This window comes from Microchirus variegatus, assembly GCF_963457635.1.
Source record: "Microchirus variegatus genome assembly, chromosome: 22".
NCBI lineage: Eukaryota > Metazoa > Chordata > Actinopteri > Pleuronectiformes > Soleidae > Microchirus > Microchirus variegatus.
The window spans coordinates 14,360,436-14,644,629 of record NC_139823.1 but is presented as its reverse complement, the minus strand read 5'-3'; the positions used below and the strand labels follow the sequence as shown (position 1 = coordinate 14,644,629).

The 284,194-nt window shown below is 41.1% G+C and overlaps 4 protein-coding genes across 4 annotated transcripts; all 4 read right to left on the bottom strand.

Moving 5' to 3' along the window:
* Positions 1-1,978: 1,978 nt before the first annotated feature.
* Positions 1,979-4,286, bottom strand: LOC310943173 (C-X-C chemokine receptor type 2-like; the record flags this gene model as incomplete). The annotated part of the gene is made up of 2 exons (XM_083908699.1): positions 1,979-3,060; positions 4,280-4,286. 2 exons carry the CDS (start codon positions 4,284-4,286, stop codon positions 1,979-1,981), a joined length of 1,089 nt encoding a protein of 362 aa, XP_083764825.1.
* A 2,553-nt stretch (positions 4,287-6,839) lies between these two features.
* On the bottom strand, positions 6,840-9,200 carry nabp1a (nucleic acid binding protein 1a). The gene is made up of 6 exons (XM_083908573.1): positions 8,980-9,200; positions 8,647-8,785; positions 8,167-8,238; positions 7,977-8,061; positions 7,506-7,575; positions 6,840-7,349 (listed from the first exon to the last, which is right to left on the bottom strand). Exons 1-6 carry the CDS (start codon positions 9,068-9,070, stop codon positions 7,147-7,149), a joined length of 660 nt encoding a protein of 219 aa, XP_083764699.1. The 5' UTR covers positions 9,071-9,200; the 3' UTR covers positions 6,840-7,146.
* Positions 9,201-19,254: 10,054 nt separating this feature from the next.
* cavin2a (caveolae associated protein 2a) lies at positions 19,255-37,155 on the bottom strand (the record flags this gene model as incomplete). Its single annotated transcript, XM_083908305.1, has 2 exons — positions 36,561-37,155; positions 19,255-20,118 (listed from the first exon to the last, which is right to left on the bottom strand). Exons 1-2 carry the CDS (start codon positions 37,140-37,142, stop codon positions 19,255-19,257), a joined length of 1,446 nt encoding a protein of 481 aa, XP_083764431.1. The 5' UTR covers positions 37,143-37,155.
* A 13,222-nt stretch (positions 37,156-50,377) lies between these two features.
* Positions 50,378-172,344, bottom strand: tmeff2a (transmembrane protein with EGF-like and two follistatin-like domains 2a; the record flags this gene model as incomplete). The annotated part of the gene is made up of 10 exons (XM_083908698.1): positions 50,378-50,545; positions 53,251-53,409; positions 56,201-56,327; positions 57,791-57,850; positions 60,206-60,354; positions 77,742-77,838; positions 113,742-113,768; positions 126,422-126,551; positions 159,304-159,413; positions 172,149-172,344. 10 exons carry the CDS (start codon positions 172,342-172,344, stop codon positions 50,449-50,451), a joined length of 1,152 nt encoding a protein of 383 aa, XP_083764824.1. The 3' UTR covers positions 50,378-50,448.
* Positions 172,345-284,194: the final 111,850 nt, after the last annotated feature.

Sequence of the window (284,194 nt, the reverse complement as noted above, 5' to 3'; positions counted from 1 at the left end):
ATGAGAACACAGACTGCAAAGTAAGCAAAAAAAAACAAAAAAAACACTTACCTAGCTCCAGTCGTTGCTTTCACAGTCATACGTCTCTTTCAGAACACACCGCTCTGCTCATAAATGTAAAAACAGGGAGGAAGCTGTTGCTTCTGTTGCTAAAGACACAGCAGCCATTTTGTGACCTGAAGCAGGAAACACACACACACACACACACACACACACACACACACACAGGTGCTGGTGATTATGCTAATGATGAAGCAGTGAGGACGGAATGACAGTGAACCTGTGCTTGACTGTGGAATTCAGCCATTATTGCTTTGATTATTTACACCTGTGCTTCTCCTCCTTGTCATAATGTCCGCCATTGGAAAAGGCAAATAACATAAACAGAGATCAGCGTACAACTTAATATGAACATTTTATTCATGAAACACAAAGAGATTTAGCCAGTGAATGACAACCTGTTGTCTTCAGCTAATAAAACGACTATAAAAAATATGTACTTTGTAAAACAGTCCTTTACAATATAGATTATATTATTGTGGCAGCAGAAGGAGTGATTTGAATCGCATAAAAATTGCAAAGCACAATATTAAACCACATCTGACCTCCGGGTCCACTCGTCCGCTGCTTCTTTATGCATTTCCTCAGCAGCAGATTTGTTCGGAGGTTGTGACATAAAGGTATTGGTCATGTTGAAATGCAGCCGCACTTGAAACCTGTCAAGGTTTCCAAGGTTTCCTCAGGCTCGAGTGAGCAGACATACACACACACACACACAGAAATGTGCAGCTTCCCTTTAAGCAACATTCCCCTTTGACTGAAACCAAAACCAAGTTAAATAACACAGATTAAAAAAAAAAAAAAAAAAAAATAGAGCACCTGACCTGAATTTTTATCAAAAGAAAGCTCAGGATGTCTGGTTTTACTAAAGCATTGGCGCATGCCGTAAAATTGTTGTGGAGTTTTATTCTGTACAACAGCCAGGCTTAAATAATCCCAGTGTCTTAATCTGTACAGTCAAAGTCACTCAGAACAGCCATGTTTTTCTATATTTGACCTATAACCCTGCATTAAAACATCTCAATATATGCTGCTCAAACAGCCATTTAGTAACTATGACCATACATCTTTATATTGTGGGCTATTTTGTCCACTCACTTAGTTTTATATCAACATAAAGTAAGAAGTTTATTAAAAAAAAGAGTAAAAAAAAACAGCTGCCAGACTCACACATTACTGAACAACACAGTGACACAAATGATTCAGAATGCATTATAAACACGCTCATAAAGTAAAGCAGCTAAGTGCAATTTGACTGCAGTCATCTGAATCCAGTTATACCCTCATGACGACTTCTTTGTACAAAGAATCATTCAAAGAGTACTACCTGTTAAAAGCATCATTATCTTCTTCCTTTTTTTTAATGATTACAAATGAAGTGCACTTCAGTTACCACCGACTCTAATTTCTCGTGGACGTTATGCAGTCAGGCTTCTGTTGTCTGAGACTGTTCCGCTCCGTCTCATTGTGACGGTCAGGTTGTCTCACCGACGCGTGGCTCTTCGAGGCGATGGCGTAAAATTACGCAGCCTTTTCTCAAACAAGAAATCCCCACTTTTTGTTCTGCTAAAGAAAGCGGTGAAAGCGCCTGTATATAAAACACTTAACCCTAGCGTGGCCTATAGGTCACTGGTTCTCAAAGTGCGGCCCGCGGGCCAATGGCGGCCCGCAGAAACATTTCTGGCGGCCCGCAATGAATTGCAGTTGATAGTTTTAATCCAGGAGCTACTAAGCTACTGCCCTCCGTCCAATGTTGGGTTCCTAAATTGGCCCTCAGGTATCACAACTTTGAGAACCCTTGCTATAGCTGCTATGTGAAACATCAAAATCCAAGAATGAACTGATCCAATCCTGGGTTTTCCTATAATAACCCTGTATGTCTTTCTTCTGCTTTGGTGAAACGGTTCGAGACTGGTTCTCACATGACGGTGGAGGTGATTTCTGACGACAGTGAAGACCTGCTGGCCCTCGTGACCGACGCTCTCTCCATGACGCCGATCTTCCTCATGATCTGCAGCAGCCTCCTCCTGAATTTCTCCCCGACAAAGGCGTACAGCACCGGGTTCACACAGCTGTGGAGCAGGCCGAGACTCTGCGTGGCAAACATGGCCTGATCCACCGCGACCCTTGCCGGGCAGAGGTAGGGCACCAGCTTTGTCCTGAAGAACGTGTCCGCCATCACCGCGATGTGGTACGGCGTCCAGCAGAGCAGGAAGGCCACGACCACGACCACGATCACCCTCATGGCACGCTGCCGCTGGAATCCGCCGCGGATGTGCAGGAGGCGTCGTATGGTCACGCCGTAACAGCTCAACATGACGGTCAGGGGGATCACAAAACCCAAACCGTGGCGCAGGATCCTGGTGGCCAGACGCCACTCGTCGGCACTGGCGGGGTCATACTTTTCCGTGCACACCACGTGGCTCGAGTTCTGAGATAAGAATGAGGAACTGAAGAGGCCCGGCAGAGACAGCAGCGCCCCCAAAGCCCAGACGGCGGCACAAACTCCCCAGCTGACCAGCTGGCGGTTGGCCTTGCGCGCATCCATCGCGTGCACAATGGCCATGTAGCGGTCCACGCTGATGCAAGTCAGGAAGAGGATGCTGGAGTAGAAGCTCAGCTCCTGGAGGACGGTGACAATTTTGCACATGGCGTCGCCGAACACCCAGCCCCACGACACGGAGACGGCCCAAAACGGGAGCGTGACGGCAAGCAGGAGGTCGGCGACGGCCAGGTGAAGGAGGTAGAGGTCGGAGGGCGGCAGCGCCTGCTTGCTGAGGCCAATCACCAGGCCCACCACCAGGTTTCCAGGTATGGCCAAGAGAAAGACGAGGACGTAGAACGCGCTGACGGCGACCATCACCGCGTCGGGGATGGACAAGGAGTTGCAGGGCTGCGTCGCGGGGTTAATGACGAACTCGCTGTCGTTGTCATTGTAAGAGAAGTTGAGTTGGTCGTAAATGTCGCCGAAGTCTAAGATAAAAGAAGATGAGTTTGGATCTGGAGGACAAAGCACAATAACATACTTCACGTTACAATTTGAAACGATAATAAAGATAAATAAACACTGCCAAGATAATTACTGTGTGAATTTATAATAGGATTTATGAAAGTGAAGCAGATTCTTTTACATCTCTGTCCCTCTAATCTCAGTCAGTCTCTTCTCTGTGGGAGACGTTAGATGTTTTATAGCCAAACAGATGCAGTCATTTAACACAGTTGGGGGAAAAAAAACTATATTTAAAGTGCTGCCGACATTTCACAAGCAGCATGAATGAATTGGCAAAAGGACAAAACAAAACATTATATTAATATACTGTATATATTTCATTTTTAATTCTTCTATTCTAGGGAAATAAAAGTCCATGGGTCGTTGAAAGGATTCAAATTCATTTGTTATCAACAGACAGATTATTGCTTACATAATGAATCATAACACATATTATATTTGTTACTATTTTCGTTATAAAATGTACAAAAATAAATATTGATTCTTAGCAGTTAGCCCTGTCCAGGCATGTATATATATATATCCAATTTTTAATGAATGACATCCCATAATTTACTATTTGGGACTGATTTTAAGTCTAAATGATGTGGGTGTGATATGAGCTGACCTGTTGTCATGTGATTTGTCTTATGAGGCTGAGGTTTACGGAAGCATTTATTTCATACATGAAATAAAATGAAGAAAACAAACAACTCTGATATGTTATTGTGATTAATCTGGGAGATTAATATTCTCTAAATATGAATTAATTAATGAACAGCAGGTATATGGAAATCATTCTTCAAATCTATGGGATTAAGAGTATGCTGTTTGAGAAAACATGCATTATTATAATAATAATTTAATAATAATTTAAAATATATTAATTTTAGAATTGTATAATAAGAAAACAATTTTTATTCCCAATAGGACTTTATAAACATTACATTTCTACTACTGGCCAGCATGTTGTGCTTTTGAAGCATTTTATGAAGACTAAAAAAGTTGAAAGAAAGAATATAAGCCTTTAAAAAAGTGAACAAATTAACATAAACTCGCACATATTTAGAACTCAACTAAGTTTTTTTTTAAAAAGAACAAACTCTGACGATGTGAACTGGTTCCTTTTCTTCACTTAATTTAGCACCAGTTTCTAAATATGGACCGACACGACGCTGCGTAGGAAATAAAACACTAAAATATAAGTTTCAAGGATGAGAAAGCACTCACCAGTCATGGCTGCGTCTTCTTGAGGCACTGACTCTCTCATGAGGAGGTGAAGAACAAAGAGTGCGTCTCTCTCTCTCCACCCCCTTCATCATCACCATCACCATCACCATATACCATGAGCTGCTGCTCTTCTTCCTGTTTGCTTCATATACTCGACATATTCATCTGCTGAAAAATACAAAAACAGGAAAATATGATAAATACAATTTGCTTTCATGTCACATTATATATATATGTCTAATGGTGCAGAGGACAATCTATAGCCTATTTATTTTGGAGTGTAAATAAATCATATCCTTCACATGTGCTTGTTTATACATCTTATTTCTTTATTTTTCTGTACAATAAGCTACCTTCTGTGCCTGTTTTTATCTCCTCTCAGCTACTTTCCTATAATTCCATTAACTGGTTTCCATTCAGTGTTGACACAGTAGTTAGACTTGTTAATTGTTTGGTTATTCCTGCACCACATGTGGTTCCCCCCCCCCCCCCCCCCCCCCCGTAAATAAATGTGAGTCACATTATCTGAATCACCAGTGTCATGAGATGCCACTGTCACACACTGCGGGGGGGAAAAAAACAAAAAAAACAAAAGAGAAACCACTTCATGTTTATCACCTAAATAAACACTGGATGACTCCATGTCCACAGACGTGAAAGATGGGCTGTCAAACTGTACTTTAACGTTTATTTTGTGGAGAAAGAAACAAATGAAGCGCATGATATATGGGATATAGGATATTTTCATTTTATTTTAGCGTTGTTGGGACGTCGGTTCAAATTCTGGGACAGGCCTGAGGTGCCCCTGAGCAAGGTACCCAACACCCTGGGGCCTGGTTTGTCTATGGAAGGTCAAACTCACTATCCTGTGTGCAAATGATAAATAAGTCACAATGTTTTATGAAGGTGACGGGCTGAAACACTTCAAACTGTGCCACTATCAACATGCCATGTGCCAGGTTTTAAAAAAAGCCCATCAACGGCATGATTTGACACTTTCTCATTGGCAACTCTCCGGCTGAGAGGAAGTTCCCACAACTCATGACACACATCATCTGTGTCGACACATGAGCGACAAGCATCACATTTCCTGCCGCACTTCTCGGGAGTTTCGACTTCCAGTGTCACAAGTGCCGCAAATAAACATGTTATGGTGGTTTGGGCGCTCGAAGGGCTGATCATCACTGGTTTCTTTCACTCTTGCGTGTTATTGAGCATATTTAGTTGTTCCTGTCTTTTCCGCACAGAACTGAATGTCAACACACAAAGGGACACAGGCAGAAACGCGTCAAATGTGAAATGGGGCAACAACAGTCGACGCACGCGGGTCATGTTTTCGGTGCTTGGTGCAACAGAGGATGTGAGGAAAGTGGCTTTTGAGTTGATTGCAATGTGTTGCTTCAAGACTGAATACTTGGTTTACTTAAGTGCAGTAGCAAAATACATGTGGCAAAGGAAGTTTAGTCATAATGGCACTGCATTCCATCTCTACTCAGGAGTATTTTTTAACCACTAGATGGTGCTAGAGAAGTGTTTGTTTAACAATGAGGCTTCGGGGATGAAGTGAAGGGTTCATTGATAAAATTGTGTTGAGGTGTGGGAAACTAACACACTAACCAAAACCATGAGTATAAAAAAGGAACAAGACATTGTTTATTGGCATCGTTATTGTGCTTAAAGCTACAGTAGGCAGGTTTTCTCTGATATAATTGATTAATAACTCCATAACATTTGTTAATATATTGTAAATGGTCTGCTGCTTCTCCTCTGGACTCTCTACAACTAAACCTGTGTTTTGACCAATCACCGGACAGTTCAGTGAGCGAGAGCTCAACCATTATGAATCCCTTTGGTAAACTGGCTTCGACAAGAAGACCCTCAGCAACTGCCACAGTGGAAATAAACTTAAAAAGAAATGGCATTTATCCGATTGATGAGAGGAGAGTATTTCAACAACCTGCAGACGAAACTCAGGCAACCATTTATCTCCCAATCCCGACTACTGCAGCTTCCACTCTAGCAACAGACAGAAAATCAAAAATGTGGCAGAAAAATGACTGTGAAATTTATTCGGTGAACCCTTTTTTTTGCCAGTATTTCACGTGGTCCCACCTAAATAAAGATACAATTGATGGCAAACAACAAAAACACTCTCGGAAGAGGGGGAAAAAAAAGTTTAAAAAGTCAACACACCTTTACACCTATCCTTTCAGAGTCACTTAGGATACAGTTTGGCTAGGAGAGGGAAGACCATTTAAGAAATTTGCTTGTGCATTCAGTCCAAGAACTCATTCTCACCATCTTAAGGCCTTTTCTACTAAAAAAAAAGAAAAAAAAAGAAGCAGAAACTGATTTCCTGATTTAAATGACAGCCAAGTTTGCCACGACATAAATTAAAAGAAGAAAGTGCATCAAGTGTTCAAGTAGGGTGTATAGTTCCAAGAAGGGGCGTGAGGACAGTGTGTGTTTGCGTGTATGTTTGGGGGAGTAACACTGGCACAGATCTTGCTATTTGCAGTGATTTAGAGGACAAGGGTGAAAACTGAGAAGGCTTGACCGCAACTCAACCACCGAGGCCCGACGATACGAGACGTCCTGCTCACGCATCAAAGTGGTAGATCACAACCACACCACTGTGCTGTTTGCTGAGAGAACTACTTGTACTACGCATGGACAAAAACACTACATTTGACTTTGTTTGCCTGAATTACAATTATGCAAATAGTCCAATTGAAGTCGTTCTTTTGAAAGCCAATCTCTGCCTTGTTCTGCAAGGCTCAGAAATGTTAATGTTAATGAAGCGGGGGGGGGCAGGTGTCCTTAATTTTCCTCTCACGATACGTCCCCTAACCAGCCACACCTCTATTTCATCTTTTGGCACGCCGTGGGTCCCTGCCATTGCTTATGGTAACTGAGGACTTAGTTGTTGGCGGTCCCGTAACTGAAGCGGGAGGTGCTCCGTTGCCAGGTGCCCGACCATTGGGTCGCCCAGCATTTCCGAATGCAGAGTCGCGGGGGGCACCAGTTGCTGGGTTGTTGTTGTTGGAAAATGGTGGCATGGCACCATTACCTGTGGACACAGAAACACAAATCAGTCAACATGCCTCTTCATAGCATTTTTGGTCCATCCTTTTCAGGCTGCATTTCATCATCCTGGTTTACAGAATATAAAATGCATCTTTTTCCTGGCAAGTGGATATTTGCATATAAGGAAAAACATACTGACCTGGTGGGGCAGAGGTACCTGAATTCTGATTGGGCGGTGAGTTCCCCCTCTGATTCTGGTCTGGTTTACCCTGTTGTAATGGAGAAAGGTGCACAAACTGGTTAGACCTAGTTTTAATTGTATTTATTTAAATATATCCCAATGAAATTGGACACTCATTTGAGAATGTGCCACCTCTTCATTTGAGCAGATGCAACATGATTTTGATGGATATTAAGATAAGATAACACTTTTATGTCAGACAATGGGGAAATTTGCAGTGTCACAGCAGCAAAGGTAACAAACGTGGATTTCCACATCTATGAATGTAGAATATAGAAAGATATAGACTATTGAGATGACATAAATAGAGTAGCATTTGATATTGCACTTGTGTAACATTATGTTATAGTGCACACAGGATGGGTAACATGACATGTGGACTCGTATCTTTTGAAAACTTGTACTGGGAGTGGATACATGGCCACTCACAGATTTGTTTTGCTGGTTTGTTTGGGTTTGCAGGTCAGGGTTTGGTTCACTGAAGTTGGGCACTTCTGAGTACACCATGCAGAACCTGGAGGGGGAAGAGAAAACCCAAACCATGGATTAACACAACATAAGCAAATTCCAAGCATATAAGTATCACAATATTTAAAATAAACAACAACAAAAAACTTACTCTCCAATTTTCTGTATATCTCCTCCTCTTCCAGTGTATAGGGTTAAGCACCCTTTCCATATGGATGCATAGCTAAAAATGGAAAATCACATGTTAATTACTACATTATAAAATCATCAAGTCACTGGAATGGGAGAGAAGAGCAAGAAAATTATTGGAAAACCACAAATATCATCCATACTTTTCTTATAATATAAATCAATGCGTTGATGCATTGTACAAACACTTCCAAACATAGAATTGCATAAATGGTTAGCCTCATTTTGCAAATTGCATTTTTCTGTCCTCAATAAACAAATAAAAACAATTCCTACAACTTTAAGAAACAAATTATTATGCAATACCTGACATTTTACTATGCTAATTATTATTTGATCTGAAACCTGTTTATCATAATAGTGTTTACCCCATCTATGAGCATTGTTTGTTCATTAAAAATTATATGTAGTGACTTGTGGTCATGGAGGGACAGTGTGTTACCCTCTGGTCAGCTTGATGATGTCCCCTGGTTGAATGAGGTTGCCAGGTTCATCCCAGACAGAGATGGCGATGCTCCCGCTCTTGTCTGCCACCTTGCAGGAGCGAACCTCATGGCCATCTTTCGTTTTGGTTACTCGCCCTGAAGCAATATACAACCGATCTCAAGTTAGCAAAACGTACGAGGAAACGACCTTAAGTACACATAAAGCCCAAGTACCTGCTAAGGGCAAGTCTCACACTATGTGATGTGACATTAACGTTTGCCCCTTTAAGAAAAAAAAGACACGAGTTGATATAATGGGGAAAGACGTTCAATCGGCAGTGTGTACTCACCTATTTCCAGAACGATGAACACGATATTCAAATTTTTCAACCCGGGCTTCACGTCCTTTATCAAAAAGGCATCGCTAGTGGGGACTGCCATTGCTTAAAAAAATAAGAATAAAAAAACGGCAGTGAAGTGCTCACTGTCGCCTCTTGTTTGTAGCTCGCTGCTTTGGCTAAGCTAGCCAAGTAGCCCGTTAGCTAAATGTTAACAGAGCCCTTCCAGCACAGTGTCGCTACCTTAGCTATTAATATACATATGTCAGCTGCTGATACGACCTAGAACAGTCAAGTTTGGCACCATTAAACACCCGACAATGGACGAAAGAGTTCTATGCAAACTATCCTTGACCAGAACGGATAGCACTGAACTAGCGTGGACTTCGCTATGTTAGCTAGCTCGCAGTTAGCTACCTCCTTTTCGCTCAGGATACAAGCCTCCAATAAGGATCTTTGTTTTCACAATTACAGCCATAATTACAGCTCCATTCTTACCAAAGGGACATTTATCCTGAAATATTCTCCTCAATGACGCACTTCGCCGAAATCACCTAATAATATGACTTGAATGAATCGAGAGCCGAATCTAAGACGTTGATGATAAAACAAAAATCGTTCCAATGACTGAAAGTTACACCAAAACATTAGAGATTGCATGTATTGCGAAATAAAGCCAATATCACCCTCGACCATTCAGGGAAACGTCAATCATTCGAATCAATCGACCGCAGTTCCTTTGTGTGCCTCTTTAGAATATAAGGAACTGTTAGCTTTGCTAGCGCAGTTTGGCCAATGTTTTGATACGAGTGTGTCTACAGATGAATATGGCCCCCTTTTCTTTGCAGTTAATCGACAAGCCTTATAGTGAATGCCTTGGTTATGTGTGCAAAACGACATAAACAGCCCCAAAAACGCTATTTAAAAAAAAATCTGAACAGTTTGTTCACTACACGTTGTCCCCTTATTCAACAATGCCCCAAAAACTACGTCAGCAAGAGCTGCCGGTCAAATTTGTATGGCTCGGCCAGTTCCATTATTCCTCGTAGGGAAGGGGGATACACGTAGATATTCCTTTTTTTAAATTTATGTTATACAGTCGAGTCATCGGATATCAACAATAACCAGGCCCCAGTGCTTATAAATACAATCCAGCTGCAGTGCAAGCGGACAGAATGCGGGTGTTTTTAAACAGAACAGAAAGTAACAGTTGGTTTCTACCAACTTCCTCCGAATGTATTGCCAAAAACGCGAGAGCTGGAGACCACGAGGTTTCAATGTTAGCGATGAAATGAACGTGTTTAATTCGCATACCGTCACATTAGTTATCAATGCATTAAATAAATAACTGTTTGTTATATCTCGGCTTGTTTAAGTGTATATTTCTCGCTTCAGACACACTCAGTGATAGCTGCAAAATGTGTCCAAATAACAACTGCGACAAATAACTTTGAACGGTAGAGGGCAGCATTACACCAGTCTGGTGGAAATTATTACCGGCCATCGTTTTATGTTAGAATTATGTTAGGATTGTTGCTGTTAGGATGTGTTAGGATTGTAAGAAGGCATGCGCCGATTGGACGTTCGGTTGCAGCATCCCGGGACTCGACTGGCCGATGTTAGGACTTCTTTACCTGCCAACCGGCGGGGGGTATATGGGAACACGCAGCGAACGTGTGGTTCCAGCAGTGCGTTGAAAATGAGTCGGGGTACCGTACTGTTTTCTTGTAATCGCGGGTGCAATGTAAAAAACATGAAAATACGTCACGAACAGGATTCGAACCTGTGCGGGGAAACCCCATTGGATTTCGAGTCCAACGCCTTAACCTCTCGGCCACCGTGACGAGTGTTCCCGTCTCATATGCAGAGTCGCTCAAATACCACAACATATGAGGTCCACAATGAAATGTGTTCAATTAAAATACTGATATTGGTGTATTGTCTGTATTGTAGATCCTGTATGTGTGTTCCGGCCTGCCAACCAAAGCAATAGCATTAGCCACACGCCTACTTTTAGAGGAGGCAGCATGTTGGTGTAGCTTTGGACACAAGAGGGCGACAAACACCATCGAAACAGAGCGGATTCATTTTTGTGTTTAACATTGTGTCAATGCTTTATGTGTCGCTAAATGGCATTTATGCAATATTATGAATATATTTCGTATATATTATCTCAGAATTCTGACTTTAATCTCAGAATTCTGACTTTATTCTCAGAATTCTGACTTTAATCTCAGAATTCTGACTTTAATCTCAGAATTCTGACTTCATTTTCAGAATTCTGACTTTAATCTCAGAAATTCTGACTTTAATCTCAGTATTCTGACTTTGATCTCAGAATTCTGACTTTAAACTCAGAATTCTGACTTTAATCTCAGAATTCTGACTTTAATCTCAGAATTCTGACTTTAATCTCAGAAATTCTGACTTTAATCTCAGTATTCTGACTTTGATCTCAGAATTCTGACTTTAAACTCAGAATTCTGACTTTAATCTCAGAATTCTGACTTTAATCTCAGAATTCTGACTTTATTCTCAGAATTCTGACTTATTCTGACTTTAATCTCAGAAATTCTGACTTTAATCTCAGTATTCTGACTTTAATCTCAGAATTCTGACTTTAAACTCAGAATTCTGATTTTATTCTCAGAATTCTGACTTTATTCTCAGAATTCTGACTTCAAAGTCAGAACTACGGGTACACCATAAGGACCACTTCGCGGGAGAGTCCCTTTTCATGCAGGTACTTTAGCTGATGACTGCTAAAATATCACTTCCTAGATAGCAAAAGCAAATTAGTGTATATAGTAAATACTGAAGCTATTCTGAGGTATATGTCATATTTTCTTGGTACCACATGTTCGTTCATCAACCAAAATGATGATGGTCTTACAGTATCTTGTGACACCACGTCTCACGAATCTTATGAAGATATAGCTACTCTGCATCTGTCCTTATTGGTCGTGAGCTCATATTAACAGACCACAAACTGATGTAATCTCTTCTAATTTTGGACAATATGATTGTTATTGCACAAGCACTAAACAATTCAGTTTGATAATTTTGTGTTCTTATATTACACACTTAATGTGTCAACCAATTTGATAATAGCTGGTGCTGTAATTGTTGAGTCTTCCTTGTTCCACATTGTCATATTTTCAGGTGTTTTGTTATCATTACAATACCAGAAAGTATTTCCTTGTTGCTATAAGCAAGTCTGAAGTATAGCTTTAGTATAGCTATATGCACATCTTCTTACGCATTAACACTTTTACGCATTTACGCCTTTATTCTACACCATGTTTATGGATGAAATGTGAGGTATTTTGTGTTACTACAGACCCTAGTTGAGTAGCTGGTATTACCTGAAATGTTAATATTTTACATTAGGTCATTGATGTAGAAGATATTTTATGAAAAAGAGGCTACATGAGACTCTCTAAGGCTAAAGTTTTAAGTTTTTTTGTTTATCATCAAAATTAAATTGTATGCTTTTCACTCAGTAACTGCTTTTAGCTCATGACTATTACTTTAGTTGAGATCTCTAGTAAAGCCTCGTTGACTGTAAAATGCTACTTTATGCATTGGAATGTTACTTTAATGTTAATAAAATGTTACTTTTTCCATCCCATTTGTATCAAGTTCTTCAGTTGAATGTTGATGAAGCTCCCTATCCATTTGTAAAAAGTGATGGGGTAAATAAGGTTTAAAATACAGTGTTAATAGAATGTTACAAATTATTTCATTGTCAGCTGGATTTAAAAACAATAGTGAAATATGATAAAACAAAAAGGAGGCATTGTGTTTGACTGCACCCAAAATGCATTACTTTATTACTTAATTACTATTACTTCACATTCTTAAAACACCTTCAGTATAGCCATACTTGTCCATACTGACAAGATAAGAAAAATACTATTAAATTATATCACTGGGGCTAATGTTGTATTTCTTCAAAATTGGATTTGTCCATTGATCAAATAATTTGCAGTAGTTCCTCTCTTAACATGATGTATAGTTCAGTTGCAGATAGAGGATCTGCTGGAGCATACCATCCCTTCTTCTCTTCCATCAGCAAACAACACAGTTCAAAAACAGTCTCATCACATGTAAGCTGGCCTTTGGGAGTACACTTCCATTTTAATCAAGTTATCCAATTCTGTCATTGCAGGCATTGTTATCTATCTAATAATCATGAGAAGGCAATTTGGTCTCCAGTCATGGGTCTACCAGAGTCACATCATCGTACGTACACATTGCAAACATAATGTTGAGGTTAAGCCCCTTAAATCAGTACACTGGTGTCAAGCTAGGTAGTGATAACCCTTTCAATGTGAGACTACACACTCACTGACTTATTATGAGTATCTGAATACTGCAATCAGACCTGATATTATCTAATTTATTTCAGTCAAACCATTTCATAGTGGGAAATCCATGGCTATTTGACCAGCCCTCTGGTACCTGAGAGAATTAGGGTGCGTGGAGCCAAATGGCTGGATCATTCTAAATAAAACTTTAACAAACCGAAACAATGTTCTGTTATTGGATCAAACAACAAATTGACAGGCCAATTGATTGTAAGGAGGGGCATGCCTGTGTAATTATTTAGATAAACAGATGAACGGTATTTTGTATATGTATAGTTTTGTTCTTATTCAAATGGGTTTCTGTCACATTTCTAGTATTTGAAACTCCCCTGCAATCTCTGACTTGACTAGTGCTATACCATTTTCCGCCAATAGGGGGCAGTAGTGGCTGTGAAATATGAGTGACGGACGCTGTAGTAGACTACACAAAGAAGAAATGAACACAGCAGTGGTACCGTGAGCGGCACTGACCGCAGCCCAGCAAACGCTACAAATCACTACTTTATAATAAGATCTTAGTTGAGAAAAGTACATACGCGCCACACGATTTTGTGTTTTCTTAGTTTATATCCGTTTGTTTATGTTGGCAAACGGGAGTAGCTTCGGAAGCTAAGCTACAAGTGGTGGATAGTATGTTATTGCTACATGAACGTGACCATGCCATTATGTTGTTTTGGTCCGTATGCAAAATAAATGCATTATTATCAATTTACTACACAAAGACGAAATTAGCCGACTACCGCAGCGTACGAAACGCGTCGGGTCTTTACTGTCTCTAACATCATTAATGTGTAAGCGGGTGATAACCTAGGCGTGCTACTCCGAACACCTAAACAACACGTATTTCATTTTCACTCACCTTTTGGTCTTCCATTAAAGAAATAGCTTCCTCTGGGACCCCCCGAACACGCAAAAAATCGCCGATGGACATCTTCTGCCACCCTGTGTTTCTCCCACCTGCATGAAAAGGGACCCTCCCGCGAAGTGGTCCTTACGGTGTACCCGTAGTTCTGACTTTAAAGTCAGAATTCTGAGAATAAAGTCAGAATTCTGAGTTTAAAGTCAGAACTCGAATTTTTTTTTCTCCGTGGCCCTAATCCTCTTCCGTATTATCTGCATCGAAAAGTGCTCTTTCAAAGTGTTTTCCATGAATCAAAATTGAGCCACAACTTTTTTGATACACTGCTCTGACTTTTTACTCTTTTTTTTCATTTAAAATATACTAGTGCAGTCAGTGCCCGTAGGAAGTATGAATTCCTTTAGTATGAGCTGAAGAAGATGTTTCAGTTATGGTAATGCATGATAACGAACGTAAAGGCTAACATAATACAAACACTGTGCAACCTAATTAGACACAACGCATTTTTTTTATTATTATTTTTTTTAGCATAGCTAGCTGTTTTGTGACAGTCTGTGTGCCTAATGAAGTTGCACAGTGTTTGTATAATGTTAGCCCTATGCTAATGCTAATGCTTACCTTTGCAGACAGGTCCACCAAGTTATGCTTAATCCGTATCCAAACTCTCAGGACAATCTGACTAACGGTCAGCGAGATCCCGTCACAGATACAACTTGATGGGTGGATAGATGAATGAATGAATGAATGAATGAATGAAACGATAGCTTTCTAAAATAATAGATAGATAGATAGATAGATAGATAGATAGATAGATAGATAGATAGATAGATAGATAGATAGATAGATAGATAGATAGATAGATAGAACAATTGCTAGCTAAAACGATTGCTTGCTAAAATGGTAGATGCATAGAACAATTGCTAGCTAAAACGATTGCTTGCTAAAATGGTAGAACAATTGCTAGCTAAAACGATTGCTTGCTAAAGATAGATAGAACGATTGCTTGCTAAAATGATAGATAGATAGAACAATTGGTAGCTAAAACGATTGCTTGCTAAAATGGTAGATACATAGAACAATTGCTAGCTAAAACGATTGCTTGCTAAAATGATAGAACAATAGCTAGCTAAAACGATTTCTCCCTATAGATAGAACAATTGCTAGCTAAAACGATTGCTTGCTATAGATAGATAGATAGATAGATAGATAGATAGATAGATAGATAGATAGAACAACTGCTAACTAAAACAATTGCTCCCTAATAGATAGCACAATTGCCAACTAAGACAATTGCTCGCTAATGATAGCTTGCTAACTAATAGATAGCTTGCTTGATAGATAGATTTTAAACTGGATATAACTGGTTATCACTGCGACAACTGCCCCTGCTACATAGTTCTGGTGCAACACAAACAATTTTGAAATAAGTCAAGAGCATTATTTTGGCCACACATTAACAAGGTTTCCATTAAACAGGTGACTGCCGAGTCATACTAAATAAGTCTAATTGTGTGGGGGGTTTATTTCATCAGATAATTGAGCGCCAAATGTAAAATTCAGTTTACTCGAGATGTCTGAGATAACTGACAATACATGAACAAACCCAAAACAAACAAAAATATTCCAAAGAGTTGTAAACAAACGTGAACCACTCCCTACACTGTGATCAGTCCTCCACTAACCTGTTATCCACAGTGGAGTTTGTCGAGTCACAGCACACAGCCTCCATTTAGTTCCTAACATTAATAATTACCCTTCAAAAAGACTGTATAGTTGTTAGTTAAAGCTCAGGATCAAAGGACGTTGACTGTTATCTGCCGATATTTATTGTGTGATGTATTTTCACGAACAAAGACAACACAAACAACTGTATGTTTTAGAGTCTTTATTGATGTTTAGAATGCTCATTTGTTAAGGAAAAAGTCGATGCTTGTAACAACGTAAAACAAGGGGATATTCTACCGTGAAGTCTTTGGTTTCAGTGGTCTCTAAATAAACAGGCAACAACAAAAACATTAATTAAACAACAACAAGTATTGCTATGTGTGCTGTAAGTAAGTATCCCATGTTTTCTGGTGAACAGTGGTCATCAGATTAGAAGCTAGTTTTAACAATGACTTGAGGAACAGATATAGACACACAGACACGTGTCTAGATATTTATTATTTAACAGCAGACAGATCAAAGAAAGATTATTTGCATGAATAAGCAGAAGTACATCAGCACCAGTCACATTTTAACCTCTGCATTATACACAATGTACACAAACGTCAAGCGCTTGATCCCTTTTTCAGTTATGGATTTATGGAAAATTAGATTTTAATTTGTTATTATGTGCACGACATTTGTCACAAATTGTTTCCACGCAGCTAAACTGCAAATCTATGTTCAGTAAGGAACATATTTCTCGTGTTTAATAGAAACGCCGATCCCACATACGACGCAGCGAGGAAGTAGCGGCATTTTACAAAGAGAATAAACATTTGACAAGCAGTTTGAGACCACAAGTTGCACCCGTCATGGCGAATATACTAATCCAGTGTGTTAAAATGCTGCAAGACCGGTTGTTTTAATAGATTTGCTGATGTTATGAGGAAATATGATGCATCTTAAGCCACACTGTGCGTTTTTTAATAGAAAGAATGACGACACTGGGAGAAAAAGCCCTAATCTTGACGAGGTGCCTTTTGTGCCTAAACCTAACTACAGCCATAAACAGGAAAGGATTAACATCATCCTCATTTCCTCAAACCACCCAAAAAAAAAAAAACTTCCACAAGCAGTTTGAACAATGTCACACTGATATCCTTTATATCGCAAATATTTGTTCCTCACGAAATTGGAAACACAGTTAAGAAGTGTGGGAATGTAATATAATGCAACTGCCTTGCATATTTTAGACATAATCCAATATTCTAGGCGCCACATTTTGACTGTAGTAAATAATCTATCTCATTAGAATACAGTATAAAAGGAGGTGCAGTGCCGGTGCCAGGTTCCTCCATGCACTAAAACTGATTTAAATTGTCAAGCTGCACATACTGTACGCAACACTGAGACGAGGGTTTACTTTCCTGATCTGGAAATCCTTCTTCCAAACCTCCCAACACCCACACCTCCCACGACATCTCACAGGCAGAGCACCTGTGGCTCCGGAGACCATCGCCGCCTTTCCCTTTTGCACTTGCAAGCAGGTCAACGGCATGAAAAATAGGCTGAGCAGTAGTCATCCGTCAAACCTTGGAATGCAGTTATATGCACTTCCGTGACCTCCCTCACATGCCTGCATCGTTGGCCCCTTGCTGGTATCAGTTGCCGCATTATTTTTAGGAAGTCGTGACATTCGGAATCTGTACCTAAGGCTGATAAAGCACAACAATAACAAGGTCACTTTCAGGTACTACTTCCAAAACATGGAGCCGGTAGTGGGAAATTAATTTAATAATAATAATAATGCGACTCCATGAAACTCAAAAAAAGCCTCAATCAAAAGCCTTGGTTCACACCGTGAAGCGATAGCTGCGAGGAATTCCTCAGACGTCACGCACGATTTACTATCACTTATCTATAATAAACACAGGAATCTGTTCCATCAATTTAGAGCAATTTCACATAACAGCTTATGCAAGGTAGAGGCACTTTAGGGAGTATGCATGTAAACGTATGTGAGATGGTGTTAAGTCTTATCCATGCAAAGAACTGAGCTAAGTTTCCCACATGCAAGTGATAGAAGCCTGAAAGTAAGTGATGGACTTATTACACCCAAGTATTATATAGTTTTCTAAAAATATCTGTATGTACATTTCGTGTTAAAGTACTCAGGGCAGTTAAAAGTCAAACATAAACATACAATTATGGAGTTGACATTCAAGGTTAATTGTGCCAGTAATAAATTTTTTCCACTCCGTGTAAAGAAGTGTCTTTGTTGCCGTGTCCTTCATTAGTGGGACTGAATTCAAACATACTGAGCTGTTTGTTTTCATTCTCATATCTAATAAGTAGGTCATCAAATCTGAAGTTATTTCCACTATATGAAATTGTTCTACTCTAATATTTTTTTATTTTTTTTTTAAAAGACAAGACACAGCCACTCAGACTACTTAAGTACAGTCATGTGGTTTTTTTTTTTTTGTTTTTGTTTTTTTTTTAGCACAGTTCCAAATAATTCTGTAAACAACCTCAAGTTCACTACGAAACACCCAAGCAAATAGTCACTGAAAACCTAGAAACTGCACCCCCCCCCCCCCTTTAGCTCTTGCACAACCTGGCAACAAACTGCCTCAATAGGCTAAGGGCAGCGCCGCCGTTGCTGGAGATTTACTATTTTCACAAAAGGAAGAGAAAGACACTGTTTGTCAGAGAAGAAGGGAGGTCCAGAGGCACACACACACACACACACACACACACAGCAGGAGGGAGATGGTTGGCTCACGCCCGAGGAGATGTGCCGATGCTCGAGCGGTGGGCACCAGTCGATGGGGAGTGAGTTACGGTGCGCCGACGCCGCATTGCTTTCCTTGGACGACCCAAATCGAGCGTTAAGGAATACCTATTTTAGTGCAGAGGTGGCCCACATTTCAACAGGTTTGAGGTCCAAGTGTTACATAGTCCACACTCCGTGCCAGTTGTTAATGGACCTCAAAAAGAAGAATATAGCAGAAATTGGGGATTTATTTCCATTGGAAATTACTTGTTGCTGACCACAAGTCATTTCCTTTTTAAGTCATTGGATCTTCTCTCATGTTGTGAGATTAGAATTATTTGCAGCGTCGTCCGTGGATCAAAGATTTGGACTACACAATTTTGTGGAACCATGTCAATACCAGATCTTCTTCTGGTATAACAGAAGGTGGTGGAAATAAGAGAGTGAGCGACACTTCAAGGTTTTAAACTGTCCTGAAGATAATCAAATGTTCTGTTAGGATGGTCTGACTAAAGGCACTACTAGTATGTTTCTAATATGTTTACTTGGTGGGTGTTAAAGGCAAAAACTTGAGGAAGAAAAAGAAATAATGTGAAATTAAAACGTGTGCTCAAAAAAAATACTCTATTATTATATTAAGACACTTGCTCCACAGCAGCTGCTGCTGTAGGAATCTGGGCATCGGCTGCCGCCTCAACGGGAGTTTTGAGCTTCTCTTCTTCTTCCTCGTCTTCTTCTTCATCCTCGCCAATATCTTCATCATGTTCTGGCTCTGCCAGGCCAGCAGTATGATCGCCATTAACCTCGCACTCAATTGCAGCCGTGTTTCCGTTGACTGCCAGCTCTGCTTTTGTGGCGTCTGGGGTGGGAGGAATTAGCGCCTCCCGGATCTCCTCCACGTCACAGGTGTGCACCTCCGCCACGGGGACCTCAACATCCAAGCCTCCCAGGGAGGGAATCTCCACATGGGCTCCTTCCACAGGTGAAACCTTTTCATCCGTGGTCTCCTCGCCATTTCTGACCTTCTTTATATTGAAGGTCATGGGAGACACCTTGAATGAGGAGGATTTGGCGGTCGGGCTTTTGGGGTGGTTCGGGGTGAGACTCTTCATGAGTTTGTCACGTTTCTCTGGAGGCACAATCTTGGTGGTGATCTGGGTCATCTTCTTCTCAATGCTCTGGCGCGAGAAGGCCTTCTTGAGGCTGTCGACCTTCTTCAGGCTGTTGCGCTTGAATTTGTCTGCCCTTCGCTCGTAGGGGCGGGAAGTGCCACAGCCCAGCTCGCCATCCAGCATATCTTCCTCCTGGTGTGCTGTGAGATGATCGTCGTCGTCCGAGGACAGGCTAATGGTCTGGAGGCCCTCGTCGTGGCCACGGCTACCATCGACAGAGCCTGCAATGGATGGAGTAGGATGGGTGGATTCTGCGTCATACTGGCTTGGCTGTGGGGTCTTGAGGGAGTCTTTCACCGACACACTGGTGGGGATCTCGTTGTCTTCCTATGAAAGAGAGGGATATAACAATAAAGGTGTTTAATGAGACATAAAAGGGAAATTGCAGTGACATAAAAAAAAAAAAACTTTAACGGATGCATTCCAACACATGATCTCCAAAATCTTTGTTTGTATAAGACACAGTCGGGGGTTCGTCCAGTTGCCTTCTGAGGAATTCTTGACAATGTTGCTTGAATCCATGCACATTCCCCATTAAGATGTTAATGTATTCTCCTGACCCTTTGGCCCTTACAAATGAATGACTGTCTTTAACACATTTTGACATGTAGGGTTGGTCTGCGTGCTGAGGACTGAAGGGAAACCAGTTCCTGCATGCCTCCTTTATTATAACAGGAGTCTCACAATCTCTCTGCTCCTATTTACCTCAATATATGTAAACACCGAGCATCAGTGTGGGCCCGACCCGTCCTGTTTGGTCGACAAACACTTTCATTATGAGATAATCCTGTGAACTACGCATGTGTACAAGATCAAGCCTGCATTAAAGTGTGTGCGTGTCCCTTTAAGACCCGAGGTGATGTCTGCATACTTCACCCTTTGGATTTGGATGAGACATTTTATAGACACCTAACACTGACATTCATGTTGCAGTTGTGAAATGCATTATGGGATTTGTCTTTCTTTTACAACAACAACAACAACAACAACAACCACAACGACTTAAGAATCCCGAGGAGGAAGAAGCTCGACATGAATCAAAGCCGGCTGCTGACAGTCATCATAGCCCTTTGTTCTAATGAAGGTTTTACTGGAGATGAAGTTGTGTTTTTGCTACTTTTAGAAGGCTGCTTGAGAACAATGCTTTTGTAGACACTGACGTGAAGTATGACTGCATTGCAGCTCGCTGGGGTGCTTAAAATGACAGGATGCCTTTGGTTGTTGAGGGACAGTGCAATGTGCTGTTCTTGGCGTGTCATTAACACATACCTAAGGACTGGGCGAACCAGATGATCTGGAAGAGTCCCTGCCTCTTGTCCATTACCTTTGATGCCCGAAAAAGAAAGTAGTGTGACACGCATGCAATCTGCCAGACACTGTAATCTCGCTATAGTGAAACCACGCCTGCGCTTTTGAAATTGGTCAAATGTGTGAGATGAAATAAGATAGCATCTGTGACATGGAATGAGTACACAGCATTCTATTTATGAATCTTAACAAGCGCACAGGGAATAGACTAGAGATGCAACGATCTCCAACTATTTTGATAAAAGAGTGTCATCATTTTCGACCAAAAGATTCATTAATAATTCATTGATAGTTTGTGGGCCCATAATAGAAATGTTCCCTTTTCTTTCTTCCACTTTGCAATCCCTTGCTACAGCTTGCCTTGATCTCAGGCATGCAGGCAGATCAGGTGTGTGCCAAGCATGTGTGGTATCTCTCAGACAGTGCAAACAAAAAAAATGTGTCCATGTGCTCTTAAAGGCACAGGGACTGTTTTAAAAGTTTTGTTAGAAGTGGCAAAAATGCAGTGGAGGGCTTCTTCATTACTTCACGCTACTGTCACTTGTGTCATTTTCTTGCCTAATCTTCGGCTAAGGAAAGAATTTGCCTCCTCCCTATATCAACCCATAAAAGCATTTGGTGAATGGGGGAATGCGTTCACACAGCGCCTACCCTCACCAGCAGAAACGGCCTCCTGATTGGATAAAGAGATGGTGGGATACTGGGATTGAGATTTACTGTCTGAACCATGAGACCCATGACGATCAGAATGTTTCCATGCACAGTTAAAGGCCCCGTCCCAATACCTCCCCCTTAAAATTTCCACTTGGTTTAAAGTGCCCTCAACAGTAAATTCCCCTCGTTGAGGTAAGTGGCTTCCCTATGGAATTGGGACACCACTATATAAAAATTAGAGTAGAGCGAACATGCTAACCTACGTCGCATGTTGACAATTCTACTGGTGGAGCTGTTTCATTCAACTGGAACTGTTTTCATTCAGGAAAAATGCCGGCAGAACCAGTTGTTTGTTTTTCTCCGTCAATGTCGTTTTCCCTCCGTCCTCGTAAACGCTATAACACGAATGTGATTGAAATCTGACAAATCTGGGGTATTCGTGTTCAAGTGAACGCCAGTACATTGACAAAACTACCCAGATGTAGCAGAGCTAGCTAGCGGCTTTGCCGAGTGCTTCGAAGGCGTTCAAAGCACTCGGAAAATAGCCGCTAGCTAGCTAGTTAGCTGCTCATAAATAGTCAGTTATTTTCTGACATTAGTGTTCATAACTCAATGGTCCTTTGGATGTATATCAAACCAGCGTATTCCAACACATTTTGACATTGTAACGGGCTAATTTGCGAAAATATATTACAACGAAATTGTTCCTCGGCCGATGTGGACCGCCATCTTTGTTGAATAAAATCAGCCGGCTCTCCGAATTCGCAAAGCATCATGGGTAATTCCATCTTCCACTTCGTTTTAAGCCCGCATCAGAGCTCACTACATTTTGAGGGTTGATTATAAGGGCAAAATCGCACTCCCCTTGTTCCCCCCCAATCTGGATGTGCTATTCCAATTTTTGAGAAATTCCATTTCATAAAAATTCAGCTGAGCAAACACTCTAGATAAGTGCTAGTTTACTTATCTCGTGATCAGTGATAGCCGTCAGAATATAGAGCTATCTTACATACATTTTAACGTAAGCATTTCACTGATAGCAGCTTTAAGAATGTGTTTATTTAAGAGAGAGAGAGAGAGTGAGTGATTGCCTAAGATGAATAAATAAGGGATTCTTCTTCTGGGCTTCAAAACAAATCTAAGAACCGTTTCTTATAATTATAGGGATCACAAACTTCTTTTCTTTCTTTCCTGTCCAATAGGTATATCATTCATCCTTTTAAAAAAGCCAGGAATCGTGATGCACATTAGGTTTGTAACTCGAAATCCAAAGATAAAGGCAGCACCTTGGGGAACAGGTCAGGTTACCGCTGCCCCTCATTTGCTTTAAGTGCAATTCGCTCCTTTTAGTTTCGTCTCCGTGACACTGCACCACGCCCATGAAGACAGAACATGTTCGTACAGACTGAAGTTGCAGTTTTACGGCGATCTACGTGACAGCTTGCCTCTGGTAAAATTATAATTCTGCAGGGATTATGCTTATCTACCTTTACTGTGTGCTCATTTCCAAAAAAGGCATTCAACAGTACACCTTTTTATCAGCCTGAAAAGGACGAGAACATACGGTTACAAGCACCACCGGAATCTGACCAGTCATGATTAGGAAACCGTAGCCCGAGTGACCTCTGCTGACCCCCTGCGCTGCGCTCTTTCATAGTCAAGACGAATCTTCCCGCCAACGTTTACTGATGTTATTCCAGCGATTCAGTCTTCACGCCTCTGCTCCAGTTCAGGCAGGTCATACGCTGTCTGATTTGGCTCAGACATGTTTGATATAATCAGCGTGGCTACTGGAGCATGTGGGAGGGGAAAAAAGAAAAAAAGAAGCCTCGCTTCTAATAAGGACGACGCTCTCCTTCTATACACTGCAGCCCACAGTTTAAACGTTTATCGGCGGCTCGATTAACACGTTACACGGCGTGCCGATCGTTGATTTACATTCCGTATGAAGTCGTGACATCAACGAGTCGTTTTCTACATCTTCCATTCGGGTTTTTACTGTGCGTTTGTGTTTGGTCGCCCACAGTTTTCCAAGCAAACTACAACAAAAGGAAAAAGTACACTACCATTCACAAGTTTGGGGTCCTTAATTTTGAAGGAAAAGCACTTTTTTTCAATGAATACACCACTACATTAATCAGAAACACACCCTATACATTGTTAATGTGGTAAACGACTATTCTAGCTGCAAACGTCTGTTTTTTAATAGAATATTTACATAGGTGTATAGAGGCCCATTTCCAGTGTTCTAATGGTACATTGTGTTTGCCAATTGCGTTAGAAGGCTATTGGACGATTAGAAAACCCTTGTGCAATTATGTTTGCACATTTTGCAACTCTTTTGATGAATAAAAGTGTGACTTTTAATGGAAAAATTCTATAGGTGACCCCTAACTTTTGAACGGTAGTGTACAATTTCCTTAATACCATTTGACCCACGTCTTCCCTATGCAAGAATGTGTGTGTGTGAGGACTTCACATTCTGCCACATCTCTCTTGGGAACCCTGTTCATTAGCGCAGCTTCTAAGCAAGCACACATTAGCCACTGAGAATGTGATACAGTATGTGCAAGAATGTGTGTGTGTGTGTGTGTGTGTGTGTGTGCCTCTGCATTTGTGCGCAGCCATGTAAGACACTGGCTATTGTTTCAAATCAGAGTCCAACAGCACAGGACGAAAGAAAAGTAAAAACGCATTTGCATTTAGTGCTCGCCGGAAAAACAAAAGTTAATCTATTGCGACAGCGACTTCATCGTACTTAACGTAGGGGGCGTACACACACACACACACACACACACACACTTCAAGGATGTTCTGTACGAGTCTAAATTCTGGTTTCCACACTTGCGTGGCAGAAGTGCCGTCTAATTGCAAGGATGAAAAGGTGCCACTGAGGCTGAACCTATTAAAGTCACTGAACACAGTCGACTCTACTGCTGTATTCTGCAGCGTGGTGGGGGTGTGGTTTGTGCTCAGGGAGGGGCAGGGCAGTGTAGTAGCTCATTGAAAGGGCTCAGATAGGCTTACATTACATTGTGACTATGTGTTTTGTGTTGATACCATGTGTGTAATGATATCCTATACTATTTTTTTCTTTCTCCTCTGTTTCCATTACACCGTGTCTGTGTGCGTGTGTGTTTACATGGGCACATATTGACCACTTTAACTCACAGTGAAATAATAAATAATTTTTCCATCAGAACACTCGCCTCAACGTTAGAATCATAACAACACGCATAATGAGGAATGTTTTTGGACAGGATGGAAGTTTCAAAATATGCCTGGATGGAAATGCAGCAGGTCCTGTTTTAGTTTGAAAAAAATCCAGGTATGCATTCTAGTCTGGACGTGCAAAAATGAAAGTCCTTGCCCTCCTCACACCGCTAATTTTATATCCCATTCTACATCTGTGCGTGTGTCGCCCCAATGTGTTAAGTATGGGGAGGAGAGTAATACACCACCACACCCAACATCAATCAGCAGCTTGTGTTACAATATCGTGTTGCTTGAGGTCAGTTTAATTATGCTCATCTTTCCATTACAGTCAAAACAGGATACACACAAACACACACACACACGGCATCCGCACATCAGCGAGAGCTACATACGTATATAAACAGTTACACTATAATGGTCCGTTGTGGGCGTTTGTGTATGAAAGCAATTTAAACAGGTGTGTTGTCCTGGCGCTGAAGATTCACCTAATCCTCCCTAAGAGGCGAGTTTGGTACAGGTGTGTTGCCGTCAGTCAGTCAGGTGCCTCCAGGGGATTGCGCCAATGAGAGGGTTACACTTCCTCCATCATCACCACACACACACACACACAGAGAGAATTGCATGTGTGCACACTTTGCACCTTGCTAACGCCATGCCCCCAGCAATTATTTACTTTACAGGACGACAAAGACGAGAGGCTTAGTCGAGAAGAGATTGCAAATGAAATGAACGTGACGTCAAAGCCTCTCACGCTTTTGTATCAATTGTTATCAGACCTTCCCCCTATTGAATAATTCAAACAAAGGGCTTAAGATAAAGCTCGGTTTCTGAACTGTCCTTCTGGTCGCTTCCCCACTCCCCTTTATACTTTTAATTTGCCTATTACCTTTATCTGATGCATAATCTACCTCTTTGGTAGATGAAGGTAGATTAAAGACTGGTTTTACGGTCAGAACCAGACAGCCTTTCAGTGCGTCCACCTGAAACGTGGCAGTGGCAGTGCAAATTTGCCTATGTCTGCATATGCTTTGATTACAGTGCATCCCTCTCATCCCCACCCGGCATGTTGCATAACCAACCGACCGACATCTGCTGACAGAGGAAGGAAAGAGGGGAAATGGAATCTTATTTGACATGGTGCTGGGCTGACACGGAACATGATAAACTCCGGGTGCACTCGACACAGGTCTGCACTCTACTACACAAATGTTACCGTATTAACCATTTACCTCACATGACGACAAAGGCGGGCTTCTCCCACTGTGATAAATATCTTCATGCCAATGCTCGGCCGCATAAGCATAAGCGAGACGCTTTGCATAACAAGTTGGGGCATTCTTTCCCCATCGTCACCCCTCCCAGTTCAGCCTCACCAAAGGAAAACACGGCGTGTTTACTGGCCTCGCAATGCTTGTGTAATCACACGCACACACACACACACACAACACAATAGCCAATTCAGGTGCGATGTCATGCAAACATGTTGGGTGAGTGTGTGAATTACTGCAATTTAGAGAAGCAGCCATTATTATCCCCCCCCCGATAGATGACGGCTGTTGAAAGTGAAAAAATAAAAACTTCACAAGCCTGTAATTTACAGAATAGCTGTCTGTGCACCTCGGACGACGACACGTTTCATATTCAGCAGTGTTCACGTCGAGTAAGTGATTGCATACATGATAAGATATCGATTAGAATTTCAGCGCATGACTGGGCCATCAGATTTTTTGTCACCCCTGGCACCCTACATCAGACCGAACTGCTCGTCTTGCACAATCCTCCCGCACGTACGATGAATGATCACGTCAGTGTTCCCCCCGCACGTTTTACAACCCCTTCACTAAATCTATATGTTAATCTCCTTCAGCGCTTTTATTTTAACGCTCCCGGGATCCTCCTTTCGGACATCGCTTCAACACAATCCCAAACGGCACATATCGGCGCCATTGTTTGATAAGAGCGGAGCAGAAACATAAGCCCTTTTTTTTTCTTTCGATAAGGCCACCAGCAATTGTGACAATGTTTACTTCACACGGAGAAGCCAGGAAGTCACCGCGTTATCTCCAGACATGTAGGATTTCTATGTTTTATTTAAGGCCAGAGAAATAAGAACACTAAAGCCCCAAATGCCCATTGTTTTCCATCCTTCCTGATGCCTGCAGAGGTCTTTATGATAGGACTGGACGGTCTGTGTGGTTTGGCAAACCAAGGTCAAGTCTAACGTCAGAGAACACAAGGGAGGGGACAGAAGCTATTTACCTTGTTACATAATGAGACAGGACAGCGAGCACACAAACGGCAACACATCTTTAACCATGTATGCGACATTGTCTGTTCCCCAAGTTGATAATTTTCTGTATTTTGTGCGAGGGAGGGAGGGAAAAAAAATCTACAGAAGAAGGGCAAGTGGGAGCAAGTGAAAGCGGTTATTGTTATGACTTTATTTATACCCGAGGCGTAATGAAACACGTAAAAATATGTACTCTTGGCTGTTCCGAAGACACACAGACACACACAAAAAAGAGCAGTGCATCATGGGATATGGTGGAAGATTAAAACCGCCACACCTTTATTTGTCTCTAATATAGCCCCTGTTATTTTGTAGTCATTCAGTTTATTTTGTCAGCTTTTATTCAAGAAGTCACCGTTAATGTCAAAAAGGTACAATTAAAAATCAACTTGAATAGCGTATTCCCAGCATGCCTCTCCAATATCAACAAAGCGCTGTTACTTAAGCTGTTAAAAGCAGCGTTTTACAGTTTTAGCTGCAGTTACGAGCTCGCCTTTGCCTCAGAGACTGTAACAGAACAGCAAACTCGTCAAACCTGAAGAGCGAGCACTTGTGTGTGTGAAACATCCCCATGCGCACACATGCTCATCACCCATCTCTGTAGACTTCTTTCTCCTTTGCTCTTTGGGTTTCCCCAACAACAAAAATATATTTTTACTCGTATTTTCTTGCACCCAAAAGCACATGTAGAAAGATGTAGAATTTAGCTGTGAACAAAGAATGAAATCCTTTTTTTTTTACCATTTGCCATGGGTAGGGCTGCGTGATTCGTTTTTCTCTAAATGTTCCAGGCTTGTATTAGCATATCCTTAAAGATATGCGACAAAAACAAAATAAGGTCTTTTCCATGGTAAACATTATGTCATAGGAAGAAAAGCAAAAGTGTGATAAAGTTCATTATGGACTGTGTTCAGCCTCCTGAAGCGTGATGATGAGCCAATCCAGACAGACGGCAGGCACAACAGCAGAGCCATGACAGGGAATCAATGTAGCCACAGTTTATCTTAATTACACCTGTGCTTATTCTACAATGACATGTCTGCAGCGTAACAGAGGTCTATTACAGTTATTTCATTCCAGTTTAACCTGAGTGTTTTCACCGTGTCAGTCATTTGCACTGACTGGGCGAGCGTCCTGCTCTTTATGCTCGAGTTGTGCCGACCGACATCTAGAACATTCAAGAGATGAATGAATAACGGCGTATTTTCCCACAATACTCCAAAGAATGTTCAAACCTACAGTAAATCTCAAGACATTGTTCCGGATTGATGTAGGAGGCTTGGTTTATGACCTATACTGCAGCCAGACATTGAAGGCAATCCAGATGTTTTGGCTTCACTTTAAGGAGCTGCCGTGTCGTCCGTCTTTGCTTTGACAGGGAACAAACTAGCTGTAAGATAACGGTCTAGATGTTTCCTGAGCAGTCACTCAGCTCCATTTAACTGTGCATGTAAATCTACTGACCAAGACAGGCAATTAGACTGCTGACTCGTACGTCTGACTCCTCGTCCGTTGGTGGTTTCGTACCTGCTGTGCATGTTAATCGTGATACAAATTAAATTGTGATTGTGGTTGCTGTGTCTTCTACTACTTCTGGGTGACAAACGTTGGTGCACGCGCAGAACAACAAGTTCAACCCCAGTCGGACTAAGCATATACATGCAGGAGTAATCAGACTATGAATCGCATTATCCAGGTATGTTAAGCCCAATGTATACTTCTGCGTAAACTGCTCTACGTCAGTTGCGGACAGCCCTCTACGTCGACTGAGAGCCTGTCGCAGAGCCTCTCCGTTGTCTCCGGCTGCACAAAATTTTTGTCAAGGGACAACGGAGACGGTAAGGGCTGCGATTGGTTCTCAGGACAAGCCGAGATGTGCCGGCAACTGTGCGCTGATCACCGCCGACAACTTCGCTGCCTAACTATAAATACGTCACATCTTAATACACAAACCACATGTGAAGACTCTAAATGGCCAATTTCTCGCCTCAAATGATCTTAAAAACTGCGTTCCGGGACACAGAAAAATATTTAGTTCAGGTGAAAAACTGCCACTGTTTCAATGTTATTCAGCTGCAACAACAACAACAGTCTTTCTCTCTCGGACGCCATTGCTCACTGTAGCCAGAAGCACAACAACCTAGTGTAGCGACCCCTACTGATTGGGCGGGAAATTGCAGTGCGTATCCGGCACCATGACGGAGAACTATGAGGGCTCGAGGGGTTATGCATTTGGATAATGCATTCCGCAGTGTAATGTGGCCTTTAGTCAGACTAAGACTAGCTCCATTTTAGTCGGACTAATGTGTTTAAATGACATCAAGAAAACTGAATTATTGTCTTAGTCCGACTTTTAACATGCACGTAAACGCCCGAGTGGTTGAAAAATGTTGGACTATCAGTCCCGAGTTCAGACACTCATACACACTCAGGCCATTGATTGGCACTTTATTTCAGAATAAAACAACAATAACACACTTGTTGGTCTACTCCTTTGCATATTCGTCCACGTTTTTGGGGTTAACCACATCCCCACTCCTCTTGCTGCCAACAAGCCAACAGGTCCCAGCACATACATGCAGTTGTAATCAGCTGTGCCAGCTCACAGTGAACAAGCCACTCCATGAAAGCGTCAGATAAGGAGGTTGAGGAATTTCTGTGCATCTGATTGTGTCCTCGTCCACACTCGACTTGTGGCACCAATGAGAGGTTGCCACGCTGTTATACGCCAACTATACTATTACTTTAAACATCTGTGCAGGTTAAAGCTTGATAACATCTACAGCCGACATGATTGAACGCAGTGAAACAGCACCGCTCCAGGCTATAAGCTAATGCAGTTTATTATCTGCTTGAGAGAGACTCTCAACAAATCTCAGCTGTTGCCTACAGCTGGTGGACCTGCTCCAACCTGTAGACATAGATCCCCTTTTATAATGGAAGTTTCTACCTGAACACACGCAATATGAGCAGTCTCACAACACTCAAATGCCTAATTACATCCAAACAGATCAGATTTGGGACGAAATTTGCATTCAATGTTCAATTTTAAACCTTAACTGCACAATCCTGCTCACTTTTGGGACCGACTTCAGGAGATTTCTTGTGGTAAATCTATATTTTTATGTACGGTACACAGCTTGGCTTGGTTATTAAAACACAACTTCAGATAACTGATTCCTTTTGTCAATATACTACAGTATAGGTAAAAGATTGGGGTGAGGCTGGGAACATTTACAGGTTTGTCCACCATCTTAAGAGTCTGTAAAAAGTCGAGTCCCGCTGCTGAAAGCTCAGATTAAGCCTCGACCTTTGGTGAAGTGTCAGCTTACAAAGGTTCTGTGATGACTGGTACGAAAGCGTACAAAAGTAACAATAACTCATCTTAAGCCAATCACTCAGATCCTTTGTGAGAAGCTGGTGACAGGTGGAAAAGTTAACAAATAATAGACTGTAACTTTGAAATACATTTAAGGGTTAAAGGGAAAGCCCCCTTATAAACGTAAAACTTAAGAATAAGACGCAAAGGAAACAAATGTCATGTCATCGCAGGTCCTTCAGCGCAACTTCAAGACTACAAAGACAGCTGCAGCCTCTGTATATAATGTGGATGCGAGGTACTATATATATATTTATATTACTGCAATGTGATATGGAAGTTGCTCAATAGTGGTTGACAGCTCTGACTCAGTGAACACTTGCACTGGCATGGATTTAAAAGGCTATTCCTTTTTTAAACCAGAGTTCCAACACATTCAATATTTTAAAATTCCATACTTTTTCAGACTCAAATTTCCAGACTTCTCTGTCAATATTAAACATCTGAATACCAATTTTTAGATGCTTATTATGTAAATAAATGGTTTTAAAATCCTTCACTCATTTTTCATGAAGCCAGCCCTCGGAAAACGACCCACAGTCAGTAACGGTAACCACGGTAACGCGACACCATTCTACAGTCAGCTTGATTAGTTTCATATCATCTACAGGTAGGCTATGTCGGGTTAGTAACTTGTTTTCATTTGTATATATTAATATATTTAATTTTAGAAAGTGGGATAATAGTCTGGAAACAAACATTTTCCCATACTTTTTTCCCCCTTTTCCATACTTCCAGACCTGGAAATTATTCAAATTAAATTCCATACTTTTCCATACCTCGTAGGAACCCTGTTTAACATGTTTTTTCCAAGTGGTTTTGCCATGCCGTGCTTCTATATTCATGAATTCCGCCACTGACTGAACGTTCAATATATAATCTGGGACCGATATGTCATTTCAATGTATGAAGTTCCCAAGCAATGATCTGTTATACAGGAATAACTGGCCAATTAACAACTGAGCTTCTAACCAAGCCTTGTATAGATACAAGGCATTTTCAATGGAAAGTTGCAGAATCACAGCAGTATCAAGTCACTCAGGACAAATATTAATTATTATTCACATTCCACATTAACCCCAAGGGAATTCAACACAATCAACTTACTCCAATCCTTCTACTTCTTAATATCCACCAATGACATGAATCGGGCCTCTGTGTGCATTTGTGTGTGTGCAAATTGAGAGAACAAACTGCATTCTCAGGGAGTTGTTTGTTGGTTTTGCCAAAGCGGCCGACTTGTTTATTCTGATGAAATTGGACTGTGAAATGGACACAGATGGGCAGATTAGGATCTACTCAGACATAAACGGCTTCTGTCACAGGAGATTTCGGGAGAAAATATGCCGTAGTTCATGAAACATGCCACAGTGATGCGAGATAAAATGCGCTGTTGGATCTCCAGGGTGACTGTTCTGATCAGGTAAAAGCCTTTGGTTTGATCCGTGTGTAATAGAAAAGACGCGTGTAATCCAACCAAAACCATGTCATCTTTGCAAACACTAATTACCAGAACCATCTCTAAACTGTACACGGTGGAATCCTCACGTGGCTGGGATTTTGAGTAGGCTGTGCATGTGCATATTAATGTGTGTAGGCCTGGATATGAGGGGGGCGTGGAGTCTTGTGGAGACAGGAAAAGCACTGGTGCACAAAAAACAAACAAACAAGGCCAAAGCAGCAGCAATTAAGTCCTCATTAGTCCTTGTTATGTACAGGAATGCAGCGGAGCGGCAGAAAGCGCTGTCCTTTCTGACCGACTGCGGCCAAAACCTGGAGCACGTACAGTTTGCAAATACAAAGTCCACCCTGCAGCCCTCTGTGTTTCCACCTCGGCTGGCACGCACAAGATGATGAGTATTTTAGATGTGCTCTTTCAAGTGAGGAGAGGAAGAGGTGGAGGAGCCCCTCGGCCAGTGACTACAAAGCTGGCACGGCGAGCTTAGCTCTTGGGGCGATCAGCAAACGATCAAAGGTATTGTGATGGCATGAGCTTGGCTGTAATGTCAGGGAACCAGGACAGGTGGCGTCACCAAAGACTTTGGGCCAATTCCTATCAAAACCAAGTGTTGAGGGTTATTTTGTCACTTAGAAATGGGACACCCCTAAAATGCAGATACGTCTTCAGACTGTAGGGGGCAGAATAACGCCAAAGCTGCGTCCAGTCTGTCAACTCCAAAAAAGAAGAAGAAGAACACATTCACGTCGCGATTATTTATTACAATCCCTTTGTCAGTCAAGTTATTAGGTTGTCAGTTAGTTATAAGATGATACTCATACAAATACCACAACCACGGACATATTCAGCTGACAGTTACCACACACCACGGCTTATTGAAAAGTAAACCATAGCAAATGGCCGGCTATTGACAAAAGATCGTAAAATAAAAATAAATGCTACGCAACAATAACGTCAGTAATCCATAATATGGGCCTAAACTAAAGATAATACAATGGTTTTTATAATTTTTATATCTCTATTAACAAAGAAAACACTGAATTTGTAGCGTACGCGTTTCGCTGCTTTCGGCACCATCTTTGTTATATGAAAACACCCAATGCATTCTGGGTAGCCCTTGCTCCGAAGAGTGGTCTCGGAAAATCTCAATATTGAGGGCGATACAGCCCTTAAACTTGCACTAGCGGGAGCGCACATTTTTGAGATTGAGGGTTAAAGGTGCCATATGTAAGAATGTGGCCAAAAACAGTTACTACATTCAAATTCAAAATACAGAGGTCTTTTAGGTTTCGTTTTCTGACGTAACTGGCAACCCGTGGATGCTCGGCAGCTAAGACTCTACTGACTGAAATGATTGGTAGAAGGCGGTAGGTGGCGCCACACGCCAAAACATGATTTCAAAACATAAACATGATTTGCAGTCTGCAAAAGATTTTTTTTAATGCAAATATTTTGTCTGTACTGTTGTTATTGGTGAGTTCAGTTTGTTATATGAACATTATTCCTGAGTCTCTGTGACATATTAGGAGGATTTTATGGCCAGTTGCTTTAGATTTATTACATAATGCACCTTTAAGCAAGGAATTGGAATTCACCCTTTGTCACAAAAACAGAGGGAGAGAGCCGTGTCAGCAGGGAAAGAAAATGTCTGAACATCAAATAAAAATATATCAGACACGGAACATATTAGTCCAGATGGAAAAAATCAAGTAAAAAGCAAGAGATCAGGTGAAGCAGGAAGTGATGGACACAAAAAAAGAGGCAACTCAGGAGAAGGAACGAGACTTGGTTCTTTTATTCCTCACTCCCCTAAGGCACGCCGAGTCTCATACCGGCTCTGTAACTGCATACACCTGACCTGAACCGACGCGACATCCAATGGGCACGCTGCACATGCAGCACATGGTGTTCACACAAGCCCTCGAGGTCACACCTGACCCTGCTACACCCATCTGCAAATGCCCCGCCCTCAGTTTGACTCAAAAGCTGGAGGAGGAAGCTCAGCCCGGAGAGACGTCAGAGCACCACTTTAAACCAGTGCCTGCTGGCAACGCGGCACTCCTGATAATTAAACAAACTTTGTGTGTGTGTGCACTCCCACACGCTGGGAATGAGGCTGAAGTTCGAAAAAAAAGGTTGTGCACATAACAGTTCATGCCATCCACTCTCCGTATCACTAAAGCAGCAGGTCGCTCCCTCTGAGCAAGACGGAAAGAAAGAAAGAAAGAAGAAAAGACGAGCCAGAGATTCAAACAGATCGATCTGCGCTGCCTCGCCCACACAGGCACACAGAGCGGCCTTGTTGTGCACAGGGTAAGGTCTTGGCACCTGTTGCATTCGAACAACAGAGCCTCAGTACCTGGGAAACCAGATAACGACGACGGTTAAGAGCTCTCAGCAGCTCAGGCTGTGTCAACAATGCCCCCCCCACCACCACAACCACCACTGCCACCACCATCCCTTCACCAACCCCGTTTTCACTGCCTGGGCACACACACACACACACACACGCACACACACTTGCATGCACACGCTAGGACGCACCCACACACGTATAAGAAGAGGAAAACATGCACTTAGTACTGCACAGAGAAGCCATGTTTTGTGGTTGAATGGAAATGCACACATCACACACACACTATGGAACACATGATTAATGACTATTGAAAACACAAGTAGGCCAGATCAATCGGTTTGTTGTAATAAAATCATGTTCTTTGATTCAAACTTCTTAAATGTGACACTAGAATCGAAAAAATCAATATCTTCCCCCTTGTTAAAGAACAAAGCATCATCATTTTGAGGTAGAGAATGAATTAACGACGAAAACGGTTGTGCGTTCAACCCCCCGAACACGTGTTTGAGTTCAGCGTTGGCCGCCAGATGAAAGCCTTTTCAAGCTTTTCAGTTTTAAGAGTAAGTGAGTGACAGGGTTACGTTAGGACAGATTGCTCACTCTTAAGTCATTTTCCCGAGGGAAACTGGGGAAGTTTATAACATATTCAGCCAGTGCCAGTGTAGAGTTTTAGCCTCTAAGGTGTGATGGGGGGGCCGGTAAAGTGGTAAAACCATCCGACAGCTATCAGTCTGCATGACTTATGACTGTGGGGTGTAAACAGATCCAGTCAGAGCCAGTGTTTAAGCCCTCGCCTATTATCCTCTACTGCTCCATTCCCAGACACACCCTTCTTCTTCTTCTTCCCCTTCACTCTCTCTCTCACACACACACACACACACACACACACACAGAATTAGTCTTGTTGTGTTTGAATTATATTTACAGAGTCACATAACAGCAAACAGCCCTCCACTCGAGAGCCTGTGATCAGTGTTCTGGGGCTGCCGAGGTCCTGTTCGACAAGATTTCAAGTGCTGCAAATTTAATGAAGCGCCGTTCACCTGCAGCACTATCGCATGTCACGAGGCTTTAAGGAATGTGCACGCATCCAGACACTCCCACCCCCGTCTACTGCAGTCAAATGTGAATGCAAATACATACTCGCACGTCTATTCCTATTTAAACTTTGCTTTGATTTCCATTTACTTAAGGCGGCCTTGAACCTTATCCCATTATCCTCATGCCTAACATTTACCTAACCACAAGTCACGTGTTACTTCCTGCCTGAACTCACTATTCTGAAAATAAATGGATGTTCTGCTTCATTAGGTCCAGGCTTTGGTCCCCCATGAGGACAAGGTCAGTATTTAGACCAGAAAAGCTCTCACACACTCACAGATATTATGCATTTACCCAAACTTAACCATCACAACTACATACCTAACCCTAACACAGTCCTTAACTCAGCTCTCCTAACCCTCTTAACCCTCAAAAATGCATTTTAAGGGGGGTCAGAACGTGAGGCGCGGCCAAAATGTCCTCACCGAGCCAAAATGTCCCTACCTAGCCAAAAATGTCCCCACCTAGCAAAAATATCCTCATCTAGCCAAAATGTCCCCACCTAGCAAAAATATCCTCACCTAGCCAAAATATCCTCCCCTAGCCAAAAATGTCCCCACCTAGCAAAAATGTCCCCACCTAGCCAAAAATGTTCCCACCTTGATAAAATGTCATCGCCTAGCTAGCCAAAATGTCCCCACCTAGCTAGCCAAAATGTCTTCACCTAGCCAAAATGTCCCCACCTAGCTAAAATATCCTCACCTAGCTAAAATAGCCTCACCTAGCCAAAAATGTCCCCACCTCGCCAAAATGTCCCCACCTAGCCAAAATGTCTTCACCTAGCCAAAATGTCCCCACCTAGCTAGCCAAAATGTCTTCACCTAGCCAAAATGTCCCCACCTAGCTAAAATATCCTCACCTAGCCAAAATGTCCCCACTTCCTATGATTTAATAATATTTTGGTCCTTTTTTTTTTAGACTATAGTGATGACATCACTGTGGTTATTTGGTGGTGTAACCCCCATATCCCCCCCCCCCCCATGTCCATCATTACAGGTCTCCTCACCTGGAAGATGAGAACTTTGAAGTGGTTCCTCTTGAGCAGGTGGCTGTGGTTGGCCTCCAGCTTCTTCACCGACACCGCCTGTTTGTCCAGCCGCTCCTTCACGTCCTTGACTTGGCCGCTCACCTTGCGGGAGCGCTCCAGCAGCTTGCTGACGCAGTTCGAGGTTCCGGTGTGGGTCTTGGACAGCCGGCTCACGTCGCCTTGCACCACCCGCACGACGCCCTCCAGGTCGGCCTGCCGCTGCTCCATGCGATGCTGGTTCTCCTGCACAGCCTCCATCATGTTGACCAGCTTGTCCAGCAGCGCCACCACGGTAATGGCGCTCACCTGGCCGGCGGCCACGGGGCTGCCAGGTGGCACCGCGGAGGCGCTGGTGGGACTTTTCAGGCCGAGGCGGGTGAGGGTGCTGGTCGGGGTCGGCGAGGACGGGACGGAGGACGGGCTGAAGCTCGGGATGAGCATCTCCGTGTTTTCAGGCTGCTGCTGCGGGATGGTGGGGGTGCTGCCCGGGATGGTGTGGGTGCTGCCCGAGATGCTGCTGCTGCTGCCGGGCTCAGCGTGGGTCGCGCCTTCTTCTTCCATGGTGCCACGAGTGGTCAGATGTCCCGCGGTAAAGGGAGAGTTCACCTGAGCAACACGGGGCTGAGTAGCACTCGAACTCGGTTGACAAGAGCCACTTGTTCCGGCTGAGAAGTGAGGTCAGGTTGTTTTTTACTTCTGGGAGTTGATCCGACATCCACGCCCCTTATCTGCCTCTCTTTTTTTTTTTTGCACACACACACACTGTGAACTTTCAAAAACACCTCCCCTGGCAAAGGGGCGGGGCTCTGTTACTATGGAGACAGGCCTTGCCCAATACAGAAAAGTTGTGTGTGTGTGTGTGTGTCTAACTGTATTTGTCACCTCTTTAGGACATTTTCTGGCAAATGAGTCCAAATGTGGACCAAAACCTGGTTCTAATGAGGCAGAAACTAATTTATGGTTGAGTTCATGGCTAAGATTTGAACTGTGGTTAAAGTTAAGTAAAGAGATAATGCTTTTTTTAAGGCCGTCCAAATCAATGGAAGTCACTGAGAGTACAACGTAAAAGTGCTTATTCAGGGTTAAGACCTAGTGTTAGGGTTAGAATTGGCTTTATATTAGGGTTTGGGTAAGGGTTAGGGTTAGGCCAGGGGTCTGCAACCTTTAGAATGAAAAGAGCCATTTTGTCACTTCTCCACCCAAATACAATTAATCTGGAGCCACAAAAAAAAACTATTTGAATCTTAAAATTAAGTTAATATCATGTATAAAGTTTTACAGATATACTATATTTAAAGAACTACAGTTTGTCCCATTTGCCCCAGTTTATGACTGAGAAAACCTAAAAATGGATCTAAAAATGTACACGACTCGTGTAAATGTGTACTTCTTCATGTACACATTACTTTAATTCAATGGCTTTCAGGGAGGTTTTTCAATATCACATTGCAATGTAATGCACAAAATATCAAAACACTTTTATTTACGCCTTTATCTCTACTATAAAGTGTCAAAAAAAAGAAAGAAAATAAATTAGAAAATAAACACATTTTTTCATTTTTCTTCCAAGCTACAATGGGCCACTGCAGAGGAGCTGAAGAGCCACATGAGGCTCTGGAGCCGCAGGTTTAAGACCCCTGGGTTAGGCACATACTTGCGATGGTTAAGGTTAGGGTAAGGGATTATGGAATGCATTATATCTATGAGGTGTCCTAAAATGATGTTTACCTGTGTGTGTGTGTGTGTGTGTGTGTGTGTGTGTGTGTGTGTGTGTGTGTGTGTGTGTGTGTGTTCTTGTGTGTCAAACAAAACAATTAAAATGACAATGAAATGTTTTATAAAAGTTACATTCGAAAAGCTAAAGTGTATACTGTATATGACAATTTCACAAAGAACACATTTTCTGCATTTTTAGAGAATAAGAGCAGCGATAGAGACTTTATTTCTCATGAACGGCACCAAAAAACACCAGGTTGGAGTCAGATGTTACACAGGTTTTGCAGTGTGAAGCACACTGGATGTCATTCTAACACAATAACATCGAAGAAAAAAAGAAAAAACCTGCTATGCCTCAAGGTTAAAATCCGCCATCTGTCTATGAAAACACAGCAACAGGTAGAGTATAGTTAAGGTCATGAACTGTGCTTTTCTTTGCAGAGACATCTCTGCTCACTTTGTTTCACACACATCCTCGTCAACTCCACGACTATTATGACAAAAACAAACATAATATGGAAGCAAATGCGTTATTTACTAAATGTGGCTTGGGTTGTGTGGGAAATGTGATGTGTGTTGGTATCACTGTGACTGTTGTGTGTACCCTGTGTGTGCCCCCTTCCTCTCCCCTCTTTGTGTTATGGTATGGGGCACAATAAAATGGAAACGTGGAAGTCCCTGTCTCAACAATGAGCTCATCCGTGCCCTGGCACGTTGCCTCGGCCCCTCTCTCTAAATCTATCTCTATCCTGTCACCATTACTGCGACTTTGTTTTTCTTTTCAACAACTGAAATAAATATACGGCGTTCCACAGGAATGTGTGGAGCAAAAACTCTCCTGTGTATTTTGGAGAGGAAAAAAAATCACATTTGTGTTGTTAACCTGTGGTGAATTCTCAACAGGGGGAAAAAAAACACAGGAGCTATGGCAATAATCAGTGTGATCTGCAGACTGTAAGAATCATTCAAACCCACACCTGACTTTTATTGGCTTTCCACCTGATATGGTAAAGGCTTGGTCAGCCACCAGGAAGATCAATACCAAATATTAAGATAAGGATTTCTGCAATGTGCACACAGTAAGGAAACAACTTTGAAGATTAGAACAAAGTGTCCATTGTCTTTGTCTCAAATCCAAACCACATTAATAAAATCATTTAGTTTTAAAAAAGTGTGGCTACTTCAGAAAGAACCCATACACATTCATGCTGACTCAAAGGAACACATAAGCTCCTTATTGTGGGAAAGAACCTTCATTTAATTTCTTGCTGACAGTGAGATGACAAGACTGATACCACTTTCAAACAGTACTGTACTGTAAATATATAGCAACACAGGCTAGTTGTTTGTGCTAAGCACAATGACAGGAAACAGTATTGGCTATTTTTTGTTAATTTAGGCTGCGTTTACACTAGCTGGATATTTTTATTAACGGATATTTTCTTCCCTTACGTTATCCAAAATAATTTGTGCACAAATCATCGTTTTCAAAAAAGTTTCCGTTTATATTAACCAGCATAAATGATCTGTTGAGAGCCAGCATAACTACGCCAAGCCTGTGGGTGGCAGTGTAGGAAGAAGGAGAAAGCCATACAAGCCAATCAAGATCCTCATCGACAACAACAACGACTGACCTCTCACCCTCGATTTATGGACGTAACTATACAAGTGACAGAGTGAGTGACAGCAGCGATGATCGTAACATCCTAAAATTGTGACGCCGCTCCTCCGAGACAATAACCTCATTCTCAAAGTTCTCCCACCTGACAGCAGTCCGCCCAGGTCGGACCCAAAACCGGCGATGCTGACGGTGACGCGGTCTGGTTCACCTCGGAGCCCTAACATGTCTCTGCTGCTTGTTTAATTTTTGTCCAAAATTTGAAAAAAGTCATACCGCGGTATATCGTCCAAAATTTTAAAAAGAAAAAGTCATACAACAGGATGTTGTCCAAAATTTGAAAAAAAAGTAAAAACTAAATTTTTGTCAAAAATTTAGAAAAAAAGTCATACTGCGGTATGTCGTCCAAAATATGACAAAAAAAGTAAAAAAAAAAAATTGTCCAAAATTTGATTAAGAAAAGGCAAAAAAAACCTGAGTAGCCTGAGTTTAATCTATCCAGAAACTGGTCCTTTTAATATGTAAACATGTCTCCGTATAGGATTTGGTGGTATACCTTTGGTTAGGGTTGCATATTACACGTACAAAAAAACTATGGTGGCCTTCAGGTCACATAAAAACAGTGTTTAATTTGTCCATTCTTGACTAATGTATGAACACAGACCTCACTACCATGTAATAAAACAGTCCTTAGTGTTCTGGTGATAAGAAATGAATCAAAACAAACAGCATTTGCAGGTTCTACACACTGGAACTTGAAGGATGTCCACACGGTTGCTCAAAATGCTGAACTATTCCTTTAAAAAACAACAACATGAAGGTCACTCTACAGCTCTATCTTTTCACCTGAGGAGCTCCTCGAGAATCCTCTCATGTCAACATGCAAGTTTATAACACCTTTTCTCGAGGTTAGTCGCTCAGCCCGGCTTCAAAGCCGTCACATCAGCGTGGCAGCGCTCGGCCAAACACATTTCCTTCCTCCAGTGAACCCAAAACCTCAGTGTTGCTCTGGCTCTGTCTGCTCCACAGACACACACACACACACAAACACTTTTGTCAACATAGAAGTTTGACCTCCTGTTCCAAGCATTTGAACTCTGAACTTTTTCCACTTTCACCCCAGGGATACAGAGTGGAGGCAGTGACACTCCCATCCTGTGATCCTCACAGCTGTCCCTGTCTTTCCCTTCCCTTCCCATCCCTCTATCTGTTCTCCACCACCAACTCACTCCCTATATCTTCTTCTTCTTCTTCTTGATTTGTTACATATTCCTAGTGTAGTCACTTTCCCCCACCCCGTTTTTTCCCTACGAACCATCAGAAACACTCAAATCAAAGCACAAAAGCTTTGAGAGAATGATTTCAAAAGAAAAAAAGCTGGTGGATGGACATCTTTACAAGTCAAGCTTGAATAAATGGATGCCCCCTGCAGGCCAAGAAACAGAAGTGCATGACCTAATTCTATCACAGCTCAGTGTTGTGCTTGAAAAAGAGCTTTGAATATACACATATATTTTTCAACTTCAGTCATAAGACGGGATTTTTTTCTGTCTACTTATGTCTTTTCACCAAATAAAGTATTCATCAAATCTTCTTCACGGTTTTGAAAAGTATTCAATGGAAGTCGGCCATGGGTGAAGATTCCTCAAGAGAGGACTCGTTCACGACACTCCGTCATTTCAACAAAACATGCCACCGCAAGTCGGATCGACTCGAATTAGCTTTGCATCCTGGGAAACTCAGAAAAGGGACGACACAAAAGTTTCAGTGGAGCAGAGTGAAAGGGTGCGGCATCGCTGTGACCGTTAGGCTGCTGGCAAACTACCTGAGAGAATGACTGGGTTTATAAAAGGTTGTTTAACAGGTTTCTTAAATTAGCGCAACATAACATGGTTTATTGGAAGCCAGTGAAGCTGCGGTTAGAATGGAGGGGGGGGGGGGGGGGTGACGTGGTGGAAGGACAGGGGTTTTGGTGATTATATGGGCAAACAGGTGGAGCTCATGTAGGGACATTTGAACTGGATTTGTAGTATATTTACCCAGAGGCGATTCTAGAGTCTGTAGGGGCCCTAAGCAAAAAACTCCCAGAGGGCCCTTCCTTCCAACCAGTGTTCATCACCATTATGTTACAAATAATCTGACACCAACGAAAAATGTATGAGTTCAAAATATATATTTTTTTCCCGAAATGAATGAAAAAACCTTGTAATTAAAAAGTATGTGGAAAATATATATGTAAAGAACAATCAAATACTGTAAATAGCTTTTAAAAAACTATATAAACTTAGTAAAAAAAAATACATTACACTGTAAAGAACCCACATTATAAAACAATATAAATATATAGAACAATAAAATACTGAACGATAACTTCACACAAGTTAAAGTGAGGTGGGGCCCCTTTAGGGAGGTTTCCTACTGAGATGTCACTGCAAATCGCCCATTGTTTTTTAAGGGGGACGGGGAGGCGGCTGCTCACTGCACATTTCAGTTAAAACAGCCCTCAGGCTCCGAGTGTCGGGGGGCCCCCTATCGGCTCGGGGCCCCGAGCAGTTGCCTGCCTTGCCTGTTCACAAGCTGCGCCTCTGTATTTACCCGAAAATACAGCCATGGGGGAGGCACACGATGAAAAGAAGGGGCCCCAGGATAGAGCCCTGGGGCACACCTGTGGTAGCGGCCACCTTCCTGGTCACATCTCGTGCCTAATGTTCTGGATATTCTGGATATTTTCTTTCTATTATGAATGTGACAGACAATCCCACACACACAGTTCTCAGTCTATAGTTTCTTTATCTTTACTTCATTCCCCCCCCCCCCCCCATGTGTGTGAACTGCATCTTGCTCGTTGCTGTTCCAGGATTTGTCTAAACAACTGCTTATTACGTGTAAAGGAATGTGAGCGCGGAACACCCTGAGACAGTCTTTATGGGGACGTAAACAATGGTTTCTAACTGATATGGAGACATAATGTAACGTTAAAGAGGAAACAACTAACTTGGGGTGTCTGCAGTTTTAATTACACCCACACACAATCACACAAAAACAACATGTGTGATTGTTGGGTATCGTCAACTGTAGAACTGAATATTTTTTTTGTCATATGTCATTTTTATTTCAAAAAACGCTTCTACCAGGGCCGGCACAAGGCATAAGCGAACTAAGCCGCTGCTTAGGGCCCCGTGACCACTAGAGGGCCCCCAAGAGCAATTAACTAAAAAAAAATACAAATAAATGAAAGTTTAGATTGCTGTAGTTTATTTAGAATTTTTCCCCTCTTATTACCTTGTTACTTACCTTATTTAAGTATGTGTTTGATATATATTTGTTTATTTTATTTAACGCGGTGTGTTTGACATATAGAAGTCAAATCTTTGTATTACAGCAGTGTATTTTGAATCCCCCCCAAAGATGGTGCAGATTTTTAGATTTTCAGACCTTAATATCTTAATATTTTTAACCGGTTTGGTTTTATGTATTGCTTCTCTGTGTCGCCAGTAGGGGGAGTTGCTGAGTTTTTTCTGTAAATTTGCAAATCTGGTGTCACATTTAGTTTTAAGTCTATTCATATTCATGACAGAGTAGAATAAGTAGAATACCTTCAGTATAGTAGGTGTGTGAATGATCAATAATCATTATTATTAACAGAGGGCCCCAAAATGAAAATTTGCTTAGGGCCCCATGGAGGCTTGGGCCGGCCCTGGCTTCTACCTACGTCCTGTTTGGTTTGTGATCAAACTATAAGACAAACAACAAACAGGTTCCCTGATTAGTGCTTGAATTGGACCCCCGATGCTTGTGATTAACACCGACGGTCGCACTCTGCTGGTCATACAGCTATGATGCGACGACGACGGTTGTTTGATTTGTGTGACCTGCTCAGCCTGGATGTCTGGCTGCCCAGCGGGGGAAGAGGGAAGCGATGGTACCCTTTTGTCGCTAAATCAAAGGCCCCCACTGAGGGGAAAATAGCACGCTGCGGCCAAAACAGATGGCGGTGGATCTTTAAATGACCCTTTTTCCACAGAGCAGCGTGTGTGTTGGACACGTGCTCACTCTAAGTCTCGTCTTATGCTTTACAGCGGAGCGGGCGTGCACGGTGTCGGCGGTGGGTCGTCGTCTGTGACGCTATCAATCCGGAATCTGTTAAGATTTTAAGATTAAGATTAAGATTGTGCACACATACCGTCGCAAAACTGTGTGTTTTGCTCCGGCGAGTGCACAACTTTTCCAGTGTCCACCAGCATCAATTTTCAAACCAATAGGCCAATTGTTCCCTGCCAAAGGAGTGGAGTTGCACTTTGTTGATTGTAAAATCAATAGGAGGGCTCTTCTGGACATCCAGACTGATGTCACCTCCCAGCAAAAATGATTTCATTAAACTGTTATTTCATTCACCACTTGAGCCTCTCTCTCTCTCAAACTCCCAAAAAAATCTATGAAGTGGAGTATTTTTTATTTTATTTTTAAGATATTCTTTGGTATGGCCTGTGCACAGCATCTGCATGTGAATTCCTTGCGAAAGAAGCTTAACAACAAGTTCAAACACGCCGTCTGAAGCAGTGAGGAGCCTTTGTAGAACGGGTGTCAGATTCCAGTGCCGAGTACGAACGCTGCCATATCTGTCATGCTCAGTCTGTGCTGGTTAGGGAGCGTGCACACGGGGAATGAGGCTCTGATGTTGTGATGTGTGAGGAGTCTTTAAACAGATAGTGTCCAAAACAACGTTTTTCCTGCAGTGTTTAAAAGGAAAACCAAGTGTTCATGGACTCCCAGCTCGTAGATTATGCCTGGGTTTGGTTACACTATGGTTACACTACGGGTGATTTTGATAGCTTAATCCCTTAACTAACAAACAGTTTGCACTTGTTTGGTGTCACACAGTCGTACTGAATTGCTTTTAGATCAGGGCTCTCAAACTCAAATGACCTGGGGGCCAATGTGCATCTATTGTGGTCAAGAGCCTAAGTGGGAAAAAAAACATCATGATATCACACGTATAATTAAAGGTGCCATATGTAAGAATGTGGCCAAAAACTGTTACTACATTCAAATTCAAAATACCGAGGTCTTTTAGGTTTCGTTTTCTGACGTAACTGGCAACCCATGGTTGCTCGGCAGCTGAGACTCTACTGACTGCAATGATTGGTAGATGGCGGTAGGTGGCGCCACATGCCAAAACATGATTTCAAAACATAAACATGATTTGCAGTCTGCAAAATATTTTTTTTAATGCAAATATTTTGGCTGCACTACTGTTGTTGGTGAGTTCAGTTTGTTATATGAACATTATTCCTGAGTCTCTGTGACATATAAGGAGGATTTTATGGCCAGTTGCTTTAGATTTATTACATAATGCACCTAAGATTAATCATCTTAATTTCATGTACTGCATTCTTTGCATTCTGGACTTGCTGGTTGTTGCAGCTAGGTGACGCTGTGGTATCATGAGAGTGTTTGGATCTTACTAAAGTTATGACTAAAACTCAGAAGTCTTGCATTGGTTCATTCCTACATCAACACCCAAAGCCATATGCATTCATATGCCACAACTGTACGAATTTTGTTCCCTTTTTAAAATACACAAAGTTGCTTTCGCCGCCGTGTTGCGTTACTGAGAAGCGACGGATCTCGAGGACCTGAAGTCCTCCGATAACGAGGCGTCTGCACTTCCGATGCTTAGGCTTTGCATCGCTCCCCAAACGGTCACATTGTTGGCAGCAGTTCGGTGTCGAAATTGAATCTAAAAAAGACAAATTAAAAGTTGCCGCCGTTGGAACATATGGTCCCTTATTTAACACGGGTACGGAACAGTATGTTCCTCATTGCCAGCCACCTCTTGCAAGCTGCTATCGGAGCACACTTTGTGCTCAGTCACCCTGCACTTCACTCTGTTTAAACATCATCGAGCTCGTCCAACTGACAGATGGCAGAAAAATCACATCACATGCCGTCTGCTTGTGGCTAAAGTCATGTTTTCCTTCTGAAAATAAGGTGTAATTTAGTTTTTTTTTTAGCTGGTCTGAGACATGATACCATAGAGAGAGAGACTTTGCATTAATGCTTATTTCATTTGTGTCTTTAAAGGCGCCATATGTAAGAATGTGGCCAAAAAACGGTTGCTACATTCAAATTCAAAATACCGAGGTCTTTTAGGTTTCGTTTTCTGACCTAACTGGCGACCCGTGGTTGCTCGGCAGCTGAGACTCTACTGACTGCAATGATCGGTAGACGGCGGTAGGTGGCGCCACATGCCAAAACATGATTTCAAAACAATAAACATGATTTGCAGTCTGCAAAATATTATTTTTTTAATGCAAATATTTTGTCTGTACTGTTGTTGTTGGTGAGTTCAGTTTGTTATATGAACATTATTCCTGAGTCTCTGTGACATATGAGGAGGATTTTATGGCCAGTTGCTTTAGATTTATTACATAATGCACCTTTAAATGGTATGGTCAAGCATATAAACTGTTTATACTGGTCACATTGGGATGATCTTGATCACATTCTTTCACCTACGATGAGAGCAGCGACTCGCAGACATTCACAGACAGAGACTTCTTCCTCTGGTCCTCCTTGGCCTTGGGCCCAGTGGATTTGAGCTGAAACCGACAGGAAACTGACAGGATTACAGCGACTGGGTCAGCTGTGCAGACACACACACGTGAATACAAATAGGGGCGTGTGCCCAAGGGTTGAACTGCGTGGGACTCTGACTACAGTACGTAGGGATTGTGTTTTTGGGGGAGGGAGATAAAAGGGAAAGTATGGACCTGTGTGGAGTAGACGTTTGTCATTAGAACATCACATTCTTGTCCGATTGGGTTTAATGAGGTCACACAGAAGGCCAATGAGGGAGGGGGGGGAAATAGAAGTATTTCAGGTATTTTTGTCACACAAAGTATAATGAACATAAATACCTGTATGTCTGTAAAATCAGATTACATCAGTGCCTTCATTTCCTTGTGCTTAACTCATAAAAATTACAAGCGATCCACGTTTTGGGCAGACAAATACATAACAAACAACAAGTTAATTTATTACGACAGGCTGGGAAAACCAGAATGACCCATGGATGACTCTGAGCACCGTCTCACCTGGAACCTGAACACAGAACTATAGTCGTTTCCCCCATTGAGACAGTGAGTCATGTGATGCCTCTAATAATGAAGTAACTTTGATGATTTAAAACCATGACCTTTAAGGTACTACTCAACCATTTGGTCGACCACACTTTAAGTCACTTTATCTCATTAAAAATGAGTTAGTGAGCTGAACTCACTAACACTAAATTAATGTGACTTGTTCTGAATGTTGTACTTTATGAATTATGAAAACCAGGTTTATTATGAACAGACGTCTCCGTTTGGTAGAGGCCTGTATCTGAAATACTATGGAGTGAAGTGACATGAGAAAAAAAAAGAAAAGAAATTTTTTATTTTATTTTGAAAATAAGATATTTTTTTTCATCATTTTCTGAATGAAAAAAAAAAGAAAACATTTTTTTTGGAAAAAAATAACATTTGGAGAGTTGAGATCTCGAGTTTCCAAAAAAACAGATTTTTAAAAAAAAAATATTATTTTCATCATTTTCATCCCAAAAAATGTTTCATTTTTTGGAAACTCAAGATCTCGAGTTTGCAAAAAATTATGAATTTTTTTTTCAAATTTTTTTTTGTTATTTTTTGGAAACTTCTTTTTTTCAATTTCTTTTTTTGGGAAAAATGAATGAATGATGAAAAAAAAACATTTTAAAACATACACAATTTTTCTTCTTGGTGTGTACCTTAAAGGGTTAAACTAGGTGTGGTACTGTGTACTTTAGATAACAGCCAATTGGATTTTCTCTGTCATTAAAAATGTGATGAAATATACTTGCTTACCTCCCACCAACATCTCTTTGTCCTGGAGCCGAGCTAGAAATAAGAAAATCTTTCAACAAAAAACGTATACTTGGAATTATACAAACACAACAAACAGGAGTTACTGGTGAGTTGCTGCATGTGAACGTGGACACACCTTCAGCACAGCTGTGGACCATCATGTAATTGTAGCCTCATTTAAACACACACGGTGTCTCTTTATGAGCGTTGTGTCTCGACAGAACAGTCTTTGAGAGCGAAACACTGACCTTTGTTTTAGAGCGACTTCCAGGTGCTGTTAGTGTTTAGCCACTCCTGTAAAGATTAAGCAATAGCAAGATGCCACTAAGGACTCGTGAACTTCCCCTCTGACCATGCTCCTGAGGAAGTCACATGAGATCATTATGGATTCCAATAAACAAAAAGGTGTCCTGAGCCAAAAGAAGAGACAGAATTCACATCACTGGAAGCTTCTCACTGAGAAGATTACTTTTTTTTCCCACCTGAGGCGGGAAAAGATCTGCCCCTACCACCATGACTGTGATGGATTAGGTTTAAAGAGGAAGATGGTGCGGGTAAGAAGAATTCCATGCAGGGGAAGCCAAATAGAGGAAATATAAGAGTGAGGTTTCATCCTCCTTGAGTCTGTTGTGGTTCCATCTGGGCTTGAGGAAATAACCGACAGCATCATGCAATAAGTAATCTACAGTAATCTGTTATTTCTTTTTACAAGTCTTTGGTATTGATGAGTCTGGTGTGGAAGAACCTGACCGATCTGACCTCTGACCCCATTGAGCATCTTTGGGAAGAACTGGAACTGAGAAAACAGCAGTCAATAAAAACCTCATAAATGCTCTATAGAATTAATGAATGGGCACAAATTCCCATAGAAACACTTCAAAATCTTGAGGAAAGTATGTTATAGCTGCAAAAGGGGAGCCGACTCCATATTAAAGGACTGTATATGTATTTGAATACATCATTACAGTCCCTGTTGGCGTAATGATCATACTTTTGTCCATATAGTGCACTTTTTTCATTGTAAATGGTATATTTAAAATACAATTAGTTTAATCCACCTGCTTCTAACAGAACATGACTCCTGTGAGTGTTATTATGTACAATAGAATTAGATTATTACCAGTTTTACTGTTGTAGATGATCAAGGTGACACCGGAGTTAATGACTTCATATACTGTGCACAAGCTCTAGAGAACAGGCTCCATCCCAGGGCCGGCCCAAGCCTCCATGGGGCCCTAAGCAAAATTTGATTTTGGGGCCCTCTGTTAATAATAATAATAATAATAATGATTATTGATCATTCACATACCTACTATACTAAAGCTATTCTACTTATTCTACTCTGTCACGAATACGAATACACTTGTAAAACTAAAATGTGAGAATTTTTTGTTGCATGGAAGCAGACACCAGATTTGCAAACTTACAGACAAATCTTTCAATTAATATTTGGCAAACTCAGCAACTCCCCCTACTGGCGACACAGAGAATCAATACATAAAACCAAATGGTAAAAATGGGGAGAAAAATTCTAAATAAACTACTGCAGATTTTTGAGTTAATTGCTCTTGGGGGCCCTCTAGTGGTCACGGGGGCCCTAGGCAGCGGCTTCGTTGGCTTATGCCTTGGGCCGGCCCTGCTCCATCCTACTTTATTTTTTCTATATCCTGTGCATCTCAAGCTGTCTTCAGACGTGAAGTCACAGATATTGTCCAGGGAGTCGTTTGTGAACGTCCATTCTTACTTAAGATCCAGGTTTCAGTGCATGTTTGCTATGCTAATCTGATACTTAGGAAACACACAAAGAGAGAGAGTCAGGAACAGCATGTTACATTTCGTGATATAAATTATTTATTTACATTTACAGAAAAATGACCCCATCAAGACAACGTAGTAATAACTATTGGAAATAGAACCCAAGATACAGTAGCTGACGTCGTCGTCACAACCGAACAGAGAGCTCTATCGTAACATTGTGCCCTCTGTCAAAGGTCTCCTATAACACAAGGTGGCAAGGCATCACGTGTAGCCCCGAAAACATCCCCACCCCCCTGACCTACACCCCCCCCCCCCATCCCAGACCATACAACACACACACTCACACACACTCACACTCACACACCTCATTTAAAGCCCCTTACCCTGCTTTGCACTACCCTGATTTGCTTTAACCCCCTCATCTACAAACGACAGATACTGGCTAGCTCGCCGCTAACAAAGCTCAGACTTCTAACACACACACACGCACACACACTCACGCACACACACACACATTCAATATCCTCAGTGCCGCCAAACACCTCATGGTTCGTTTTTTTTCAGGAAAAACCTGGAAGTGGGTGGAAGCGACAAGGTGCAAGGAGACACGATTCGGTGACTGGCGACTGATTAAAACGTGACTCCGAGGGTTGGCCGTCGTCGTCGTCGTCGCCGGTGACCAGTGCTGCAGCTCTGTCTTTGCCGTGTCCCCCCGTCCTCTGTGGGCATTCCTAGAGTTCGTACTGGGAGAGAGGGCGAGGAGCGAGGGGGGGGAAGCAGTTCCTAATTTTCAGGGTTGGCCTACAAGGGGGGGAGAGATGGGGGAACATCAAACGACGCCTTAGCGCTCCGTTAAAAAAAATAACGGAGGAGGACCGTGTGCCCCGGGGGCTCAGATAAGTCGAGTGGAGGCGCGCATGGTGTTCTCCGAACTGAAGTGGACATTGTTCTGCTTCTGCCGGTTGATCCTGTTGGTCCGCGGGCACTTCCTGTACAACGAGAAGAGGGTGAGGAGAGGGAAGCGCGGCTCGGGTTAGCAGCGATACAGAGAGGATCTGCAGCTGGGAAAGTCCATCCTGACATAGGACCAATGAAGTACTGTCATTAGGGCTGTAACGATTCACAAACTCACGATTCGATTTGTATCACGATTTTTGACCCACGGTTCGATACATTCCACAATTTTTTTTAAATATTTTTTTTTTTTTTAAAAACAACATTTACTTATATAGCAACTTAATGTAACATTTAATAACAAATATTTTGGAACACTGTGAACAGATTTGAACATAAATAAAAAAATAACCACTGGGTAACAAAAATTTTGTTTTGTTTTGTTTTCAACAGTATTATTTAATAATACTGTTGAAAAATACAAAGTAAATGATCAATCAGACCGGGATCAGACCAAAGCATGCTGGGAAGTGTAGTTCTTCATGAGAAGCAGTTTTGTTCCAGTGGAAATAACATGTTTTGATAAACAGCAAAGGTAAGACAACATTTCCACTTGTATTTCTTGAAAGTCAGTTGTTGTTTTGGGGCTGGATCCGTGAATCTTGGTCGTAGAGTGATAAAAATGGTACCGCTAGAATCTGTGAATTCTCCGCTGTTTACATAATCACGCTGACGCTCCGGTGCCTTTTAAACATGTGCGCTGATGTTTCCTCACGCAACGAGACAGGTTTGTGTCTCTGAGTATCGCGATTTCGATTTCGATACGCATATCGTTACAGCCCTAACTGTCATGGATCTGCGCTGCATAAAATAGTTGGTGACGGAACGGAAGAAAACTGTTGATTTCAGACCGAATTTTTCACACAATTTTTGTCGGTACTGTTGTTGTTGGTGAGTTCAGTTTGTTATATGAACATTATTCCTGAGTCTCTGTGACATATTAGGAGGATTTTATGGCCCAGTTGCTTTAGATTTATTACATAATGCACCTTTAAGAATGAGATACAAAGCCATAGTTGGCAGTCTGTTTCCTGTCACACACAGGAAGTAAAGGACAGACGTGACATTTTTCCTGCTCTCACCTCTTTGTCTGTGAAGTGATTTATGATGATTTACTAAAACTGAAGTTCAGCCGGTTAAACAGAAACAGGACAGTTGAGGCATTTCATTCACTCATTCTTTTACTCACTGACTCATTCACTGTCGTCTCAATGCTAACAAGTGAGAGCCATGTGTTGCATTGTGGACTTTAATGAGGCTGAGTATTTTTTTTTTCTTCTTTTCTTTATTATTTATATTTTATCTTTTGCATTTAAATGAACACGGCCGTAGCAGCGGGACACATTAATGCGACTGTGGCATTATTCACTGCTGTAATTTCCTCTCTCGTCTCATTCTGCACCTTTTCTTCTGCTCGCTCATTCATTTTCTCCCTGCTCAACCTCCCCTCTTTTGCTCAGAGGAGCACTTTTATTTTTTTTCTCTTGGCCAAACTCTTTTAAAATCTTTTATTGAATGTAATAAATTGCTTAGGTCAGCCCAGAGGGACAAAGGCTGCAGGGGTGTAATTGTGTGTGTGTGAGATGTTTTTATTTTTATGTCTCTAAGGACATTTTGACTTTGTGTGGACATTTGTTTGGGCTTTTTCACGGTTAAGAACTGGTTTTAGGGTTAGGGTTAGAATTGGGTTTAGTTAAGGGTTAGTCCTGTGTGTATGTGCTTGTCTATAGAAGGCTATGAGGACAAAAGCCGATCTTTTTGAGGACATTTTGGCTGGTCCTCACAATTTTACAGGGCTTTTGGAGGGTTAAGGCTTAGGTTTAGGGTAAGGTTAGGTTAAAGGCCCTGGTATACTTAGACCAGGGGTGTCAAACTCATTCTCACTCAGGGCCACATCAGCATAATTGTTACCCTCAAAGGGCCAGATGTAACTGTCATACAGAATAAATGTAACTAAATATAATGTAAAATAAAGGTAACTACTACATAAAATATTGCTAAATAACTTTCTCTATTTATTACCCTTTCAATTTCACTCGTCTCATGATGCATATACAATGATACACTGCGATCTAGTGGCTGTGCCGTCAATTTGCGGGTAACACAATCGCCATGCATTGTGGGAAATGTAGTTTATGGTCAACGCACGCCTTAAAGCAGCAGAGACCTATTTTAACACAGATTTTTAAAACCAATTAATCACTCACGGGCCACATAAAAACGTGGCGGGCCACATCTGGCCCGCGAGCCTTGAGTTTGACACACGTGACTTCGACGAAGAGCATGTTGCGTGAGCGTGGTCAGTGCGTTCCACACTAAGCCCAGTTTACAAAGCAGAAAAAAAAATTCCGGCCAACAGAAGAAGTAGTCGCCAAAGATAGTCATCCGAGCCTCGACCTGGCAACCCACGAAACCGGCTGACACCCCGACGGGCCTTTCATCTGTGAACCAGACATGTACAAGGGAGCTAGCGCATTGTTGATCTCGAATCTGTCCTATTAGCTGCGTCTAGACTTGTACTGCCACCCGATGGTGAAGTGGGATACTACACGACCCTGACACGTGAGTATACCAGGGTCTGCGATATGTGGTATGTGCGCAGAAGTATACCAGGGCCTTAAGGGTTAAGATTAGGTTAAGGTACTTGGAAATACAGCATGTCTGTGAGTCTCCTCACTAAGAATGCTGTACACCAATGTGTGTGTGTGTGTGTGTGTGTGTGTGTGAGGACATGACTCACCTGGTAATGCAGAGCACCACCACACAGATGATGACCACCTGCAGAGCTCCGATGATCGAGGCAATGAGGACGTAGTGCAGTTTGCCGGAGCCTGGCACCACATAGAGGACGTTGTACTCTTTAATGTCACACTGAGGTCCCTGAAAACCTGAGTGACAGCTGAGATCACACACACACCGACACACACACACACACACACACACACACACACACAAGTGAGAGGGAGAGAAAAGAGGAAGCAGGTGATTTCTTTGCACCACATTCATTGTTCTTGCCTTTCTAATTGAATCGTCAGTTCCTGTGTGATAAAGACACTGTGTGTGTGTGGAACAATGCGTTCGTGCATCCTCATCCTAGACTCATGAAAGAAGCACCAGAGACACCACAATGTGATTGGTTGTTGCCATTTTGTCATGGCCCACTGGTGGACATTGGAGGTATTGCAGGAGAGCCTCAGACAGGGCAATTCAAAAACATAGTCTTTGTTCCGAGAGGGATAAATAAATAAAAGATTATCCTCATTATTTGTAATTAAGTCATTGGTAAAAATATTTTAATTGACATTATTGTTGATGTACATGTGTAGAACGAGCCTCGAAGGCTTGGCAGCATTTTTAACCTCTCGAGTTTGGTAAGATTTTGGAACAAACCATGAAGCGACTCTTGCCGCCGTCACTCTTTCCCTGGCCTGTGTGCGGGAAGAGAATAACTGACCCTCTGAGTGTCATCATGGGGAAGCTGGAGCCGATCCCAGCTGACACTCCCACACAGTCTCACTCAGTGCCAACAGGAAAAAGACCAACTATTTACCACTCACCTACTTTCAATGGAGGAAGCGAGCAGTAATATCTTGCAAAAAAAAAAAAAAAAAATCCAACTGACACTGTGAAATGTTTATTACTGTCTGTGTTATTATTCTGCTTTGTTATTTCTAATAAAAGACCATACTTTTCATTTCCAAGTCACCTGGTTCTGAGCTGCGGCGACAGACGTGTCAGACGGACACAGTCAGGAGTCCAGACGTAATGAAAATAAAGTATTTTATGTCGTTCGTGTTGAAAACTCTGTGTGTGTGTGTGTGTGTTTAGAACATGGAAGCAGGAAAGACTAAATCACTCATCATCGTATATATCGACTTTTAGTTCTTATGTCCATGTCCAGGATTGTGCAGGAATGATGATGATGATGATGATGAGAGGTCGAGAGCTGCCGGCAGCTTTTTGATCTCGCCCTCTTAACAGTGGCTTGGCCGCTGCAGCACAGGTTTCCATGGCGATCTATCCAGGTCAAAAGTGAACTAGTTTATAAAGTATATCAGTAGACTATATTATATCAAGCATTTGTATCTGGGGTTTTCACATTAAACCAGCGTCTTTTGGACACACACAAACACACGCTTTTGAGCTCCATTCATAGCGAAGATCCTCATCGTCATACCCTAACCCCTTACCCTAACCATCACGACGAACCCCTAACATATCCCCAATTATAACTTAATCCCCAAAAAGCCCTTCAAAGATGTGAGGACCAGCTAAAATGCCCAAAATCTGTATGGTTTCGACGATTTCAGGTCCTCACAAAGAGACAAATTCAAGACAACACACACAAACAGGGAGGGAGAGAGATGATCTTTCTCCTTAGAGACGAGCTAAAATGGTCCTCCCTTTTAATCTCTCACTCTCTCTCTCTCTCTTATGTACCTGCGTTTCCTGTCTCTGGGGAGGTTGTTACCCACCAACACCTGCATATCCTTGTTTGGTAGAAAAACTCACACCCACACAGTCTCATTCTCTACCCCTTTGACCTGACAGCCTGTGAGATGAATGGCTGAACCTTGTGTTTTGGGGAGGGTGCACACACACACACACACACACACACACACACACGCATGCACTGCTCCAGTAGAGACCATTGTGGCCTCTGATTAGAGCAACCAGCAGGGGGCAGCAAAGCCCTTTGATGCTCCGTCTGTGCAATGCAATTTTTCTGGATGCAAGATGACTGTGGAGAGCTGGGACGAGCCAGGTTAGAGAGGAAGGAGAAAGCACATGGAGGGAGGGAGGGAGGGAGATACCAAGACCCTGTGACTGCTAACACTATCACGCTGTAAAAGCAAGGATCACACATGCACCCCGACCCTGTGTAAACGGAAATGCTCTCTGAGCTCTCTGTCATCGTGCATGCTTATGTGAATGTTATCATGTGGTAAAATTGCTGATTTTCTCTCTGGACTCTGGTGTGGGAGAGTGAAACGATTCGAAAAAAAATAACACAGATTCCCTTGATCCCTTAAAGTATGCACTGAAGGTGATGATCTCTCCCCCCCCCGTGTTTATCATCACGTGCCACTCGTGAAACCGAATCCCGATCCCTGCGGAAGAGAAAACACCCGACGTCTAGAAACCTGACATGGATTTCCCTGAAACGGAGCAGAAAATATGACTGATGAAGTAGCTCTGCTCTGCTACTCGAGCAAGAATCATTAAATCTGCGGGGGTTCAAAGACAGAATGAGTCTTGTGAGGCTTAATGCACGGTTTGTTTATACTATAGCCATAGTTCAGTCAGAGCTGCACTACAGTTCCATTGATTATCAAATTAAGACTCCACTGCCCTATAATATAATAATAATATATAGAATATACTGTAAAATCTGTGATTGTGCTCAAATTATGGACATTAATGGACATTTCTGCTCCGTCTTTAAATATTGCGACGATAAATGTTCATTAATGCGAAGAGTTGTGTGTGTTCCTGCGGCCGAGTGGTTAGGAGACGTAACAAAAATGCTCGATCTCTGGTTTGATTCCAGCTCAGGAAGGTTTGCTGTCTGACATCTCAACCTCTCTCTTCCCTCACGTCCTGTCACCTGCCCGAAAAAATACACATCCCTATCCATCACTCATCCTCACAAACTGTGTGTGTCTGTGTATGTGTGTGTGTGTGTGTACCTGCAGGAGGGCTTGGCCAGGATACTGGGGAACTGACACTCTCCATGGACGCAGTAGTTTTTGTAGTCTTCTGGACAGGGGATGTAGAGCCCGCGGGCCAGGCCATTCCTCGGGTCCTCATTGTTCTCTGTGTTGTGAACAGAACACACACACACACACACACACACACACACACATTCATAAATACTGAATGCACATAATGCTCGTGGCCGCTTGTGCGTACAGTACGTGCATAGAGATGCATTATTAAACTTCTATATTGTTACGTTTCGACCGAGCTCGCTGAAGGTTAGAGACAGATCGTGATCTGGTGCAGCACCAGAAACATAAAACAGCGACTTTAGACACGTTTTTATTCACTTTTAACCGAAAACATCTTTCCTTGACCTTTTCTTTTGCATATACTGCCACTGTACCTCGAGAATATGGAATATTGACACAATCAAAAATATTCACTACTGTGCTCAATATTAAAACCAAGAGGATTGAGATTACACATTACCGATAAAAGTGCATATGTGATTAAACAGTCAGTGCGGCGCGGCTGCTTTAACGGAGGGGATTTGTGCACAGTCAAAAACACGGTGTTAGGTTTGTAGCTCTGATTCTCATTAGATCAAGACAGCTGTAGGTTGCCTTGATCTAATAAAGCAGCCTACAGCTTTATAGGATGAGGGCAACCAAAAAAAAATGAAGCTCTTGTTATTTTTTCCAGTCCAAAGTAGACAGGAACAGAGGGGAAAAGCAAGACAGTGAAACTACAATCATCAAAAATAGAACGATTATGTTGCCGTCTTTTTTGCGATACTTTGCAATGGCGAGGTTTCAAAGTGAGATTTTAATTACAATTTGGTTGTTCACTCACTCACTCACTCGTTCACCTTCTTTAACCTCCACATGAGGGTCGCGGACAGAGGGTGAAAGGCGAGATCACACCCTGGACAGATCGTCCTTCCAAACAACATCCACTCTCACTCTCACACCTGCTGTACGGTCAATTTAGAATTTGCCTAATAATCCCAAAATCTGCATGTTTTCTTACATTATTGACCTCCACCAGGAGGTATATGTTTTCGCCGGAGTTTGTTGTTGTTGTCTGTCTGTTAGCAACATAACACAAGTCGCGGACGGATTTGGATGAAATTTACAGGAAATGTCCGCAATGCAGGGTCTCTGCAGGTTTCAACAAGTCAAATTTAAGACTTTTAAAGACTTTTTTAAGACCATAATAAACACAATTTAAGACCCATTTCAAATCCATACTGGCAAAAAAAGTACAAAAGACACAAAGGAAAATTGTATTTAAGACCTTTTATGAGATTTTAGGAGAATTTAAGACATTTTAAGGCCTTAAATTCAAATTATTGGATTTAAGACTTTTTAAGACCCCGCGGATACCCTGGCAATGGGACCAGGAACAGGTGATTACATTTTGGGCGTGATCCTTAGACGCTATCACTGTTTTTATCACTATTTTGTGGAGGTCTGCTCTCTCCGAGTGCTTCTAGCTATTACATTTCGTACAACTCTTCAAATATTGCATACAATAACTGCTTTTGCAGCTACGTTCTACCTGCATAGAAACCTCACCTGTGAGATCAGTCCGTGCAAAGTGTCCATCTCCACCTTTGTTGCCAGTTATGATGTCACCTGGAAAAAGGACAGAGACGAAAAACTGATCCCAGGTCTCTACAAGCAAACTCCTCTGCCTCCATTAGCATCTGCTAGAGTAGGCCGAGACAGCTGAATGCAAATCATTGTGGCGACAAAGGGTCCGTGAGGTGTGTGCACCTGTCCCTGTAATGCATATAAATGTGAGCCACTTTCTTCAAAAGTCAGAGACAATACCCTCTAATGAATTATGCCGAGCAACGCGTGGAAAGCAGCAGAGCTGAGCTGCAAAGGAATCAGGGGCTCTAACGTATTTTTGCTCACCTTTTTGAGTTTGCATTGAATTCAGAGCCGTACAAAGCTCCCTTCCAATCATAATCATTTTATTGCAATTGATTTTTTTTTCTTTCTCCCAGTGGTCAGTGAATTTATTTTCTCAAAGTGAGCGTGCGAAAGTATTTCCTGGATTTATGATGCACGAATCATGTCGTAGAATGTGCCTGGAACGGCAATAATTTTTTCCCAGCCCCCTCACCATATTTCTTTTTCCCTCTTTTATTGGCTTGTAAAACACTAGAGGTAGAGTAAACAAAAAATAAACAAATGAGCGCAAATGAGAGTCACACGTGTGACATTTTCACAAATTAATACTGGGTTAATGCACGCGTGACGTCATGTTTACGTGCCGCGACACCGTTTACCAGTTAGCTACGTTAGCTGTGTTAGCTACTTTTTAGCGCCAGTTAGCGCGCGCCGCCTACAGTCGAACTGGAGCGGTCTGTTTATTAAAGGAAAAGAGCAGCGATACAAATAACCAGCGTACCTGTGTACTGCGTACGTGTGCCTCTGTTTTTAAAGTTTAGCGTTACTTTAGAGACTCATTTCAAAGGAATACTTCACTCCATTTGCATTGAGCTTTGTAATACTAGTATAGTGGTAGTGTTTTTGAAAAATTGTGCTTCCCACGTACCCACCAGTGACACTTGGTCCGAGGCTTGAAACTGCGACGCTAATTCCGCACTTGTTAGACCCACCCGACCTCATTCCCAGAATGTAAACAGTATCCGCCATCTTTGCTAACAGTTACGCTAACAGGACACTAAAGTGACACTCGTGGGCATGTAACAAAAAAATAATGAAGATATATTTCTCAACTCAGAGGAAACTGAGGTTGGGAAGCACAATTTTTCCAAAAATTCTACCCCTATGCTAGTAACACAAAGCTAAATGCTAATCGGTGAAGTATTCCTTTAACAATCCGGAGTCACGTAAAACATGACGTCAAGTGCGTCTTTTTCTGGTCGGTCGCCATGGAAACGTTGACGCCATTAACACTTTGTGAGTTTTGAAAGCGAAAGTAAACATTGTATTAATTTTTGTAGTTCCACACTACGGTGACACAGTTAAGAAAAGTGAGTGCTGATTCACTTTCAGTTATTCCAGACTGGTACAAACTATAGTAGAAGGCTAAACTATGACCAGAAAAGCTGAAAATTGTTTCCCCAGCGACACACGGGAGAAATATTATAAACCAGCAACCTTAAATGTCAAGGTGTCATTTTGAATTGTGGCTAACACGGGCGTTTCTAAATTCCGCTGTTTCATAGCACACTTTCATGACATTTTGCTTCTCTCACACTTTCGCAGAATGAGTGGAAACACGATCAAATCGATGGGAACGGTCCGACCCGAAGGGCGGAACATGGGAGAATACAGATTTCTATTTGTGTTCCAAGAGCTGGTTTAGCCCTGATTGCTTTTCAAAGCTTTCAACTTGGTTCTCACATCTCAATCAATTGGCCCTGTGGATGCAGAGCCACTCAAACGCTGTGCGTACACATATGGAACCAGATCTTAAAGCAAACGACACTGGAATGAAAACGCTAACATTTGACGCCAACTTTTGAAATAAAATGAAATATTAAGCATATTGAAAAGAAGAACGCCTCTGTGCCTTTGTCTTCTCCCCACATGGATTAGCAGTGTTATTCAGTTTAAAGGATTTAACCGCACAGATTAATAAATAACTTGATCCCTGGAACCATTTCAGACAGTCGCTGCATTCAAATAATTGATGGCGCACTAGAAAGAGGGGATTACCATTCAGCAAAAAAAAAATAATCAATACATGAAGGAGTAAAGGCCGTTTGTGGTTTTTCGGGGGATTATCTTTGCACACTATTCCAGAATATGACACAGTGAAAGTATCTGTACTGATGAAATGTGGTTGGAAAAGCACACTGTCTGCATTTAGCTCTGCAGGCTGCCTCATTTGCCTCATTCACCCTCATGGCCTCACTTCAACTTGAAGTGAACACCTGCTTAGGCAGACAGTGTGGCAGCCTATGTGTGTGTGTGTGTGTGTGTGAAGGTGTGTGTGTGTGTGTGTCTGACCTTGGCAGTGGCCCAGGTACTTGACCTCGATGCGCTCCTGTTTCTGACAGGACGCCTCCTTCACCTGGCAGGGGTTGTCATAGGAACGACCATCCGACGCACACACCGGGTTGAAACTGATGTGGGAACAGTCGATGTTGCACACACACCTGAGGAGAAATAAATAAAAAAAATTATATTAGCGCAGGAAGCTCCCTGGAAATGTATTCATTATCTACGTCAGAGATCTGAAATAAATGAGATCTGAAATATGAATATTAAATGAGCGCGTCTTTATTCCGCGGAGACTTATGTGTGTGTCTGAGAGACACAAAACCAAATTCATTCAGGGATTAAAAATGAGATGAGAAAAAAAAACAAAACACCCCAAACTGTACAGCTTGTGCTCAGTGAGGATGCTGGACTGTGCATAGTAATGCTGTTCAAACTGGGTTTTGGCACATTCAATTTGACACAATGGCACACGGATTAAACACTGGGCAGCACACAGAGCTTTCCTGACAAAAGATGTACCCTTACAAAGGCAGGAAGCAATTAATTCTGCTCTTTTGGGAGAATTCTCCTCCTCCTCCGTCGTCCCCTGCACCTCTCTCATGTGGCGTGCCCCAAGGGACCATCCTGGGACCGCTGCTTTTCCCACTGTATATGCTCCCCTTTGGCTCTGATATCATTTTAAGTTCCACTAAGCAAATGACAGCCAGTGAGCCTTGGTAATGAGGCAGCGTGCATGTGTTTTCTATTACTCTCACTAATACAGACAGACAGGATGAAGTTTCCACACTAAATCTGTTGCTTATCCATATTTTGTTTTTATTTTACACTCAGGACCCGTGTGTTTTATTTTGTTTTGTAGAACGCTTTGAAAAGTGATTACATTTTTCAAAATTATTATCGCGAGGACATTGTGTAAAAAAACCCAAAAAACAACCACACTTTTCAGATTTGAGCCTCATTAAATAAGGCAGACTGTGCTCTAAATGGAACAAATAACCACTTGTAAACCGATGCTATTGCAGCACAGACAAAGAGGCAACGCCAAAATGTGTTTTGATTTTTGTTAGAAAAACCCCAGCTGAGAAATTCAAAAAAACTATCTTGACAGAGATGAGAACAACCACAGTTGTGTTTGGTGTATTGCTGACACTGTGTGTGTGGCCTGTATTGAATTTAAATGGAAATGTTCTTTTATTTAGTACCGATTAGCCTTGATTTAACGTATCGGCTCATATTGATTAAGTACAACTTGGAAAAGCCTTCCTGAAGAACTGAGTAGAAGTCTTTAGGACGAGTCGTCTTCTCCGCCGAAAATTGATTCGGCGACCAGAGGCGATTCTAGAGTCTGTAGGGGCCCTAAGCAAACATTTCCAGGGGGCCCTTCCAACCATTATGTTATAAATAATCTGACACCAACGAAAAATGTAGGTATTCAAATTTTTTTTTTTTTCGAAATGAATGAAATAACATGGAAAAACCTTGTAATTAAAAAGAATGTGAAAATATAAATGTAAAGAACAATAAAATACCGTAAATAGCTTTTAAAAAACTATATAACCTTAGTAAAAAAATATACTACACTGTAAAGCACCCACATTATAAAACAATATAAATATGTAGAACAATGAAATACTGTAAATAACTGAAAAATACATATAAACTGAGTAAAAAAGATATGCATTACTCTGTAAATAATCCTTTTCTAACTTCAGACAGGTTAAGGTTAGGTGGGGCCCCTTTAGGGAGGTTTCCTACTGAGATGTCATTACAAATTGCTCATTGTTGTTTAAGGAGGACGGGGAGGCGGCTGCTTACTGCACATTTCAGTAAAAACAGCCCTCAGGCTCCGAGTGTCGGGGGGCCCCTATCAGCTCGGGGCCCCAAGCAGTTGCCTGCCTTGCCTGTTCACAAACTGCGCCTCTGTCTGCGACTTCCCTCCCTCCGTACAGCTGATATTTCTGTTTCGTGTTTTCCGTGTGGCGGCCTGTAAATGCGTCGTCGGGAGCTTACTTACTCTGTGCTTTTTAGCCCTCGCAAATTAACCAGGCAATTTGCTGCCGCGCCACAATTTCCAGCGAGATTGCGGTGCTTTGGTGTGTGTTTGCGCGCACACCTGCACAAAATGAGTGTGTGGCATATACATGTAGCGTGACCCCCTTGAGTGTGTGGCAGGCCCGATCAGCAGAAATTACTCACAAATTGCCTTCCCCACATTTCCGAGGAGCACCGAACACTCGATTCTGTAATTATAAATCTGTCATTATTCTCCAGGTCTTTTCGTTCTCCCTCCGGTGCCAAGATCTCAGTAAAGCACCGGCATTCAGCTGTCTTGCAGCTGCATTTGCATATACACCCACGTGGGCAATCCAACACACACACACACACGCACGCACATGCACGGACACTTTTCAGCCACGGCGGCTCGTACCGCTGACACTAATGTTGATTGAAACGCTGTGCACCAAAGCGTGGCAGTGCTCAGCTACTGTTGTAATGAAGGATCAGCAACGTAAGAATGATGTGAAGAAAGGCTTCGTTATGCATCTGAGGGGACGCAAAGCCACTTTAACCCTTAAACGCGCCTTTAAAAAAATCATGTTAACACACCCAGCACACCAAATGGTGCGCATGAAAGTACACAGCTATAAAAATAGTATACATCTGTATTTTTGGCTTTTTTTTTTTTTAAGGTTTTAGACCAACATCTCATCTTTCCATCCATATCAAATATTAATATATATTTTTTATTTTTAACCCTTAAATTTCCAGGTTTATTCATGATGCACCTTGATTTTATGATCTAAAAAACACAAAAAATGAATTATTTTCAATATACTTCATGGAAACTGGAATTTTTTTGTTTGGATTATTGCAGCCTGGTATATGTGAAAGATTAGCAGAAACATTTTTTTTTTGCATTATTATTTTTTTTGTAATGTCAGATGGCCTAAAACACTCACGTTAACACACCCAGCACACCAAATGGTGCTCATAAAGTACACAGCCATAAATATAGTATACATCTGTATTTTTGCCTTTTTTTTTTTTTTAGGTTTTAGACCAACATCTCATCTTTCCATCCATATCAAATATTAATATATATTTTTTATTTTTAACCCTCAAATTGCCAGGTTTAGTCATGATGCACCTTATTTTAAGATCTAAAAAACACAAAAAATGAATTATTTTCAATATACTTCATGGAAACTGGAATTTTTTTGTTTGGATTATTGCAGCCTGGTATATGTGAAAGATTAGCAGAAACATTTTTTTTTTGCATTATTATTTTTTTTGTAATGTCAGATGGCCTAAAACACTCACGTTAACACACCCAGCACACCAAATGGTGCTCATAAAGTACACATCTATAAAAATAGTATACATCTGTATTTTTGCCTTTTTTTTTTTTTAGATTTTAGACCAACATCTCTTCTTTCCATTCATATCAAATATTAATATATATTTTTTATTTTTAACCCTCAAATTGCCAGGTTTAGTCATGATGCACCTTATTTTAAGATCTAAAAAACACAAAAAAATTATTATTTTCAATAAAATTCATGCAAACTGGATTTTTTTTGTTTGGATAATTGCAGCCTGGTATATGTGAAAGATTAGCAGAAAAAAAAAAAATGTTCATTCTTTTTTTTTCTGTTATGTCAGATTGTCTCATAAAATCACGATAACACACCCAGAGCACCAAATGGTGCTCATAAAGTACACAGCTATAAAAAAAATTATACATTTATATTTTGAATTTTTTTTTTTTTAGGTTTTAGACCAACATCTGTTCTTTCCATACATATCAAATATTAATATATTTTTTATATTTTTAACCCTTAAATTGCCAGGTTTAGTCATGATGCACCTCATTTTATGATCAAAAAAAGACAAAAAATGAAATATTTTCAATATAATTCATGCATATTGGATTTTTTTTGTTTGGATTATTGCAGCCTGGTATATGTGAAAGATTAGCAGAAAAAAATTTTTTTTTGCATTATTATTTTCTTTGTAATGTCAGATTGTCTCATAAAATCACGTTAACACACCCAGAGCACCAAATGGTGCTCATAAAGTACACAGCTATAACAAATGCATACATTGGATTTTTTTTTTCTTTTTTTTTTTTTTAGGTTTTAGACCAACATCTTTTCTTTCTATACATATCAAATATTAATATATTTTTTATATTTTTTACCCTTAAATTGCCAGGTTTAGTCATGATGCACCTAATTTTATGAAAAAAAAAAAGACAAAAAATGAAATATTTTCAATATAATTCATGCAAACTGGATTTTTTTTCTTTGGGATTATTGCAGCCTAGTATATGTGAAAGATTAGCAGAAAAAAAATTGCATTATTATTATTTTATAATGTTAGATTTCATAAAATATTCAGTTAACACACCTATAGCACCAACGTGTGCTCATACAAATACAAGCTATACAAATTGTGTACATATGTATTTTTGTTTTTTTATTTTCTTATTTCTTAGACCAACATTAGACCTCATTATAGATACCAAATAAAATTAAAAAAAATGTTTTTTTGTGCTGTAATGAAGAACTTCCACTCTTGGTATCCTCTCCTTTGCAGAGGTTATAATCAGAATGATCTAGGGCTTCTGGGCCTCTTTTTTTTTCCCGTTGCTGATCTCCGGCTCCCGGTGTTTGTTGCTGAGCAGGAGGACATTTTTGTCCTGCTTCGGAGTGTAGGACAGCAGGGTGTGAGTAAATGAAGAGATGGAGGAGCCTCGGGAGCTGAGGGGGAAGCTCTGGTCAGTTTTTACGCATTGTGCCAAAGATGGTGATCTTTCGTCGCAGCAGCTCCTCTGCCAGCCCAAATGAGGAAAATAAATGATCAATAGTCACAGTCACCCTCCCAGCCCCTCCGTCATGTCCAACACGACCCTCTCTGTCCTTGGTTTTGTTTCTGCAGCGCACCAGCTGCCCAATAGACGCCAACAGAAGGAGTCCAAACGAAGCCCGCACGGTGGTGGTTATCGAGGTCCTTCCACTCGGGCACTGTCCTTCTCCCATGCAGTTTGGTTCATTCCATGATAAGTTTTGTGATCTCCGTGGTGAAAAATAAATGAAAAGTGTAAATCAGCTCACTAACAATGGCCACGGCATAGCGGGGAGGTTCTGGAATTAGTCCTGAGTCTGGAGGCTTGAACTGGAGCATCAGGGTGCTTGTGGGTGACCAGATCGCTCCGTTTTTGGATTTCCATAAAAGGTCCGCTAGTGTCACCTCTTTCCCAAAGTCAGAAGAGTCAGTGGAGTTGGTGGGACACGGGAAAGCCCCCGGGAAGTACTCTTCATCGGCTGTGTCGGTGTCCAAAGCTGATGGAACGCATTGCGCTCCGTGCGCTCGTCTTCAATGACCATGTTTAGCGCCTCCGTGGTGCCGCTGTGATGCTTCATTGTGTGTGGTTTGACATGCAAAGTCCAGCTATGCTCCTTAGCTCTGCACAGACACCTCATCACCTGTATACCTGTGATCATTGCAGCGCGGCGCACAGGTGCACAGATCGGGGTTTGTTTTGGCTCTAATTTTTGCTGTACATTTCATGTGCTGGGAAATCGCCTGCATTATGGATATTTCAAAGGCTGTGGGGACCCCACAATTTAGATGTCGGGGTGCTTTGGAGACTGTACTTTGAAGTTTTGGTGCTTTGAAAGTTTTAAAAAATTTTTTTACATGAAAGGAGGGCATGGAAAAGGTGCCACTTGAAAGCCACCTGCGCTTTTACGCATTGTGTCACACTGTAAATGCACTGTGCACGTTAAAGGCATGTGCACGCGCGCACGTGCATGTGCACACGCGCACACTCACATGCACACATGCCTACACACATGTACTCATACACCCATACAAAATTTCTGCCTCAGACCTTATGTGGAGAGAGGGGGGGCGGGGTTTAGTGGGAGTGCCCTCGATCAGAAAAAGCAGTTTTTTTCTCCATGTGCCAAAAAAAGAAAAATGACGTAATCTTGATGGAAATGTGTCAGAGCACACATTTAAAGCCTTTTGCTTCAAATGATGTGAAAAAATTAGATGATTCATGTTTTTTACTTAACATTTGAGCAGGATCAAAAATAGTGATTTGAATGGGTTTCAATGAGCACACTTTGGTGCAAAGGTGTGTTAACGTGAGTAAATTTGTCACAGTTGTTTAGAATAGACTAAAAAAAAAATTCACATGAAAATTTTTTAAAGCACCCAAAAATACACAACCTAGCAAATTTTGAACAATATGCATGAAAAAATGAAAAAGATAAGCTAAAAAGAAAAAGTCAAAAACACAAAAAGGTGTCTAGGTGTGTTAAAGGGTTAAAGACACAGCTATGACTCTGTGATGGTTGTTTCGAAGAAAGTCTGCAGCAGCATCTTTTAAAAGCAGAGGTTGGCACATCTGACAATCCAACAAAGTTATATACAGTATATAAGTGGTGTAAATTAAAAAAAATATGAGGGGCAACAACAACAGCAGCAGATAAATCGATAATCAAATTAGGGTTGGGCAGTAATTTAATAACAATAATGATTGCAATATATAGGACTTTAATTAAAGTTATAACATCAATGTTGTAAAATAAAATGTTCATGCATTGCATAAACACACTTAAACAATTTAAAAAGCGAAATTGCTTGGTTTCATCAAATTTCTTCCAGGGGGCAAAAATCAATCTTTAATTATCTGACATTTACGGTGATGATTGTGGTTATCTTCTGTCTTCTGTTACATCGGAATTAATCTTCTATCGCTCACTTCTATCAAGTCCCTACAAAACAGGCAGATTAGGGTTAGGGGAGGTCCCATTACCTCCCCTAATCCCTACATTTTTGCACTCACCCGAAATTTTGCGCGTTCTCGTGTGGGGGGAGCGCTCTGATGCCGGCTTAAAACGAGGTGGAAGATGAAATTACCCATGATGCTTTGCGAATTCAGCAAGATGCCGGCCACATCTGCCGAGGAACAATTTCGTTGTAAGTATATATTTTTTCGCAAATAAGCGAGTTACAATGTCGAAGTGTTTTGGAATATATTGGTTTGATGTACATCCAGAGGACCGTTGAGCTTTGAGCACTAATGTCAGAAAATAACTGACGATTTGTGAACGCAGCTAGCTAACTAGCTAGCTAGCTAGCGGCAAATAGCCTAAGGCTCACAGACAGGAGCATTTATCCGTCTCACTAAATAAAAAACAAAAAGAAAATCAAACGCTGTGTAAAAGACACAATAAAGAGAACAAAAGGGAACACATCGGCTTTTTACCGCAGGGAGTGGACGTAACGAGGAACAGGTGAAAACAGTTATAGGAACAGGTGTGGGGGAATCAAGGAAGTGGGAGACAGGAAGGAAACTACAGGACACGATAGTACAAGACACTTTTAGTGTAAAGGAAACAGTAATCCAACAACAAGGTTCCTGAAGTCAAGGAGGAAAAACCAACAAAAAAGGCTAAGAATTCTCAAAATAAGAGACCGTGGAATGGAAAGAGTGGCATATTTGGATAATAAGAGTCCATATTCTATGTATTATTAGCAGAGATACTATCTGAAAAGCAGGAGTTGTTAATTTAAGAGAAAAAAAAAACTGTGAACAACACATTATTTTTCCTTAGCTTCCATATTGGGGTGTAAAAACTAACACCACAGAAAATCTAACACAAATCCTGCGTGACATTTAGCAGGAACTGAAGAGGCGTCCACAAAAAAACCCACCCTCAATCCCACCGAAAATCATGCTGCTAATGTATGTGTGTGTGTGTGTGTGTGTGTCAGTCAGTGTTCTTGACCTAGCTGTGTTTTAACATATGCCAAGAAAAACACAAACAACTAAATCAGCATACTCTACCTTCAACGTGACATTGAAAATCGAAAAAAAAGCTCTCGTGGCAATGCAAAATCTTTGATTTAAGACAATGACCTAGAGGTAAACAGTAGCCAGACATTATTTTGTTGCGAGAACGTTTTATCACCGCACAGCAAATATAACCTTCTATCTCATATAGACACGAGGTGGGTTTCCATCAGCTTGTTTTGATACATATTTCTGATTTTGTGCATAAAAGCAGACTGATGGAATCAGCGTCTTGAGTGAATAAACTGGAAAAATAGCGGAGGGTATGTGTGGATTTAACAGGAGGAAATTACAACATTCATCCACTTAATCCAAGAATATCACTACAATAATAAAGGCAGCAAAAAAACGGGTTTTATTCAAGTTGCCACTTGGCCTTTCTGCATGGAGTTTGCATGTTCTCCCCGTGTGTGCGTGGGTTTTCTCCGGAAAAAGGAGATTAGGTAAATTGGACACTCTGGATTGACCGGGTTAGGGTTTGGATTGGCACTAGGGATGTGAATCTTTGGGTGGCTCACGATTCGATTCAAAATCGATTCTCGATTCAAAAATTCATACAATGCATAGTGTGTTAAGGCAAATTATGGCATCAAAACAATACAGTTTGTATAAGATAATGTGATCACACGAAGGCAAACGTTAACATTTATTCATTCAAAGCAAATAAAAACTTACTTACTGTACAAAACAATAACTTGCATAAATAAAAGCTTAGGCGAGCTGCCTTTTTCTCCCAGAAGTTACAAAAATAAACTACACGAATAACACAAACGGGTGTTGTGTTCCCCCACCCCTAATTGGCACAGCGCCCCCTGTGAACCTCATGTGGAGTTTATGTCGATGAACTAACTCCCAACATTTGGTTTTACTGAATCTTTGGTTAAAAAACTCCATAAATTTTAATAGAAACTGAAACTTGTCAGTTTTGTAAAGATGAAAAACAGAATCTAATCTTGTCAAATTGTTAGATTTCAATCCCTGCACTTCTGACCCGCGTCAAATCTTCTCTCCATTATCTTGTATTCAGGTGCACAGCAATCCAATCAGAAACCTTGTCGTTTGATGACTTCAATTTAAATATATCCCAAATGAGCTTGTGTGAAATAAACAAACTAATTCCCACTATTCCTTGTTCTAAACACCAGCTCATCATCACATTGTCACACACTCCTCTACCTGTTTCTTCCTGTGACACATTTCTTCTTCTTCTTCTTCTTAGAGCTCACAATGTATTTGCATCACGTGCCATAGCTCAAGGTGAACAGGTGAATAGTGAGGGCGTGACTCCCGGATTATTCACAATTTCATGGCATTTATTCACGACGTGCAAACGCCTTCAGAATGGATGAGCGCACACTTATATCCCATGCAGGTAAATCCCACACAAGCGCGATTCTCAACACTCCCATCAGTCAAAATCTAAAAAAACGATCTGCATATAGCGACACACCACTGGAGGCGAGGGGAGGAATAAAGCGGGTCAGGTCTTTGAAAATTATATAACCCAGACTATAATTTTGCTACAGCCTGCCTCGGGCCAAGATTAGTCTTACAATTTAAAGTGTCTGCGTTATCATAAAAAGTATCTAAATGAGAACAGATTTCACATGAAAGGAGGCAGTAAGAAGATCTGCAGAGAGCTAAGACGGAGTTTTAAGGGAAATGTGCGCACATCCGTGCACTAGAGGCTTCACACGTGTGAACGCACACACACACACACGCAGACACTGTCACACACGGACACTGCCACACACACACACACACACACACACTGACATCTCAAGAGGCTGCTGTTAGTCTGAGGCTGATGTCTGGTCGCCATACATTTTTAATGAGGCCTCTCACTTTCTCCATAATAGGCACTATACCACGAGACTGCAGTGCGTCAACACATCCTAATGCTACTCGCGCGCGCACACACACACACACGTGAACACGCGCGGGGCGTCGTGCGTGCGCGCGAGGCGGCGATCACTTTCCTTTTCATCTTGTTTTGTGCTGTTTTCGCTCTCGACACCAAGTGATTACTTCACACTCTCTGCTGAGAAGTACAAAGGGGCAGACAAGTGTTAAATGAAAGTTGGTGCCGAGTGTGAATGTACATACTGTACATGTGTGTGTGTGTGTGTGTGTGTGTGTGCACGAGGATACAGTCTGAGCAGGATGTGCCTTATTGATTAGCTCCCTCCCATCGAGCCTCTCCAACCCCCCCCCCTTACCCTCCAGACAGTCTGCTGGCTCTCAACTGAAAAGGCCACTTTACACACATGTAAACACAAACACACATGCATAACACACACACCCACACACACACACACACATGCAGCAGCTGACACCAACATCTCCTCTCTCTCTGCCTCGTGGTGTGCATATTTCCTTTGTAGTAAACCTCATTGCAAATGAATATAGCATTGATTTTCATCATTCTTAGCCTCAAAATTCACTGAAAACCTTTGAAAACCGAGCGTTACAGATATATATGTATATATACTTACACATATATATGTAAATATATAAACATATACAAATATATATGTATACATATACACACATACATATATGTTATGTTTATATATGTACATATATACATATATGTATATATATATACACACATATACATATATACACACATATACACATATATATACACACACATACATTTAATATGTACATCTATTCATATATACACACATATATGCATATATATATATATATACACATATAAACACATATACACATACATATATATGTAATATAAGTAATGTAATTAATGTGAAGAAGAGAAATCTGCAAAATCTGCACAGTATAAAAACATTATACTGTAGTGTAGATGAACTCGATGCCATAATTACATAGAGTTTGCTCTTGTTTTGTTGCATCATCGTCTACCACACACACACAAACACACACATTTGTGCAGCATTCGTAGCGCAGACAACAGACACAGACATAAATGCATTTCCTCGTCCCTTACCCTCACCTTAAAACCAGGTCTTAACCCTGAAAAAATCACTTTAAAGTGGTGGAGCCCACACAAAATGACAAGGTCAAAAATGTCCTCGAAAAGATTTAGTACGTTTTTTTTGGACCTCACACACAGATATAAATACACACACGTGTCCTCTGTATGGCCATTGAATGGAGGGCTTAACACAGTGGTCAGTGAGCACTAAAATGTGCAAATTCAATAATCCATCCATGAATAATAATGATCTCCCAGTGAGTGTGTGTGTGTGTCCTTGTAAGAAAAGGGCAAAAAACTTGGGTGTTGCCCTTTATAATGACTTTTAGGACTTAGGGGTAGAATTGGGTTAGTGAGCGTAAGGAGCTATACTATACTATACTATACTATACTATACTATACTATAAATGCTGCAGACACTTGTGTGTGTATATGGATCTACAGCTTCCCACACCTCCTGCTGCCCCCAGCCAAGTCTTCCTCTGGAATTCCCTTCTGCAGTCCACAGACTATAGGACACAATAAAGACATAAGCGCTCGCTCCTCTGTCAGCAGGTCTACACCCAGCGTTTACACAGCAAGTGTCCCTGCAGCCCACTCTCTATGATTAGCTCACTATCTGCTCCTCCTCCACCTTAATTCTATCAACACTAGTGTGTGCTATTGATGGGTTTGAAAGCATGCTCTCCTCTTTTTTTGGGGGGGTAATTACAGTTTTACACCACAAATGGGTCTAAATGGGTTTTCGTGACACTCTATTGATCCTTAAGGGGCAAATTGGTCTTTTTTTGTCTGCAGCCTGAAAACAGAGAGCTGCAGAATGGCGGTGTGCGAGGACTGCGAGGCTCTGAACTACAGCAGGTAACCGTATAGCTCGGCTAACAAAACGCGCTGCAGCTCACATCAATATGCATCTTAATGTTTCCTTTTCTATTTGCCTCATAGGAATCCACAACAGAGTCCAAAGAATGTTATTCTGTCGAGTCGTATCAAAATAACTCAATAAACCGAACAAAATATCTCCACACGGGGACAATGAAGAGTATTTCCTATGTTTACAGTTTCCCAAAGCAATATGCATTAATTACATGTTTGAAACCTCTCAACTGCAACTGCGTTTCACATATTTTTCAGTAACTCTGTGCTGCGCTCGCTGACTCACTGATAGCTGTACCCACCGTTGTAACAGAGCCGTGTAAGACTTTTCCAACAGGGATGGCAGAGTGAAGGGCATCTTTCCTGTGCCTGATCCAGACAGAGAAAGCATTGCTGAGATTGTCAACTAAGTCAAAAATAAGCACCGGGGGTGGGAAATGTGTCATGGTGGAACGTGCCGCAACTAACAACAGTGACACAAACAAAGAAGACGAAAACATCGGAATATTTTTGTCTTTTCTGCCAAGTTTGGATGTTGGCGAGAAGGTATAGGTTATGTAAATTAAAGGCATTTAAAGTTACACAAAGCCATTTATTTTCTCCTTTTGTTTACCCTTTAGACAAGTAAATGAGAGAAGTGAAGAAGTGAAGGTGAGAGTGTGAGGACTGACAGGTCACCGGTGCACGACATCTGTTATCAACAAGCCACGCCCCGAGAACATATGCTGCTTTATCAACTATTTCACTCTACATGAGATCAGTATTTGTTAAATGAAGAATGCTGCATAGAAGACATAGTAATTCAGATCGAGAAAATGAGTGGTATATATATACAGAACATGCAAACTCCATGCAGAAAGGCCCTTGTTCCAACCGGGGCTCGAACGCGGGTCTTCTTGTTGCATAGGCAAGAGCGCTAACCACTACGCCAACCGTGTTAAAGGCATCAACGTAAACGCATTTTAACGAATGACACGTTTCCATTACGCCTGACCGGAAGATGATACACGTGACGTCATGTATACGTGACTCCGGATTGTTAAAATGAGTCTCTAAAGTAACGCTAAACTTTAAAAAACAGAGGCACACATACGCAGCACACAGGTACGCTGTTTTTTTTAAGATTGAGATCCCTTATTAGTCCCGCAGTGGGGAAATTTACTTACTGCATTTTAACCCATCCGTGAGTTAGTGAACACACACAGCACACAGCGAGGTGAAGTACACACTAAACCCGGAGCAGTGAGCTGCCTTCATTCAGCGGCGCTCGGGGAGCAGTGAGGGGGTTCCGTGCCTTGCTCAAGGGCACTTCAGCCGCAGACTGGTCGGGGATGGAACCGGGTACCTTCTGGTCTCAAGCTTGAAGTTATTTGTATATATATATATATATATATACTATAGGCGCGCTAACTAAATGCCGCTAATGCCGCTAACTGGTAAAAGGTGCCTGGACGCCGGTGTCGCAGCACGTAAACATTGTGTCACACGCGTCTTTTTCTGGCGTCATGCGTTAACCTAGTGCCCAGCACTAATATACTGTATATATATATATATATATATATATGTGTGTGTTCTTATAAAGTCTGTGTTTCACTGTTTGGTTATGGCAGCACACTTCAATCTACACAACAACCGTTGAGCGAATAACGACCACTACATTTTCGATGAAAGTACCATTGGCAGAATACTGATTTATAGGCCAGATGCGGAGACACACCACCATGGTACCAAGGCAACTGCACATGACCTCATCTTGTCTTCATACTGGTTCAAACACTACCAGATGACATCAAAATCATAACTTTTGTGTTTAAAATGCATATACTTTGCTTAAAATATCACTTAAATGCCCAAAGAGTAGTATTTCAAACATTCAGTCAAGTGCTGGATGAGCCAAACCAACCTTAACATCCATATGTATCAACTCTTTCTCAGTTCTCTTCCTCCTCAGCTCAGCAGCACACACTGCATCACATCATATCTGTTCAGACATATATGGCCTCATTCCAGAAATGTACTCATCATTCTCGTCCACAAAAAAAACATCACTCCCAGCTTCCTCTTTGGTTAACACCACAGATATATACAGCGGTGGTGAGAAGTCCTGTGTTAAATGTTCATCTGTGTCATCGGAGCTCAAAAACACCACCAATCAGTATGGAGCAAGACCCTGGTTTTAACCAGAAATATGTCAATATATGTGGAAGTTACAGCTCTCAAAGTGTGTTTCAATGCTAATGAGAAGTTTGTACCACGACCCTTCTACAACTTGCTAATTCGTCCTTAAGCGTCAGGACACTTCCCATCGCGGCTGACAGTCTACAGGACGGTATTCATTCATTGCTCTGAAATGTTTAAATAAACATTAGCATAATGAATAACTGAATCACTTTACAGGGTCACTTCACCTGCTCTTTGAATACAATCCTCTGTCTCTCTCTCTCTCTCTCTCTCTCTCTCTCGCTCTACGCTCACTTTTTGATTAAATGATGGTGTGCTTAATTAAAATCAGCTGCCGCTCGATTGGACAATTTAAAATGACCGTCTGTGGTGTCGCTGTACCTGATAGATAATTCACGATAATTCATGTATCATCATACACTCTTGGAGATAAATGTGCCAAATAGAACCATATAAGGTTCTTCGGCTTGTGCTCATAGGAGAACCCTTTTGGTTCTACCTGGAACCCTTTTGGAGGGTTCCACCAAGAACCCCTTTAAAACCCTTTATTCAGGAAAGGGGTTTTAAAGGGTTCTCTGGATCAAAATGGTTCTTACTGGATCCATTAGTGTTACCAAGAACCCTTGAAAAGCCCTTTCTTCGGGAAAGGGTTTTTCAGAAGCAAATGGTTCCAGGTAGAACCTCAGCCCTTGTAGAAGAACCCTTTTGGAACCCTTATTTCTAAGAGTGTATGGCTTTAGAAGGATTAAAATGCACTCGTGTTTTCCGTTTTAGACGCCGCTTTGTGTCAACACCTTCCTAAATGACATACGTTACTGACAAATTGGTTCCCTTGTCGTTCCATTTTCCTGACGGTACACTTTGTGACCTTGTGAATTCTCCCCTGGGGATTGGAATGATCGATAAATTCACGTCTTTGTTTTTTTCTTGGACGGCGCATTTGTGGAAGTGGGTGGACTCCAGCTGTTTGGTATTTGAAAAAAAAAGAAAGAAAACTCAGTATGCATCATGAATCTGTTTCTTGGCATTACTGTTATTGCACACCAGGACACATTATCTTTCCATTACATCGAGTCGTTTGATAGAGTCATACTCTCAGGGCACTTCTAATTCTAACGTCTGGGATTTCTCATAGGCACTGTCTTTCTTTCTTTTCTTTTTTTTTGTTGTGTTCCACACCAAATCTGTAACGCTGCTTCATTTAAAGCTCCTTTATCACTTTGAAATGATATAGAGCGCAAAAAATAAAACAAATAAAAAGCTGATATTGTCTGGTTCAACAGTTAGGCCTCAGTCTAATTAGGTTCAGCAGTCACATGTTTATTGTGTCGCCCTCAGGATGTTTTTTTTTTATCGTACTGCTTGCTTACTAATGTGTGTGCATGGTGGTGGTGGAGGAGGGGGCGGAGCCAAAAACATATTGCCTACATCCATCTCATGTGTAATAAATGGTTGAATTTATGACAAACGTTGTTTCTTCACTGAACTAGTTTCCTTCCCGTGTGTGTGTGTGTGTGTGTGTGTGTGTGTGTGTCAAAGTCATTTTTGGTCCGACGTCCACGCGTCCTGTAAGGACATTAATTGGATTTCCAGAACAAGCGAGAATCTCCTTTCTCTCTGTGCTCTGCTCCAGTAATTGGGGTTAAATGAAATGGCCAAGCGTGCACTAAGCCTCAGTGGGTGTTCGTCAGCGCGCGCGCGCGTGTGTGTGTGTGCGGTATAAAGGCGAAAGTTTGATCTAAATTCTCATTGTTCAAACGCGCTCAAATTGCAAAAAAATAGAAAAGATATGAAGGTAACCTGCTGTGTCACGCGCCTTTAATATTAAAATGAGCAGCAGATCACATCGCTCCTCTGCTTGTATCGTCGCACGAGTTCCCTGGTTCTTTTTGAGTCTCTACTCCTTAGACATCAGAACAGAGAGCACCCTGGGAATTATTTAAAAAATCTTTTTAAGATGGCTTTTAATTTAGGATTAAAGAGGCACAAGTATTCATGCAATCATTTTTTGTATGAATATATCACAGCATGACTACCTGTAAGACTGACTTACATGTGTTAGGCTCACAAAACTCTAAAGGATGTCACATTATGCACGCTGCAGCATGACTCAGGATAAAAAAATCATTGGTGAGTTTCCACTCACCGTACACTGAGACAGTGAGTAGCTAGTTAATTAGCCGTTTACTTAGATCTGCTAATGTCAACAAATGACTGGCTGCATCCCTGCTTCGTCTCATGTTTACAATGATACTGATATGCATGGATGCTGCTGCCGCCAAGTGGAGTCAGAAATATTCTGTATATATATATATATATATATGTATATATATACTGTATATGGAATCTCAAAAACCAATACCAATATCACAATCTCGAGTATCCGATATCGGTCTGATTTGTGCCATTTCAAAGTCATAATTCCCCAAATGTGTAACAAACATCATTCTCCGATAAAGCAGAAATAAACCTCCCATAGACCTGACTGTTGCTGATTTTTATTTACATTTTTACAGCCTGTGTGCATACACTCTTAGAAATAAAGGTTCCAAAAGGGTTCTTCTACAAGGGCTGAGGTTCTAGCTGGAACCATTTGCTTCTGAAAAACCCTTTCCCGAAGAAAGGGTTTTTCAAGGGTTCTTGGTAACACTAATGGTTCCAGTAAGAACAATTTTAATCCAGAGAACCCTTTAAAACCCTTTTCCTGAATAAAGGGTTTTAAAAGGGTTCTTGGTGGAACCCTCCTAAAGAGTTCTCCTATGACGACAAGCCGAAGAACCCTTATATGGTTCTACTTAGCACTTTTCTATCTAAGAGTGTAGTGAAGCATGTAATATATATAATTTTTGGATCTTATCTGATTTGATATTTTATGTGTCTGTTATCCGATCCAGTGATTTTGATCAGTATCGGACCGATACCTATGCTAAGTATCGTGTCGGTTTTCTTCGTATGTTCTGGAAACGCACACCTGTCGTTAGTTTTCGGAACTGTGTATCTTCGCACTGAACAAATATATTTCCTATGACAATTGACGGTGTCGATAACTACTTTACTCCTGAAAGATTTATCTCAGTTTTGGACCTAACCTGGACAGCAGGAAATACTTAATTTTTCTGGCCTTACTGAGGCTAATAAATGAGTAACTATGAGGTGGAAACACCCTGAGAAGCTGTCAGTGAACTATTAGTTCCTCACATTTCTTGATATCATTTATCTGGAGTTCACTGCTCGTGTGATTGGAGTCGAGGAATCCAAGATGGAACGGTTACTATTGTGATTTCTCTTGGTTCTGATCGTCTGTCTTCATGTTTTGTATTTGTTATTAAAATGTAGTGCCTTTTTCCAAGTATGGAAAATACAATTTTTATTTTAATTTTTAAAAGTTTTATGAGTCTGAGTCACCATTTTTGCCTGAGATGTTCACTCAAAATTGTTACATGCCCAAGGCTGCAGTTAAGGTATTACGTTTAGCCCCGTAATTTTTATTTTATTTTTTTACATATTATTATTCTGTTTGCTTGCTTGACTTTATTTGATGTTGTAAAGCACAGTGGGTTGCATCATTGCGTAAAAATGTGCCATAAAAATAAAGACGAAATGATGATAGCGTGAAAGCAGTTTGACGCGCGTCGTCTTCTGCAGAGACTCACCAGACGTCCTCTGCGTCCACGTCGCACTCTGCCCCAAACTGGCAAATGTCACAGGTGGACGTCTCCTTCTGTCCCGCCTCGGCGGAGCCCTCGCCTCCTGTAAGTGCGGGAAAAAAAGAAAAATATGTCACACCTGTTTCATGTAGGACAACACCACCACTCATGTGGTGTTCTTTGTTATATATAACCCAGCTGTTTGGAGTGGAGTGAGGGGGGAAAAACTGTAACAAAGCCCCGTGACAACGCACCTCTCACAATGCAACAAGACCACGAGAGATCAGCCGTTACATTTACATTCGGTTTCATCCCTAAATAATCCCGCAGTCTATATCGCCCATCATCCATTCACCCCGCCTCCCGTCATCTCCTCCCTCTCTCCGTCTGACTCTCATCTATCACGCCCCAAATCCCCGCTGATCTTTTTTCCGAGTCCCTCTTTTATTTCATCGGGGCTGATTCTCTCGCTCGCTGTAAGTGCGACGACTCCGGTGTGGGTGCTGGCGTCAGGCTTACGGCGGCTTAGGGACCCTGCCAGTGCACATCACGCCTCGTGAGCTGCCGAGGAGGGGGGGGGGGGAAGAGGAGAGAAGGGAGAAAGGCGGAAAAAAAGCAATCTGGCCAATCTCAAATTGCATTCTCCTACCACAGAGGACTCTCCTCTCTAGTCTCTGCACACTTTCACTCTTCTTCTCTTTCCCCCTCGGCCCTCTCCTCCATTAGACAAGCTCTATTTTTGTTTTTGTTTTTTTTTTTCAAATTTCAAGGAGCCGTGAGGACACCTTGAGAGAAGGAGACAGAATTTGTCATGATTTTAATTTTTAATCTCCCCGACACATACGCAGACATCCATACTGCATGTCTTTTTACCCTCCTGAGACTTTGTTATTACTCCAGTTGGAAAGCACACTTGAATATGATTTTTTTTGTTTTTTCCCTTGCCAAGCTTAAGTCGGTTTTGACACTTACTTTAAGGTCAGTTAACTTCACTCTGCTTGTTTTGAATGTTAAATGGAGTCAGTGAAGAGCCTCCTCCATAACACTCAGTCTGCTGGGTCAGATTATCCAACAGCTTCATTCACCTCGTGTCCAAAAAACACACAATACAGCCCAGCAAGATTGAAAAGTTCCTTTGCTAAGGACACGACACTCCTTTCAAACACCGTACCTTTACTTTCAGCGTGTGTGTCTGTGATTTTATTTCATTTTTTTTCCCCTTTCCTTTAGAAGCTGCAGGTGTTGGAAGGCAGCCACGAGTGAGGCAGCGAGGCTGCCGTCTCCTCTGAATGCTGAACATTTGCAGTCAGGTGGCAAAATGTACATTCTGTATTCACAGCTTTACTGTCAGGTCATGGGACTGGCAAGACTACAAGGTGTGAAGCCGTGTTGGCACAAAGCCCAGGGTTGGAGCATCAATGCCACATCAGGATAGTGTTGACTGACAAAAACAGAGTCAAAACAACTGGACGATGTTTTAACTTTTGATTTAAAGCGGACCTAGACCGGAAGTTCCAATTAACGCTGTTTTTTTAGTGTGTATCTGCGTCATTACCTTGTTTACGAAGCCCTGAAGTTTCGAAACAAACAGTTCAGCCATTGCTGAAACCCAGTTCGGTTACGTAAACAAAACCCAGTTCGGTTACGTAAACATCGGTTTTCCTGAACAGCAGATCGTCCTGCTCCGGGCACATCCGGTTGCGTACATTGAACCGCAGAAGAAGAATAACGTCCGTTGTGGAGGTGTTTCACGAGCGACAGTGTCTTCTGACTCTGGGTCAAAGTTCGTCAAAGGGACTGCGGCGGGGAGTCGTGAAGAAGCTATTTTTAAACATCTTTAAAACAATGTTTTGATAATGAGTAGCAGTGCATCCACCGTTCCAGAGGGGGGAGCTGCGCTTCTGAGAGCGGGTGTGCTAATTATGTCACTTACGGGTATTGGCCAATCACAAGACAGTTGGGAAGGCTCTACGCTGGCTGGCCAATCACAACACAGTTTGTCTTCTGGGGGTGAGATTAATGTCTGAAACAGCGCGGCTCAGGAGAGCGTCAGTAAGGAGAGATTTCTATCGGCTCATTTACAGCAACTAGGAGGTTTTTGACCATAAAAACAAGTTAAGACCTCCATAACTCACATATATGTGCAACAGGACCACTCTATGTGAGCTTTAACGTATCTTATTTGACAAGATAATTGTGGAAAGTAGTTTTTTTTTCTGCTCGGGGATTAAAACCGAGTCTCATGTTGGAACTAACCAAAAAAAAAAAAAAAGGAAAGAAAAGCTAGCAGTGGGGTGTGCAAGTACACTGAAAAGGTGGAGCTAATTAAAAATAATGAGCTGTGTGAGTTGTCTCTCCACCATCTGTCTCAGCAACTGATATCGCGGAACCCGAGTTAAACAAAACTAACTATCAGTCGCACCGCTGAGATCCACCAGCCTCCAGACAAACTATTAATGCATATACGCTTCCTGACGGAAATCTGAAGTGAAACGCTTGGTCACACATCTTATCATCAGTGTAAAAAAACAACAACAACAAAACTCCCACTATCCAGTTTCACTCAAACGTGGCACTCCAGCACCTTTAACACTCTCACAGCTCCGTATAATGACCTCTGCAGCTCTGTAGCGACACCATCACGTCCAGAAAAATAACCCCCAACAATGTCATAGTCTGTCGCTCGCGGTGCCCTGTCCTCTAAGTGGCTTATTAAACCCATCGCAAGCTCCAAGTGCATAAGAGTAACAGTGGAAGAATGTGTTATTTGCTCACATCTGTTATGAAACCAGCGCTGAGAATGTAACGGTTTGGGACGAGCTGTGCTGCTGCCAGTGACGGTCAAGCTTGAAAAAACCCAGGATGGTGCGTTTACCACGAGGCGACTAAAGCGGTAAACGCATTACTTTCATTCGTCCCGCTCTGCCGTCGGTGGTGCTGAAAAGGGTGAGGGGCAAAGCCGATAATTGGCTGGAGCCTGAGCTCCAAGAACAGCTGATTAGTTCACAGCAACCATTTTTTCTTCTTCTTCTTCTTAGAACGCCATTAAATTGTATGATAATTTATGCACAGGAGAGCGCCCCCCCCCCACTGTCCCCCCCTCGCCCCCCCTAACTAGGCTCAGACCCACTAGACTGCTTCAGTTCAGTTTGATCCATGAGTCCCAGTCGCCTCGGGCCGCCAAAGTCTTTTGCGGTTCTGCATGACTAATCTAACTGCAATCGCAACGTGAGCGTGTGCAATTACATAACCACACAAAAGGCAGCAATTTAATGTAAACAAATGTGTGTGTGTGCGATACAAACTGTGTGAAGACTTTTTGGTTGCACACATCAGCTGCTCTGACAGACTGTGTGTGTGTGCACTCAGGTGACTATCCAGGCATGCCTCACCTTGGATTTCTATGAATTTAAAGTGTGTCGGCCTGTGAGGGTTATCGCTGATGCAGAAATGTTACGTATTTTAGTAGATTTTCAAAAATTCCCATTTAGTTCTATTTAGTTAAGTCTCTGAGTAGATTTACTTTCAAGGCTAATTTTCACTCCCGTTTCCCTCATGTGTGTTAAAATGTGCTCGTTGGCTCAGGCATGAAAGGTTTTTTTTCTCTTTATTTCTTGCTTCACACCAAACTTTAGGTTACTGTCAACACTGTAAAGTGCTCCGGATTGAATTAGCCAGGTGTGACTTAGTGACCAGCGACGTAAAATGTTTAAAATTTCCCTCATTTCCACCTGTCGTGTACGTTGCGGTGTGTGAAACTTTACCGCCAAGGCACTGGAGCTACAGCCGTCCCCTCTGTAGACTCTCTGTTAAATGATCATCTCTGCATAAAAAGGCATGCACAGGCGACCAAACATGATTCTGCAACACCTTCCCGGACCCTCTTTGTGGATTCGCAATGCAAATGCCATCATTGGCTTCTTTTTTCCCTCCTCTTCTTTGTGTCACACTACAGTTGGTACATCTTTTACAGACACACACACACACACACACACACACTCTTACACACTAACACCCAGATCCTAGTACATGCTGCTGCAGGCACAATTACCGAGGGCGACGAGGGACAGGCAGAGTTTCCCACTCCTGAAATCCCTGATAGAGTCTCCTGTAGCACTAACACAACATCTCCCCTGTTTGTGTGTCTGCTAATCCCTGGAATCAACAGACACGGCTGTGTAATGACTGAAATGATTAGCCCTTCTAGTGCACCCCCCCCCCCCCCCACTCGCCTCACCCACATCCCAAGAAGTATTGATCCACCCTTGTCCAGACCAGATCACTCTCCTATAGTCTCACCTTCATCTTTTCAGTCACAGTCACGAACACAATGAGTTTAGCTATTGTGCGTCTTCAGAAAGACAGATTCACTCGTTGAGATTGAGTTACAGGGAAAAAGAAGAAGAGATGAGAGCAAAGTGACGCAGGAGGAACCAAAATGTGGTGGATGGATCAGTAGCAGCGGTGCCGCGGGGCTCGCTGGAAGGTTAAAGAGCAGGGTTTTTTCTAATCCCATTACTGGTCTCTGGAGCGTCACAGTGTCGTAAGTGCTGTGCAGCCATGTATGCACAGACAAGTTCAACATCAGACATGTGGTGGTGTCTAACACAGAGAATCCACCGGGGGGGGGGGGGGACTAGTCATGCACTCAACGGGGGGTGCCACAGACAGGTTTATTGTGAGGGAGGAAACAAGTGTGACACACTCTGAGGTCGACTGCTTCTGCTTTCTGAATCTTGTAAAGCGCTAACAGGGTCACTGATTACATTACCGTCTTGGAAAGTGCACTCTTCCTATCTGCCCACTAGGGGGCCCTGACCCTCCCTTTGGGAATCACTGCTCCAGACTATCATCCAAATCAGGGCCGGCCCAAGGCATAAGCGAACTAAGCCGCGGCTTAGGGCCCCGTGACCACTAGAGGGCCCCCAAGAGCAATTAACTCAAAAAAATAAAAGTTTGTATTGCTGTAGTTTATTCAGAATTTTTCTCCCCATTTTTACCAAAGCTTTTTCACAGTTTTTACCAAGTTGTCAGATGTGATTATTTAACTTTATATTTTATTTATAAACCATTTTTATTACCTTGATCCGGGTGCCTCTGTTGATTTACTATTGTTATTATTTAAGTATTTGTTTGATATTTATTCGTTTATTTTATTTAATGCTGTGTGTTTGACATATAAAAGTCCAATCTTTGTATTACAGGAGTGTATTTTGAATCAGACCTTAATATCTTAATATTTTATTTTTGAACCGTTAGGTTTTATGTATTGATTCTCTGTGTCGCCAGTAGGGGGAGTTGCTGAGTTTGCCAAATATTAATTGAAAGATTTGTCTGTAAGTTTGCAAATCTGGTGTCTGCTTCTTTGCAACAAAAAGTTCTAACATTTTAGTTTTACAAGTGTATTCGTATTCGTGACGGAGTAGAATAAGTAGAATACCTTTAGTATAGTAGGTGTGTTAATGATCAATAATCATTATTATTAACAGAGGGCCCCAAAATCAATTTTGCTTAGGGCCCCATGGAGGCTTGGGCCGGCCCTGTATCCAAATTATGGACTTTCCATTAATGCCAGGCCACTTTAAATGTTCTCTTCTTTAGCTCTGCCGTTGTTTATTGACTCACATTACACACAATTGTGCTGCCTGTTATAAAAAAAGTTCCACTGCAGTCTTTAGACAATTTTATGACAAACACAAATCACGGAAATAGTGTGTGTGTGTGTGTGTGTGTGTGCGTGCGTGCGTGCGTGTGAGCTACTTTCCAAGTGCATTGAGCAGGAAGACGCTGTCACAGAGCTACCCACCATCCTTTTGATATGCACTGCTTTGAGATGCAGAAAATTACAAAATGTGCTGAATATTCTTCAGAATACACTCAGGTGAGAACATTTGTTGTTGTTGTGTTTCAGGAGGAAAAACAGTGTGTGTGTGTGTGTGTGTGAGAGAGTCCTTTGAATGAGCTCCAGGGTTCAAGGGCTGAGATGGAGCACGCTGTTGCCAAAGTGATTCACCTGTCACCGCAGCTCAATGGCTGCTGGGAAAAAAAAAAAAAAATCCCACGACACCTGGGCTAGGGTTTGTCAGACGCTATATTAGAGAGGGGGGATGTTCTGTGTCGCAACAACATTGAAAGTGATGGTCCCAGGAAACTACAGCATGATTTATGTGCTTAAGCTGTGATGTCTACATAGGAGCACTAATCTCTGTCTCAGTTCAATACAGATTTTCACTGAGTTCAAGGCAAACATCAGGGGATAAATTATAGCTGTGAGTAACTTCATCTAAAAGGTGCCTAAAGTGAGGGAGTGATGGTTTCTACTGGTGGATTGATACCACTTTCACACACATCACAACCTTGAGTATGTGCTCGAGCTCAGTCGTTCTTAAACCGTTTTATACTTTGAAAATATTGAGCTCACTATCACCGATGTTAAAATACAGCAGTGTAAATAAGTCAGCTACAGATTTTTCACAATTTCCTACGAGTCAAAATACCCCCGCTCCACTCCGATCACATACCCTGGCAAAAACAGTATTTCTGATTTTTTACCGCTTGCGTACCACTGGTGGAAACACGCACCACAGTTTGAGAACCATCGAGCTGTGTGGCAAAACTGTATGCGGCCCTCACTCACATATCTGTCATATGAACCATTTACATCATGGTTTACAGATCCAGTCCAGTGATTTCAGGCAGTATTGTATTGGCTAATTACTTATAATGAACACGAACCCACCCTCCAGAGTGGAAATCTTAAAAACGCTCCACCGTCACGTTCCCGTATAAAGGGTTGAAAACGCAATAGTGTGCTCTGAGCTGCTCACGCTGGCTATCCTCCCGTACGCGTTGACGTCAGATCCATGTACAGTACAGACAAACAACAACAACAAACATGTCGGATTATAATCCATCAGTCGGACATTCAAGTTGCCTTAGCTGCTCTGATACCTATCCTGGAGTCATTTCAGCAATTAAGCCGAGTTAATGTTTTGGTTTTCGACTGTGGGCTACTCAGCGCTACTAGAGAAGGAAGTTTCAACGCATGCGCTCGCTTATTGGTGTTGTTGTATGGCAGTGCTTCACAGTGCCACCTAGCCACCTGGCATGCATACTACATCAAATTTCACACACTTTAGCGTCACCGTGTGCATGCAGATTTCCACCCAAAGACAGAGGCGATTCTAGAGTCTGTAGGGGACCTAAGCAAAAATTCCCAGGGGGCCCTTCCAACCAGTGTTCATCAACATTATGTTATAAATAATATGACATCAACGAAAAATGTACGAGTTAAAAATATATATATTTTTTTCCAAATGATGTGAAAATATAAATGTAAAGAACAATAAAATACTGTAAATAGCTTTTAAAAAACTATATAAACTTAGTCAAAAAATACATTACACTGTAAAGAACCCACATTGTAAAACAATATAAATATATAGAACAATAAAATACCGTAAATAACTGAAAAAAACATATATAAACTGAGTAAAAAAGATATACATTACACTGTAAATAATCCTCTTCATTTTCCAACTTGCAGAACGATAACTTCACACAGGTTAAAGTGAGGTGAGGCCTCTTTAGGGAGGTTTCCTACTGAGATGTCATTGCAAATTGCCCATTGTTTTTGGGTCACTGCACATTTCAGTAAAAACAGCCCTCAGGCTCCGAGTGTCGGGGGGCCCCCTATCAGCTCGGGGCCCCAAGCAGTTGCCTGCCTTGCCTGTTCGCAAACTGCGCCTCTGCCCAAAGACGCTCGTCTAAAGGCGAAATAAAAAGTGGGAACGCAACGCCACTTTTGCGGTTCGTGTTCAGATCGTTGTCGTGTAAATCTAGCCTAAAACAACAAATCTAACGATGGCTTTTGCACAGTACACACACGCACAATGTTTATAGTATCATGTTTGTATCATAACATGTCTTGTTGTCGAGTACACAGCAGCGGCCATTGTTTACATGACGATACTGCGTTGCACTGTACGTGCGAGGAGGACGTGGTCGCGGTTTGCCAGTGACTTTCTGTGGCAGTGAAACAAAAGAGAGGCTTTGGAAGCAAAATGGAGAAAAGAGAGGAAGAGATATTCAATTAAACGAGCATACGGAGAGAATGAGGGAGCATTTCTGTCAGTGACCGTACACACACACACACACACACACACACACACACAGGAGATGTAGGGCACTCTAGCGTGCGGCTATCATACAGATGATGAATGAAGCCCACACACACCTGGAAAACAGCAAAAGACCACCACGACCTTGGTTTGCGAACACAGAGGCAGAGACAGAGATGAAGGCTGATGCATCCTACACTCGGCTGTGTGTGGTAAGTAAAAAAAAACAGCCACGGTGTAAAAAAAAACCCCACACATGACTCACTATTGTTACTGACTCACTCCTTTTTTGTAAGTTTCAGATCTGGTTACTGACTCAAATCCACGTGTCGAAGCGTTACGGGGGAGTGCGATGATCATTGTGCTTCATCGCTAAACGATAACGCATCACTCGGCCTGCGTGACTGTGAGCGCACGAGGTCAAACGCTTTGAAATAAATTGAATTGAACGCTCCATAAATGCAAATATACAGATTGTAAATGTCCACTTAAATGTACAAGAGGACACTGGAACAACTTGTCGACTGCAGATCATGCACTATAGTGTACATGGAGTACAACATTACCATATTAGCCAACCACAAAGCTGTTGTTGTAGGTCAATTACTCAATTGCTTTGACTATTAAGACTTGTAAACAGATAAATAGTGGATAAATTGATGTACAAAACCAGCAAAACTAACTTATTCCTATTGGCAGGTGTGATGAATGGCACCACCGACTGGTTTCTTCCTGTAAAGCGGTCACGTGAACAATGAAAGGTGATACAGGAAGTGATAAACACGAGGCAAATATTAGATAACGGCCTGCGATGAGGATGCAGAATCTAAGCGTACGCGGTCACATCGCATTAGCATCACATGCTGCTGCTGCTGCACACAGTTTGAAGTCTCGCTCGTCTCAAATGTAATCTTTGAATTGTGTGGGGAGCTCCATTAAAAGACGACAATGCTGACAATTAAACGATGAGATCCATCAATCAAAATGACATTATCAACGGGCCACTGCCCCAAGTGGCCGATCAGATATGGTGAGCTGGGCCAGAGAGTGATCCATAAACATAATGGACATTAGTATTGAAAAAATGACAGATGAGACTGCCGACAGCGGCCAGGATTGAATTTCTGTTCTTTCTCTTTTTTTTCTTTCTTACCCTGCAGGACACCGCATTGCTTTTTTTACAAAGTCATTTGTCAGCCACGAGGCAGATGAGGAGAAGCCGAGTTCCTCCGAAATAAAGTTTGACGCAAATGACTCAATGAATCAGGGCAATAATGTGTGTGATATAAATATTAATGCCATCAAAAAGGTTTTATGTGCTTTGGCAGCGAAACATGAAACAAACTAAGACTGATCTGAAATTCTGTCAGAACTCACTGTCAAAGTGCATCAGGGCAAATCATTTCCTGAATTTCAAAAATTCACAAAAATTATTCCTTAAAAGCTTTGCAAATATTTTCAACAGATCCTTGTTCAGGACAATGCTGACTGTTATGATGGTGAATTTCAAGTCATTCCGAGATACTTTTTTTTTTTAGAAGAAAGTCAGCAAAACATCTCTGTGATTCCAGTTGATTTTGAAGGATCTTGGCTCATGCACCTGTACCATAATTAATTGTTGTATATCTATGTATGGAATGTGTATGTCTGTGTGTGTTGTAATCTGTGCTGCCTTCTTGGCCACGGTCACTCTTGGAAAAGAGATTAGCAACAAAACAAACCCCACAAAGCCACATTTAACAGGCTGAAATGAGGGAAAACGCTCTCTTTTGTACAGTCCACCAACATTGCAGTCTACTTGTAAGTGTCTTGAATAAGAGAAACTTTAATTATTTTCTTTTCATATAAACAGGAGTGCAGGGTAAACCTTGCAGTCTTTGTCCAACGGACTTGTTTGAGTTGTTGCTTATCTATTGCTAAGGTGTTCACAAAATCCGTTGTGGATCCGTCACATGAACAGAGGCGAGCGTACAGTGGAGTACATTTTAATGGGGCCAATTTTGGCTTCACCACTCCATAGGGACGGGCAATATCACAACATTGCTTCGGTCAGTGATACCCTGCGATATAAGACATGTAAAATATGTTTAACAAGAGCTTTTCTGCCCATAAAGATGTTAAATACCTTTCTTTATCTTCCACTCCGGAGCAATGATCAATCTTTAATTATCTGGCATCCAGTCCATGTGGGTCTGTCAGTCCACACGTGGGTAAAAAAAAATTCCCTCGAATGTATTGTGCAACCTGAAGCATGCACATTTGGCGTGTGGACGCACATTTTCAAATCTGCATACAACAGAAAACAGAATAGCAGTTTTGATGATGAGTATTTGCAGGATATTTAAGCCCTAACAAATAACGCTGCAGCCATTAATGAATCTGAAGGATGTTGGCACAAAACTTGACACGGCTCTATTATCCGTGCAACAGCCACGTCAAAGACGAGCTTTCATTTACTCGATTTGGATTCAAAAGCGGTCTGACATTGAAGCGCAGCGTAAAGCAACCTCCAAAGGCATCGCTAACTTTCTTTGCCCTACTTTCCTTTGCCTCAAATCGTTTGCCCTCTGCTTACAGGCTCCACGGATCACACCCTTGGATAAAGAGACAGATCCTTGCACTTTCCAAAGCAGATGCTGCCTAATGAAGGCCACAGTGTGCACAAGTACACACACACACACGCACACACACACACACACACACACAGAGAGTGACCTACTCAATCCTTTAAATCCAGCACTAACAAGGTGCACCAGCAGCCAGGTACATCCCACCACTGGCAGTGACCGTGAAGCTGTTAATGAATCCGTGAACAAGGTCCCCAACTGGGTCAGAACCTTTGTGAATGGATTAAAAAGGAGGAGTTATGGCTTTAAAACTTCATCTTTGGCAGCTTTGAGAGGATTAGACCCCGTATTCTCCTTCTCCTTTCGCCTGAGTGGCTTTTTCAATCCCGTCACCACATATCTGCAGCCCACTGGAGCTCTGCGAAAAAGAAAGTAGAGGTTTGCAGAAAACAAGACCCCCAAAAAAACAACTCATGAGTTGTGTGTTAAGCTGGATGGATACAACAATGTGAATCCATTTTTTGCTCAAATGTGGACACTGATATTCACTCACTCACTCGTCTTCTACTGCTTTTATCCTCCACATGAGGGTACTCTCACACCTACGGCTCATTCAGAGTGTCCAATTTACCCTAATCGCCATAGCTGCATGTTTTTGGACTGTGGGAGGAAACCAGAGAAACCGGAGAAAACCCACAAACACCCACGGGGAGAACAGGCAAACTCTGTGCAGAAAACGTCCCTGGTTCGCGAAGACACTGATATTAAGAGACAACATATTTATAGCCACACTGGCTGTGCGCCTCTGCTATGAGCTTTCTTGTCAAAGGTGTGGAAGTTGAAGATCTGACACCACCTCCACGTCTGTGGGTTGTCTGTGAAGAGCCAGGGAGCAATTAGTGGCTCGCATTCATATATAACAATGGACAAACTGCAGTAAAAACAGCCTCCACGACTCTGTAGAGTTCACCTAAGGACGTGGTATAGGGACACAGAGCTTCTGCTCATTTAGTCGTAGCTGAATATGACTCAAGTGATGCTACCGTGTCTAGACATGATAATATAGAATAGGAAAAAAAAGTCATACTTGTTTGAGTAGAACTGCAGTCATGCAACATGAACAATGAACAGAAAATGATATTTAACACCTTGTACAGTGACACAGGTCAGTCAATGCACACATTTCTTTAGAAACCTGATAATCTGATAAAATAGAAAAGAAAGCTCACTGTCAACGTCAGTGTCAGCATCAGGCCAAATGGATCATTTCCTGAATTTCAAAAATTCATCAAAAATATTCCTTAAAAGTTTTGAAAATATTTTCAACGGATCCTTGTTCAGGGCGACGTCGACTATTATTATTCCCTTTATATTTGCTATAAGGTTTAAAAACAACTCCTTCCTGTGCTGTGTCCCAGAAAACACTACGGTTTTAATCTAGAGACATGCTGAAGTAGCCCCAGAGCAATGCACCATTGTACTTCAAATAACACGGGGATGAAACGATGCAGGCTGTTCCTAAACAGGACAGTCATCTATTTAAAATGTGATTCTCCTAATGCATTGTGACAGAGTCACAGCTCTGGCTCACGGCACTCACTTCTCAATAAGCATTTTTTTTGTGTGATCAAGCACGCTGAATTATTCATCCTTTGTCGTTAATTTTAAGCGTTTCGTATAATAAACAAGACGTGGCTGAAAAATCTGTGTTTTTCCTGATTATTTTGTTCCACCTTTCGTGATTATTTTTTCTCACGGAGGAAGATTGCTGTGCATTTGACAGAATAATCAACTGCTTTACAAACGCAGAACTACCCCGGGTAGTGCATCGGTAAAGTTAAAGTCACTAAAAATAATTTTGGGAGATTGAACTGTACGCCATGTCATTTTCTTCAGATTCTGATAATTTCCCGTGAAGCCGTACGAGAAAGCCAAGTTAAAATGTGTTATTTTGAGTTCAGGATTTAAAATAATTTGTTCGGATTTATCTCTGAGTAACACAAACCTCGTCCAGCAAGCTAAAAACAGTGAGGGGGAACAAGTGGATTACGAGACTAAAGATAAAGCAGCAAAGACAGACTCGAGATAGCATACGTATAAGCAGTCAACGACTGCTATACGAGTTATTTTACATCAGCAGCAGTGTTTTCTGTGAGCACGTGCTGTATATAAGATGCAGATATTGTGGTAATACGTCATCCAAACACACTGAACTCTCTCTTTAAAACAGCATCCTCCAGCTCCAACAATAATACGGAAGAACTTCCACTCATTCAACAGCAGAAACCTGGATATTTACCTGGGAAACAGCGTCAGAAAAGAGGATTTCTATCGGCTCGTTTACAGCAACTAGGAGGTTTTTGACCATAAAAACAAGTTAATGTATGTAAGTAGACCTCCGTAACTAATATATTATGTGCAACAGGACCACTCTATGTGAGCTTTAAGGAAGTCTGAGCAAGGAGACCAGATTAGGTTGCTTATCTAAACTGGGTAATACATAATAATCACAGCTATGTCGTTTTTTGCTGTACGATTGTTATTGGGTCACTGGAATATGAAGTCAGTCTCTTTGCAAATAAATATTTGGCCTATGCGGTTGATGGTGATGAGGCAGATATCACCACCAGCACATCAAAATGAAACTTATCATTGTTATTATGGCCAGTGGTTTTGTCTTTATCTATCCCTCCTCCTCCTCCTCCTCCTCCATTACTCCATTATTTGTTCCCGCACACATAGTTGCACAATGACTTTTGAATTTCCTTTCCCTATCTTCCATCAGGATGCTTGTTGGAAATTCAATTAATTTCTCTCCCCGATTGCACGAGCAGCTCGGCACTCTAACCTTGGCATATTTACCATCCGAGCTCCAGCACCAATGGCGGGGAAATACTGGAATGAACCGACGGGGGAAGAGCAAACACCCTGGATTTCTCTCGCTCGCTCTCTCTCTATCTATCCACACTTGTGGGAAATAATGATGCGCTCTTGTTTGTCGAGTGGTACTTCTGTAAAAATATCCCCCTCTGATGAAGCTCGCACAGGCCTCTAATGGCCCACCTGAACCTATTACAGTGTTATGCATCAGTGTAGAGCTTCAGCGGGTAGGTGCCAACTACACCTCATTATACTGTGATTGTACGTTAAAAATACCAAAAATTATAGAAGCAACTGTCTTTCAAATACATTGGCTGAACCTTTTATTTGGTACTCGGAACACATTAGCTGGGCCCATGAGTGTTGTGCCAGAAATGTGCCAGAAAATGCCTGTAGCATAAAGCCGCTCAACGCTGCGTTTCCTTTGATTATATACTGTATGTCCACAGAAGCCTTCATCTGGGTCAAACACTTGAACTCACAAACTTTATGTTCCTGGTAATGGTAAAGCCAGTGTTTATGGCATAATCAAGTATGACATCCATCCATCCATCCATCCATTATCTACCGCTTTATCTACCTCGGGGTGCTGTGCCTATCTCAGCACCCCGGGGGGTGTACACCCTGGACAGTTCGCCAGCAGGGCCACATATAGAGACAACCATTCACTCACACCTACGGTCAATTTTAGAGTGACCAATTCCTAATATCGCATGTTTTTGGACTGTGGGAGGAAGCCGGAGAACCCCGGAAAAAACCCATGCACACACGGGGAGAACATGCAAACTCCTTGCAGAAAGGCCCTTGTTCCGAAGTTGTCCCAAACGGGGCTCGAACCCAGGAACCCGGGTCTTCTTGCTGCAAAGGCAAGAGTGCTAACCACTACACCAACCAAGGGCCCCGTATGACATTCTATTCAAGAGAAAAATATGTGCAGCCATCTGCCTCGGCCGGTTGGGGTGAAAGGAAAAATGGGGGACATGAAGGAACACTGGAAAAGTGCACGCCAGTGCAAACAGGAAGCTGATTCTTTAGTTTCAGAATGTACTACTGACGGGAAACAACACAACGAAAACAAAGAGCGAGGACTTCTTTTACGACAAAGTGACTGAAAGTTTCTAAAAGTAAGACTGAAGGGAACTTTTAATTTAGTCGAGTCGTGGACGATAAGAACCGATGAGGAGGTGACATTTGTGTTAGTCCAACTAAAGTCTGACATTAAAACATCCATTGTTAGTCCAACTGAAATGACTAACACACCCAGATAATGTGAGTGGGAGTTTGTAAACCCCCAGTTTAAACCTGGAAATTATAGAAAAACTGAACACAACAGCTCCAAAAACACGGTGAAATTGACCACTATGCTCTTCCAGCATATATATATATATATATATATATATATATATATATATATATATATATATATATATATATATATATATATATATATATATATATATATATATATACACTTTCTAAAGTTCATGAATGGTTGAAGGACTCATAAGCTTCCGAAAAGCGCAAAGGGAAAAGGAGAGTATACAGTTCAGGCTTTTGGCAATCATTATACTGTACATATACTTCACACTGGACATTATATACAGTACCTTTGCATGCATACATATTTTCTTATGCCAAGAGGCAACATTATATTGCTCTGACATCAATTAAAATAAACAACAAATCTAAACTATTTACCAACAACAGAACAGATATATAATTATTTTTTTTGAATAGAAAAGTCAGGCCAAGGTTGTCAGAGTCCCTGGGGAATATTTAAGTCTAATGCAATGCTTTTAGGGCACCTTGGCAATGATAATGAGAGTTTCAAAGCCTTTACCGACCTTGGCAGACTATGAAAATATATATATATAAAAATAAATAAAAACTCTCATCTAAGATCCACTCATTAACAAATTAAAATGGACTTCCCCATCCAGAGGTCTTTATTTACTCGCTGGTACATTAATGCGTTCAGTATTGACTTTACACTGGCTTCTGTCCAGCTTTGCCTCGTAAGTCGGGGCTTAGATTTCAGGCAGAATTTCTTTCATAAACACTGAAAGCAGGACCTGTGCACCATGCCGGGATTGTCATGTGCAGGATAGAGTGGTAGACGATGGTAGAAGAAGAAGCATCAGTTGCATCAGTTCTCCTCTGTTCCTGTGGACTCCTGAGTTTGTGCCGTTTGTCTCGAAAAGCTTCCGTTTGATTTTCCCTTTTTTTTTGGTTGTTGTTGCTTTGAGTCATTTAGAAGCAGTTCACTCACTCGCGTTACACCACTTATTTGATATCTGTCTGAGTAACCAAAGTGTGTATTCCACCAGGGCGTTCAAAGTGAGCTGAGTTTTCAAGAGGTTTCGGTTGAGTGGTTGAGAAACATATTTGCTTGAGAGACATCAGCAAACTATCAATAAAGAATATGATTTTTCTCCCTCTTTTCCATTCTTTATTTTCTACTTGCTTCTGCATAATGTCCTCTTTCTGCCATTTTACGTTATTTCATTTGACATCTGGCATTTTGTATCTCGTGGGTTTCGCTTGCAGTCAGTCAAAGCACATTGGAAACATCTATTTTTTAAAGGTGCTATATACTGTAGAGAAAGTTATTATTATATATATATGCTATAATAATAAAGGTACTGCTTGAAATGCAAAAGCTAACCCAATTCGTGCTGGCAGTTTTGCAGTAACAGGATGCCTTCCCGGCCAATAATAACAACAATAATGATAATAAAAGAATTGCAGTTTTCGTCTGAAAAAAATCGATACACAAGACGAGAAATCATATTAGATTCGGGATATCACAAATTAAACTATGTGAAAATATGTCCTGGTGTTGAAGGATGTTACAGGACTGATATTGAGGTGTTTTATGATGATTTTACGACCCACACTGTGTCATATCGAATACAGCTTTGATTTAAGATACATGGAGTTGTCATCAATTATATAAGAAACAGCATTATTTGACCATATGTACGGTCTCCCTTTAAAAAAAACCAAAAAAAAAACAGACAATACAGAGGTCATAAACAGCGAGAGATTAGATATTCCCTATATCATACAATGATGTGTCCTGTGAGAACCACGAATCACCGAAAAACTTCAGGAGCTCAGTGAACCTGCCTTAGTTCAGTTAGTTTTACTGATATATATCGAGATGTAGCTTGTATATCGGGCCACAGCCTAAAAATATTGAGATATTAAAAAGCCGTTAGCTCTATCTGAAGCTGTTACAAGGGCTGAACTCAGAGTTTGACATCATAGATACTGTATAAACAAATCAAAGACTTCCCGCTCTACACACAGGAAGTGATTTGTTTCATGTCAAGACAGATGGAGGCAGTGAAGTCAGATGGCTGCATTTCAGATTTTCAAATTTAAAGGTGCATTATGTAATAAATCTAAAGCAACTGGCCATAAAATCCTCCTAATATGTCACAGAGACTCAGGAATAATGTTCATATAACAAACTGAACTCACCAACAACAACAGTAAAGACAAAATATTTGCATAAAAAAAAACATGTTTATGTTTTGAAATCATGTTTTGGCATGTGGCGCCACCAAGCGCCGTCTACCAATCATTGCAGTCAGTAGAGTCTCAGCTGCCGAGCAACCACGGGTTGCCAGTTACGTCAGAAAACGAAACCTAAAAGACCTCGGTATTTTGAATTTGAATGTAGTAACTGTTTTTGGCCACATTCTTACATATGGCGCCTTTAAATATTTTCAAAAAAACCCATTCATTAAGCACTTTGACCTCTGCTTGCCCTTGCTCTGCTGCTGCTTACACACAAACGCTCCCTCGGCCAGGTCTGATAGAGCCTGTTTTCAGATGAAGGACACAGCATTCAAATCATAAAAAGACCAATACAATAACATCAACAACAACATAACAATGCCAGTGATTTAGCATCATGCTATACCTTAACGTAACATATTCAGTTTTTAAGCAGACACTCTCCTGACATTTCCTGTTTAGTGACCCTTCTCTGGGCAAACACACACACACACACACACACTGGTGACGTTGGCACAGTCGTGTCCCTTCTGTCCTCGTCACCTGCTCGCTCCATTGTGCATCAGTGACAGAAAATCTCAGGGAATGTCAGCTTCCTGCCGGGCAAACTACTCTGCGCCGACTTCACCGGTGTCAGCTGGCTGCTCAGCGAGCCACGCCGTGCCACGACTAATCTCGCCACCAGCCTGTGGGGCCAATCTCACACTACTGACTGTTGGAGAGGAGCCTTGGACAGCCGGATGGCGGGTGAGCGGTGGCAGGTTCTGGTCTCGTGGGTGGAGGAGGAGGAGAAAACTCAGAGCTAATGGCTAATCCTGTGCGCTTCACCAGAGAAGTTTGGCCGGGGCTAAAGCGAGAGCTACAGGGAATAGAGGAGTGGGAATCAGGACCAGGACAGGGGGGAAAAAAGGAGCAGGAGAAAGAAAGGAAAGGGACAGTAAATCCATATAAGGACGTAGGAAAGATGAGGTGAGGGTTGGTGGTCAGTGGCCCGGACACCTGACAGCACACAGATAAACAAACACTATGAAATGATCACATTTGAGTTCACTTTTGAAACTTGGGGCCAATTCCAATTCCTATCTTAACCCTCAAGCTCAACCCTTAATCTTAACTGGCCCTCAAAACCAAGTGTTGAGGGTTATTTTGTCACTTAGAAATGGGACACCCCTTAAATGCAGATACGTCTTCAGACTGTGGGGGGCAGAATAATGCGAAAGCTGCGTCCAGTCTGTCAACTCCAAAAAAGAAGAAGAAGAAGAACACATTTACGTCACGATTATTTCAAGTTATTAGGTTGTCAGTTAGTTATAAGATGATACTGATACAAATACCACAACCACGGACATATTCAGCTGACAGTTACCACACACCACGACTTATTGAAAAGTAAACCATAGCAAACCATCGCGTGTCCGCACCGGCCGGCTATTGACAAAAGATCGTAAAATGAAAATAAATGTTACGCAACAATGACGTCAGTAATCCATAATATGGGCCTAAACTAAGATAATACAATGGTTTTCATAATTTTTTATATCTTGTTTCGTTGCTTTCGGCGCGATCTTTGTTATGGCAAAACACGCAATGCATTCTGGGTAGCCCTTGCTCCCAAGGGTGGTCTCGGTAAATCTCAATATTGAGGGCGATACAGCCCTTAAACTTGCCCCTCAACTTAATTTTTCTGAGAATCGGGACAGCACTTTTGAGATTGAGGGTTAAGATTGAGGGTTAAGCAAAGAATTGCTGCTGCAAACTTTTGTGGGCACTGTCTTTGTGTTTTCAGTCACACTCCAACCTGTTTGCAGCATTCTCCCTTTATAGCATGAGATAGAAACGATGCTACGTCTACAGAATCACGAGGAACATCTGCAGGGACCTGCACACGCAGTAAGATGAAAACAAAAGAAATAATCATAAATTCAAACATGACCATGTGATTTCAGAATACAATTACACAAACCAAACACAATGAGGACTCCATTAGGTAAACTCTAAAGCATCGTAAGAATGACAAATGCATTCAAAACGACAACTTTCCGATTGAATTCAAACGCACCAATAACAATAATGTTTGTATAATTCCGTTAACTCTAATAACAAGCGCTTGTCCTTCTGCAACAGTCGCTCTTATTTAATTTTTTCCATTCAAAGGGTTATTAAGTTGTTTATAAAGCACTTGATTTGCTCAAATGAGCGTTATGCAAGCTTAGCTTAATTGATCGCACTAAGTGCACTGACTGCAACACCCCCCCCACCAAAAAAAAACGAGAAGCACGCTGTGTCAGTAAATTTGTTTTTGTCACTGTTAGATCTGAGAGAAAATAAGCTTATTATAGAAACCAAAGTATTTACAAAAGGGAAATATCCTTCTGTTGCTGCAGCACAGAGGAATCAAGGTACACTGCTCAGAGACAACATGAGGACTCCGAAGTGTTCTGTGATGCTACCTTGAAGATTACAAGAACCCAACTGCAACACTCGAGTTTATAATGAAGCTCTCCAAGAAGACGATGAGCCACATCTATCCAAACATTCATAATATCTACATCGCTAAACAAAACGGACACCACCTGGGAAGTGTAATTGGAAAAAGAGCACAAATGAATGGCGCAACATGAGACCAGTGAACGTGATTAAAGTCAATTCATTAAATTGTAAAACAGAACTGTAAACCTACCTTTAACAGCGCCATAAAAAGAGATTGGGATTGATGCTGCGCTCATAAAAAAAAGAAAGAAGACTCTTTAAAATGTACATTTATATTCACCTATTTACGCGAAGAGAGTAAGCAACGGAAAAAAAACTGTTTAATGGTTTGTTCCATGAGAATGTTTCAAAAAAGTTGCTCAGTGGTGCATCGTTGTGTTTACATGAACATAACCTGTGCACGTCAAACTTGCACAGAATTTCAAAGTAAAAGTGCTTGTTTTGATATGGAATGATATAATAATAAAATATTTATGATGCAAAATTAATATTTTACACACAACACACAAACAGCCAGAAGTGAATTAAACACTAAATGATATACTGTATATCACTTATCTATACTGTCTCAGTACATTCGGTTTTTGAATTTGAGGAAATTGGGCCTGGGAAGTCTTTGAAAAGTCTTGATATTGGTCCATAACATGTCGTCATTCAATCCTGAAACTTTTAGTCAACAAACCAAGCAGAAAACAGGGAGTATTTATAAAAAAATCACACAAACTGATGAACCATTGATCAAAAAATATATGTCAATTAGCGATGGGCGCTAGGTTAACGCACGTTAGCGCGTTTCCATGACGACTGACCGAAAAAAGACGCGTGTGACGTCATGTTTACGTGCCGCGACACCGGAGTCCAGGCACCGTTTACCAGTTAGCTCCGTTAGCTCCTTTAGCGACCATTAGCGCGCCTACAGTCAAACTGGAGCAGTCTGTTTATTAAAGGAAAAGAGCAGCGCTACAAATAACCAGCGTACCTGTGTGCTGCGTATGTGCGCCTCCGTTTTTAAAGTTTAGCGTTACTTTAGAGACTAATATTAACAATCTGGAGTCACGTAAACATGACGTCACGCACGTCTTTTTCCGGTCAGGCGTCATGGAAACGCGATGTGCGTCATGTACGTAACGCGCCCAGCACTAATGTCAATTTATTGATGAATCAATCTAATTGGGTAAAAATGTTGTAAAACCATAAGAGGTCACGAGAGCAGCTAAATAAGAGGCAGTAAACTGGTTAATACTCAGGTAATCTGCCTTTACAGGAACATCACAACTGTATTCAGAAAAGTCATCAAGATAAAATAGATTGTCCACCTTCTGTGTCTGTCCAGAACAAAACTTTAGTCCGTCTCACCAAGCTGTGACTCAGTCTTCTGTTATTTCCATAACCCATAGCGATATCAAGAGGCATTTTGCAGAAATAAAATCATATATTTTTTTTTTGTGTGGCCTCACTTTATCAATCAGCGCTTTCCATTCGAGCACTGTCACACGTCCCGCTGATGCAATCTCAGAGTGAAAACACACACACACACACACCACGTCACCACTTTAGCGCTTTAAATGATCTGACGCCCCTGTTGTAAACAAACAAGACAACCACAGTGGGGGTTTCTCCATGCACAAAGTATATGTTTCCCCTTTAAAAAACACTAGTCCTTTAGCGTGTACCCTCTTAAACACACACACACTCCGACACTTCATCGCCACGAGGGATTCACCCACTCATCCCGAGATGAGTGCGAAGACTGTTGAAGCTGATAAATAAACAGCCCTCAGATGTTTACATATGGAGCACAACACCGCTGAAGGACTCGGGAGAATAAGTGGAAAGCTCATTTGCACCGTCGATAAAAAGAATCGGAAATGGCTGTCCCCCGCTTTGAGAGGATTCAAAGTGGATTTACATAAAGAGGAGAATATTATAAAGAGAGAGGCAAAAAAGTAACTGCAGGAGATTGATATCCACGTTTGTATTTATGTACGGGATATTAACTTTTCTGAGACGTTGTCCTAATGGTTTGTCCTGAGGGAATATGTTCCTGAGGGATGCAGGGAGTTTCACGGCGCTTGACTTTTTCAGCATTTCTGCGACTATTGCGATCTGTCCAGGCTGTGACCCCGCCTCTAACCCGACTGTATGTCAGCTGAGATCGACACTGTGACCCTCATGTGGAGGATAAAGCAGTAGAAGATGGATGGATGGATGCGTAGTATTTTGCCACATGAATGAAAACCCTCCAAAGGATTAACTCGGTTGAACGACCGTGTATCAATGCATGTGCTGTGTCCGGGTAACAAGAGTCTGTCGACCGCAAGGAACCCAGCACCTGTGGTGGTTAGGCCCTGGGAGGAGGAGGAGGAGGAGGAGGAGGAGGAGGAGGACAACATCCTCCTCCAGAAACATATATTTAACCAGGCTAAAGCTGGCTACATGTCTAGGACATGCTACCGCTCAACTGTGGAGTTTCCTGCTTTCTGTAAGAGATTAGATTGTTCACCATATGGTTCATGGAGCACTTGATGGTGACCTGTGCAATGGTCCTGATGTCAATTCCGGGTTCTACCATGAATAACAATACGTTCGGGGGTTTCTGCAACTTTCAAAAATTTAAAAGCCTCGTAAAGTCTGGCAGATATGGGAATTCTTTTCCTTTAATAAACAGACCGCTCCAGTTCGACTGTAGGCGCGCTAATGGCGCTAAAGGAGCTAACGCAGCTAACGAAGCTAACTGGTAAGCTGTGCCCGGACTCCGGTGTCGCGGCACGTAAACATGACGTTACGTGCGTCTTTTTCCTGGTCAGTCGTCATGGAAACGGCGTCATGCATTAAGCTAGTGCCTAGCACTAATTTCTAGCCTCAATTATCAGGTTTGCTGGTTATTTGGAGCACTGCTCTTTTCGTTTAATAAACAGACCGCTCCAGTTCAACTGTAGGCGTGCTAACGGTGCTAAAGGAGCTAGTGCAGCTAACGGAGCTAACTCGTAAGCAGTGCCTGGACTCTGGTGTTGCGGCACATAAACATGACGTTATTGCGCGTCTTTTTCCCGGTCAGTCGTCATGGAAACGCTAATTTTAAAGCTAAATAAAGCTAAATAACTGATTCATGAATGCAAACAGAATTAAGACTTTTATGAAATGTTTAAATGTATTAAAGTCACAGAATTTAAACAATAAAATGCAACAAACAAAGGAATCCTGCTAATAAAACCTGTTTTTGTACGACTATAACTCTGATATAGAATGACCTGTTCTGGGTAACTGCTCAACGGAACATTAGCACTGGTGTAATTAATCTCAAGTAAATGAGAAAATATTCTTCTCCTGCTTTAATGGACCACCTGAGATAGCTAGACCAAGTATTATGACCCTTCTTTCCTTCCTTTATTCCTTCCTTCCTTCCTTCCTCCCTCCCCACCATCCCTCATACCTGCAATTAAGGCCAACACATCTCTGTATCTGGATGATGCTTGTGAATCAATTTTGGCTGCAGTCTCAGAAGGTTTTAATGAGCCGGGCTTGCTCTGCGGTGACAAAGGAAATGACAGCTGCCGTAATTAGGATTTAACAAAAGTGCACCGTGTAGAAAAGGATTTGCTGAATGAAGAAGTCCACAAAGAAGAAGAAGAAGAAGAAGAAGAAGAACTTCAGTATCAAGGTGGTAGTGGTAATAAAAAAAATGTGTGAATCACACATTTTGACAGATGTGGAATAAGATTAGTGTCAATAATTTCAAACAACACTTTCTGGAACTTGTTCTGCAAAAAAAGTGCAGACAGACATGAGGCTTAGGTGTAACAGGGTTAAATTGAGTTTAGTTCATTTTTGAAGCACATGCAGAGGCGATTCTAGGGTCTGTTGGGGCCAAAAATTCCCAGGGGGCCCCTCCGACCAGTGTTCATCAGCTTTATGTTATAAATAATCTGAAAGCAACAAAAAATGTATGAATTCAAAAGGTTCTCTTATAGGAAATGAATTAAATAACATGGAAAAACCTTGTTATTTTGAAAATAAAGTACGTGAAATTGTAAATAACAATAAAATCCAGTAAAATCAGCCACTCCCTCTGTCGTGCGCACACAGCTCAAATTAATTTGTAAAGTGAACACTTGATTCCCTGTTCTTTCTCTTAATCCGTGTCAAACCACGCCATGACAGGAATAAAGTCATCCTCTCCCTCCTCTCTATCCCAATAATATCTGTCCTTCCCTCCCTTCTTTCCTTTCTTCCGTCACTCACTGCGTCCATTATATTCACAACGACACAAAAAAATAAAATGCATGACAATAAAATCCCTGACGCCGGGGAGAGCGAGGCCTGAGATGACCCTGCTATTCTCGTCAGCCTCTGGCCTACTTTTCACCTCTGTCTCTACTGAGATCTGTGACACACGGCGGCGGCGGCGGCGGCGGCGGCGGCAGTGGCTGCCATTCGCCGCTTTACGCCGCCTCTGGACCCACCCCTCAATCAAATAAGCTGCTGCTGCACAAAAAGCCTGTGCATGCTGAGGACACATAATGCATTCCCCTAATCCTAAATCCAGGCGTTAACCCTGAAAAAGTCCTGTAAGGTTCTTCAAAATGTCCCCACAAAGATATCAATGCACACACACACATACACATACACACATACACATACACACATACACAGAGCCAAAAAGTGTTTTTAATGATAACTGCAGAGCGCCGTGATTGGACGCGTTCCCATGGAGAGAGGAAGGAAAAGTGAAAGCAGGCAGAGTTTAGAGATTGAACACGGGGGTTAAAGGATAAAGAGATCTAACGACTTTGCTTCCGTCTCTTTTTTTTTTTTTAGATCTTATCTCTCTGCTCGGTCCATATTATGATGCTATTCCTGTGCCAAAGACCAGACTTCCTCATGTGTCCTGCTTTTGACGTCTTCTCGATGCGACCATGACACAGAGCTGGTGACTATGGTCATTTACACTCGTCTGTGTCTTTCCCTCTCTGTATTGTGTATGTGAGGGTCTTTATTTCGCTATTATCTGCACGGATTTAATGAGTAATTCCATGAAATACAAAACAAATAATTGGCAAAAACACACATACAGTATGTACGAAAACGACTTTTTTGCTTCCTTGTAGCCTGAGTGAACCCAGAGATTTGATTTTCTCTCTGCAGACACATCTGGCAAGGACATTTTCAGAAAGGGAACCAATTTTGATGTACGTCAGTTTGTCTTGAAAGTGGGAGGTGGCTACAGCCTTCATCCAGACTCGTGCTCAATCTGAAACGACACTGAGACGCAGTCTGATATCAGCTGTAGTTGAGCTTCATTTGGAATAACACGCCTTCACTTCTCTCATGTACAAATGGGATTAAATCCGTTTAGTGTTTTTAAACTATTCAAATGCAAACAACCTATGTTGAGTGACATTTCTTGTTGATTATTGGCAGCCAAAAAGCAGCATAATTCCAACCACTTAAAGTAAAATCCTTTAGTAAAAAAAACAACAACCGAATGTAAACGTTTGAGCAACAGAAATTAATGTCTATAAATGATGCTCTGAGTGTTATTGTGGTCATGGCAAATAATCTGTGGTTACAGAAGCATCAGACAGCGTTTGTGTCCTTAGAAGATCCTGTTTGGTCATAAAGAGGCAGCAGCAGCAGCAGCAGCAGCAGCAGCAGCAGCAGCAGCAGCAGCAGCAGCAGCAGCAGCAGCAGCAGCAGCAGCAGCAGCGAGACGGTGAATTGTGTCATACTAAGCACCGTATTCTCCTGTACTTACTATTATACTCTTTGTGCCATAAATCAAGTCAGTGTTTCTCTGTGAAAAACCTGGTCACAGTGTCCAAAGAGAAGAATAAAGTAAGGCTGAAAGGAGATGAATTTTAACGCCATTGCATATGCAATCAGTTTTGAACTGAAGTTTAATTCAGATTTAAGAAATTAAGGCTAGTCAATTAAGGCTTAAGGTCAGAGCACAGATAAGAGGACACAGACTCTGCAGTCATTTCATTCATTGCTTCTTGCAATTCTGCAAACGGGCATTAGATTTAGAATGTGGAATAGTGCAATGCTCATTTCCTGGTGTGTTTTAACAATGTTGGACCTTTAATTCTGAATGAGTGTGACAAACGGTGCCTGTAATGAACATGTTCTGATACGACTGGTTAGAGAGTAGAGCGCGCGTTGTGATAATAACAAAAGACAACGACATGTGGCCCCCATTCATCACAAAAATGCTTCCTAAAAATAGCACAAATTATGTCAAAAGAGTAGAAAAAAACCCCAGATATATGTCTTTACAGGAATATTTGTGTATGGGAAGTCTCTTCATGAATGTCTGCTTCAGTCAGGGTCAAGCTTCTTTAACGAGGTTGGAGGCCTATCTGCCCTTCGGCTTTCACCTGTCTATTAGGTTGGAACATATTGGCTAGATAGGGTTTGTGTGCATGTGTGTGTGTGTGCATTTGTGTGTGTGTGTGTGTGTGTTCCCTATTTGGTCAGTCTAACTGCAGGACTTACACACACACGCACACAGACACACACACACACGGGCGGGCTGGCGGTGGTGCGCCTTATCGTTATGCTACAAAGTGGGAAGATTAGATTACTCACTTCCCCAAACCTCTAACTTGGTTACCATGGCAATAGCAGTGTGACTGGGGCAGCGGTTTGTCATTGTGGAGGCTGCAGAGGCAGAGATGGATGAATGGATGCATGGAACACTCACCAGGGGGAACCACAGGTCAGCCAGCTATTTACATCAGCGAAACACAACGCTCTATTCCATTCTATTCTATTCTATGAAGTAATATCTTTACATAAATACGTGTGTTCATGTGTTTTAACGTCCACTTCCTGTACACTAAAGACTAACATCATCATCATTCTAAATGTTAGGTAACATTGGACTCGTCCTTCTATGGATTTTTATGAGGCGTCGGTCCCATACTGGTCAAAATCACTGGATCGGATATCGGACGGATAAAAATGTAAAATCCGATACGATCCAAACATCCTATATACTGTAAAAATGCAAAGCATTTTAACTGAGTCATGTTTGCACTGTTTATTTCTTCTTTTTGGGAGAACAATATTTGTTTTGGTCTATGATCACTTTGATGATTCATATCCTTTAGCGCTTAACCCGGCAGTACAATATGGGGTCGATAATGCTTTGTCATGTGATAACGCTCATACATATATATGTAAATATGTATATACATTTATACACACACACACATATATGTATATATATATACACATGTATATGTATAAATATACACACACATATGTATATATAGACATACATGTACATATATATACATACATACATATACATATACATACATATATATACATACATATATACATACATACATACATACATATATAAACATATATACATAAATACATACACATACATATATATATACACATATATACATACATACATATATACAAATACACATACATACATACATATATACATATATATATACATACATACATACATACATACATATATACACATATATATACATACATACATATATTTACATCTATATGTATATTTGTCATTGCTTCCTACCGGACAAGGGCGATCAATAGAAATTAAATTCATAATTGTTCTATAGTGGGTCCTTGCTGTTAATCCAAATTAATGAAGTGCTTGCAAATCCATAGTGTTGTGGCTCTGATCATTAGATTAATTACCCCAATCATGCTATTGTATTTCGATTAAGCCAAGTGCAGTGTTTATCTTTTCATTAGTCAACATTCAGAAAACTACAGGCAGAGTAAAGAGTGGAGACAGGGACATGGTGAAATGTCTGTGTGAATATATATATACTGTATATAAATATAAACGCAAATCTAATATCATGATCTATACAAAGACGACGCCGAGGCTGAGCGGCAGGTGTGTGATTTTCATATGCTCGATTGCACTGGTGCTCTTAAAAAAAGTCTCAAACTAAACACAGATCAGGAAATAATTACACACACACACACACAAAGGAAATCAGGTAGTTGGAGAGACTGAGAGAGACACTTTGAAGAATGCCCCATAAATACTGGTAATTAGACTGCAGACCGTCTCCAGGCTCTCTCCCTGCTGCCCAAGACTCGTAATGGACTCATTTCTTTCCATTCAAAGAGAAAAATGGCTCTGATAAGTCACGGGACACCGTTTTGACCTTGACAGAGCACTTCATTTAGATAAGAGTTACCCTTCCAAACTGCAGTGAAATTAGGTCACTTTAAGCCCACACAGCCTGATGTGGGATTTGAGACAGGAGTGTCCTGCTGCGCTCCTGTCTCGTGTCCTAGAAGGTTCTTTTATAGGTCTAATGATACTTCAGAGAGCACAAATTCATTTTGGTACATTTAAAAAAAAACAAAAAAACACAAGAATTATCAAGGTTATTGTTAGACAAATACCATTTTTAACAGGCTGAATCTCCTGGCGATCTCTTTTCACTCATAGCAACAAAGTTTTAACCAAATATCAAACAAAGCAAACTGGAATGATTAACTAGGTGCTTGCTAACATATATAAGTATCATACTAGCCCTTTATTAGTAATCGTTAAGCACATATTAAAGGTGCCATATGAAAGAATGTGGCCAAAAACGTTTACTACATTCAAATTCAAAATACCGAGGTCTTTTAGGTTCCGTTTTCTGACGTAAATGGCAACCCGCAGTTGCTCGGCAGCTGAGACTCTACTGACTGCAATGATTGGTTGACGGCGGTAGGTGGCGCCACATGCCAAAACATGATTTCAAAACATAAACATGACTTGCAGTCTGCAAAAATTTTTTTCAATGGAAATATTTTGTCTGTACTGTTGTTGTTGGTGAGTTCAGTTTGTTATATGAACATTATTCCTGAGTCTCTGTGACATATTAGGAGGATTTTATGGCTTTAGATTTATAACATTCTACCATATTATGACATGAATTAAGATTTTTCCTACATATGGTGTTAATATGTGCTTAATATTTACTATTAAAGGCCTAGTTTTCGACTTAAATGCCTGTTAGTAAGCACCTAGTTAATGGTGGATATGTGCTACATTTCGTTGATGGAATAATTTCGATTTTAAAACTTTAACCAAAGTTGTGGAGCTTTACATTAAGTCAAGGACACGCTGAGGGATTTCGGAGATTGGGTTCTTTTAAATATCCTCACATTCAAAGTGATAGCATATTATTATAGTGGCAAAGAAAGAAGCTAGTTAACCCAACGTTAGCACTGAACTGACGACCAAGCAGCTAAAAAATGAAACTGTTTATTCAACACAACACAATCTCACTGACTTGTTTTCAAATGATCGTCAAACACTGACGTTATGAAGCGTTTGGCTTATCTTGTGTTCATGGAAACGAAGGAGGGTTTTTCCACAAAGTTGTCATTGTGGATGAATGAATTCAGCCGTTATATCAATGGGCCCCTCTCAGCTCAGGGCCCCAGGCCACGCTCTGCTTTGCCCAGCCCTGCTGCAACCCCTCCCTGCATTGAAGTCATGCTGAAACAGAGCTAAATATATCTCTGCAGATTTGTTTTTCTTTCAAATTTCAAATCACAGTTTTTTATGCATCATCTTTGTTTACATCTAGTGAATAGTGTGCTAGTGTGGCTCAGTATTCTGAAATCTGCGGCTGTGTTTGCCCTTTGTCCGTCCATACGAGCGCAATTCAATTTCTCCGCGGCAGAATTTGATTTTGACAAAACGTCCAATTCTGACCAAAAGGAACCCACGTGGCCGAGCATCTCACTGCACACTCTTCATCTTATCAGATAAAAGGACACAAACACACAAGAGGACACACACTCTCACACGCTCGACTGCACCTGTGTGCGATTGTGAAGACAAAGTACAACAAATACATAGACGGACAATATGGATACAGCAAACACAGAAGATGTTGTTTTCAGGAGCTTACATTTCAGTGGTTTGAGGATTTTGAGGATGGTCTTGTTTGTGTACCCAGCTGTGCACATTTGATTTTTATGAATATTTTCATCAACACACATTCTGATTATAGAAGCCGCAATATCCATCCATCCATCCATCATGCTGGTGCCAATCCCAGCTGACGTACAGTAGGGAGAAAGGCAGTGCAGACCCTGGGCAGGTCGCCAGTCCAGGGTCTAGAGACAAACAACCATCCACTCTCACACTCACACCTACAGGCAATTTAGAGTGTCCAAAAAACTCCAGAAAACCCAATGCACACGGGGAGAACGTGCAAGAAACGGCCCAGACCAGGTCATGAACCAGCAACCTTCTCGCTGTGAAGCAACAGTGCTAACCACTGTGAGGCCCTGGCTGCAATATCACTCTGTGAAATGATGTTGCTGATGACGATATGAGTTTGAAAACTATTAATTAAAGGTGCCATATGTAAGAATGTGGTCCAAATTACCGAGGTCTTTTACGTTTCGTTTTCTGACGTAACTGGCAACCTGTGGTTGCTCGGCAGCTGAGACTCTACGGACTGCAATGATTGGTCGACGGCGGTAGGTGGCAAAACATAAACACGATTTACAGTCTGCAAACGATTTATTTTAATGCAAATATTTTGTCTGTACTGTTGTTGTTGGTGAGTTCAGTTTGTTATATGAACATTATTCCTGAGTCTCTGTGACATATTCGGAGGATTTTATGACCAGTTGATTTAGATTAATTACATAATGCACCTTTAACATACAAATTAATTGCATAAAAATAAAGACGTGTTGGGCATGAAACCCCTCAATGAAACCTCTTGTGGGGACCTGCAAAATGTCCTCACAAGAATGGCTTTTGGGCCAAAATACACACACACACACACACACACACACACACACACACACACACACACACACACACACACACACACACACACACACACACACACACACACACACACACACACACACACACACACACACACACACACACACACACACACACACACACACACACACACACACACACACACACACACACACACACTACAATGAAACTGGCAACTACGCAGCTGACCCAGGTTTTATGTGTGTAGATTTATCCTTGGCCATTAAAATACATTTGATTTTTACCGGGCTGGCTCTACACTGCAGGTTTCCTCAATAGGAGTCCAACTCGCCTTTTACAACCACTTTCTTTAACCTTCTCCCCTGCTCATAAAACTCCAGCCGCTCTCTTCCTCCACCTCTGCCAGAGCCTCCTCCTCCTCCTCCTCTTCTGCATCACTCCATCTATTTTGACCTCTGCAATGATTCTATCTTTATAGCGGATGTTTGTGTCCCTCCTCCTCTTGCCCTCGCCCTCTCACTCTTATACTTGCACAAATACCCTTTCTGCCCCCACCCCCCCGAGCTATGTTTCCCATAATTGTCTCTTTTCCTCTTGAATGATCAGGTTGTTTTATATTTATCTGACAGTCAGAGAATAAGGAGAGCTCTCAAAAGGCTCTGCTTTGAACCAGCAAGAGGTGTCAGAAGATTGGTGTTCATTGTGCGCCATCATTCACACGGAGAAACCGTTTTAACTCTCTTTGAGTGGATACCGGCCCATTTTCAGGTGTGAAATGATAGTAAACTCTTCACCCCCACGTTGCCTGATGCACGCCCGGATATCACCATTCAGCCGTCCACTAAAGGGAATTACCCGTGTCTTTACTGGTGCCTTGCACCTGCGGCTTCGTTGCAGCGGTGACAAAATATATAACAACACCTGAAAGAATCAGGCGGAATGGCAAAATTGAACTGGACAGGCACAATTCTTACCTCTAGTGTATCATAATAGCTTAAAAATACAGTTGGCAGGATGATTTAGGCGTTACTCGTCAATTAATCCATAGTACTTTTTTCAGCATAATGTAGACTTCAGGTCCCATTTTAGGCAAAATCACCTTTTTAATCATTTAAATCCTTATATTTGGGACTCTGGAGGCCCTACCAGTCGGCAAAGATGACTCAGTCATGTTTTTGTGGTCCTCCTCAGTCTAAGTACAGGAGAAGAAACACGCAACGTTTACTTCCGTGCTCACTGGGACGTTACAAGACGCTAAATTCCTGAAATTGCTGTCTCGTGGAGCTCCGTTTTGTCCGTAAAACACGCAAGAGTGCTGGCGAGGGCAACGGCATCCGAAAACCGGAAGTCTTCGAAAGGTTCTATTCTTGGCTCCACCGTGCAGCACAGAGTTCTACACAAACTTGCAGCCTCAGAGGATTTATCTGTCCAGTGGATGTTATATATGACGGCAATGTGCCTGCTAGAGCCTGCAAATGATCACTTTTCCAAATGCTAACTGCTGTTAGCTCCCAGTAGCATCTGTGGCTGATGTCATTTCCTGTCCCTTCAGTTTCGTTTTAAGGTGGACCTAAAGAGATAATACTAAACAGAGGGTTGTGAACAGGGCTGTTTTGGCAGGGTGATTGAACTGCTGTGGTGCTTCATCCTTATGGTATTTGTTCATTACATGTTCATTAGGACACCAGGGAACTAGGTTAAATAATATGAGAGCTTTAAGAAATGAATGAGAGGCAACAACACTGCTGAAAACACAACAACAAAAAAAACAGGGTCTCAAAGTTGGACAATAAACGTGTCAGCAGAGATAGAGGAAGTGCTTCAGGTCATCTGCTGCGTGTATAATGAGTGCTTCTGTCCACACTCATATGACGAGAGCAGAGAGCGACAATCCCACTACATTTAAACACTCAGCTGTTCCTCTTGTGATCGTTCCTATTATAGCTTTAATCCCCTTTTTAAACTTTTACATGGTTCACTATTCACCGTGCATGCATGCGTTCTCTTTGTCTAAGTTTTTGTGGTATCACAGGGGGAGTTTATCACAGAGACCCGTCCTTATTTCTTTACTATAGGCCCTGTAAAGCTTCTCTATCTTAAGGCAATTGTTGCCATTAACGATTTTAAAAGTAATGATTACATTTGAACAGAAACAGCTGCAGGTGTTCGCTGAAAACACTTTTCTACCAGCTTGTTTTACAGCCACGAGAACACGACCATTCACCTGAAACTGTTGAATTGAAGCAGACGACACGGAAATTTCATTAAGGGGGAACAAAAAAAAAAAAAGAATGACTTCATCCATGACTGGGGCGAGCAAAGGGTCAAATTCAGGCTCATACGACGAGGAGGACACAAAGAAGCTCTGTTTTGTCTGTTTATTGTAATGATGTTGACATGGAAAATGAAAAGACTGACCACCAACTGTGAACAGGCGAGAGTCCAGCAGCCACAAATCCCATGTTTACTCTCGTGTTTTTTTTTTTTTTCTGTTTGTGAACTATAATTAATTGCAAATTTCTCTGAATCCTGCACAAGAATATCCTCATACGAACATGCGATACAAGGATAGCGTTTGCCTCTGAGCCAGCTGTGGCTGCAGATAAGTGAGACGAATGTAAAACAGGTCTGAACATCACATTCAGAGGACACTATGTTGTAAATGTATGTATTTTGTTCCTCCTCTTATCGCCTCCTTTATGTTATCTGTTTCTCCACTTTCCTCGGGCCGTTTTTCTCTGACCACCATCTCTCTCTCTCTCACTCACTCGGTCCCTTTTGTTGACCTAGCACCAGTTTCATTTCCGCTCATTCATCCGTTTGTCCACCATTGCCGTTTTCTTTTTTTCTTTCTTCTTGCACAGAACTAATCTCTTTTTCCCAATCTTTCCCTCATATATGCTTGGAGAAGCTCCATGCACGAGAGTTAATGAAGGGACTGTATGGGTAAACACGGGGAAGGACAGACAGAGCAGACGGATGGAGTGTACATAGAGAACATGCACATACACAAACAAAACTGACAGCAACTCCACTCTCGACTGTGTCCTGTCTGCGGCGACGTTAGCGCCGTGTCTTGTTAACCAATTAGGCAACAAATTAGAGTCTCAGTTGACTGACACATTATTAATCAACTGGAGGTTTTACATGATTAGTTACTCAGCAAAGCTATTCATAAAAAGTCACTCATAGCCCACAGCTTTTTTTTTTTTCCCCATCTTATTAAAAATAAACCCTCACACATTTATCGCCTCCCCTACGAAACTCGCATCTTCTCGGCACCGGCGTTTATTAATTGCAAAAAAAACAAAACAAAACAAAAGAAAGAAAATGATCAAATAATTCCCTGCCTTCCAGGTTATAAATTCCACGATGTTATGTAAAGAAGCTTGAAGAGATGTGAAAATGGCTCGGACAGAAAATCCATCACAAAAAAACGTTTATTTTATTATTCCAATTATTTCTCGGAGCTGCATTATCATCCACTGTATTTGCTGTGAGGAACGACTATTTTTTTTCCCCAAACTTCCCCTGCAGCCGCCGTGCATGCATTTTTGACAAAATTAATAAACCCAAAGAAAATGTGTGCTGCAGTTGATATTACAGAACACAACAATTGAAAAAAAAAAAAACATTGCTGTTTTTATATTGGATTCATATATTGGCAGAGTGAGCTGGTGCAAATAAAAAATAAAACGACAAAAATAATTCATAAACTCTGTGATCGTGCTGTATGCAGCATGTAACGGCTTCTCTGTCGAGCAAAGCAGCGAACAACAGCGACACGAGCGACTCTGAGACCTGCACTGAGCGGAAGGCTGTCTCATTATGGCTTTTTTTTTCTGCACAAATTTCACATAAACAGCGACCGTCATCGCGCGGCTGTTGCTAGGTCACTCGTCGCTCGTTTCCCACGATGTATTCGGTGTAAATGACCCTCACGACACACAGGTGGAAAATAGAACCTCAACTCATGGATTATTTCAAAAATAATAGGATTGATGTCCTTCTGTGATCAGCTACAGTACTGTTCAAAAGTTTGGGGTCACTTAGAAATGTCAGAAATACATTGTTAATGTGGTAAACGACTATTCTAGCTGCAAACGTCTGGTTTTTAATGGAATATGTACAACATAGGTGTATAGAGGCCCATTTCCAGTGTTCTAATGGTACATTGTGCTTGCTAATCGCGTTAGAAGGCTATTGGATGATTCAAAAACCCTTGTGCAATGATGTTAGCACAGCTGAAAACAGTTTTGCTGGTTCTTCTATTCATTTTGCAACTCTTTTGATGGAAAACAACACAAATTGTATAGGTGACCCCATGCTTTTGAACCGTAGTGTATATCCACCATATACTGTAGCTACGGCACAGGAAGAGAGTGAACACAAGTTTCTTTCAGACTCCGCTTTATCCTCCACGCGAGGGTCGCAGATCACTGAGCCGATCCCAGCTGACACAGGGCGAAAAGGCCACGTACAAGCGAGACAGATCGCCAGTCTATCCCAGGGCCAACACACACAGACCAACAACCGCTCACGCTCACATTCGCAACCTACGGGCAATTTGGAGCGTCCAATTAACCTCTGCGTGTTTCGTGGACTGTGGGAGGAAACCGAAGGACCACGAAGAAAACCCACGCACGCGAGCAAACTCCACGCAGCAAAAAGGCGCTCGCTCCGAAACGGGTCGTGAACCTGGGTCTTTCCGCTGCAAGGCAGCAGCGCTGAAGCACATCCTCAAACTGAGGAAAACGCACACATGGAAAATATTAAGAGCTGAGCAGAAATAATCATGAAGTTAAGACACATGGTGAAGATAATGCAGAGCCACCGACAACAGTGACTGATGAGATTATCTACAATGGTCACTAAAAGGCAGGGAAAAGGTGAAGGTGAATAAACGGTAAGTGTGGGTAAAACGACACGGTGGGCGTGATAACACGTGGTCACAAAACTCAGGGGCTGTTACAGCTACAGAAAACAGCAACATTTCTGGCAATTCTCCTGAAAGCTTCCTGGTTGAATCTCATATCAAACCTTTTCCCCGCATTTCTGCAGATATCTGACACCAACCACCAACATACACTGGTTGCAGAAAACCATATCCAATTCAGCAGAATTCAGCAAGAGCGGGAGAGGAAGTAGGAAAATAAAACACCCGGTTTACTTTTCAGAATAAAACATCACAGACAGAACCCGTGCCAGAACCCAGTGTGCTCCTGTGTATTCGGTCGGTAGAAATACTTGCTCTGTTTGTTGCGTTTACAGCACACGCAGTGTTTTTCCGTGCGAGAGAAAACTCAGCGCATCTTCAGACTTCATCGTCTGAAAATGGCCTTACTTCAATATTAAAACTACTGTTGTAAAATAAATAAAATAACAGCACTGAAATAAATGCTCCTTCATACTTTATTGTTCAGTTTGGGTCAGTTTTCTTGTGCTGTTTTCGTGGTGGACAGAAAATGTATAGCCTGAGAAATTAGGGCCGCAAACTTTTTTAACTTTCGAGAATAACAGCTGACATATTGTGTTTGTCTGGCTGTGTAAAGCAGAGGAAGAACTTCTTTGCAGGGGACAGTAATATGCACACAGAGAATCTAATGAGAACACAGTGTGGGGGGGTGGCAGTGAGTAATCTTACCGTCGTCTCCTGATCCTGATCCGGCATCTGCAGAAAAGAGAGAGAGAGAGGAGGAGAAATTAGACGGATGATCGTGCAGCCGCAGACAGTGATCATGTGATCGGTAAGAGACGGCGTGTGTTCGGAGGAATGGACGTGAGACGAGAGTTCTCCTCGGATAGATCAGAAAGCGATGCAGGGAGTTTAGATTAAAGAAGAGAGCGATTAACAAGAAAAAAAGGCTGTAAGCTTCGTGCATCTTTCCCACTGTGCAACTGTACATTGAAGATAAAACCCCCAGCTGTGAACTTTTCCATACGAGGCGGTGGGAATGTTCTTTTCCCCCGGTTTGCGTCTCATCAACTTCCCCGTGGCTTTACCGCCAGATTCTACGTAAAGCTCCCTCTTAGCTTTACTGAAATGTGTAACAATATGGCAGCGAAAGGGGATCCTGATGATGAGCACTCTGAAGAACAGCCCCCTCCGTGTAACTCGAGCCGCAGGATAAAACCATCTCCTTAAAAATGCACGGGGGCCAGAGATCACGCAGGATCTCGGAGGAGCATGAGGTTATAATAGCTCAGCTCAGTCGGAATACTCGAGTGAGACGGCTTAAGAGGCGTACAGTACACACTATGGGGAGCATCGCGGCCGTCGTCGTAGCTCTGCAAACAAACAGAGTCAGACCGGCAAGCTGTCCTGATATTGATACTTTCATGACATAAGCTTTGGTTCAATAAAATACATTTATCCTGGGACAAAAAACACATGTCTGCAGTGCAATGGTTTATTAAGGTCAGAGCAGCAGATGGTCAGACGGGACAGCAGTGGAATATCAATATAATCAGTGGGGCGACAAACCCAGGATAATGGTTTCATACGTTTGTTATTTTACTTGACAGGTTTCTTTTTTGCAATTGTCACTAATAATGTCTTCATACTGCAGATGTGGATAAATATCCTATTAGTGGGTGGAATATATTCTTTTTTTATTACTCACCAGTTATCCAGAGACTGTTTAATAGCACCAATTTAGTAGCCATGGCAACATGTAATATTTCAATCTCAGCCTGGCAAAGTTTGTAAAAACTCACGAAAGCCACATAATGTGCAATAAATGATGCAAACCACCACCACAACACAAACAGAATGCTGCACACACTGTGTGGCTTTATACAGTCATCAAATATTCTGTAATCAATTAATGCGAAGCACCGGCAATAAAATGCAAAGTGAATCTAACCTGTTTTGAGATTGATTCACGAGGTAACGTGAGAGAGGACACAACTGCCTTAAAATGATCCGCCGACTGCAACCAGAGGATTGACCTCCTGTCGGAAACTGATCTGTGGTTTTACAACAACAAAAGCCTCGTGGTCACTTTACCAAACTGTATTCAACAAGATTATGTTTGGGGACAGTTACTGTGAAGCTGGCTGCATCTAAAGAAAATCACTGTAAAGTCCAAGCCAATAGAATCTCTGTAAAAAAAATAAAGAAGAAAAACCCTGGACCAGAGCTTCTCAACTCCAAAGAAAGCAGACTTATTCACATGTAAGTCCAACAAATGCAGGGCAGCACTTTTCTGTTGTTGTTATTGTGTCCTGTAAACACGCCGGGCACATTTTGGTGCATTGCTCCCTGATAAACAGAACTTAATTAACTCCAGTTTTTGGGGTAACTGCAGCCAGCGGCAGCGACCGAAGGGCTAGTTTCAAAGTGCTTCAGTATCGGTTGAACTTTTTTTTTTTTCCCCAAAAAGCAGCTCATGTATTTTTCCAAGGCAAATTACAGGAGACAGAGCAATATAGAGTATAAATCCATACTTTTAATGAATAAATATGTTAATATCCAAACCTTAACAAAAATGACTCAACCCTGGAGGAGAGGAACTTTTAGAAAGGAAGGAAAAGTTTATTGAGCTCAATGTGCTGCCGACACCACAGGCTACACGCACGCACACACGCACACACCAAATAATGTGTTTAATGTTAGGCTTAAGCTGCAGATGTGGCAGGACAGCCAGTATTGTGTGTATAAGGACTTGAGGAGGTTATGCTCATATTCTAACAGGACATTTACAGGCTTTTCATTCTCAGACACGCAGGTCACCTGGCAGCACCACTTTGCTCGTACGTCGTAAATTATGCGCATATATTTGCGCGCACACACACACACACACACACACACACACACACACACACACACACACACACACACACACACACACACACACACACACACACACACACACACACACACACACACACACACACACACACACACACACACACACACACACACACACACACACACACACACACACACACACACACACACACACACACACACACACACACGTGCAATAGCGCTGAAGCACAGTGTTATTGCCTGATGCTGTGCTTAAAAAACTGGTGTTCGAGTCTAAAATCAGAATTCAGCTGAAAAGAATAAGCAAAGAACAACATTTTCCAGAGGCATCTCGGTTATGCAGAGACTTTTTTACACCTTTATAATTATGTTCCAATGTTCCATGTTGTAACTTGATATTACCACCATATCGACTCAGGGTAAGGAACAGGGGCTCTTAACCTACCGGCCGTAAGGCCTGGTAGATTCAGTATTCAGCAAGAACTTTTACTATCTTACCAACCTTTATAAAGAGAACAGATGGCCCACGGGACCACAGACGTGTTAAAGGCCAGCGATATATCTTACTACAGTTAGGGCAGAATTACTGGAGTTAAGTTTCCTCCCTGGCAGAGAAGTATTCAGGTTCAACCAGTTCACGATGCCAGAAGTTGCACTCGAACTTGGGATGAAGTGATCATGACATTTAATGAGCCCAGCTCTCGATATTCACTCATCTGCCTTGTGTCCATTTTCCTTTAAATCAGAACATAATTCCCAAAACTGACAAGAAGAACTGTATAGGGAAATTATTATTGAAATTGTAAATCAAGTGGGAAGTATAGGCTCATTTCCTCATACACTTTTTGCAACCAGCGGAGTAGCCCCCTAGTGGCTATCCAGTATATTTTTGCTTGCAAATTGGAGTCCTCTGAAAAAAAAAAAAACAGATTTCACCTTTATTTAACCAGGTAAGTCGGTGATGAGAACCGATTCTAATTTAGAACGACGACCTGTGCAAGAGGCAGCACAACAAGGGTGCACGTTAACAACGATTAAAAGAAGAAAGTGGAACTAATGAACTGAGTTTTAGCGTCTGTTGCAGCAGAAAATTGAAAGTATAAACGACCAAAAGTAGTGCAGAGTTTGGGGAGGAGTAAGTTGACAAAGCTGCTGGAATGAAGTTATTAAAGTTTTGTAAATGAACAGAAACCGATGTGTTTGTCTGTGAGAATGAAGAGAGAAGGTCAGCTGACCACAGAATATAGACTGCAGAGGTGAGTGTTAAAGGGAACCCCAATAGAGAGCTTCAGTGAGGAGAGATCGGCTCATTTACAGCAACTAGGAGGTTTTTGACCATAAAAACAAGTTAATGTATGTAAGTAGACCTCCATAACTCACATTTAAAGATCATAGAAAAATGAAAGGTAATGATTGGTTGAGATTAAATCATCTCCTGTGGTTCCCTCCACATGTTTTAACCGGTACTAAGCTCCATAGACTGAATTTTAAGCAGATGAAGGATTAGTGATCAGAACTTAAAGGTAAAAGAAAAACACTGCGAATAATAAGTCGATGTAGTCATCAATGGAAGCCTTTAAAACCTTTATTCCGCATTGTGAGTATTGCTGTATAGAGGTAGCGATCACATCTCTCTGTATTAGATACTTGTGACTAATTAGGCAGCACTCATGTTTGATGTTATTCATTAAGGGTTTAACGTCTAAAGACTGAAGCAAATCCGCTTCATCGGGACTGGGGAGATATGGTTTAATCCGTTTTGATCTGCAGTTTCCCCCCCGAAAGCAAACAATCCACCACACAACTGCTCTCAGGTTTTGACTCAACAGTTGCCAAACGCTGATTTGGTAAGATCTTTCTTCCAAGTCATAAAGATGCTGATACTGATACGGATAAGTGGACTTTGGTATCACAAGAGACTTGAATATTATTTGTGAATAAACATCAGACTGGACCTTAAGTTAATGAACACATAAAGCTATACTTTTCTCCAACCTTCAAATGTAGCTTAATTCAGATTCACCTGCATCAACTGACACAAGACAAACAACACACAGTATCACACACGCTCAATAGATCTAACCCAGCTATTTGATTTGCATTAGATACTGTTGAAGTACACTCTTAGAAATAAGGGTTCCAAAAGGGTTCTTCTACAAGGGCTGAGGTTCTACCTGGAACCATTCGCTTCTGAAAAACCCTTTCCCGAATAAAGGGTTTTAAAAGGATTCTTGGTGGATCCCTCCAAAAGGGTTCCAAAAGGCTCCTTCTACAAGGGCTGAGGTTTTATCTGGAACTGCTTGCTTCTGAAAGGGTTTTTCAAGGGTTCCTGGTAACACTAATGGTTCCAGCGGTTCCAAGAACCATTTTGATCCAGAGAACCCTTTAAAACCCCTTTCCTGAATAAAGGGTTTTAAGAGGGTTCTTGGTGGGACCCTCCAAAAGGTTTCTCCTATGAGGACAAGCTGAAGAACCACATATGGTTCTACTTAGCACTTTTATTTCTTGTAGTAACAACCTTGATATCACCCAGTGGTTTCTGGATGCATGTTTGAGGTCGTCCAGATTTGCACTTTGGCCAGAACCATGTTTTGTTTTCATTTCAGAAGAAACCTTATTCAGCAAAGCCGGGGACTTGCAAGAAAAAGGTATCATCTGAGAAAATCTGGTTTCAAAAAAACCCGACATGCTGTCAGTCAAATCCCAACTCTCGAAAAAAGGAACTGCCCACTTTTTTATAATGTCAGTTAATGCATGCTCCATCACTCGGAGGCAAAAATCATTTGTCAGCATCTTTAACTATAATATACTGAAGTCGCACGGCCGTTATTTAACGTGGCACATTGACGACCTCTCTCCCGCGCCGAGCGCGAGGATCCTGCTGTGCGACGAGTTAAACTACATGCGCATACATCATAAAGCATGTGTCAATGTCACCGGGAAAATAACTCTGCATAATGTTCCGCTGACTCTCATTCAGCTTGTGGGTCTGTTGATAACCCGGATCGGGCCAAACATATGGCTCGTGTCAACCGTCGGCTCTCAGGCATTGCAGTCGCACACAGCAGTGATTAAACCATGTCGTCAACATTTTTAACAGCGTGTCAATTAAACCCTCAGCCCCCTTCCCCTTTAATGACTTCCTGGAAGTTATACTGTTCACTTTGTGAGCCGAGTTTGGAAAAATGCTACGTGAGCACTTGCCTTAGCTTAACTCTCTCCTTTGGGGGAAATAGAGTGCTCGGATGGTTTCGCTTTGCTAAGCTGATGCTTAACTGCTCCTCACTGCGCCGGGGCCTAGTATTTGAAGTGATAGAGAGGTGGTACCACCTTTCCATAATCAACTTTCCCCGGCTTTGTAACGAGGGAAGCTCCTTCCTGTTATCGAATCCTCAATCAGAACCTCTTTATCTGTCTGGGACATGAAGGTAATAAAGACTGGATAGAGCTGGAATAAAAGAAGTGTCAATTTGCTTGGTCACCTGACAGATGTCGGACTGGGAAAAGTCAATAAAAAGGGCTAAAATAACCCACACACAGTGCTGTCCCAAACCTAAACTTAATATGTAATATGGCAGCCATGAGACGATGCTTTTCCACGGGGACAAAAAAGAAGAAATGCTATCAAATTATGTTTGTCTATATGCCTCAGTGCCATCACTTAGCATGGTGAGATTGTTTTCTCAGCAATAAGCACACAAGGCTAATTCTTTGTTTTTTTTGTTGACACTGATCTGCTAATATGAGCAGTAGAGAGTTAAAGTTACATTATGAACACTACATTTAGATTTTTCTTTCACAAAGTTTCCCCCCGGGAGATTTCATGATATCTTTCATCGCAGCGAGTGAAACGCGGATCAGCCCAGGCGAGCTGACATATATCCATTACACCGTGTACTGTTGCTCCTAATGGGATTTTGGAAGATGGAAATAGAAAGCAGGACGGGGAGAGGGAAAGAAGGGAAGAGAGAGAGAGGAAAAAAACAATGCTTTGTTGCAGCACGAACATAGATTGTGTGAGATTGCTGCATTCTTTACCATTAGTTTCATCACTTGCACTGAGGGTAATTTTACGTAATGCCACAGCGGTTGTCATTTCAGGCTTAGCAGAGAACTGAGTGGTGAAGGGAAGACAGGAAAGTGGCTTCAGAAGTAGCTGCCTGTCATACTCTACCACATGTAACGTTTGAATGCAACACCACTTGGATTATATAAAAGGAGCTCCCACACAGCCGAATTCACACGTTTCACTTTTAAAACCAACGAGCATCGGTTTCTACACCTCCGTGAGATCGCCTCGTGGTGGTCACGATTCCGCTGCTCCACTTTAGCAATGTTGTGAATAATCCTTCATTCTAATCATAGACCGAGGCTATTCAACTTAAGGCCCGGGGGCCAGAACCGGCCCTTTCTAGCAATTTGGACCGGCCCGCGGCCCATTAAGCCATAAATAATGAATGTATTATTAACCCGAGAACACCATCACTAATGCTGGGTGATTTTTACCCGAGATAATAAATACACCCAATAAAAAGTACTTGTCATCAAAATATATATATCAATACATGACAGTACATGACACATTTGAGTAGTGTTCTTTTATTTTAAACTGTGTCATGTCAAACAAAAGAAAAGAAAAGCATCATGAGGGGACCATATTAAAATGCTCCAAAATTACTGGAAAATTAGGAATTTGGGAACAAAACATTTCTAAAAAAAACTAAATAAATGAAGACTTGGTTTTCATGAAAATCACATAAATGTATTTGCTCTGGTGAAAACCATCCGGCAATGGTGTTCTAGGGTTAAAAAGTCAATAAAACTGACCCTTTGCGACAAATACTAGTACAGCTGTGCTTGTAGGCAGCCTATGTATGTACCAGAATATTTTGCACTAAGAGCCAACTGTAGCAGTTGTACCTGAATATTATTGCTACTGTTATTATATTTCTGCAAAAATAGCCTATTGTGTCCATTGCACCTTTATGTTGTTTATATTGTAAGAGCCAGTTGTGACTGTTATACCCAAATATTGATACTGTAACTGTAACCTTTTTTGCACTTTACGCAAACTGTAATGTACCTGAATGTTGGTGGTTTTGTTACTTACCTTTTTTTTGCACAAAACTAGCAGCCATTTCAATAAATAAGTGCTAAATAATGTCTAACATTTTGTATTGAAAACCTGGCCCTTCAGAAATTTCAGTTGAATAACCCCGTCATAGACTGTTCCTTTTGATGTACAGTAAAGTTAGATTCATGGTGAACCATTGACTGATATATAAATGTGGCTGTTAATAATCATATAATCATAAATGGATTTAAAAATGGAATCGTGTCTAACTCGTTTTATGCGAAGCGCTTCGAGTACCTTGCAGATTATTGTTAAGTGCTATATAAATACAAGATACTTGATAAATGGCACTTAAATAATGACATGTAATGGCACTGGTGATCGTTATCGTTAAATTACGACGGTATATAGCGTATATATATATATAAGTTTGGATGGAGTGGATACTCGCAACACTGCCGGGAGATTTTATAGAGCTTGTGCATTTAGTGCGTGTCTGTGGTTCACTGGTGCATAAATATTAGATTCGTTCAATTTAGGTAAAAAGTGTCTTCGGAGAGCACTTCCTCACGGTTCAGTAGTTATTTACTGCTTGTTCTGCATCGTGTGTATACGCGAGTGCACGAGACACTCACGCATTTATATATAAAAGCACTCTTGCTCCGTCCCAGTCTTACGCCACAGAAGCATTCTTATTTGAATCCTGCCTTAACTCCTCAAAAAATATACCGCTTGTCACAAGGAAGAAAGAGGCCTTTATGTACTCGTTCAAAAGATGCACTGATCCATAACAGACACACACAGACACACACACACACACACACAGTGAAAGACTATCACATGTCCTGAAAAAGACCTCGTGCGCAGCCCACAAGCGAGCAATTTAGACGGGGGGGTCGGGACATCAGGCCATTTCATGTGACTGTGCACAGCCACGCCGACTGGCACACGGACACCACCGCTGCTGTTACTGTGGTAACATTTCCACCTCAGTCTCCACATGTTCATTCAAGAGCCTTTCAATGCTGCCTGCCCGTCAGTGGCCGTAAGTGAGTCAGCACCTGCTCAATTTGAGCGTAAAAAACAATCACTTGCATACGGCTGAAGAAGCAAATTCAAGTAGATTCACACTTTATATTCCTTTGCGGGTCTTTTCTTTTAAAACTACACTCAAAAATCCACATTAGGAGATCAACCTCTCTCATGTGGATGTTTGGTTGTAAACTAAATATGGCCTATGTCAGCTGAGAGAGGCACAGCACCCCCCCGCGACCCTCCAGTGGAGGATAAATGAATGGACGGTCAGATCAGCAGTTTCTCTTCTACTCAGACGAGCACGTCTGAAACCAACAACCGTGCTAATATTCAAAGTCAGCACCTATTAGATATTATTCCCAGAAGGAAAAGTTGGACAGTGTTGCCAGTGAGTTCCTTATATTGTTATTGTTGTACTGAGTTAATAATTCATGTCACCAATTTAGAATATAATAAATTCAAAGCCGGGCTTTTAACAGCAGTTCAGTAAGACACCTTGGCCTCATTGTACAGAGTATACTAATTTACTTTTACTATTGTTCTATGATGTCCTCTTCTGTCTTCTTTATCTCTCCTCCTCTGCTCCATATTCCCTTGTGCCACTTTTTGGTTTTATTGTGCAGGCTTTGTCTCGTCTAGCTAGCCTATTTTATTGATGTATTGTTTTGTTGTCTTGATTTTTGTATTTTAGTGTTGTTTAGTTTTCTTCCTGTGTGTGTGCTCGTGGGGTTTCTCCCATATCCAAAAAACACTAATTTGGAGGATAAACTGTAGACAATGTATGTATGGATGGATGATTTGCTCTTTTGCCGTTGGTTCATGTTCCTTCTTTCTCTTGTTTTGTCCATTTCCTCCAATTTTAACATACTTATTATATTGTTTGATTGTTGATATGTTCATTTGTTGTCTCCATATCTCATCTCTCCTTGTTACTTCTGTCACCTATGTCTTCTATTTCCCTTTCACCCCAACCGGCCTAGGCACACGGCTGCACATCTATGAGTCTGGTTGTCAGAGATTTTTTTCCCCGTCATAAGGGAGTTTTTTTCTCTCCACTGATGCCAAAGGCTTGCAATCTGTTGGACTTCTTTCAATCCTTGAATTACCAGGCAAAATACCTTGTTATACATGATTAGGGTTGATTGGACTGTGAATCATAAATAACCTAACAAATTACATTTGTTGGGAAAAGTATGAAGTGTATTATGATTTAAAGGTCTGAGCTCTACAAATGGAAACTTGTTGATATCCTTTAAAATATTGCTTTTGTTAAAGGTGCACTATGTAATAAATCTAAAGCAACTGGCCATAAAATCCTCCTAATATGTCACAGAGACTCAGGAATAATGTTCATATAACAAACTGAACTCAACAACAACAGTACAGACAAAATATTTGCATTAAAAAAAAATATTTTGATGATTGCAAAGCATGTTTATGTTTTGATTCTTACATATGGCACCTTTAAAGTCCCAGAAAACATCAAGATTTTAATATTTGACTATATATCGAACCCCACTGATGACATGAGATCAGCCACATAACAACATAACATCACAACAAGTGCTCATTGAGTAAGGTAGAAATAAACTAATTACGCATCCTACTTTAACTTCAACGCTTAGCGCCGTGTATAGCGGTTAGCGCCACCGCTCTCCACAACACCGCTAATGAAGAGCTTGACCTTCTCCGAGTGACGGCGCCCACTCAGCAGCATAAACACCAAAACTATATCAGCAAACAGTAAACCCAATTATGTTAGATAATTACACCAAGTGCTCTGTCTTTCCAGCTCGTGATGAGATGAAAACAATAGGAAATAAAGCAACAGGTGTTTGGTCAAAAAGAGGGGATGATTTCAATACAAATATAACAAGTTAAAAACAAACCTGGCTTCTGTAACTGTTTATTTTGTTATTACAGCAAAGTTAGTATCCAGCATAAACCATGAATACTTGCCACTGTCATTAAACAGAGCTTGATTGTTCACATCTTGCAGCTAAACATTCAGATTGTCCAGATCTCACCAAGAACCACCAGAATCAACCTTGTCAATAACTCCTTTTTTATGACTTTCACAAAGTTGGATTAATGACTTAATCTATTCACAGCGCTGTTGCACACACTTGGATCTGTTGTGCATTTATTGGGCACAAAAACAAGCTCGTTATAAATGCCACAAGCTAATTGTGTTTACTTTCTTTCTTTCACTTTGCAATGTGAAAGGATTTCATGCTGCATATAATAGCAAGACACAAATTGGTCTATCAAGCGACATACTAGTGGGTAAATTACCACTGCATCAAACCATCATATGGACAAAGAAATTACGTTGACACGCTTTCTGTCACTTGAAAGGAAAATGACAAACACAGTGAGACAAATGTTTGCGGTGGAAATGGCTCTGCAATATCGCAATGTATGGATACAAGAGTTCTTCAAGCAGCCAACTGTTGTCTTCATTATTTCAGTTTCTATCAACACCAACAGACGAGCGGGTACAGCAAACCAAGCATTATAATATCACACACACTGTATATCCTGATGCAATCAAAACAAAAATACGTTACAACCCACATCCACAAACTAGCAGCTGTGTGAGACTGCACACATCAGGGTAAACCGCTTATTTCCTCGTGTTAACATGATGACGTTAATGCGCCGTTGTTTTGAAGATAAAATGAGGCAGTGGGAGCAATTTATCTTTAGTTGTAGTTGGTCTTAAAGTATTAAATAACGGTTGTACTATATAGTACATATGCGTAAATATATATATAAGTTCATTATGTCGACTGATTGAACAAAATAGTGTTGTGCAATAGGACTGACCAGAAAAAAGACGTTATGTTTACGTGCAGCGATTCCGGAGTCCAGGCACCGTTTACCAGTTAGCTCCGTTAGCTGCATTAGCTCCTTTCAGCGCCTACAGTCGACCTGGAGCGGTCTGTTTATTAAAGGAAAAGAGCAACGCTACAAATAACCAGCGTACCTGTGCACTGCGTATGTGTGCCTCTGTTTTTAAAGTTTAGCGTGACTTTACAGACTAATTTTAACAATCCGGAGTCACGTAAACATGACGTCACACGTGTCTTTTTCCGGTCAGTCGTCATGGAAACGCGTCGTGCGCTAACATGCGTTAACGTTGAGGCCGTTAAACGCCGTTGACGTTTGACAGCACTACTAAAAAACAATATATAAAACGATACGATACAGCCAATATCAAACTCGGTATCGGTCCGATATTGGTCAAAATCATGGGATCAGATATCGGCCCAAAAAAATCTCATACAATCCAGACATCCTTTATCGCATGCTTGACTTTGACTGTAAAAAACGTAAATAAAATGAGCATTTTAGCTGTGTCATGTTGCGTGACACATTAGCACAAATAGCCTTAAATCACAGTATCGGAACGATATCGGCAGACACCCAAGTTTGCGATATCAGTAATGGACATGGAAAAGTGCTATTGTGCCATCCCTATATAAATAATGGCCATTGTTAAAAAGAGAAAAGGTCAGACAATAACCAATGGCAGCTTAATTTGGGGATAAATATCAGGCCAGACCTAAGCTCTGGATTGATGGACCAATCAACAGGTTCTCTAAAAGAGACGCTATTAAATCTAACTTCAGCTCAAAATACCAAATACACAGTTAATTTTCTTTTTGTAAACACAAAAGGGAAAGGGTTGGCTGTGAATATGAAGCAATTGGTTTTTGGAATCTACTGATAGTCTATGCAAGTACTTGAAACTAAAAAGCTTGTAATGATTCTTTATAGCCTTACTTGGAGTACTCTTTAAGAAAGATAAAATAAAAAAGGAGAGCATAGACACAAACGAGAAAAAAAAAATTGAAGTGGCCATCAAGATGATGTGTGACTCAGTCATTGGATTTTCTGCTTTGTTGAGCATGCCTCTTGGCAACGACGTTACAGGAACTACCTCTGACAATTTGGCACAAGACTTATTTGCATTTTATTCCTTTTGACATTATTTAAGTGTTACATAATGAAAGGTCACAGCTGTCGCAACATCTCTTACTTCCTGTTTAACACGTTGGATTTGAACCAATCGTGGAACAAACTGCTTTTAACGCTCTCGCGCCGCAAAAAAAAAACACATCTTCTGTTGACTCTCCTGTGAGGACTTTGTGGGGCTATGATGAAATTATCTTTAGTTAGGAATATGTGTCACTGTCATTGTGCTTGTTACATCAAACCTTGGGGAGTTACATCAGACTGTCACCTCTGGCAACACTTGTATCTTACCGCTTTGAAGTTGTGCATCAGTCAGTAATTGCTGAATGCCGTCTACTCTCGTTTGCATATACCGTACTGTACCTACACTGGAGATTGACATGTTCTTGTTACTTCAGTATTCTGTATGTGGTACGTGTGAATGCATGCGCGTAGGCGTCAAGAGTGCAAATGTACACACCTGCAGGACATGCTCCCTCCGACACGATCAGCACCTCAGACTGTTGCTTGCAGGCATCCCGACGCAGGAAACACTCGTTCTGGTAGTTCTGATTGTTGGAGCCGCACACTGGGGTGTAGTCGTTGTTGCACTGCAGAGAGGAGAAACAGAAGGAGAACTGGGTAAGTATTGGAAACTCCAAAAAACAAGGTTAATTCATACATGGCATACATACAATCCCTATGTTCTAGCAGTGCACGTCTTGACTCTACGCTTTTTTTTGGTACCTAAGGTACCAAGGATCCAAGTGAGCTGAGCCAATGCTAAAATTTGACGTTGACAGACTGCCAGCCACTGATTGGGCAGAGAGTATCGTCACCGGATGTCATGAGCACAACTTCTAACAAAAAAGAGCGTTACACAGAGCGTTACACAGAGCATACAGGGTTGCACAGACCCAAGCCTGTGCACGTTGTGTCCGAGCCCTAGCCCGGTTTAAACCAGACAATATTTTAATACATGAGCCGTAAATGTACACGTACGTCCACGTCCTCCCCCACAGCGGGAGCTTGTTGTACCTGCTGCCACAGTCTAATTTACTACAATAACAGAGCCGCTGAGCTCCGCTTCCATGAACGCATACGTTGCTAATGACGATACACTTCCTGGTTTTTAAACAATGCGTTCACGGCCGCAGGTTTTTACAACTTCACACAATACAACGTGCTCTACGCAAACACGACGTGGGAGAAAAAACACAAATGCTTGATCAAGGGACCGGCCTGAGGATAGTAGCAGGAAATAGCCCAGGTTGTGCTCGGGCTAAGGCAGGGAATCTAAACTCTACACCGGGGTACGTCAACGGGGTTGCAGAAGCAGATGTTCTCGTGTTTGGTGGCTGACCAGAGTAACCGGAGAGAGCTGGACGGAGCAAAACAATGACACTGCAGTTTTGCGCAGGAGCTACTATGTAGTAATGGAATCAAGTCGAGTCGAGGCGAGTAGTTCTAGAAGTATATAATGGAACAGCACTAAAATGCTCCTGCAGTCAGGTCTGATAGTATTGCTTGACAGAGCCTGTTGCTGGCTATGAAGGACATAGCATATAAATACTGTGACATAAATTAGGGATCGACCGATTATCAACCGGGCCAATATTGATGCCAATATTTCTACTTTTGCTGCAAATGAATATCGGCCTCCTTGACGACTAATAATCGGTATCAGGCCTGAAAAATACAAAAACATATCGGTCGAACTCTAACATAAATTCTGTTCACAAAAACCAAACAGAGGCATAAAAATACCAACAACATTAAATAAACGACCATATCATAATTATGCTGTATAAGAGATAATGTTAAGGTTCAACACTATTGTGACAAAATGAATGAAAGGGCTGAAAATAAATACGCTTTTTGACCGTGTAAAAACCGTTTCAATAGCATTCAAAAACATTGAAATGATCGAATTATTTCAACATTTTTAAAATAGCCTTGAAATCCACAACAAGTCTACATTTATCAGTTTTACCAAATCGAGTTGTACGCATCGCTGCCATGTCATGAAGTAATGAAAACTTTTTTTTGGAGCAAGATAAATATTAAACTGTTGACGAGCATGAATTAGCATCACCCAAAGAAATTCTTATTCGAGTTAAGCGTGAAGACTTTTCACCTCTCATCCAAGAGACTGTGACTTAGTTCGAGAAAAAAAAAAAAAAAAAATAGGATGAGATTATGTATTTAATGATGCATCTGAAATAACACCGGGTCTAACAAGCGTGATTAAATAAGTACCAGACAGCTCTGATGACGCAGTGTCTGAAACCCTTGATAAAGTCAAACCCACAGGGTTGTTTTTAGCTTTGTTCAAAAAAAAAAAAAAAAAAAAAAAACCTAAATAAATGCAACAACAATTTGCTCATATTAATGACTCATGTTCACACTGCATATATATCTGCAGAAAAAAAGAAAGAAAAACATTTGCCGGCATCTGCTGTGGCTCACCTCTGCGGTTGCTCCACTGGAGCAATACGAGGTTAAGTGACTTGCTCAAGGGCAGTGAGAAAAATAGCTGCTGAGGTCCGGGAGAACATTACTCATTCATTTACCCGCGCGTTCGCCGGCTACCAAGCAACCCTTGATGTTTCAGATGACTGATGACACCGCCGTGCCTTGTCACACTTCTCCTTTCTATTTTTGTAGGAGGGCTGCATGAGGCAGATATTCATCTGGTTTGCTATCGATTCGCCTGCGTGACACGACAGGAATAACTTATGTCATTATTCGATTGAGGGGGAAAAACCCCGGAATGGAGTAATGGTGATCAAAGATTGGAGGGAAGTCACCGTTCTCTCGGTCTCTGCCAGTAATCTGACGTTACATTTGAAAAGTGCCTGAAAAGTGAGGAACTAAAGCGCTAAAAACGGTGTTCCTGCAGGGTGCAACATCACAAGGACGATGGGCTGGACTGAGCGTGTCCCCACAGGACGCTCGGCTGGGGAGATCATGGCTCTTTGTCTCCACTTACCACTCTCCTTGAAGTCTCTCATGGACTGCACTGGAATCTGCACTCATTGGACCAAATCGAGCGCCTACTGTGTTCTACTTTATCCGTTTATGGCTCTAACAAACAGATGTGTGTGTGTATGCAGTATAATATTACACATGTACATATAGAACTCGCGCTGCCAATTCCGTTGCTCTCGCTCTGCATCAGCTCTGCTCTGCTATATGACAATCATCTAAATTGAACCGAGACAAATTTTGTGAGGCGCCAGAAATAAGCACGTCACTTTCACTGTCAGTCTGAAATATCACATTGTGACAGATACGGTGAGTTGATATTAGATCTCAAATATATACCTTTTTTAGGTTAAACCAGTTCACATTATGAGACATCCACCATGGAAAAAATAGCCCAGTGGATGAGAACTCAAAGGTGCCATATGTAAGAATGTGGCCAAAAACAGTTGCTACATTCAAATTCAAAATACCGAGGTCTTTTAGGTTTCGTTTTCTGACATAACTGGCAACCCGTGGTTGCTCGGCAGCTGAGACTCTACTGACTGCAATGGTTGGTTGACGGCGGTAGGTGGCGCCACATGCCAAAACATGATTTCAAAACATAAACATGATTTACAGTCTGCAAAAGATTTTTTTTAATGCAAATATTTTGTCTGTACTGTTGTTGTTGGTGAGTTCAGTTTGTTATATGAACATTATTCCTGAGTCTCTGTGACATATTAGGAGGATTTTATGGCCAGATGCTTTAGATTTATTACATAATGCACCTTTAAATTGGGACTTGTTTACAAGTATGTGAGGCATTTTATTAGGGATGTGAATCTCTGGGTGTCTCAGGATTCGAGTCGATTACGATCCTTAGAATCACGATTCGATTCAAAATCGATTCTCGATTCAAAAACTGACACAATGCATAGTGTGTTAAGGCAAATTATGGCATCAAAACAAGACACTTTGTATAAGATAATGTGATTTTTTAAATTAACTGATTCCAATGATGTGATCACACAAAGGCAAAACTTTTGAGTCAGCCAATTGAGTCGTTTAAAATTGCAAGGGTTATAAAACATGTTTTTCCCCCAAAAAGCTTCTACTTTTACCCATCTTTGTGTGAAGCATCACATTGTAAAGCAATATCTAGGGAACTATAGTGATAAAATCCACCTTTGGGAACAAAACAAGCCTTTATCGCATTAAGTTATAGTCACATTACACAGAACTGAAGTGATTTAAAAGTGGTGATGTTTAAGTGTCCCTTTTTTTCCTGTATTTTATAGCGACTGTCACATCAGTTGTCAAACTTTTTTTTATTCTAATTTAAATTACATTGCGATTACCATTTATAAAGGAACCTTCAGTTTTAACAGTGGGGTTGTCACTGTGACTCAGTACAGTCATGGCAGGATGAACACAAACATCGGTCACCGGATTTATCTATAAAGTTATTTATCTATAAAGCTTTATTTCTCCCTCACTGAGACCATGTGAATGTTGATTAAATCAAGTTGTGAGATGCAGCCTGAACAACTGAGGACAACACAGAAAACACAGGAGACGAGGAGAGTTTTAAATAGACTTGGCAAATATTCAGATCCACCGCTCTTTGTCTGGACCGAGCAGAGCTCTCTACGGCAGACGACGACGACTAACGCTCTCATCTTTCATTTTCTAATTTAGTTTCATCGTGTCATACACTTGCCCGGGTCTGAATGGAGCAAAAAAGTTACCGCACACAGTTGGTTTAGGAGCCCCAGAGCATCACAACTGTCGAGTGTGAACATCATTTTTAAAGAAGCTGAGAAAAATATATAGCATATACACAAAAGGAGTAAAGGAGGGAAAGAGAAAGTGCATACTGGCTCTTGATCAAAGAGACCGAGATGCAGGAAGCAAAAGAGGCTGCAGCGAAGACGGGAGGCAAAAACAATGAGTGAAATTGGGCTAAGGGAGAGAAATAGACAAGAGTGAGACAGCGGGAGACTGAAATACATGAAGCGAGATGCAGACGGAGAGAGAGAGAGGAAGAGAGAGAGAGAGAGAGAGAGAGAGAGAGAGCCCTGGCTCAACAAATTTGGCACAATAAAAAAGAACCTCAGCGCCTGGAGAAACCGAGGCACACGGGGGGGAAAAAAGAACATCATGAAATAAAAAAGAAAGCGAAAGAGATGAAGAAACGGGGACAAAGAAAGGGAGAGGGATCGAAAATCCCCTCAGAAGAGAAAAGGAAACGGAGAGAAAGAAAGAGAGAAGGACAAGAACGAGAAAATGGCAACTCCACAAAGGCGCTCGGAATAGCCGACTGCAGGGCCTGTGCTTTCGTTTTGCCGTTCTCTACATCTGCTGCTCTCTCACCTGGCTGCAGGGTTGCTCTTAACCTGGGGAGTCTCAATTCCTACCATGATGCAAGTGAAGGGAAAGCTGCCCAGAAGACACCTGTGGGCGAATTTTAAGAGCACATCCTTCTCCCACCAACGCTCGCTCATCCCCATCACTTGATCGAGGACGGCCGAGAACACGGAGGATGTAAAAGTTGCTGATTGTCCCACCCAGAACTCCCCGTGTCTCGTGGGGCTTTTAAAACATGTTGGGCGCATCACTTTTATATTTGAGGGCGACGCGGCGTGCGGCGTAGGCGAGTCAGAGACAGGTATGGTGTATGGAGACAGAGAGACAAACATCAAACACGACCGTAAGAATAACATGAAACTTCGCACGTCTTCATCACGACGGAGTCTTTCAAATGATCTTCAACGGAGCTTGTTGAAAAAGAAGAAAAAAAATGTTGACATTTATCTGTCAACTTATTTATTCATCTGGGACTTCTCTTGATGTGGCAGTGAAGACGAGAGTGAGATGAGGTTATGAGGCGTTTTTTTCTTCTTCTTCTTCTTCTGCACATTTTCAAACTGATTTTCAAAGTTTTCCTCTCACACTGAGCCTCTTCACACAGCAGAGGACTTTCAGCAGAGACAGAGGTGTTCTTGTTGCAGCCTTAGTCAGGATACTGCACCGCTTTCATTCCTGCATTTCTCGATTAGTGGCAGTTTGGATGTAAAGTTTATGGGTGTCAGATGCTATCAATACAAACATTCAGCAATGTTTCATGGCATGTTACTGTGTCGAATCTTTTAAGTGCTGTGTTGATAATGGAAACATTCTTGACAGCGGTTTTGCGTTGTATTTAAGCCTCCGGCCACTAGTTAGCAGCAAAGTGTTGGTCATTAACTCTCATACAGTTATCTTTCTATTCAATTGGAGAGCAGCTGCAATAAAATTCTTCTACTTTTGTTGTTTGTTGTTGTGTTTGAGCAGAGTAGTTCATGTTTTAATACACAGTCCCTGATTTTTACTAAGTAAAGTTTTTTTCCCCTTAAAATAGACAGTGACTGACATTCACAAAACAGCTAGCAACGCTAATGCTAATCGAAAATGAAAACATTGTTTGTATTATGTTAGCCCTACGCTAATGCTAATCGTAGCCGCGCTAGCTTACCTTTGGAAACAGGTTAGCCAAGTTAGTAGCTGCAAAGTAGTAGCAGCATGCTAATGCAAAATAAATTTGTGCTCACGTATCGGTGAATGGAAACCTTCGTTTCAGTATAACACCATGTCCTCTTCACTCCCACCTCCTCGCTCCAGACAGCGCAGCTGCTGCTGATGAGCCACTGCCTGCCTGGTGAAAATTCCACCAAAAAATTTGAAAATCAAGGCCATGCTCAATCCATATCCAAAAATCATATTATAATTGTAATACACAGCCCTAGTGCGACGTTGACAGCCAACACATGAGCTTTGTCAGCCCAAGTCGGTCAGCTCAATGTAAATAAACCAAAAACAAAAATCTAAAGGTCCATTGGAAGGGAGACTGAAAATGAAGCGGGCATGTTCATGAGAAGGGGGGAAACGAGACAGAAGGTGAGAAGATTTGATCCTTTACACCTCTCTGCAGACTGGGAAGACAGGGGCTATTGGCCAGTGCCATATGGCACAGCCTTATGTGCCCGCTGGCTCAGGATTTGCAGAAGTCAAGAGACGCTGCCCCGCGTCTCTGCTGTGACCAAAACCTGCGCCGTCTCCGCCCTGGACGATGACAGCAGAGGTGTCCACGGGCCCCTGTGCATTTGTGTGTTTGTGTTTTCTCACATGCGACTGCAGCGGGGTGAGCGACAGGAAAGAGAAAGCATGCATATTCATGCACATGGACCTGAGTGCACTCGACTGTACGCTTGTGCGTGAGCCAGATTTCATTCTTCTCTTTCGAGCCATTTCACATTCCTGCCCACCCACTCTGTGTTTTTGTCAGAGGATATCATTTCCGTGAACCTCCTGCAGGGGCTGCTGTGGGTCTGCCTTCCCTCAACTCTCCTTATCTGAGTTTCAAGAGCTAAGATTTGTCCGCCTATATACCTGAATGGGATCATGCACACACACACACACACACACATATAGACGCATGCACAGTGAGAGCGCTTGGTAGAAAAAAAAAAAAAAAAAGAGGCATCCGTGCCATACCAGGTCACAACACATAATCTAACAAAACAAGCATAACCATCATCATTCATTCTGTGCATCTATGGCAACTCGCTGTGCTGACTTCACTGGGCATAACTGCTGGCTGACAAAAGCAGGGGATGGAGGAGAGGAGGGGGAGGATAAAGAGCAGGGTATGGGGAGGCTGCTGTGAGGTAAAGAGAGGAAGAAAGGAGGTACAGAATAGTGAAGGAAATAGATGCTCGCTGGCCAGCAGCGTGAACAGGTAGGGGAAGAGGAGAAGATCAAGGTCAGGGTAACTTTATTTATACTCGAAGGTAGACTTGGTTTACAGCGAAGCGACGCACGCACGCACGCACGCACGCACGCACGCACGCACGCACGCACGCACGCACGCACGCACGCACGCACGCACGCACGCACGCACGCACGCACGCACGCACGCACGCACGCACGCACGCACGCACACACACACACACACACACTTAAAGTCATACAAAAGGACGGGGATCAAAAGAACAGTGCGAATAAAAGAGATAAAAAGGTGTAATAACTGCTGGCGTTTATTCATCACAATCCATTCGTATCTGTGGTTGGATGGACTCTTTCAAAGTGGAACCAGCCACCGTCTGCAGCTGCCTGGTATTACACAGAGATTCCGGGTTAAGCTGTGGCTCTCCAATCAGCCGACCAGACCACTTCACAATTTGATTCAGAGAGGTTTTGCTATTAAGGGAAAAGGTTGCTGAACCAAGACAGAATGCATTCAATAAATGACCGATAATAGATGGTCAACGGTGTTCTATCCATGTGAAAAGACGACAGTGTTATTCTCCCTAAAAACTTACTCTACTGGATGACCCTTTATGACAGTGGGTGCCTGAGCCTGGGGGGAGTTTTCTGGAGTAAATCGACACGTCTTTTGTTTTGGAAATATTCATCTGCAGGAAGGATCTGTCACACAGTTCAAGAAAGTGCTGAATGACGGGGCAATGGCTTGTGGCACTGAATTTCCTTGAAGTGAGCCTAGAGTCATCTGCGTATTGTATAATAAATCTCTCTGTCCTGCTGCTGTGACACATTATTCGTATAAAGGATGAACAGGATAAGGGGACGACACGTAACCCTGAGGGGAGCCGGTGGATTAACAGATCTGGTCAGACAACGTTCAATTGACTTAAAATGTAAAATCCAGCCCCACAAGATTATCACTTAAACTAAAATTGCTCGACAAGCCTTTGCGTTAAAATGTGGGGTTGACGAAAAATCAATAAATAAAAGCCGAGCATGTGTTCCTTTCCCTTCCAGATGTTTGAGAATCATGTTCGCCAGATTGACTGCGGCGTCCTCAACTCCTCTGTGTGGCTTACAAGCAAACTGCAGGGGATCAATATCAGGCTCCGTCTTCTTTAAGATTTCACATTTCACCGTCAGGTCCACGGCTCCATTTGTTTTCCACCGAGGTGAACACGCACGAGATGGAAAGGTTGTGTGAAGTGCGACGAGATCCAAAGATGACGGGGAGCGATCGCACCGACAGAAACGACGAGCTAAGGCAGGCCACTGTGAAGGAGTGGAGCAGGATATGCACGACAGAAACCACACAAGAGTGTGGGAGGAAAAAGAAAACATGCAGAGATGTGAAGTGAAGGTGGTTGCACGCATCAGCGCGTGACTATGAAGGAGGAGGACGAGGAGGAGGACGAGGAGGAGGAGGAGGAGGAGGGAGCTTGCCAGTTTTGGGGAGCAGAGCTCGGAGAAATGTAGCAAGAGCAAACGAATGAAAAGATATGAGCATCAATGACTGAGAAAACAAATAACTCCATCTGTCCAGTGATGCTCCTCTTCTTCACCCACAACCCTGCAGCCTCTGCTATGATGAGATGGGCTCGGTGGGAATTATTTCTGGATGTGAAGTTAAATTTAGGATAAAGGAGTAAAACATGGTTGGACTCCGGCTTTTAAAAGTATAAAGAAGCATCTCAAAAACAAACCCTGCCTCTGTTCATGTTCTCAGCGAGGTGTTGCCTTTAGTTGCCCCATTGAACAGAAACACAAAACTGACAAATGCAATAATAAACAGGAAACTTGACTCTCAAGAAGCAACAATTAAATGTCTATTAAGTTGTGCTGATGTCCTGCAATAGTCTCTATACAAAACTTGTCTATAGAGGAGTTATCAAAGAAAGCAGAATTATCCGATAATATAGCTTATTGTTTACATTTATGAATGAGTTTCCATGAACATCAGCTGTGGAGACCCAGAGACCAGTGCAGTGCATCTCTCCCTTGGCCACCGCTCTATTTCAGACAGCGTCTTCACAGTTATCTTAGCCAGTAATTTTATTTTTAATCAATAAACTGTTAGACTGAATTAAATCGGTATTAAATACTATTAGAGGTTCACATTAATTGTTTTCCCCGTTTCCTGTTTTGTATTCAAGACCCAGTTTGTACGAGCGAGTGAGAATTAATGACATCTATTGGTGATACGGAGAAGTGCAACCCCCAAAGACAGTTCCTGAAATCATGTCATTTAATGACAAGGAACTACGGTGGCCTTCATACTCCAGAAAAAAAGTAAAAACTCCCTTCACTTTTCAACTCTTTTGTTGATTTATGAATCATGTTTTTGAGTGTGGAGCCAATAAATCCTTTCATGAAAGATAATGGAAGTAAAGAATAATCCAGTAATGGATCATTAAATCCACTATTTACACTTGGAATCAAATCTCGAGGCACCTGCAGATTCCCACCTCAAGCCAGTTAGCTGCTAACTGATCAGTCACATGCAATTCAGGTGTCTTCTCATGCTTACATGGCATTGTTGGAATATCTGCACAATGTACTGCTGTTTGTAGACTGATGTAGATTATCTGGTCTGGGTTATCAGCACTGTGGCAGGAAGGTTAAAGGACGTCCAAATGGTCTGTTTTTACATAGAACCTCTCTAGTCTTTGGTGATCACTAAAAAAAAGTGCACATTCATACAGCCCATCTACGGTCAACTCTTTTTCTATCATCTCCATTCACATGCTGCCAACACAGCTGTCAGGGGAAACTTTGGGGTTGAATGTCTTGCCCGGAGAAACATGTGCATGTAGGGATCGAACTCTGGCCTTCTGGTCAGAAGACGACCAGCTCCACCAGTGAGCCACTTTTCCAAAAATCATGGTCAAAAAACATATTACATGACACGCTATAATAGCATCAAAGATATTGGGGTAAATACAGACCAAGCTATGCTCACAACACCCTCTGTTGGACAATTTGGGATACTGAACTCACACTTAAGGTTAGTTATTGGTTGTTATGTTAATGTTTACAACTTTTAAATAACTCACTGGTTGATAAACCAGGGCAGCTTTGCTTTACTTTGTTGGTTTCATACGGTCGTACGCTTTACTACCCTGGATTTATTTTGACAACAGTGTGGCTGGCACTGGAATCTCTTTGCAATTCACTGGTATTGATAATCAGTGAAACATTTAGTGCGCGGAGCCATTACATTAAGTTTCAGAGAGTCCTCCGACGGTATTGTTAAAACACATTGATCTGAAATATGACCAAAATATCGCAGACATCCTTGCGGTGGAGTCGAATTGCAAGTTGAGTTGAGCCGAGGCGTTTCCAGACATTAAAGACCTGCAGTTTTACCAGGGCTACGCTCAGGTTCCAAGAGATCGCAGGATATTTAGAAAGCATTAAAGTGCATTGATTTTAACATTCGGTTTCTGGGACTACAGCAACGCATTCTATGCAATTGGAATGTTTGATTTTGACTCACACACGTTTAAAGGAAATCGACAAATAACGAGATGCACAGTCAAATAAAATAGCGTAGCTGAAAAACATCAGAGTGTGGTGAGACGAGTCTTAGATGGCGCATAAACACATTAATTGACTGTGGAGATCTAATTGTGAGAAGATCTAATTGCATGAAAATCTAATTGTTTGTTAATTTCAGCCACAACACCCATGTATAACTGGGTGTGTAGAGTATCGATTGGTCAGCAGCTCTGTGGGGTCTGGGGATGAAAGATGATGAGTCTACGCAACGGTTTGAATACACGAGAAAATAGTCCATAAAATCCATTCAGTTCACTGGGCGACAGGTCGACCGGTGGTAACCGGTGAAGACATGCCAGTGCAGGCGTGAAACGGAGATGATTCGTCACTGCTGTTTTTGCAGATAGGTAATACAAATACAAACTAAAGTCTCTGAAATTTAGCACGTGATCTAAGATGGAAAAAGCCAAAGCTGTCATGTGAATCAAAGACGACACACACACACACATATATATATATACATAAGACAACATGCCAGTGTTCCAGTAATATGAGCTGAATGCTGAGGGGGGGACATTTAAAACAAATTAGCGAAGAGAGAGCGTTGTGTTCAGCCACTCAGGATACACAAGCATGAAAGCCAGCAAAAAAGACAGGAACTGGTTTGACAGTTATGCAGCGCACAGTTTTTATACATGAAATGACATTTTGGCACAATTGTGCTTTTCTAACTGAAAGAAGCCCAGACTGAAAGAGACATAACAAAAAGACAGCGAATGACAGCTGTGTCACTTACGGTCATTATGCATCTTTTTCTGATGTCTGCGTGCGGTTGTTTAAAGTGTTTTGTTGTTTTGTTTTTTTTTTCTATCCGTCATCATTTTGCATTTAACTGCAGCCTGTTCGTTGATATTCATGTCCACAGACTTTCTGTCTGTCTGTTGAAAACCAAACTTATAATCCAAATTACCTCACATTTTCACTTTAGTTAAAGTTAAGGCATCTCAAAACCCATTGGATACATCAGGAAAATTTGCCTTTGAATGGTATTTTAGGGCTTCTGTCTGTTCAAAGTTTTCCATTTTATGACCATTGAGATGTGGTCATTTAGTAAGAGTTCAGACAACATCTACGGGCACATTTTTTCCTCACGAGGGAGATTTTGGTCAACAGCTACCTGCAAGTGAATGAGGATTCATTAAATGATGCATTTTAATCACTATGTTCTGCATCTTTTCTTCTCCACATGGACTGTTTACCTGCAGGCAACCAAAGCTGTTCTAATGTAATTGATCGACGGTCGCCAGGAGGTTTATGGGCCCATTGTCTCTCACCTACAGATTCTGCATATTCATGCCAAATCTGTTCATGGAGATTAGGATTATGGCAGCAAAGACGGTCAATCAGATGCCTGTCACTATTCTCCTATTGTCATATTTCACTTCAAAATGGCTTGGAAGGCTCCTCTTTAAGTCTTCTCTAAATGTATTTTGTTGAGAGAAATGTGCTTGGAATTCAAGTGAGTTCACCCTTCAACCTAGATGAGAATATTGCCTCTAATATTGTAAGCTACAGCTCACACAGTGTTTCTTACCAAAAATGTACAACTTTTTCTCCCCTTTACAGAAAAGTAAATTATAATTCCTCTACTTTATTCTTCAACACAGCGTTACAACTCTTAAAGCAAAGAGTGGGCCTGCATATAAATGAGTAAAAGCAGTGCAGTGAGGCAGGTTCATATAAGTAAAGACAGCCACAGTAAGAACTAGTCATGGCATTTAAACTCATTCCACCAAGACAGCCGTCACTGTTCTTGTACTCTCTGTACCTGAGCTCTGCCCTGAGTTCAGTCACAGAACCCAACTTTAATGGCTAATTCACAGTGCAGGCACATAAAGACGAGCAGCTAAGCTTGCACAGCCCTATTATAGCTCCCGGTCTGCGATGATTAGACATAAAGCCATGCACCACATAAAGATCATTGGTATTCATGAGCGGGGTTTCAAGGCACAGCTGGGATGTAAAGAATGTCCAGACACCACTGGACAATAAATAACAGCAGCCACGGCATCAATCTACACAATAACCCGGACCCTGTCCCGTTGGCGCACGTTCAACATTCGGTTATATATGAAAACACCTCCGCGGCAGAAACATCAATAATGACCAAACACTCAGCTGTTCATATGATCGCCTCAGAGAAGCGTATTAATCGCACGTGCTCCACAACTAGCAATCACCATTATTCATGAGCTGCTGTTAGACACAGAACCTCCTCATCAATGGCCAATTATAATGTTCCAGCAGGTGGAAACGCTCAGACGACGCAGCCACGCGGCATTATCCTAGTATTTTCACTATGAGGATGTGTTTGGGACGCAGAGACCAAAACTACATAAATATGTATGTAGGTGCAGTGCATTTTGGTGGAAAGTACAACACTTAAAGAAAACTTTGGACACAGGAGAATGAACATTTTCCGTCAGTTCATTTAGAAAGTAAGTGCAACCATTTCAGAAGCTAAAGTCCGATTTATACTCCTTACGGAGAGCCTGAGTTGGAAAGAGTCTCTCCGTCGTGTCCGGCTGCACAAAATATTTTTTAATTGTCCGTCACTCCGTCAAGGGACAACGGAGACGGCAAGGGCTGCGATTGGTCCTCAGCCAGACTCTGGGCGGCATCAACAGGCATGAGGTGGGTGCCCTGATGATTACTACGAGGTAGCAAACGGCGTAGAAGATCATCAAATTTGCCAGCTGACATTTGGAAGTACCTGAAGTGGGTTTTCTTCATCCATGTCCCTCATCGGTCCAATAAGACCATCAGTCTCGGTACATTCAGTGGACGTATATACCACCTCCGGACACGTCTCCTCAGTCTTTCACGTCTCCATTTTTGTATCAAAAGTATCTGTGTTTCAGCTGCAACAACAACAACAGTCTCTCTCTCTCGGACACCATTGCTCACTGTAGCCAGAAGCACAACAACCTTGCGTAGCGACCCCTACTGATCGGGCGGGAAATTGCAGCCCGTAACCGGCACCACGACGGAGAACTAAACCAAAAAAAAAGCCTCAACTTGAATGGACGTAGTGTTGCGTTCAAAGACTGTGAATCCTGTTGCTCTCTTTCTCTCTCTGTTCATCTTGAATAAACTTTGTCGACTTAAAAAGTAGAAGAAGCATCTCAATTACTGTTGATCCTCAACAAAGCCGCGCTGCACGGACACTAGACAGAGCACGGTGTGTCTAAAACAAACTAAAAACACTGATGTTCTAGATAAGTTCAACTCAAATGTCCTGCTTTGTAAAAATCTTGGTCATTACTCTATATTCAGGGCAAACACTTGTGATAAATTGCAGCTCAGTACAAACCAGACCAGGTTCTACTTTCATGGTTGTTTTCACTCTGTACTTAATTGTTCAAAAATGCACCTGCTCTGCGAGACGCTTCGTAGTATTAAAGCTGTCTCAAGGTTTTACACTTGGGAGAGGTGCAAAAATATGTGCATCAACACAAGGCAAACGCAAACACATGTAGGTCAGGACTGAAAATACAGACGGGGGATATTTAGTGCGCTTAAATGGGCTGACGGATTATCCAGTACGGGAGTCGGCCAGGCATCCCCGAAAGAAAAGAAAAAATCAAACAGTAGGTAATAAAACCTGAAAGTAAGGATAAGATAATCCTTTATTAGTCCCACAATGGGGACATTTACAAACGCGAGGTAGTTAAATGGACTGGGAGGTCAAGGAGCAGAAAGCTAAATTGACAAAGGTGAAACACATTAAGGGCAGGGCAGACGATTCCAATCGCTCCATCACATTAACATATTCCTGTTTATTTTCCATAAAAGATCCGTCTGTTGCTATTTGCTTCCTCTGCATCCTCTTCCTCTGCAGAGGTAAAAATCCAAACCTCACTGGAAAATTAGCACATCCTGCCTCTGAACTTGCTGAACTCTTACTATTCACATATCAGTAGAGGTTTGATACGCACTCATATTCACGTGTTATTTTTTTTGCAGATTCCCGGTGTAAAAGGATTAGTGACATCTAACGGTGAGCGGCGCGTTTAAAAACACAACAAAAGGACTCATCTGCTCCCTTTTTTCTCAGCACATCAGAGGAAGTACAGTGGCCTTCACATACCGGAAAGGTGGCAGCCTCTCCAAAGCAAGGCCCTTGCCTTTAGTACACATGAAAGGCTTTTTTTTGCAGGGAGCCAAAAGCAATTATTTAAATTAAATGATTCATTCTAATACAAACATACTTATCAAGAGTATTATTCAATTTCTACCAACAAACCCTCCAAAACGGGACCTTTGACAATAATCAGTTAAACCAGTGGTTCCCAGACTCTTTCTGCAGGGACACAGTTTGGCATTATTGGGAATACACACAGTTTACTCCAGAATGTAACTCTCTGTTGTGGGAAGTACACACAGTGAAGGCAGTTTTACTCAGTTTTGCTTGCCAGCTACCAGCGATGGCCAGAAAGAAGGGTCAGTGTGCTGGCGAGAAAATAAAAGAGCAAGCAAGAGTGACACCAGCACAGAGAGCACGACAAAAATCAACCATCCAAAACATGAAATCAGAAGGTGCAGAATGTCATTTCTGCCACGTAGGTTCGTCTGATCGAGACGATGACAAAAGGCCTCGTCTGATGACATCGAGAAGCAGCGAAGAATCAACATGCAGCAATCGGCAAAGAGTATACATGATCCATTAGTGACGAATGACGTATTGAAATTACACTGATTAATGAGCAGCACCAAAACGCTTTCTTCCTTACTTTGATGTTTGATAGTGAACTGGCCGTGGACGCTATAGCAGAACAACGTAATTAAAAGGCGAGCACAAAGAAACAGTCTGTAACATTGACTAGCAATACACCTTCTATGGCTCATGTACACTAATCAAAGCAAATATATATGATATTAGTCTTCAGAGGTGGAAAGTAACGAAATACATTTACTCAAGTTACTGTATTGAATACTTTTTTTGTGTATTTTGTATTTTTTAAGTACAATTTAAAATCAGGATTTTGTATTTTACTTGAGTACGTATTGACTCAAGTATTGTACTTTGTTACTTTATAAATCCTATCCGTTACTGAGTAAAAATAAAAATTCAGCACAACGAAGACCTACAGGGGGAAAATATACACCAGAACCAGACGAATGATGATGTGATTATCACCAGCACTGAAACTGAAACAGCACTCAAAAGTGACGTAATATCCTGTGTCACGCTGGGCGCGTGAGCTACAAGGTAGTTTTGGATTTCATATTCATATTTCTACTACCTTCACACCCCACGCAAAGTAACTAAGTAACTTTCACTTAAAGTACATTTCAAATGAACTTCTTTTACTTCAACTTGAGTAATATTTCATCACAGTATTGGTACTTTTACTTGAGTACAATATTTTGTTAATGTTAATCTTGCCGTTTTTGATATTTTGATGGAGAAAAGTTTCATGTTAAACCTTAAAGATCTTGATTGTATTAACACATATGATTGTGGCAGGACTATAAGGCGGCCAAGGTTTGTTTTATTCCTTTCACACAAGATCTACAGGTGTGTGAGTCATCATGTCCCATACATGGTCCACGATTGCAATAACATCACGATACAACGCCTATGTGATAATCAATGTGTTAGACATCGTTGGGAAGCTTAGAAACTACACTTTCAGAATCTAGAAATAACTCAAAATGCCCCTCGGGAGACTTGGTCCTGGACGCATTTACAGCAAGAATATCATATACACGACGATATCTGTCCAACTGAAGAACACAAAACGTCCGTGTACAGTTAAAAGCGCAGGATTTCTCTATTTATTCACAACACAGAGAACAAAACGCATAAAGTCCACGTATTGAACATGGATGGAGCATCTCTAAACATAGCTTTCTGCACCATTATCTCACTGTACACTCCTGCTTCAGTTTCCCTCATTCATTTGAGCGGCGCCGCCATGAGGAGACGTGAAGTAGCGACGCCAAGGCGAGTGAAACTGGCAGGGACCTTTTTTTCACTTTAGAGCGCGTTCATTAATTAAAATATCAACATTTGCCAAATCGACATTTCAATCTAAATGCACATCCTTAATCATTACAAATCACAAGCACTCCCTAAAACATTTAGTGTCAGGCCGACACGACTGTAATACAAAACCATAATACTCAAACACTCGTATCTCAAGACTCGCTGGCCTGTTCTGCATCCTGCTCAATACAGACTCAGCGGCTTGGAACTGCTGAAAAGGGATTTCATTCACATGAAGGACACTCTTGGGGACCTTCCTGTGCAAGCATCAGAGGCTCTACCCTAACATAAAACAGGGATTTAAAATGCTTCACTACACCGCCCTGCCTTCATCAGCATATCTGGCATATAGAAAGAATTTCAATGATAACTTTGACATTTTCGGGGGGTACAGTTTCAAGAGGATGCAATCTACTGATCCCAGCTGGGAACTATGGTGCTGCTGAAGAATTTATTACATGGCCTTCAAATCCTTCCTTTGAAAAACCCACGTGTATCCGAATCAATCTGAGGGGATGTGCCACGGAGCTGAGAGCAAATCTGGCATTGTTTGCGCATCAAAAGAAGATGACCTAATAAGGTAGAGGCGGATACAGCGCCCTGTTCTTATACCCATCTCGGTTCTTCCTCCGACTGTCGGCGCATAAGTTAAGAAAGCAGTGACATTTTCAGCATCACTCAAACGCGCTCCTTCGCTCACCAACCCTTGCAGCTTGGCAAGGTAATCAGACTGCCTGCCATTTTGTTTTATCTCAAACAAGTAGGTGCCAAATTGAAGAGGTGGTATAATTCATAGATCTGGAAACGGGGCTACTTTCAGCTTTCACACAGACGGGCAAACAGGCTGAGAGAGGCTGAAGCTTGTCTGTTATCCCGGGAGCCTCCGTCAAGAGGAAAGACAGACGTTATATTTACTGAGAGAAATTAAAGGGCTACTTATCTTTTAAGAGTGTCCTGACTCCTCGCAGTCATTTAGGCAAACGCCCCATGATAACATTTTTACACATTCAATCGACCTCTAGCGGTCTAGGGGTGATAAGGGAGTAAGGAGATGAGTAAACACAAAACGAACGTAGGCAACTTCAGAGACTGCAGCTACACACACACACACTCATTCATTTATCTTCTACAACTTTATGCTCCACATGAGGGTCGCTGGTGCAAATCCCAGCTGACATAGGGCGAAAGGCGGGGGCCCACCCTGGACAGGTCGACACATACCCCCCAATTATTATCTGACCTCACAAAGACGGTCGTTATAGTAACACTAACCAAAAAAAACAAACTAAAAAATACTCTTACATGTGTTAGAGTTGCTGCAGAATTCAATATTTTGTTTTTTAAAAGACCAGTTTGAAAAAAAGTAGTGGCATCTGGGGGTCAAGATGCATTATTGTAAGCACATGAATACTTTTCGCTTCACACCGATTGTCCGAAAGTGTAATAAGTTATTGATTACATATTGAGAAATAAAAACATCACTCCTTTCGTGAATACAACGAAAAAGTAATGTACAACAAGCTCATCTTGACCCGACATCCTTCTATTAAAACTCCAGTGTGACCTTGCCATGACCTGCAGCGCGCGCACATAATAGACTCACACAAAAAAACCTCTACTACATTCTGAGCAAACATGGCAGGACAACATGACCAAGTCCAGGAAAGAGGTCATGCTTCTGCGCAATTTGAAGGTCTCATTCAAACCCTAACCCAAATATGTGATGTCCAGTGTGTACGCCGCCTATCGCCCTATGTCAGCTGAGATACGCACAGCACCCCCTGTGACCCTCTGGTGGAGGATAAAGTGGTAAATCATGGATGGAAATGTGTGATTATTGTTTTGATATTTCTGTCAATAAAAATGTTGGGAAAATCCCTAAATTCGAAATATCCCACCTTTAAAGGTGCATTATGTAATAAATCTAAAGCAACTGGCCATAAGATCCTCCTAATATGTCACAGACTCAGGAATAATGTTCCTATAACAAACTGAACTCACAAACAACAACAGTACAGACAAAATATTTGCATTAAAAAAAATATTTTGCAGACTGCAAATCATGTTTATGTTTTGAAATCATGTTTTGGCATGTGGCGCCACCTACCGCCGTCTACCAATCATTGCAGTCAGTAGAGTCTCAGCTGCCGAGCAATTACGTCAGAAAACGAAAGCTAAAAGACCTCGGTATTTTGAATTTGAATGTAGTAACCGTTTTTGGCCACATTCTTACATATGGCACCTTTAAGTTTGACGCATTGCAAACGAGTAAGCAATCCCGATGTGCTGCTTAATACAGTGAGCAGAGAGGTTGCTGACTGGGCCACCCCTGTTGGTAAGGAAAACTACACAAACGCACACCGATGCACACACAGGAAGAACCAGCACATACAAAGACAGACACATCCTTCATCCACAGAGACCTGACTGATAGCCTGATCCATTTCCTGTTTCCATTAGAGGCGGCTCTAGATTATGCAATTCATCCCAAGGCTATCATCCACCTCTATCAATAATAAACATCTCCACAAAACTAGGGCTAGCCTCGGAGGACGGGGAGAGACGGCACCGCCCAGCACGTTCTACTTCTGCTGAATCTCCTCTGCCTGCTCGGGGGTAATACCTTTGCTTTCCACATGACCCGTCCTCTGTCGCCGAGACCCTCAGGCGTGATCTTTATTCATGCTCCGTCGCACTTATCAAAGCAGCCGTTTTATCGCCTCTCTCAGAAACGTCTCGGGCGCCTAAGTCGGTGGCGGTTGGAGAACACCTGTGGCTCATGACAAGAGACAGACACTCTTTAAAAGAAGCCTTTTGCACGTGCGATGTTAGCCTCATCAGTTACACCGCATTGCTGCGCGATAGAAGGCTGCTGCAGTGTTTGTCACATGACCCCGGGGTGGGGGTTTGGAGACGGAAAAAGTCTGTCTTAACATGCAATTATCATGTGGAATGTTAATGGATTTGCGAGCCGTTTGAGCGTTTCATGGCAGAAAGTGTCAGAGATTAATTTCTCATGTCGCTGTCTGAGACTCCCATCTGCTACTGTGACATTACTGCAAAAGTACTCTGCTGCTTGTTCTGCTCCGGTGACAACGAAGACATGATGAAATGAAGCTAACTTTGTTTCTATGATGTCTTGATGTCTCTATATCTTTGCTTTTTTTTTAAAGACAGTATTAAATCCGGTTGCACAATATGTGCACATATGACATCATGGTTTCAGATATTTTCTTAATAATGAAAAAAAAAACAGTTTTATACCATCATAGTGCATTTGGTAAGCTTCTGATCATGCACTCAGATTTTAAAACAGCAATTTATGATAAACTGCTTTTTTAGTAGATACTGTTCTGTACTGGGATCCAGCATGCTTCTGAGAAGGAAAATAAGAAGCACATGTTATTAAATACCAGCAATTTGGCATTTATCTGTAGCTCCACCTGCGAGATAATGGCTTGTGTCGGATGAAGAGATTCTTTGAAAGCACCATTATGAAAATATTTCAAATTTTACATCAACAAGGACAGTCAATAATTGCCATGGCCCCGACTGAAGATCGCTCACAATAGTTCAAAACTGATTTTTTTTTTAAACAGTTATTTGGTGGAAAAAGAAAAGTTTGACCGTGCTGCTTTATGTGGATTACAATAGCAGTTATATAAGGATTAATAGTTATCATAAAGGCTATACTTTCAAAAGGTTATTTTCAAATGTAAATGATGCTGATCTTTATATGTCAAGGCTGCATCAAAAGCCAAATTGTAATGTGCTGTTTATATGTGTGTGTATGCGCTGGCATACATTTTATTCGCCCTTCACTTTATTTAAAGTTCATCAAGGGAAAAAAACCTCAAACAACGAGCCTGGTCATCGTTTTTTACAATAGCTCACAAGGGACGCGCTACATACACAATACAGTTTTGATGCTAACTGGAGGCTACGTACGCTCTTCAACACGCTTGGACGGGAAGGGGCAGAGGTGAGGGATAATTTAGCTGTGACTTCATCTGCAAATACACTCTCACGGGGAAAATGTGTTAATAACTACCTTGAAGTATTTAAATATTTGATTTTACATCATGTAATCGGGTGCATGTATACTGTAGGAGCCTAATACACACACACACACACACACGTATATATATATATATATATACGTATATATATATATATATATACGTATATATATATATACACGTATATACGTGTATGTATGTATATATATATATGTATGTATGTGTATATATATATATATATATATACACATACATACATATATATATACATACACGTATATACGTGTATGTATATATACGTATATACGTATATATATATATATATACGTGTATATATATATATATATATATATATATATATGTGTGTGTATATACGTGTATATATATACGTCAAACATATATATGTTTACATATATGTATATGGGTCAATGACAAAGCTTCTACAAAGGTATTTTTAAAAAGTATTTTCAAAATAAATAGATTTTTGCAGATTTGTCCAGAACAATGTGTTTGAACATTTCTCATATATTAAATAACTATTTTAACTGTTTTAACTCATTTTCTAACAGTATTTTAACTTAACAACAAAAAAATGTCAGGTGGCACAACCAACTATTTCACTATTTTCCATAATGTGTGCAGATGAAAATCTCTGCATTGGCTTTACATGCACTTTGCAATATCGTGACAAAATATGAAGTCAAATCAAGGCTGTTTCGATACAAGACGCATTGTTCTCTGGTCATCTTGGGTCAGAAAAAACTTTAAATGAATTTTCTTCTCTGACAAAAGCGCCATAGTTACGAAGAAATTACTGAATGTTAGTTAAACACAAAGCCAAATTTTGCTAAAAGCCATGCTAAAAAAAGTGTACATATTACCCTGCAGCATCTATGCATTAACGTACAGCGAGTATTTGAAAGCCCTGTGCGAGGAAGTGACCTTCTGATGGTTAAATAAGGGAGAAAAGGACTGGCGTCGCTGAGGTAATAGCTACTGACAGAGTTGGGTCCAATCTCCTTTCAGTCAGAATTAAACCAAACTTGGTTTTCCCAAACTGAATAGACTCATGTTTGGCCTAAATTGATTTAAGCTCCACACAAACACTTCGTTTGGTCCATCTGTTCGGAAAAGTTTTTATTTTTACTTTTGAAAACTTTCGCACACATTTAGAAGCACCAAATGTCAGACGGAGTGAAAAAAAACAACAACTTAAAAAGAAAAAAAACAGCCGACCATAGATCCCTGAGGAATTCTATCACAGTGACGAATGTGTTTTGTGCCTGTCACTGTGTTGTATCCCACAGATCACCTCGGCGGGGGATTGTCAAGCGCTGTCTGGGTAAGTGACAAACTCTCTTCCCATGATGCAATGCCATGTTTACAAACGCTGGTCAGATTCCTACACTGGCAGAGAGAGAGTGAGAGCGAGAGAGGGGTTGTGGATAGAAACAAGGGAGAATGAGCTCTTTGGACAAGTGAGCAGAGAGAAAGAGACAGCCAGAGTAATGGAAGAGATGGGAGCTACTGTGACAATGGGAAGATGGAGAGAGATGGAGGGAGACCTGGAGGTGGCTGGCTCATGCTTCTGCTCTTTAACCGCTTGGCAGTCTTCTCTTGATTAGGGCCGGGCCTGCCAGTCCCCGTGGAGTCTCCCCAGCCGAGTCGCTTGAGACAGGCTCCTCTGTAATGGTGTCTGACAGGCCAGCCAGAGCCACAGAGGGGCTGACACGGATGCTCCGTTTTACAGGAGAGACGCCCCGACGACACAATTCCTACCCGAGTCCCTGTGTTTTATTGTAATTTCAATTAGAAGAAAAATGAAGTTGTGATCAGAATAACCTAATCAAAAGCCATAGTAATATGGCAACCCTGAACGCAAAACACATTTTCACAGCGCACATTTAATTTCCTCAAGACAAAGAACACAGAAAACACAACATCACAGAAAGTGCAAAGTGCTATGTTGGACTGTGACACACCAATAGTGCATAATAATCATTAGCTGCAGCCCGAATATTAAAGCTCACATAGAGTGGTCCTGTCGCACATATATGTTAGTTATGCAGGTCTACTTACATACATTAACTTGTTTTTATGGTCAAAAACCTCCTCGTTGCTGTAAATGAGAAATGAGAAATCTCTCCTAACTGAAGCTATCTTCAGTCGCGCTGTTTCAGACTGAAATCTCACCCCCAGCAGACAGACTGTGTTGTGATTGGCCAGCCAGTGTAGAGCCTTCCCAACGGTCTTGTGATTGGAAGTGGACGCAATTAGCACACCAGCTCTCAGAACGGCAGTGCCCCCTCTGGTGGATGCACTGCTATTCATTATCAAAACATTGTTTTAACGGTGTTTATAATTAGCTTCGTCACGACTCCCCGCCGCAGTCCCTTTTACGACTTTGACCCAGAGTCAGAAGACACTGTCGCTCGTGAAACACCTCCACAACGGACGTTATTCTATTTCTGCGGTTCAATGTACGCAACCGGATGTGCCCGGACTAGTGCCCGGAGCAGGACGATCTGCTGTTCAGGAGAAATGCTGTTTACGTAACCAGAACGGGTTTTTTCAGAGATCTCGGTGAACCCAAGATTACAATACAACACATTGTTCTCAGCAGTGGCTGAACTGTTTGTTTTGAACCTTCAGGGCTTCATAAACAAGGTAATGGCGCAGATACACACCAAAAAAACAGCGTTAATTGGTACTTCTGTTCTATGGGAGCTTTAAGACAATAAAAAAAAACACCCCGTAAAATCACCATTGTGTCCATACTATGAGGAACGTAATGAGTATCCTGAACAAAGGCAACTCACTTCTTCCTGTTTTTCTGAAAAGGCATCCCTCATGCTTTACAATCATTCTATTCAATCTGCTCGTAGAAGACTAAAGCATGTTATATACAGTATATAATATCAACACCTCACCCCAAACCAAACAAAAATGGAATTGCTTCATTGTCATTGGCTATAAGCGCTCTCTCTTTTTAAAGACCACAAGCATGCAGCTCACAAACTCGCCTCCCTGCGCTAACTCACCTAACTGATTTTAATTGGTATATTTATCATGCAAAGAGAGCAGGCAGCACTGCTGCACCGTATAGAGAAGTCTGGGAAAAAGAGATGCACGAACCCGAACAATCAATTGACCCAAAGTAATGCAAACGTTATTTTCTCACAGGTTGTCTGTGACTGCACAGATTTAGGTGAACTCCACTGAGGTGGTGAGATATCCATGCACAAATACTTTACTTTAGCAACACCAACAAGGACTCACAGCCACCGTCTTCAAGCACAGATAATACAATAGTAAAAAAATAAGAAAAGGAAAGGTAGATGATTGGATGGAAGAAACAACAGATGTTGTAGAGATGTGTGGGAGATAAGTTAGAGGATGGGAAACCACATTAGCGTGTTTCTCCTCTTCACACATTATACACACTATGTTAGAAAGTGGTGGCAAATGTGGAGTAAAGAATAAAAACCTTTTCTCTCCACTCTTTTGTTCAGGATTTCTTAAGTGTGTACTAAAAACATCTGTCTCAATGACACACCAAAGCCATGGTTATAATAAATCCTCCTCAAACACTGTGATGATACAAAAACCCTCGACACGCTTCATCAGTGGTTTACCTGCATTTATACTGCATGTAGATGCAAGCTCGCCGAGACGTCTTTGTCCACGCAAAAAAAGCCTGACATTGATGGGTAACACGCAGGAAATCGCTGCCAGTTTATTAAAAAAATTCCTTAACAGGAGACGTTTATGTAGAGAAGAAGAACAAAAAAGACAGAAGAGTTGTGCTTTGAGACTGCAGATACCGCTGTTACAGAAAAAAGCAGAGAAGGCAGGACTGCAGCTAAAGTAGCTCTGTGTTTGTGTTCAAAAAATGCTTCTTTACATATTTGTTAAAAAGAAGGTTTGATCCCGACCCATTTATGTTTTATTCTGTAATAAGGAAAAAGAGTACAAAGCTGTTCCAGTGGACACACTTTAGTGGGGCCCAAAGCTGGTGAACATCGCCTGTATATTCTGTCGGGCTGAAAAAATTTCTTGATCAATTGATTATTAATTGATTACTTAAATAATCATCATTATCTATTTTGATAAGTGATTAATTGGTTTGAATCAATTGAATGTAGCTGCGTACATATTTTCTGGTTTCTTTGCTCCTTACAAAGCAATCATTAAGGCTTCTCTCAAAAACTCCGTTTTTCTCCATTAACATGCAAACGCGAAAACCAAGTTTTCCAAAATCTCCACTTTTGCCGGAGTTTTTTTTTTTTAGAAAGAATCGTTTTCAGAGGCGAAATCGCCATTTGTGCGTAAACGAAAGGCACAAATGCAGGGGAAAGTCTCCGTTTTTTAAAAATACCCGCGCTAGTGTAAACGTAGCCTAAAACTGAATCATTTCGGCTTGTGGACAAAACAAGGTTTTCAACATTTTTCAATAATTGCTGACATTTTCTGGCCCAAACAATGACAATTGATGAATTGAGTGAATCATTGACAGATTCGTCGACGATGAAAGTCAAAGTTAATTCTGTACAAACACTGATAATTGGGGGAATTCACCTGGTTTGGTCCACACTAAAGCACAGAAGTGTATCTGTGTGTGTGTGTGTGGACATGCCCCAGTTTGCTGAATGAATCATTTGAAACCCAAATTTCTTCATTACATGGAGCAAAGAAAACCACACAAGAAATTCATGAAATTAACTGATTATAGTAATAGTTGCCAGATTATTTAGTTATTGATTAATAAGCAATCAATCGTTGCAGCCCTTTATAGATCAAATTTGCAGTATCATGTCCTCAGCTGCTGCAAAGACACTCACTTTTGAAAATGTCACGAGTCAGACAACCTTTGAGATCAGTGAGCCTATAAATAATGCATTGCTAATAGTGCAGTTTATTTCAGAAAGGGACAAATCATCGTTGATCTGATTTACAAGTCAACTACGCCGTGACTTCTTTGTGCGACTGATTTTTGAAAACTATCATGTGCATGTTCATCTTCCATCATCTTCCAGTCACAGACGAGCGCCTTCCACAGTCTTCCACTGCTGCTGCTGCTGCTGCAGCTTCAGAGTGTGTAGATTTGACACCGGGGGAAAACCAGAAATTCACCATCATCCAAACTCTCAGTCCCAGTCCGTGCACATGGCCTCAGATAAAAGGATGAGAAATGAATGCAAATATATGGAATGGGGTCTGCATCAGAGGCTGGAGTCATAACCACCTGGGCCTGTGTGAATGTGTCTGTGTAACTGTAAGTATTTGGCTCGTCTACCTTATTTGTGAGGACCTTGAGTTTGTGTGTAGGTCCATGTTTAGTGCAACACTAAGGACAGTGCTGCCCACTCCACACTCTCTCGCATCAAATGAACCAACATTCATTCTCATCACTCTTTCCAAAGTGCTGCGAGCTTCAAACATTAGACGGCTCCCGCGAGTGAGATACGGTGGAGCGATTTGAGGTCAGACATAACAGCGAATAGTAGCCGCATCAAACAACCAGCAGGAAGCGTACCAAAGACCTCATGTGCTGCCAACATTATACTAAATTCTTTTGTATAGAGCCATTAAAAATGGCTACGCTCGCTGAATGCCCATTGTGACACTCGATGTGTCTGGGATTACTGTCTGCACGTGCAGGAATGACTGTGAGCCAGTGTTGTGTGATCTCATGTTACATAAGCTCCAGATATGTCAAATATTCATAAGGGTCTGCTAGCATTTCTATTATGGACCATGCGAACCCTACACCACTAAAAGTGTTTGTTTTCTGAGCAGTGTAACATTCTGCTGCAGCCTTTTCAGCACGGCTTGGATGCTTTTTAAGTGCCACAGTGGAAAAACCGTGCAGAAAACTGCTCCAGTCATCAAAAGGCATTGTGTATAACGAAAGTGAAGCGCAGTGCCACCTCTGCCAGGTGAAGTAAGCGTATCCCAAATACAGTAGCGAGCATGCACAGCTATCTGAGAGTGGAGCACCTGGCAGACAGTGCAAGTTGCAGATCAACAAACTAAGGCAGGTTTTGTCGCCGTACAATGCTTACACGTTTTTTCCAGACCTCTTCTCTCGTAAACACTAGAGACGGCTGCAAAAATTCAAGTAAATCAGCATTTTCCAAAATACTTAGACACACATTCATAGTCACTTAGGGTGTTACAATGCTGCACTTTCATTCATTTTCACACTGCAGTCTAGAGCGCTACATGCTTGTGCTTGGTCAGAATTTTGTGAGACTTAATTTGCCGTTCTCTGGATGGAAACATGCCAGTGTTCAGGAGATGAACATTTCCAATATGAGCGAGAAACTAGGTTATGCCGAGAAAACAATGCCACTGTATATCTGATGATGACGATGTTTCTGCACCTCTGAAGGAGAAGACATGTTCTGGAGTCAAATAATGACCTATTCACCTGACCGTCAGGTAAGCTGTTTGGTTATATACACTCTTAGAAATAAAGGTTCCAAAAGGGTTCTTCTACAAGGGCTGAAAAGGTTTTTCAAGGGTTCTTGGTAACACTTATGGTTCCAGTAAGAACCATTTTGATCCAGAGAACCCTTTAAAACCCCTTTCCCGAATAAGGGGTACTTGGTGGAACCCTCCAAAAGGGAGCCAAAAAGAGTTCTCCTATGAGGACCAGCCGAAGAACCTTATATGGTTCTACTTGGCACTTTCATTTCTAAGAGTGTAGCCCATTCAACATGTCGCTCAAAGCTGTTTCTGAAAGTGGCACTGTTTCTGTTGGTCGTACCAGTTCATGGGTAAATGCAGCTGAATACTACTTGTGAATTGTGTAAACAATGCAAACAAAGACATAGATTGTTGATTTGTGCCAGAATAGAAGATCTTATATAGGGTTTTGGAGCACGCTAGGTATGAAAGCACCCTTAAATCACCTTTCTTTTCCATGCCGAAGCTCAATTTTAACTTCAGTAGGTCGTATTGACCATCTCTACAAGCCTTAATGAATCGAGTTACTGCCATAATGATTGGCCGATTCGATATTTGTGTTCGCAAGCGGTTGAAAAAGCGTATGTCATAAAGTGGCCGTTGAGCGTATATCCTAAATGTACAACAACCAGAAGCACATCTGTTGTCCGTCCAACTGTGCGTTGAAACCAACGCCTCCGTCCTCCTCTCCAACACATCTTTGCAGCACTAGAGTATTACACCGCTCGCATCTGAAACACCATACATTATTTGCAAGGCGAACAAGCGCCAACCTCAGAGTCTGTGTACCTTTCAAACAGGCCGTGTTCAGCATCTCACAGTATTGACACATCCACCGGGCTCACATTGTCACACTCTGCTCCCTATTATTCTTTTTTTTTTTTTAGCCCTCTCTTCAGATCCGCACTGATCTCATACACCGCCCGTCTGGAATCCAGTTGATGGAAATCCATTGTGGGCGATGGGGAACTTTAATCCCTGCATCTGTGATGTTTTACTGCACCATTTGAAACGGCATTAAGTGAAATCTTTGGAGCTGTTCTCAAAACAGCCAGAGGAAAGAGACATCAAATCCTCGATGTTGCACTGATTTTTACTGCCTTTTTCCATTTGAATTGAACTACCGCATAAATACCTCCGTGCACTCCGGCGTCACGTTGTCGATACAGAATTCAGTTTGAATGCGGGCGAAATCTAATTCCTGTCAGCTGAGGTATTAACAGTTATTGCCTTTTGCATAACATCACATTTTCATTAGTGCAATAACGTTATTTACCTGCATGCTTATGAATTATTTGTAAGTCATCCTACAAGTGCTATAATAATTCTAGTCAAAGGGTGAATTCCAATTCCTTGCTTAACCCTCAATCTCAAAAATGGGACCACCCTTGGTAGCAAGGGCTACCCAGAATGCATTGCGTGTTTTCACATAATAAAGATGGCGTCGAAAGCAGTGAAGCGAGTACGCTACAAATTAAGTATTTTCTTTGTTAATAGAGATATAAAAATCATGATAACCATTGTATTATCTTAGTTTAGGCCCATATAATGGATTACTGACGTCATTGTTGCGTAACATTTATTGTTATTTTACGATCTTTTGTCAATAGCCGGCCGGTGCGGACAATTGATCGTTTGCTATCGTTTACTTTTCAATAAGCCGTGGTGTGTGGTAATGGATCGTAATAAATATTTGTATGAGTATCATCTTATGACTAACTGACAACCTAATAACTTGACTGAAATAAAATAATAAATAAATAATCGTGACGTAAATGTGTTCTTCTTCTTTTTTGGAGTTGACAGACTGAACGCAGCTTTCGCGTTATTCTGCCCCCCGCAGTCTGAAGACGTATCTGCATTTAAGGGGTGTCCCATTTCTAAGTGACAAAATAACCCTCAACACTTGGTTTTGAGGGCCAGTTAAGATTAAGGGTTGAGCTTGAGGGTTAAGATAGGAATTGGAATTGGCCCAAACATTCATAGGTACGCTGCCTGATTTTGTATCACAAACGTACAAATAACCACAAAGATATGATACTTGTAATTAAACATCCACGCTCGCCTTGTTTATTAAGAAAGCATTACTCTGCTGTCAAACCCTAACATATCCCATCTGGCTGCAGGCTCCCTGACGGCGTCATATTTCTAAGACGTGACAATAACAATTCCTCACAGTGGCATGATGAACTTTCTTGTTCTCGCTTTATTGACACGTGCACGGAATAGGACTCGAGGCCCCGCAGTCGACCGCACTGAGCTGCGAGTAATCCGGGACATAAATGACCCATCGCATTACTTACATCTGCTGTGTTAACATCTGCCTCCAATTCATCTGCGATATCTGCTGCAGGAGTCTCTTAAAAAACGCTGGGCATTTTTTCACAGCGCGCACTGAGATGTGATGTCTGACCTGTAAATAAATGGGCTGCATCTACAACGAGGACTGCACGCAGCGCTCTGCAATCACCTTCTCCTTCACGTCTCCCACGTCTTTCAAAAAAAAAAAAAGAGTGCAAATTTAAATATTGCTCATCCTGTTAAACGTTTTAAGAAATTCAAAGTGCTCGCGGACATTTTAACGTGAATTACGTGAATAAAATTAACATAAAATAACTTTTTTTATTTGATATTATTGAAAAACATGTGTGAATGATGTCCAAATAATTGATTATTGTTAAATGATTGGGTTTTTTGAGCAGGGATAATTCAATGCTTAAACTTTTCATGGACAGTTTTAGAGCTGAAACTGATAATCGATAATCGGTTTGAAGCTTTTTTCATGATCAAAACAAGATTTCTGATTGTTTTAGCTTCCTAAATGTTCATATTTTCTTTGATTCTTTGCTCCATATAACAAAGAAATCATTAAAACTGAATCAGTTTTGGTTTGTGGACAAAAACAAGACGTTCAAGAACATCGTAATTTCCAGGTTTGACAAACACTGATCAACGTTTTTTAACATTTTCTGACATTTTATGAACTAAATAATCGTTAGTTGCAGCTCTAGACAGTTTTGCGTTTTCCGTCGTACTCAAACCTGTTGGCAGGCGTCTCACTTTAATAGCACAATGTTGTAGTTGCCTCCATCTGTTTTGACATAAAACAAATTGCTTCCTGTGTGCAGCGCAGGGAAGTCACTGCTTTAACACCTCTATACTGAGAAACAGGAGCTGATATGGACTTTAATCTGTGTTTTTTCGAAAAAAAAAAAAAAACGACTGTCAAATTGTAAGTTGTACAGTGTGTGTGTCGTTTTGAAAAAAAAAAAAAAAAAAACACTTCCAGGGACTCCCAACATTAACAATACATTGCAAAGCACCATTACAGAAGCAATAAAATGAGCCATTTACCCTTTGCTGGACAGTTTTAGTTGGAAGTGTTTCACAGCGCTCTGGGCACACATTTTTATAGAACAGACTACCCATTTGGGAATCAGCAATGTGACCTGACATTAACAAAACCGAACTGGCAACAATAATTTCCCCCAGCAGCTATTGTGGAATGAATTACAAAGAAATGTCACATAATTAGTCAGGGAGGGATATCAGTTGACAAATAGAGCCAGCCATTCGCTCATATAGGACACAGAGAACATGTTTCTTTGGCCCCAGTTTGACTTGAGTGACTGAGTGAAGGTCTTGGCTCTTCCAAGAGCCAGTGTGAGGCAAATCTAATGCATATTGGCAATGAATAGTGTCCATTGATTCCACCACCTCAAACTCACTTCCTCTTCACACAGCCCCATGGGTCTGTCTTCCTCTGGGTTTTTCTTAGTGTGTGCACAAGGATTCTGATTCTGTAGGAGAATCCAACCACGCTCATGCAACTTTCATGGCTCTTCTGATAGTGCTGCATGGACACACGTTTATGATAACGGATGAATTAAAAGACAGCAGCATTCAGGACATCTCACATTAAAGAACACACGCATAACTGAGTTGACCTCAGAGCCGCGGTATTGAGCAAGAAATTGGTATGACCCGATCCTCCTCTTTGGAGAACAGAGTGGCTCAGTGTGTGTGCAGCTACACCACTATCAGTGTGAGATCTCCTGAAGAGAAATGGAGCGGTAATGTCATTTATCTATGCACTTCTGTTAATGTTGGCTCCCAGGGAAGTGCACCAAATTGAGATAAAAGCTGGTGACCAATCGAGTGTCAGCCCGCACAGTGCCTGCATGTGCCGATGACACGTAGATAAAAGCGACGGATGAGAACATGCGCTGCTGTGCCTTCAGATCCCGGTGACTCTCGTTTATCTCCGTGTTTCTGCAAAGCGTATTAGTTCGCAAACGGCTGCAAATGTTATACCAAAATCAATTCTCAGCTGGCCGGGTTTGCTTCTTTTTTTTATTATGGGTCTGGCCGTAAAAGTTAAGTGTGAGCTATAATCAAGAACGGCATGATTTTTCCAGATTTATGCCAGTGCTGAGAGCCTGTAAGTCCTGAGGTTGAGACTCGACCAGGATAGCAACACAGGGTCTCACAGAGAGCCATAAACATCCACTTTGCCCTCATGGGGCTAATATCGTCCAATCAAGATGATGGACTTCGACATAAAAACACACATAGTACCTTTCTGCAAGACATTCTTCTCATTTACATACGATATGACGTTCTTGAAATTTGACCACCAATGTTCACCTTTCAACTCCTCAAGCATCATCTCAGAGGAATGAAATTTAAGATTATTTTCATTAGATTGGCCGACCCTTTTATCCGAAGCGGAATTATAAGCGATCAACGTCGAGAGGTTACAATCTACAAGGGAACATTTAATGTTAATTGAAAACATTCCTGGAAAACTACAGCGCAGCCTTTATTAGAGTTATAGCACAATGAGAGACCATCAGGAGGAAAGATATAATAAGGAATAACAAGGTATTCTGCTGCTCTGATAGCATTAGGAAGCATGTTCCACCATCAGGGAACCGACAAATCAATATTTCTATTATTTATTAATTTGTCGGTTATCTTCTCAATCCATCAATTAATTGTTTTGTCAATAAAATGACGGGAAATTGTGAAAAATATCAAGTGTTGCACCAAAAGATGACGACATTCTTCTCATTGTCATATGTATAGAAGGATAGAAACCAGGATGCATTCATGATGAATCAGCTGAACTCACACAAACAAACAAACACACACAAACAGATTGTCAAAATAGCTGGTGGCTAATTTGCAGCCCTCAAGTCTAAAATGCCTCTTCTTCACGCCTCTCTGTTGTAGCTTTATGAGGTTTACTTGCACCTACCAACCAAACACAATACACAATCCTCAGTGGCCCCCGATATAAAAGGCATTTCATCTAATTGAACATCCTTTGAAGTGACACATACGCATTACCACTATAGATAGTAACCTACATATATTACTCCTTTTTTTCCTCTTGAGGTTTTGAAATAGCTATAAAAGGAGCCCATAGTAATAACAGTTGCTAAGCTCTGACAATAACTGTTCAGGGAGGACAGAGAAGAACAACCTTAAAATGGAAAGGCATAGAGAGTACAAAGAGAAGAAAAAAAGAAAAAAAAAATCCCATCTTACCTTGAAATCACAAATGCATGTCACCATGTTCCCAATCCTTAGACATTCGCCGTCAAACTTGCACGTGTTGGTGTCGCACAAGAAAAGGTCCGTGTCCCGGTCGTCGAAACCTGGAGGAGCAAAGCAAACGAGAGCGACGATAAGTGACTAAACGTTTCTGTGTTTTTCCGCCGCGAAGCAACTCCAACCTGCGGGGTCTCCCAGTCAGGCTCTTTCATGATGAGATTCTAGCGTTAGTCATAACACACACGGCACAGTGCACTCTTTGATCACATACCGTGCAAGACAAAAAGAGAACGCAGCACAGTGCTAATTAAGAACGGCAAACATGTATTTTAGGAATTTTAAGAATTCATTAAAAAAAACACCACACTGTAGAGAAAAATAATATTTCTAACAAGTTGGACCAAAATGTTCCAATTGTGGTCAACAGGTGTGATTGCAGAGGACTTTGAGCTGTGTACGTAAAGGTTTTCAGTTCAACCAAATCATCGTTTTAACCGATTTTTCCGCTTTTTACACTCTTAGAAATATACTTGCTAAGTAGAACCATATAAGGTTCTTCGGCTTGTCCTCATAGGAGAACCCTTTTTGGCTTCAGGTAGAACCTTCTCATAAAGGTTCCATCTGGAACCCTTTTGGAGGGTTCCACCAAGAACCCTTTTAAAAGCCTTTATTCAGGAAAGCAGTTTTAAAGGGTTCTCTGGATCAAAATGGTTCTTACTGGAACCATTAGTGTTACCTTTTCTCGAAGAAAGGGTTTTTCAGAAGCAAATGGTTCCAGGCAGAACCTCAGCCCTTGTAGAAGGACCGTTTTGGAACCCTTATTTCTAAGAGTGTATGGTGGCTACTTTTGCTGTTGTAACGTGTTATTCTTGCAATGACTTACAAAAACAACTCTACTGTCTAACTCCATGAAATAAAGTTATGCAGACTGCTGCCGGATCAGCTCATGGGAGCCAGTGTGAATAATGGTTACTCCACAGGGTGCTGAGCTTAGAGGTGCATTCATTACTTCTGCAAACACACATGCAGACCACTAAACCAAATGCCTGCTAATGATGTGTGCGAGGAACCATGAAAATGTCAACACTTCTGCAGTATACTAAACATATTCTTACAGTTACGCACACCTACGCACAGATAATCACGTAAACGTTAGGTCACGGAAATACACTTCACTAATTTTATCAGTTCTATCATTCATACAACATTCTTTAGTTGTTTTTTTATATATTTTCAAAAGTGTAATTAATGTTGTTATTGCAAGATTTCACCGGAATAGCATGACATTTACTGAGCGACTTTTTCCATTTGTCTGATAAACAGGCTGTTGGCTTTTAAATGCTTTTAAAAGTACCCACTATGGGTCGACCTCTGCTTTGCATTCTTCTCCACACATTTATCCAGGTTGTTCAATGTCATGTTTGTCCGTCTAAATCAAGGCTAACTCCTGGGGCGTTGTCCTGGAAAAGCAAAACCTGGGACATGATCCGATTCAAGCTGCGTTAGGGATCTCAAATGACTCCAACAAAGCATCCAGAATCAAATCAAAGAGTCACATGGACTATAGACTGAGCTCAAGGCCATTAGTCTACCTGAACTGATTGTTTACAAAAAAAAAGAGAGAAACCTGAATGTGCTCGCAGGCATTTGCATTTCAAAGAACATACGTCTAAACTGCAGCTCACGCGGAGCAGCGAATGTTCCCTGTTGAGTCATTTTCAGTCGTCTCGCGGAGAAAAACATCACAGATAGCGAGGTGAGAGATGTAATGATGTTTGCCGTGTAAATTCAAATTACTTTTGAAAAGTCAAACTCATCACAGTAGAATACTCAGGGATATTTAAATTTGTCAGCCTAATTTATGGAGCGTATTCCAAGCAGCATTATTAGTTTTTTTTATTGAAAAGGTTACAGCGACAACAGGGAATTTCATTATATAAAAAATAGCAAAAACATGTACCTGTTGTTTGGTTGATAACTTATTATTTTAATCCCATGTGTTTTGGGAAGTGTAGTCCCAAAAGAAAACCCAATGAACTCAATGTGCTGGATGTACACTCTTAGAAAGAAAAGTGCTACGTAGAACCATATAAGGTTCTTCGACTTATCCTCATAGGAGAACCCTTTTTGGCTCCAGATAGAACCATTTATAAAGCTTCCACCTGGAACCTTTAGTGTAACCAAGAACCCTTTAAAAACCCTTTGTTCGTGAAAGGGTTTTTAAAGGGTTCTCTGGATCAAAATGGTTTTTACTGGAACTATTAGTGTTACCAAGAACACAGTAAATATTCCAATGAACGATAGAACAATTGTAATCTGTATTGATCCATGTAATGCGTTACATACTCAGCGTGAAGTTGACACATATTTTTAGCAGCAACATCACTGATCAGATGACTTGGAGATACAATAGAGCTACAAGGCATCATATTAACTCTATGAGTGTGACCTTCTGATGAGGGAAAATAGTAAAACTGAAGATACATTCTTTTACAAACACTGCACTTTGGCTTTGTTAGTTTTAAATATTGATTTTTAGTTAACCAGTGGTTAAATAGTGTAAGTTAATGAAAATTCTAAAGGTCCAGAAGGCACGCTACACAATTGTAATTTGAAACTGAGAATAAACATCAAAGATTCTCATCTTTCAAGAGTTCAGAGATGAATAACGTGGGGTTTGTTGCTTTGTCTAACTGTGTGTGGTTTGTGGCCATGTGAGAAATTGTTTTAATCTGAAAATCTGCACACAAAAAAAAGGCAGATTTCTGATATCAGTATGTATTTTGTAGAGGAACACATTTTGTTTTGTTATTTCCAAGATGTCACTATCAATCATATAATAATGCCAATATTATTATAATATTACAGTTTAACCATGTATTTTATGTTAAATAACTACAAATAAAAATGAAACACAAATAATGCCTAATATGAAGTATTTACTGCATTGAACATTTTTTGGTATTGATGAAATATTTGGCCTATTTTACGGAAGGCACCATCTTCATCAACATCAACGTTTTGCTGGCGATCAGCACTTCACGAGGTAGGTACGACATCACCGTCTTGACTCGAGGACACTTCAGCAGCATGTTTTGTCGCACTTTAACATCCTTCCAACTCCATGTCAGCAGGTTTTTTCCCTCTGTGTTCCAGTCCTGCCAGGTCAAGGTTTTCACCTCATTTCAATAGCATTCATTAACCAATCTAAGTCCGTGAGAACACAATCATAAAAGCCACTGAAACGAATCACGGTCACTTATGAAGAAAGAGCTTTAAGATCACCGTTGCGTTCTCCGTATCAGGTGTTAAAGGCGCCAGTGACACAAAACCCTTACAAGTGCTGAAACTCAAAAAGAACCACATAAAAAATGTGACATTTGCCCCTGCAGACTCTTTAGCAGTTACACTTAATCCCACAAAAAAAAATCCACAGTAATATTCTCTGTTAGTAGAAGTCTTATTACAATGGACACTTAGATTCACAACCTTGCAGCCCAACTACAATAATCAGCGGTCCCTCTCCACTTAAAAGGCCACCTTGGCTCATGACAACATATCCAGCAATGATACCCCATGGAGGGACGAGCCCATTCTGAAACAAACCTGCTATTTGCCGTGATCCTGAACGACCTAAAGCGCAAGCAAACATACAGTCATCAAGCCAGAGACGGTGATACGAGAGGTCTCAGAGTGCACGCATGAAACAAAGCTCTGAGACCTAAAATTGTTACCCAGGCAACGAGTATCCTCACTGGAAGGAAGAAGTGTTTTATGTAAACAAATCATTCTGGCTCATAGGGATGGATGTTTCAAGCAAGAATACCATCCGACGGTAACTGGGGATTATCTGAGAAGCACTCGTTAAAACAGCTGGTAGAATCTTTGTAGGAGTTTGTTTGTTTTCATGCTTTTAAGATACGAATTTGACAGTGTGATACCCAAGTTTTATGGACATCAGGCTGTGGGGAAAAAAAAAACAAATTCAAATCAAAAGGAAAGAGGGAGAATGTGACTTCCTCTCATGCCATCAAACTGTCTTTTTTTTTTAGCAAGAGACAGATGTGAAGTTTGGGAATCAGTAAACAAGACTAAAACAACCCAACTTTGGAGACAGTTTTCCCCTGATGGACAATTACAGATATGAATAGGAGTAAAAGCACTTTATCCACACTAACATCACACAAATAGATGTCTTCTGCAAAGTGTTCAGGGTGTAAGCGACATATCAGTTTTTGTTGTGGATATCAAGCCTCTGAGAGACACAAGCATGAAACGTAATGAAATAAGCGTCCAAGACGTTCTCTTCTCAGAAGGGCCAACAGTGTTTCAAAGAATACCAATTAGTTATACAACAATGATTGCCTACAAGAAAATACAAATATAGATTTACAGTAGCGGTGCTACCTAAGAGGCCATTTTTCATCCTGTCACGCAACGCTAAGGGAATACAAGATTGTGAAAATGGTATTACTTTACCGATAATAGATTACACGCAATCTCCTTGACAAGAAAATTAGTTTTCATTATCCTAAGGATTGTATGTCTTTCAAACACAACATTTCTACAGTCCTTTATTAACGGATTCCCTTAAAGCTGCAGGGAACAGGATCACCTGGAACCAAGCACCCGATCGCTGATCGCCGCGTTTGCACCGCGTGGAACCTTTTCGTAAGTCTTATTTTGAGTTTCAATTCGGAATAATACCAAAATAACCGGGCCCCAGACGTGTGTTTTGTTGCTTTTATCTGCAAACTCTCTTTTAAACTCCTTTCCTTAGGGTTTCTTTGCAGAATAGGCAGTCACTGGATGAGGAATCTCTCCACCAAAAAGAGCCAATAGGAGCACCTCGCTCTCTCTCAGTGAACTGCCCTGTGATTGGTCCCTTTGCCAAGGGTGAAAATAGAGCTGGAGGAAGTGCAGAAGTCAAATTCTCTCTCTGATCACTTGATTTACATTATACTAAAACACTATTGTGGCCATTATAGAATCATTGATGAATAAAATTAAAAATATCCGACTGTAACTTTAAGATTTTTAATATTTACATGTATTTTAGTGAGCTGTGGGCTTTTGTTGTTGTTCAACAGTGCCTTTTAAATACTCTATTCCACAACTACTTTGACCTCTGGGTTAATCTGAAGAAAACTGTGTTCCCTGTTGAGCAGCTAACAACACCAGCCCCGGCTATTCTGCACACAAGAGATTTTTTTGGCTTCAACATCCAAATCCACACCAGCCAACACAGTTGAACTTTTACTGTCATCGATTCAGGGCTAAGAAATCGAATTTGACAACTACAGTATGGTTGTTTGAGGAAAAAAAAAAAAGACAAAAGAAAAAAGTGCAAAAGAAAAGAAATTCAGAAAAGTAGAAAAAGTCAATGTTGCAAAACTGTTTGCCACGTTGTTTACAGCACATGGGCTTAGATTTCCACAACTTTAAATCATGTCAAAACAAAATCCCTTCAGTATGAATTACCTTCGATGATGAGCGTTCCAAGAACTATAATCAACCTCAGACATAAATCAGCGATAACAGTCAGAGGCTCTTTGATGGAAACAAGTTTTGGAAACACATTATATCAAAGAAGTCGAAAACAAGTCGAGATATATTTGTTATATGATGATAAATACTGGAGCGCCATCAAAACCGTTAAATGCAGCCTGATTCAAACCAGAGTCTTAAAAAAGCAACTCTGAGGTTGACATCTCTATATATTAATGTGTGGAAAAGGAATGTGTACACTGGGTTTTCTGGAGACTTCACTGTGCCTTTCTGTACGACAGTTAACCAACTCTGAACACGTCAAAGGAGCGCAGTGAAAGCACAAGGTGCCAAGAGAAGCCGAGAGGAAATACTGTGTGGCAGCAAAGCATTTACTTTGTACAGGAAAGATATAGAAGAGAGCGGGCCAGGTGTCCACTGTGAGCTAAAAATGATGTAGGAACTCGGCTTTAGCTTAAGAATATCTTTAATCTGTAATCATTTGTATTGTATATTGTATTATCCCCATCTGTGGGTTAACTGCATAACAACCCCCTGTCCGTCACAGTGTTTATCCGATGTTACCCAACTTTTTTTTTACCTCATACTAACAGCTTTAAAATCATGTTGATTTCTCGCTGACTGAAGGTTAAATTGATGTTCTTTCCTTCCAACTCTGCACCTACAGCTCTATTCTTACCTAATACAAGTTTCTGTGCCGCAGATGCACCCATGGTAAATTGCCGTGGGAATAATACACAACTCCTTTTATGGACATCCTGGGGGTGTGTGTTTATCGGTCGCATATTCAGGCTTTAAAAATGCAGTTGTTTTTTTGTCTTCTTCTGTGTTGTTGAGTCAAAGTAATGATTCATTGTATATCGCTGTTTTTAGCAGCGATATAAAGTAGCAATAATTGTACAGAAGTCACAAAAATAGACCGTTTTTCTTCTCTTTTTGTTCCTAAAAACGAGTCAATTGAACTTTGAACTGTGCTGTTTTTCCAAATTTTACAAATTCAATCCCATTTTAAACATTTTGCGTACTTTTTGCTCAGGTGTGTTTAATATGGTTGGTGAAAATGGAAAAAAGACACTCTATATTGCACATTCTTATACCCTCTGTATATACTGTACGTTTTAACATAGTAAATGCTTATCGGCCAGAATCAGGTCAAATGAGTTCAAGAGTAAAACCATTCTCACTTCAGTTAAATTAAAAATATATATACTGTATATCTGCTTTCATTATGGCACGTTTATACAGTGACAACAGATCCAGTAAAGGTTAAAAAGTGTTGCTTTACATCATTAAAAACACAAAAGGTATGCTGGTATATATGTATATGTAGTTAAATTTACATGACAACGTTAATTGCTACATCAAGAATTACCAATATAGATTTGTTATTTATTTTCTTGTCAGATAATGTTTTATCTTGTCGTTCTTTGATTACACGTTAGCGTAACCAAACCTTGTTCAAATGCTAAACGTTAGCGTGTGCTCCGTGACACTTGGTGCTGTAGCGCAGCTCGAGTTGCAACTGTGTCAGAGGCCAGGGGAAGCTTACACTTCCTGTTCTTGCCCGGTGTTCCAGCAGGAAATTACAGTAAACTGAATAATTAACGAAAACAAGCTGGCAAACATCAAATATTGAAAAGGTAATGTTTATAAGCTAACGATTAAGATGGCAAGCAAAGCTCTTACTTGTCTGAGGAGAGAGCTTGTCAGCCAAATGCATCTCCTCCTACCTACCTGGAATTTCCCAACACTAAGAAGTACAAAGAGTCCTTACCCTCTGTTTTAAGCATTGTGCTGATCAATAATTAAGTAGGTTAAATTAATAATGAAGGCTGAACAACCACAGTGGTGAGACATCCTTTCTTGACCTCTCTGATGCTGGGGCCTTTATTCTTTTACTCTGCAACAGGTTTTTAAATGTTGTCGTGGATGGCATGAAGAGTTTAGCTCTTATTCTGTTTCCTGACATTAATTTGGGATAACGTCTGGAGAATTTGGACCAGATTTCCTCAACCTATGGATTGGTTAATTAATCATTAACAACAGATTAAAGCTGGAGTGGGCACCTAAAAACACACAAAAACAATCATCTGTTGCATTCAAACCATTGTCAAAGTACTTCACACACTGCCAACTAAGCCTCTCTGTGTATTTGTTTCAATAAAGTAGTGTTTACATCTCGTGTACCCCAGCTATATTCCCATGCTGCAAACAGGAAGTTTGATGTCAAAACACACGCAACAGCAATATTGCGCTAGTAAAGCCCACAGAAACTGCACAAAAAACCCTGGTATTCAGTAGTTTGACGGGATAAACACTTCATGTCTAATGCTGTTGTAAGGACATCTATCTATCTATCTATCTATCTATCTATCTATCTATCTATCTATCTATCTATCTCTATCTATCTATCTATCTATCTATCTATCTATCTATCTATCTATCTATCTAGTCAGGTATTACATGACACAGAACACTTTTTCTGGACGGACAAACGATGACATGAGCTCACACAGACACTATCCACAGGTTTTACTGTCAGATGTTTGGCTCGACTTCTTCTGCAGAACTCTACAAAAATGTAAATCTCATAACTCACCATCTGAGGGATGACATTTTTTTGATGCTTGAAAAGAAATCAAATATAGGTTTCGTTTTGAAATGGCAACCCTTAGTTAATCATTTGTCTGGGATTCTGTGCATTCCTACATACAGTACAGCGCCTGCATAGACAATCTCCTGAGAAACGTCTAGACTCCAGTGAGCGTCTGAAAGCATCTTTCGCTCTCCATTTCAAAAGGCAGCAGATGAAAACACACCGTATTAGCTTAAACAACTTTTCAAAACAAGAAATCAAAGACTAACTTTTCATACCCTTTTGACCGGAACCTTGCCAACGCTGCCTCATCAAAAACAACTCTCCGCTTCTCTGCTTCTGTTTTTCCGTGTCTTTTTAGTGATTCTGTTTTCTGGCCCGATGCGGCGAACCTGCAGCACTTTTGACCTCTCCGTTGACAAAAAGCAGATGGGCGATTCTCTCCAGACCACTTGTAATCCTCCGTTTGATGAGATTAACAGGTGGCTTTGCATTTCCAGTGCTTCACAGTCCTTAACTTTAACACCTATTAAAGCATCGCACGGCCTTTCAGAGTCAACTAAAGTATGGGAACGGGTGAAGAAAGGACTGTGGTCTATAGTCACAGTCATTTCCTGAGGTATATTGTGGCGTAAATGAAGTGTTGGTAGACTGAAACAGTCAAAACTGTGTTGAAATATTCGACTTGGCGAGAGCGGAACATTAATATTCTGAGCAGTGTTTTCGACAGTTGATGAAAACAATGTCAAAATGACATGAGCTGAGTGTAGGCAACAGAACACCTACAGTTTAAAAGATAACAGAGCAGCGAGGGGGCACCAATGGTTTTGACTCTGACAATCACACAGAACGTTGTTATTTGAATACAAAGAGCTAGCCTGTTGGCTCGAAAAAACTCAAGACTGCATTTATCACGGTTTTCATGTATATGTTTGAATACGACTATGGAGTCACTCAAGGTGATGAACATATAGACATTTATTACAATTCCTTTCCTTTCTGGCAGATATCACTGATTTAGAGCATATGTTCAGTAACATGGGTCCTGGGTCTGGTTGTGTTTACAACTTGCAGTGCACTAAATTTAACAAAGAGTGATGGATTAAATGTCCTATTGATGCCATTGCTCATAAAATGTCCCATCAGAGCCAATTCATTGGCTAAAAATATGAATCCGTCGACATCTCTTTGGTATAACCTTTACCTTACAAAGGCTACATCATCATTAAATGCCATTACGTCGCCTTGAAGGTTCGAAAACAAACAGTTCGGCCACTGCTGAGAACGCTGTGTCGTATTGTAATCTCGGGGTCAGCGAGCTCTCTTAAAAATGAGTAGCAGTGCATCAACTGTTCCAGAGGGGGCGCTGTGCTTCTGAGAGCTGGTGTGCGGATTACGTCACTACCAGGTATTGGCCAATCAAAGGACAGTTGGGAAAGCTCTCACCAATCACAACACAGTTCTGTCTTCTGGGGGTGAGATTTCAGTCTGAAACAGCACGACTGATGAGAGCTTCAGTGAGGAGAGATTTCTGTTGGCTCATTTACAGGTTTTTGACCATAAAAACAAGTTAATGTATTCGAGAAGATCTCCATAACTCACATTTATATGTGATAGGACCACTCTATGGGAGCTTTAACGCTACAACTGAAAGTTTGATTTGGTATGGTATGTATTTATTTTTCCATTAGGAATAGAACGAAAATAACCTAACTGCACCATTATGAAAACACGGCATAAAAGTACAAATACGCCTCCTTTTGAAGTAATTGCCAAAACTATACAAATAAATTATTACATTATTACTGTTACAATCTTTTGGCACACTGCTGCAGAACTCTACAAACGTAAATCTCATAACTCACCATCGATGGAATGGTTATTTTTCATGATGCTTGAAAAGAAATCAAATATATGTGTAAGGGATCTGAGATCACATCGTTTTGAAATGGCAACCCTTGATTAATCATTTGTCTGGGCTTCCTTTTGAGTGGCTGGTGCGTATATTGATTCGTCTGTCACTTGTCTGTCTATGTTTCTCTGCTCCTTCACAGTTCCACGATTTGTACAGAAAGCTCTGTCTAATGTGAAGGCTACTCAGACGTGGGTTTATTTGTGTGTGCCTCTTTTGTTTGTTTGTTTGTTTGTTATTTTTTTCTATATGGAATTTTTTAACCCTGAACTACTGGATCTGGACATTGCAATTCAAAAAATCACACATTCACTCATAAAAGAATGTGATGTTTTAGTCAAAAGCTTTGCGTAAATGCCAGGTTCCCGCATTCAGACGTAACCGCAAAACACTATTTCTTTGTAAAAAAAAAAAAACATAGGCTAGTAGTGCATCTTTAGTACTGAGGACATACCCTCTGCAGTTTCTCCTTAGCGGCCAAATCGGCCCTGGCAAACACAATGGCAGTCTTTGTCCGTTTTAGTCCGAGTTAAATTATTTAATTCAATATTCATTCAAAGGCGCCATTGCTGCTAAAACTAGTCCTCCATCATCACAACACTGCTGCTTGTGATTACAAGTCAATCGACACTGAATTCCTCACCAAACTTTCACTGAATTCTGGCGTTGTTTAAGGACAAGACGTGAAGGAAGACGTCAACAAACAAAGGACGACAGTTAATCCCAGCTGGATTATCAGTACTTCTATTATTACTATCCTTATTATTATGTATGAATGGGCAATAGCTTGTATGACTCCATACAATGCTTGGAACTTTTCAGTAATAAACAATAACCTTGTCCTGATGAGGCATTTCTGAAGGTGTTCGAAGTAACGATTAGCATTCAAATTATGGGTTGGATTAGATTAAGTTAGGCATTATTTGTTTATGGTCCAGTGTATGGTTTTTGGTTAGACTGTCCGAAAAAATTGAAGACAACAAAGTGTCCTAACAAGAATAGCTCCGTGTGTGTGTGTGTGTGTGTGTGTGTGTGTTGTTGTCAGTATATGCACTTAAGCTTCCTCAAGGCGTGTTGGATAAAAGCCTTCGCCGAAATGCCTGTGAGAGTATGTCAGGAAGTGGGGGAGGCAGCAGGCAAATGTGTTATTTGGACGGGGCTCGCTACCATTATTGATCATTACAGGCGAATCATCACCGCCATCAACAGCTACAGCAGCGGAAAAGGCGAGTGCGCGGCACAGACGAGCGTATGGAGGTCAGAACGCTCAAAGTGTGCGAGTGTGTGCGAATCAGGGAAATATGACACATTTAACAGATGATCTCATTCGTCACTTCCATTGGCATTTGCTGGGGATTCTTGAGAAAGAATCTTCTCTTGAACAAGTTTTAAGTGGAATACGAAGCAGCATTAAAAACGTCACACACACACACACTGTTTTCTGAATATCATTACATATGATCTCAAGCACTCGTTTAATCCAGCCTCTACCATGGCACTCGATGAGGAAACAAATGAACTCCGTCATCCTCATATCGTGATAAGCGCTGTCAGTTTTGCACATTTTGGACTGTGGTCACTAGTTCTTAGTGTGTTATTGTTGTAGCATTTCATGCTTTAGGGTTTAATGTCATGTCCATGCCTGTATTTTAATGCATTCTTTACATTTTAGTGTGTTTTAGGGCAGATGCAATATTCATCTATTTGTTTTCATTCTGTGTTAATTGCTACTCTATGAATGGCATCAACAACAAAATGGACAATCTGAAATCCCAAAAGCTAACATACAGACCTATGAATAAATCATAAAAGAAATGTTAACATAATGAAATCATAATCGAGCCTGTAATCATACTAAATAGCATTGTAAAACTTTGATTTTACGAAAGAGACATCCCCGTCTAATGTGATTGGCATTAGAGGAAAGTTCACAGTTAATTCCTCTTTAAATTCCTTGCATCTGCATCTCAGTGTGGACGGATCCGTCTGTGATCCGTGTGATAGATCATTAAAATATTCCCCCCTTTTCTCTCGTCCATGTAGGCTGCAGCCTGCAGGCCTAACTCGGTCTCCGCTTTCTTGCTGTCATGACTCTGGAGGGCTTCGGATGTGTGGCTGTTTGCGAGCTACAATATCAATACTTGTAGTGACCGTGAGTGTGTGGAATCGGCTGGGAGCTATTTTAAGGATTCAGACTTGGACAGGAGGCAGCAGGGATACATGGCGGCACAGTCTCGGGCTGATTTACAAAAGGGAGGCGAGAGAGGCGTTGAGTTCTGCAGCTCCTGTGTGTGTGTGTCCTCTCTATCCACCGCCTCAGGCTCAGAGGAGAGGAAGCAAGTTTACAGCACGGTGGCCAATCATTTATATGGCAAATCAGCCTATAAAACTGGATTTCAATCGGATTAATTATAGCATTTAGAGTAAAACCAGTGTATAAAACAAGATCTGTTTAAGTTGGATTTAAAAAATGCAGCTTTAACGTGATGTCACGTTGGTCTGGTGACATTGATTCCCTGCTCCATGTGTTTTTTTTTAAAACAATCATCATTGTTGCTGCCTTCACTTTGATCCTTTTCCCTGTCAGCTGCGCTATTTGGACTCAATGTTGAATCGCTGTCAAAGTCAACCCTGAATCCGCATCAAGCAACCCTTTCCAAGAACTCTGCATCTCTCCTCTCATCATGTGGCTTCGTTATATCTGCAGCCAAAAACGCTCCGGAGCAGCAGCAGCAGCTCATGCATGGTCACACACACACAAAAAACAACAACAACAACTAGAAGAAGAGGCTGCAACTCTGCCTCTTAAGACACGACTCTCACCGGAGCAGTTCCAACCGGTCGGCGTCTGGCAGTCGCTGAGGGAGGAAGGGAACGCGCGCAGCTGCTCCACAGGTAAAGTGGCGAGGAAGGAGACGAGGGTGATCCGGAGCCAGCCTCCCGCCGCCCCGCTCCACTGGCGCAGCCGCCGCGGCTCCGCGCGCGGTGCCGGCGCCGCCGCCGCCGCCTGCACGGACATGTCTCAGTGGCCCCCGACAGCGGCACAGCAGAGGAGGCTCAAGAGGAACAGACGCGCAACTCCAATCCCAACAGGTTCAGCGGGGCGCCTACACGCCGACAGCACACCATTTTCCGAGCGACACCGTGCGCCCCATGTAGCAGTGCCCCGTGCAAGACCGACCAAATTGGGTTCCGCCCGATCCAGGGGAGAGAGGACGACGCTGCTGCTGCTGCTGCTGCTGCTGCTGCTGCTGCGGCAAGAGAGAAACTGCCGAGAGGGTGTCGATGAGCGATGGAGGAGGAAGAGGAGGAGGAGGAGGAGGGTAACTGTGCGGGATGGAGTCAGGGAGGGGGGTTAAAAAAAAATAAAAAAAAGTTATCCAGGCAGGAAGGAAGACTTGCGAGGAGAGGAGGATGCTGGAGAATGATGAGGAGGAAGGAGGGGAGAGAGAGAAAAGACGGGCTAATAAAGAAGGAGGTGGTGAAAAGTGTGAAAGTGAGAGGATGCAGCCAGAGAGAGAGTATCCCGAGTGCAGGGGGTTTTTTTTTTGGAGACGCAGATGAGCGGTAGAATCCACGGATGAGACGAGTGGCTCTCTGTAGCGCGCGCGGACCGGAGAGGTTCTCCGTTTACTTTGAGCGTGTGCGCAGACAGAGTCGCAACCAGTAGGTTTCTCTCTCTCTCTCGGTCTCTCTCTCTGTCTCTCCCTCTCTCACCAGCAGCTGGTTATGATCACGTGGAATATGATGCCAAGAGGGAGGGAGCTATAGTGGATGTGGGGGTGTAGGGAGGAGGGAGGTAATAATAAGAGTATCTTAACGATGGAGATAAAAGAGAGAAGTGTGGGAGGAATACTCCACCAAAAGAAAGAAAGAAAGAAAAGCATCATTAAAGTATCTCACCGGTGAAGGTAAAGGACCAATGGTGGAGGGAAAAAAAAGATTGATCTCTAATAATTTCAGAATGTTCGCAAAAATAAGGGAAAAAAAAGCAACGTCCAGACCTATTACTCGGTGCTGGCTACACCATAGCTGTACAGTGGAAGATGCACTGCCTCCAGTCTGTAATTGGCCTGGAGGATTTTAAAAGTCTGCAGGAATGGATTCGTCCAGCCCGGCCTGAGATAATTGCTCCGCTTTGAGACGACACGGATGCCATTCATAGGCCCCTGCCTGCAGGCAACCCAAAGACACCTCAATATCGCTCATATTTCTGTTGGACACGACATCTCGCTGTCACACGGGTTGGGATGCGTGTGTGTGTGTGTGTGTGTGTGTGGGTAATGGACACGCTTTTGGCGATAAAAGTCCTAGAAAGGAGTACGACATCAGAGTTAGGCTTTCACTTTGAGAACAGTCTGGAGTGTTCACCCTGTTTGAACCAAGGAAATGAGGAAGCCATGCACATGGAACAAAGGCCTACAGAGGAGTCACTTTAGCTCATGATGTTAAGGAAGCAACAATCAAATAAAGCATTCATTTTCTTCACCGAGATAAACGTCATTAAATAGGAATAGCATTGCTTGTATCGGCTAATGGGGTTCATTACACACATCTCCTCGTGCAGGTGCTAATGACCACAATAATGTGAAATCACAATGATTAAAGTCATTGATTGCATGTTGGCGAGGGAGGAAACATTAAACATTTAAATACATGGCTTCACTGATAAGGATCATGCAGCCTTAAAAATATTCAGAAAGTACATTTTCATTTGCGGGCCACAAACTGTGTTGATGTTTTGGCTAGTAGCATCGTTTTTAAAATAGTGAATGATATCGAACCTAAAAAGCCCCAGTGCCACTCTCAAAAATGTCTCAACCAGAGTAGAAGCAAAACGAGGCTGTGCAGTAGAGATATGATAATCCTATCTGAAAACCAATTAAGTTTAATGTTTATAATAATAAATGTGTCAATCATGCATTCAAATACTTACATTGAAATTAATTTGAAGCTCAGTGGCAACATTTACTTGTGCTTTACGTTTGTGCGTCATGAGCATTTATGTGCAATAGCCCTCACTAGTGCACATTTATATACCATTGTCCAAGTATATGTGAGGAAGAGGACGATGATGGGAGACCCAATGATCTTATTGGGAACAAATCTGCCTCCTGTGAAAAGTCCGTAACTGACATTTCGCGGCCTATTTATACAACTGTATTTTAACATTGTTGATAATAGCATTACTTCAAAAAGCTCAATATGTTCTCAGGTGGTGCTTGGTAAAAAAGAACCACTGCTCTGGGCTTTCATTAGTGGATGAAATTAGTTTGACTGCAGCTGTGATGGTTCCATTTTTAATTAATACAGCCTAATTTTTTAAGTTTGATCACATTATAACAGATGGTTGTATTTACGAGGGAGAGGTCTGCTTGCAGAATTTAGACTTTAGCCAACGGGAGAGCGGCTTTGCTGACGTCAGGATCAAATGCATATCTGTAGTCCCATAAGCTGTGGTGTTTTTTTTTTAAAGAAGCTGTAATTGCCCACCGCACATTACCATGATTTATGTTTTTATGCATTTATATACTCTGTATATATGTATTTGTGCATTTGTGTGTTACAAACAAACTTTCCCCTCGAGGAGAATAAAGATTTTCCAATCCAATCCAAAATGGAGGTCACAAGATTTGGCTGATGAAAAACAATATCCAGTGTTGTAAGTAGATCCGTTGCAAATTATAATTGTATTAAGCTACAAATATAAACAGTACAATCAATGTTCAGAGTGATTTTTTTAATCACAAGCTCCTTCTGTCCTCTTCCCCAAACGTCCTTGAACTGGACAATAAGCCCTTAATTCCTCCCCAAAAAAAACTTCTTCCAAGTAAGTGTTGGAGTTTCAATTCCATTTAAGACGCAAGAATACCTTTTTTTTTTTCCCTTTGTGATTAAAATGTTACAGACTAAATCAGAGTGAGGTCTTGCAACAGAAGCTGAATGAATACGTATTGTAGCACATGAGCCTAAAAGTATGACAAAGAAGCAGCAAACAGAAGGCTAACTAGCAGACTGTGGTGACAAGACATCCCAAGGCTGCCTTTGAACTGCTGCTAATTTGGATTTCACAAGCAACGCTTCCGTCTCTTCTTCCCGCAACCTTCATTTGTCCACCGAAGCATTTGGGCATGTCCGTACTATTGCTGCATTCCAGGAGAGCGTGTATGATATAGCGAGTAGAACAGAAGGAATAAGAGAAATTAAAGGTGCATTATGTAATAAATATAAAGCAACTGGCCATAAAATCCTCCTAATATGTCACAGAGACTCAGGAATAATGTTCATATAACAAACTGAACTCACCAACAACAACAGTACAGACAAAATATTTGCATTAAAAAAAATCTTTTGCAGACTGCAAATCATGTTTAGAAATCATGTTTTGGCGCCATGTGGCGCCACCTACTGCTGCCTACCAATCATTGGATTCAGTAGAGTCTCAGCTTCCGAGCAACCACGGGTTGCCAGTTACGTCAGAAAATGAAACCTAAAAGACCTTGGTATTTTGAATTGGAATGTAGTAACCGATTTTGGCCACATTCTTGCATATGGCGCCTTTAAATAAAGTTTTACGGCGATGGAGTTGGAGAAGTTAACCTACTGTGTTGCTCTGTGAGGTTCTTTTTTACTCTGAATAGCAAAGAGAGGCATCTTTAGATTAATGAGACACGTAACACTGTTAGAAAACTTGCATTCTCTACGAGTCATTCCAACTCCGGGCTGAGTAAGAAACTTTCCAGCGGGGACACGGTGTCCTTATTGACTCCCGTTCCTATAGTGCAGCTTTAAACATTTTTGGCTGATGCAACACATTCCAAAACTAAGAAAGAGAAAGAAAAAAAAAAGAAGAAAACACAACACTTGTCAACTAAGGTGACATTGAAGACTACCGCCTTGGGCCACACTCTACGTGTGTGCAGGGTGTGATGGTTGCATTGATGATTTGCCGCGTCTTGCACGCATCTGTTGTTCACACAGTGTGTGTGTGTGTGTGTGCTGCAGAGCTGCTGCTCTGTTTTTAGGGCCCTATGAAATCCGTTTTATTTTTTTCCAAATTCCGTTTTATTTTTTTCCAAATTCCGTTTTTTCCGTTTTATTTTTTTTATTCTGTTTTTTTTTTACCTTTTATACTTACTTTACCACCATAGAATGTGTGCTTTTTGTGTCAGTGAAAAAAATGTCCACTGAAATGCAACTTTCTTCTTGAATCCACTGACTTCTCAATTGTTCAATTGTTTGGACTTAAGTTAAATCCTAATTAAGTAAATGCCAGTGAATCTTAAAACAAGCCATGCAATGCTGGTCACATTAAAAAGTAAAATAATTAACATAAATAAAAATGTGGTAGTGCCCCCTGGTGCAGACGGATTTCTGCGCACCGCCCCTGCGCTGTACTGTTCTCCCTCTCCTGCGCCGTGCGCTTCTCCGTATCCGTCTGGATCATTTCTCTACACGCAATATTACCCCTACAACTCTGCAATTAAGGGAATAACAGATGCATCAGATGAGCCGATGTCTTTAGTTAACTGCTCAAAGAGAGAGAATGTTCTCTGGTGTGAAGTGAAAGTCGTGGGGAGTTCATAAGTTTCACTTTTGCGCAGAGACTTTCCAGCATTTAACAGGCGATGTTCCACAGTTTACTCGCCGTGTTTCGGCCGCCGAATTATCGGCGCATTCCTAAATATAACATCTTTATTGACAATAAAAATATAACCGTAATAATCGCGTATTTGATGGTGTGACTTGAGTTTCAATCGGCACCTGGACAAGGGGACGCTCGCCGGTTACATGCGAGCGCATCGCGCTTGTTCCGCGGTTTAGAAAAAAAAGTGTATATAAAGTAAATAAACAAGCAACACGCACTGGGGGAAACCCTGACCGGGTGAGTGTTTGCCACGAATGAGCGTTCCCCGGAACATTTCTCCAGACAAACGTTCCTTCTCCTCACGATGACAGCATTTCAGTCAAATTATGTCAATTTCCGCGATATTCCGCGTTTAACATTAGATTCCGTTTTTATTGGCCAATTCCGCGATTCCGTCCGCGATTCCGTTAACACGGAAATCATAGGGCCCTATGTTTTACAAAAAGGGCTTTGCCTTTGAAAATGGTAATAATCATAATAACATTTTAATACGCCTCTCGTGGCAAAACCAGAGGAAACAGCCAGGCTGCTGCAACAGAGGGGGCGGATCTCCACAGACTCTGGCTGGAGGAGGTATAGTGGATAGGAAGAGCGTCCTTCCCAGTGCAGGTGCTGCAGCCACTGGGCACACGGAGTTGGACACACCTGCTGCCCCATCTGTTAAATCAGCAAGGAGCCTCTCGCTGCATCTCAATTCATAATCTGGATCGTGCAGCCGACAGAGAAGATATCACAAGATATATATAAGACACCCAGGAAGGGATGGAAGTCGGGTGCTGTGACAACTCACCGATTCCCCCTTCTTCTTCTTCTGCTAATACATTTTGACAGGCTGTACACTGAGAAGTTAAATGCCTCCATCCACAGTTTGAAGTCCTGAATCACAGTTCTTCCTGTTCCTTGAAGCCTGATCGCTGGTTTAAACCCTAATCAGCCAAAAACATCCTTAAAATCGGAAATATTTAAATATATCTGATTAAAAAACATACTTTTTATCCAATGTAGTTCCTCATTTACTTCTGCTATTTAGACTCTGGTTTCTGGATCCACAGTCGCCAGTGCGTCATGTCAACTCTGTGTGGTAGTGACCCCGTGATTCACAGAGACTCTTGTTTCTAGTATTTTTTAGTTTTTCTAATTGCTGTTTTTCCTCCTCATTTTCAGTTCCCTGTACTCTGAGCTCTGCCTGCAAGCCGGCCAACCTCTGCTCCTTTAGTTATGTTTATTTTCTCTTCGTTTGGCTTGATTTTGTTTGTTTTTGGAAATAAATGAGTTACTCCAAAAATTATCTGGATTTCCGCTCACTTTGGGTTCAGTTGCTTCATTATTTACAATAATCACAAAAACCCTGTTTGGACGCCACCAATCAAGGTTTTTTAAGGTGGATGACAAACGAGGACTGAAACCCTGGAGCAGATACTGAAGGCCCATTACCCCAAATCAGGAAGAAGCGTTAAAGTTTATCCTTTCCCACCCTTTTCCCCACAGCACTTTATTAAAAACCTTTGATTTTGGAACTTGACCTATCTCAGAGCCACTTCTTTTATTGCAATTTTCACCTCTGTTACCCCTGGGTTGCCACACTATATATTCAACTAAATGCCAGGACTCTACGGTATCAAGCTGTGCATCTGCTGGTCCAAATCTTTCACAGTAAAAGCCCTGCAAAAGCTGCATTGCATAGCACGGGTAAAGCTCGATAAAGCTGCAACAGATGGGAGAAAGGCTCTTGAAACACCAAGACATGTCTACACTCTTAGAAATAAAAGTGATAAGTAGAACCATATCAGGTTCTTCTGCTTGTCCTCATAGGAGAACCCTTTTTGGCTCCAGGTGGAACCTTTTTATAAAGGTTCCACCTGGAACCCTTTTGGAGGGTTCCACCAAGAACCCTTTTAACCCTTTAAGGTACTACTCAACCATTTGGTCGACCAAAATGCATCAAGATGAACTCACCTTAACACTAAACGTGACTTGTTCTGAATGTTGTATTTTATGAATTATGCAAACAAGGTTTATTATGAACCCATGTCTCAACTGTTTGGTAGAGGCCTGTATCTGAAATATTGTTGGATCTAATTATCATAAGTAAATCAAATGAAATAATAAAAAATGGAAAGAAATAATTTTTCCTTTGTTTTTTTTCTTGGTGTGTACCTTAAAGGGTTAAAACCATTTATTCAGGAAAGGGGTTTGAAAGGGTTCTCTGAATCAAAATGGTTCTTACCGGAACCATTGGTGTTACCAAGAACCCTTGAAAAAGTTTTTCAGAAGCACATGGTTCCAGGTAGAGGTCCTCAGCCCTTGTAGAAGAACCCTTTTGGAACCCTTATTTCTAAGAGTGTACTGAACATGTCAGAAGTAGTTTCTACTGCTAAAAAAACACAGAGGAAGTCATTTGTATTTCTCTCAACTAATGGACAAAAGCGAGGAAACACAACAGCAGCATAGCACTAGTGAACTAAGACAACTGCAACAGGTTAGAGTAGAAAAGCTGAAAATAAAGACTTCCCCCCAAAAACATTCAGTTTCAGGAGATTCTTCTAAAAAAAAAAAAAAGTATTCTCTTGTCTTGCTGCAGCTCTATGACACACACAGAGGTGATCTGCATGAGTCAGGACTACGAGGATTAGGAGGAAACTTTTCATGGGTTCTGATTCAGCCGCTGACATCAGACATTTCCCAATCCTCAGGTGAGTGTGCAGAGATTGAGTGTGTCAGAATCTGCAGATCTGCTGTGATGTTTATGAAACAACAAGAACAACTCCACCAATGACAACCTCAGGTATGTATAGACACAGTTACTTAGATGTCCATTTTGTGCCGTGTGCCTAGAAGACGTGGGGCCGTGAATGTCGTCTGGTCTGAACGACGGGTTTCATTGCGTCCATCTCTCTGCTCGCTGAAAATGACACGTGGCCTTGTGAGGCCGCTCACCACTGCACAAGCATGACTTTTGGACAGAAATGGATTCCTTTTTCGGTTTTCTATCCGACTCTCAGTGGGTGTAAAGAAAGCGGATAAGTGCTTAGATAACAGGCCAGCTGAGAGTCAAGATGCCACAATGTAATTGCACAAGAGCACACGTGTCTGGGTTTAGAGAAAGGTTTAACCACGATTACATCTTGATGAAAAGACATTCAGAACACCGTGAATAGCACTTGATCATTCACAACATTCCGTCGGTATGGAGGTGTCTTAAGAACCGAGTTCTCCGGTGGAAAACACTCATTGCTGTGCTGCAGCTGGCCTCAGAGGATGAGGGCAGCGAGGCCGACTTCACCACATTGTAAAACTCTGCAGGTACTGCGGCAGGATTCTGTCTGAGATTAATCATCTGCGCTCAGAAATGAATCATTTGCTCTTCCAGTTAACTTACAAATTAGTCGTTCGCGTGGCGGAATTCTCCGTGGGTGCATCACAAAACACACACACACACACACACCGGGACCAAGATCAATATGTTATACTGTAAATATGACTTGAAGTACATGATGCGTTTAACAGGAAATACACAAAGGATCAGGTCGACTACTACTATGTTGCTGCATCCATTAAATCCAGAATAGCATCCAATGTTTTCGAAAAAGAATTGTTTTGTGAGTCAAATAATAGGAAGCAATAAAGTCATTATTGTTATCTTTCAAACCTGACCGCTAACCTGCTGTTCCTGTTTGGATGCTCCTACCTAAGGAGATACAGAGAGTATTTTGTACTGCTGTTAAAGCTTATTTAAGGGTATAAATTAGTGATTTATGCACAAAGAGAGGTCCTCAATCTTTAATGAACTACAGGGTTTTCCCTTCAAATTTTATGAGGCCCAGTGGTCCGTCCATTTATCGACTAATTGTGCAAACAGAAAAGCACCAGATTGAAGTGGGATTTGAACCAAGAGCCTTCTTACTATGGGGGCATCAGCGCTGCGAACCATCGCTATGCTGCCGAGAACCAGCGATTACGGAACAAAAAAAGCAGAACAAATCGGAAGCGGACAAATCCAAAAGCAGCAAAGCAAACCATTTCACGCACTGAAAAGAATTCCAGAAATGCTGCATTGCATAATAATAAGCAGTGGAACCTATGACTCAATCAAAAACATCATGAACACGGTGACTATGACTCACTGAAGACCTTTATCTTCACCGGCTCAGAGAATAATTTCCACCACATCTCTGCAGCAGGTGATTTACAGGAACATCTCGGTCTACAGTCGGAGGGCTTGGCGTGTAAGAACTCTCACTTTGGTCTCCTGTAGCCATGTGACAGGTATACAGAGAGCCAAACAAAAAAACACTGCATGCGCCTTGCAGGAAAGAGTGCGCATAGATATGAATTCTGTCCACCTGCTCAGACAGTAAAAAAAAAGAAAGAAAAAAGTAGGCATGTTTTGACAGCTCTCCGACAGGTGGAGCTTCTGCTGGTGTTGCCAATGCAGACAGAGGGAAAGAGAGAGAGAGGTAAAGACTGCTGAAAAATCGCTAAATTAGACATCTTATATGTTATCACAGCTGAGTGCAAATACGTTGATCCATAATGAAATGGTAGCAGGCTGGCAGTGGTGGTTATTAATAAGAAACTTGTCAAATGCACATGCATAGATACATCTAAGCACAATTGCTTATTGATTTAATTCAATACGATGTAATTTATCATTTTGCTGACAAGAAATTGTCACTTTAAGCCCAATCCTTAAACATACAACAGGACCATGAATATGAACATCAAAGTTCTGTGTTCACATACTTTTCACACTTTTCACATAAAAAACGATTCACAAAGGAATCGCGATTCGCGATTCTAATCACCCATGATTCTGAATCGATTCAGCAGGTGGGTTATGTAATAAATCTAAAGCAACTGGCCATAAAATTCTCATAATATGTCACAGAGACTCAGGAATAATGTTCATATAACAAACTGAACTCACCAACAACATCAGTACAGCCAAAATATTAGCATTAAAAAAAAATCTTTTGCAGACTGCAAATCATGTTTTGGCATGTGGGGCCACCTACCGCCGTCTACCAATCATTGCAGTCAGCAGAGTCTCAGCTGCCGAGCAACCACGGGTTGCCAGTTACAGAAACCTAAAAGACCTCTGTATTTTGAATTTGAATGTAGTAACCGTTTTTGGCCACATTTTTATATATGGCACCTTTAAATTTCTATTTTGAAAAACCACACAAAACACCAGTTTGTGTTATTTGTGTACAGTTTATTTTTGTAACCTCTGGGATAAAAAGGCAGCTCGCCTAAGCTTTTATTTATGCAAGTTGTTTTTTTGTACAGTAAGTAAGTTTTTATCTGTTTTGAATGAATAAATGTTAACTTTTGTCTTAAGTTTGCCTTTGTGTGATCACATTATCACATTATCTTATACAAACTGTATTGTTTTGATGCCATAATTTGCCTCAACACACCATGCATTGAATACATTTTTGAATCTAGAATTGTATGAATCGAATCGTGACCTTAAGAATCGGAATCGAATTGAATCGTGAGCCACCCAAAGATTCACATCCTTACTTAACAGGGTCTCAGCATTGCCTTTATAATAAGTCTACGATATACATCTTTTGTACGGCCTTCAGGTCAGCTTGTTCAGCTGCCAGGTGGTTTTGCTTGTTTGTTCTCCGAAGACGTGTCTACCAATCCAACCAGAGATGATAAATGGGTTAATTACATCGCTGGTGCCGTTGCCCCTGGCCTATCAGAGTAGTTTTGTCCGACCAGCCTTGGGCTGCAACAAGTGCTTCATAACAGTGTTTTGTTATAAGGCCACTTGATGATTGACCAACTACCTATGTGCCTCACACTCACTGTAACATACGGGCTCAAGGTTAGCGGCGCCCCACTTACTTGCTAGAAGACAAACGATCCGTCGTCTTTTGGCAACCTCCTCAGACGTGTGTCCCTGTCTTTCTGATTTAAGGGCAAAATGCATGCGTGAATACCTTCGATGCAAACACTGTGGCGTGTTTCAACAAGTCCGTTTCTCATCATTTTGGTTTACCCAAAGCAAGCCCGAATACTTACTACACCTTGTGAGTCTATCTACAGTATATTTTGGGTTATCGCAATCCAGGAAATGTGTTATCAAAGCTGCTTTGTGTATTTACCTCCTTTTGATCATTAAACCACATCGTTTCTATAAGCACAGGTTGTTAATTGGGAAGGCGTCTGTCAAATCACACAGCAGAGTGTGAACAGGACAGATGTTTTTGCAGGGGAACCTTTGTTTCCCTCAGGTAAACAAGAAAAAAAGTGCTTATGCAAATATTTTTTAAAGCAATTGTCTAATCATCATATAGTACAATGATAAAAGCAGCACTTTCACCTATATCTGCCTACACTATAGTGATGTTGTCATCCGACGAACGTGAATTCAGTCGCTTCAGAATGAGCTGTGGTTTGCGTATAACATGATCTGACATTTATCTCAGTCTAAGCTTATTTGGTGTTGCCATCCATGGAAAATCTTATTTTACTTGGAAATGCAGTATCACGCTTGGATAACGTTATGCAACATGGGAGCATGAAGGCCTGTAGACATTCACTAACCCCGTTTTCCCTGACTCAGCATGACTATATACATATATTTTCATCACGCTGACAGAATAAACTAACTAGCATTTGGCACAATAGCCCCCGTCAAAGTATTGCCACATGTCTTCCTGTAAACCCACTCCGATCAGTCTTACCTTTGTTTATGGAAGAAGAAAAAAAAATAAAATCCAATCGTTAATTCACGATCGCTCAGAAGATTTATTTAGTTTTTTCCTGAAGATACATAAACTGTCTCTTCGTATTTACATTCACTAAGTGGGAGTAGAGATTCAATTACATTATTTCATACAGGACATTAATGGGTGTGGATTTTTCCATTTCACATTTATCCGTTTATTACTTTCGGCGCCCATGTCAAGTTTTGCAAGATTTCTTTCATTTGCAGAATGAAAATGCTCGCTATGGAGGGTTCAGAAAATGTTAAATGGTTTTCATGTTCATCACAGAAGATAAATCATATAGTGTAGTATTTTTCACACTGTATGTGTTCAAGGCAGAGACTGTTGGACTTACAATTAGTGGGCGAGGGTGCAACCAACATCACCTTAATGATAGCATACAGTTGATGATCATGAGCATAAAAAAACAAAAGGGAAATAGCAGGTGGGCAGAGAGGTAACAGAAATCAGATCCAAAAAAAAAACCAAGCAAGACTGGTTTCAGAGTTGGCTGAAACGTAACTACTGCACCGTCTTTACGACTATTCTGGCAGGGAGGTGGTGGTTAAACCCGTCTTCAGATCTTACAGATTCTCCAATTCTGTTGGAGAATGGATTGATTTATTCAGTTCAGGTGTGAGAACAGGAGAGTGGAAACCAAACGCTACACCCAGACCACACATACACAGGATCAGGACTAATAATAGAAAAATACATGAAGGCTTAGATGCAAATCTGCATTTTTACTTTCATTATGTATTTTTTCTTCTTTTTATTTTCTGTCAAAATGGCCATTTTATTTGTGTTGCTCTTGCAATTTGTCACGGTGCCTTTTATATTTTCTGTAATGCGCCTTAAATTGCTGTGGTGTTGAAATGTAATATGCAAATACATTTGCCTGATCCTGGATTATTATCTATTAACCAGAAATGTCTATAATAGCACAATAGTGTGGAAAAGAGAAGGTGGAGCTGAAATAAAAGTGGTAAGTAGAACCATTAGGTTCTTCAGCTTGAACCCCTTTTAAAACCCTTTATTGAGGAAAGGGTTTTAAAGGGTTCTCTGGGTCAAAATGGTTCTTACTGGAACCATTAGTGTTACCAAGAACCCTTGAAAAACCCTTCGTCGGGGAAAGGGTTTTTCAGAAGCAAATGGTTCCAGGTAGAACCTCAGCCCTTGTAGAAGAACCCTTTTGGAACCCTTATATCTAAGAGTGTGTACTCCAGCTGAATGACGTGGGTTTCTGTGTTTCCTCAGCGTCACTGGACGCACGTGCTGTGAATCTGCCGTTAAAGGTTTTGAATAGAAAATTGCTGTAAAGTATATAATATTCAGACTGTGTCTGTACTCTGTAGCTAAATGTCAGGACGTCTTCTGTATGATGCTGTGCAGACGTCAGTGCAGCATCATTTTACAGCCTTAAAAAATTCATTGATGGAAGGAACAGAAATGCTATTTCTTTTACATTTAAAAAAAAAATCAATAATATCTATGATATTTAACTGCGTCATAATACAAAAACGTGTGATTTCATATAAGATTGTTATCCTATGAAAGCAAAACATCAGCAGTATGTTTCCCTTTTTCAACGTCGTACAAAAACGCATTCGTCTTTGAGAGGCGTTACAAGTTTGAGGGCATTTGAGAATCAGTTAGAAATGTTTATGCTGCTGTCTATTAAACTCTCTCACACACAAACACACACAAAAACACTCAGTCAGGTCAAATATCCTTCAGCCATTGAAACATCCATAAAGTTTTCAGCATCTCAAACAGGTAGGATTACTTTCCCCCCTCAGCTGTGTGCAAACCAACAGGTACAGAGGCACCGATGTTCAGCGCTTCGCTGCGAGGCTCGAGAGTTTGTACCGACGCACGTCTGCAAACAGCGAGCGATCGCATTAATCAACCGTCATTAACGGGCCGAGGTCGTCTTGAGTCTTGAGCAGCAGCGGCAGCCGCTTTACATTGGATTTTATTCACAAAGAGCTTAATGTCCATCGACTGTGGCTCAGTTCACACACGGCCGCACTGCATCACTTTTGTCGTCGCTATTTTTAGAACCGCGGGGGGGACCAGGTGCTCGCGGACACCGTGTTCGTTAAACTATTAAAGCTCACATAGAGTGGTCCTATCGCACATGAGCTATGGGGGTCTACTTATATACATGGTTTTTATGGTCAAAAACCTCCTAGTTGTTGGAAACGAGCCGATAGAAATCTCTCCTCACTGAAGCTCTCGTCAGTTGTGCTGTTTCAGACTGAAATCTCACCCCCAGAAGACAGAACTGTGTTGTGATTGGCCAATACCTGGAAGTGACGTTATCAGCACATCAGCTCTCAGAAGCGCAGCTCCCCCCTCTGGACCACCGTTCCAGAGGGGGGAGCTGCGCTTCTGAGAGCTGATGTGCTGATGCACTGCTACTCATTATCAAAACATTGTTTTAACGGTGTTTAAAAATGGCTTCGTCACGACTCCCCGCCGCAGTCCCTTTTACGCCTTTGACCCGGAGTCAGAAGACACTGTCGCTCGTGAAACACCTCCACAACGGAAGTTATTCTTCTGCGGTTCAATGTACGCAACCGAATGTGCCCGGACTAGTGCCCCCGACAGGAGGATCCGCTGTTCAGGAGAAATCCTGTTTACGTAACCAGAACGGGTTTTTTCAGAAATACAATACAACACAGTGTTCTCAGCAGTGGCTGAACAGTTTGTTTCGAACCTTCAGGGCTTCATAAACGAGGTAATGGTGCAGATACACACCAAAAAAAACAGTGTTAATTTGAACTGCCGTTCTATGGGAGCTTTAAACTATTAAAATGGCCGCCTGAATGCAAAGCAGCCTGAACATTGAGTGGAACCCATGGGTTAAGACTGGCCGATGTCGGGACAGAACGTGAACAAGGTGGTTGCACTACCTGGTAAAATATATATAAAGTCATCAAAGCTGTTGACTTTGACTTAAGTATTAGCCCAAAGCGATTAGTCTCCTGTTGTGTGGTTGGAAAATTGCTTAGCATATGGTGTGACTGCACCATTAGAGAGCTACTATGTGTTCAAGAATGATTAGGAGATTATATTGTATAGCTGATCTCTTCTTCTCCCTTCACTCATGGGTTTGTTTTTTTACACGATTGCTTTTTATATCAATGTTTTATATTTCTGAGCCAATAAAATAACTAAGAGAATTCTTACAGAGCAACGAGAGCCGTGATTGATCCAAACTACGCCCCAAAAACTGCCACCACACGGTTTTTCCAGCATGTGAAACAAACATCTGACTGGATTTTCCTCAAGGCAAGACAGTCGTTCTCTGCTGTCCGTCATGCTTTTAGCATCAGCGGTAGATAATAATGTGTGAAGCTCAGCACACACTAGATCCAGCGTTGATTGATCCGAAAAATAAAAAACGGTCAGCGTTAGCTTCAAACTTCCAAACAGCTGAGGCTTTCACACAGACGGTGTGCACTTTTCACCTTTACTGAACAGCAATTTCCCCAACATTTCCTCCTCCGTCTGTGACTCATTTATCTCTGCATTAGTCTGACTGAGAACCTGCTCTGGTATCAGTGATGCCCATGCAGGCAACGTGAGGAGGAGGTCGACCTAAACGCTGGCCAGCCCCAGGCTAAAGGCTAATTACATTTCTGACTTGCTGAAATGGCACTGACTCCTAAGAGAGCGTTCTGGAATAACACTCAACCCCATATCAGATATCGGATGATTGATTTTTACCCCGTAATTACTCTGATGTATTAATAAATCATCCATTTCTTTTGTAAATCTAGGGGGCTGACAATGCCATGGGAATCATTTGCTGGTATATATTACCTATGTCGAGAGTTGAAAGGTTAGAGTGCACGTGCAAGGTTGTATGTGGTGTAAAGTGCGTCAGGAAATGGTGAGTGCTTTTGCAAGCATTGGCTGTGCGTGTGTGTGTGGCCAAGAGCTTTTCAACTTTAAATGATCGTCTCTCATTTTCTTCTCTTGATTGCAGTGCTTTTAGGATAAATGCATAAGTTCCTCGGGAGAGATTAGCCTGCATGCGCTGACCTCTTGTTTCACTCGTCTTCCTCGTCGTTATCACTTCACTTGTTATTTTGCCTCCCACCGTCTTCTGAGTCACGCTTCTGAGGACACAATCGGGAATGTGCAGAAAAGTCACGTTTATCTGAACCAGATGAGGACGTACTTGGCACAGATTTGCAACTACAGCGTCAGTGTCATCAATTAGTTAATATAATTGTGTAAATAATATAATACCAAAAAGCCAATGGACATGGTTGAAGACTATTTTCCTCATGGTAGAAACAAACCTGATCCAGATGGAGGATCATATTGCTCTAAGCTGCTGAATTTGTAACTAAACAACAGTTTAACAATATGTTCATGATATAAACTGAATAATGAATTGTATGACTGACAATATAATTGATTGATTAATTATTTATTGATGTTATGATTATGACAATGTTCTCTATTTTTTTCCACTGCTCAAAATGATTCAATTCAGATTTTGAAAGAAAAATGCAACTATTAGAGGACGTAACTGACAGATTGGTTCCATGGTATAAAGTTTAGGATACAAATATATCAATACTTGGATGATTGTGTTGATGTAAATGTGTTAAATGAGCTTCTAAGTAAACACAGAAAGACAGAAGACGTTCTATTCTTTTAAAATCACTATATTTTATGCTTTTATGACATATTTTTGAAGATACGCATTAATGGATTTGGCTTAACTGAAAAAGTTGACATTGAGAAAATAATTGTATTCGTGTAATTGCATCAAGTCATATTGTATTTCATGATGAAACACAATATGACTTTTCCTGAAAATGACAGTATTATAGGCCATGTTTGCAGAAATGTAAATGTGTTGAAATATACAAAGTTCACGTTTGGTTTTTCCCGGTTACCTGTAAATGCTGATGTACTAACCTTTCAAATAAACAAGGACACACAACTGTTTCTGAAATAACCTGAAAATTCGGGTGCTTTTAGTTTGTTTTGGGTCATTATGGAGTCATTTTGTCCTCCAAATATTCAGTTAGAGGACTGTTGACTTGCTACTAGCTTTTGCTTCAGTCTCATCACTCAATATTCCCCTAGAAGTTTTGCAGCGTGTTAAAAAAAACAAAAAACTTAATTAATTTAAGTAGAATTAAAGATTGTTTCGATATATGATGCAAGGATACCAATATGTCCACATCTGCATAAACATAGCGGTGGAGACAGCAGAGCAGCTGCATGACAGATTCACTATAGCCGTAAATAACACATTCAGGAATTCATTTTCTTTTCAAAACAGAAATGGCTGCTTCCAGGAAAACAATCCATATGCGTAATATTATGGCCCCATGTACTGAAGGTTTAGATATTAAAAAAGTGGCATGCCACGCAATTTGAACTATTGTTCCTTCAGGCAGAAAAGAAAAGAACTTGAGCGTGCCAAAAACACTTTATTTTCCACAAGCAAGTATGCTCTGAACATGAATAAAAACAGGAAACAGTGCATCCATCCCTGACACAAAGCCATTCAGTCCATGAAATATCCATCATAAATATCCCAGTGTGCTTTCAGTCAGATGGATGTTTGAAGGAGTGAATGAAGAAGTAGCTTTTCCTTCTTTCCTGCTCATGGGAAATAATAGAGTTAGCCTGAGGGTAATAGCCTGCGGTGCTGAGAAAAAGCAGCTGCAGCGTAGTAGTTACAGTCGAGCTTGGTGGATACGTACACCTAAAGCACCACACCCTTTCATTATGAATGATCCCTTATCTTTTAAGTATGGCTGCCAAGAGTGGGAATCTTTTACTTTTTTTTTTTATATCAAGGATACATAAATAATTAGAAGGAAACATACAGCTCTCTCAGTGTGAAGTTGACATGTGATTGCACAGTTTTAGAACGTCAACTTCACTCACATGTTTTTATTTACTTGAATCAAGTCAATCGGGGGAATAAAATTATGGGAGGTATTTTAAGCTTCAAAGAGATTTCTAGAAAAGTGTTAGTATGAGATAATGACTGTGTGTGGCAACCGGTCATGACGTCACCCATGAGAATCTTCATTCCCAATTTGAAGCCTTAAAGGACACATTATACTTCTCCAACTGCGTAATACATTCTTCAACTACGTAACTACGGAGAGCCCTCGAGCCTTCATAGTTCTCCGTAGTGGTGCCGGATACGCACTGCAAATTCCCACCCGATCAGTAGGGGTCTCTGCGCAAGGTCGTTGCGCTTGCAGCTACAGTGAGCAATGGTGTCCGAGAGATGTTGTTGTTGTCGTTGCAGCTGAATAACATTGAAACACAGATACTTTTGATACAAAAATTAAGAGGTGAAAGACTGAGGAGACGTGTCCAGAGGTGGTATTTTAACCGTTTTCCGGGGTTTCAATTTTTTGGACCTCCAGGCTCCACACTGGGACCTCCACGGAGGTCTACCCAGCCCAGGGCGGCCCTTTCCCGGCCACACACCGCCCCCAAATCCTGGAAGTCAACACTTTGTAATTTTTTCACTAACTCCACACCCAGGCTTCCACAGACACTTACCCACCCCAGGGGGGGCCCTAGACCGTCCACAACAACCACCAAATACCGCCCCCCCCAACCCTGGAAGTCAACCCACACCAGATCACTCACCACCACCTGCCCCTAACACCCGTGTACCCGTGTACCGGGACTGATGGCAGGCGAATTTAACAGTCTTATTTGACCGACAAGCGACATGGATAAAGAAAACCACTTCAGGTACTTCCGAATGTCGGCTGGCAAATTTGATGAACTTCTACGCCGTGTGTGACCTCATATTAATCATCAGGGCACCCACCGTATGCCCGTTGATGCCGCCCAGACACTGGCTGAGGACCAATCGCAGCCCTTGCCGTCTCCGTTGTCCCTTGAGGGAGTGACGGACACTTAAGACGACGGCGAGGCTCTCCGACGGGGATGTAGAGGTCTTTCCATAACCGACGTAGAGCACTTTACGAAGGAATATTAACTGGGCTTAAGAATCACTTGATGAACAGGAAGTTCAGAGGCGTCACCAGCAACCAGGCTCCAATTTGATGATAGGATGTCAATCACAATGAATATCACCACTCACATGTGGTGTATTTTAATGTCTATTTTCCGTTAAATGAGAATATGATTTACAAAATTGGCATCATTGGAGAAGACCATTGTTAAATCCTTTGTTGTTTATTCAGGTTATAATGAAGTAGGTTAATTTTTCAGAGATCCCCAGAGTTCCCCTGATTCAATATATTTCCATTTCGGTAGTCTTATGGTCTCTAGCCTCATAAAAGGTGAATAACTGTGACTGAAAACATAATTACTAGCTGTGTCTCAATCCAGGGGCTGGATCCTTCCAAGTGTGCAGCCTACAGAGTCATCTCTTCCGCCAATCAGCCAAAACAGTTTTGTTTTGCAAAAAAATACATGGTACAATCTAAAATGTTTCTTTGAAAAACGGTGTTGCAGTGGCTCTGTTTAGTACAGTAACGCCACATACGGTGCACTTTAACACACATTTGCTCGCTTGACCTTTCACCAACATCACAAAAGAAACCTATAATCACGCTATAATGTGGTCACACAGAGGGATCTATATGGGTATAACACCGGGGAAATAGCTTTCTCAGCATGTTTGTGTATGAATCCGCTAATTATATAGGAACAGATGAGCATATACAGTATATGTGAATCAGTGCAACATGCATACAAAGTGCACCAACTGTACCTGCCTCCCTGCACTGACTTTACTTTGAACTGCGGTTTTAATGAGCAGGTGCTCAGTGGAGGAAAAAGACATTAAGCACCTTGTTTCTCCTGATTAGAGGCTGAGATGCTCCTCGAGCTTGGATGATGAGACAATGGACAAACTGGCACTATCCTCCTTCCGTGGTGTCATGTTTCCGTTCGATTACAGGGAATATTTTTGAAATAATAATAACGGGTCACCACACACATTCGAGCAGGTTAGATTAGGATCTGGTGCAGTTCGTGCAGAAATAATTATAATAATACTGATTAAAACGCCGTAGCATGAAGACAATTATAATGTTGATCATATCATGAATTTGGTGAGAGTTCAATCAAACATCGTTTTACTATAGCTGAGGTCCAGTTTGTGACATTTAGTGTTTGTACAAGTGTATAATTGCTCTAATTAAAAAGGCAAGAGCTTAGCTTTATAATATATTTTTACAAGCCGCTTTGTTTTCACAGCAGCCCGAACAGACAAGTGTATCACTTTTTAAAGAATGGTGCATAAAATAATAAAGAAGGTCAAGGAAATGGCAGAGAGAGTAGAAAAGTGGAGAGAGTTGTGTGTCATTCTTTCTGGTGTATTATGCAAAGGCCACTGTTGTTCACTGTCGAGCTTGGGAAAGTGAGAGGTGAGCAGAGTTCGGTGCACTTATTTGACTTTTAACCAAGTGTTTTGGCTTATAAAACTATTATTATTGTAAATTCCTTTTATGTTCGCTGCAATCTTTGAAAAGAACAAATTCAAAATGTGAAAATTACAATGGCTTAAAATCAGTTATTCAAGGTAAAAGTGTGAATTCACAGCTCCAGAGTCAACGACTCCAGGGAGATTTAGAATTTTTGCACGGAGATCATTTTGTCAGTGTTTGACAGAAGAAAGAAATAAAAAATCAACACTACAAGCTGTGATCACATGACATTCTGAATTTTGGGAATTGGAAAATTACTTTATGTCAAACAGTGGCTACAAGATACTGTGATCATGAAGAAATGCATGTGTTTGAATGTGTATACATGAACACAATTTGGAAAACAAAGCTAAAATAAGATGTATTTTTAATGTAGTTTTTCCCTATGTGAAGATATTATTTGATATTTTGATAAAAAGAGAAATGCTTTTGCAGTAGCACCTCAGAACATCGTCTCGAATAAGGTTTGTGGGGCAAACATTTTGAGTGACAGTAGGCAAGTTATGAGAAATTAGCGGCAACAGCCTATGGCAAAAGGAAAGAACTATATTGAGGAGATGTTATCTGGGCTACTTTACAGACACAGGGAGCCTCTTGTTGTCAGGCTTGCATCTCCATTTTCTGGGTTAACTTGGCTCATTTGTTTTTTGGCACCGCTGACCCCAGCTCTTTCCTCACAGTTACAAAGGTGGAAAGAGAGACAGACACTTTTCCCCTCAGGGTTTAGAGACGATGTCATGTAGATGTCTGTTGATTTACTTTTGCTTCACGAGCATGTCTAACAAAGAAAACAACGTTATGATCAGTTATAAAGCTGTGACGGTTATCTCGGTGTTGCCAATAAAAACCAATATCTTGAGCGTTTAATGCAAATCAGAAATACTTCACTGAGCCCCGGGCAAATTTGCGTAGGCTAATGTAGTACACTTTATCTTGATGGCTCAGTTTGAAAGAAGTGGGGTTATCTAATGGCGAGAATGTAGATTATATGTCAGACTCCAAGTGTGCAAGTAACCATAGATGCCTTCATTTTGGTTTGTCTTTTCAGGCTTCTGTAGAAAGATGGTGCAAGAAGAAAGCCTCGCTGAAGTTTGGCCCTCGTCTACAGTACCAATAAAAGGTTTATTCTAAGGCTACAGAAACATACACTTATACAAACAAACGTATGGGTAGTATATCCAATTTCAGCCATTAAACCCTGCTAAATGTTGCACACCGAGCCTTCACATTACCTAGGAGAACATTTCTATAGTCCACGGCTAACCGCAGCTGTCAAGTTTCCCAGGCCTGCAGCAAATTATTCAGTGACAACACATGGGAGGTTTGCTTGGAGGTCAGGAGCAAACTTATCATAATTCTTAGTCATGCTTCAAACTTCATCACCAATTTTCCTCAGCAACCTCCAGAACTGCGTGAAGCTCATATAACTCAAAGAGAGGAAAACCCTGGGGGGTCATCGTACTGATTACAACATTTGGAAGTCTTTTAATAGGCACTTTACATGAAGGTCGTGGTTTGTTGAGCTTGCATTCTCTTTGGGATTTTGACTCAGGAAATGAGACTTTTTTTTTTACTCGACAACCTTCTTCACCTTTAGCGGGACATTGCGCGATCCACCGGGAACAGCGGAAAGTGATATGTTGACGCACTGAGGTTCATGAATAAAGTTCACATGAGATCACAATAGCAAATCATGTAATAAGTATGTTTCGCGTACAGCCAATTTATGAACTATGGCATTCGGCAGGAGTCACATGACCTCGACAGCTGCAGGATGTGAGACATTAGTCCACAAACGAGCAAGTGACTTACTTTTTATTTTAAGCCAAAGCTCTGTTGAGACTTTATATCAGGGGTTCTCAAAGTTTTGATACCCGAGGGCCAATTTAGGAACCCAACATTGGACTGAGGTCCGCCAAAGAAAAAACAAACAAAAAAAAAACAAAAATAAATCCCATTTGTAATCATTTTAATGACCAGATTGCAGTTCTACAGATTAGCAGTAAGTAATATAAGCGCTAATATAATGTAATTTAATTTAAACGCTTTATAATTTACTGGGTAATTACCCAGTATTTTGGCCATTGTTCTTACCTTCTAATTACAGGTTGGTTTGAACAGGTAGATGTTGTCACCTGCTGGCTCTAGGCCTGCCGCACCTCCACCGGTGCCCATTATGCTAGCTGCGGGGTCATCAGCCGGGGACCACCATTCACAAATGTTTCGCCCCTTAACCCGGAACATCTCCTGGTGGCGGGGCAGTGAACAGGGACGTCTCCCAGTCACCCCCCGCAGCTAGCCTTTCTCAGGAGTTGCTCACTCCCCACGCCTTGTCCCGCCTCCTTAGCCAAAGCCAGAAACTTGCCTTCTCTACAGGTTAATACCTAGTTACACATTTCTGTTACCATATATTTACTTGGTAAATAGCTAGTAATTGGGGGCTGCTTATTACCAGCTTATAACACAATAATACACTAAAATTCACCATATAGAAACCAGGTAAATACCCAGTATTTTTGTTTACACTTATTGGTCTGTATACAGTAATGTCCAATAAACATTTAACGAGTTTAGTGGATTAAAACTATCAACTGTAATTCACTGCGGGCTGCCAGATATGTTTCTGTGGGCCGCCGTTGGCCCCCGGGCCGCACTTTGAGAACCAATGCTTTATATAGTTCCATTGATGTATGCTGTTGACGGGGGTAGACGCTATCCCATTTGTGCTTTAAAACTAATGAGAAAAATAAAATTACAGTAAATTTCTTATACACCTCATCACTGCGATCTACGCACAAATACCTACATACCTAGTATCCTTCTTAAGACCGCTCATCTCTGCACTCGAGGCAACAGTGAGAGTAAATGAAGAGGAAAAAGAAGCACAATAAAAAGGAAATAAGCCCATCGTCTTGATGCTTTAACAGATGTTGGAATTGCTATTATTATAAACGTGAATGGATTCAATTTGTAGTAATAAGCACACGCCTGACGATCGTTCTCCAGTCGACAAAACCCTCCATATGGTAAGGTGCTCTTGTTAAAATCGGCTTTGCTGAAAATGTTCTGGCGCAGGTCAGTTGACAAAATTCAATTGTGGCCCTGGAGGGCAGAGCGTCTACATCATATTCTCAGCCCCCCTTTAAAGTAATTAATGTTCCAGTTGGCTCAGGAAGTGAAATCCTTCTTAAATCTTCTCATCTGTGAGGGAGGGATCCTGCAGACCTAAGGGTCTCCTGCAGCAATGAAGCAGTCACAGACTATTGTTCATGTCATTAGCTTGAGCAGCCCGCTTGGCTAATTGGTTAGGCAGAGTTCATTTAGCTTCCTCTCTGATTTGGCTAGCCACTGGGGATAGACGGGGGAGCGAGTAATTACAAACTTGAATTAAATGTAGTTTTCACAAATGCCTCAGAGGAGATTGATGCCGCGCAATGTCACGAGTCGCAAAGGAAGTCGGCACACGCTCAAACTTTTTAAAAATGTGACTCGTTTTGGAAACGGCACGTTTTCTCCTTTGTGTATGAAACATTTTCAGGGAGCCTCTTGCATGAGAGGCGAAAGGTCTTCAAGAAAGTCCAGTTGTTACCGAGTCAATGACATTTGGATAATGAGGAGAAGGGGATGGCTGTTCACTTTGTATTTCACACAGAATAGGACTATTACAGTTGATTCAGCAGAAAGGCAAAATTCAACACTCTTTACTCATTTTGCATATATGAAAAAGGCTCCGCGTTGCCGAGCATCACAACCGCGGCCTGCAGAGGCACATGTCAAGTCCACATTTGCACTTTATTTGTTATACATGCCATCGCATGTATTGAACCAAATTACATGCTGTCAGCTGCGCCTAAAAATAAAGATGCAAATCGGTGGACAGAAATTTGACACGGGATCATCTCTCGGAGCGAGGCGAACAGTTTGATGCTGGCTCTGTGGGAGAACGGAGCTGATTATGCCCCTGCAGGCCTTCCACACAGTAATCTGACATATGCAGTGCTTTGCACTATTACAAGCTTTGAGGCACTGATCAAAGGAATGAGCTCTAATGGGGCCAGGAAACAAAAACAGAAACAAAGGAACAAATGATTGTGTTCCGACCACAGTTTGGTGTTTACCTCTTGTTCATCACAGCCTCTCTGCTGACTTACTTCACACCACCTCCTTATCTCTTTTTCCCTCACAGCCACCAGCTCTCCACACACCCCCACTCACCGCCAAGCCATTTCTTTTAAAGCAATTCCACCGACAGCTGCTCCACTTTGGCATGTGTGTTTTATAGATTGACAAAGACTATAATACACATTTTTTAGCTGATTCAAAATTGTCACCGTGGCTGCGTGAGGAAACACGGAAAGGTGCAGCACGGGAAGCGACGACAGGTTTATGTTTCAGATGTAAAAATGTCCCATGTGGACGATGCGTCTTAAAATCCCACATCACAAAATATAGATTTTTGTACATTCGGTGACAAAATGTGCTATTCACGTGACAAAGAACATCCGATGGAGGAAATCATTCACAGCAGATATCACTATATAGTGCTCCATGGTTCAGATCTATAACAAAATCACTTAATTCCACTTTCTGTTGGATCCCTTGCGTTTAAACTAGCACAGCTTTTCTTAATAACAACGAGGTCCAGGAAATTCCAACTAATAACATGTGCCGTAAATGACAACATTCAGCCATTCACATCAATGGATTAGGATGAGCTTTTGGGAAGACATGTGTCAGTGAGGGAGACACACAGGCTGAGAGAGAACAAACTAATAAATCAGAGACGAGGCAAAAAAAGAAAAGAAAAGTAACTTAATATCCGAGTTTGCAAAACCTCAACACAGCGTTGGACAAAAGTTCAAATTCATAGTGGGGACGTCACAACTGGTTACCACTTATTCTAGACAAGAAACACATTTACATTACATCAGGATAATAAACATATCAGTCTGAATGAAATCCAATTTTTTTAAAGTTGGAGGAACAAACCCAGATAATGTGGTTGTGAGTAGATTTACTACTGCGTGTATAAGTTCAAGTGGACTCAAACTGGTCAAGGCACTGCTCCACAGCTGGTGCAGCAAGCAACACAATCCAAATTGGGGTATTTATGAACTTAAAGGTGCATTATGTAATAAATCTAAAGCAACTGGCCATGAAATCCTCCTAATATGTCACAGAGACTCAGGAATAATGTTCATATAACAAACTGAACTCACCAACAACATTAAAAAAACTATTTTGCAGACTGCAAATCATGTTTACGTTTTGAAATCATGTTTTGGCATGTGGCGCCACCTACCGCCGTCTACCAATCATTGCAGTCAGTAGAGTCTCAGCTGCCGAGCAACCACGGGTTGCCAGTTACGTCAGAAAACGAAACCTAAAAGACCTCGGTATTTTGAATTTGACTGCAGTAACCGTTTTTGGGTCACATTCTTACATATGGCACCTTTAAATAATTAATATCCTCAGTTAATGGATGGTTTTGGAGGGCATGGAGTGGACCTCAACACCTGCCTAGTTTCTCACATCTATCTATACCCCAAAATTGCTTGATAGAACAAGGACAGTGGGTTCAATGAAGTGGCCTTGGTGAACTACAATAACCACAGCTCGATGCATGTAAACGCACCGACTGCTGACAAGGCAGCATGCGATCGTCTGGGTCAGATATGTTCACAACAGAAAAAGTTTTCCATGTCTGGGTCAAGGATTCAGTAGAAAAAACGCTTAAACTTGTAATGAGATTTTTTCTGGATTCGCACACGGGCTCGTTCAGATATGTTAAGGAGATCTCTGTATGACTATTGCTGACAGGAGAAGCTCTGGGAAATTTCCACGGGGAGACCTTTGCAATCATTAGCATTATCACGAGCAGCCCCTCTGGACAATGTCTGGACATTCAGTGCATGTCTGAAAGCACTTGGAAATTGGTTTGCAGTCGGCCCATGGAGCCGTCTCCTCTGGCAGTACAGCACACAACACCACCTGAGTTTTATGCGGCTGAAGTAGGAGTGCGGAGTCCGGCAGTATTGTGGTTGCCAGGTCAGCACCCCGGAGTGGGGGCGTGTCACTAAACAATCAGAGTCACTGGGCTGACCAGAGGAAGAGCTGGCCACCAGACTGTGACGCTCGGTCATAAACGGTCACACACAAGAGGGTTTCGCTGACCAAGGCTGTTTGATATAAAATCTGTGCTGCAGCACACACCGAGGTACTTGAACTTCCACATTTCACAGGGAAACATCGCATTGCTTTTCTTCACTACATTTTTTTTTCTCCTCCAGCTGCAACACAAAGCATAAGTCCCTCTGATTCATCACTCCGACTGTTAGCTCATCAATCTCACTGTCCACTGATCTCATGTTGCCCATAATGACAGAAGGAAGATGTGCTTTTCCTCATCAATCTCTGCAATCTGGACCCAGATCCCTTCCTGTGGGGCTTCATTCCTCCTCTCTATCCATGTACACCTGTCCTGCTTTTGATTTCTGGAGAAACATCCATCGTTATGGTCACGATGCCAGCCAGCCTCAGCACGAGCGCATGTTCAAAAAGTGTAAAAGAACAACGTTTGGAAAGTGGAGGCGCTGTGAAAAAGGCAGCGTTGCTGTGTGACAGCGGAAATTCTGTATAAATTACAATTAAACATTCAATAAATTAGAAGAGTTTGTATATAAAATAATTATAAGAAGAAAGCATAGTAAATTAGAGCATAAAATGTGAATAATAAATTCCTACAATGCCTTACATACTTCAGCAAATCTACTTACACTGCACCACGAGTCATACAACCCTAGATTAAAGTGTCAGTCTTTCTGCAGAAACTGTGCATTTCAATATTCATTATCATTATCTACATTTTCCACTCTGCCACATTTACAATTCTTTTCTGACAAGTGCCCAAATCTAAGTCCTCAAATATTAAAAACGGGAATGAGTCTTCTGCAGCTTTTGTACCCATGGAGGTTCACACCCTTTTGCTCTCTATACACAAGGCTACAGCTGAAGGTCTGACTGAGGGAAACACTTTACTACTCAGTCAAGGACTTAACCGCTATTAAAACCTTTGTTCTCTTTGACCGAGTATGGCTCGCTGTGACATTTCTGTTCCATTCACTTTAAATGGAATGTGAGTGCTGAGACAGAGTGGCCTAACATGCTTTTTTTTTAAGTGTACCAAATCCCAAGTCATGGCGGAGCAAAATTGGCTTAACGTTTGGACAAATTGCATATTTTGAGTTGGTGAGAACAAATCGCAATCCCATTGTTCACTTGTGTGTTAGCGTATTAAAGCCTTAAAAAGGTCCAATGTGAAACATAGCTAGAATGTCATAACCTCTGAATAAATATATTTGGTTTTCATAGCCTTAGAATAAGGATTCCATGTACTGTACGTTTGGCAACCTTGCTTTACAGAGGCCACTATCCTGCGGCGGCATATCTCTGCAGCAGCCTGAGCAGTTTTTAAGCAGAAGCATACAACGCAAACTGCCTTTTTACCAGATGAGGTACCAGACAACAGCAGTTATATCCAAGTGAAAAGACTCATCTAAGTATGACGGCTAATAATTGATTCACCCAAGCAGGCTTTAGAAATTGTGTGCAATGCACATCACACCGCAAAGCAGTGTGCATCTGCTCCACATGACTCAACATTTCAATGATCTGGAAGTCACATCTTACAATTCCAGCCACTTAAAAAAATAAATAAAAAAAGGTGGTTACACACGTGGTTTCTCATAAGGCCAATGACATGGATCACGTTTCAGATTTGGAAACAAATCTACTGTATGTGTGGCATCCAAGAACAAAGCCAAACTCATACAATGGTAAATCTTTATTTGACATATTTTACAGAGGGCTAATGAATCATGGCACCTCTCGTCTGTTTGTTCTGGACAAGTCCAAACATGTCAACACCAGTCTGATCCAAACACACGGTGCCAAACCTCCAATTATAGAGGTAGGATGTGTGCTGCATGGAGCTGCATGAGAGCAAAACAGGGAGGGGAATAATATTGTATAGAGGCCATAATTAATGCAGGTTTCTATGACTGGGTGAAAATATGAATCCATTCAATCATCAAGCTCCTATTTAAAAAAACAGAAAAAAAAAAACGTACAGAACAGGAAGATGCATGGCTCCAATACAATAGAGTCATGGCATTTAAACTGCATTTCCACCCAGAGGCACCAGTGCATTTGAGCTCGCCACAGTATAGAGTTTGGAATGTAAACGCTGATCTATGGGGTGTGTAGATTGGATGGCGATAGCCTTGGACCATGACAGTGTGGCAGGCTGATAAATGCAAGAAAGAAGAATGAAACACAAACATTGCTGCACAATGTTTTTCTTTGTAAGGAGAAACAAAAATGTGAAAGACGCGTTTTTCACATTCCATTTTGGAATGAAAATACAGCGGTAACCAAATGTTTACGTGGATCAGACACCAGGAAGTCATGATCGGATCACAAATGGACTATATCGGAGCAGAGTTTTCGGTTTGGCATTACATGACGTATTCATCCGATCAGACTTGTATTCCGATTACTTGTGGCCATGTAAACATGGAGACTGAGTCATTCCCTCCATTATTCTTTAAAAAAAAACATGCTGTCATACTCGGGTCTGTGTCTCTGCCTGCAAAATTCAGAGGTGTAACATATCTGCAATGTACAGACCCACTTGTAATTAAATACCTCAATGAGCAGATTACGAGTTTCCCCATTTGGAAATTTCATTACCATTCCCATAATTGGATTCCAAATTTAATTAGTGTTTCTGGGCTAAACAGCATGTGATTTGCGGGTGAATGCAGACACTGTCAGAGGTCTTCAACACTGGGTTGAGTCTCCTTGCTCTCTTAACACTTTGGCAAGAAACGCCAACACATAAATGCATAATTTAGGCATATGCTGTCTGATTAGGGTACGATGATGAGCGTTTATCTTTTAATAAAGAGCTAATTTTGTCTAATTAAGTCAAAGGGAAGTACGGTGTGTGGGAATTCTTAGTGTAGCGTAAAATAAAGTGCAACCTGGAAAATTAGGTTTGGCAGTCCTCCCTCACAACACTTAGTGTCTGTCTTTGCAAAGCATCAATTTTATGGAATTATAATAATAATAATAACAATTTCAATAGGTTCAATAGGCTTTGTGTGCGAGGTCCCTAATAATTATTATTATTATAATACTTCACTATTGTTGGCTGGTGGGAAAGGTGAAATACTTAAAACCAAATAACCCACATAAATATAACACTTTTAGAGCTGCAACTAACGATTATTTTCGCTGTCGATTATTTTCTCGATTAATCGATTTATAGTTTGGTCCATAAAATGTAAGAAAATGTTAAAAACGTTGATCAGTGTTTGCCAAAGCTGGAAATTATGATGTTCTTGTTTTGTTCACAAACCAAAATGATTCCGTTTTAATGATTTCTTTGTTATGTGGAGCAAAGTAACCAAGAAAATATTCACATTTACGAAGCTAAAACAATCATAAATCTCGTTTTAATAATGAAAAAAGCTTCAAACCGATTATCAAACTAGTTGGCGATTCATTTAGTAATCGATTAATAAATCGATTCACCGATTAATCGTTTCAGCTCTAAACACTTTGATAATTGATAAACTGTCCAAAGTTTGGAAATTGTTAACAAACACTGACACAAAGATAGAGATGTTTCTTTGGTTGAAAGGGCTCAGGACAGAGAACCTCAATCCCCAAATGTGCATAAAAAACTGCTGCGTACAACTTGTAAATATTAAGAAGTAAACATTCAAACCATTGTCAAATGACTTAAAACAATTCAGATTAAGCTTATCAGCTCCAGGACGCTCGCTGTGTTTCTCAAAATAGCAACGTTTAGATCCTGTGACATCCCAACACAGCACAAAGGAAGTGATTCATTTTATGAAAGGTCAGGCAACAGCAACAGCAACGTTGAACTAGTAATGCGAGATGACAACAAGTTGGTTTGAGTTTGACTAAAAACACAAAGAAGCAAATGCATCATGTCCCTGTGCTGCTACACACAAAATGGACAAACCGTATACAAATCATGTCACATTGTTCTCTTCACAAACCTCTGCAGAATAAAAACATCAACAGCTAAAATAACCAAAAGTTACACACGACAGCTGTAATTCGTTTCCTGTCAGTCCTGACGATTGTGTAACTGAATTGTCTTTCAAAGAAACAATGTGCCGTTTCACCAATGTAAAAAAACAAGAACATAAAAAACCACTGATCATTACATTTTCCTGAAAATTGACGTTAGGGCTTGGGAACAATTTCCATATAAAAGGTCATTTCAGTTTTTTTTCTTACATCCTTGGAGAACTATTCAAAATAACTGAACACAAATATTAAACTTGATTGCCATCATGAGATTTTTTATACTGAATAGCTTTTTTTTTTTACGTTTATGGAATTTATAATGCAGCCCAGGGGCCTGAGTTTCTGTTAACACTTGAAGAACTTCAATGTTTTAGTCAAAAATATGAAATGCCGCGTGGTTGGGCTCAATGAAAAAAGTCACTGTGTCAGAAGAATGTCAGTAAAATTCCTCCTCAGGGCACCATGTATATGTTATTGTTCCCTAACACTTTTGCTAATATCATTTCAGTCAAGGTCAGGTGGTTAAGTTGACATTCTTATCTCCACTGTCACTGGGATGGCTTAAGATAAGTTGGAACTAAAAAAAGAAAACATAAAGCTCACAGTTCAATAGATTTAAACATGACTCCCAAATGGCCTTGTTTCTCTCTGTGTGTATGCATGCGTTTCTTTTAAGAGTTTGATGAGATGTTACAAGTTTGGCCCAAGGGTATGAGCCAAATTTAACTTTATTACACAAATTAAATAAAATGAAGACAAGGAACAAAGTGTTGCAGAGAGACTCTGACTGATCGTCCGCCCCCTACGGCAACCACAGGCTGACGACTTCCAGCCAGTCAGTCATTTAAGAAGTATGGTGCCTCCAAACCTCAGCCAGCCAGCACATTACATTACCTATAATAGAAACCTAATTTCCTGGAGATAAGGCAGAATTAGGGGGGGAAATAGCTAACCTGGCGTTCTACAACGGTAACAAGTAGCATCTCCAAAAGTGCAAAAATTGGCATGCAGTGTTCTCGTCTCTAGCTATAAAAAGAACAACGTGTAAAACAAAAAGTCGTGGTTTATCAGTTTGTGCAGTTACAGGTTTGGGAGACCCTTCAGGATTTGCTTGTTGGCCACAATTCTACATGAATCGTGCAGAGCCCGTTCTTGTGTTGTAATCAATGTATGCAACAAAGATTATTCAACTCACTGCCATTTAAACACAAATGTGCACTTTTAGCATTTCTGACTCTCATGCCAACAATTAAACCCCATGATATAATGCATTTGTCCACAGTTCAGAGGAACCCTCTGAACACAGTTCCCTGCAGTCCATGAGGGGAAAGAAAGTAATCGTAAAGCCTTTCTTCTCAAATGTGAGCATCACAGTCGATGCCTCGGAATGATCATGAACATAAATTCAATTTAAGGAATCAACTCCCTGCCAAAGTTAGCCCAAAACTCTAAACGTGTACAAATACACAACATACCTTTGAAGGTGCAGTAGACTGCGATTGTTACTAAATACTCAGTATTTAGGTCTGTCCTGAGCGGTTCTCACCACATGAGCATGGACAGACACATTTTATTCCATGACCTGAGGCAACATCTCACGTCAACATGATCTATTGCATTTATTTCCTGAAATAATGATCTGTCCACCAAAGGGCCTTGTATGGGGAACACTTGTAGTAGAACGGCCAATAGGAGTGCCTTCTCCATTTCTCTGAACTTAACTCTGATTGGTCAAAGCCTCTCATGATGGCATAGAACTTACAAAGGAGCTTCATATGGGGCAGCCTTATTCATACAGGATGAGGTAAGAAATCGCAGTAAAACTGAGGGGTCAGGGGTAAATTGCCCCTTTTGTCCCAGGAGCCCTTTACTGGACTCCTAGACAAGGCACATCTTCTCTAACCCTACCCAGTAACTGGGGCGCCAACAACAGCCCTGAAACAGGAGGGTGACTGAACCCGGTGATCCCCCCCGATCCCGCCGCTGCACCTTGACCGACCGCACCCCAGGTGGAATATGTGCAAACTACTTCACCCTGACTTCCACCCTGACATATCAACATATTGTGCCGATCTATGCTAGAAAATCCGCAGAAAGCTACTGAATATTTACGCACATGTTTACTGCTGGACTATTAGCCCGGGATTAGTATTGCCTGGGATCATTTTTCCAGAACCTTTTAAACCAGGTAAAAGGCGCCGTAAGTACTGACATCCAGTAATGATTACATGGCACAGTCCTAAGTGCACGTACACACATATTTTACACATGAGGTTTACATTAATTGACACTCAAGCGTTAATGCTCCAGTATCAAAGCACCTGTTCAAACATGCAGAGCAGAAATATTTTCACCATTTCTGACCAAAGTTTAACGACATGATGCAGACTACCACAGGGCTGGTTTAGGCAACAGACAGCTGGTGACAACCGCGCTCTTCCCCCTCCACCAGCTGTACCTGCAGCCTCACAGCAGCAGCAGCAGAACAGACAGATGACAGAATTTTCTAAAAATGGCGTGTTATGCGTCTCTGTTATCTAGGCAAATACAAGTATCAGAGTGTGATGGTCTCGACAGATACCCAACAGTAAAAAGACCAGATTGTTGTTAATCAACAAAGCCAAAAAAGTAAGCCGCCTGCTGTGTCTCTAAATGGCTGCGAAGGCCCTGCAACCACCATGAGACATGTCATAATAGTTCAAGGAATGACTAAATTAATCAACGGAAAAAGGGGGAAAAAGAAACAATTTCCAGTACTTGGCACCTGAGTGAGACTTCCAGGAGTCTTTGGAGGCTGAGAGCTGCAGGCCCAGACCTGACCTCCACAGGAACTGAGCCTGGGGCGACACGGTTTATCTGGCAGGATGTTTATCTGTGACATAGAGCAGGTTCGGCACATTAGAAGCACATTCCAGCATGTAGAAGTCACCTGTCGACCCAACAGGGATTCAGGCCCATTCATCAGGTGCAATAACACTCTGAGTGCTCTCACCTGATGACATGTGCTTTCACAGACTGAGGCCTCACAGAGACAGACAAGTTAAGACTATGCTGCTCGTTCAGCTCGGTGGTCAAATGTAAATACATGAATCAAAACAGACTGTGCACCTGTCAACCATTACAATCTAGAGTGGTTCCTATAGTTGTGACTCAGCACTACATGCCTAGTGCTGTCAGTTGGCTAATTGCAGTTGGCATATGTCTGCCTATATGGACACGACTATAATTAAAACCCATAAGCCTGTGGGTTCACAAAACCAGCACCAACAAGGAGTTCATTTTTGTTCCGCGATGCAAACACAGCACTCTGCGATGAGAGCGATCAAAACTGCAGACAAAATTTTGACATGCAGCAACAGAACAATACGCGAGCGAGCGAGCGAGCACTCAGCGCTTACCGAAACTTAATGTTTGAATGTGGTAATCTTTGAACCCTGAAGAGAAACTTCATATCTCTTCTCCCTCTCTTTCTGAGAACAGAGATGTCAGACAGTTTGGTTGCCTGCGGCAAACTTTGAATTACTTTAAAGTGACTTCGCTCCGTGGCTGATATCACTTTAGCCTAAACTTGTCCTGAAGTCTGCACAGAGTGGGCGGCAACAGAGGCTCGTATTGATTAGTGAGCTTCTTGTGAAAGGCTCCAGGGCAAACTGTAAAAAACATGTGGAAAGATGCAATCATGCACCAATATAGTGCGATGAGAACTCTCATACTTTCTCCATCATATCTGATAAATAACATTTCTATAAAGCCTGAACTACCAGCGAGGTGAAATTTGAGAGAGCTTACATTTTAAATCAGGGTTTCCATGTAAATCCACCTTTGGCTGGTAAGATTAGCAGTACTTGCATAAATTACCCATGAATCATTGCTTTCAAGAAAACCTCAAAATCATTTGAATAGTAGTTATTTTTCAACGGTGATCCACATATTATTAATTATAGCTGTTAAAGCAGTAATTCTGCACAGTCATAGTTGGACACTATCCAACATAACAGCAGTATTCTATTGACCACTGACAAGCTCAGCTAATTACTTCACTCGAATGAACCACAACAGCACATAAGGCGAGAGAGAAGAATGTATTTACTTAATTTACTATTCACAATTCCCACTCCAAATAAAAGCAGATGATCCACATCACTTATTGATTTTTTTTTTTTTACTGATATTAATCCCATTGCCAAAGTCTTACTCTGGGGCAAAAGAGCAGCAGAATCTACATTTGCAATCACACACTTACAGTTTTGTTTTTAAAAATGTGTGTCATCCCACCAGCTTCATATGGCGTGTGAACAACATAGTAATCAATGGGAATCTGTTTAAATCCATTAAAGCACGAGATTCATTGCTGCTCCCACTTTGAAACGTAATTAATATGCGACAGCAAAACTAAGGATAATTGAATTTTCCTCCCCATTTTCATGTTACAGAGCTGTTCGCACGTGACACTCGATCAAAGGAGAACTCCTGCTGCCTGCATATACTGGACGGAAGCGTTTCGCATGAATATTCTCTGCTGACGTAAGGGCGTCTATGTTAGGTCTGTCTGACGCAAATCAAATGTTTTTGGTTAAAAAAAGAAAGTAGGGGATGTTTATATGGTTTTATATGGTAATAAACAATGGAATATTCCACATGTAGAGTCAAGTTTAATTAAATAGGTCAAGGACTTCAAGTACATGTGAGGAAAAAAAAGTATTATTATTATTATGTTTCTATTTTCAGGAAAAACAATTATTAACGTACAGCAGCAGGGAAAGTACAACACGACATGCCGCTTGTTATAATCTGATCGATCTAATCTATCAAATGTACTTTCTTCACTTTATGCTTAAATGCACACAAGATAGCTCCTCTAAAAGGATTGTATCTACCATTAGACATTTTTGTACACGACACACAAGCAAATGGAAGATAAAAGTAAAACTACAGTGTACAGCATTGAGATAATATGAATGAGGACTGATTAGCTGAAGTTCCCATTTTGCTTCCCTCTCTATCCGTATTCACACCAGCATGTCATCAACTTTCTTTCCTTTTTCTGCCATTTAACATTATATTTAAATGCACGTCTCATTTTCCTTCTCCTCTGATCGAGACATTTTTGAGAGGGTGACTGAGGCTTTTCAGGTATGACTTTTCTGACCCAAGCAGCTATAGCTGCTCTGTGCTCGCTCTGCTGGTGTCAAGTAGTATGAGCTGTGTGTATTATGTGGTCGGCGGTGGGCACTGACAAACATCACTAAAAATACATGAGGTTGCTGTGCATCCCAGATATGAATAAATCATAGCAGCAGGTATAGTGCAAAAAGCACATGGAGATTGTTGCATGTACCAAAGCACATGAAATGATTCCTCCTACTGGGGCATTTGCAGCACAATTTTCATCAAATGTCATGGCAAATAAAAATATCAGCAATACACAAAAGCAATGACAGACTTTTTAAAGTACCAGTATGCTAGTATGCTATTCTAGGTCGTAGCAGTAGTTGAGGTATGTTTAGCCGTATGACATGACACAGTGAAGTGGAAGAGCGTCTCACTGAGGTTCAACATAAAACACAATGCAAAGTATGCATAACCAACATTCGTTAACCGTAAAGGGCAACATAAAGTGCAGACAATAACAATGACAATCAACTAGTAAAAATATATATAAAAAAACAGTCAGACGTATTATAATAAAAAGGACGTTGTCATCAACAAAAAATACTTTAGGTCATAGATGGCATTTGCAACTTGTTTTTGATGTTGTTTAAAGGTGCCATATGTAAGAATGTGGCCAAAAACGGTTACTACATTCAAATTCAAAATAGCGAGGTCTTTTAGGTTTCGTTTTCTGACGTAACTGGTCGCTCGGCAGCTGAGACTCTACTGACTGCAATGATTGGTAGACGGCAGTAAGTGGCGCCACATGCCAAAACATGATTTCAAAATATATACATGATTTGCAGTCTGCAAAATATTTTTTTTAATGCAAATATTTTGGCTGAACTGTTGTTGTTGGTGAGTTCAGTCTCTGTGACATATTAGGAGGATTTTATGTCCAGTTGCTTTAGATTTATTATATAATGCACCTCTATTTAAGCAACATCATACAAGAGGCAGTGCTCTTGTACTGTACAGCTGGACTAAATACTAATCAAATAATCAGCACAGCTGTGACATCACTGACTGCATCACAGCTGTGTTGTTAGTTGATAGAGGCTACAACAGACTACTTGTTTTACTCTCACTCACTCACTCACTCACTCACTCACTCTCGACGGATTTATCCTCCACATGAGGGTCACGGGGGCTGGAGTCAATCCCAGCTGACATAGGGCAAAAGGCAGGGGAACACCCTGGACATTGCTGGGCAAACCATTAACCTAATCACCCAACTGCATGTTTTTTGACCACGGGAGGAACTCACATGGGGAGAACATGCAAACTCCAAAGAGAAAGGTCCTCGGTCGAACCGGGATTTGAATCTGCGACCTTGCTGTGAGGCAACAATGCCAGCCACTGCCCTGATTTAAAAGCTAATTTTGATCTTTTTTTTTCATGTTAGCAATACACCATGACCATGTCCATAAGAAGCATTTATCTTTAAAAACAACAACAACAACACCAACAAAGTTAAACTGTTTTATAATCCATGCTTTTACAATAAGAAAGAACTCCGAGTCACTCTGTAAATGCCAGTGGGGCCATGAAGCTCAGGCAAGGGCAAACTGTTAAGAACAAAGAAAAAAATTGTAACAGTGACCTTTCTAATGAATGGAAGCTTTGTGCAACACAACTGCCTTACTGTCAGCATGAAAACAGCACATGAAAACACCACAAAAGGTTTACTTAGAGACATTAAAATGGGAAACATTCAATTCAATCTATGGAAACAAAAAAAGAGAAAAAAGCACCAAGGGTCCTTTTCATTCACGGCTCTCTAGAACACAGAGGTCCGGTCGCCGACGTCACACAACTGAGGTAACGCCCTCTGGCAGGATACTATGCTGTTCACCTCTATAGACGTATATATACTAGACAACACATAAATCAGGCAATATGGCAGTCGATTCGTCTCTTCGCCGGCTGTTTTCTTCATAAAAGTGACAACAGTGGATAGATGCTGTGCCCCGGGATGCCAAAGCAGTCAGAGACAGGGCTCACGGGAGAGCATTTTACTCCCCACAGATCCACAGAGACGGCGGAGGTGAAATCGCTGCTCACAGCGAGCGGAAAAAGACGGGCGCGACGGGAGCCCATCGAGCGATGGATTTTCGCGGTTAACGCTCTGTATTTCATGGACACGGTCTGACTGAAACACGAGTCTGCACAGCAACGCAAACACAGCAATTATTTACGTAACACTGCCCAATGCTAATGCCAATATTTTTGCTATTATATTGGTCGATATCTGGAGATTGCACGGTGAACGTGGCGGTTTATAGAAACCAGGTCACGTTGCATCAGTTTTCGTTCACTCATGTTAATACAATATTGGGAATTTGGCCAGTAGGTGATGCTAAATTCAAATAAAGAGCCCGGCTGTTGTTGCCGCTTCCCTTTTTTTATTGTAGTAATATTTGCTTCTTGAACTAAGTTCCAAACATATAGTACCTCCCTCTTATCTGCCATTGTTCCAGTGCGGTAGACTAATATTCTAGTCACATGATTTTTCAAACTTCATCCTTTATTCATTACGCACCTATTTGAATTGATGTTTTATTGATACGCCAATGTTTCCACTTCTTTCAAAAAGGTTAAAATTGTGACAATATGAAGAAATAATTTTCTGGATTTTAAAATCTGTGTTTTTTTTTTTAATGCCTATACTATAGAATCAGATACAAATCTACAGGCAGCAGCATGTGTGCACTTAATGCTGCAAGTGAAGGATTTCCATTTAAACGCACGTCAAATATTTTGACACCTATCACTGATCCAGAGTGTTTCACTCAGTGGGTCTTGTCAGTCTCAGGAGTCTGACACTAAATCTAGGAGAAATCTAAACACAATGTTTTGAAGGCATCACCTCCAAAGTCATTAAGCCGCAAAATATCCAGGAACTAACAATCGCAGGAACGTTTTGATGGAAATGACACCTGACACGGAGTAGGAATGATGTTCTCCTGCTGCCAGGAAATACGCAAGTTTCCGTGTCTCCAGTATTTCCTCATGGGAACAACGTCAAGGTCTACGTTATGAACATCGTTTCCCCCAGTGCTTTGAATATTGACAACATGGCATTTACATTATCTGGAGTTACTCAAGTGTGCTGTGGTGAAATCCCATTGCATATCCACATGATAAAGAAAAGGCTGAATACATACATGCACGTCTCTTTGTCGCCTCCTCATTCAAACCCCAGACGTTAATTTCCAATCTGTAATTAAAATCAGACAACATTTTGTCATCAGTTACATCATGTTGCATTTTTTAATAGCATTTATTATCTGGAGCTGTATACACTCAGACACTGGCTCTGACCCAAGATACTCTATTGTGATGCAGGTTTAGTCATCTTTCATGATTAATTCTGTAATTGGACCATTTTTGTCTCGGCTATTCTCAAACTGAGCGTTAAAAGAAGCGCCTGCGGTGAAATTGCGCACAGAAGACATTTAACCCTCGTGTGTGGTTGTTTGTTTGTGTGTTTGTCAGTGAGCATGGAGGATAGTATTTATTCAGACTTACATATGTGCAGAAAAGGCATCGGAATCCGACGAGATGGAAGCCTCATTTTTGGATACTGTAGAAAAACACTGGAAGACAGACAGGGATCAGGAGGAGGAGCCTAATGAGACACAGGTGAAACTAATCAGCCACTGATCATGCACAGGCAGGAAGTAGAGCATAGAGAAATACCAAAATAAAAGTCATCACTTCCTCATTTCTCTCCCGACATGAAACAGAAACAGATACACAGAGTATTAAATCAAAAAGACATTAAATTACTATTTAAAAAGTTTCAAAACATGCCCCAAACTATTTAAATGTGTACACTCATGACAGTTACTCAGCGAATGACCCAGAACATTCTTCCATTCAAAACTGTTGACTTTATCTCAATAAGAAGACCTAAACACAAATTACTTGTTCTTTTTTCTGTGATTATTCTGTGAAAACAAACACAAAACCGAATCAAACTATAATGAAGACATGGAATCATGGAATCATCTTGGATCAAATGTTTTTGTTGGTCCAGAGAGAGGCAGCGATGTGATTTCTGAGTTTAGGAAAAAAAAAGAAAAAAAAAAAAAGGACAAGACCCTGATGGATTTGTGTGTAGGAGTGAGTGTTTGTGGTGGTGATTAGTCTCAGCCTGGGACATAAAACGGTGGAGAGAGTCGTGTTCAGTCTATGAAACATGCTGTAAATTTAAAGGCACACACACACACACACACACACACACACACATACACACAGTGTGAATATATAGAGTGAAAATATACAGCGGACGTTTGCTTTCATTGTGACATTACTTGTTTTCGCAAACAACTCCCACACTTGCATTACTCTCCGCTGCAGCGCTCGCTAACATCGCTTACGGTAAGAACGTGCTTTTGTTTACATGTTCTTCACTGAAAACGAGCCAAGGCCAGTGAGCCTTGCTTTGAATAAAGTCATTTATTTGCATAGTTTTTTTTCCCCTTTGAACACACTGAACCTTGGACACGGACAGCACACTGCAGTGTTTTTTTTCTTTCTCCTTTTCCCAGTGCATACAACATCTAATTTTGTCTCCCACTTCTGCAGCACAAAGAGCACACTGATGCCCACACGTGGTTGGTTAATTTGACCCCACAGCTATGGATCATCGGCGACTCGAACAGTTGTGCAGACAAAGACGGTTCATTTACAAACTGATTTTATAATTCCTGTTTTAATATTGTTGACGAATGATAGACTAGATCTTATGTCAGTAGGGAAAACAACATCAGCTGATCACCACTGAAGCAACACTTGCCCATAGTATGACCTCAGATGATTCCTAACAACTTTCTTCAAGGTGGAGATTTCACGACATATTACAGATTTTGTGTCTTCACACCGCAGCCTCCTCGCCTCTCTTTGTGCATTAGAACCTACCGACCGACTTAAGGTAAGCCACATAAAACCAATTGATACAGCGTTTATCTTTTCTCCTATGGCGTGTGCCCTGCAGCCTTTTCATTTAGATCCGTTATTGCCTCCACCCTCGCTTTCACAACAACATCATCTCGTTCCACGCCTTCAAACTGGTCAGCAATGAAACAGGCCTGAGGAATCGAAGTGATTTAAAAGAAAGTTCAAATGAGAGAGGAACCAAAAACGGCCAATTTAGTAAATGTAGAGTGAGAAATTCTGTCAGCTGGCAATCCAATTCGCAGTCTCTCACATTTGAGTTAGTTAAGTCTGCTCCACACTCGAGGATAATTGGCCAGATTTCAGTCCCAATTTGGACCCAATCATGGGGGCCATCTGATTTTAGACTGATTTGAAGAAATGATCCTGTACTGAGAGGGATTACCAGATGTGATTTCAACTTCAGTGGATGCATCACAGTCTTCCCAATCTGAAATCAAAGTGAGTATCCAACATGTTCTGTATGATATGGACAGTAGTTCTGTTGAGAACCGTAACCTGTACAAACCAAGTTGAATCCATCTTCTCAGCCATGACTTCATCCACAAATCACGTTAAATCACACAAGCTTTGACGGGATCCCGAATCCGAACAATCTCCTCCCTGAAATTGTTTGATTAAATGCAACCTACGTCTTGACTGGTTCCTTCTAATCTGTGCTTTCTCAGGATTACAAATTTGAAAATCAGTTACAGAGATCGTTCGGTCTCCAAATCAAGTCAGATTTGAAAATCCTCTAGCGGGGATCTTGAATGATTGAGTGCTCTCAGACTTTTCCCCACACATGCATTTTTAGACGCTATATGTAAATGTCCTCATCAATGAATGGAACACTAACCATAAATGTGAACTGATGGTTTTTGACCATGCATTTGTGTGTTCATACCAATTCAGCAGGCCTTTTGCTAACCCTATTATAGTGCACAGTCCTTAGCAGGTGACCCCGCAGTGCAATAACTGTGAACACATATTTAGCCGAAAGGCTTCATGAAGCTTTATTTTTGCTGAAAGCACCATCATTTACCGACATAATTGACGGAATTATGTAGCTCCCCGCCGAGACCGGATTACTCATGGGTCCCGCTCACCAGTTTCCAAGTATGAGTGTGAGGTGGAGGTTGGTCCGTCAAAGTCACCGTGCAGAAAGTCCTGGTGGATGCATCCCTATTTGTGGGTTAAAGGAAAACCTCCTGGAATGTTATGATAACATCAGACGGATGGTGTTGACTGGTAAAAAAATATTGTACATGGGGTGAACCGGAACACAGAATTAGACTCCCATCCTCACTATTTCCTTTTTGTTTTTAAATGAATTCTTTGGTGACCATGATGGGAAATAATGATGCCGTTATCTGCCTTTCCAGGGTGAAAACAAATGGCTCCAACCTCCAGTGGAGAATGCAACATGGAACAGTCCAAGGATGCCTTCACGTGTTGTTTTCATGTGAAAACTCTGACCTACAGAGTTTGAAAAGAGCTCAAAACCTTCATGTGTTTTTTGCGTGTGCTTTTATAATTCATGACGTTATTGTGTCACCACTATAAAAGCCCCGAATCTTGTTTGACCATCAGTAAACACACAGTGATCGTGTGCATCCGGCTGTCAGTACATGCAAATGAAAACCTTTGCTTACAAGGAAACCGGACTTCTTCACACATTAAAAGCCTTTTGAGATGACGTGGAGGTGCAATTAACAGGCAGTAAAAATGTGATTCAAAAGGCAATCTACAGCCACATTCATGTCTGCCCAGAGAGTCTTACTTCCCCCACATTTATGTGCTACTGCCAGATCGGGATGGCATCCTGAGAGCACTGCTGTGTCTCCTCTTCTGCGTTTATCATCAACAAGGGCCAACAAAGTCTTCTGCAAATGTATAGATACAAGACAACACACCTAGTGAAGGCTGCAGGTATGGATGATGAATCCGTCTTGGCATTGCATTGCCATGCAGCTAACGCCCGGCAATAATGACGAGAAAGAAGGGAGATGCAGCAAATCCCCGTGCATTAGCGAGAATTATGAGCTAATCATTATTTTGGTGAGCAGAAAAGCAGGCCGTAAGATGAGCTAAAGGTCTCTCTGACTCCCCCGGTGATGCACACTGGTGCCCCGCTAATGGTGGCTAATTTGCTAGTGAGGCATAATTGGGTTCAGGAAGCATAATCTCCATGGGAATTGTGAACACCAGCAGAGACGGTGGTAGGGAGTGGAAGACTGTGTATTTGTGTGTGTGTGTGTGTGTGTGTGTGTGTGTGTGTGTGGTTTTTATCGGTTTGCTCTCGGTGTGTTTATGCATGACATTACCCGCAGCAGATCATTACTATGTTTACAGGAAAATGTGCATTTCTTTAGCCTGTATACAAAAGGTATGAAACTCATGGTGGGTTTCACCAGTGATATTGTTTGTCCCTGTGTGTGAATATGTGTGTGTGTGTGTGTGTGTGCAGTCGCTGAGAAGGTGTCTTTATGTAAATGAGAAACTGTGGGAGGCAAACAGAGGCTTCAAAGCACACGGCTGCTAAAACAATTCTATAGTCCCTGAACATTACTGTGCATGCAGCTGCTATGAAAGTGTAGTGTAGGTGTCTCGAGATAGTGAGGGGAGAGGGGCGGAATTGGTATTGGCCAATAAATTCAATGCAAGTGCACATGAATGTGTTGTGACAGGGGACCATATTTTTGTGCATCCCAGGAACCGTAATGCAAGATGAAGAATGTTTAATTGCCTCTGCACTACGACTACATCCTCAGGCATGTTTGATTTTCAAAAGTGAAATATTGCTACATTATCAAGGTAAGTGTCACATTTCTTTTTGTATCACATCTATTCCTCAGTGATGTCCTGATGTGTGCCGAGAAACATCAAGAGAAAATTAAGAGAACGGAGAGTGTTACTGCAAAAATACCGCAGCAGCGCTGATGACCTCCGAGTTTCCACTAAATTCTGGGTCAATAATGGCTGGGCAAAACTGTGTTGACTGTCTCGTTTTCGACCGGCTGAGTAATTTGATGTCCACCGTTCTTAGTTCCACTTGTCCTGCTCCATTACACATAAAGGCTTGAGGTGCCAGTTATTTTCTCCATCGAAAAATAACGTTTTGATGAGTGACCTATTTTGAAAGTGTTATTGTCACTTTGCTGTTTTCAGGTTTGATCCTTCATCTCAATCACTTTTTCGGTAACAACCTATTACCTTAGCATACTTTCTAAGTACAAAATGGAATGTTGGCGCTGAGCAGAAATACCAGAGCAGAGAATACAAAAAGAAAAAAAATAGTGGTTGAATGTGGTCACACACACATGAAGGCTGTCCACGAGAGGCACATTCTGAAAAAGGGGCAGCAAAAATATGCAAAAGAGAAACGGAAACATACGGAATGTTCTATACTGATATGACACTGGGAGAAATGTCAGAAAGTGTGTGTATGAGAGAAACAAAGACAATCATGCACAAGACTGAGAGAATCATATGAAGGGCAGGAAATGCAGGCATGGGAACTGGGCAGGAAAAGGTGATTAGAGTGAAGTAGAAATAATAACCAGGTTAGTGGATGCAAGTTCTCATAATGCAGTTTTTTTTCCACTCATAAAACAACATTAAACCATATATTAAAAGTCACAAGTGTCATCATCATACTGATGCTACAGCAAAACTCTAAATCAGGATTCATTACCTGTGGATGATGAATGTTTCACTGCAATCCCTCGAATCGTTGTTGTTCGGCTAATGGAGCAGCGGTGTTTTCTCCAAAGATAGGCAGCAGATCTACAGCAAGACCTGTATCAGAGTTTAAAGTCATCGGTAAGTATAAATGACAACATGTTGTTTTTGTTACACATTACCACTTTAACCCTTAGTGTTCAGGTGCACCCATGGTAAATTGCTGTGGGAATGATACACAACGCCTTATATGGGTGTGTGTTTATAGGTCACATATTCAGGGTTCATTTCTAGTTGTGATATGAAGTAGCAATAATTGTGCAGAAGTCACAAAATAGACCGCTTTATTTTCTTTTTTTGCATAAAAATGAGCCAAGCGAACATTGGGCTGCGCCGTGTTTTCCAAATTTCACAAATTCAGTCCGATTTTAAAATTTTTTTGTACTTTTTGCTCAGGTGTGTTTATATAGTTGATGAAAAATGTTCATCAGATGTTGTGCTGTTGCTTGTACATGTGTTGTACCTGGATGTTCAATTAACCTAACTCTGCCTGATCACTCCTCCCTGGTGTGTTATTCGATCGTTATTATACATCATAAAACCAGTAACTGCTGCTGTAAGAGATCTGCAACTGGAAAACCCAGATAGCTACTGACACGTTTTCTTTTTTTTGCACCAGTGTTAAAATTAAACTAGATACAAGACAACCTAGAAACAAAACAATGACAAAGTCTCTAAATACAGCATCCTTATCATAAGAAGCTCAAAATTGGGTTTGTGGGTAAATCTACCACAGCAACAACAACCTGGTATAGGAGAAAGATCATTGATTTAGATTGCAGCAAAATGAGTTGCTGCTGCCTTTGTCTGACACAAAACAACACATTTAAGGCTGGTGGCAGGGGAAAACCCTCTCTCTCTGATTGTGTTTGTGTTGCACAGGAATGTAAATAAAAAAAAATCAGACTTTACGTGCCTGCACTCATGAAAATAAACTTTAACGTCTTGTTGTTGTCATGGCAGATTTATATTGAATGTCTTCATGCAAACTGTTTGGTGCTATAGTGCATGACACGTAAGTATCTATCTGTCTGACAATGTGTAGCAGACTGAAGCGGGTTTAGGTGTGGGTATGTAAGGCTTATTATACCAAGTGTATCAGCCTCTCCATATCATCACATAACTGGGACCTAAATTCAGCTGATTCATGATCAGAATAAATAGTTCAAATGAAAAGTTTGTTCACAAACCAGAATATTTTAGCTGGGACAAAGCTGCTCCGTCAGCAAACAGTGGAAATAGGTTATTCATAATGTGCATAAACATATCGAAATAGAGTCGGGCTCCACCTGAGAGCTCTGATCAGCAGAACATGAAAGACAAGTTTAGGTTTGAGGGAACTGGATCAGTGTGTAGGTTCTAAAAATAATCAAATAAATGAATATTTAAATATCGTCTCTGCTGCATTAATACTGTTTGTGGTGAAGTAAAAACACACAAGTTAACTTCGGCTCGCTTTTTGTTGTCTTCCTGGAAGAAGTTAATTCACTTGAACTTGGCAAAGGAAACATTTCAAAGTGTGCAACTCAGGGCTCCTTCAAACTGGCAGCTGTTCCCCTGAGAGTTCGAATGATTTCTCCCAAACCAGCATGCAGACTGAGAATCCAAGGTCTGTTTTTGTTATGTTTGTTTGCAGCTTGATCTCGGAGTTTGTGTTGCCAAATTGGTTTAAAAATGCTTGTCCAAAAATACGACAGAGGCTAAATGCTTTGTGATTATAATGAAATATAATTACATCGTTTTTTACAAATATTTATAAATTTCACAAATAAAAAAAAAGTCCTTTTTTTTTTGCTGCTTTAGTTTGTCAAAGTGCCAGAAACAAGTTAAGAGTAGCTGTGGCTGTAGTATTACATAACCTACATGGAAGCCACCAACTAAAGCTGCATGATGTGATGATTACCACTGCCTTAAGCCCTCGTTTTCAGTTTATATTTAGTTACTTAATTAGCTTTGAAGTTACACTATTTGGCAACATCCCATTTAATACTGCAACATCGTGCGCCAACTCTTCATTAAGTCTGTATAATGATACCCAACGGGTACTTTTTGGATATATAATAAAAGCAAAAGATGCCTAAACAGCATAAGTATATCAAAACACCTCTGAGACCGCTGAGACTGAGTCAGCAGCTCGTTGAGTTGTGCCTCCTGCCAAATTATTACAAATATAAATCAATAAATATTATAATAACACATGGCGTTTCGCTAAGATTGTCTTCAAAGCTGCTCCCAAACACCGCTGTGGTACAGAGTTTGAGTTCTTCCTGATGGAGCCTCTCGTTTGACGAACCCCTTGACTGAGGATCATGAACACAGATTGTTTACTTCAGAAAGATGAAAAGAAAAATAGCAGTCTCCAAAAACGTGCTCCTGCTCCCAAAGCACTCGATCACTGTCAGCATATAAACAAAATTTTCTCGTGTGACCCACTGTGAAAACATGCAACAACAACTTATTTGCTCTGTTGACACATACATTATGCATTTTCGCCTGAGTTTTCTGCAGAATCCTCACTGGTAGGCACACGCACAGATGAAGCTCTTATATAGTGGCCGCATATATCAGACTGTCTGCTAAATTATGAACTGCCAACTCTACTATAATCTCAAACCTTTGAAAGACTTTGGAGATGGATCAACAACATCATCATCTGTACCCAAGCGGCAGTGTGATGTCGAGATCTGTGGTTTGGTCGGTCTCATTTTGACATTTTGCAGGCACAGTCACTCCCAACACTCGCTTCCGCTCATATGTGACATGCTGCACTGTGTATTTTCCTCTTAATGGGAACACAATTCACACGTGCTATTTAATTAGACCTGAAATTGTGATCGAGGCCACTAACTCCTCAAGAAAATGTTTACTTGACGCAACAGGCAACAACAAACAGACAACAAAGGAGGCCATCCAGCAGCTACAGGCTGCGACAAACCCAGTGATCCAGATTGATCCTGGCATTTATCGACTTTTTACTTTTTATTCTTTATAATTGTATGTACTGGGTAACATCTACTGCACGTCTGTCCGTACAGGGAGTGGATGCTGTTATAAGGGTTTTTTTCCCTAATAGTTTTTCCTTACCCTGGTCGAAGGTCTAAGGATTAGAGGATGTTACCAACCCTGACAAACTGTGTTTTGTAAACTGTGGGCTATACAAATAAAATTTGATTGAAAGATTGTGATTGTTTGTGTCAATAAGACGTCACGCTTTGTATGAGAATTGACATCGGGTGTTGAAGAAACACCAGTCAGAAGGGAGTAACGTTTTTCTTTCGCCCAATCAGTTGACTGTTGTGGGTCTAGCTCCACCCGTACTGTAACGTACCATTACTCTGGTACCCCAGAGAGGGGTTGGGGCTGGTTATTTTTTTACTATTCCTAATGGAAACACAGAAAAAAATGGATATATGGACCGTACCGCATAGAACTGAACCACTCCACTCAGGGGAAAAATGCATGGCATAAAATAATTTGTCAAGTATGGGTAGCCTGGAAGTTACTTCCTGATCAACTTTGCAGAGGAAAACTCTATTCATTTCTTTTATTTTATATCCAGTCAGTATCAAAGACTTACTTTTGTATACAGGCTTGTAAATAACGATCTGCTGTGCGTGATGTCATGCATAATGTTCAACACTTTTAATACGTTTTCAGTTTTGGCGCAAGGTTTCAATTATTCAATTATCTCAGTGGTTAGTGCACACTTTCCTCAGGCTTTTATATCAATTTGACTGCTTATTTGTATCTGTAGCTGTGCTACTTTTTCTTCATTTGTATAATGAATGGATTTCAATAAAATTGCTGAGTGAAGAGGAAGTGATTTTAAACTTCTTCTACTCAGTGAGCAACAGCAAGGCAAGAAAATTGGAGCTAGAGAAGCAAATGTTAAAAGTAAATGTACTGCATAACAAAATACGATAGGTCTACAACATGTGACATCAAATTAAATTGTCGAGGGACATCTTGTAATTGACCAAAATACACATTTTCTCTATAAAGGCTTGTATTTGAGTGACTTAGACTAATGCACTCTAATGTTTGTGTTTCACATTCTGGATGCCCGATCCACATGATTGATAAAACTCGTCAAAAGTCAAAAGCCTCAATGACAAAACTAAAGGGTGCTAAAGATCAGTGTGGGGATGAGGAAGCGCTCCTATTGGGGACAAAGGAAACATGGAGGACACTGATCATTTTCCAAGAGGAGAAGGGAATGATGGATGGGAGCTGTGGCAGGACTCCGCTGTGAGAGACACACTCTCCAATGAAGCACGGAAAAAGCAAAGGCGGAAAATAGGAAAAGTCTCATTGTGGTGGCGTTTTTTTGCTAACCCTGTATCAGTCGATGCTATGCTCGCTCTCTTCTCGTGTCGCCACCAGAAGGACAAAAGCAGTTAGAGGTTATCTACAGCCTGTGGACACAGCTTAATGGTGTATTTGATTTGAAAAGGAGTGAGGAGTGATGACAGTCGTATCTTCTTGCCTGATACTTATATGTATCATATAAAACATATGACTTAATGGTGACATTGCAGAACTTGAATTAGATAATCAGATCAAACAGAGGCACATCACACCACCACAACATTGACAGCTGAATGATTTTCAAGACTTTCTGAAACTGGAAAATGGTGGAATGGGATTTAGAGATGCAGAGCACACTTCCCCCTGCTTTAGCTTTGTCTTTTTTGTTGTTGTTAAATCTGCTATTCCTTCTCTCTCTGCACCTGAAAAAGAAACTGTCTAGATTCTTAGAAAACATTAGATATACAGCCCCTGGAACAAACCCCTGCTGGGTACACCTGTCAATCAAAAGTCTCCCACTGCAACCCACTGACGGATTATTTTCTGTTTCCAGATGACATCAGCGATAGAACGATCACCCCCTTTTATCTGCAGGCTGTGCTAAAAATTACCAACGAGACATTTGTCAGTGTATTTGGGATGTGGTTGTAGTACCTATTGATCCTTGTCGAGATCAGATAAATGAACGCAGAGAAAGGCAAGGACAAAGCAAAGAGGAAAATGGCATTAGGTCCTCTAAATTTGATTTGAGACGAGCTCCCTCTCAAAGCCTTTTCTTTAACCAGAAAAGTGACTGTTGTGACTGGAACTGACTCCGAGGTAGCCCGGTCACACACTGCCCATTGTAAAAGGGTTAGAGTAGAAAGTGTAATTTTGACCTGCACTATTTCAACCTTTGTTGCATGGTACGTTTTTAAAAATGTTGCAATGAAAAAGTTGCTGCTCAAAGAATTCAAGTCTCTTTCACACTAAAACTAGGTGATATACCCAGAATTTGTGAACCGAGGTGAACCTGCTCACTCACTCAAGTCTACATGGTTTATCCTCCATGTGAGGGTGGTGAGGAGTGGGCTGGAGCCAATCCCAGTTCACCTATGGCAAAAGTCCATGGCAGTGCCAACATACAGAGACTAACAACCATTCACACCTACGGCTAATTGAGAGTCAAGTCACCTCATCACCAAACTGCATGTTTTTGGACTGTGGGAGGAAGCCTGCATGGACAGCCTACAAGAACATAAATAAACATACAACTCTGGGAATTGAACAATGAGCTGAAATATGCCGTCTCTCATCAGGTACACGTTAAACAAATGCTTAGACTGTTGCAAAACCCTCAGTTTATATAACCCCTGCTTTTCTATGCAACATGCTGCAGGTTGCAATATTTATTAAAGCAAAATGGAGCAATCCTTGTTTGGCTCCGAAATATTTTTCACCATCCCTTTATTTGGATTCCTTCCTGCCCTTGATGCCCCTTGGTGATGTGAAAGCCTCCAGTCTTGGCAACCAGGTTTATGAATTTGTACTAAATCTGTCAATTAGGTCAGACCCTCCTCTGCACTTGCAGGCGAGCAGCCCCTCACCTACAAGGCCCTAAATGGCTGCGATCCAGCCCGTCCCATCTGTCTCAGCTCTTCAACTCATATGGCCGACTCACTCTGTGCCTCCTCTCCTGATCTGTCCGCTTATTGCCGCATATTGTGAACAGTAATTGGTGTATTTTGATGGGAAAATAATGTTTACATTTAGTAGCATTTAGCAGACACTTTTATCCAAAACCACTTACAAAAGACGAATAAGCTACGTAGGGTTAGGGTTAGGGGTTACGTTATAGAAGTAGTCTTGGAAAGAACTCCACCGGATAGGACCAGTGGACTGATAGAGGGTCAGAGTGCACAGGTGGATCCAAGTGAGATAGTTCAGGGGGAAATTTGTCACAGAGTTGGAGAATTATGTCTTTGGAATAACTAGAGTTTGTGATATCGGTATCAGACTTGAATAAGTGGTATCGTGCCATTCCAAGTATAAATAAATATAAATTTGTGTAAAGATATAATATATATAAACGTTCAGGTGCAAATGCTTATTGATGAAGTTCAGTATCTTTCAAAAGTGGACTGTTGTTTGTGTGTCTTGTAAATGACTGTGATGTGTAGACTGTAGTAGACGAAGAGGGCCAAGGTGGCCTTGATCCCCACACTGCTGTAGGAAACAGCTGGGTGTTAATTGAAGGGAGACCCTCAGAGGTACTGGACCCGGCTGCTGGTGCTGCAGAGTTCAGGCCTTGGAAAAATCCCATGGTCCCAGGCCTGCTGTTCTCTTCTGGTAGCCATGACACTACAGTCAGTGGGGGTCAAGCATTCCTTGAGATAAACAGTAAAATCCATTAAAAATCCCCGCTTCCACCCAGGACACTGCTACACTCGAGTTTAGCACTGAATAATTCTTAATAGGTTGACGTACGGTTTGGATTCCGCGTTAGCCTTTCAGTGAGTGCAACTGTGTCTCTTTGGGAATAACGTTGATATATAACGCCATGCTGTTCTTTTGCCAAATGTAGTTTTAGGGAATGTGGCCGCTGTCTGGATTAAGAGCACACGATCAATCATTTTGTAGGAGAACTACAATTTGCAACTTTCAAATAGCAGCGGCTGTAATTTTAATAAGACTTAAAGTAGCCGTTTGACTGTTTCCAGCTAATTACATTAGCTGCTGCCAATTTGTGTGAATTGAATGACCTAGCTTAACATTTTGGGGGGGGTTTGCGATCTGCATGCTAACATCTACTATAAGTCAAAGAGTGGAAAGTCATTGTGTAGATACAAACATTTAAGTTTCAGGTTTCTAGCTTAGTCATCAATTGTAAATAAATGGCAAGTGAACAGGAGGTGTCCAGAATCAATGATGTGTCATTTAGTTCCTCCACTGAGGAGGTTCTGTTTTTGGCCACATTTGTTTCATCGTGAGTTGTATAAGTCAAAAAGTTATGGATGGATTTGAATTACATTTTCTAGGGAAGTAGATGATCGCCCAAAGAAGAAATAATTAGATTTTGGTAATGATCCAGACAAAGAAAAACATTTTTCTTTTGGAAAATAAAACTGTTAACCATGCAAGACAGGGGAGAGTATTGTCACTGTGGAAAACTCGGCAGCCTTGGCAGAGGTTTGACTCTGAGTGCTTTCTTCAGTTAATTAGAGTGTCTGAGTTGAGTGTTATTTGTGTTTTAGCGATGCCTCAAAAAGCTCCTTGCATCATGTAAATGAAAAAAAAAAAAAATAAAAATCTGCCATGACAATGACTACAATAGACAAATGTTGAGAATCTGCTCACTACGGTCTAAAACTAAAGGAAGTTAGTGCTTAACTCACTATTCCTGCAGACTTTGCCTGAGGGAATTTCTCAGAGTTCCTAACATGTAGGTAACAAACCATTCTGCAACTATGACGGCGCCGACAGCGACAACAAACATAGGCATAGAGGGAGCAACCAAGCCTGATTTGATGCAAGAATATGAATATCAGAACATAGGTTTATAATCAGCCATTTATCTCAGATCTGTAAGTGTGTGCCATTCCCACAGCACACAATCCCAAAGACGTGATTTGTTTTACTTCAAGACAAACGGAGGCAACGGCAACGGTTGTGCTCGAAAAGCGAGACAGCTGCAAACAGTTTGGAGAATGACTGAAAAGACAAAAATGCACCAAGAAAAAGTTTAAAAAAAAGAATTCTCCTGCTCAAATAAACCCGTCTATTGAGAAATATAACAGGATAGAGATATATTGTGCCATGTGCCCCTGCGTCATGTCTGTAGGGATTACACCAATGATCTGGCAGAATACGGAGGGAATAGCCAGATTTTATGTACTGCGTTGATTAGAGAGATTGAAGCTCAGGTGTGCAGAAGAATTGGTGTGAAGCAGCCAGGCCCATAACGCAAAGGAACAAAGACAAAATGAGGACAAACAACCAAGAAGAGCAAAGGAAACAGCAGGAAAACATAAGGGAAATATGGAAAGAGGGCCAAACTCACACAGTTGGCACAACTGTGTGAGTTTGGCAGCTGTGGAAAACTTTGTCCTCATTATGTTGATAAAAACAGTTGCTGCTGCAAATTGGAAGTATGTTTGTTTTAGGCAGACATCTAATAGAAACTACTGCACAATTACATTCAAATGAGTTTCTCTCAGTGTCTGTTTAGGTTAGGCTGTACGTGTTTTAATGACACACCTGTTGATTGCGCTGCAAGTTGAAATCACCCATCTCATCTGTTCACTTTTTCATCGAGTCTTTTGGAAAATGATGACAAATGCAGAGGCCTCATACAGTCGAGTGCTTTCAAAACCGGGAGAGGCATAACTTCTCATAATTCTTTCATCTTTTTTTCATCCGTCATGTTTATGGATTTCTATTTGAGCTAATTTACCCACCGGAGCCATAGACAAATCAAGCCTCAATTCTCCTACACATTCCTCTTGCCTTGTTTGCTGTCTGTGCCCTCTGCTTATCAGATCTCTGGCTTTAAATCGTATTCAAAGAAACTGTTAGCAGTGTAAAGGTTTTGTAAACAATGCTTTATTCTCTTCACTGATTAATTACAGCACTTATTGACCTAAACTTGTGAGCATGCATCCGTTACTTATTTGTTTAAATAAAAATTTCATGCAACATCCAGAATCTTGGAATGAGTCAGGAAACAGCCACCTGTAGTACACTCTTAGAAATAAAAGTGCTAAGTAGAACCATATAAGGTTCTTTGGCTTGTCCTCCTAGGAGAACCCTCTTTGGCTCCAGGTAGAACCTTTTTATAAAGGTTCCACCTGGAACCCTTTTGGAGGGTTCCACCAAGAACCCTTTTAAAACCCTTTCTTCGGGTTATAAAGGGTTCTCTGGATCAAAATGGTTCTTACTGGAACCATTATTAGTGCTACCAAGAACCCTTGAAAAACCCTTTCTTTGGGAAAGGGTTTTTCAGAAGCAAATGGTTCCAGGTAGAACCTCAGCCCTTGTAGAAGGACCCTTTTGGAACCCTTATTTCTAAGAGTGTAGGGGGGCCATACATCTGGATTTTGGCTGGGCAGTCCGGATTCTAAATACCCTGTCCGACGTTGCCCTGGAACCCAGTGTCACTTCCAATGCCAAAGGTCTAACAAATAATTGGCTGAAATTGGTGTCGAACAAATATGTCTGAAATATAATCAGTTAAAAATGTTGATATAAGTACCCAATGAAAAGGTGTCAGTGAAAGACCACAGTTTCTACAGATAAAAAAAAAAAAAACGACAGACATGTCGTCGATACCTCCTCCATAATGTCGTCTTTTCGAGAAGCCTGTGCATGTTCCAGAGATTACTTGGCAACAGAAACCTCCTGGATGCTGCCAGGAAAGGGCAGAAATGTTGCAGATAGACATTCGACTGTGCATTTACTTGATATGATGCAGCTGCATTTGTTTGTTACATTTATTTTTAAAATTTTGCACCGACTGGAAAGATTCAAGAGAAGTGCACTTTACTTGTTTTAGCACCTCGAAATGTGACAATTAACAGATTTTCTATGTTTATTTTGATACGAGTGCCTGGAAATGTGGCGACGCCATTAGTAGTTGCAGTAATTATCAGTTCAGCTAATGAAAATTAATTCATTAATTTAGTAAGAAATAATTGTATAAACAATTAATTTAAGAAAGCAACTCTCACTAATTGTTCACACACAATTCCATGTGTAATTTATCCTCCATATATTGTTGAACTAAGCTGTAGCACAAGTGAGGCGTTCACTTCTCTTACTGTGCTGCTTTGAGCCACAGTAAGGATTATATGAAACTGCCCCCACAGCTGCTTTATTACTTTAGTATGTACTATGCATTCTTTGAAAAGCAATGTTTTCTTTTTCTCCTCAGGGAATTTAAAGAGCGTCTCCTAGCATAATCACCCACTAAATTGGCTTTTGCCACTGGACTCCTAATGAGCGTGTTTGTTTAAGGTTTTTTGAGTGAGGCTATTGTGATGCAAATTCACGTTGGAACCAGTGGTTAAGACCAAAGAAGCGTCTCCGACACCTCGGCATCAGATTTTAAAGTCCCACTGATTTGTTTATCAAATAATCCCACCGCACATGCCCACTTCAAACACTGTAATGATATCAAAACACAAGGAGCTTTGATATGCAAATGCCGTGTAAGGGGTTATAAAACATTCTGTTTTCTCTCCGTTCACCACATCAGGCAGTGACAAAGATGCTGCTTAGTCTCATTTCAAGCACAAAACACTCCATTAAAATCTATTTAAAGATGGCTTGTCTGAACCTGTTTGACAGCATCTCCTACACTTAAACCCACAAAGGCTATTTAGTACCATTCTGCACCATGCCTTTTGTTTGCTTCCCACTTTTGTGCATGTGTTCTGTCACCAGTTGCTTTGTATTCAGATTGGGTCGTGGCACTGATTTCCTGGGATTTATTTAGAGTCTCAAGATCAACTCAACTTGATTCAATTCAACAGATTCATATTTCAATTATGATACAACATTTTCTCGGGTATGAGAAGATTTTCAGCTTTGTCCGACTATTCTGTGACTATAGTTGGACAAGTCTAGAATAAAAACCAGCCGTCTGCCTCTAGGTGTGGCGGTGCCTTCAGTGGAGGAGCTCCCATTGGTGCTGCCATGTTTTCAGGGTCACCTTTCTCCTATGTAGCAATGTCTTGCAACACTAACACGGTTAGTCACAGGAAAACACAGATATGACAACATCAATCTGACAATTATATGAATCTATATTGATTACTCAAATGGACATTGATTTCCCCCGTTCACAATTAAATACAAAATGAAAGTATAGCTAATTTGTGATGAATTGACAGTAACATGAGCGGTAACTTAATCCCTGCATTTATAATTCACCTAGGTTTGTTTTGATGTCATTGAATTCATTCATTCATTCATTCATTCATCATCTACCACTTTATCCTCCACATGAGGGTCGTATGTCTGCTGGTGCCAATCCCAGCTGACATAGCATGAAAGGTGGGGTACACCTTGGACAGGTTGCCAGTCCATCATAGGGCCAACATACAGAAATAAACACTTATCTTATCCATTCACACACTCACACCTATGGGACATTTAGAGTGTTCAATTAATAAATCATGTGGGAGGAAACCAGAGTACCTGGAGAAACCCACGCACACACAAACTCCACACACCGGGACGCCTACCCACCGGGCGGCCCGATGATCGTTTCAGTAAACACTAATCTACGTACATGTACGATAAGTGAACCGGACCTGTCGTTCACCCTCTCATCATTAACCCCGCCACACTGAGCAAGCCACCGTCACCAAAGCCGCGATAAAGAACGCTTTGATTTGCGAGCAACAGTCAACATTCCCGCTGTGACGCTGTGCCTGGTGCTTCCTAGCAACAAAAGAGGAGATTTCTTTTTCTGACAAATGTAATAATGAATAAAGGATGAGTCTGATACATGTACAACCACTGATTCTTAAACAAAATAAACGCCAACATCATCAGTGTAATCCCGAGTATACTGTAATTGACTTTGACTGATTAACAGCAGTGGCTGCACCGTGCGATTCTTTCAGCTTCATATCAATGAAAAGCTGAGCAATACGGGTGGTAGTAAACAAAAGAATGGTTATCTCAGGGGCAAGTGAGTGAGAGATTGATTGCACAGTATGTCACTTCCTCCTTTGTAATGGCACGCTCATTTCTTCTACCCAACAAAAGGCACAGAACATCTTGGCCCGTGTTTAAAGTGAGAGCAATGGTGGAGCATGAGGCATTAGTCTTGTGAGCGGTGTATGAGTGCATGTACACTCTTGAACATGTGGATTATTGTTGTGTTTTTTTTCTGTGTGTGCCAGGAATGTGCATCGTGCATGTGCAGCCATGTGCATCTTGTGGGTTAGCAGAATAAAAGACCTGCTGGGGTTTGGTGGGACATCGGTGTTAGGGGGTAAATGATGTGTTTGGGAAGAGACTAATGTTGGGCTTTTGTGCAGGGTGTGGGCCGGAAAATGCTGGCAGGGTATCACAACTGGCAAAGCTAGCAGCTGAGTCGCTCCCCGAAAGCTATAAGATCCGCACAGCTGGGAAGACTATTAACTGGCTGAGGATGGGACGTGTTTACTGCTGGCTATCACTCACGCTGCTAGCAGGCAGCAGCTCACAATAGAGAGTCAGGATGTAAGGGATGCAGTGATTTAACACAGCGAAACCCTGCTGACTTAGAGTACTGGAAGCAAGGAAATGCACTTAAAAGAAACAATTATGGCGGAACCCTGACATATTACATTACATCATTAATCAATTATTCCACAGGTTAAGAAGAACTGCATTACCTCAATGTGTTATTCAATAATTATACATATAAGGGATGCATTTAATTTTTCTTAGGCTACCCCCGCCTGCCTGTAGTAAATCACAAAGCAACAAATACGAGCACAGTTCTGAATGTTTGATTGCAAGATAAATTTATGTCCACTACAACCGTACGACATATAATCAACAGACGATTCTACCGTGTCGAGGGACAGATCTGCAAGACCTGCAGTATTATTCACACAACCGTACATACATCTGGATTTGTGTGACAGAAATAAATCTGTGTACACATGTGCACATTAGAGGGATAATCTTTTTAAAGGTCCACTGTGATAGAATCGGTGACATCTACTGGTGAAACTCCAGATTGCCACAAACGGAGAACTGTGGCTTTGCATGACAGACAGGATGTAAAGACCGTTTCACAACTCCCTCCATTCTTCCATGAGACGACGAGACTATCCCATTCCCATGTTTATCGCCGTTCTTTATGAATCAGGTTTAAGTGAACATAGCTGCTTTTTCGTTGAGCAACAAGGCTCAAAACACACATTAGGGCTATTTTCTTCCTTCAGGATACAACAGAATGTGGCATTCACTTAATGGTGAAAGTGTCTTCTGAAAGGCTTATTCCAAGAATATGAAAACCAATGAATTTGTACAGACATACTTATGTGTCGTAAATTGAATTTCTGCCAACAAATGTAACCAATGTTATACATAGGACCCTTTGACAGTAATAAGGAGAGAAGGGTGGTGATAACCATTTTTCACCATGGGGTCAGGTGTAAAAACATACAGTGTCACAGCATAAAACATACCAGAATGTCCTCGCACATCTCGACGGAATTGACATTTGGTCTTGACCTGGTGTCAACATGTTGTCAGTGGTAACACACAGGCTAACTAGTCGTACCAATTATTTCCTTCCTCACTCTGATGTTTCATATGGTGTTTTCCTTGGGAGTCACAGCGAAATTAAAGCAGATGGTGTCATTAAAAAGTGACCAAAACGAAACGGTCCATTACTTTGAATATACATACTGATTTATACTTTTGGGAGCGAGTCATTTGGGATTAGTTTTTTATGCAATTTGTAGTTCATATGTCTATTTACTTAGTATTTCTATTTATTTTTCACTTTGGAGTCTTTATGATACTTCCTGTTTCTTCTTGTGTATCATCCTTGATTAACATCCTACCATTGTCTGCAGGAACAATAGAGATATCAGGTGTTCCAGAAACTTAATTATGGCAACCAGTGGCTAAAATCAGTATTTGAACTCAATATGAGATTAAGAAATAACAATGTTACCATGTGACACCATTGAAGAACGTTATATTTAACATGTGCTGTTTTAGGTTTATTTTTCTTTCATATCAAATGATTTTAGGTTTGCTTAATAATAAAGAGCATATTCCACTTTTTTTTTTTTTTTTTTTAATTGTGCAGTATGTGTGTCCCTGCTGTAAAAATATATTTATCGATGCTTCATTTCATCCTTTCATGATTATATGAACATGTAAAGACCATAATATGTACCCATATGGTGTGTACAAGAAGAGTCATGTTTCATGCCGAAAAAGGGGATAATTTTGCGATATAGATAATTACGCCATGTCGCCAAAATCACCCACCACTGAAAGCCTCAAATGACTTCCATTTTTTATTTTTTTTTTCCTGCAGACAGTAACAGCAGGGATGTTAGTTCTAGAAGATGATTAATTCTCTATTACCTCCTCTGGCTGGGCAGCACATTTAGTTGGTCCAAGTTAACGCAAATTTCAGAATAAAAGATGAGTAAAAAAAAAAAAAAAAATCCACATGACTCATACATACACATGAGGGAGACCACGGATCACCAGAGAGAGTTAGTGTGGGAGATGCTGTGACTGCAAACTGCCCACAGCCACAATGACAGCGACAGCTCACAGTCTTCACTTTAACACTTACGTCAAGGTTTGCTCATGCCATACTTTCTCTTGAGTCATACGCCATGGCACGTGGGAGTGGGGGGCATCTGTTATTGATCACGCTGAAAAGTCTAACAGTATGTCTGAGCAAGACCCTGTTGGGAAGACAGAAACGAGTAATAAATCAGCAAGACATGTTACGTGTCAACACAACATTATTATTTTATTGTCAAAGATCTGCATTTGAAAGATGTACAATCTTTGTGTGAATGGCGAACGTGATGTTTAAGCTCTTCAAAGTATAAAAGCTGAAAGTGGGAACACTGAAACTCATGACCTCTAATAATAATAATAATTATGATGATGATAATAATTCTATGTATCTTAATCTGTTCTTTGGCTTCCCGTCAAAATGGCAGTTTATCCAAAAGGCTTACAAGAACAGGGCCTTCCATCAGCACCCATATGACTGCCAAATGACGAGAATAAATAAATAAATATACTAACAAGCGTGCTAAAAGCAATCCCCCAGTGAAAAGAAGATTATTTGTTCCCCCAGATCCTGCTAATTGTCCATTTGGTTACAGATACAGGTAAACACACACGAGCGGCACGCTCACACTGAGCAGAGTTTACACCCACCCACAGATGTCTTAAGTGAGATCAATGCAAAGAGCCAAGAATTGCTTAACACTCATTATTTCTGGAAGCACATTTTAAATAAAGCTGCAACAGCACAGAGTAAAAAAAAAAAAAAAAAAAAGAGAAGACAAAACGATGAAAGTTTACTGCGCTCAAAGTAACTCCCACATCATGCGACATGGTTCATATGTGAAATAGTTTTCTGCGTCAGTTAGACTGTCAGTGTGGCAAAGAGCAGCACCATATTGTTCTGGATGTAAGATTTACTAATTGCTGTAGCAAAGTGCTACGGATGAAAAATGAGAAGGTGCACCGTGTGCCGTTCCTTCATTAATTAACTTGAGATCAACTTTTGCGAGTCGGGTGGATGACTACAAAAAGCAAAAAAAAAGAAAAACTCTGTGGCATTTTGACACCACGGCGTATAATTAAGATCACTTCTAATCACATACAGTACAGTAAAGGCTTGTTGGAGGTGATACAACTGATGCACAGTGAGCCACAGAAGCATTCCTGCACTCTTCTCCTCTGCTGCATCATGGAAGACTTTTGTTTTCCCTCAGCATTGTTGTCACATTTTAATACATGTGTTGCTTATGGTAATGTAGTCTTTGTAAAGCAAAAGTGAATATGAGCTTTGGATTTGTCCCAGAAAAACTGAAAACATCACATTAATTATTAATGCAGGGGGATTATAGATAGATAGATAGATAGATAGATAGATAGATAGATAGATAGATAGATAGATAGATAGATAGATAGATAGATAGATAGATAGATAGATAGATAGATAGATAGATAGATAGATAGATAGATAGATAGATAGAACAATTGCTAGCTAAAACAATTGCTTGCTAAAATGATAGCTTGCTAGCTAATAGATAGATAGATAGATAGATAGATAGATAGATAGATAGATAGATAGATAGATAGATAGATAGATAGATAGATAGATAGATAGATAGAACACTTGCTAGCTAAACCAATTGCTTACTAAAATGATAGCTTGCTAGCTAATAGATAGATAGAACAATTGCTAGCTAAAATGATAGCTTGCTAGCTAATAGATAGATAGATAGATAGATAGATAGATAGATAGATAGATAGATAGATAGATAGATAGATAGATAGATAGATAGATAGATAGAGCAATTGCTAGCTAAAATGATAGCTTGCTAGCTAATAGATAGATAGATAGATAGATAGATAGATAGATAGATAGATAGATAGATAGATAGATAGATAGATAGATAGATAGATAGAGCAATTGCTAGCTAAAATGATAGCTTGCTAGCTAATAGATAGATAGATAGATAGATAGATAGATAGATAGATAGATAGATAGATAGATAGATAGATAGATAGATAGATAGATAGATAGATAGATAGATAGATAGATAGATAGATAGATAGATAGATAGATAGATAGATAGAACAATTGCTAGCTAAAACGATTGCTTGCTAAAATGATAGCTTGCTAGCTAATAGATAGATAGATAGATAGATAGATAGATAGATAGATAGATAGATAGATAGATAGATAGATAGATAGATAGATAGATAGATAGATAGATAAAGTTGGGTTTTAAAACTATAATATTTGCCAGACTGTTGGATGGTTTGGCCAAAAACATGGTGACCTTAAAGCACTGGAGGGTTGGAGGGTGGTTGCTGTTTTATCACAAAAACAGGAAAACATTTGGGCTGTTAGCCTTGTAACTTTGTAAACCTTAACATCCGCATTCATCATCCTCATTTTCTCCCCATTATTCCAAACAAAAATATGTTATTCCTTCTGTCCTTGACAGCAGAACACACTCATCGAGATCAGTGTTGAGAACACTCATACAACCACACTCAAAACACTGATCTACCATCTATAATACTAATGCAATCATTAAAGAAAAGGTATACCTATGGATTTGAGCATCTGAGAATAATGGGATTAATGACGAAGATCTCATGTATGTTATGTCATGCTAGTGCTAAATATGTGCAGTATAAGCTGTATGACTAATGATGAAGGAATTCAGCTTATTTAAGACACTGATTTTAAGAAGTCACCTCCTGGATGACTTGATAGTTTTGCTTGACCTTTGTCTTTCCCACCAGGGAAAGTATGTGGTTTAATTAGCCATGCCTCGGATGTGATGGGGATAAATTACATTACATAAATGATGTACTTAGCCCGGTGGCCTTGTCTGAGGTGACTTCTCAATTTACGCAGTGCTGGTGTCAAAATGGACTGTGGTTTAGGAGACAGATGGACTTCTTACAGCTAAAAACTTATCCGAGATGCGGACAGGGATTTGATCCTTCTCAGATACACCGCAGAAATAAATACATCAATCCACACAAAGCAGTGCGCGCAGTATAGTTTCCACTGTTAAAACAACGTACCCTCCATATTACATACACACTGTCAACTATGTGCTTTTTTTTAATCAAGGATGTTTTTGAGAACATACACAATATTGCATGCTTAATTATATGCAATATAGCAATAAACTGAGCCATTATCTTATGCATTTAAACCTGTGTTAGACATTTCTGTGACCTCAAAAGGAGTGTAAACAACCTATTCTTTGGTGAAAGAACCAGGGTTATGAACAAGCAGCAGCTTTAACAAAGAATCTTTGTTACTTGAGTCCCCACCTGTCCTACTAGGACTTGGCTGGCTTCCTCCTCCTCCTCCTCCCTAAAGTGAATTCCAACCTGAGGAGCTCCCAACTATGTTAGTTAGTGGAGACCAAAAACAACAAAAGTAAATCAATAAACAAATATTTGAAACAACCTCAAGAAATTAATGTTGAGTTGAAAAATATAATTGGATTGATGCAATAGGTGACAATTTAAAGTATAAACAGATCAAGCCAATCAACTGTCAACATCTCTCTCTCTGTATTGGGTGCACACAGCAAGTGGATTGTTTTATGTCAAGACAGATGAATAGTGAGATAAGTGAAATGGCTGAAAACTCAAAGAAGTGCCCACAAACTCGACTGCTCCAGAGACGAGACCTGGTGGTTTCTAAAATATGCTTCTTGCTCCTATTGCATATTCACTCCTATTCTGCTCCTGAGCCAAAAGACAATGTCACACTGACCTTTTAACCTTTTGGACAACATGTCATCAAATCTTTGTTATGGACAAAAACCTGCTTTTTGCAATGTAATTTCATAGTCAAATTCAATCAGAAAATAGGATTCCAGGATTCCTGAGGTACTGTACTGGACAACAAAACACTACACAAAAACAAAGCCTTTGGCCACAGCTGTCAGCTGCACATAAAAGTAATTAAACCATTACACAAATAAGATAAAGAGAATAAATTAAACGAACAAAAAGAAAAAAAAAACTGTCCCAACAACTTAAGGCCATTTTTCTGTCTTTCATCAACTTGTGTGAGATAATAGGTAAGTAACTTAACAGATGTCGCCTAAATGGCAAAGTGGAAATGCATTAAGCGATTAATTACTTCATTAGCCTGCTGCTGTTCTAATTATTGCATCAATAGTGCTCATTAAATGATTCTGACCTCCACATTTTCTGCCTTTGTCTACCTCAGTCTTAATCCCCCCACAACCACAACTTCAGCTGCATGTAAAAGTAAAAACGTCCCTCACACACAGTGCAGGGCAGAAAACTCATCAGCTCATTACGAGCTTCAGTTCTGTGAGAATCCATTCATCTTTTCCATGCCTCTGCCGATCAAGTCATTATTCTTTCGCCATGTTACGTAGAACAATAGCCGGAGAATTAATTATACACAACTACAGGTAAATTCCCAGAGCCCGTTTCACTCTTATAATAATCATATTACCGTGATTATTAATATGCTTTGTATAGATGGCGGAGATGGTGTGATGTGACGCTGCATTGAAATGTTAATCCACGATTATTGCAAGTGCTAGTCTGTCACTGAAGGTAATCACGATGCAGCTCTCAGAGGATTTCACCACAGTGTGGTCGTACACGAGAATAGCACACGATTTATTATTATTTCTAACATTTAAAGATCCCATATTATGCAAAATCAACGTTTTAATCATTTAAATCCTTATATTTGGGACTCTGGAGGTCCTATCAGTCGACAAAGTGTGAAAAAAGACGACTCACTCATGTTTCTGTGGTTCTCCTCAGTCTAAGTACAGGTGATAAAACACATGATGTTGACTTCTGCGCTCACTGGGACGTCACAATGCGCTAAATTCCTGGAATTGTCGTCTCACGGAGCTCCGCTTTGTCCATAAAACACACGAGAATGCAGGCGAGGGCCAAGGACCCGAAAACCGGAAGTTCGCGAAAAGTTCTATTCTTGCAAATGATCACTTTTCCACATGCTAACTGTTGTTAGCGCCCAGTAGCCTCTGTGCTAAATTAAGGGACAGGAAGTGACATCAGCATGTCATTTCCTGTTACTATTTATTATTATTTTTTTTTTAAAGAGATACTACTAAACAAAGCGTTCTGAACAGGACTGTTTTGACCAAAATGTCACAGACATGTTCATTAGGACACAAGTGAACTAGTTTAACTTGGAGAAATAGGGTAATAATATAATGAGTTATTTAATAAAAATCTGCATAAAGACACTGAGATCTCATATTATGGCATAAGTGTCAGGTGTAACTTGTTGTTCTCTGCATGAAGACATTGTCTCTAGCTGCGTGGGGATATGATATGATAGAGGACATTTAATTGAATTACTGATTAATGTGTCCATTCTTTTCTCGATTAACTGACGCGTTATTCCCATATAGAGAAGCAAATAATTACAGACTATATTCCACTTCAAGGGCATACAACCAGATAAGTTCTTATGTTTATGATGAAAACTAACACACATTTTACCTGTCAATTGCTTATCGAGCCTGTGTGACCAATATTCATGGTTCTGCTGGACCCACTGTTTTTAAATCAGTGCTGTAATACCAATTTAGGAAAAAATAATTTAAAAAGATGCTTATTTTAGCCCAGTTTCATATAATATAAACATAATATTTGCCATGTATTTCTGTTTGACCATATTTATGAATATAAATACCTTGTTTTTGTAAGGGAAAAAAAAAAAATATATATATATAAAAATAGGAAAATCAAGGTATGAGTGACAGGGATTTTATTCTCTCAAACGCCCTCATTTCCACAATTTGTTCTTAACCTCCAAGTCCAGTGGACCCGTACAGCACATGTGTAATATTAATGTGTGGGGGTCGTGAGTGAAGTGTGCGGTCATTAAAAATATGTCCGTTTTATGTCCTGCACTGAAAATGATCTGTGAAGGCCAACGATTCTCAGGTTGTAAAAATATGATAATAAATGGTCGAATTTTTCTTTTTTGGCAAACACTGGAAACGGCTCCCACAGACGCCAAAAACACCACCCGAAGGTTACATTTTAATAAGCGTTAGGTTTCACAGAAATAAATAAATAAATCTCATGTTATAGATACTCATTCATTCAATTATTTTGGCAAACTGAAAAACTGAAAGTCATTGACGGATTTTGATGAAATGTTCTTAGGATCTAGATCAAATGTTTAGATTTTTGCGTACAAACAGAAACAGAATGGTGCTGGCTGCGGTTTAGTTGCTCTATGGCAAGGCTATTCAAACTTAAGGCCTGGGGGCCAGAACCTGAATGTTCGTGGTTTTGTTACTGACCTTTTTTTGCACAAAACTAGCAGCAATTTCAATAAATGAGTGCTAAATAATTTATAACATTTTGTATCTATTTGTATCCATTTATTGTACATGCAAAACAAAATATTAGTTCAGGGGTTGACCGGCCCACTGGCTGGACAGCTTTCCGAAAAGCTGAAAATTTTATTTGAATAGCCCTGATCTATGAAATGTTCAGATTTGACGTGCTTCTGCTCATCTAAATCTTTAAAGAGCAGATCACCAGTTGACAGAATGCAAAACAAAGTCTGATAACAGTTACGGTGCACACACGTTTTCCTTGCTCTGGTTTACTGGAGGCGGTGGGTGATACTAATGGTCACTTGCCAAGAGCTGCAGCCATGGTAAGGAAACAGCTGTTATTGATAATGATCGCTGTGAAGCAATAGCAAAAAAAAATATATATATATATATATATATATGTTCTGTGGGGAAGAATAAAAGGATGAGGTGGTGGGGAAAACAAGTCAGAGATCATCAAATACAACAATACCAAAGGCTGATCTATTGTCCAGTTTCATCATCTGGCCTTTTCAGAGCCGACACGGACCCAAGCACACCTCCACTTTGAGTCAGCACGGATCGTACAATTATGCGCTGAGTCATGCTCCCTGTAATAGAACACTTTCCAGAACAGTCGGTGGCACGCTCTAGGCGTTTGGGTCCGTCAGTGGGATTGAACCCGACGTCGACAAGAACCCCCCCACTGTGCAATCTCTAACACACACACACACACACACACACTCGCAGTCACTTCTAAAATTAACAGTGAAATTATTTTTATTAATTAGATTTAACAAGCGGATGAGTATGTTAGACTCCTCCTGTGCACCATAAGGTATCGAGTCAAAGATGATGTGTCACACGCGGTGTTATTTATTTATTTTTCCCCTGTTCTCCCACACAGCACCAGTAGCCTTGGGCACATTTAATTAGCCGTCAGGTGCCGTTTACATCTCTTCGTCGACTCGGGTCAGAAATCAATTTGGCGATAAATGCAGGTAAGTTATGCTCGGTATCTTCAATTTAAAAAGTCATCATGCTTTTTTCCCCTCTCTCTCTTCTTCTTCTTCTTCTTCAAACAAATAAGTGCAAACCCGGTGGAACAAACACAGAGTGAATCATTTAACCTTTAGCGGCACAGTGGAGCTCACATGTATACTCACAATCACAGGATTGATTCTCAGCTGGTCAGATTTGACAGTGCGTGTGCACGTTCACGTCCGACCCTGGGGGTCAGGGTTTTGAACACACCGTTTTCGGAAGAAACACAAATGTGATTTTTCTTTTCTTAATTACACAAAAACTACACATGCAATGTTTTTTTGCATAGATACAAGTTAACCTTAACTGCAGCTTTCCCTTCCTACTTCTTAATTGCTGAGTCTCTCTGCTCTTCTATAAGTGAAACGCAGCTCAGTCTGAATAATAAACTGTCTCCAAACTTTACTTTTCCCAGCTTTTTAATTTAAAGAAGTTGTTCTTTTGTGTGTTTTTGTGACCTAAAATATATATTTTTTTGACTCATCGTGCAGACAAAAAGGCCAGATTTAATAGTCAACACACATCTGTGCCTCACTCCAATATCTGCTCTCTGTTTGACCTCTAAGGTTGTTAGGCCAATGAAGGAATGCTCCAGATTCAGAGTGTTTCCGTGGGAGGACCCATCCTGTCCTGGTTTTTAGAATAAGATGAACCTTCAGAGTCTCCACTCATTCTGACATGACAGTTATCCGTCCTCCCTCATGGTATGAAATAAAGGTTTTTGGTTTTATCCATGTGCGTGTGTGAGCTATGCCAGAATTCCTCTCTCTTAGGTTGTAGTAAATCCATAATAGTCAAGTGAGAGGACATCTGGTCCTCATTAAGATCGTTCTCTCTTGATTTGACACTGTAAATTTCAAGAGTTCAACCTCAAGTTCAAACACTTTTATAAACATTTCTGTATTTCTGTGTTTTTCCCCCCCCATCACTCAGCAAATGACTTTCTGCTCGTCTACAAGACGAATACAGTACGATCAACAACTATTAAACTGACAAAAACAAAGTTGTTTTGATTATCTTCTCAAGTAAATACACCATGTGATCACGGTGGTGGGAGTGGAACCAGAAAAACACAATCGGTGATGGTGATTGTAAGTGACAGCAGTAGGAATAATTGAAACAAACAAAGCAAAGATAGAACATAAAAGACCAAGTGTAATGAATATACATGGAGAAAAACAGTGAAACAGAAACAGAAAAGCTCATAATTTACTGTAAAAGTCAAAGAACGTCAAGATTCATTCAGAATATAAAGGATGATACTTCTTTTCAAAGTGTTACGTCACTGACATTGATCACCTATTACTGTGCAAATACAACTAATAGACTTGAAGCTTGTTTTAAAGCTCCCATAGAACGGAAGTACCAATTAAGGCTGTTTTTTTTGGTGTGTATCTGCGTCATTACCTCGTTTATGAAGCCCTGAAGGTTCCAAACAAACAGAGAACGCTGTGTTTTATTGTAATCTCGGGTTCAGCGTGATCTCTGAAAAAACCTGTTCTGGTTACGTAAACATCCTCCTGCTCCGGGCACTAGTCCGGGCACATCCGGTTGCGTACATTGAACCGCAGAAGAAGAATAACGTCAGTTGTGGAGGTGTTTCACGAGCGACAGTCTCTTCTGACTCCGGGTCCAAGTCGTAAAAGGGACTGCGGCGAGGAGTCGTGACGAAGCTAATTTTAAACACTGTTAAAACAATGTTTTGATAATGAGTAGCAGTGCATCCACCGTTCCAGAGGGGGAAGAGCTAATTGCGTCACTTTCAGGTATCGGCCAATCACAACACAGTCTGTCTTCTAAGGGTAAGAGTTCAGTCTGAAACAGCACGGCTGAGGAGAGCTTCAGTGAGGAGAGATTTCTATCGTCTCGTTTCCAGCAACTAGGAGGTTTTTGAGCATAAAACAAGTTAATGTATGTAAGTAAACCTCCATAACTAACATATATGTGCGATAGGACCACATATATGTGAGAAAAAGAAAAAGTTCCAAGAAATCTCTCTCTCTCTCCAGCTTATTTTGCTCTTGTTCGCCCCTTAAAGCCACACATCTGAAAATAATCTGTGTTTCATCTTTCGTCTGATGCAGATGCCTCTCTGTCACACGACATTTAGTAGTCATGTGGACACGCTCTTTCATATTTATGGCAATAAATCAGCCCACAAATGTGTGAGTCATGGCGTGTCAGGCCAGATGGATGGTTAACTAAACAAACACAGACAGGCCATTAAAGCCATAGATAGATGGTTAGACCGGCGAATATGAAGACAGACAAGGTAAACAAACCAAAACCCTTCTCTCTCTCCGTCTCCGTTTCGTACGACTGTAAGCAGTGGGAATGTGCAGGCGGCCCCGGGAACCGAGAGCCAGTTACTCAGCCTCAGTGCAGACACAGTCCATTATTCTGAATGATGCACTGCTGCAATTGGTATGATTTCTTAATGACACTGCTAAGTGATGGAAACAAAAGCACATGGGGCTGTTATGGTTGACCAACTTGTGAACTTTGGGCCGAGCTGAAACGCAGTAGAAACCAGTCCTCTGTCTGTTACAATCTGCAATGCCTTTCAGGACTATTAACCCACTGACGCCGGGAAAGCATTGCCGCACTTCTACCATTGACGCCGGGAGAGCGAACTGCACGTTTTATTTTCTCATAGACGCCGGTAAAGCAGATACGTCAATTTTTGGGGGGTATAAGGGTTCCTCGCGACATTGTTTTGAAATTACATGGAGGACTTTGACAGCGGAGCGATTTCAGAAGGCAAGCGATTTCAGAAGGCAGTGATTTTGAGGAGTTTCGTCTTCGATGACGTCATCGCTGATAACTTCGAACGCGCTGAACAAGTCGACCGGGATTTATGGTTAAGACACAATTATATTTGTGGACGACGAGGGGTGACAGTGGATTTACCTGCAGATGCCGCATCGCTGTTACATGCTGTTCTTGTTCTTTACACTCCATCAGGACTAAATCAAGGCACTGACACAAGTTTTTTTCTTACTGTTTTTTAATTGAAAATAGTTATTCACTTTAATGTTATATTTTTGTATCTAAATAAACTCCATTTCACAGGAAAGCCACAGGTGTAAGCGCTCAAATACTTTTTGAATTGTGTTCCTATATCTGCTACAGAGGCTGAGGAATCAGTCATTTAGTCTGCATTGAAGCTCAGGTTTTAGAGACTGGTGCTTCAGGCCTTAATGGGTTAAAGAAAACAATGATCGCCATCATTTTTACTCACATCAACAGCAACACATTAAAAAGTTTGTCCTCAAAAACGCCATAAAATACAACATTAAAACACAATGTGTCATCGAGTAAAACCCCGCAATATTTGGTCTAAACCTGCGGGCCTGTTGCACAAAACCTAGATAAGGGCTTAACGAAGGATATGTCACTTATCCTTGCTGAACTTAGCCTCAATTTAAAGTTGGTTGCACAAAACTTACCATGGAGATTTATTCTGTGCAGTAACGAGGATTTGTTCATCCTGCTGTACATTCAGGAGTCACAAAACTTTTTTTTTTTGTGTGTGTGCAGGAGATCTGCTTCTCATCACGGTGATCTGATCCGCGGGGGTTCGGTCCACTTTCTCCAGAGACGACATATCTGTTTCTGCGTTGCTAGATGTTTAAATCTCATTTACTCTGGCTCCGTTATTTCACATGGGAACAGGTAGGTTTTAAAGGAGCTTGTCCGAGGCTGTTTGCTGGAAACAGCTTTTATAGTTTTACATGATGGGGGAGAGAGAACCACTGGGACTGAAACAGCAGACCAAAACAATTAGATGAAAGTGGCTGACGGCTGAACAAGCTGCAGAGCTTGGTGTTGATTCTCAGCGGAGCCGACTATTGAAGCAAACCTTTCCAATCATGCTGGGTACAACTCTTTTGTTTTCGGACATGTTTTCAAATCTCAGTTAATAAACTCTGCCTAAGTTTAGACTTTGGGACAAATTTGGCCAAAAATGTCAGTTGTATGACAATTTAATCATCTGTTAAGCAGTTTGAGCCATGATATTATGATAGAAAGAATATCATATAACATCAGCAAATAAAGCTTTATTGTTTTGTTCTGTTTTTCTATTGCGTTTTTTTCCATCGCCTTTTTTATGATGTTTACTTTATATCCCAGTCCTTTTCAAAGACTGGACTGGGACCCCCCAATGCATTTTTGGAGTTTTTAGCTTTTCACAGCTGAACTTTTTCCCCCAGCCTTTTATTAAAATTATATAAGATGTTACAGAAGTTGGGGCCCATATAACAAAAAAGTTTTGGGAAACACTCCACACACAAATTGAAATTTTATATTAAGTTCCACGTATTTTCTAGAGATTTCAAGAAGAGCAAAATGGCATATTTATCATATATTCCTGCCAAAATACTATGTTGAAGTACCGCACAGTACTGCAAGAGTACTGATTGTATTACTATTATTAAGTTTTACTGACATTTCTGCAACATCATTTAAGCAAAATAGTGGTTAATTCGAGAATATAGTGTAAATCCAGTTATCCGAGAGCAAACTCAAGCACTGCACTGCCTCTCAGCTCAGCTTTGATGACATTTGATATTTTCCGGTAGACTTTACAGCTGTATTTCCACATTTCTTTGGTGGAACAGTTGCTATTAAAGCATTGATGACAACAGCACAACAGTGCAAATCAACACTGCTAAAAGCACACATATGGTGCGAGTGTTTCTGTCCATCCCAAATCTTGAGCACATCACAAGGAAAGCTCAGGTTTATGAAGTGTGCATGCTTGTGTGAGGTACTGACACGTCATTATCACACTAACTTTTTTTCCATGCCGCAGTTTCCGTGAACCAGCCTCGAAATACGCTCACTCTCGTTGATAACATGGCTGCCAGCAAGGACAGATGGGGGAAACAGATTTTTAGCCACAAGCCTCTTCTAATAAAATCTACACCTGCTTATGTCAATATCTTCACACTACAGTCGCCACTTTTTCCTCACACTGACACAGCGCTTTTTTTTTTTAAAGCTGGAAACTGAAGTTTGGAAACTTCAAAACCAAAGTCTATTGAACTCAAAGTTCAAATATGTTATCTTATGACTTCTGTGTTTGAAATCTGTCATAAGCAGACATAAGAAGGCTTAATTTGTTTGAGGTGATTCTTTTGGGAGGCGGCAGAGATCCCAGAAGAGTCCACAAAAACGATAGCAAACTTGCCAAAGTCAGTGTTCATAATGTGTTAATACCTCATACAACCACAGACAACAAAAAATACCTGAACTATCCCTGTGACACACAGTCATCAGCTATTTCTCTGGTGATCCTGCAAAAGCCAGCATGTACAGTATGTGTTTCTGTCATTGTCACAGTTGATTATAAACGCAGCTGGTGTTAGGTGAGGTACCTGGAGAAGGCTGTGATTGCCTGGCAGCTCCACTGTGTCTCCGGTGCACCCCGTGCACCTGGTGCCACTGACAGCACTGTCATGTGCCGAATAGGCCGTGATTTATGAAAGAAAATCACACGAAAAAACTAATTAAAATCGTAGTTGGCACAATGTTCACAGTACAAGTCTGTGTTGGAAATGTCGAAATGGGAATGTTAGCGCCCTGCGCTCCAGTTTTAAAAGGAAATTGGATGCAGTTTGGTTTATATCATTATGTGGAGCTAATATCAATGAAAGCCAATTCCAGACTTTGCAGAATCTGCCACCTAACGCATTCTGGCATCAGCCTCGCACTGTGGGTACCCTCCGAGAACCGAGAACATCACGCAGCTCGACACTCTGGACGTGAGCTGCAGTGACAGGTGCTTAATGGCTTAATAACAAGTTTAAGAATGAATCACAGACGTATGAATGCAGTTGAGAGGGTTTGTATCTTTGGTGGAAAAACAACCAAATCAAGGTAACTTTTGTCAACAAGAAGAGAAAGGGGTCACTTCACCATCTGTGTCCCTGTGATGGACCGCTGAACTGTCCAGGATGTAAAAACCTTTCACTGAGTGTCAGATGAGTTTGCCTCCAGCGACAACGATGAGTCCTCAACCCCCAAAATAACCATCTGTGGCACAATTTCTTTTTTTTTGTCTTCAGTGCATTCACTGTTCATCTGAACTTTTCTGTGGGGAGGGGGCTTATCCATCCTTAAAAGCACAGTGTGTAATTTATGCCACTAAGGGTCTCTCTTTCGCTCTCTCAATCAAAACAGTGATAAGGGATAGGTGAAGCTAATAATGACATTAAAATGAAACGGTCTGTTAGCTTGAATAAAAATATAGATTTATATCGATCTTAAAGAGTCTCTCAATCATAACGGCGCATGTAAATACACTGGTCCACTAAAGCAGACAGCATTCATATGGAGTTAGATTTGTGTCTTTATTATTCAATCAAAAAAAAAGTTTGCTTCAATCAAAAAAAAACCTTCACTTCAATCCAAAAAAACCTTTTTAATCAAAGAAAACAATTGTTGCAATGCAAAAATATATTTGAGACTCAAAAAAATGCATTTGAAATGTTTTTCTTTGATTGAAAATGTTTACCCATAATATTGCCCAAACACAAAACAGCATTACTTCAATCAAAAACTTGCTTCAAACCAAAAAAACCTTCACTTCGATCAAAGAAAACATTTTCAATCAAAGAAAAACAGTTCAATTGCATTTTTTTGAGTCTCAAATATATTTTTGCATTCAAACAATTGTTTTCTTTGATTAAAAGGTTTTTTTTTGATTGAAGTGAAGGTTTTTTTTTGATTGAAGCAAACTTTTTTTTGATTGAATAATAAAGACACAAATCTAACTCCATACATTCATCTCATTGTTTTAGATATTTTAATGAAGAAATGTTCACTTTAAGGCCAGGTTTTCTGCAAAGTCATTGGTCATAAGTCGTTGACCCTGTAACGTTTGAGCATTGGTCACTCATTGGTTGTACAGTACACGTTAGTCAAGTTGACCCATATTCCTTGGGGTCATGCAGGGTTACAATAGTGTGATATTATAAAGTAGGCTACATCTATCACACATCAGCTGCCCACAGAGTATTATATATTATTAATTAGCCTTAATTAGCAGCTTCATCGTCAATTTACAATGGTTTTCTTTAGTCAATTTTCACTTAAACAAAGGACAACCTCAATTGGTTTTAAAAATAGGTTAGTGGGTCAAGTACGGCTGGATCTCATGAGCAGTTGAATGTAGGTGTGAGTAACCAAGAAAACTTGTCCTTCTAACCCTTCGTTTAACTTTACAGTTTCTAAGCAGAACAGTCTTAAAGACATTTAAAACAATGCAACAAGAAATAGATTATTTTATGAGCAATCTTCATAAAATAATTAAGTAAAACCTGGTATTTACGTGTTGGTAATGGTCCATTGGTGGCTGAAGGATACAGTGTTGAGAAATTAATTTGAATAAAAACTTAAAAAATAAACCCCCCATAGTAACCCTAACCCTATTAAAGAGAAATTAAATACACGAGAAGCTTCTCATTATAAACTTAATGATGCCACTTACGTGCAATTTGCACATGTTGCCTTTAACTCAACTGCTCTTCACCGTCTCTTTAATGTTTTGGAGTGTTTTGTGCAGCGGAGGTGTGTGTACAGCCTCCTGTCAAGTGTGTTTTTAAAGTTTCAAAAGCCGTAAGAGGCGCACTCTTGCTCTCGGTGTCTGTTTTGTGCATCGGCGATGATAATAAATAAGGCTCCTGATCTCTCAATGAGATCCCTCTGCTCGGTTATGCAAGGTGAAATCAATCCAATAATTCAACCTATTCAGCTTTCGGTGTGTTTTCAAGATTCGTGTTCAAGAGGAAAGTGAGAATTCTATGGGATGAAGTGTTCAATTTCCTCTGACACTCGCTTGCAGCACAGTTAAGTATTTATGGATCACCTGAGTGGCTTTGCCTCAATATATTTTACTCATAGTATCATCAGAGCAGCCGGAGCTGAGTAAGATCCACCATGAGAGGTACAGCGGTGTAGAAAGCTGAAGGTATAAGCTACAGGTTTTTTTTTTTGACAGTTATGGAGCCCTAATAGCACAAGTGCAAAAAAAAAACAGGGAAGTTGACAATCCAGCGGGAAAAAGACAGAAACAGATCGGGAGGAGACAGCGAAAAGTAAGGGGGCAGTATAATGAGAGGAGAGACAGCAGGAGAGCTCGTGATGATGTCCGGGAGGAGACACTTTGTAGTCGTCAGTTGTTGGCGTACACTCCCACTACTTTATTAGCCTTTTCTGTGTCTTTCTGCTGATATCAGGAAAAAATATGCTGGAATGGAGAGGAGTGGATAGCTCCCATCTAAAGAGAGGAAATTAAGTAATAAATCTGAAGATACCCAGGATTTGTATTGTGATAAATGTAGACAATTTTCTTTAGATTACACAATGATAAAGCATTTAGGATAAGACCCTTCTCATCCACTTACAGCAGTGCATTGAGTCATAAGCTAATATTAGTCTGACTCACCAAATGCAAACTGTCAGACATCGGGCATTTTCCTCCTTTTTGCTAATGGACACAGCTGCAATGCTAGAAAAGCCTCGATGAGGATATAATTTCCCCTTTTTTAGGTTTGAACAGGGACTGAAACAATGTCATACCAAATCATGTCTAATTGGTTGTGTTTTCTGCCACTTTATCCTCCACATGAGGGCTGTGAGGGTTGCTGGAGCCTATCCCATCTGACTGAGGGCAAAAAGGCGAGTGTGATGTACAGCCTGGACAGGTCGCCAATACATCACGGGCCCTGTTTTCTAACAAAAGTTACAAATAATAATGGAGGAAAATCAAAAAAGAAAGATTCCAGGAAACATAGAAACCTATTTTGTTTTTGGCAGACTGTACATAGGAGCAAATCTGGACCAGAAGAAAAACATATTTCGTGACAGAAAATGTAGCTTTACCAGATGGCTAATTGTTAAATTGAATCAATTTCCAGTGTTATTAATAGATTTATAAATGAATGTGACATATTGCATTTTATGCTCAGTAAAAGCACACTCTATCTTATTCCCAGCCACATTGCTTGTTAATTCTCACATCATGACAATGTGGGAACGGTAGCTGGCCTATATTTTTTTCGAAAATCTTTTTTTACCTGCTAATCGGGTGCATAATTATGGAGCCCTCGAAGTGACATGAGAAAACAAACAAAAAGAAAAAAGACGAAAAAAAATAAAAATTGAAATTTCGAGTTTCCAAAAATGTGGGATTGTGGGATTATTGCAACACACGTATCTGTAAACACACAACTTGACTCCCCCCCCCCAAAAAAAAAATCATCATTCATTTCATTTCAAAGATCTCGACTTTGAAAATCATGATCTCGAGTTTCCAAAAAATGATGAAAAAAATATATATATTTTTTTCTATTTTTTATTTTTATTTTTTTCAAAGTCGAGATCTCGAGTTTACAAAAAAAAAACATTTGGAAAACATTTTTTTTTCATCATTCATTTCATTTCAAAGATTTCGACTTTGAAATTCGAGATCTCGAGTTTCTCGTCACTTTGGGGGCTCCGTACATAATAGTTACATTTATTTCAGGTGAATTCCATTATGTCAAACAAAATACCCTGGATTAAAACCTTTCCTCAAACACTCACTAGATGTAAACTGGTGGAATAAGGCTTTTATTTGGTGCCTCCAAATTCTCTTTGAAACAGGGGAACAGCAAAAAAAAAAAATGGAAAAGCTTTGACAAAGATATATTGATGATTGTTCGCATAGAAATTGTGTTCTTTTACTTTTTGAAGAGAAAATTGGCCGTTTTTATGACAGTGCTCCACTCCCTAAATACTCAATGTTCCATACTGTCTTCACAACATCAGAACATTGCACAACCTTCCCATTTTGCATCCTCCCCCACTGTATACAGCTTAATTTCATATGGTACGAATTAAGGAGAAAAGTGTGTAATGGAGAAATCAGCATTGTTGTTGTATCGTGACAGAATGTGAAGGCTGGCAGAGTCTAAGTGTTTTTTAAAACTGATCTACAGTTCAGCATCGTTTGGTTTTGATTCTAGTGTCGAATGTCGCGCTCATGACTGAGGACGCTCTTTGCCAAATCAGTGACCGACAGTCTGTTGATGTCACATTTTGGCGACTGCTACGTAAACATGTTCATGTGAGAAGCCGAGAAAAGACAAACAGGCGAGAACAACAAGGCGGCAAAAGAAAGCGCAGCTGGGGAACTTGAGCTGAGCTTGATGAGGTGAGTGCAGACAGGTGTGGAAGACAACCCACGCCCTGTCATTGCAGCACTGGGATCATGGCGTGACCTATATACTGCCATCCATACACCACATCAATTCAGGACGCCTCGTCATCTTCATCAACTGTCCAACCAGAAGGCCTCAAATGAGACATTCCAACACAGGAATCCCTTCCATGGGGCTTTCTGTCCGGGTCTTAAACCCAGGGACTACAGTATATACTGTCAATAATAAATGCACTCTATTCTTGAGCCATATTTGTTTTATTCATGGTTGTGCGTTGACATTTGTACAGTTGCTGTGTTTGTTGAATGAGAGAATAGCCAAGCTTTATTTAATATTTACATTTTAGCAGGCAGGAATGTCCATAGAGTCCATCCATACACATTCTATCACTGTATCCTCCTCGGGCAGAGGTCGAGTCAATCCAACTGACACAGGGCGAAAAGGTAAGATTATGCCCTGGACTCAAATCGTTCAAAAACATAAGTAAATATAAGCGGGGGGAGAAGAAAAACAATGTATCACTGACAATTATCGAGAATAGGAATATGTTAGTTATAACAGAGGAACTGTGAACACAGTCGTCTGTTCTGATTGCATCAAGCTCCTCTGTTTCATCTTTCAAAAAAAATCTGCAATGTTTTGCATGAAATTTTGTCTTAATGTATTCTCTCATGTCATCGCTGTATACTAGGTGGGAGAGGCTGTATACTAGGTGGGAGAGGTCTGAACTAAAACATAGTTTAGAACCTTTTTCTAGCAATCAACAGAAGGATGTGAAGTATTTTCTTCTTCCTGTTTTCACAAGTTGGGACAGTGGCAGTTTGTCAATAGAGGGCGCTATATAGCGCACCTGTGCCACTGGCCCCAAGAGATGAACAAGAATCACTTCTATGTTTTTAAAAGCAAATGATATGTATAGCATATAATAAGTAGCTAAAAGACCACTATACAGTTAAGGCCCTGGTAATAACTTAACTTCACTCTTAGAAATAAAACTGCTAAGGGTAGAACTTTATAAAGGTTCCACCAAGAACCCTTTTAATACCCTTTATTCAGGGAAAGGGGTTTTAAAGCATTCTCTGGTTCAATAATGGTTCTTACTGGAAACATTAGTGTTACCAAGAACCCTTGAAAAACCCTTTCTTCGGGAAAAGGGTTTTTCAGAAGCAAATGGTTCCAGGTAGAACCTCAGCCCTTGCAGAAGAACCCTTTTGGAACCTTTATTTCTAACAGTGTATGAGCGAAAGAGCTTGGGACCGAACCAGCCGGCTTCTTAAATGTGAGTATTTGTTGTTTACTGTCATATAAAACACATCAGTCACTTACTGTCAACAGTCATTCCCACCAACAGGGACAGGACCTCCTTAGAATGTCTGGTTTACCTATTGAAATTAACATTAGGGGCCACAGTCTACAGCCTACAGGTCAATAGTCAATTGTTGTCACAGTTTAAAGTGTATTTTAAAAGTGTTCCTGCTGACTGGACAAAACCTACTGCATCTTTAAACGAGACATTCACACAAACACCTAACACCAAAATACTCTAATATCTTTTACTCTCTCTCTCTCACACACACACACACACCAAAAGCCACACTATTGCAGCTGGTAAAATAACTAATATATTAGCATCAATACTTTAACTGCTCAGCGATGCTTAATGGAACTCAATACACTGGGACAACTACTGCCTAAGTGAATCGATATGAAGAGCACTAAAAAGAATTCATCCTGCACCGAGGCTCGCTGTGCCATGTGCTCTGCTCCAGAATCTTTCCAGACACAGAACAGACGTGACGTTGATGTGAGATATGTGAGTCAAATGACTCATCAAGATTACTGTCACCCAGACCTAGCATGTTAGCTTTTTACAACAATAAGTGAAATCATGAATCCCCCCCACCCCCCACCCCAAACCCACTGTAGAAATGCAACTCCATTTCATATCCATTAACAAGGTCCTTCCGTAGCCAGAGACTCCGCATCAATTTATTGGATTGTTTAATGTAATAATGCATAATGCAACAGGACTAATTGGAAATGGCTGCAACAAGAAGGGACCGATGCATTAAGGAGGTACTTAGAATCAAAAGAGGATTTGTTAAATGGTCCTTCAGTCTTGACCGAGTGACAAATTAATTCAGAGAGACACTTTTTGGAGAGTGCATCACTTCACCGGGAGACAAACCACCCCCACCACACCAGCCCTGATGTTGTTGTTGCCCAGAGATAAATCCAAGCCAACATATTAAAGGTGTTCTGGGAAGCTAAAACAGTGAGAGGGTGCACACTTGGCGTATCAGAGCGATATTACGTTCCAGTCCAGGGGTATAAACACAATGCCTGGTCAAATAAAATCAATCAAATCAAATCATTTCTTATTAAATGTGTTTTCTTGTAATTTAGAATAGTTGCAAATAATAATGGAAGACAGAGGAAAAACAGAGGCCAATTTTCCTACTAAAACCTATTGCAGTAGGACTTTTATGAGCAGAGTGAGCACATAGGGATGAATCTGCACCATGCACATATTTCATGCTAAAGAGCTGGAAAACATTTACCAGATGTCAACATGGAACTGCATTTCTCTCCAAATGCATCTAGTGAAGAACACTCACATGTCATACTTCCAGCTATATTGCTTTTTAATTTTCACATTTTGGGGCGGACACATTATCTGGTCATCCTTTGTCTAAAGTGTTCAGACACCTTCACTGGTGTGACTTTCATTTTAGGTGGATTATTATATCATAATATTTCTAATGTGTTTTTTTCTTCACTTTTCCCCTATAGGACGACTAATAAAGAGCATTTCTCAAAACACTCATTAGCATTTTTCTGGCAGTAGCCAATGTAATGCCTTGGCCTCTCATTAGTTGGACTTCATTCGCCCGGGGATGTAATAACTCAGGCCTTAAGCACGCTGGGCCATTGTTAACATTCAACTTGGGCATACTAGTTTTTTTCTCTCCCCCTGCTGAAAACCCAGAGACAGGGCTGGGGATTTTTTAGTAAGGTTTACAACAAAGCAAGCAGCAGACGACATCTCCATACTGCATTGAAATGAAGCTCATAATCGTATGCACAGAAACTTTTAGAGGGGATAGAATTTCCCTCTGTCGAAACCCAAGAGCACGGCCTGACATTCAGATAATTATTTGCAAGTGAAATGGGCTCTGTCACAGGAAATTTCACAGAGAAAAAATCATGGCAAAAATTAATTTCACAGGTTGAAGGCACACACGGAATAAAACAAAAGCCCGCATTACTGCAGAGGAGAATCTGATTAGGGCCACAGTGATTGATTCGTGAAATCGGCGCTTGCTTCTGTGCGGTAATATGGGATTTACCACTTTGTATCAGGGAAGAAGTGCACTGCATCCACAGAGATGAAACAAAGGCGACCAATGAGCCATTTTGTGGGCGTTAAGTGAGGCTCTTCAGTTTCTGTATGACTTATTAGAACGGACTTTTGCCTTTGCAGCAAGGAGACCTGAGTCTGGGACCTGAGACCCTGTCGTCGGCCTTTCTGCACTGAGTTGTGCATGTTCTCCCCGTGTTTGTGTGGGCTTTTTATGGGTTCTCCGGCTTCCTCTAACACTGCAAGAACATGCAATAATGGGGATTAGGTCAAATGGACACTCTCGTCTATGTATAGGACTGGCAAACTGTGTCCCTATGTCAGCTGAGATTGGCACAGCTCCCCCCTGTGACCGTCATGTGGAGGATAAAGTGGTAAAAGATGGATGGATGGATGAGGAACATGTCACATGGGACACAAGGAAAAATCACCACTTAAAGTAACACAATATAGAATTTGTATCTTCAAAAAATATAATTTTGATGGTTTTATATCGTCTATCCCTGTGCGCTAAAAACACTAACTTTCTCTATGGACTTTGGTTCAGTCTAAAATAGCCGTGCAGACAATCAGACGCCTGACCTTGAGTTTTTACCTCCAGCGCAGCGAGATTTGGAGCGACATCTCTTATTCCAGAAGATCTAATGCGTCTTTTCCTGCTCCCTGACCCTCATATTCCCTTGCATTGTATGGCTGTTGTTTCATCTCAGTCCCTTGGCCAGAGTGTCCATGTAATTACTAACACATGGTCACCCAGGAGGCCCAGAATCATGCTGCCACTCTTTGAGCATAACTGATATTGAATGGCATTTACTCGCTCATCAGAGAGAAACCTGCTTTGGCGACTCTGTGAACAGATGGCCACGGGATGGTGGAGATTGTGCTATTATTCAAAGTCTCTCACAGAAGTGGAAATGCCCGATTTTTACTCATTAGTGGAGCTATAAGAAGGATCACATAAAAAAAAGTATCTGAATATTTGACATAATGTGCTTCAAGGGGCCAACATTTGCTGGAAGAAAGTTAATTTTTTTGGCCAACAAACCAAGAAACTGAAATGTAAATGGTGAAGATGTGAGTTGAGATTCTGCTCACACTCTGTTTCAAAACACCTCACACATCTGCAAATGAAAGCAATATTAATGTAGCATTCCAACTAGTTTAATGCCTCCCACTTCTCTTTGACTTTGTGTGAGTATCCTCTCATGTTCTCACACAGAGTGTTTACCAGAAGCAGGGAGCATGATGCTAAAGGCAGAAAGAAAACATGTGCAGAACTTTCCTCAGGCAGAGGTGAAGCCAGGTGGAGCAGAGGACGTTATCCACAGAGCGATATCTGCATGCGTTTGATGAAAGGGAATATTAGCGACTGTTCATTTGCTCTGCTGTGAAATAAAAGTGAATGGCCGTAAGGATGAATGACTGCAGAAGAAAGAACTGATGGATTCCCAGAGTGGAATTATACAATTTCTTCTGTGACATTTGATCAAATGTCAAAATAGAAGTCAACACAATAGAAAAAAACAGGAAACCACTATGGTCTGTATTTATATAGCACTTTTTCCTCTTGATGACGACTCAAAGCTGTTTTACACTACAGTTTTCACGTTCACGCCCATTCACTCACATGTCCATGCAGCGTATCTATCTATGCGCAACTATATCACACATCTTTCATACTCGTTCACACGCTGCCGGCACAGGCTTCAGGAGCAAAGCGGAGACTCGCCGAGCCGGGAATTGAACCCACAATAATCCAGTTGAAAGACAACTCACTCTACCACTGAGCACCTTGACCGAACCCCCACTATTTATATTATTATTTGAAATGTTCAGGTTGTAACATGTGTAAAAAGCAAAAAACAACACAATATGATTATTTTATATTTAAAGGTGCCATATGTAAGAATGTGGCCAAAAACGGTTACTACATTCAAATTCAAAATACCGAGGTCTTTTAGGTTTCGCTTTCTGACGTAACTGGCAACCCGTGGTTGCTCGGCAGCTGAGACTCTTTCTGACTGCAATGATTGGTAGACGGCGGTAGGTGGCGCCACATGCCAAAACATGATTTCAAAACATAAACATGATTTGCAGACTGCAAAAAAATATTTTTTAATGTAAATGTTTGTACAAGTAGAAGTTATTTAGTTGTTTTATTTTGTGTATTTGTAATATTTTAAAGTTGAAAATAAAGTTGAAATAGTCAACAATGAAAATTGTCATAATAGAAACTGAATGTGTTCTGTACTGGTTAATTGCACCCTATGTTTTCACATTAGTTCACTATAATCTTAACAGGGTTTTCATGGAAAAATGGGGACTTTTTTAATGACTCAACATCAGCTCTGAGCAAACAGTGTCTTGCTACTGCTGCGTCTTTACAACAGTGACCTAACAGTTGACAGTCGCATCTTTAAAAATGTCAAACATATGAATCGTAAATATTTATATTCCAACAGCGGCTTTCTGAGGGACAGGGGGGGGATTCCGAGGCGCTGGATTAGAACAATGTAATCTTCAAATCCCTTTATTATAAATTTGCATTGGGTGAGCTTTATGACAATTGTAAAGCCCGGTTATTTTCGGCTGCTTGTGCCGAATTGGGTTGTAAAACCGACGGAAATTTATGCCAGGGCGAGAATAATGAGAATAATATAATTCCCAAAACCCTTATAAAAGTGAAAGGGATGAAGATTTAACCGTCACAAAGCCATGAGTGCACAGAAGAAATGCTGCATAAAAACAATAATCATTCTGTGGTGGTAATGGTTTGGTGTTGTGATCACACACTGGGAAAATGCAGAGTATTTTAATTAGACCGATGGCTGATTTCTTGTTGTCATCTGCTGCCAATGATTTATTGTTAATTAAGGCAGTGGTGTGTTTTTTTATGTCTATAATGAACCACTTCAGTGTAGAAATGAAACACACATTTGGCATGATGCTATCCCCAGTAGCTTTCACCGATGGTTATCACACACACACACGCAAGGTTGTTTTTCACTTGTCAGAGCCATTAAAGAGACTTAACCATTAACCATTAGGAAAGACGAATACACACATAGATATAATTAACACATGTGAACAATCACTTTATAATTAGGTTCAAAATAGATCAGGACTTCATTAGCCACTCGCTCATTCACATTAAGCAGACTGTTCAAGTGGGGCACGTTGGCCTCTATTTTATTTCTTGTTCATTTCTTTTATTATTATTGTAAGGATTAGCTTCTTCTGCGTAATTGATTTTATGTATAGTTGCTTTTAAGTACTTATTTTCTCACACTTTTGTGTCTATGAAAGGTGCCACACAAGTAAGATGTACTTACTTTCTGACCAGTTCATGCTGAAGATAACGTTTGATGGAGACACAGAGAGTGAAAGATACAGTTTTATGTCATCAGTGGTAAAAATATTGAGTTGCCATAGTCAAGGTAAGCAATTATTAGACTTCCTGGTCTTTGTGGCAGAAATTAAGTGATATTTGGTTCATTAAAAAGTAAGGATATGTCGATGCATGAATAAAAACAAACTCACTTTGTCAGGTTATATTAAGCCTGCAGCCTCTCTCTGGTCTCTCTCAGCTTCTTGTTTTGGTTTCCTCCACATCACAACACAGTTTCCAGCAAAGATGAAGAAAAAGACCTGTAGAACACAGAGTGCAATGTTGTGAAGCAAATACAGTTCTGCTGTTCTGTCATTTCAAACAGGGCCTCCATACGACTACTACTTAATTCTCAAGACTATCTTTATTTTTAAATAACCTTTAAAGGTCCCATATTATGCAAAATCAACGTTTTTATAATTTTAATACTTATATTTGGGACTCTGGAGGTCCTGTCAGTCGGCAAAGTGTGAAAAAATATATTTTTGTGGTCCTCCTCAGTCTAAATACAGGAGATAAAACACGCGTTGTTTACTACCGCGCTCACTGGGACGCTAAATTCATGAAAATGTTGTCTCGCGGAGCTCCGCTTTGTCCGTAAAACACGCAAGAGTGCTGGCGAGGGCAACGGCATCCGAAAACCGGAAGTCTGCGAAAAGTTCTATTCTTGGCTCCACAGTGCAGCACAGAGTTCTACACAAACTTCCAGCCTCAGATGGTTTATCTGTCCAGTGGATACATTTTAAATATGACGGCAAGGTGCCTGCTAGAGCCTGCAAATGATAACTTTTACAAATGCTAACTGCTGTTAGCCCCCAGTAGCCTCTGTGGCTGATGTCATTTCCTGTCCCTTAAATTTGGTTGTACTTTTTTTTTTTAGAGATAGAGATACTACTAAACAGAGCGTTCTGAACAGGGCTGTTTTGGCAGGGTGATTCAACTGCTGTGGTGCTTTGACCAAAGCATGTCACAGACATGTTCATTAGGACACCAGGGAACTAGTTTAACTTGGAGAAATAGGGCATAATATGGGACCTTTATGTTGGAAGATATAAAGTCAAACCTGTATCCTGCGAGAGGTGAGTGTTGCCATAGTCTACCATAACTGCCATAGCCAGTTTAGTCTACAGTTGACTATAAATCAGTGACAGAAATAAAAAGAGCTTGTTTGTAGTTTGACTTAGAATATCATGTAGAATGATCCAAAATCTCTGCAATCAGAATCCACCCTGCCACTGGTACTCATGTGTTTCAGGCATCAGTGAAGACAGACAGGCTTAACAAGGTCCACAGAGGACGGCAAACTTTCTTAGACGCTTTTAACTTTCAAGAAAAAGAAATGGGAAAACATTTGACACATCATCAGTTTCGTCTTCATCAGCGAGCGCTGCCTTCTTGATAAAATTGATCCCACGTTTTTTCCTAAAGGCACTAAATTATTTGCCTATTAAATCGGAGATGTACTTGCCTCTGGTTGCATAAGAATTCGACCTGCTGCTTTGTGATTCTTCCAAAGGATAACAACAGCTAAGGTTTGCTGCGTCATCACTATAAGGTTACACATGTACCAGGTTTGAACATGGTCCCATTAGTGTTTACAGAGTCCCCTATGTTTACTGCTGAGGCATTTCTGTGATCTTTGCCTTGTTTCTTGCTTGGCTGAAAACGTGGAAACCCCGTCCGTCAGCCTGTTTCAGTGCATTTTCTCGATTTGCACATTACAAACTGAATCCAAACACAGAAATTGTGAATTAAGTTGTTGGTCTGTGTTCTAACAGAGGGACAGTGAAGTATGCATTGACAAAGAAACAGGCAAATATTGAGAGAATCTGAACTGCATCAATGACGACATCAACAGTATAAAGTCTTCCTTGATCAGACTTTTCCTAATGGGAAAGGAAATCGTCGAGTTTGAACAATTTAAAGCTTGATATATGAAAAAATATATATAGCAGGAGAAGGAACAGATCATAACTTCTAAAATATTCTTCACCATCTAAAGTATTGCATTTAAAAATCCTTTTCTGCAGCCTTTTACAACATAGGCAGAACAGTATTTACAGTATTAAAAATACTATAATAATAATCTGAAGGATAATACTCTGTATTCACATTGGATAAAGACTCCCTTTGCTGTTGTTATGCAACATGGAAAAACACACGATTATGTAAAAGTACCGATGCGATGATCCACGTAGAACTTTCCCCTGCACATTCACTGCTGCTGTTCCAGGCAAAAGTTTCAGTGTCTGAATACCACAAAGGGCTTGCACAGCTAAAGTTGTTCTATAAGCTACAGCACACTCTCATCTCAATCCCTCTCATCATCGAGTCTACTTTTATCCCTGGTGACACCCTTCCTCCCACTCGGCACTATATTTTACACGTTCCTTATACTCCGTCCTCTGCCATTGTGCCAGTTTCTTCACCTTCCCTCCACACAGCTCCGTTGCATTCCTTCCCTCCTCTGCTGCCTGTACTCGACCACTTTTGTCTCTTTATGATTTCTCCACACCCATGTCAGCTCTTTAGTTCTCCTCCACAGGAACACAGGAGGTGTGTGTGTGATATATATGTGAGGAGGGGGGGGGGGGGGAACACGTTGACAGAGCGGAACAACAGGCCATTCCAAGGATCCATGTTTGCCGTTCCCGGTGGAGCGAGTGGGAGGGAGTTCACAGCACAGCAGGACGGCCTTTTCCCCGTCCCTCTGCAACCACAGCGTGCGTGCGCTCAAGGTAGAGTCAGCAGTGTCAGTAAATGTACGTTAGTGCGCGCGCGTGCAAGCCTGTGTGTGGTTTCCTGGAGCCATATGTTGGCGTTTAACTCGGTCCACATCTGTGTTGGCAACAATAGCAGCTCACCCCGCAGGAATGACCACAGTCTGTCAGGGATCGTCACACGCATCCTAAATTTAAATGATGTGGAGCGCCTCAGACTCCGACCTCATCCCACAGCAGCTTTGTGATGGAACTCGGTCGCTCATGACCTACACATTCAAATCCATCCCCTGCACGGGGGAGAAACGTGCAGATCTGCTGATTACATCCATGAGGTCTGACCAAACTGTTTTCCCGTGGGTGACATTACTATGACGAGGTCAACTTTATCCAGAGAAAGAACATTACGATCATAAATCGTATGCTCTCCTTTCATTGGTCTGGGTAATTCAAAACATTTGCCAGAGACGGGAAAAAGAGGAAGTCATTCAGCAATTTAGCAAGTTAATGCGGATCTAGACCGTAAGTTCCAATCAACGCTGTTTTTTAGTGTGTATCTGCGTCATTACCTTGTTTAAGAAGCCCTGAAGGTTCAAAACAAACAGTTCAGCCACTGCTGAGAACGCTGTGTTGTATTGTAATCTCGGGCTCAGCGAGATCTCTGAAAAAACCCGGTCCGGTTACGTAAACATCGGTTCTCCGGAAAAGCAGATCATCCTGCTTCGGGCACTAGTCCGGGCACATCCGGTTGCGTACATTGAACCACAGAAGACGAATAACGTCTGTTGTGGAGGTGTTTCACGGGCGACAGTGTCTTCTGATTCTGGGTCAAAGTCGTGACGAAACTATTTTTAAACATTGTTAATACAATGTTTTGATAATGAGGAGCAGTGCATCCACCGTTCCAGAGGGGGGAGCTGCGCTTCTGAGAGCGGGTGTGCCGAATATGTCACTTCCGGGTACTGGCCAATCACAAGACAGTTGGGAAACCTCTACGCTGGCTGGCCAATGACACACACTCACACACTCTGTTCTTCTGGGGGTGAGAGTTGAGTCTGAAATATCGCTGCTGGGAAACAGCCTCAGAAAAGAGGATTTCTATCGGCTCTTTTACAGCAACTAGGAGGTTTTTGACCATAAAAACAAGTTAATTTATGTAAGTAGACCTCCATAACTAACATATATGTGCAACAGGACCACTCTATGTGAGCTTTAAAAGAAATGGATTTCAAAATATATTTGTATTCCAAATGTTCTGCTAAATTCCAGGGTTGCTGGAATTCTGTTTAGTGTGCCCTGTGGAAAACGCCACACGTTCTAAATCCATAAAATCATTACATTAAATGATTTGGTCCTGAAGCAGTGAGTAAACAGTTGGCATTTTAACATCTGAAAGCATGTTTTAAAGCAGCTTTGACAGTTTATCCAAGAACATGGTAACAGTCAGTGCTGCGAGGAAATGAAACTGAGGCTGATGGAGAACATGAAGTTTCTTCTTTCGTGACCTTGATATCTCAGCAGGAAACTGGCAACCAGAGAGCTTCTCATATCATGTCACCTACGTATGATACGCCGCCCGGGGAAGAAAATGTTTGCCTTTTGTTCATAACGATGTCGGAAATTTGCACATCGAGAGCTGCAAGTAATTTACTTCTCATTGTGTGGTTTTCTATTCAAGGTGAATTTAGCGCCGAGAGTAAAAGGCTCTCAGTACCTTGGTGTTGATTAGAGTATAATGACCCATTGAATAGAATAATTTTATGGCTGGTTTGTTTCAGATGAGATCGAGAAGGCTGATGGTGTTGCAGATGCTCCCAAAACATTCTAAATCTCACATTAAGGCTTTGCCCCCTGCCATAATTTTAGTGAGACGTTTTAAATAATGCATGCTATGTGACATTGTTGGAAAGTTTGAGAGTTTTAGTACGAGAGTCGTCAAGTAACGACCCACAGATCCCAGATTCTTTGGAGCAATCCGGAAATTACTCCTTGAAATACTTGGCTTGGTACGACGGTGTGACGTCACTATCACTGCTCACTGGACAGTATAGTGACGCCATTTTGGATATCTGCAGAAGTTACCATTTACAGGCCAGAACCAGGGTCAGAAAGATATGCAAACAGATCAGAAAGAACACATTTTTTTACAACTCTCAAATTGGCTGCTGTAGAAATATGGATAGTTGTCTCCATAAAGCAAAACTCTAGACCAAAATCCATATTCAAGGCTTATTCTAAGGCTACAAAGGCAATGTTACACCTATACATGCATACATAAGTATATTAAATTCCATCCATCCATTATCTACCGCTTTATCCTCCACCAGAGGGTCGCGGGGGGGGGGTGCTGTGCCTATCTCAGCTGACATTGGGCGATAGGCGGGGTACACCCTGGACAGTTCGCCAGTCCATCGCAGGGCCACATATATAGAGACAAACAACCATTCACTCACACTCTCACACCTACGGTCAATTTAGAGTGACCAATTCACCTAATCCCCATATCGCATGTTTTTGGACTGTGGGAGGAAGCCGGAGAACCCGGAGAAAACCCACGCACACACGGGGAGAACATGCAAACTCCTTGCAGAAAGACCCTTTGTTCCGAAGTTGTTCAAAATGGGGCTCGAAACCCAGGAACCCGGGTCTTCTTGCTGCAAAGGCAAGAGTGGTAAACACTACACCAACCGTGGGCCCTGTATATTAAATTGCTGCCAATAATCTAAACCTGATTACAACATTGCACACTGGACTTTTAAATAATAACAGTTCAACTAAGTTCTCTGAGAGCTTCTAATGTTGCAGTTATGAATTCAACAGTTTCACTTGTGGGGTTTTGATCGAAAGCCTCCGAGTCCAGATTCGGCCTAGACGCGATGATACCGTAGCGCTACGAATCCTCGCTTTGTCCCTGCAAAGTCGGGCCTTACTCAGCTTGGTGCCGTAGTTCAAAGCATCCCGCTGAAGGTAACCCACTGGATTTACTTTTAGCTCAATCTTCATCTTATGGCTTTAAACGCAGAGAGACATGAGACCAGAGTCTATATTGGTTTGGTATTTCCTCTGTGAAGCTGAGAGAGCTCCAACATGGACTGGTAATTGATGCACACATGACATTTACAACCGAATGGACACTTTGGTGGTGGCAGCAATTATTCACTGACAAACAGTTAACCTGATTGTTTAATCCTGATTGTGGGTTATGAGGAAACTTTCTCTGAGATCAACTGTCAGATCCCCGTTTGCTCAGAAACACGTCACTGAGCAAACGCTCTATATTAACGACAGCCTTGAGAATATAGAGCTATTTAACATGTATTGGACCTAAAGTATTTCACCGGCAGCAGCTTTAATAAAAAAGGGATCCGGGTTTTATCGTTTATCAATGACAGTTTTCCCTAATCAAAAATAAAGGCATTCATTTACTTTTGTGAACCCTGCAGTTTCATTTCCGTGAGCTTATTCATCGATCGCTGCATGCAGATATTGAATGACATGTGCATAATGGTTGGTTCTCCTGTGAGGCCTGGTCACTCCAGACTCATCATCCTGGGATATACCATTTGTCTAATTGTTTTTTCTTACATTTATCGAAAAATAAATCCAAATCCAAATGATGCGAGACAGAATTCAAAAAGACAACAAACGTCTCGACATTACGTTGAACTCACACAGTCATTACAAAGCAAGCGGCACATTTCACGTGGCTCTGAACCTTATGTGAAGAACAGATATCGCATATACGTTCAAATCCTCTCTGTGTGGCTGATGGATACTTGACGGCCTATTTAGCTCATTTGCAAATTGCCAGAAGGGAAATTCATGTAATGTGTTTTTCCTCCAACTACCGTTTTTCTTAAAGCTTCCCATCATGAGATTAAAAAAAAAAAAAAATACAATTTAGTGTGTGTACGGTGGAATGATTTATATATTTTGACAGTTATGAATTAGCTTTAACCCTTTAACACCGAGCGTTTCGCTGAAAACGCGTTTGCACCAGCGCACTTTTCTGTACCGTTTTTGCTTTCGGATCAATTCCAACAGTTTCTGTAAACTGAGAAGTCTAACGTCAAAGCCAACATGTGGCTATTATGGTCATTTCAAGCCGGAGAATAAGCATATTTGTCACCAGAGAGGAGAGAGTTGGAAAAATGCCTGTCCAAACTTTGCATTTTATGGCCTGTTTTTGCACATTGAGACACAAACCTCATACAACGTTATTGTAAATATGTTTTATACTGTTCAAAATTCATTAATTAAACATGCAAAAACTGTTGATTGTGTACAATTGTAGTGGTTTCCTCCATTTTTTTTGTTTTTCTTCATTTTAAATTGTTAATACACTATTTTGACAAGCAGTAAATTGTAATAGTTATTGTGGAAAATGGTCAGAGTCACTTACACTGAGGACATTTTTGACAACAGGTCATACTAATCCATTTCACACTTTAGAATTCTTGGACAAATGAACACCGGACTGGAGTCATTTTTTTTTATTCTGAATGACAGGCAGTGCCTAGAATCCTTCAATCACTGATGTGTTTTGTAAATGCTTATTTACTGCGGTGAATAATGCCTCTGATGTCTCCAAACGGAGTCACAAAAGAACAGCCAAACAGAGAGAAGGTAGAAAAAAGAGAATCTCGGCGAAAAAACTTGAACTGATACCTGTTTTTTGTGTGAGGGAGGGATCAGGGAAGGAGCCTGCGGTGATTTAGAGTGACTTAATTAGCACCCTGTGCAGTGTTATTGCACCCCCCTCCTGCCTCCCCCCTCCCCCCGACCCCTAACTCCCAAACAACTCTTTTGGCGCTTTATTGTCACGCTTCGCTGGTGTGAAATTGTGTAACAGCAGTCGTCAGGTGTTCATGTCGTTCCTTTCAGCTAAGACTGTGTTCAGATAACCAGGCCGACGTATCACGGAATCGGAATTTTTCAGGGTCGTGCGGACACAAATAAGATTTTTTTTAGCTGTTTAGAAAGTAATTTTTTTTACTCTGAGACGTTGACTTTACAAAAAGAAAGGTAAAGCCCAATTTATACTCCTGCTTAAAGTGCTCTACGTTGGTTACGGAGAGCCTCTCCATCGTCTCCAGGAGCATGAAATGCTTTTTAGCGTAGCGGCCCCTACTGATCGGGCAAGAAATTGCAGTGAAGGCTCGAGGGGGTCTCCGTGGTTACACAGTCGGAGAAGTTGGATAACTGCATAATGCGTAACCACGGAGACCCCTCGAGCCTTCATAGTTCTCCGTCGTGGTGCCGGATACGCAGTGCAATTTCCCGCCCGATCAGTAGGGGTAGCTACGCAAGGTTGCTTTGCTTCTGGCTACAGTGAGCAATGGTGTCCGAGAGAGAACGACTGTTGTTGTTGTTGTTGCAGCTGAATAACATTGAAACAGTGGCCGTTTCTCACCTGAAATAAATATTTTTCTGTCCTGGAACGCAGTTTGTAAGATCAATTGAGGCGAGAAATTAGCCATTTAGAGTCTTAACATGTGGTTTGTGTCATAAGATATGACGTATTTATTGTTTGGCAGCGACGTTGTCGGCGGTGATCAGCTCCGCCTCTGTGGACACTCGGTGCGCACTGTGGCCGGCACAGAGCAGCGTTATCTGGGGCTGTCCTGCAGACCAATCGCAGCCCTTGCCGTCTCCGTTGTCCCTTGATTGAGTGACGGACACTTAAAAAATATTTTGTGCACCCGGAGACGACGGAGAAACTCTCCGGCGATGTGGAGGGGTCTCCGTAACCTACGTAGAGCACTTTACGCAGGAGTATACATTGGGCCTTAAGAGGTCAACTTCCAAAAACAGCCGTGGGGCCCACGAGTGTGAGCAGTAAAACTGTACTGTATGTAAAATGTGGGCAAACACATACAGATCACAGGCTCAGCGATGTAGTCAATCGTAAATAACCACATTAATATTTTAGCAGCGTTGCTTCTGCTTACATGATGTTGGATGTGTCGGCTGACAGCCATAATACATTGACAATTCTTTGATCCTGGGGAATGAGAAAAGCTATAGGAGACGAACTCTGTGCCACCAGGATGTGCGTTTCCAAACGAGAGAGCCCCCTCAAAAATGAACAGGCTTTGTATGTTTCTGCAGCGACTGATGTCAGAATTCCTATACCATTAAACGGTTACCAGCAATAAGCAGTAAATAATCCAGAGTAAACGTTTAATTTAGGTGAATAACATCATTAATACTTCACAGGACATTTTTAAACGCTTTGTTATTACATTACCCCTCTGACATGGCAGCGCTGATTGGTTTAGGAAAGGAGTCAGGCACACACCCCGACTGTCTGCACAGAATTAAAATGTCAGACTGTGCCGCTGAGTCTGTGACCTCCTGACCGCGTATGTAAATTGAGTGTGAGTTGACAGTGAAGAGCGAGTTGGGCTCGCGAGAGGAAATAAAGCTGTTATTCCCCTTGGGTGGTGAAACGCAGGATTAAGTTCAGGATGGGCCTCTTTTTTTTTTTTTTCTTAATGATAATGATTTTAAACAGAGAGCACATGCAGAGTCGATGCTGGAGGCATGTGCTGTACTTTGCTTTATCCATGTTGTGATTAAATGTTTAACGTTTGATATTCCAACAAAATGTGTTCAATGTTTCCTGTATTTTATTGTGCTGAACGGTTTGAATTTCACAAAAAAAGGATCTGCAGGGTTTCATTTACAAGTTATATCAACAATACTTTGCCAGCATCTTTTAAAACCAATCGCATCTCTGACGACACGTTTGCAGGAGCGTGACTTTGCGTTACTGTAGTTAAGCCCAATTTATACTCCTGCGTAAAGTGCTCTACGTAGGTTATGCAGAGCCTCTGCATCGTCTCCGGCTGCACGAAATATTTTTTAAGTGTCCGTCACTCCGTCAAGGGACAATGGAGACGGCAAGGGCTGCGATTGGTCCTTAGGACAGGCCAAGATAAGCTGCTCTGTGCCGGCTCACAGTGCGCAGCGAGCGTCCACAGAGGCGGAGCTGATCACATGCCGGCAACGTCGCTGCCAAACTATAAATACGTTATATCTTAATACACAAACCACATGTTTAGACTCTAAATGGCTAATTTCTCGCCTCAAATTATCTTAAAACTGCGTTCCGTGACACAGAAAAGTGAGAAACAGCCACTGTTTTAATGTTATTTAGCTGCAACAACAACAACAGTCTTTCTCTCTCGGACGCCATTGCTCACTGTAGCCAGAAGCACAACAACCTTGGTTACGCAGTTGGATAACGCATTACGCAGTCGGAGAAGTATAATGTGGCCGTTACGCAACGTTTTGTGCTCTCTGAAAAATGAATGCTTAAAGCTGAGAAGTTAACGTGCGGTTATTACGGTAATTTCCCTTCCGCTGTTTCAGGAAGTCGGAGAATCAGCGTCTTTGTAGCCAGAGAGGAGAGAGTGGGAAGGATACCTTCTCAAATTTCAAATTTAACATGCAAAATCTGTTGTTCGTGCACAACTGCAGTGTTTTTCCAAATTAACCTATTTGTCTTTCAGTCTTTTAACATGGAGTAAATTGTAAATAACTGATATTATCAGTCATTTTGGAAAAATGGGCAAAAGCATTTAGTTACGCGACATTCTATCGTCTTTTTATGGTTAAAATAAGCACCAAAAAAAGTCCATGAGGACATGTTGAGGGTTAGGTGTTAACGGGTTAAGTATCTTTATTTTACTCGATACTCATGTCTCTGATTCCCATCAAGTCGAGCTCTGTTCTGTATTCACTGTACCAACACTATTTTGGGAGTCGCTCCTGTGAACCATTTCAGAGGACAGACTTGTCTTTAAGATTATTCCCCGTCAGAATAACAGAATAAAGTCACTCATGTCTTTTCTTCTACACCTAGTTTTCTTTTACTGCAGCATGTTCAGCTTTACTTCATCTGATTGTCAAGTATTTGTACAAGGACGGACAACAAAACAAACTCAGTTTGCCGCACAAAGCCAGCGATAGCTCGTCGATACTGCTTTCTATTGACATTCCAGGTCTAGTTGTCAAATCCAATGGATTTTCCTCGTCTCGCTGTTTTCCTCCTCCTTAGCAGTGCCATTGACTCATCGGCTAATGAATTTGCCTCGTGTCACTGTGCGCGACAGCTGTCAGTCTCCATCTTGGCACATTACTCTGCATCAGGGGAGGGAAAAAGGCAGAGGCAGATCGATTGACGTTAATTATGCGGATGTAACGAGGGATGGAGCACATTGGTCTGTGTCTCCTCTAAAGGAGTCGATAAAGGTCAGGCAATTAGTTTTCTCTGCACAAGTTTTTCTCTTTTTTTTTTCTTCTCTATTTTCTTTTGGGAATTCAATAATGTCACTCTAGAGATGGAAACTGCATCCACAGCCTTAGAACAACTATCTGGTCGTCACTTCATACATCCTCCGTGCCCCCATTTTCACACTCCCGCGCTCTTGCACCAGAAATAATGGGCTAAAACTACTCTGAAGCACAGCGGTGATTTGGCAAGGCCAGTGCCCGTGTATGGAATTGTCACTTGTCATTTGTGACACGGAAACAGATGTCGGTGGCTTAAATATTTCTCTGTGTGTCTCTATCACAACGTTTTGAGCGAGAGAAAATGTTTCCTATTTGTAAATCTATACAACTTAAGTCTCACCGTCTTTGCAGGACTGAAGTCACAAAAAAAGAGCCTTAAAGGTGCATTATGTAATAAATCTAAAGCAACTGGCCATAAAATCCTCCTAATATGTCACAGAGACTCAGGAATAAACTGAACTCAACAACAACAACAGTACAGACAAAATATTTGCATTAAAAAAAATATTTTGCAGACTGCAAATCATGTTTATGTTTTGAAATCATGTTTTGGCATGTGGCGCCACCTACCGCCGTCTACCAATCATTGCAGTCAGTAGATTCTCAGCTGCAGAGCAACCACGGGTTGCCAGTTATGTCAGAAAACGAAACCTAAAAGACATCTGTATTTTGAATTTGAATGTGGTAACTGTTTTTGGCCACATTCTTACATATGGCACCTTTAAATAATAAGAATTTTAAAACAAAAACTAAAGAGGGCAAAGCATAAGGTAACACAAGAACCGAACAGTCTAAAAATATCAATGGAACACAAGGAACACAGAAGTAAACAGTCACTGATGCAGGGTTTCATAACCCATTTCCAATAACTAATAATTCGTTTAAGATGGCTCTTAAAGTGACAGACTTTTAGGAAAGGAAATAAACAACGCAATGTTCATAAATAAAGGAAGAAACTGCAAAAATAAAACCCAGGAAATGAAGAATGACACAAGGAAGATAGAAAAAACGGGGACAAAGCCGTAACAGAAAACCAGAAGTCCAATCAAGAAATACCAAACACGCCACACCGCACACAGCAAAAGTCTAAATTGAATCAATCAAATAAAGGATTTCAGCTTAAGATGCTGCTCCTTATTCCTAACAACTTAATTAATACTGGCTATAATTGATAGAGGGCCTACAATTTCAATTTCACTACTTTTAATTTCCTTTCAATTTAATGCCTGTCTGAACGTTAAAGTACTAAGCAAACAGGAGTATGCACTGTGTGAATAAGAACCAAAGAGAGAAGAAGTGGCCTGAATTAAAAAGGCATGACACAATTTAACAGCTTATATAAAAACAGTAACTGTTAATTGGTACACACACACTGAGCATTGATATTTAAAAGAAGAATTAGAATTGCATATAAAAATAGAAAGGAGAGCAGGCTACACACTTATCTTTATCAGGGAGTTGAACGTTGACCACCTCTTACTGCATTTAAATAACTTGCAGCGCTGCGAGAAATCACTGATATATGAACGTCATCCTCCCTTAATATATTTGTTGTCACAGTTCCTGAAATTGCTTTAAAATGTGCGTGCAGAAGGAAAAGGAGTTTGAACTTCCGGAGAGAAAGCATCCGTTTTTCAGCTCTGATCCCAGGAACTGCAGCCTGTATTACTTTTTCTGTAAACCATGAGAAATGTTACATTTCTGTACCAGGGAAAAGTTTGAATTCAACGCTTTGCAGAAGTGCTTGGTACACAGTACGTGCCACAGCAGCAAATGCAGAGTGATGTAGTCTCCGAGTATTGAAGGGGAAATTCTGACTATGGATCAGAAGATTCTGGGTGTGTTTCCTGTCTCGCTCACTTTAACTTTAAGATACCACATGCACTCTCTCTAGGCAGCCTGCGGCCAACTGGAAGGAAAGTGAGCCTGTAACTGGAGGGCTGATGGTTTTGAATCCTAGGACAGGTGAGACTGAGATGCCCCTGAGCAAGGCACTCAATCCCTATTGCTCTGTGTCAGTGTGTGTTCACTGCTGGTGTGTAATAAGACTGAGTTAAATCAGTGGGTGTCAAACTTATTATACAAATGGTAAAACAATACCATAATAAGAAACAACATTCTTATAAGGGAAATAAGGGTTCCAAAAGGGTCCTTCTACAAGGGCTGAGGTTCTACCTGGAACAATTTGCTTCTGAAGAACCCTTTCACAAATAAAGGGTTTTTCAAGGGTTCTTGGTAACACTAATGGTTCCAGTAAGAACCATTTTGATCCAGAGAACCCTTTAAAACCCCTTTCCTGAATAAATGGTTTTAAAAGGGTTCTTGGTGGAACCCACCAAAAGGGTTCCTTGTGGAACCTTTATAAAAAGGCTCTACCTGGAGCCAAAAGGCTTCTCCTATGAGGACAAATTTTCACAAATTCACCCTAGGGCCCGGATTGGACCCTCTGGTGGTCCACTTCTGGCCCACGGGCAGTATCTTTGACACCCCTGGGTTAACTGCAGATATAAGAAATTCTAAAGTAACGCAAGTAAAAGAAAGTGGGGGAGAAAATTCTGCTAAGTTTAAGAAAATTTATGTCCGACAAAAGTCATTCCTCATGTGTAAAAGGTTCTGCACATCCAGAAAATGAATATCATGACTCGTTTAAAGCTGCAGGTTTTCCTCCTCCTTCCTGACCTCTTGCTGAGGTAGGATTTTATGTTTTATCGAGGAGGTAAATTTTCTGAAATGTTGTCAACGCTGTGTGTTAGTTTCCGTGTTCCAGTCTAGCCAATGACATGATAGCCTGCAGGTGTTATTATGTTTCTGTTTCAGCTGTCACACGGCAGCACACATAAAGTAGTGAATTGATTGAGGCTCTCACGGCTCCAAACAGTAAAACAGTGATGTAAGCCAGGTAGACATCTGTGACAATCAATCAAATCCCTCTGGAGAGAAAAATAAAAGTATGTGGGTCTGAACAGAATCCTCCCACATTGGTCCATGTTCTGTACAGTGTTATCTCACACCACAGCAAGAAGCTGTTCACATAACCCACCATGATACCCACGTCAGGCAGCCAGGCCACAGCACAATGCTACTCGTGTTATGTATTCATCTTTTTGCTGACACACTGGAGTCACAAAATTGAGAAAATTCTATTGGTTTAGCAAGATGTTTTTTTATTTTTTTTTTTTGTTCAGGCTTCGCACCATAATAATGAGGTTTGTCAAAAAGAACGATTAAAACCCTCCATCACTCTCATGCCTCTGCCTCACTCACCACTTCCAGCACCCTGAAACGTTTCTTAGCTCCGTCCCCATGTGCACACTGTAAATAGAATATGTCTCAATAATCCAGGATAAATTGAATGTGGCCACTCTGGCCCTGAGTTTCACTCTTGTTCCACACAAACAGTAAATACTATATTATTTATTTTTTGGGAGGAGTGGGGTAAGGGGTGCAAGTCTTTCAAGTGATGCCTTAAGGCCCAGGTATACTTCCACGCACATTAGTCTATGGTTGGTGGATATTCAAGCTGCAATGAAAGAATAGCCGATTATCGAGTGTCATTTGCATGTTTGCAATATAATATGGGATGGCGGCTCTCGCTGCTCTCCGTCCTAAGCCCCTCTGACCAGTGACCACTGATTAAGATGTTTTGTAAATGCTCCAGTGTAACTCAAAAAGTTACATGCAAACTTTGTCAAGTGACTCACAATACAAGTCGACTAAAACACTAAAAAAGAAAAACACAATCACAAGAGAAAATGCATGCACAGAATGTAAAATACATAAAATACCTTTTGTGTAGCGAGCCTTAGTCATGAACCAGCTGTCGGTGACATTAAATGGAAAGACAGGATTATTTTTATGCTTATTTTAAACATAAAAGGACCAGAAAGTGTCCTCTAACTAAGTGCTTTTGCCCATTTTCTACAGAATAACTTCATATATATAGCAGTCATTTACAATTTCCTGCATATTAAAGGCACCATGTGTAAGAATGTGGCCAAAAACAGTTACTACACTCAAATTCAGAATACCAAGGTCTTTTAGGTTTTGTTTTCTCCGCCATTGTAGCTCAGACGTAACTGGCAACCCGTGGTTGCTCGGTAGCTAAGACTCTACTGACTGCAATGATTGGTAGTTGGCGGTAGGTGGCACCACATGCCAAAACATGATTTCAAAACATGAACATGATTTGCGGTCTGCAAAAGATTAATGCAAATATTTTGTCTGTACTGTTGTTGTTGGTGAGTTCAGTTTGTTATATGAACATTATTCCTGAGTCTCTGTGACATATTAGGAGGATTTATGGCAAGTTGATTTAGATTTATTACATAATGCACCTTTAAATTTGAAATTTGAACAGCAGACATGGTCTCTCGATGTTTGTTTGTCTTTCAATGTGCAAAAACAGGCCCAAAAAGAAAGAGTACCCCAGAGTACCATGTATTTTGGGGCCTAATAACACGATGAGATACATGAACGGTCGTCTGGCCAACGTCACCAAAGCTGTCGAAACCTCAGTTCGATGATTCCTGCGTCATCACACTCTGCGGATTAAGCAACTTCTCACTTTATAGCTCAGAAGACAACAAAAAGACTTTAAGGTGAGCCAGAAAATTCTTGAGATGATGCACATCGACCATCTGGCACGTCGAGTGGAACACAGAACTCTCTGGAGTGGATAATAGCGAGCAAAACCATAGGGAAGCCAAGTGACAGATATAGCTGTGTATCAAAAAAGAAAGCTCTTGACATAAAAAGTGATCCATCTCATCCTTTGCACTCCCAATTTAAACTGTCCCACTTAGAAAGGAGTTTGACTGCCATGATCCACAAAAACATAAGGAGCTCTTTTGCAATTAAATTGTTAAATATTTAATTTATAAAATGTTGAATTTAATTTAATTGCCTGTAATTTAACCCTAAATAAATAGCTTTGTTTTCTTAATTGCCAAAGACGATTCCCCACCAATAAAGGTTTAACCTAACCTGCCTTTTCTTCCAGATTTACCACATGTACTTGTTTCGTTAGTTAACTGCAGGTCTAGCGTATTTTGCAAGTGCTGTGCGAGCAACTGAGCTGAGAGCGTCGCTTCCTCCGAGGCAATAAAGTGGAACATTTGAAGTAAATGAGTGTGTTAAAATACACGAGAGAGGGGTAGCTTATGGCAGCTGTTTTCATTTATTTTAAAACTCTGTGAATGAGGAGAAAGCAATGCCTCTTTGAAAGCTGAGCTTCACATTCAGCCACAAGAGAGAGAGAGACTCAGAAAAAATAACAGCACAATTTATTTTATTATTTATTAGCGAATTGAAGAGAATTTCAAACGTGACGCAACTCCTTAATGAAATTATGTGGCGTACCACGTTTACAAGAATCAACACGCCGCAGATAATCCACTGAGGACTGAGGTTTTGTCTTTGAACTGAGTTTTGATCATGGATTTTTTTTCCAGAAATCACACATGCAGGATAAAGTGATTTCACCTTTTTACGCCTCAGGTATTTTTTTTTCTGAAGCCTTTAAAAATTTCAGAGTGGGAGGCATGTTAAAGAACTGACGGTTTCACATTGTACTGAATTCAAAGTTCACAGTGTAATTACAGATTGTACGCGGCCTGATCAAATTGCAGTAGTTGCCAAATGTTCCATAGAGCATTGTGAAGTTTGAATGATTTCAAACACACTTTTAAAAGCTTAGGGAACAAAAGGTTCTCGGATCAGAATGACTTGAAAATTGCATGTGGAATTAAAGCATGCATTCCGAGAATAGTTCATTTTTAGGTTGTAATAATAATAATAATAATAATGTTATGGGATGGCTGCTCTCTGTCCTCAGCAGCTCTGGCCATGTGAGTATAGAGAACCAAATGCAACCTTTCCATAGATTGATAGATGTTACCCTAATATCAACACTTTTTATTGAGTTTATTGTTATTTTTGGGTCTTTTTGCAATGTGTTTTCCACCAAAAATATGCATTGTCACTAGATCAGCCAGTAGGTGTGTTATCGCTCTCTGATCTGCCCTGTGATTGGTCAAAGTCTCTCGTCATAGGTCAGATTCCCCAAGGATACAACTGAGTCTAGAGGAGGTACATGAGTTCAGTTCTCTCTAAGATCACTTGGCTTTATTATCCTTGGTGTCACTGCCAAATAACACCGAAATATGACAAAACATAGTTCAAAAGTGCATGTCCTGGATGTGCTGCAGCACTATTCCACAGCTGTGACTGACTTTGTCGCCATTCAAGAGACACAACAGTGGCCCAGGATAATAATTGAAACCGATAGGATTTCTGTATTATCTGTATAAACACAGATAAGGTCTGTATCAGTCTGTTGATGGGATTTCTGTAATCATCGGATGAGTTTGCCGCCTTTTATCGTACTTGCTGTCAAACTCTCGGGGCTAACTCTACTTTGATGTGTGTGTTTTTAATTGATAATCTGGGAATGAGGAGGAAAATAAATACATACATAAAAAAAAATGTCACAGACTCGAAAGATCAGAAATGCCCAGCCTCCGTTTGCCGAGATGATTAAAGATCATTTCTGACTTGAAAGCTTGAATTTTATATTTGACCTAAATGTGTCTCGCAGCAAGTTGTTTCCAAAGGGAGACGTCACTGATGTTTCATGGGGCAAATGTTACGCCACTGATGCAAAGAATTGTCTCACAATGGGCTCATAAGACTTTACATGTAGCACATGTCTCTATTCGAAATAAAAAAAAGGCACCTTATCTGTCTTGCCAGAGGCTTGTAAAACTGCGAAACATATCCGACATCAGCTGAGTTTTGCAAATAACTAACAAAATCGCAAAAAAAAGTTCAGATGTTAGTGACAAGCCTGCGGGCTTTGTACAAGGAAAATTGACACCTTATCAAAGCCGAGTTGAGATAAAAGCAATAACGCCTCAGGCAAGTGTTTGGGAGATAACTACTTTTCATTGGTGCCCACGGGGACATGTCTGCACTGATGCTTTACATCACCTGCTCCAACATCTGCAACTTCAGCAGCAAGAAGTTTAGCAGAGAGGAAATGTTCTCGCTTGTTTTTGGTAACTCAAAAACTAAACACTGAACATTCTAAAACTAGTAATAGTGCATGCATGTCACAGTCAGTCCAGTGACGACTCAGACCTCGTTTAAAGTAAAACCAAACTTAAGGGACAGGAAATGACATCATCCACAGAGGCTACTGGGAGCTAACAGCAAGTTAGCATTTGGAAAAGTGATCATCTGCAGGCTCTAGCAGGCTCATATATAAAATGTATCCACTGGACAGATAAATCCTCTGAGGCTGAAAGTTTGTGTAGAACTCTGTGCTGCACTGTGGAGCCAAGGATAGAACTTTTCGCAGACTTCCGGTTTTCGGATGCCGTTGACCTCGCCAGCACTCAGGCGTGTTTTACGGACAAAGCAAACAATTCCAGGAATTTAGCGCATTGTGATGTCCCAAGGAGCGCGGAAGTCAACATCACGTGTTTTATCTCCTGGACTTAGACTGAGGAGGAGCACAAAAACACGAGTGAGTCATCTTTTTTCATACTTTGGCAACTGGTAGGGCCTCCAGAGTCCCAAATATAAGGATTTAAATGATTACAGAGTTGATTTAGCATAATATGGGACCTTTAACACAACAACATACGTCCTTCAGCCCACTGCTCATTTATTTATAGCTTTTTGTCACCTGTGTCTTTACTGTGCTTGCATTTGTTACCTTTTTTCTGGCATAAACACAGACTTCTTCAAGTATGGAGACCAAAGCCTGGTCTTAATGAGGGCTAAGAGTTGAATGGTGGTTAGTTTAAGGTTCATATTGGGCGTTAACTGGTTTTGCTTAAATAAAGGGATGAGGGATAATGAATGAAAGTCCTGACTCGCTTTATGGATTCATTGTCCTTGTGCCCTCAGTATTAACATCATGGGATTTAAAGGGTAATGTTTAAAGTCGTAGCTATAGTTGAGTTTGGTGTGATAATGTGTTCCATACTAAAATAAACACAACCCACAACTACTTGCCTGTTCTCTCCCATTAAATAACTGTCTTTTCCTGACGTCACCAGAGCAGGTGGTGTGACATCAGTGTACTCACTACTACTCTACACCACTGTGCTCCAAATCCCAGTTTAACCTCAATCTTTGGACTGGTTGGACAGAAGTGAGCAAGAACTCAGGGAGACACTGGGAAAAGAATGAAAACTTTCTCACAGAGAAAAGGTCAATCGGTCAAATCGAGATTCGATTTCGGGATCCATGGTGCAAACTAAACACCTGTCCTTTTTCACTCCATATAAAGATGCAGATTCTGCAGATATAATGATCATGTAGGTGATATAGTGTCATCTAATTCAAATTTAAATGAAGAAAATAAGAATATGACCTAAGTACATGTTAAGTCTAGATAGAACTATACAGAATATGTAAAATAAGGTCATACGCGATAAACTCTGTAGTCATCGTATAAGTGCACTCGTCTTCCTCCTACAAAAAGCAACCTAATTCAAGACTCCTTCTTATTTTATAGCCAGCCAGCCGACTAAAATGATCTGATGTATCACCCGAGCTCGAGCCTTTTTATAATTTGTGGTGATTTTTCCTTTAAAGTCATTACGGTTGGTGACGACGCTGCAGGGACGAGCTATTCCCAGACTGCTGGTGTTGGGCTTCATGTTTAATGGGACCTCAGGGTGTTACGCTGAGATTAAATGTGGCCAGTCAGGGCAGCTACTCACGTCACATAAAGAAGAACTAGGGCCATGTTGCATGACATTTATGAGAGAGGTGGCCGAGCAGTGAGCGTTTGGGGATGTTGTTTGCCGCTTGTTTTAGGTGTCTGCTGCTCACGGGGAAGGAAACGGATGATTTGAGTGAGCGATCGTAAAATGAACAGGGTGTGTTGCAAGATAATTACATACAAGACCATCAGGCTTGGACAACGGCGACTCATACAGTGGAGATGTGATTTAGCCACATCATTGATTTTTTTTTTTATTTCCCCCCAATATAACGTTAAATATCGTACGTATTTCAAACAATATATTATATTCATTTGCAGACACTTCATTCCCTTCAGTCCATTCGACTTTGACAGCCAGTACCTGCAGGAAATCACACATCACCTGCCACGTGTTTAATTACTGTAATTACAACACAGGAGTCAAACAAAGACTCATGTAAATTCAGCAGTGCCAGCCTTCCACGGCTTTTCAAATAAACTGAATTTTTAAAGACTTGATCATTGCGTCTGATTCTATATTACGGGAAAAAGGACGGAAAGGATATGCACACCTTATAGCTCGTGTTCAGAGGATTTCTTTTGCCAGTCACTGACAAATAGACTTAGTTAACCCTTAGAAGACTTTGTATTATGATGTTTAAACATACAGTATATACAGAGGCTACAATATTGTGCAACATAGTGTGTTGTATGCTTTTTTTCAGGACAATCTAGCATTTTACCATGGTGTACCTGCAGCACAGACGGTTAAAATATAATACAATACAATTATATACACAACGGGTCACAATAACGATAAGTCGTCCATAATGGCGCAGGGTTAATAGCCTTTGAAGATATTATTAGAGGCGCCTCCATATGCACACCATATGTTTGTTTCCATATGGAAGTTCTAGCTATTGTCCTAAAAGGAAACAAGAAAGCGAAAGACGATTATTATCATCCAGTGATGATCATGCAGTTATGGGCAAGAAAAGTGAGTAATTTTAACCGAGTTGCTTGATTGCAATTATTCAAAAACTGACAAGCAGCTCACTGAAATGGAAGAGGAGATGATGGATCGAGGCAGCTGTAGGGAGACTATTGGAGAGTCCCAACAGACAATGAAGCTCAGTGAGAGAGAGAGAGAGAGAGAGAGAGAGAGAGAGAGAGAGAGTGATGGTCCTGTGATCACCGCTCTCCAACTGCAGACTGAGGATGACAGTCATTTTGATTCCATACATATTGTGGAAAGTCTGGTCTTACCACAGAAAAAATGTCGTACTATACTATGTCGTCCAAAATCGGGCAATTAAAAAAAATTATGTTTTTAGTCCAAAATGTGACCAAAACATCATACTGTACTATGTCGTCAACCTCAATGTTAAACTAGACTATGTCGTCCAAAATCTGACAATTTTTTTGAAAAAAAAAATTTTGGTCCAAAATTTCACAAAAACGTCATACGATACTATGTCGTCCAAAATCGTACAATTAAAAAAATAAAATATATATATATATTTTAGCCCAAAATGTGACCAAAACGTCATACTATACTATGTCCTCGACCTCAATGTCATACTACACTATTTCGTCCAAAATCTGACCTTTTTTTGGAAAAAAAAAATTTGGTCCAAAATTTCCCAAAAATGTCAAACACTATGTTGTCCAAAATCGAAAAAAAAAATATATTTTTTTTTTAGCCCAAAGTGTGACCAAAATGTCACACTATACTAAAATAGTCTGTGAAAATGATATTTTACTACAATTTCAACCTCTATATCTGTGTCAAACGTATCAAGCACAGCAGTTCCTGTTCCTGTTTCAAAGTAAAAGCACTCTTTGGATACAGGGCTTTTATAGTTTTATAGCTTTTTCTCATACTGAGGAATGCTAGCATTTAGTTGAGTATTTGGAATATATAAAACGGATAAACTCTATGTAAAACATCAGTCGCTCTGCGGCAGACAAGCACCCTGTGAGGACAGCGCTGAGCCAGATGCAGCAGATCAGCACCGCTGCCTTTATGCACTGCACATGCACATGGAGTATAGAGTAGACCCCCGCCAAATAGTGCAGAACGGCAGCGGCGCTGCTCTCCTGTGTCTCACACGCGTCTGTCATTCTCATTGAGTGTGTGTGTCTCCTGCTCGCCGGCTGCAGAGCTACTGTGGAGCTCCTGCTGTGTTTTAAATAGGTTCTGCCTTTGAAAAAGCTCCAAATACTCCCCCACTTCATTAAACGCTGGGATTCTTCAATATGAAGCTCTATGAATCGATCAGTGCTGCACGCGTTTCAGAATAAAACTTGATTGGACTCAGGGGACTGAATCTCTATACAGTTCTTTTACTTTGACACACACAGGGGCACAGTGTGTTGTGTTTTTGACATATAATGTGACAGATATAGACACTGTATATCTTTTGCTGGGAGATGCATGTAAAAATAGGCAATGTATTCCAGAATTCATCACATCGGCTGCTTGAGCCATGCAGCTCAAGCAGCCGATGTGAAAGGTCTCATTAGATATGATGTGTGCCTAAATGTAAAGAAAGAGAGACCTGCTGCAGCCACAACATGCCACACATGCATCCAGTGAGAAACTGGCCTGACAGGGCTTCACTTCAGGTTTACAGGAGAGAAGTTTCTCCACCTAAACCACTAAAAAATCTCCACACCATAACATTTTGCTCTGAAAAAGAGAACACATTTCTGCACATAAACAATAGGATCTACCACTTTTATATCCTATTTAACTACTGCTAACATTTTTTCTCTGAGATAGAAAAAAAATAAAAAGCCACTGAAGATGACAGGGTCGTGTTTGTGTTGTTTTTCTTGCTCGCGAGTGCTTCTGCTCCATTTATGCCGTGTGTAGCGCTCACCCCCAGGTGGGTGATTTGTAGCGTTGTGTACGTGTTGTGGTGACAATGAAAGGGAAGACATTCATCACGAAAACTCCGGCTTGTCGGGTGACATTTTCTCCCTCCCAACAGGTGACACCACACACACAGAGAGCTCGACGCGGCTGACCTTTGGCTCGCAAAAATCACAAATCGGAGTTAAATGGAGACACTGCAGCGCTTAATTCCACTTGTTATGGTAGGAGAGAGACAAAAAACGCTAGATTACTAGGTTGTTTAAAGACAAGATTTTGCACATATATAGTACTGACATGGTAAATTCATATGCTTGATTTATGATTCCCATTATTGCTTGTGACACAAAAAACAAGGGATTTAAAGTGTAATCCATCAAGCTTTTGAAAATAAACATTTTGCCACATATCAGCTTTCGTTAATAATTTTAATATCTATGTGGAAAAGAGTTGGAGTCGCTTTAAGTTTATGCAAAGCATTGACCTTGTGGCTGAATTTGGTGGATTTCTGCAAGGAAATACACATCAGCCACAATCCAGAGGGGTTGAGCACAAAGATAGGGAACTGTAAACGGTGAATTGCGCTTTGAACAAAGAAAACAGATCAGGTGTAAAACAGGAAGCCATTCCAGACAATTTAACATCCACATGAGCGAGAGAACACCCTCTTCCCTTTTCGCCCTCCGCTTGCCATTTCTTCCCGCCCCCCCACATTGCTTTCCAGCCTCACACTGCTTTCTCTCAGCACACTGGGTTATAAGCTGCATCACTGGATAACACAGCTTGGCAGTTCTGAGAGTGAGCTGGCAACGGGACTTTATACACTCACAGTCTCTACCACTTTGCTTTCTGACTGGTTTAAAATAATAGGAGGACTGATGCTAACACAGCAACACACTGATACAACTGTCGGCTGAACATGAACCGACTGGCGCACACACAATCTACAGTCTTCAGTTAAAATAGTCAGGTGGCAACAAGCAGGTTGCTGGTGAAATTAACATAAATAAGACTCTGTTCATGTGAGAGAACTCATGTCCACTTAAGATTCATTTTGCTACCATGCGTGCCAGGAACTGAGGATCTATTTTGGAGAGATTTAAGTCAGGTTTTCTCGTTTTCAATCAGGATCAGCAGTCAATAATAAGAACTGGTCATTGTTTCAGGTCCCATGTACCTTCATTTCAAAATAAAAGGACACTGGTTCTGCACAATGACTGCATGATTAACAGATTCGTCCTCAAGTACCCTCTTAATGTTGTGTATATAAAGCTGAATCCTTGTCTTTTACTGATTCTCCTTCCAATCTGGTCTGTATTATCATTGTTTCTAAGTGTACCAGATTTTAAACACAGGTTTGCCTCTGAGTTATTATTTCATAAGTATTAGTATAGCGTCACGCTCACAAGCGTGCTGTGTCCTACTCACAAACTACATAGCAAACTGTTAACATAAGCAGCTTTTATTGGGAGGGAAAGCAATAAGCCAAAGAAGCATTAGTACACTGCAGGCACTTCCCTACGTTACCTTGAGTGACCTTGAAACTGGGAGTTTGCGGATTCAAATCAGGCTGAAAAAAAAAAAACTGGGTGAAGAATGTTAATGAGTAAAAAAAAAAAAAAAAAAAGACTGGCCCAAGTAGTTCTGAGGTAAACTACATAATATTGAAAAGAATGTAGTCAGCATTAAAAAGTTAAAGTGTCCTTGCAGTATCCATATTATTGGCATAATTGGTGTGGCCAGCCATATGTACTGTATGTATGTGTATAAATATATATATATACTTGCCCTATAGTCAAAAATAATAATAAAAAAAACCCAAAGCAGCTGTATGTAGAGTTAAAATAATTTCCACCAGCTCTCACTTAAATGCCAGCTATTTCAGGACCATGGACAACACCTTCATCTGGAAACTTTAACAGCACCAAGGACAACACCAGCGATCTCCATTCTATTTTCTGTCTGTGTATACACACACGTATAACAAGTTTTTACTCGTAAAATTCACTTATGAGTTAAAAGGAGGAGGAAATTAAGGGAATACTAGTGGGAAAAGCATTACTAAAGGTATATATATTTAAAGAATATGATGTATGACAAAAAACCGTGAAACAATTTTGCGACATCCAAAACCCCTCATCCTTTTTATTTGGTTAACGGTAAAAAAACATGTCATTAAAATCTTAGTGGTGATATATATTTTGTTAAAGCAGAATTCCTTTTTCGTGTTGTCAGTTTTGTCCAGTTATTTACATCAGCAGAGAGCAGATTTAATCAGTTGTGGCTGGTATTTATGCATTAGCCCTTTCAATGCATGGCATGTATTCATTTAATGTTTTTGACCGTTATTTTTATTGCACATGGGGGTAATCATAAAGTAATCACTTCTCAACATTATTGATAGAGATACAGGAAATATAGACATGTAATAGTGGTAGATTGGACAATATTAGTAGTTTCCAGTATTTGAGGAATTGAAGCACCTGTCCTTGGCATCTGATTATAGAGCATCACTCAAACTGCACGGCTACATCAACCCCCCTCCACCAACCCCATGCCACATGCTGAGGCCTGAGCTTCTCTCGACCCCCCCCCCCTAAGCCTGGTGAGCTGCACTTATACACACATAGGCATCAATTAGAGAAAGGTTACCTTGCTTTGCTGATGGCCGGGTGTCTCTCTCTCTCTCTGGCTCCAAAGGAAGCAGAGAGCGAAAGTGTACTTGAGAGGGAAAGGTGACTTTTGTGGACAATTTAATTCCACCGTCTTACTCAATCTACCCCCCATACCTCGACCAAACACGCCACGACCGAAATCCTCCTCTGCCGTCACAATAGTGCACTCTATTTTCAAAAAAAATGCAGCCAAGTGTTATGATTGTTGAAAGGTCACCTTCCGCGCTTTGTTACCTCTTAAATTATTTCCTGTACACAAGCAGAGAATAGAATAGACATGATTATTTAATGCACATGGAAAATTGAAAAGGACATGCCTTTTGAAATGTAAATCAAGTCTGAGTGATGAACTCCTGCGGTTTCCAGTGATGTTGTTTAATTCAGCATGGAGTTTATTGGGTTCAGTGTTTGTTTGGGAGGGGAGTTGTGTTTATGCCCCTGGGTATTTACTGGAGCAGTGGAGGTTAAAAAAACTTAAGCCTGTCTTCTTCTTTGTTCATCAGATTAGACTTCTGTGCCGCTGCCGCCACCGCCACCACAGGCAACTGGTAAAAGTAGCAGCAAAGTATTAATTATAGAAAAGAGCTATTTGCAATGAGGTTGGAGGGAATTTGTGTGTGTGTGTGTGTTCTTTTTCTTCCTGTGGGTGTGTGTTTCATGAGCACTAACTGGATAGACTGTCATCTTTTGTGAAGTGATCATGTCTGTTAGGAGAGAGAGAACTTATTAACCCTAACCCTTCTGTAAACAATGTTTGCTTTTATGTTTCATTATGACACTAATTGTGGTTAATTGTAGTCTGTATAATATGTACAGCAACAATGATTTAAACAGTAAAACCTTGATTGAGAGGTATTATTATTATTATTATTGATATATATTTTTTTTTAGTTTTGTCCAATATACATGTGACAAATTGATGGACATTAAGGGTGAATTCCAATTCCTTGCTTAACCCTCAATCTTAACCTTCAATCTCAAAAAAGTGCTGTCCTGATTCTCAGAAAAATTAAGTTGAGGGGCAAGTTTAAGGGCTGTATCGCCCCCAATATTGAGATGTTCCAAGACCACCCTTGGGAGCAAGTGCTACCCAGAATGCATTGCGTGTTTTCACATAACAAAGATGGCGCCGAAAAAGCAGTGAAGCGAGTACGCTACAAATTAAGTATTTTCTTTGTTAATAGAGATATAAAAATGATGAAAAGCATTGTATTATCTTAGTTTAGGCCCATATTATGGATTACGTAAGCCGTGGTGTGTGGTAACTGTCAGCTGAATATGTCCGTGGTTGTGGTATTTGTATGAGTATCATCTTATAACTAACTGACAACCTAATAACTTGACTGACAAACGGATCGTAATAAATAATCGTGACGTAAATGTGTTCTTCTTCTTTTTTGGAGTTGACAGACTGGACGCAGCTTTCGCGTTATTCTGCCCCCTACAGTCTGAAGACGTATCTGCATTTAAGGGGTGTCCCATTTCTAAGTGACAAAATAACCCTCAACACTTGGTTTTGAGGGCCAGTTAAGATTAAGGGTTAAGATAGGAATTGGAATTGGGCCTAAGTCTCCAGTTTGAATAAAGACAAATGTGCCTTCATTATGGTACATTATCTCCCGTCTGGTAAGTGTCCATGTGCAATTTGCAGTAACGGTCTTCAAGATCCAGTGTGCAGAATGTAAAAGAATATGTAATAATTCAGATTAAAAGAACATTCCCCTTAATGTATCATCACCTGCAAATTAAGAGCGGTTGTGGTTTCATTGCCTTTGCTTTAAAAACACCAACGTATTAACTAAAAGTCGTTAAAGTTGCTGCGCTGCCTTTAGTTAAAAAGAGAAATCAGGAGACTTTTAAGGGCAATAAGTAGCTAAATTGACAGCAGACGGTTTTAAATGGGTCAGATTTGCCTACAACAGCAGGGTTGAAGCAATTTTGCTTTACAGTCCATTATACCACTTAATGGCACAGTTTCAAAGTTTGGTTGAAAAAAAGTTCCTTTTTTAACATGAGTCAACGTATTTGTACTTTGAAGTAGCCTTATGCTTCTAATTAAATTGAGTAAATTGAACAACAAAAATGCAATTAAGATGGCCAAAGACTAAGAGCTCCATTTCCTAACATTAGCCTCTACAATTTTACACGGAATCAGAGAACAGACCAATACAACGGCCTGCTAACATTGAATATTATTATTATTATTATTTTTACTAAAACACCCTGATTGAAAATGAAGAACATGTGAGCGGTTTTGAGTTCAGCACTCTTTTCTGAGAGTAATTATTGACGGCTTTAGCAGAAGTCTGCTCGTGTTTCACTGGAGCCCGCCATCACAATGGAGTACATGTGAATATCCTATTATGTTTCTGTCAAAAGCTTATCTCTGGGCTGACAAAGGTTGAGTATAGGGCCGGAGGGGGAGAAGAAGTGAAAAAACAACGGGAACAGACAATGAAGAAAAAGGGATTTTGAAGAATGAAGACAGAGGACGAGGCGAGGAAACTTCAAGAAGCTCACATGGCAACAACAGTTTAAATATGAGCCTGCACAGACGAGAAGCTATTGTGATAATAGAAGCAAGGAGAAGGAATGACAGCAGAGGACGTGGAGGACAATACAGACCAGCAACCCACAGAGCGACCGGGTAGACAGTAGAGGTCCATGTCTCAGGAAGCGGGACAGAAAAGGACGAGGGTGGACACATCTGTGTGGACGCAGCCAGCCGTGTGAGACCAGAACTCCATGAGGTCACCTGTCAGAGTGGGGACTGCTGGGAACAGGGGCAAGGGCAGCACCACGGGGAGGCAGGTACCAAGACAGTTGGAGGGGAGGGAGAAGACGCAGGGAAACAAATGGTGAGGGAGGGGAAATGAACACAGGGAGAACGGGAAACACATCAAAGCAAAGAGGAATTACAGGGCGGGAAGTGAATGAGAGAATTTAAGCTTTCCACAAAGATGAAAAAGAGCCCGTTTGTCCCTGTTAGTCATTTAAATATTAACCAACTCCACAAACCAAGGGATTGGCATACAACATGTCACGCCTCGGCAGCAACAACAGCTGTGCGCACAGCTTGAAGATGCTCGCCATCGCGTCTCCTCTGTTTTATCCACAGAGCTCGAATACAGTAGGGCAACACATTAAAGCCGGCTGTGAGAAACATTACAGAGGAAGCGGATGTGAAATCGTTAACAGGCGAGCGTGTTTCTTGTTGATGAATATATTTAGAGACGGGTGTGATGGAAATGCAACACGCGGCAGAAAAAGATGCGAGATGGACTTATTCGTATGGTCCTCAGACGCGGAGTGGCTAAAAACTTGGCACTTCAGAAAGCGCTCTGGAAAGCACGGATGTCACCTGCAACACCGTTATTGTCATTTCCGTGGTTATAAAACATCTGCTTAAGCCAAAAATATCTTTGTTTTATCTGAGAAAAACTGATGATGATGGTCACCATGTCAACAAGAAACAGATAATGAGGTCAGTGACATTTGAACGCCCTCTCTCTTTGGCCTTTCCTTGTTGTGTGTCCTTTCCTGGTTTTTTTTTTTCCACTTGCACCCAGTTGCTACAGAGATGACACAGACATGATATTCCACCATCACATTCTAATTAACTACATTTTTAAACTGAGGCAAAAAAAAAAAAAATACAGTTACAGGAGTTGGATTTTTCACTTGGAGCATCTTTATCAAACCAGGCTGTTCTGTGACTACAGCATGCTTTCATTATTTAAGAAAAGAAAAGAAAGCTTTTTCTGTGCTGTAATATTTGGTTTGCTCATCTATTACCAATAAATCTGCACAAATTCCCCCATTCCTCTGTTGCCTCTCTGGTAATCACATCAGGTTTGAAAATTAGTAATCATGATA

Coding starts and splice junctions, on each gene's coding strand:
- nabp1a (XM_083908573.1), bottom strand. CDS start 9,070: ATGGCAGTCCCCACTAGCGATGCCTTTTTGATAAAGGACGTGAAGCCC. Junction 8,786..8,979: donor GTTCATCGTTCTGGAAATAG/GTGAGTACACAC, acceptor ATATTGCTTCAG/GGCGAGTAACCAAAACGAAA. Junction 7,576..7,976: donor CAAACCAGCAAAACAAATCT/GTGAGTGGCCAT, acceptor CCATTACAACAG/GGTAAACCAGACCAGAATCA.